Source organism: Lynx canadensis, chromosome C2, assembly GCF_007474595.2.
Source record: "Lynx canadensis isolate LIC74 chromosome C2, mLynCan4.pri.v2, whole genome shotgun sequence".
Classification (NCBI taxonomy): Eukaryota; Metazoa; Chordata; class Mammalia; order Carnivora; family Felidae; genus Lynx; species Lynx canadensis.
This window is the reverse complement of record NC_044311.2, coordinates 65,373,739-65,640,486: the sequence shown is the minus strand read 5'-3', so window position 1 is coordinate 65,640,486 and position 266,748 is coordinate 65,373,739. Positions and strand designations below refer to the sequence as shown.

At 38.9% G+C, this 266,748-nt stretch overlaps 2 protein-coding genes and 2 pseudogenes across 6 annotated transcripts; 2 read left to right on the top strand and 2 right to left on the bottom strand.

Annotated features, from left to right (window-relative positions):
* Nucleotides 1-10,644: 10,644 nt before the first annotated feature.
* On the bottom strand, nucleotides 10,645-11,983 carry LOC115523978 (annotated as a pseudogene).
* A 50,720-nt stretch (nucleotides 11,984-62,703) lies between these two features.
* ECT2 (epithelial cell transforming 2) lies at nucleotides 62,704-151,689 on the bottom strand. 5 transcript variants are annotated; one of them, XM_032594705.1, is made up of 25 exons: nucleotides 127,798-127,892; nucleotides 123,466-123,617; nucleotides 122,033-122,112; nucleotides 121,836-121,928; nucleotides 119,622-119,804; nucleotides 117,628-117,717; nucleotides 116,674-116,781; nucleotides 115,660-115,733; nucleotides 113,306-113,436; nucleotides 113,042-113,157; nucleotides 111,846-111,908; nucleotides 110,353-110,488; nucleotides 105,531-105,667; nucleotides 100,867-100,986; nucleotides 96,355-96,423; nucleotides 94,416-94,526; nucleotides 93,409-93,505; nucleotides 91,489-91,570; nucleotides 86,124-86,202; nucleotides 85,840-85,959; nucleotides 82,312-82,450; nucleotides 80,860-81,014; nucleotides 68,448-68,555; nucleotides 67,322-67,468; nucleotides 62,704-64,056 (listed from the first exon to the last, which is right to left on the bottom strand). In XM_032594705.1, the coding sequence occupies exons 2-25, from the start codon at nucleotides 123,593-123,595 to the stop codon at nucleotides 63,967-63,969; spliced, it is 2,658 nt and encodes an 885-aa protein (XP_032450596.1). In that variant the 5' UTR covers nucleotides 123,596-123,617; nucleotides 127,798-127,892; the 3' UTR covers nucleotides 62,704-63,966. The 5 variants fall into 5 exon arrangements, with proteins under 5 accessions (XP_032450596.1, XP_030185418.1, XP_032450595.1 ...); XM_032594704.1 differs by having other exon boundaries at nucleotides 62,705-64,056; nucleotides 110,266-110,488; nucleotides 127,798-127,913; XM_030329557.2 differs by lacking the exon at nucleotides 127,798-127,892 and adding an exon at nucleotides 150,759-151,689 and having other exon boundaries at nucleotides 62,708-64,056; nucleotides 110,266-110,488.
* Nucleotides 73,971-76,081, top strand: LOC115523787 (annotated as a pseudogene).
* NCEH1 (neutral cholesterol ester hydrolase 1) lies at nucleotides 151,662-212,652 on the top strand. The gene is made up of 5 exons (XM_030329561.2): nucleotides 151,662-151,873; nucleotides 193,176-193,404; nucleotides 195,293-195,362; nucleotides 206,688-206,859; nucleotides 208,735-212,652. Exons 1-5 carry the CDS (start codon nucleotides 151,736-151,738, stop codon nucleotides 209,350-209,352), a joined length of 1,227 nt encoding a protein of 408 aa, XP_030185421.1. The 5' UTR covers nucleotides 151,662-151,735; the 3' UTR covers nucleotides 209,353-212,652.
* Nucleotides 212,653-266,748: the final 54,096 nt, after the last annotated feature.

The window sequence follows — 266,748 nt, the reverse complement described above, 5'->3', positions numbered from 1 at the left end:
TACTTTCTCTGGGAAGTTGAGTCTAGCCAAATGTGGGAGTCTAAGGTAAATAGCTTAGCCTCCCATCCTACCACCTCTACTGTTCTGTTATCACTTCTCTCCATCGTGAGAATTTCCCGTTATGAAAGAAAGAAAGAAAGAAAGAAAGAAAGAAAGAAAGAAAGAAAGAAAGGAAGGAAGGAAGGAAGGAAGGAAGGAAGGAAGGAAGGAAGGAAGGAAGGAAGAAAGAAAGAAAGAAAGAAAGAAAGAAAGAAAGAAAGAAAGAAAGAAAGAAAGAAAAACAAAGAATCCTCACAATATCTCTGGGAAACGAAGCTTCTTAGCTTTGAATTTTAACTTTAGTGTTAAAATTTTATTTTCCAAAAGGATTTCTACGTCCTGAAACAGTTTGTTTGTTTGCTTGTTTTTCATTGAGATAGAATCTTAGTACTGCCTGTTTGTTTACTCAACTGTCTTCCGAAAAGCGTATTGGCATTCAATAGCTAATCAATTGCTTTTTCTGTTTTTTGAAAATTAGAGTTCTCTCATTCCACAGTGCCTGAAGATTATATTTGAAAATAATATAATTTCAATTACAAGATTATGGCTTCATTGTTTGACCATTTTCCCCAATCCAATACTAAATGTCCATTGGCTATTTTGGCTGGTGCTTGGTTAAGGGAAAGAAGAGACATCTAGTCAGTCTTAGGAAGGATGATATATAATGGAAATCCAAAACTTCCAAAAGAAACTTTTCAGAAAAAAAATTATTAATCAATATTAACAGCTTTTCAGTAAGGTATCAAGGTATCAATTCTTTAGAATTCTTAATAGGTTCAACAACATTGCCCATAGGAATGAATTTTGTTCATGGTTTCCACATTAGTGTCAAGAGCCTTGAATAGCAACAATGCAGCATAATTTACCTCACCTGGCTTCCCATCCCTTCTTTGTTTTTAAGTTTTCTGCAGAAGAAGGATTTATAAAGCAATATGGTATTAGTAAAAAAAAAAAAAATTATTAGAGAAAGCACATTTTACAAAGTACTTTCAAAATGCTTATTTTATTTCAACTTCACAAGAATTTCATGTATGCATTTTCTCTATCTTACACTTGAGGAAACCAAGACCCAAAGAGATTAATGGCTTTTTTTTTATTTTTTTTTTTACAGTTATTTATTTTTGAGAAACAGAGTGAGACAAAGTGTGAGCGGGGGAGGGGCAGAGAGAGAAAGGGACACAGAATCTGAAGCAGGCTCCAGGCTCTGAGCAAGTGGTCAGCACAGAGCCTGATGCGGGGCTCGAACCCACAAACTGTGAGATCATGACCTGAGCTGAAGTCGCATGCTCAACTGACTGAACCACCCAGGTGCCCCGCCTTTTTTGACTCCAAAGACTTGTTCTGTCCTCTACTTGCTATTTGAAATGTGGTCCGTGCCCAGCAGTATCAGCATCACCTGGGAGTTCATGAGAAATGCAGAATTTTTTAAACTGTATTTATTTATTTTGAGAAAGAGCATCAGCGGGGGTATGGCAGAGAGAGAAGAGAGAGAATCCCAAGCAGGCTCCTCACTGTCAGTGCACAGCCCAACACGGAGCTACATCTAAAAAACTGTGAGATGAGCTAATGACCTGAGCTATAATCAAGAGTCAGACTCTTTTAACTGACTGAGCCACCCAGGTACCCCAGAGAAATGCACAATTTTAAGTTCCTCTCCAGGTCAACTGAATCAGAATCTGTGTTTTTAAGAAGATCCCTGGGTGATTTATGCACATTAAAGTCCAAGAATTACTCCTTTACCATGTTGGAAAATATTTTCTTGTCAGCTCAAAGTTAACGTGACACAGGGACTGATGATGTAGCCACTCTTAAGTTTTGGTTCAAATTAATATCTCCTATATCATTTTTGCAGAGGTTCATGAACCAAAAGTCCCAGAAATTAAAAGTTCAGTGATAATAGGATATATGCTATTTCCCTGTCATTGTCTTGAAGAGATCTTGGATTTTATTCTGTAACATTCCAAAGACATTAAGTGAAACAATAAAAACAAAAAAGACATATTAGCCAAACAGGAGAAGAGATATACACTTGATGATCAGACCAACTTAAATATTATTCATTATATAGCTAGTCCACGCCCTACATGCTTCAATAATCTCAGCTTCCTTTGTCTTCCACTACTTCCCATGCCCCTGCATCATATGCTGAAGCATCTCGATGGGGAACAGAGCTCTGCTGATCTCTGATGCTAGGGGCAACTTGTCTTCCAAAATATCTGAACAGATTCCTCCCAACTTGTCTACATTAGGGTGACAAATTCTGCCATAAAATGTATTTTGGGAGTTGTCACTGGGTAGTCTTCAGTAAGAAATAGTTCAAGTATAGAAGTTCCCCACTCAGAGGAAGAATTCCAAAGGAGACCACCCATGATCACGTGAAAATCATGTATGTTCCGATCCACATCTGCCTTGATGCCAGACCCTTGATCATTCTCACTCATTCCTGGATCATTCTTCAGGGAATTGTGGTATTGTTCAAGGGTTATGTGAAGGGGTTCAGAATGTCACCCTAAAATATGCTACATTGGCGTATTGATTATTTTGAATAAAGATACTTAAGAAACAGCCAGTGCAGGAAGGACATTCTGACTTTCCTCTGTCCCCCTGAAAGCAGGAAATAAATCTCCCATGTGAAAGTTACTCTCCTTGTATCAGGAGGATAGAAGACATCTTTATCACCAAAGATAGGGAATCTAGGACCAAGAAGTCTGTATACATAAGCCTAGTTAATTTTTTACCATTTGCTACCCCAAGCATAAACCCCTCTGCCTTGCCAATCCTACACAAACATTGTTTGTCTAAATGATATAAAAGCTGCCCACTCTGGTCACTTCTTTGTGTCCCATATCTTTGAGGGGCTCCTCAAAGATATTCATACATGCATACATAATTAAATTTGTTTTTCTCCCGCTAATCTTTCCTGTTATACAGGGGTGTCTCAGCCAAGAACACAGAAAGGTAAATGAAAATTAATTTTTCCTCCCCTTCAGATGTTAGTTTTCCTCATCTTTTCAGTTTAAAACTTTTCAAACCTATGGAAAAGTAGCAACAATTGAAAACATAACTCATATACTTTTCACATGGATTTCCCCAATTATTAATATTTTGTCTCATTTGCTTTCTCTCCATCTCTTGTAACTCTCTCTCTCTCTATTTCACTCTCTCTCATCAAGTAAAATACATTAAAACACATTCCTTGGAAAAATCAAATTGTTTCCTTTAATAAAATCACCTTTCTGTGAATATACTATGCTAATCTCCCACTTTCAGGTCTAAATTTGTTCTCTGCATCAAATGGAGCCAAGTGACCACCGTTACTTAGACACTGCGGGGGAAGAGCTATGGACTGTACATGCCACATTGTCCCTCTCCTCCTCCTCTCTTCTAGCTTTTCTATGGCATTGCTTTGATGGTCACAGCAGCATTCAGCAGGAGCAGGGTCCTTGAACAAGGCAAAGCAACGTAGCAAAGGCTATTTGCTCGTAATTCAAATCTCTGTATATCTTCGAGGGTAGCAAGTCTTTATTCTCTGAGAACAGATCACGCAATTTTTGAAAACAACCAAAAATTACTCAGACCCCAAATGGGTATCTAAATCATGGGCATCTCTGAAGTAACGGCACGTACCAAGTCAACTACATTTAAGTAACTATAGCTTCCCAAGGTGACTCCTCTGAAGAGAACCACCTGTATCTTGGTATCTACATGCTAGTATGTTTGTTTAAAACTAACTGGCACCGAGCACTACTATATGCTTCTGATGGAACAGAACATTGGATAAATTAAAAACCTGTCTAGAAAGCAATTTGTCAACATGTACCATGAGCTCTAAAGATATTTATAACCTTTGTCCCAATAATTCCACTTTTAGGAAACTATACTGAAGGAATAATAAAATGCATGTTTAAAGAGAAATTTTTTTTAAAAAAAGATAAAAATTTAAAGGGATTCATCACAGGGCTATTTTGAGTAGAAAAATAAAATGAATTCAATGAAAAATTTCCAATACAGGTAATAGACTAAGTGATTTATGATGGTCTAGCCAATGCCTAACCTAATAACATAAAAATTTTATAATGTTAAAAGAAAAAAGTAAGATATAAAACTATATACAGCATAATTATAACTAGGTTATAAAATATATGCATATAAAAGACTGGAAGGAAATACAATAAGATATTAAGAATGGTTATCTTTAGTGGAAGTAGTTATGGGTGACTTTATTATCTTTTCCTTAACATTATACAATATGTTTCTTGAAAATAAGAAAAAATCCTTAAACAACTCATTATTTAATATTTCTCTACAGAGAAAGACCAATTCCTATCAGCTTTTCTTTGCCTCTTTGCAAGGAAAAAATTATATATTCTGATACTTACATCATAGATACTTGTTGTTGCATAGACAGAGGCTTGTAGAAGCATTTTATTTGCAGAATTCTTTGTGACATAAAATTTTTTATGACTACCTCTACCACACAGCCCTGAACCACACAGTCCAGAAGATCACTCAAGTAACTATTACACAGCACCAATTATGATGTTTTATCTGCCTTTGTAAATAACGACATGATATCATATGTGGGCTGTCCCTATTTCCTTTGTTTGTGTTCCTCATAACTGTTTTCTCTTATTGTTCTGTCTCATTCTTTCCCTGCACTTACATCTCCTAAAGTATGAGATGATCAGAGACCAAAGTCCCTTAAATCAAAATGTATTGAAAGTTGAAGAGACCACCGGCAGAGCAAAGCTTTTAATTTACAGTGGCTGGATACATTGAGATGGTGTGTTGGAGTCCAAGTTCAATCAGATATTTCACAAGTTGCCTGATCCACTCAGCAGTGCCCTGGGCTCCAGGACATGGATACAAAGGACTACTGTGCAGCCTTAACAAGCAGCATATTGTCAAGATGGGATGGAATGGAATGGAATGGAATGATACCTGGGGGCAGACTCCTATTTTTGACAAGTCATCAAAAGAAGGGAAAATCAGAAAACAGACCCAAAGAGCATCCCAAAATTTACAAACGTAAACATATTCTGCCTGTGCCTTGAGGAAAAGAAACCAGAAACGCTCAGACCACATGAGATAATTAGCGCTCAAAATCACTCTTCACATGTATTCTTTAATGGGAACTTGAACATTAACTATTGCTTACGTTCTTTTGCTGTGATCTTCTATCGATCCGAGGCAATGTGCAGAACAAACATTCATTAATAATCAAGACTTTAACTTTCTTTGTAAGTAAGTGTTTAGGGAAGTAGAAAGGCAAATATTTAGTAAGAAATGGGAAGGGATCCCTGATACGAATAACAAATCCACCTTTTCTCTAAGCCTTGTACAGTAAGTTTATAGGTATGAATACCTGTGTTGTAAAACCAGACAGGGAAATTTGGTGTTAGTGTGGCTATTAAAAGTATGGCCCTAAGAACAGTACCTCTCATAGGGCCACTCTAATCAAGCTAGCTGATGGTGATGATAATCATAATATGGAAAACAAAATGGGCTTAGACCTGTGTTCAAGTTCTAGATCTTTTATAAAGGGAGATAATAATTCTTTCCTTTCATAATGAGATTTCAGTACGGGGCACATGAAATAATGAAATATGAAAGGATTTTTAAACTCTGAAACAATATGACCTTGTGTCTCTTGATAACTCACTATAAGCTAGGCATTGTCCTATTTAGCCCTCACTACAAAGCTGAGGCTGGAAATATTATTTTCTCCTTCCACAGACAAGTAATTTGAGGCCCAGAAGGTGAAGTAACTTCCTTATAGATAGAAAGTTGCAAAACTGGAGTTCAAACCTAGACTTGGGACTTGATATATAGCTTTTTTGTGTTTTATTATTATATTACTTTGTTTAAAACTTGCTGGGTTCCAGGTAACATTAACATTATACATACCTGGGATTGCCCAAAAATGACCCCAGGAGCTTGCTCTGTGTCCAATACAGTAGCCACTAGTTATGTAGGACTATCATAGTTATGTAGGACTAGTTATGTAGCCCCTAAAATGTACCTAGTACAGCCAAAAACTAATTTTAATTTAAACTTTAATTTTTAAAAGGTTTTAAATTTAAGTTAAAAATTGGTACTTAATTCGGTATTAGAAAACTTCAAAGTATATATGCAGAAAAATTTGGGTGTGAAAATCTCCTTTTAACTGTATATTTTATGAAATCTAAATACAGATCAAGTATTTCCAAAGGAAATTTAGTGTCCAAATGGAGAGATTCTATAAGTCTAAAAGACACACCTGACTTCAAAGACTTATTATTTTTAAAAAATGTAAAATATCTCAACAACAACTTTTATATTGATTGCATGTAATGACATTTTGGATATAGCGATTTAAAGAAAATGTATTATTAAAATGCATTTCACATTTTTTCCCTATTTTTTTTTTTTTACTGTAGCTAGTAAAACACCCAAACTTACATATATGGTTTACATTGTATTTCTATTGACAAACACTGACCTGGACAATGAGTCAGCTGGAACTGAGAGCTCTCCCCTCTTCCCAGCAAGAGGGCTGAACAGGAATTTGGCCTGCCTACCCTGGCTATAAAGTTAACCATGGACCCCAGATCCCCTTTGTTTTGTCAGTTCTTCACAAATTTATTGTTTCTTTGTCTAAAAGATATAAAAGCTGTCTGTTTTGGTAACTTCTTTTTGTAGGGTTTTTGTAGGTATAAGATTAAATTTGTTTTGCTCCTGTTAATCTTATGTTAATTTAATGATTAGACTAGCCAAAGAACCTGGAAGGGAAGAAGAGGAATGTTTTCCTCCCCCACATGTGCCCTATACAATGAAAGAGTGAGAAAGAAGCAGGTCTTGCTCCTAGACTGTTCACCCTCAGTGTGCCCAACACAGTGCTCTGCACACAGTTCATCTTTCTGTGGATGTCATGAACACCACATCTTGCTCAACCTTGCTTAAAATTTCCCTAATGAAGCCTTCCTAACCCATAGAATTTTCCACGGCTCATGACAAATGGTGACCAGAAAGGGACCCATCTTGCACAACAGGGGATGCTGGGAATACTTGGAGAAAAAGATATAGGAAAAGACTGAACTTCCTCCTCACAGGAAGATAGATACTCAAAGAACACTGAGATTTGTGATCTTACTGCAAATATGACACATGTGTAATTAACACAGAAGAAGTCAAGGACATACTGGTTACAAATGTAACCAGTGTTGGTCCCCTGAGTCACATTATCCCATAAAAACGTAAGTGGCATTAAAGCAAAATTTCTGTACTAATACATAATGCTGCATTTAACCCAGAATAAAGCTGAAACACAATACGATTTATGTACTCCAGGGACAGGGGAATCCCTATCCACTAGCAAGTATGACAGAGGGCTACCTATTGATGAGAAAATCCACCTTTGTTTAAATGCTAATTAAACATCTACTGAGAGTATCCAACTCTATGCCAGAACATAGAATAGACATTAGGACAGTAATGTGAAATAATATAAAAAGCATTGGCTTTCTCATTATGTGATCCAGGTCTCAGTCTCCTAATCTGTGAAACAATGATAATAGTCTTCAAATGGGTATTGAAAGCCTTAAGTCCATCATGTATTTTAATTGCCTAGACAGTGTGTGACATAGTAAAGACTTTAAATCTTAGTGCCCTCCCTCTGAGAGCTAGGAGAGTGGAAAACAGTCCCTGCCCTAAAGGAGTTAATGCTCTAGTCCGAGGAGCTGACCAGTCTTGTCCTCAGACCCCTATGGCAGTGCTGTAGCTGAGGGTGACTGTGCACCTCCACGTTGGCAGGAAGGAAGGAGGGCCACTGCAGCACGTGTGTGTGTGAACTTGGGATGAGAAGGGGCAGGAACACAGCACAGAAGATGTAAGAAATTGAACTGATATGAAATGATCCCACCACAAAAAGAATTCCCTGCTTGAAAATAAAATTGTTTTCCATTTGATTTCTTGTCATTTGCTTTTCCTGTAAATGCTTAGCACAGGAAAACCAACTGAGGAATTTAATGAGCTATGGTCCAAAAACCACAATTTCAAGCTAACTATATTTGTGTTTTACCAGAATTCTAGATTTTTGTGAAGTAGAAACATGCTTCCCACTTTATACTTTACAACGAGGTGTTTGGGATTTTTTTTTTTTTTTTTTTCATTTTATTTCAAAATCTCAAACATGTCCATCCCACTCCCTTGGCTCCCATGGTCACTATCTTAGTTCAGCCTTTTTATCCTCTTTTGGTTATTATTCCCGATAGGCCCCACTCTCCAGTTTGTCCTCATGCCAATCCCTCTTGCATGTTGTGACCAGAGCAACCTCTCAGGATCCCACAGCGTCTGCACTGCTTTCCACACCGTCAGCAGCTCCCCATTCCTACAGGAGACGCCAGGCCACATGGAAGGCACTGCCACCGCACGACTTGTCCTACCCAATCACCTGCCCTTTGTCTCAAGCATCCCTGCCCAGGACACCCCACATGTGGACATGCGGACATGGGGGGACGCCACACCCTGGCCATCTCTGCCTTCCTTAACTTGCTCCCCCTCTTCCCTGTACTCCTCCCTTCTCTGTACTCCGCCTTCAAACCTCAGTCCCAAATGTCGCTTACTCATCCATTCACTTCCTCCTTCAACCCCAGGCAGACACCAATCATGCTTTCCTCAGCATTTACAGAGCGCTTTTGTCAGACTCCCCGCACAACTCTGGTCATGTCACATCATATTAGAATGAATTGTGTACACATTCTTTTTCTCCATTATGTAACTCTTAGAGAAAGAACATCCCTTTTTATTCCTAATTTAAGGGTGGGTGTGGGCAAGATACCATCTTATAAAATCAGGGCAGCCAGTTGGTAGTCCTTTAAAGTGTCCAGGATGGAGTGAATTCCTCCAAAAATATTTCTAGAAAAGAGGAAAACCAGGGACCAGAAAAGAGAAGGAAAGAGAAGGGGGCGGGGGGGTGGTGCTTAGAAATTGAGTTTAGAATTTAACACAATTGGTTTTTAGCCTGGTTCCTAGAGACAAGGTTGCCGTTCTGTGATCAAGGACAACACACATTGTTTCTGTGAATGTCACTCACCCCATCTGCAGAGTAGAAATAATAATAATAGATCTTACCTCCCTGCCACTGTTATGGGAGTAAATGAATTGAAAGAGTGGCTGTAAAATTCCACTTTTGAATTGAGTCCAAGGTCATTCTGTTTTTTGAAAATGTATTTTTCAGAAAATTGGAAATTTGCTCTAAAATTTTTATTGAAAAAATATTCTCTTTTGTTGAATAATGATAGAAGATAAAACATGCCACAGCTCCAACTCATCCCCCTTTATTAATGAATTAAGCCACATCAAAATGCAATAAAAAGGGTATAAGAGGCTCCTAAGAAGCATTCAAATTTTTATCAGTCATTTTCCCTCCATAAAATGAGCATTTCTATTAAAATGGTATTACATAAAAATAGAATTTTAATGGGTGAAGATTCTTTAAAATCACAAGACCACCTGGTAAAAGGCAGGCTTAAAACTACTTTTCCCTCCATAGAAATTAGAAATGAAAGAAACCAAAAATGACTGAAGTTAGAAAATGCAAAAAACCAAAATAGCCACAAAATAAATGTGCTCCCCAAATGTGGAAGTGTCAGGACCTCCAACTCAAAGATGCCATTGTTAAGAATATTAGGCTCTTGCTCAGCAGTGACCATGGGAGGTAAGAAATTCTGCCCGGGTAGTGAAACCACATGGGTTATGCAGAAAGGCACACTGCAGGGAAAGAAGCCACACATGACTGGAAGACAGGGATTGTGATACTACAGAGCAGTGGAAAACATGAATTACTTGCCAACAAGGGATCTGCCATCGGAAAGACTCACAGTAGGCAAAAATGCAATAAAGTTGAAAGGATGGTCACTCCAGAGAAAAATGGGCTCCACGAGGAACAGGAAAAGGGCACATTTGGTAAGTTTGTATCAATAGTCAAGCTGTGATGTCATTTTCAAAATACGACTATTAGTGTTGAATAGAAAACATTTCAAATTGAGACGTGTTGAGACAATAAGCATAAACACTCGTACATTGTACTTGCAAATATTTGGGGGATGTGAATATTTATCTTGCTCATCTCTGAAGAATTTTAATTTTTCTCATTTATAATTTTAATCGAAGCATTACTATTCATTTTTTCTTAACTCTTTCTTATAGGCATCAAATTGTAATATCCAAGTCCAATTTGGGGGAAAGAAACACCACCAAGAACTACCCTCCAGAACAAAATAATGATGTTCATTCCTCCAAACAACCAAATTTGAAGTCTACCAAAACAAAAACAAGGAGTCCGCACAAAAAGAAGTAACAAAAATCACATTCTAGGGGTTCAATGCAAGAAGCAGCCTCACTATGCCGTCTAATCAAACTTCAGCTGACTTTCACAAAAAAATTATACCCTAGCTCATCAAAATATACATTTTCTATTTGCTTTTTTTAAGATTAAAAATAACAATAAAAAAAGAAAACTTGAAGGAGTTCACAATCATTTGCCTGACACATGTCGATGTCATGTACTGTCTCTGAAGATCGGGAAAGCTATTTGCAGCGCATGTGATTAGCGGACACTAGTTTTCAAGGTTCAGTTTTCTTCCAAACGGTGTAAAATACCCACAGTTCCAAGTGTGAAGGAACACAGACGATCTCCTTTGAGAAGTCCACAGGAGAATGCAGGCACCCAAGCTGTTCTTCATAGAGTACAGGCCTTCCGTCAAACTGACACAATCACTCTATGTAAACTATTTCCCTCCTGTTTCAGTACGTCTATTGAGAGGCCAAGAATCAGTTTGAAAAGCTCCCATGTGCAATCTTCTTCTGGAGTTGTGGAGATTGGAATGGCTGTCAAATCATTAATCACATAATCAGTCTCTCTCCCTTCTTTGGGGCACCTCTTCAGTGCTGGAATACAGTCTTCTATTAGAACCTGAGAGCAGTCTCCTTTCTGATTATTTAAGGCATGACCACATGTTTTTCTTTTTCTTTTCCTTTTTTCACCACATGTTTTTCACATGTATTTCTTTTTTTTTTTTAATTTTTTTTAATGTACATTCATTTTGAGAGAGAGAGACAAAGTGAAGGTTGGGGAGGGGCAGAGAGAGAGGGAGAGCCAGAATCTGAAGCAGGCTCCAGGCTCCGAGCTGCCAGCACAGAGCCTGACACGGGGCTCGAACCCACGAACTAGGAGATCATGACCTGAGCCAAAGTCGGATGCTTAACCAACTGAGCCACCTAGGCACCCCCACATGTATTTCTTACATCCATCAATCACCATTTGGTCAATCTCTACCATAGTGACCATATTTGGTTTCAGTTTAAATATTTCACATAATATGCCCCCATCTCTGCCCCCTTGAATCAGTATGTCTTTGCCACTGTTGTCTTCTTTTCCACTGTTCATGATGGCCTGGGTATGCCCAAATCACTCTCCACCGGATTAAAATCTTCAAATTGCTTCAAGCGTAGAATCTCAATGTTTGTTTAAGGTGAATCTTCATCATACACCACTTCATCTATTCATCCCCAACCAGGCAACCATCAGCTATAGGCCAGTATCTGTCAATGGTCCCTCCTTGAACTATGGGAGGTAATCGCTTCACCCGCTCAGTACAGCCCTGACTCAGTTCTTTTATTCTTTCTTCTACTTTGTCCAAAACACTGTGAACTTCTTGGCCTTGTGAATCCCCATCATAACTCTGAAGGTCCAACAATACCGATCGTGTGAGTAAATTCTCAGATTGGCAAGGCTACCATTTTTGTTTATGTAGGTCGCCGAATAACTGTGGTCTTGCCAGGTGTGCCCCGACCCCATCATCCCTTGCTCCCGGAAGATGGACTGCAGGCCTTTTAGAATGTTCTCACCATCAGCTTTGGTGCCAAGCATGAAGTCTCGTGTGCTGTGCTGTGCTGCTACCATAGTGAGGCGCTGCCCTGTGCCATGCCTGGGGGAGGTGGAAGCGGGCTCAGGAAACTGGGGAGGCTGCAGGCATGCCAGGCCTCTCTGAAGAATTTTAATTTGAAAAAAATAAAAGATAAAAAGTGTAGGTGAGGACAAAAGACCCAACAAACGAGAGTCTTCCAGGATATCAGCTGAGTAGAGTGCATCACCTCCATTGTCCCTTAGATACAGTGCAGGAAACAAGTTTTCTTACACCAGTGTCTCCCCAGTATGCTAGAAGAACTGGATCTCTCACGGGATTTCATTCACTGTTAACAGTCTTTTATAAACAGGAAAGATCTAGCTCAAAACATTCAATGTACTTAAGAAATCTATAAGGCCACAAATCACTAGGACTATTATCTCCTGTTTAGCTTTTTTATCCCACTGCTAGATATCATATACAATATTTTACATTTGCAATATTGCAATTTATAAGAAATATACATTTGGTCAAACATATATTTTCCTTATCTATTTAGCCTTCTTCCACAGTTCATAGCTCACAGCTCCCCAAACCCTTGGAACTTCCTAAGTGTGAAGAGACATGAAGGTGTCACTTGTTATGGTAATGAGGTGACTTTTGCAAAGCTTCTAAGGATGAGGTTCATGGTGAATGGAGCCAACCAAGTGATCTGAGGGTTGGAACTTACAGTCCCACCCCCTGACCTATGGGGAGGAGAAAAGGGCTAGAAATGTAATTGCCAATGGCCATTGATTTAATCAACCATGCTTATGTAATGAAGCCTCCTAAAAATCCAAAAGGTGGGGACTCAGAGAGCTTCCAGGTTGATAAACATGTGGAGATTTGGGGAAAGCAGTGTGCCTACAGAAGGCATGGAAGCTTCATACCCTTTTACCATACTTTGCCCTATGTATCTCTTCCACCTGACTGGTCTTTTTAAAATGAACCAGTATTTTAGTAAGTAAAATATTTCTCTGAGTTCTGTGTTCTAGACTCTCTAGCAAATCAATCAAAGCTGAGAGGAAATCTTGGGAACCAATGATTTATAGTCAGTTGGTTAGAAGTGCAGGTAACAAGCCTGAGCTTTGTGGCTGGCCTCTGAGAGGTACAGGGAGGGCAGTCTTGTAGGACTGAACCCTAATCTATAGAATCTGACGTTATCTCTGGGTAGTGTCAGAATTGAGTTAAATTACAGGACATTCAGCCAATGTCTGGAGCATCGTTTGTTGTGGGGAATCCCACAAATACACACACCGCACACACCAGAATTGGTCTCAGAACACCATTTTAACATGTGAAAAGCTGGCCCTAGTTCCAAAGCAACTTCACACATTAGTTGCTTTGATGTTGTGGAGGCGAAAGCAAAGGCTCAGAGAAAGAAGGTCATATTCCTAGAAAGAGGCATGTGGAAGGCAAAGCTCCAGGTCTTCTGGGTCCAAATCTACTGTATATGTCACTTCCCTTTTAAATTGTATAATGATCATAAGAAGTTTCAGTTCTCAAAAAAAAAAAAAAAAAAAGAGCAAAATCTTTGGCAAGGGCTCCTACATTTTCCCAGAGCTTCTTGGAAGAGGACGTGCTGTGTTTTAACCTCCTGGGGACAAAGAGACCACGGTGAGCTGGATTTCTCCTGTGCAAGGCGCTGGCCTCAGGCTCAGTCTGCAGATAGGCAGAGGGAGGGGAGACCAGGGTGGGACGCTCCAAGTAGGGATTAAACACCCAAATTGGAAGGAGAACAGCTGTAGCCCCTTTGCATTACAGTTTTAAAATTCTGAGCGTGTAAAGAACTATAAAAATCACAAGTAGGCCCTGGATCATAACAGATGAATAAGGGATTTATAATCTTTAAACTGCAAGGAGAATGGCTTACATTTGTACCATTTCCTATTTTGATTACAATCATTGTCCTGAGAGCAGATTCATGTTGTGCCTTTTCTGATTCTTTTTGCAATCCATCACAAGAAGACAACAGAATGGTAATGCTGCTGTACTTTCTTTGAAAGACAATAAAAACCCATGTAACTTCAGACCTTCCCATTTGTTTTTTTTTTTTTTTTTCCTTTTTTTTTTTTTGATTGGGCAGCCATTTTCTATTGTGGACTGTTAGCTACCTCATTAACCTGGAAAGGTGAGACGGTCTGGACAATTACCTTCCAGAATATTAAAAAGGTTAAAGCAAAAAGCCTGCTGCTTAGTGCTTTTCATAAAGTAGCTCGAGTATTAAATCCTGATATCTTGTTCCAGGTTCCCAGCCTGTAATCACAAGAAATGGCACAAAGCAAGGCTCTTCCCCCTGAATTGTTTTAAAATGACATTCTTCTCCTAATGTTTCCTGGCCGTATGCAGTTTATGTGTCAATAAACCTTGGGGAAATTTCTATGTCTCCCTTCCCTACAACACCCTGCTGCAGGAGAATGTGCTTTATTTCTTAGTAGGCACTTTTTTCAGCTCAATCTGTTTTTCTTTGTATTAAAGGAACTTCTATAAAATTGATAAGAACCTCTATAACAACGCAAATTTTCTGTTATTCTAGGAATTCACCATTCACAAAAGCAGTGCGAAGATATCAAAATTCATATGCAAAGAAAGGAATGCAAAAGCCTTAGAACTGGTTGGTGCCTCTGGGCTCTAGCCTGGCTATTAACTATTATGGCCCGTAGAAGAGCTATAGTAGTGTGCACTTACCTGTATTATTGGGCTATATATGTAGCCATCTGGAAAACTATAGCTGCACCAACGCCAGAAAAATGAAAAAGGAAGACACGGACTATGTTACATTTTTCAGGTGTTATTCAAACCCTACAGTTGGGTAAATACAAGGAGGACATAAAAATCCAGTAATTTCTAAATTAAAAAGGAAATATTAACTTTTTCTTCTCTGTGTTGTTTTCACCCTCAGCCCAGCTAGATGGCCCAGGCTTTTATAGCATAAAAAATATATGGAGCATAAGAAATTAGTAGCATGTCCACAGCTGACCTGACTTTACAGAACTACACTCCTATCCTCATCACTTATCTTATATTCTAACTGCCCCTGGGTGGCTTTATACACAGGTGGCATTTGGGACCTATGGGGAATTTCCCATTGGAGGCTGCAAAGCTTAGGGGAAATTATATCATGTGTGGCATATCTAGGAGCTCATTAAAACATTTCTACTCAGTGCTTTATGATAGATTTGGCAGCCTCAGGAATTCCAGTTGGATATATAAAGAGCCTCTTGTTGTTTGTTATTCTAATTGTGGTCATTACACAAATGTAAATGAAACTACACTCTGCTTTTCATTTGCATGTAGATTTGGCAAGTGGTATTTGAAGGGAAAAAAAACAGTCTTGTCACCCACTTCTTTTACCAATCAGTATCCTTCTCAGACAATAGATTAACTCCTGCCTACATCTCATGCACTGGGCTGTGTGAGAGGGTAACAGGCACGAGGCACACAAAAATGGTAAGAAGCGTCTGCCCTAGTGGAGAGAGAAGTACTATTTGTTTGTTACGTGGCATAATTCATGTACAGTTAAAATTCTGTGTCACGAAACCCAAGCGGGCGGGTTTCGCAGAGATGCTATTTGAGTTAGATTTGAGGAATGAGAAGGACCTTTCCAAAGGGAGACACCTCAGAGGACATCCCTGACAGGGGGAAGAGCAAAGGCCAGGAGAAGAAGTGTGTCAAGAGAATTCACTTTGAGTCCTGGCCTAAGCAAAATCGAACTCACTAAAGGAAATCCACTTTCCCCTGCTTTCCCTCCCCCTTCCCGAAAACACATGACGCGGGCAAACTCCAGGACAGATCATTTGGAACTTTGCTCCTGTTCCTCTCCACTCTTATACACAAAGACAAGATTTTGTTACAACAGCCACAAAGGGGCCCTGCTCTTTCACATCACTATCTCCCTTGATCTCCCAGGTCGTAGGAAACTATCAAATGCAGTTGCAGGACAGAACCAAGTCTCAAGGAGCTAGTTACTGCCTCAGCAATGAAGTGGTAAGGGGACTGGATTTGCTAAAGACAATGAAAACACGTGGTCTGGTAACAGGACCTGGGATCTGAAGGCAAGATTCTCTTAAAGAACTGCCAGGATGGAAAGGTGCAGCAGCCACTTCTAGGAGCAGGACCTCCTCTCCATACCAGTGCTGCCCGGTACGAACATGATGTGAATTACAAATGTGAACCACATATGTAATTTAAAAAAATTTATAGCCACATTAAAAATGTAAAAGGGGCGCCTGGGTGGCGCAGTCGGTTAAGCGTCCGACTTCAGCCAGGTCACGATCTCGCGGTCCGTGAGTTCGAGCCCCGCGTCAGGCTCTGGGCTGATGGCTCAGAGCCTGGAGCCTGTTTCCGATTCTGTGTCTCCCTCTCTCTCTGCCCCTCCCCCGTTCATGCTCTGTCTCTCGCTGTCCCAAAAATAAATAAACGTTGGAAAAAAAAAAATGTAAAAAAAAAAATGTAAAAAAAAAAAAATTAATATATTTTACTGATTCTAATCTATCCAAAATATAAACAATATTTTTAAAGCCGTAGCAAGATATTTTACTTTTCTTTTGTACTAAGTCTTTGGCGTCCAGTATGTATTTTCCACTGACAGCACATCTCAATTGGCTAGTGCCCAGTGGCCACGGGTGTCTGGTGGCTGTGGTCTTGGACGACACAAGTCTAAACCCAAGAAACTATCTGTGGTCCTCCCTTCCCTGCACCACTCTGCATTGGTAGGAATCCCCAAATAATCAAAGGACTAGCCAGGGTTAGTCAAGACTCTAGCTAGGGACACATGATAAATATCCTTGGTTCTTTCATTCATTCAATCATTCATTCATTTCTTCACTTACCAAACACTGGGTCCGCAACTATTATTATATGTCTTATGTGCTTTGTGTGGAAACACAAGATGAAATGAGACTCCATCTCTGCTTTCAGAGTCTCGTTGAGGAGAAACAAGTAAAACAATAATGATGCAATGCCTTAAATCTCTGATAGTGTGTGCACAGGAAGTCTTGGGAGCTCAGAGGAGAGTCAGGAATGAACAAGTTAAAGAGGGGAGCTGCAAGATCATTCAGAGCACTGCAGGGCTACTGAAAGTTTAGTTGGACAGTTGTCAAGTGGAAAGGAAAACATATCCTGAAAGAAAAAGGGATCTGTGCAAAGACCTAAAGCACTATTCTATGAAAGTCAAAAGTAAAAGTAAAGCACTATTTACAATAACCGACATGTGGAAACAACCTAAATGTCCATCAATAGATGAAGGGATAAAGAAGATGTGGTGTATATATACAATGGAATTTTCCTCAGCCAGAAAGAAGAATAAGATCTTGCCATTCACAACAACTTGGATGGACCTAGAGGGTATTATGCCAAGAGAGATAAGTCAGACAGAGAAAGAAAATATCATATGATTTCACTTATATGTGGAATCTAAAAAAAAAAAAAAAAAAAAAAAGGAGCAAACAAATTAAAAAAGCAGAATCAGATCCATAAATACAGAGAACAAACTGATGGTTACCATAGGGGAGGAAGGTGAAGAGGGGGGTGAGCAAAATGGGTGACAGGGAGTGGGAGGTGGAGGTTTCCATTTATGAAATGAGTAGGTCACAGGGATAAAAGCTACAGCATAGGGAACATAGTCAGTGGTATTGCAATAGCATTGTATAGTAACAAATGGTAACTCCTGTGGTGAGCAGAGCATAAAGTATAGAGGAGTTGAATTACTATGTTGTACACCTGAAGCTAATGTACCATTGTGTGTCAATTATACTTCAATAAATAAAATAAACCAAAATAAAATAAAATAAAATGCTTTAGCAGTGGGGGATGGGGAGTAAAATTTGTAGTAAGGATGTTCCGGGACTATCAGAGAATATGTTAGGAAAATTTGTGTGTCTGTGCTGCATATACCCAGCCACTATTGGCATGGCATGGAACCAGAGAACCTGCAAGCTTGCAATATGTAGTTTAGAGTCTTTTGATAATTTCCAGCAAAATCCCTGCAACTTGTTTTTAGATAAGGACAGTAGATGTCTGTTCCTAACAGTCCAGAACCAAACTAAAAACCCAACAAATTATGCTGCAAACGTATATTCTGGGTATGAACATAAGGTGTTGTCATAGTTACTTAAACTTACAGTATTTTCTCTTTTTTTTAATGTTTATTTATTTTTGAGAGAGAGAGAGAAAGAGAGAGAGAATGCACAGGGGAGGGGCAGAGAGAGAGGGAGACACAGAATCTGAAGCAGACTCCAGGCTCTGAGCTGTCAGCACAGAGCCCGATGTGGGGCTCGAACTCCCAAGCCACAAGATCATGACCTGAGCTGAAGCTGGACGCTTCACCAACTGAGCCACCCAGGTGCCCCAAACTTACAGTATTTTCAAACCAAAGGCCCGGGACTTTTTAAGGCCAGGATGCCTTGCGTATAAAGTAGAGCATTCTGTACCAATTCAGATAACTTTCGTTAAAAGATTTTCGGCAATAGTAGCAGAATTACACTTACCCTGGTTGACTTCCCTTGACTTTCAGCTGGCAGGCAAGGTCCGTCCCTTGACTACACCTCCATCGCCACCCGGACACTCACACGTGCAAGTACACTGCACTCTAGTCACGGAAATTACCTTCAGTTCCTGAAATACAGACCGGCAGTCTGTCTCAGTTGCACACCTTTGCACATAAAATTTCCAGAAGGCACTGCTCATTTCTACCTGCCTTAAAACTCAGCTCCAGTGGAACCTCCTTGGGGAATCCACCCCATCCTCCCACTATCCACCCTGCTGGGTAGGTGCTACTCTTATGTGCTCTCACACACCCCAGTGAATATCTCTACCACAGCCTTTTCTTCCAAGTGCTTCCAGTTATCTTCTCCCACAAGACTGTTAACTCTTAGTGGGAAAAGATTTTTTTTTTTTTAATTTCTATATCCCCAGTACCTACTCAAGTGCTGAGTGATGATGAACGAATAAATGAATAAAGCAATCAGTTAATCATATTGTTTTTAGAAGAAAATGATTTGGGTTGAAGAATTTATCTGTTATGAATAATTTACATACAAAAGGCAGAGTTGGGACCAATCAAAAATTTTTTTAAGGAAAATAATACATGGTTAAGGATATAAAAGTTTACACCTAATTTAAGGAGAGGCAGATTTGGGCTCAAAGTAGAAAATTCTAACAACCAGGGCCATCCCACAAAAGAAAAGTCTATCTCTACATAGGCCAATTATGCCAGTAAGCTGAATCCAGGCCACTCACTATTTTTGTAAATAAAGTTTTATTGTAACTCAACCACACCGATTTATTTACATATTATCCTTAGCTGCTTTCACACACGATGGCAGAATTGAGTAGTTACAACAAAAACCTTAGGGCTTGCAAAGCCTAAAATGTTTACCATCTGGCCCTGTACAGAAAAAATTTGCTGACCTCTGGTCTACTAATGAGGTTGTGAGATTCCCATTATAGAAAGTATTCCAGTAGAGACTGGCTCTGTCCAGGATGTGGAAGAAATATGTTCTTTAAAATGGGAGAATGGTAACCTTTAAATTTCCTCCCCTTTGGGCAGATCTATGATTACAAGCCTACTTTTCTATGACAAAAACAAGTTATACTCTCTAATTTGTCTTTGACTGACAGCACTATAATGGGCAGCATTGCTAGTTGTAGAAAGGAAATCATGGCCTAGCCATGGTTTAGATAATGCACCTGACTCCCTAAATACAGTTTACTGGTGCTCTGAATAATGAAAGAAATAAATTTTTGCCTTCAAGCATCACCAGGGCCCTATCATAGGAAGCTGTCATGAAAGATTCAAAGGAAGCCAAAGGGACAGTAACCTGACCTGCTGCTAACTCTGTATTTCCCAGCAGACCTAAAACCAGACTCTCCCCCTGGACCACAGGTATTAATCAGCAGGCAGCCCTTCAGCCTTCACTGTTCTTTATGAGGCTGGGTGGTCACGGTGGAAGAGGAGTCACCTATGAGATTCCCTCTCCTGCTTGGTTTTATTCTTATCGACTCCCCTCCACAGTGCCCAGAGGTCAGGCCTCCAAGGCTGCTTTTTCATCTTTTGGCAGGTTTATTTACTAGGAATGACAAATTCTGAAACTCGAGCACTCTGGATGAAAAAGAATTCCCTTTCAGAAATCATTCCATCTTCACATATGAAAATGACACTCTGGGACATGTTAATGTTGAACTAAAACCATGTGTGTGCAACTGTTTGTTGTTTATTAGCAGGGTTGAAAAGTCTGCATGCTTCCATACTTTCTTTTCCAGAGCCTGTCCCTTTGGGTAGATTAAGGAGGGAGCCACGCATCAGGAAGACAGAAGGCATTGCCCATAGCCTGCTACAGAAAGTCTTGTGCAGGAAACTGGCCAACGACGGCAGGTTGGGGGCAAGGAGGGTCCTTGCTTTCACCACCACATCCGTAATGCTTGGCGATCACCTCAACACGTTTTTTGGCATCACTAGATATATTGCTCTACAAATAACTGAGGAACGGAAGCTAGCCCCAATGACTGTATTTTCAACTTACATGAGCTTTCCCCAAAGACACTAACATTCATTCAACCCCCTTCAAATTGCTCACCAAATATATCAAGTCCCAGGAGATGCTCAAGGATGAAGGCAGCTGAAAAGACCCCAAAACATTTGTGGTAGAAATTATTTATAGCTGCTGTTTACTTCTTCTGGGGCCACATTTGAAAATGGTCCCAGGTTTCTAGCAAATCCTGCTTCTTTCCCTCCCATCCCTTTACACAGTAGTTGTCTCCTTGTTGATACAGCAGCTGCACCAATGAGCTGCGCTCTGGCTTTCAGATGCCTGCCGACTCTTGTTATCAGTCTGAAGGAATTGGCTGCTTTAGAAGGAAAGGATAAAATCTCTCCAGTATCACATCATATCAAGGAAGTATTGTGTAAATTATAGCTGCCTGGGGTCAAGTTGCGCAGATACCTGGCATTTGTTCCCCTCCCCCACCTCCTCCCCCATTCCCCTGTGCCTGAGGATACCTGCTGTAATAAAAAATAATGGAGAAAACTTTGCTCCCATGAAACCTTATTGAAATGCTTCACTGGAAGGAGTGACCAAAGGTCGGTAGGGGAAACGTTCAGTCAATGGGATTCAGAGCGCTGCTTCCACTTCCGAACTCTTGTGGCACCAATTGGCTGAACCAGTCTGTGGCATTTATCAAATCCTGCTCTGTTCTATTGTCTGTGCATGTCTAGCTCATCTACTTAAAGAGTGTGTAAAAGTTCCTTAAAGGCAGTATAATCCCACATGCTCTCCCCTGTACTTCCAATAGCTCCTAGCATAGGACCTTGCACCCTGAAGTCATCTGAAAATTTTTTTTTGGCATGCTACTTTCGAACTTGTGTGCTAGTTTGAATACATTTTAAGAATTTTTAAAAGTTTGATGAGTTACCTGAACACAGAAGAGATGGGATCGGATTTTTTAATCCTTCCTTACTGCAATAGATGGAATGACCATCTAGTCCCCAAAGATGTCTAAGTCCTAATCCCCAGAACCTGTGAATATGTTACATGACATGGCAAGGAGGGACTAAAGATGCAGATGGAATTAAGGTTGCTAATCAGCTGACCATAAAATAGGAAGGATTTCCTGGATTATCCGGGTGGACCCAATATAATCACAAAGGTCCTTGAGAGTGAAAACAAGAAGTAGAAGAGCTAGTGTCAGAGCAACCCCATGTGAGGAAAACTCTACTAGCCATTGCCAACTTTGAAGATGGAAGGGGACACAAGCCATGCAACGTGGGCAGCCTCTGGAACCTGGAAAAGGCAAGAAAAAGGATATTCCCCAGAGCTTCCAGAAAAGAAGGCAGCCCTTCTGATTCCTTGCTTTTAGCTCAGTTCTGACTTCCAGAATAAGATAATAAGTTTGTATTGTTTTAAGCCACCAAATTGAGACAAGTTTGTTACAGAAGCAGTAAGAAACTAATAGACTCAACTATCCAAGATTTATGGAAAAGGAAAGAAAGTTTCATAAGGAAATATTAAGGAAGTTTAATAAGGAAGGTGGTGTAATTTCATGGAAAAGAATGAGGTCCTCTAATTTACTTCCCCCAAAAATGTCCCTCTCACTTCCCACTGGGCCTTGAGAACTGGAAAAGTAATAGCTCATCCAGTTAAATAGGGTGCCATCCCTGATCTATAAGGAAATCTTCTAACTGTGACTCTCAAGGGTCCAGTTTTCACAATGGAAAACCACTTGCTATGGTGCCTGGACAACAAAATGTCATTTGAAAGTGGTGTCCCCAAACTTGATAAGCAGAGGATGCTGCCAATTGAGATAGGCTTGGAACCAACAATACTGGCTGGAAACACAAGGTGATGCATGGAGACACAGGTAGTTTGCCAAGCCAGGGAGGAAAATAGAGATAATTAGGTTCCAAAGGCCATCTTCACTAATAGCACAATTTTGCTTACTGTCAAACACTTAAAGGGTCAGGCTCCCCAATTCAGTCTTTATCAAGGTGATTAGCCTGGGAAGGCTGCAGAGGCTGCCTCTATTACATCCACTGAGTGAAATAAGAGCCTCCAGGGTTCTTGTAATTGTTCAGTACCGAGGTATAAGTCAAACACATTTATGGGAGTTGGCCTCTAGCCCACTTCTTATGAATACACATAAACACACCTTTTATTGCTCAATAATGTTTTCCCTTTTGCAACTTTTTATGAACCACTAAAAAAAATGGGGCTAGTATCTTAATTTTTTCTGAAAAAGAAACCACAGAAATACCAAATCTTCCAAATGGGAACTCGTCTTGCCTGCTGCCTCAATCAAAAATTATTCGCCAAGGGAGTGGTCGAAGCTTCAGCATCAACAACATGATATTAATTTGGTCGAAATCCAACTGACTATCTCCCAGACTGAGTTTCTGCGTTCCTCTTTATGAGCCCAACCTTAGCCTCTGGGGTGCCTAAGGTGCAAGGCAGCAGAATTCATCAGCTCTTTATGCCTATGGGATGTGCTCCCCACTGGCCCTGCTACAAATCAGCATTCTCTAGCCTTGGCTCCCATCCAGAAAAGCAAGAAGCTCTTTCCTCCATGGACACCTTTCATTGCCACCTCTACACCATGAGGTCCAAGCCTTCATGACCCCCTACCTGGACCATTGCAATAGCTTCCTAGCTGGGAACTCTATCTCTGGTATCCACGTTCTCCAATTTGTATAACCAACCACACCGCTGCCAGATTAATGTCCAAAGGACAGATACACTCATATCATCCTGGCGTAGATGCTTCAAAAATTCTCCACTTCTCATCCAGTGAAATTCAATCTCCTTAACCTGGCACTTCACTTCAGATAACCTGGCTCTGAGTTACGTTTCTAGATGTATCTCTCACTATTCACGTCCATGCGTTCCACACCGCAGACAGTCTGGATGGTTTAGTGCCAGCAGCATACCCCACACATGCTTCTGCTCTTGCCATTTTTTAGTTCTTTGTTGCAAGCCACAAAAACCAATGTGGCCAATCTTGGGAACAAACGGATGTGCTGAAAAGATGTATGGAAGTTCACAGAATCTGAAGAACAAGGCACAGAAAGGACAGGAACCAGTTACTCAGGGGAGAGGGCTGCCCACTTATGGGCACTGTTGGACCATCTCTTCAGGGCCCAGCCAAAGTAAATCCATGCACCCCAACCTTTTGAATTGTTTTGTTTGCCACTCTGCTTTTGCTTAGATTCCAGCTCCAGAGAGTATTCAATAGACCTAGCTTTGACTAGAGAACATCAGACCACCATGATAGACAATTTTGCAAGCTTTATCCAATGGAGAAAAGAATCCCCCCAAAGTGAGTCAGAGTGTTAGTACCAAAATAACAAATAATGGAGGCTGGGTGGTCAAAAGCAACAAATATCTGCACCACGTTATCTTCATCTAGGATGCTCATTTTCTACCTACCATTCCCTGCTCATCCCCAAAACCCAAGTCAGACAGCATTTTAAAGCCTGAGCTCATCTCTCATGTCATGAACTTCTGGCTCAGAGTGTGCTCACTCCTCTCTTGGGGCTCCCCTTACTTTCTTCCTTGTTTTTTAGTTGTTATGTCTCATCCCCTTCCTCACTAGCTTTGTAATGAATGCAATGAATCTAGTTTCTGGATCCATAAAAAGCAGACAATAATAACTATGTCACAGAATCATAGCCTGTAATGGAATTAGTTCAGTGCCTGACACATAATAAGTCCTCACCAAATGTTGTTGTTGTTTCTATTAGCCTGTCATCACCATCATTATCAGTATATAACTCTTTCAGCCTGAGAACCATGACTTATTTGTCTGTATAGACCCTAGTGAAATATTTTACACACAAAACTATTTGCTACTCCTGGTGGATAAATGACTCAATCAATAGGACAATCAATCAATGAAGTAAGAAAAAATTTGGAAGCTGAAACTAAAAGTGGGATTTCAGTAGGCCCACTTTTTCTACTTTTACCCCCCGATAACAGACCCCAACTGTAAGAACAAGGGTCATCATAGAAGTTCCAAGAAATAGACAGGAAGAGAGCTTTCCATGGAATATTCTGTGGTTGTGAGGCAGTTGGAAACACAGCCCCGTTTCTGTTCTTTTGCAACAATAGCCTGTGTCTGTAGGACTTTAAAATCAATAATGAAAAGAAGGAAGAAAGGAGGGAAGGAGAGAGGGAAGAAGACCATTCATTAAAACTTTAGGGTGGTCCATAGTAATAGGAAACAAACACCCTAGCCCCTGACCTAGTTTCCCAACTAGGACTGTCAGCAGTCCCCTGGAGAGCCATCATCGGTGTTGCTACTATGTGCAATAGTTACGGATGCTCCTCAGGCATTCTTATCTCCCTTGGTTACCACTATGGGTCTGTCATCTATGAATTATCTAAACCCTCTTCAAATCTATTTATATGTTCAGCCTTTGCCACTTTCCACTTGTATCTTAAAGCAAATCTTGAAGTCTCATCTGGATGGCTAGGGGGAAAAAAAAACAAGAAAAAATAAGCCTTTCCAACAAAAAACTAAAGAACTTTCCATTTAAATCTTACCTGTGTCACTCACTCAATAGCCTTGGGCCAGGCATTTGCCCTCTCTGCTTCATTTTGATTCATTTAAAATTGATATAATAACCTTCAGATTAGTACATTAAAGTTTAATTTTAACTTTTTCATGCCATTCAGAATATAAAGGAGATTATTACAGATTCTGGATAAGAATTCTTTTTTTTTTAAGTTTATTTTTATTTAAGAGATATAGAGAGCAAGCAGGGGAGGGACAGAGAGAGAGGGAGACAAAATCCCAAACAGTCTCTGTGCTATCAATGCAGAGCCCAACACGGGGTTCAAACTCACTCTATGAGATCATGACCTCAGCAGAAATCAAGAGTCGGATGCTTAATGGACTGAGCCACCCAGGTGCCCCAAGAATCCTTTTTTTAATTTGACTAAATGTGCATTCCTCCCTGATCACTTCTTTGTCATCATATCTTTTAGACACTTTGGAAAATTCTTGGGGAACCACAACACGTGGTTGTGTAGATTGTGCATTGCACTACTCTAGGGGGCAATACTCATATCTTATCATAGATACGTCCATTCATTATAAAAATTTCCAGACAAATGTCAGTAGGGTGTCTCGAGGAAGGGGTACCTTTTTCTACTTCACACAAAGATATCAAGAAGACATTATTGCTAGATTTGAGACAACAATATGTCTTCTTCCACTTTATCCTTAGGTCTTTGAAAATCTTCCATTTATTAGATAGATTAAAGGGAGCCCACTGGTATTTCAAATGCAGTGCACATTAAGTAGTCACTTCCAGCATTAGAACTTACTACTCATGTTATATTGACAGTCCTTTGATGGAAACTTCCTCATGGAACTGGTTTCTGAGGTCCCACACTTCCTCCTATTTTAAGATTCCAATGAGCAGGTGCAGAGATATGCTCCACTTACAGCAGCCCAAGGCAAGTTTCATATGCAACTAAGTACCCTTGCTTATTAAAACTGCCACCTACCAATCTGAGGTGGTCTGCCTCTTTCTTTGGTGTCTGCCTGCCCTTTGTGTACAGTGAGCAGGGTTCAGAAGGCAGTTTCTGATTTCACCTGTGCAACTCTTGAGATTGCAAACTCCAGCACCTGGCCTAGGGCCTAGCACAAAATAGTCGTTCAGGCAATGGTGGCTGAAGGAACAGAGGGAGGGAAGGAGAAAAGGGAGGGAGGGTAGGGGACAGCAAGATGACAAGGCACAGGTATTTTGCAGAGACCTGCTAGGCTCCATTATGTAGGCATGAGTTTGTTTCTTCTTTTAGATTTTGAGTTTAAGAACAAAGATCATAATCTAGAATCATCTTCGTATTCCTTCAAGCTAATACAGAATCACACATGTACTGAACATTCAATCAATGTTGGCTAAATTGAATTTCCTCAATGAAAGGCATTGGTTTTCTTTCACTTTTAGGGAGGGTGATGTGTAGATTAGCCATATTTTTTTAAAATCCACAGATTTTTGTGCCTGAGTAACTTCTAAGTCCAAAATTATAATGGGTTTAGTACTAGCACCAATAGTAGTATGACTGCTCTTCCTGTGTCTCACACCCAGGAATACTCAACGATTCCCATGGATAAAGGAGACTGGAGTCTTAAAAACTCCAAAGGAAAGGAGCCTCGGGGCACCTGGATGGCTTAGTCGGTTGGACGCCAACTTTGGGTCAGGTCATGATCTCATGGTTCATGAGTTTGAGCCCCACGTGGGGCTCTATGGTGATGGCTCAGAGCCTGAGGCCTGCTTGGGATCCTGTGTCTCCCCCTCTCTCTGCTCCTCCCCTCTCATGCCTGTCTCTATCTCGAAAATAAACATCAAAAAAAAAAAAACAAAAACAAAAACAAAACTAAAGGAGCCTGTCTTCACCTTCTCTCCAGTGCCCCAGCAAGAAGTAATTCCCTACTCTGGGGGGAATGAGCAGAAGCAGCATTATCCCATCTAGAATGGGAAAACCAGACCCTTGGGACTCAGAGGTCTTCCAAGATGAGCCTGCTAAACTGCATCAATCCAAGGAGGATTTAAATGCTTTCGCCTGTTTTCCCTGTGTCAGAAGTGAATCACATTGAGATGCGAAGGAGGTCTAGCAACAAGAGCAAGCATCTCGCATGAGGTCAGCTGGCATAGCCTATTCTAGATACTTGAAGTCTAAAGATAGCAACTGTCTCTGGAGTTAGCACAACTTTGAATTATAAAGAACAGAGATTTGAGACTAGAAAGAAGCCTTGCATTTAAAAACAGATGGGTTTCTCTTCATTTCTAGGGAAATTAGGAATGCCTTGATGCTGCTACTGATAGAATTGACTTCTCCTATTAGCATACTACAAGGTTGATGCTGGGTCATTTGTGCTTTATTGCTCTGTAAAAATCCAAAATCTTTAAGTGCTCTGAACTGTAAAAACCCAAGCAAACTGAAGAAGCTCCTTTGTCCACATCCCTCATCATCTTCCCCTTCCCCTCTTCTGCTTTGCAACAAGCACTTTCTGATTAAAAGGCGGTCACCCATAAAAAGCGTGCAGAAGCCCAGCAAATGTAGGTAATGTATTTTTTCCTCTTGGAAAATGAGTGGACTCTCAACCTATTACCCCATCTAGCAGCACACCAGTTTTTCAGATCTCCAGCCAGCTTTCTAGGTGGTAAGCCGTGCATAAGAACTCACTCGTAATTTGAACAAACCTGTCTTGGGCGTCTATGTTATGAGCTGTCAGATGTACTGGTCAGACTCCATCACCAAGAGTTTAGGGCCAAAGGCCATGGTCTAGACCTCACATACACAAAGGCCAATGTACATAGTTCAGTTAAGTGTAGGCTGTGATATCTTCCCAACAATACACTGGCAAGACTGAAAGAAGTTCTTCATAGTGCCTATAGGGACTTTGACATACATTTTTATAAATCTTGTGACTGTCTTGTGAAAAACCTACTTACAGTGCACTGTATTTTTGTGTTAAAAGAATTGATTGTTCATAGATATACCTATGGACACACATACTTTTTTTTTAATGTTCCACAGCTTTTAACCCTATTTTAGCATCTCTCCATTTGTGAATGTACCAGGTGTCTCAAAATATGGAAGTGACCCAGACATCCCTGAGAGTATAAAATAATAAAGATAGCATTAAACCATGGAAGTGACATCATTGTTTTCTAGCACTTAACTCATCTCAAAGTAACAGTTACTACCCTTTTTCCCCCCCTTTTTTTTAAATCTCTACCAAAGGTTTCTTATTGATTCTCTTTATAATGGCATGATGGCATTTCACTTAGTTTGGAACTGTATTCTGCTGCACTTTAAATTCCCCCAGCATCAATATCCCTCCATTCTCTCTTGACCTATTGGTGTAAGTAAAAACAGAGTCATTGACCATCTTTTTATACTGGCTATTCCTTACCTTTCTGCAGTATATGTGGACAGAGTACATCACTTATAGATGTTGAACAAATGTTGCTCAAATTGAACCAGTCAAGCAGATTCATATGCCAAATATAAATATACATATACATTAACATACATATACATATATACACATGCACACAGAGCCTATTGAGCAAACTATTTCTTCCAAGACACTTCATGTATATTATTTTGCAAAATTCCTGTAAAGTTGTTTTTATTATCCTTGATTATACAGCTGAGGAAACTAAGTTTCAGAGAGGCTAAGTGACTTGCCCTAGGTCTCACTGCTAATAAATTACAGAGTTGGGACTTATGCCCAAGTACACCTGACCTCAAAGCCAAGTTTTTGGCTCCAGACTCCCACGTAGTGTCTCACCTTTGGACCTGGGGCTAGATTTGGCTGCTCTTAATTGCCGATGGGCTCCATATGTACTTTCTGATGAAAACAATTCTTAGCTATGAACAATTCTACAGAGAATTTGAAAAAATGAAGAGTAAATCTGGAGAGGTCAGGGCTTTGAAATTTTTTCTCATCATATTTCTTGAAAGTAATTGCCCAGGAAGATAAGGTGGTACTTACTTCCAGTAAAACTGTGACAGTCCCAGAAATGCTGACTCACTTGTAATGGAGCGTCATTCCTGGAACTGTGTCCTACACACAGTGTCCTGTCCGAGCTGGAGCAGGCATGAAAGGGCCTCTCTGACCATGGCACCTCTTCCTGCTCACTTCAGCAAAGTTGTTCACGGGACACCTGTCTGCTTGCCGCTCACATGACATGTCTGCTCTTAGCCACCACTTCCCTGGCTGCATTCTAAAACATGTAGCTACCAGGACATGTGTTTTATTTAAAAAGAACAAAGTTTGAAATGAATAACTGACTTTGTCTCCTTTACTACTTTAGCATTTCATTGTTTGGATGATTTTACCCCTACTTCATTTCTGTGTCAGTGACTTTTATGAGTTCTGCCCCTACATCATATAGAGCAGGAAGCAGACCTCTAGCCAACTCTACCTCTCCAAAACTCCCTGCCCAATAATTTCTAGTATCCCCCCATGGACAAGGTTTATAAAGATTCATGTCCATTCTATCGCTTCTCATTCTCTCTTCCATATTCAGCCTTCAACCCACAGTTTCACCGACTATGGGAAAATGGAATCACTCATGCACCTCCAAGAAGTGATGTTGAATGGATGTTCCATTCCTTATTTATTTGGCCTCTGCAGTGCTTGGGACCATTCACTATTCCCTCCTTGAAACTTTCCTATCCTTTGAGTTCCTCGGTATCATTCTTTTCTTGTTTTCCTCCTATTTGACTGATCCTCCTTCCCATTTTCATTCACTTGATATCATTCATTATTCTTTTTCCTCCTGCATATTGAATGGTAATCATTCACAAGATCCTGCTCTTGCACTTTTAACTGCGTTCTCCGTAGGTGACCTTATTCTTAAGACATTCTTATAATGTGCCCATTGTTCTGTGTCTGCCAAATACTAGAATCATATTAAGGGCAAAAATCACCCCAATCTTGGCCTGGAGCATAAAAATTGTTACTGGTAACAATTAGCTATCGAATGCAGCATATATCTATCTCCAGCCCAGGCCCCCCTCCTGAGCCCCAGACAATCAGTATGTACATGTGTACATGTGTCTATACATATTATATGTCTGCCTATTGGACTACAGGCATCTCACATTTATCTTACCCAAAAGTGGGTATTTTCAACTGGCCCCTACCTCTTCCTTATCTTTGGTTCTCTTCTTTAATAAATGGCACCATACAAATCAGATACCCTGGTGGTTGTCTTTAAGACACATTCTTCATCCACATACCCTCTCCCCATATCCAATTATGAAATCCACATATTTTTCTCTTCCAAATCTTTCAAATCTACCCTTTCTCCTCCATCCACTCATGCTACCACTACCTGAGTTCAGGCCTTCATCGTTATATAACCACCATGGCCCTTCTAACTGGTCTAACTCTTCACTCTGAATACCTCCATGCATTCTCTACATTGCTGTCAGAATGTTTTCTCTGAAAGCGAACCCAATCATGTGCAGTTATATACCCAGCATTAAAGGTACCTGAATTTGCCCTTTCCCTGTCCTTATAAGCACTGCAACAGGCACATTTCGTGAATGGGGCACTGAGGGTAAATGGGTGGCTCAGTTGGTTCAGTGTCCAACTCTTCATTTTGGCTCAGGTCATGATCTCAGGGTTTGTGAGACCGAGCTCTGCATCAGCAGAGAGCTCTGTCAGCACAGAGCCTGCTTGGGACTCTCTCTCCCTCTGTCTCTGACCCTCTCCTGCTCGCTCACTCTGTCTCTCAAAAAATAAAAATAAAAACTAAACTAAAGTGAAAAAAATATAATGCTGTATTTTGTGGGACCTTACACGCATGCATAATTTACCTGGTGGGTAATTAAGTGGGGCCAATATATATACCCAACCCTTAGCATCCTTGCCTCAATGAGCAATACAAAAATGAATATACAACAAATGTTTTGTTAATGAATAAATGGGTGACTTTTCTAATTCATGAGTTCTGAGGGCAAAGATTCTGGATACGGTCTCAGAAGTCATTTTATCTATCTAGGTTTCAACCTTCTATTGCTCTGATAGTAGCTAATACTAAGTTAAACCATATGCAAATGTCATCTTTAAAAGTGAAAAACACATAAATATTGGCAATTTTCTATGGTTCAGTCTTCTATGAGGATTCCACACCACCTTCAAATAAATGAAGAGGAACTAGTTTAAAACACTTGTAAGAATCAAGTTCTGTTCAAATGCCTAATGCCTAAGTCCCAGGAGGAGAAGCAGATCCCTACATCTGGCTAGTGCTTCCAACCTCCTTAATATTCTTAATCATTCAATGGGGGCTGGGGCTGCCTTGAAGTTGTCACAGATCAATTAAATCCTGGGCGCTTCCGAGGTGACATTCAGATTAGTGGGAGGGTGAAAAGAAATCAATTCTTATTTTTCAGCCTTCAGGTGCCCACAGATTCCTGGTGTGAATAGTGAACTCTCATTTCAAACACAAAGGCAAAGGTGGCCTCTCTTTTCAGGGCCACTAGCTGATTGCTGAGGTGATGCATGGAAGAATAGGAACCCCGGGGGTCTTGCCTTGCCATTAAGGACTCTGACACAAAAAGACCTCTTTATACCAGCAGTGAGAGAGAGGGGAGGACGGAATTCCTATTTCACCAATCCTTGAAGTAAAATCACCTTGAGAATTTGGGCTTCAAACAGGGATAAGAGCACCAGCTTTCATTATCCAGCCAACACGTGAAGGGAAGAAATGCTTTCTGTGGAAGAGTGTCACTTCAGAGGGGTGAGGGGAAGGAGGGATGAGTCAGGGTGAGGCAGGTGAATTCCACCATTTAATAAGCAATCACCCCTGACCTGCCAGACACAGATAGTGTAATTCCTGAATGGTTAAGTCAAAGCGAAAGAGCAGGTAATTAGACAGCAAGCACTAGAGCATTGAGGAGCGTTACATTTCCAGGGTTTGCACTGAGAGCAAATTGGATATATGTGCTATGCTTCTAATATATTCTGTTTTCTAATTAGCAATCAGGACTGATTTGTCAGTCATTCCACCTGTAATGCATAAAGCACCGGAACATAAGGAGGGGGGGAGCAAGTTCAGAAAATCAATTATGCTTATATTTACATTCCCTCAAGGCTGAGGCGTTACAAAAAAATGCCGAAATATTATCTTTCTCTTTACAAAGGAGCAGAAAGGAAGGGTGAGATTGCAATTCAATATAGTGAATAAATCTCTGGCTGTTTAGGGAGAGGTACAATAGCTGAATATTTATGAGATTGATGATGGGAAAAGCACTTCACATGGTCAGCAATTGTGGAAATAGTCTGCCATTTTTAAAGAGCATAGGAACAAGTACATGTTTAAGAAATATAGACTCATCCTTTATATATGGGGAGTTAACAGGAAATGTTTTAAAACTCAGCCTTTTGTTGGCTGGTGGGTGGCAGAATGGGAATTTCTCATCACCCTCAAATAGCCACGTGGGTGTAACTACGCCCTTACAAGGGGTGGCATATAAATTCCTTCCAGGCTTCTCAAGAGGGGACTCTAAACTTACTCAGCTTCTCCACTTCCTCGGCTCATATTCGGTCTGCAGCGAAAGCATCGGCGTTATTTTACCACCAGTCCATCCAAACTAGCGCTGCCTAGGCCCCGGGGACCTCTTAATTTCCAACTCCGTGAATACTTCCCAGTACTCGTCCTATAACAGACTTTCCAGCGGTGGTCACCACTGATAACTCCTCCCTTCTTGCAAGGCTCTCGCCTTTGGATTCTGGGATACCGCACTTTTTTTTTTTTCCATTTTATCTCCTTTATTGGTGTTTTAGCTATACCTCTGTATAATTTTTTCTTAGTTGTTCCAGTGACAATAAGCATCCTTACATTGTCACAATTTACCTTGAACTGTTAATCATTTCAGATGTGTAACAATATTATGTTATATTTCCATTTCTTCTCGGCTGTCCTTTATGTTATTGCTGGCATAAATTTCTACTTGTATTATAAATCTTACCATCCATTTTTATTATTTTTGCTAAAATAAGTTTGTATCGGCCACTCCGCTTGTGCTCTCTTCTATGAGCTTCTCTTCATCTGCACGTGTCTTAAATATTGGTGCTCCCCGCCTCAGCTGCACGTTTCCTTTGAATGCTATTTGTTTCTAACCGTATTGTTTTAAGTGCCACTGGCAGGCCAAAGATGCCTACATCTCCACCTCTTGTTCTCATCCGCTACCTGCGCCTCAGGCTGCACGCCGAACGTCCAGATGGACATCCCCGCTGAAAAATTCCCCAGCGCTTTACACTCTCATGTTGCAAGTAGAACTGGTTATCCTTCCAGCATCCAGCCCGGCTCTCCCTCTGGCCCTCTCTGACTGCTGTTTGCTGTTTGTGGCAGGAACCCTCTGCGATAAGTCCCCAAAGACTCCCACTTCCTGTTCATGCCTGTTCATGCCCTCCCATTGACCGTGACCGTGTGTTAGACCTAGTGATCTGCTTCTAACAAATGGAATGTGGCAACAAGTACCTCCAAGATTTGGTTGCTGAAAAAGACGGTGACTTTCTTCTTGCTTGCTCTCTTCCTCTCTCTCGCTGGCTCGGAGGAAAGCCGGCTACCATGGTGTGCACTGCCCTATAGAAAGCCTCACATGACAAAGAACTGACGTCACCAGACAGCAGCCTGGGCGTACCCGAGCCATGTGAGTGAGGTTACTGGCAAATTCCCCCTGAGCTGAGCCTTGAGATAGCTCAAGCTCCAAACACCTTGAGAGTCGCTTTGCAGAGCTTTGCAGAGTTTGATCTAGTTTATATACTATAGGAATTCACTATTTAATGGATTAAACAATACATTATTTAGGGAAAAAACACATATGTAGTGAAACAATTAAAAAAAAAAAAAACCAGGGACATGACCAACACAGTATTGAGAGCAGTGGTAACCTTTGATAGGAGAGTATGGACGATAAAATCAAAGAAAGGATCATAGGAACTTCTGAGGTGTCAGTACTATTTAAGCTTGAGGGTAAGAAATGACTGTTAGGTTACTTAAATTTTATCTTTAGTTCATGTGATTGTGTGTATATATGTATAATGTACTCTTAGTGCATTTGCTACATTTCACACTAAAAAAATACAACCCAGTGATTCTATTTCTAGGTATATATCCAAAGGAATTGAAAGCAGGGTCTCAAAGAGATATTTGTACACCCATGTTCATAGCAGCACTATTCACAATAGCTAAGAGGCAGAAGCAACCCAAGTGTCCATTGACGAATGGATAAGCAAAATATGTTATGTACACACAACAGAATATTATTCAGCCTTATAAAGGAAATCTTGGAGCATCTGGGGGGCTCAGTCATTACGCATCTGACATCAGCTCATTGTTCGTGAGTTTGAACCCCACACTGGGAAAGCTTGAGCCCCACATCGGGCGAGCACAAGCCCTGCATTGGGTAAAAACAACATGAGCCCCACTTTGGGTGAGCCCCGCTCTTCTCTCTCTCTTTCTCTCTCTCTGCCCCTCATGGGATTCTGTCTCTCTTTCCCTCCCTCATTTGCACCCACTCTCTCTCTCTCTCTCAAAAACCAACAAACAAAACAACAACAACAAACTGAAACCTTGTCCCATGCTACAACTTGGATGAACCTTGAGGATATTATGCTAAGTGAAATAAGTCACACAAGCACAAATACTATATGATTCCACTTAGATGAGGTACATGGAGTAGTCAAAAACATGGACACCAAGAACAGAATGATGGTTTACCTGGCACAGGGAGAAGGGAGCGGAGAAGAGTTGTTCAACAGGTGCAGACTTTCAGTTCCGGAAGATGAAAAAGTTCTGGAGATCTGTTTCACAACAGTGTAAATAGTTTTAACACTACAAAATTTAACCTTAAAAATGGGCAAAAAAGGGGCGCCTGGGTGGCTCAGTCGGTTAAGCGTCTGACTTCAGCTCAGGTCACAATCTCGCGGTCAGCGAGTTCGAGCCCCGCGTCAGGCTCTGGGCTGATGGCTCAGAGCCTGGAGCCTGCTTCCGATTTTGTCTCCCTCTCTCTCTGCCCCTCCCCCGTTCATGCTCTGTCTCTCTCCATCTCAAAAATAAATAAACATTAAAAAAAATTTTTTTTAAAATGGGTAAAAAAGAAAAAAAGGTCAAGGTGATAAATTTTATCGTATTGCCTTTACCACAATAAAAAAAAATTTTAACAAAAAAGTAAATGTATACATTTTTCACTTCAAAATAGCAAAAAAGTATATCATAATATCCTTTCTGAGACTAGATTTAAATGCTAATAACTTGTTTAAATTTTTATTTTAAAATAATTTTAGACATAAAAAAATCTGAAAAAAAAAACAGTTCAAAGTTCATGTACACCCTTTACTCTTCTTCTAATGTTAGTAACTTATGTAATTTATTTACATAGTTTAATGAACAAAATTGGGGCATTAACATTGTAACAATACTATAACTAAACTAGAAAACATATTCAAATTCCATCAGTTTTCCCCCCTAAAGTCCTTTATCTGCTCCCAGATTGCCTCCTTAGTTTTATAATCTGTGGCAATTCCTCATTTTTTCTGTGTGTGTGTGTGTGTGTGTGTGTGTGTGTTCTTGACAGAATACTGGCCAGTAATTTTGTAGAATGGAGCTTAATTCGTTTTTTCTCATGTTTTCTTATGATTGTACTGACCTAAATCTTTGGGGCAAGAACACAGCATTAAGTGCCGTTTGGCCTTCTCAGTGTGTATTAGAAGGTCATGCCTTATTAGTTGTGATGTTAGCCTTGATCGTTGGCTTAAGTAGTGTCTGCAAAGTTTTTCCGTTCTAAAGCTACTGTGATTCCCTTTGTAATTAATTAACAGATAGTTTGAGATTGTGCTAATATCCTGATTTTCCTCAAACTTTTGCCCCATCATTTTAGCGTCTATCTTAGTGGATGTTACTTCTGGATTTGCTCAGGAATGATTTTGTATTTCCTTCTATACTTTTTACTTGGATTTTTTTCTGCAGGAAAGTGCTATTCCTTCTCTTCGTGTATTTATTTGATTATTTATTTAATCAAATATCAAGTGTTGACTCAAGGATGCTTATTTTATTGATTATAATGCAATGTTACCGTTACATATTTTATTGTTCAAATTGCTCCATCTTTGGCCATTGAGAGCTCCTCCGGGTTAGCTCTTGTGTCCTGACAACATGCCATTCACCTTCATTCGAGCACTTCCTTTTTTCCTGACATCACGAGATATTTCACGCTTATCTTCTATTTTCTCTTCCCTAAATCTGAAATCAATCACTTTTCAAGGAGTTCCGATTTCTTTCATTTAAAAATCGTATTTATAAGCCAAGATTTTGCCCCCGGGAGTGTTTATGGCTTCTGGAGTATCATTACTTCTGTGCCCTCTCGGTGGACAAAGATGGGAAATATATATACGAATACTAACGCACACATGTACACATCTATATTTATTTCTACATCTATCTACATTTTTAAAAAAAAAAACCATGAGTTCATATCGATACTTATGATTTGAATCCAACACGATGAGGTTCATTCGAGCCCTTTCTCTTTATATTTCTGTAACTTCTGTCCCCAGAGAGACCCAGATCTCATTATCTATAATACATCACTTATTTGTTCACTGCTAGTTTACCCCTAACGTAGTTACACTATTGCTCATCTATATCCTGAGGACAAACACTTACTAACTAGATAACAGCATTTTTATATCATTCATTTCATGTTTAGCCTCACAGTATCCAGTCAAAACATTGTTTCAAAGCTAGTTGAGCTCTTTTTTATCCATTCATTTCAATGCAGTTATGTCTTTAATTTTTAATACAGTTTGGTTCATTTGCTACTGGTTACATTCGATTTTGGATTTCCTTCACTTCCTCTCTAACTTTATTTATTGAGGAGAAGGCATGTACGTGTCACTCTGCTATGGTTCTGGAGGTCACACCTATAATATTAAAACATATGTAGTATAATGTTTCTGTGTGTATATTTGTGTGTGTGCATATATGTATATACACACACACTCAGAGGAGTGTCTCTCCCTCTTCATCCTACTAACCTGTTCCCACCATGTCTTCTTTCTGCATCTTTCCCTCCAACCTTTGCAGGGAACCAGTCTCTTTAGTTTCTCATTTGTCTTTCCTGTGTTTCTTTTGCACATATATGCAGAGCCATATGTATTTTCTTATTTCCCCTCTTTCACACATGAAACGTCGCATCCCATATACACTTGTTTGTAATTTTCCTTTCCACTTTTTTGTGAATATGTCCCAGAAATCCCTCCATAACAGTTCATAGAGATCTTCCTCATGTCTTTTTCTCTTAGCAGAGTATCCACTGTGTAGGCGTGCTATCATTTATTCAGCCACTCCCCTGGGTCCCGGGATTTAGGTTGTTTCGGTGTTTTGCAACTGCAAACAATGCCATCATAAGTAACACTGGCATATATGTTTTCGTATTTATTGGAAGCACATCTTCAAGGTAGATTCCTAGAAGTGGGATTTCTGGGTCAAAAAGCAAGTGCATATGTAGATTTGTTACCCTCCAGAAGTTGTAGTGGCACACATTCTCACCAACAGTTTATGAGGGAGTGTCTGTGTCCTCACAGCCTCACTAACAACATGTGTTGACATACTTCATGATTTTTGCCACTCTGATAGTGAGAAATTATGCTTCAGTATTTTTTAATGTGCATTTCTCTATAAGTGAATCTGAACATTTTTTCATATATTTGAGGGCTATTTACATATTTTTGTGTCTGCTCATGGTTTTTTCCCATTTTTCTAACAAGTCTTGGTCCTTTGTCTCTCCATTTCTGCAAGTTCTGTGTATATATATATCTATCTATATTTCTTTGTCTAGGGTATACAAAGTATAGAGGTATTTTGCCCTAGTGTGTCAGTCCTCCTTTGAGTTGTTTATTGTATGTGGGTTTTCTTGTAAGTAATCTTTTAATGTAGTCAGATGTTTCAGTTTTTTGCTTTTATTCCTCTTCAATTTTGAGCCATGGCTAGAGAGCTCTTCCCTACACGTTTAATAAGGTTAAAGGGGAATTCGCTCATGTTTTCATCACATATTGTGTGCTTTTATTGTTTACATACATATCCCTAAAACTTTTGGAGTTTATTTTTGTGTATAGTTGAGATACGGCTCTCATTTTATCTTCTGCCAAATGGCTACCCACTTGTCCAGCACCATTTATTAAAAAGTCCAGCTCTCCCCCAATGATCAGAGATGCTACCTAACAAACTAACTTCTAAATCCACGCCAGTGAAGAAACTATGAGAACCCTCAACAGGCAAGAAATTTCAAAAAAAAAAAAAATTTATTACAAAAAGCAGATAGAAGAGCACTGCAAAGGAAGCTGAGCTACACATGCCATGCCTACAATACATACAGAGGAGGGACATTTTCTAATGATAAAAAAAAAAATCATCAATACATAACAACTTTAAATGTGTGTTATTGTAGTGTGTCTCTTGACTGATTTTCTAATCTAACAAAATGTTATGGGTCTCATTTAACACAAAAGTTGGGTTGGAAAACCATTTCTTTGCTGTTCAAGAAATTGTTTTCATTTCAACCCAGAGAGCCAGAGGCGTAATGGGGAGCTTCCAGCCACATCTACAGTAACATCTTAATATTCTCGACATACTTTAGGTCCTTGGGAAACAGCTGGATATAGTATTCATTTAATTTTTCCAGCTGTGAGTTTTTAGCTTTTGCTCTTGGCTTTTTAAAATTTTACCAATTCATGTCTATTCTTCAGATAATGAAAATATAATTTTTTTTAAGGGAGTGGATGTGGGATAACACATTTTATTCTGAAAGACCATGGAAAGCCAAGCTACATTACATAGGCAATTCAATTCCATGTTAGTCTTGATCACTGCTCTGCTTCCCACCCTGCAGAAGCATTGAATTTCAATCACACTTGGTGTTAATTACAAACCGGGTGATGAATTTTGTTATAAGTAAGATCAGTTTGATATTTAGGAAACTCTCCAGAATCCAGTTTTAAGGTGTGCGTGCGATGGACAGACTAAGTAGCTAGAGTTCATACCAAAAGATTTATCCATGTCTCTGAGCATGAGTGAGTCAGCTAAAGTCTTCTCTTCGTGTTTGTGAAATGTGTTTCCTCCAGGGAGTTCTCCTCACATTCATTATCTCATTAATCATCTACCTATTCCCTTGGAGAAAAGAAAATGGGTAAAAGTGGGTTATGCTAGCTCTTTTATTCCCGTGAGGCTCAGAAAGAACAAATAATGTAGTAATTCAAATCTGTGGGAGAAAAAAATGCTGCCCTAAGAAGTATGTGGAGTAATCATGTAGATTTCATTTTTAATCCCTACAAGTGATATTGAGAATAAAATGTGAACTCTGTCCAATGAGTATCATTCGTGTTAATTTGTAATTTAATGTAAAAAGAACTTTATAGTACCAATGTTGATCAAAATTTCGACATAAAACCCAAACTTACGAGATTCTCTTCTAGCCAAGCCGCTGAAGGCCATATCCTCCTGTGCATGCTATGGAGACTTACGATCTGCCTTAGATACAGATAAATCACTGAATTTCCTCATCTATAAAATGAGTCCTCTGGCCTTGCCCATGCCTTTTTGCTCTAGGTACTTGGTACAAATGAAAGATTTTTTTTTTAACGTTTGTTTCTTTGTTTATTGAGAGAGGGGGAGAGAGAGAGAGAGAGAGAGAGCGCACACACCTGGGGTGAGGGGCAGAGAGAGAAGGAGAGAGAGAATCCCAAGGAGGCTCTGCACTGTCAACGCAGAGCCCAATGGAGGGCTCAAACCCATGAACCGTGAGATCATGACCTGAGCCAAAGTCAAGAGTCAGACACTTAACCAACTGTTCCACCCAGGCGCCCCCATTCCTTACTCTTTAAAAACAAAATAATTACATATTGGTAGTCTGCACATTATTGCAGGTTGAAGGCCCCAGAGGACTTTATGCCACAATGACCTCAGTGAGAATTTTAATAAAAATGAAAATATATCATGAAAGTACCTACCACAGTTTTGTGGCTTCTAATATTGATTTCTGATGATCCCAACCAATGAGGTTTTTATAGGTTGGCCACCATTTGAAGGTATTGAAAAGTTTATCACACTTATGAGAGAATGGAATTAATTAACATTTGGGGGATACTATCTTTGCATGCATAATTGTAATTATTCCTAACTCAACCAAAACAATGAAACATTATTACCCTCATTTCACAAATAAAATGAAGATACCGATAAAATTACAAAAGAAACTTAAACCCAGGATATCATAGCCAGTATGTGGTAGAGCTGAGATTTGAATTCAGGTCTTTTGATCCTTAAATACACCTTCTTTTCAATACAAGGAACATTTTTCAGCAGTGACATATTTCATCTCCATTTGAATTATTGCAAATATCTTAAATTGTGTATTTCGCAAAATGGACATGCATCTATGTCTGTTGCTTGGGAAATACTGGGGTTCTGGGTAAGATGGAAGCAAATTCAACCTTCACAAGTAGAAGAGGGATAAATGGTGTCACGTTCTGAGACAGGCATCCCTGGGGACTTTGCAGCTCATAGAGCTTTTCTGAAGAATGTTCCATGATTGTTCCATAACCTGCTATGTCTGCGAAAGGAGGTGTTGTGGGTATCTTTTACATATCCGGCAAAATAACAATGTTCAAGGCTAAAATTATTACTGCCATACAATATGACATTAGTTTTCAACTTTTATTTTGTGCCAACATCCCTGTGGTACGCAAGACACTGATATCAGTGATGGTGGTGTGGTTCTCTGTTACACCCATTCACAGCCAAGTGGGAAATCTATCTGAATTCTGGGGGGGGGGGGGGGTCCCTAAAGTCCCTAGAGAAATTTGGAAGAGGTCCCGTCTTCAGATAATTTATCTGTAGGAGTTGGGGGAGGTGGGAAGAGCCATACTCTTACCACTAAATAAATCCAGTCCTCATTAGAGCAGCCATGCTCTCACACAAATTATTAGAAATAAGAACCTGAAAAAATTAGATTCCTGTAATTGTAACGGCCTGATGCAGCCCCATCCCAGGGTACATAACTTGATAAGCACAGACAATACTTCAGTCTCAACTCTCCTCTCTGGGCCAACTGAAGCACACTCTCCACAACCACAGGCACCGATCCTGCTCAGGGACTATGAAAATACATGTCTCCACATTGCATTAGAAGTACAGAATGGCTCCAAACAAGTCCTGTTAAGATTAAAACCTCAATCTCTTTGCTACTCCATAATTATTAACAACTCAGTTGATTTACTTACAAAACATTTAACCTAACTAGAAATTTTTAAAAGATACAAATTAAAATGACTTTTCACTTCTCTAGGGCACCTGGAGTGACTGAACCTGGGTGGTTCAGTCATTTGAGCATCTGACCCTTGATTTCGGCTCAGGTCACGATCTCGAAGTTCAGGAGTTCAAGCTCCGCATGGGGCTCAGTACTGACAGTGTGGAGCTAGCTTGGGATTCTCTCTCTCCCTCTCTCTGCTCCTCCTCCACTCATGCTTTCTCTCTTTCTGTCTCTCTCTCTCAAAATAAATAAATAAACATTTCAAAAAAGAATTTGTTAAAATAAAAAAAAATAAATAAAATGACTTTTCACTTCTCAGAATTGTGATTTTGTAAAATTAAACCAATGCTAATGAAGGTAAGACAGGGTAACTCATACGTTGCTGCTGGTGGCTTGTGTATTGGTACAAACTTGCTGGAAAGCACTGTGGCAACATGATTCAAAAAAGTAAAAGTGAAAGCTACATACTGTATAATTCTAACTATATGACACTCAGGAAAGACAGAACTATGGAGACACTGAAAAATGTCAGTGGTTGCTAGGGGTTGGGGAGAAGGAAGGCATGAATAGGTGAAATAGAGAATTTTTAGGGCAGTGAGCCGGAGGACCCAAGATGGCAGAACAGCATGGAAGTTTTTTGTGTGTCTCGCGTCCATGAAATACAGCCAGACCAACACTAAACCATCCTACACACCTAGAAAACTGACTGGAGGATTAATACAACAATCTGCACAACCTGAACCACAGAATTCAGCAGGTACGCAGCACGGAGAGGTGAACTTGGGGAGCGAGAAGCTGCAGGAAGGGAGGTGCTTTTGCAGGCAGAGAGACGACGGAGACCATGGCGGGGGGGGGGGGGGGGGGGAGAATACAGGGAAAGAACCCCTCCCCAAAAGCAGCCAGAGAGAAAGTGGAAAATAGCAAACAGCCGCAGGGACTAAACTAAAAAGGGAGAAAGGAGAAAGGAGAGGTTTTAAATTCCGTTAAGACTGTAAACAAGGGGAGCGCAGAGGCTGCAACTCTGCAGCTCCATACCTGGCGGTACTCTGGTGGGAAGGGTGAATCCCCAGGAGCAGAGTGGGGTCCGGGAGGTTCTCGGGCCACATGGGGAAAAGCAGTTCCGCTGCTGGAAGGACATTTGGTAGAGACTGTTGAGGCCACGGTCCGAGCACACCCCAGAGAACAGCCACATTCGCTGCAGCTGGAAAAGGTCATTAAGGGTGAAGGCTGGTGCCAGATGTGTGTTGTGATTTTTCCATTATCCCCAAAATGATGCTGCTACACTATCTTGCAAACTTTTTCTGGGGCGGAGTGGCACCTGGCCACAGTCTTGGGGCACCAGCAGCAGCAGGGTCCAGCGAGCGTTCCTGGGTGCAGCCGACATTCAGCCATTGCTTATTCGGCCATTTCTCGGTGAGACCCTCCCACAGAGGGGCGGAACGGGTCAAAGCCTCAGTCCTTCAGAAGTAAGGTGCCGGGGAAAACAGCCACATCTGGACAAAACTCGGGAGAGAGGTACTGCCTGGGGCCTGGTCACAGACAGTGAAAAAGCCGGGAGTGGACGAGAGCTGAAGACAGAGGAGGGGTGCTCGATTGCTGATCTGGGAGAACAGATTGGGTAGCTGGGTTGGCACCACTCCCGCGCATGCGCATACTCACCTATGAACACCAAACACTCCATCCCAGTAGGGTAGCAGCGCCATCTAGTGGAGAGCAGAGCCATTACATGGAGCCCCGCCCAACTGGGCCAACCTTGCTCTTCAAGAACACAAGTCTCACCACCGGCTTAGAGCGCTGTAAAGCGCTCCATAGTCTGACTTCTATGGGAAAACGAAGTAATTCTAGTCCTATTTCAATCTGTTAGCAGGTCCATCTATTCAATTTTCTTTTTTTTCTTTCTTTCTCACTTTTATTTTTCTTGAATACAGAAGGAGAAAAAATTCATTTTCATTTTTAATTTTATTAAAAAGATTTTCTTTAATTTTTATTGCTATATTTTTTACTTTTGTGTAAATTTTTTCAAATTCTATTTTACTTCCATCATTTTATTTTCGTCTACTTCAGTGTATTCACTTTTTCAAATTTTCAGATGATTTCCTTTTCCTTTTTCTTTTTTGTTTCTTTTCTTTTTCTTGAATGCAGAAAGAGAAAAACTTCATTTTTACTTTCAATTTCTATTAAAAATATTTTTAATTTTTTTCTGCTATATTCTTTACTTTTGTGTAAATTTTTTCAAATTCTATTTTACTCCTATCATCTCATTTTAGTCTACTTCAGTGTATTCATTTTTTCAAATTCTCAAAAGATTTCCTTCCCCCCCCCTTTTTTTCTCTAATCTGTCAAACCACTTTCAACACCCAGACCAAAACACACCTAGGATCTAGTATCATTTATTCGATTTGTGTGTGTGTGTTTAATATTTTAATTTTAATATTTTTTAAATTTTAATTTTTTTAAATTTTAATTTTTCTACCTCATTAATTCCTTTTCTCCCTTCAAAATGACAAAATGAAGGAATTCACCCCAAAAGAAGGAGCACAAAGAAATGACAACCAGGAATTTAACCAACACAGATACAAGCAAGATGTCTGAACCAGAATTTAGAATCACGATAATAAGAATACTAGCTGGAGTCAAAAATAGGTTAGAATTCCTTTCTGCAGAGATAAGACAGGTAAAAACTAGTCAGAATGAAATTAAAAATGCTATAACTGAGCTGCAATCACAGATGGATGCCATGGCAGCAAGAATGGATGAGGCAGAACAGAGAATCAGTGATATAGAGGACAAACTTATAGAGAATAATGAAGCAGGAAAAAAGAGGGAGATGAAGGCAAAAGAGCACGATTTCAGAATTAGAGAAATCAGTGACTCATTAAAAAAGAACAACATCAAAATCATAGGGGTTCCAGAAGAGGAAGAGAGAGAAATAGGGGTAAAAGGGTTATGTGAGCAAATCATAGCGGAAAACTTTCCTAATGTGGGGAAAGACACAGACATCAAAATCCAGGAAGCACAGGGGACTCCCATTAGATTCAACAAAAACCAACCATCAACAAACATATGTCAAGTTCACAAAATACTCAGGCAAGGAGAGAATCATGAAAGCAGCAAGGGAAAAAAAGTCCTTAACCTACAAGGGAAAACAGATCAGGTTTGCAACAGACTGATCCATGGAAACTTGGCAGGCCAGAAAGGAGTGGCAGGATATATTCAATATGCTGAATCAGAAAAATATGCAGCCAAGAATTCTTTATCCTGCCAGACTGTCATTCAAAATAGAAGGAGAGATAAAAAGTTTTCCAGACAAACAAAAATTAAAGGAGTTCGTGACCACTAAACAAGCCCTGCAAGAAATTTTAAGGGGGACTCTCTGAGGGAAGAAAATAGCAACAAAGATTAGAAAGGACCAGAGAACACCACCAGAAACTCCAACTCTACAAGCATCATAATGGCAATAAAGTCATATCTTTCAGTACTCACTCTAAATGTCAATGGACTCAATGCTCCAATCAAAAGACATAGGGTGGGGCGCCTGGGTGGCGCAGTCGGTTAAGCGTCCGACTTCAGCCAGGTCACGATCTCGCGGTCCGTGAGTTCGAGCCCCGCGTCGGGCTCTGGGCTGATGGCTCGGAGCCTGGAGCCTGTTTCCGATTCTGTGTCTCCCTCTCTCTCTGCCCCTCCCCCGTTCATGCTCTGTCTCTCTCTGTCCCAAAAATAAATAAACGTTGAAAAAAAAAATTTTTTAAAAATAAAAAAAAAAAAAAAAAAAAAAAAAGACATAGGGTAACAGAATGGATAAGAAAACAAGATCCATCTATATGCTGCTTACAAGAGACCCACTTTAGACCTAAAGACACCTACAGATTGAAAACAAGGGGATGGAGAACCATCTATCATGCTAATGGTCAACAAAAGAAAGCCGGAGTAGCCATACTTATATCAGACAATCTAGACTTGAAAATAAAGACTGTATCAAGAGATGCAGAGGGCATTATATCATAATCAAGGGGTCTATCCACCAAGAAGACCTAACAATTGTAAATATTTATGCGCCAAATGTAGAAGCACCCATATATATAAATCAATTAATCACAAACATAAAGAAACTCATCGATACTAATACCATAATAGTAGGAGACTTCAACACCCCACTCACAGCAATGGACAGATCATCTAATCAAAAAATCAACAAGGGGGCGCCTGGGTGGCGCAGTCGGTTAAGCGTCCGACTTCAGCCAGGTCACGATCTCGCGGTCCGTGAGTTCGAGCCCCGCGTCGGGCTCTGGGCTGATGGCTCAGAGCCTGGAGCCTGTTTCTGATTCTGTGTCTCCCTCTCTCTCTGTCCCTCCCCCGTTCATGCTCTGTCTCTCTCTGTCCCAAAAATAAATAAATGTTGAAAAAAAATTAAAAAAAAAAAAAAATCTTTCAAATATCTAAAAAAAAAAAAAAAATCAACAAGGAACAATGGCTTTGAATGACACACTGGACCAGATGGACTTAACAGATATATTCAGAGCATTTCATCCTAAAGCAGCAGAGTATACATTCTTCTCCAGTGCACATGGAATGTTCTCCAGAATAGACCATATAACTGGGACACAAATCAGCCTAAGTAAGTACAAAAAGATCGAGATCATACCATGCATATTTTCAGAGAATTTTTAGGGCAGTGAAACTATTCTGTATGATACTATAAATGGTGGATACATGACATTACAAAGTTGTCAAATCCCATAGAATGTAAAACACAAACAGTGAACCTTAATGTAAACTATAGACTTTGGGTGATGAAATACCAGTGCAGGTTCATTGCAATGAGTGTACCAGTCTGGTGCAGGATGCTGATAATAGGGGAGGTGGTGCATGTCGAGGGGCAGGTGGTGTATATAGCAGAACTATAATTTTAGCTCAATTTTGAGGTGAACCTAAAACTACTCTAAAAAATATGAAGTCTATAAAGAAAATTCTTAAAAGGCAAAAATGTCCTGACCTTTTGGTTCAACAATCTTACTACTAAGAATAGACCTTGAAGAAATACTCAAGATACAATCAAAAAGTTACATTAAGGATGTTTAAAAGAGTAGTTGTGAAAAGTTAGAGTCCAACTAAATATCTACCAGTGCAATAACAGGAAGATAATTAATGGGACAGCCATAATGAAATACTGTGCAGACATTTAAAATCAAGCTTTTGATGAATACATAAAAATATGAGAAAATTCTCGGGGCGCCTGGGTGGCGCAGTTGGTTAAGCGTCCGACTTCAGCCAGGTCACGATCTCGCGGTCCGTGAGTTCGAGCCCCGCGTCAGGCTCTGGGCTGATGGCTCAGAGCCTGGAGCCTGTTTCCGATTCTGTGTCTCCCTCTCTCTCTGCCCCTCCCCTGTTCATGCTCTGTCTCTCTCTGTCCCAAAAATAAATTAAAAAACGTTGAAAAAAATTTTAAAAAAATGAGAAAATTCTCATTGAGGATAAAAATCAGGATATAGAAGTGTAATCCCTAACGTATACAGTCCTTTCCATCTCCTGCATATAATAAAATTTGTATTTAGGAGAAAATGTGAAAGGTTTTTCTTTTAACTTTGAGATGGGGAAGTCTTTCTAAAGCATGACAATGAAAACAGAATCCATAAGAAAAAATATATTGATATATAAAATATTTTATATGTTATATATAAAATATAGCATATATAAAAATATACTAATATACAATATTTTAACTTCTAGCATCAATCATAACAGCACTATAAATAAAATTAGATGGAAACTGGGGGGAAAATACAGCATCTGCGACCCCAACAAACAAACAGTTAACCAACTTCACAATCTGGATTAGGTAATCCAGATCATTATGTATTCATGTTTGATCACATTAAACTTCTCTTGACTCAGTTTCCATTCTCTAATAATAGCTACCACATTAGGTTGTTGTAGGATTAAATAAACTTTTATTTATTTATTTATTTATTTATTTATTTATTTATTCATTTATTCATTTAAGTTTTTAGCATTTATTCATTTTTGAAAGGCAGGGAGAGACAGAGCACGAATGGGGGAAGGGCAGAGAGAGAGAGGGAGACATAGAATCCGAAGCAGGCTCCAGGCTCCGAGCTGTCAGCACAGAGCCCATCGCAGGGCTCGAACTCACAGACCCCGAGATTGTGACCTGAGCCAAAGTCGGCCGCCCAACCGACTGAGCCATCCAGGTGCCCCAAAAATTTTAAAGTTCTTAGCACAATGTATGACACATAGCTCTAAATTAATAATAGCTATTATTGTTAACAAGCTAAAGAAAAGTCTAGCAAATCAACATTTTTCACCCAAAATATTAGTAAAAATTAAAATGAAAAATAATACCAAATATTATATGGGAAGGGATGAGGACTCTCATAGTTTGCTGATGGGGAGTATAAATCTGTAAAATCTTCTTATTTATTTATTTTTGGGAGGTGAAGTTAAATTGTTTTACTACCAAGGGCGCCTGGGTGGCTCAGTTGGTTAAGCCTCAGACTTCAACTCGGTCATGATCTCACGGTTCATGGGTTTGAGCCCCACATCGGGCTCTGTGCTGACAGCTCAGTGACTTGAGCCTGCTTCAGATTCTGTGTCTCCCTCTTTCTCTGCCCCTCCCCTGCTTGTGCTCTCTCTTTGTCTCTGAAAAATAAATGTTAAAAATTTTTTTAATAAAATAAAATTATTTATTACACAGATACACATATATACAATAAAATGCACCCATTTGAAGTGTATAGTTCAGTGAATTTTGACAAATGTATACATCAGTGTAACCACCACCACAGTCAAGATAGAGGACATTTCCATCCCTCTAGAAAGTTCCCTCATGTTCCCTTGCACTCAATTCCCTCTGTTCCCCAGCTGATTTCCTGTTTTTAGCATTTCATCCATATGTATAGAATCATACAGTATGTTTTATTTGGTGTCTGTCTTCTCTCACTCAGCATGTTTTTGAGATTTACCCATAGTGTGTCAATAGTTTGTTGGTGTATAAAATCTTTTTAGATGGCACTTTGACAATGCATATCAAATCCCTTAGAATGAGGGTGCCTGGGTGGCACAGTCAGTTAAGTGTCTGACTCTTGGTTTCAGCTCAGGTCATGATCTCACGGATTGTGGGTTTGAGCCCCACATCAGGCTCCTCGCTGACAGTGCAGAGCCTGCTTGGGATTCTCTGTCTCCCTCTCTCTCTGCCTGTCCCCGACTCATGCTGTCTCTGTCCCTCTCAAAATAAAGAAATAAACTTTAAAAAAAAAAATCCTTAGAATGCCCATATATACTTTAAGAAATTCTGCTTCTGAGAATTTATTCTAAGGGATATCAAGTACATTATAATGAATGTATAAGGGTTTTCATGACAAAATTGTGTATAAAGTTGGAAATAATCTTAATGTTCAACAATGAGGAATTGATTAAATAAATTATGGTACATTAATACTACTAGGATTTTTTGCTTATAAAAGAGACACATGTTCAATTTGTCTCAAGTAAGTGAATATTTATTGAAATTGTAAATGGCACAAAATAAAGTTGAGAATCTTATTCACATTTTCATGCTTCAGGGGAAGTCAAAAATATTCTCAGAGGAAGCATTAGCCCAACCGTCTATTAAGACCTTCCAAAGATGAGGGGCACCTGGGTGGCTCAGTAGGTTAAACATCTGACACTTGATTTCAGCTCAGGTCATGATCTTATGGTTCATGAGTTCGAGCACCATGTCGGGCTCCATGCCGATGGCACTGAGCCTACTTGGGATTCTCTCTCCCCTTCTCTCTGCCCCTCCCCGGCTCTCTCTCTCTCTCTCTCTCTCTCTCTCTCTCAATAAATAAAATTAAATCTTAAAAAAATGATCTGCCAAAGATGAGAGTGTAATTAAAAGAGCTAAGGAGTCATTCTTCAGGCAGCAACCTAAGAAATCCAGAGTATTTGTCCACTAGTCATTGTGTTAGTCCTGACTGTATCATGACTCAGCTACTAACTGCTTCTGCTAACCAAATACCTCGCCCTCTGTATTATTAACTTCTAATAATAATAATTTTCTCTTACTCTTGGCATCTGCTTTTGGCATTTATTTTTCTCCTGCAAACCTCTCCCATGAGGATATCTACCTTCTGCTCTGTTGCTGACCCAATCCTTGTATATATTGTACAAATTCTCTAAAGGATATGATTGATTGTGTCATTTGCCATCATCCCTGATTAAGTAAGTTTGGTGACAGGCCATTTCTTCGGTCCTAGGCCTTTGGAATATGCACACATTGATTGCTCTTAGAAGGGCTAGAGGGTGCAAACAACCCACATGTGGACTAAATCTCATCTATAGATATGATCTGTTTGGCTTGAACTGTGTTGGCCACACCGTGGAGAGATCAGGGAATTTCATTTCAAAAGTGGAAACTTTGGGCTCTTCTTGAAAATCCAAAGATTTGGGCAATACTTAGTCTTTATTTCCTGGATAAGAATAGTTGGCAAAAACTGAGTATTATCCTCCCCCTTAAAACAGGACATTCTCTGCTCAGTTCTCTGCAGTCTCCAGTGAACTCCCTATTGTCTCATGCATCTATCTGTCTGCTTACCTGCCTGGCCCGCTAGTGGCTTTTGAGTTTGCAAACCCTGGTTAATTGCCCTCCTATGCTCCAATCATTTCTGACCAGAGTGGTGGAGTCAGGTGATAAGAAACAGTTCCCCATTTGTAAGAAACAATATGTTCCTGCTCCTTCAACAGAGGGCCATGGACAAGAGATCATCAGCAGGAAGCTGTGGGTATGCCAGACATTCTGAGGCATGGCTTGTCCATTACACATACGCATATCCATTACAAACAGGGCAAATGCATACATTTTATAATCGATATCTATTATTTACATAGAGATATGGTCACAATACGTTGCAAAAAGAGCAGATTCAGAGGTGCCTCAGTGTCTCAGTCGGTTAAGCCGCCAACTTTGGCTCAAGTCATGATCTCACAGCGTATGAATTCAAGCCCCATGTCGGGCTCTGTGCTGACAGTTAAGAGCCTGGAGCCTGCTTCGGATTCTGTGCCTCCCTCTCTCTCTGTCCCTCCCACACTCACACTCTGTTTCTCTCTCTCTCGAAAATAAGTAAACATTAAAAAAAAAAAAAAAGATGTAAGGGGCACCTGGCTAGCTCAGCCAGTAGAGCTTGCAACTCTTGATCTTGGGGTTATAAATTCAAGCTCCATGTTGGGTGTAGAGATTACTTAAAGGAAAAAGAAAAAAGAAAAGTAGGTTCAAATCAATAAGATTAGTAACTCAATTTTTGTAAAATAAGATACATTTGTATATAGGCATTGCTTATTCTTTGAATCTAATCCTTCTCTGGTTTGATATGTTGGATATCAAATGTGGAAGTAGTGGGAGAGTGAGCTATATGTATTCCACTCTTGGGAATGGGAAAAATGATAATCTGTTTTAAGCCCATCCAAAAACCCCAACAAATTTTCCAAAATGTAACTAAATATTCTTGAACACCTACATATAATAATATTGCCAAGGACTTGTGCGTAAATATATAAAATGTCAACTACATAATTATTTACTTCTTAATGGGCTTTTTAATGTATATATCTTCATGTAATATGCAACAATGCAGTAGAAATTAGTTTTCCTTCTGTACTGCAACAAGCACACACTATAATGTAAATTTAAAGCTACTATATATTTTAAAGTTACATTGTGAATACAAATAACAGTTAAGCAAGCATGGAAATTGTCTTTAAATGATTACTTATGAAATCAGGAGTAGTTTAGGGAGAGGAAGGCAGAGGCTGCAGTTAGGTAGACACAGATGCTGCTCAGATTGGATGATGACAGTGAGCAGGAGTGAGTTGGAACCGCAAGTGAAGGAGCAAACACCTGCGGTCCACCTGTGCTCAAGCCCAAGATTCTCACGGCCAGTTGTCTCTTTTTGGCACTTGAATCTCTAGAAGTGGATGACTGTGAACCATTATCTAAAATGGTAGATGGCCGTGGAGCAACAGAACAAAACTTGCAAAAGCAATCATTTCTCTGCATAATTCCAAGTTCTCTAAAGAACAGCAACAAGTATTTCCGGCTCTGCTTTTTTCTCTTCCTTTGACCTAGAATGAACATCAAGTTAAACAAGTGGCTTGGTCGTAAGTTCTTTGTACCAGCCACTTCACTAAATCTAGCCTTCTTCACAAGATTTAGGATTTTTGTTTTGCGTTAATCATTTGCTCCAAACCTTGAAAGTCAGCAACAATTGCGGGACTACTTTCTCCCATACTGTATTCATTGTTTGTTATGATACATGCCAAACCCAGTTGATAAATTTGAAGACCTTCTGAATGTCAAACCCTTCCATAAATCCTTAATCGAAGCAGTGTTGCCTGCATCATCAGACCATTTATCAGCATCTAAGCGCCACAGACTGCATCACCATCTGTAAACAATATGCCTTGAAGGCGGCAGCAACCCTTAGGCCCGGAGGCTACCATAATGACATAATGCTGGGAGGAAAAAGACCGCTGTGATATTATCTCCATAATTGTCAACATTGAAGGACATCTGGGAGCATTGTCTATTATCAAAAGAGCCTTGTTTGCAAGTTTTCCATCCCAGTGTACCCTCTGATGAATAGAGGCAGTTAGCCCCTCAAGTAATCACCGAATACAGACTTGGTCACCTAATCTTTAGGAGTGGAGTATCACATAACAGACAAGTCACTCTTCAATAGTCCCTAAAAGGCAGTGGGGTTTTTGAAGGGATTCAGCAGCGGAGGTTTTAGCTTAACATCATATTCACTTTAAAGCAACATTAGCCTATTTTGGATGGTTTATTCTGGCATTCTTGGCTCCTTTCCTGAAATGAACATACAAGATAGCATTCGCTTCAAGAACAGCCTGGTTTCGTCAACATTAAGAACTGGCTTTGTGGTTCAATCACCTCTGTCAATAGTTTTCTGCAATTCATGGGCCCATCTACTTCCTTCACAGGCTTTTTTTTTTTTTTTTAATTTTTTTTTTCAACGTTTATTTATTTTTGGGACAGAGAGAGACAGAGCATGAACGGGGGAGGGGCAGAGAGAGAGGGAAACACAGAATCGGAAGCAGGCTCCAGGCTCTGAGCCATCAGCCCAGAGCCTGACGCGGGGCTCGAACTCCCGGACCGCGAGATCGTGACCTGGCTGACGTCGGACGCTTAACCGACTGCGCCACCCAGGCGCCCCCCTTCATAGGCTTTTTAGCATTCTTAGAGACATTTTCATGTAATAATGTGGGGAATCTGATGAGAGAACACACAACATGGTTTAACCATGCGAGCACAGGATTCAGGATGATCAAAGCAAGAGCCGAGAACCACTGCCATGTGCTCTGTTTTCTCCTCTGATTTTATGCACAAATCAAGCAGTTTTTCTGCTGTGACAATGTGGATTTGCTGTAACAAGTTCTCTTTTCAGATAGTGGATTTTGGGGGGAAAAGGGTTATATCATTTAAACAAAGATTTGGATAGCGAGATTCAGAAGGCAAGACATATCCACTATAGTGTGAGAAGAATATGAAAGCATATAAGCCAAGGTTAATAGTAACTATCTCTGAGAGATGGGACAGTCGTTTTAAAATTTTTTTTGTTCATTAATGCTTCTAACCTCTCAAAAATGAGTATGTATCCATTTTTGTAGTTTAAATGGGAAAACGAGATAAATCAATAGAATAAAATGCCATCTACCCCGGCCAGCAGAGTACCTTACACATGAACCACATTGTTTTGGTCCTCAAAGTAAAAAGGAACTTTAACTATATTTCTTATCCACTTATACTGCAGAACTTTATTTAAAATATAACAAAGTATTAAAATGGGACTCTTTTTTGAATCTGGTTCAACAGAGGCCACCAAAAAGCTGATTTTTCTACCTTGAGATGAATACCACATCAAAGGTATAAAAGAGTTTCGTAGGGGCGCCTGGGTGGCTCAGTCAGTCCATCGACTTTGGCTCAGGTCATGATATCATGATCTCACCATTCATGAGTTCAAGCCCTGCTCTGTGCTTTGGATTCTGTGTCTCCCTTTTTCTCTGTCCCTCCCCCGATCACACTCTGTCTCTCTCTCAAAAATATGTAAACATTTTTTAAAAAGGAAAAAAAAAAAGATTTTGTAAAAGAGGTGAATAAAGAAAACCTACCAGTGCTGTGACATTTTCTCTTCGCCTCCTTTGGCGTGAAGAAGGATGTTTGTCCTTTACCTCAAGCTTGGAGAAAAAAGAGATTTGAGGATAACGTTTAGAGAGCTTGACATGTGTTTCCTGGAATGTGGAGGGCACAGAGGATGGGTGCCCAACACACCCTGAAGGATCAGCCACCGGAGGTAGAAGAGCCCATGGAAAGCCCACACAGCAGGGGACAATACCCACACTTGCACCAACAGCATGGTCACAGCCCTGCCAGGTAAGTAAGATGCTTCCTGACCCAGCTTCTTCTCCCTTCCCCAGATCAGAACAATCCCAAACTTAGTCCCAGGGGTAGGGGGGCAGAGTGTAGTAAAGGAGAGAAAGAAAATTTCAGGACCTGGAAACAAGCAAGATACAAGACGTTGTTCCTCCTTTACCACTACTGATGTCCAGCCCAACTTGGAAGGAGGAAGGGGAAGTTCAATTTCAAAGGAAGTTGTCTCTTGGGTGTGGGTCTTAAAAGTTAACGTGTCTAACATGGGGTTCAAACTCTTTCCTCCTCAGGGAGAATTCCAAGTTTGTGAGTTCCCTCCCAATTATTTAGTGGACAGATCATACCAGACAAAAAGGGTTAGTCATTCTAGTGACCAAAAGTGAATGGAAACATTTCATGTTCTGAGGATGATGAGAAAACCCAACGAACCATGTCCTAAACTTCAAAAAAAGGCATGGGGAAAATCAACAGGTATTAAATGGATAGTGATTGCGGTACGGGGAGCAGGAGAATGAAGTTGCTTCTAATTGAACCCTATCAAGTTCTGTTTGTTCCTGTTTCTACAACTCCCATATGCATCACATTGCTATCATTACTTAAATAAGTTAGGGGGTACCTCATACTCCAACATGAAACATGCCTTCCTTACCAGAGCCCACAGGAAGTTGTAACTTGCCCCAGTATTTGTTCCAGAAATAGGTCTTCTCCACAGCGAATTGTTCGTTTTCATATTGCATTCACTGAAGGAAATGGTCCTTCAGTGGGGAATTGGCTATTGCTCAGCTATTAAGATGTTCAGAACAAAATGTGTGGTGCCCTTCTAACAAATGTTCCAGACGCTTTGCAGGCACTTTGAGTCACCGCCTCAATCCTAGATTCATCTTACCATTTCTACTTTTTGCCATTGTTATCTTTTATCTTTTTGTGTGCTGTGTATGTAATGTGGTAGGGCAATAAATATATTTATCACAAAGGTCTATAGTCCTAGCTTAAAATAATTTGTATTAAACTTAATCTTGAACATAATTTGACTTTGTTCTCATAGTTATAAAGGTGTTTTGGGGTCTTGTATTGCCTTAAATTATTAAATATTATGGTAAGGAAGATGGGAAGATCGGGTGCTGAAGACTGATTAGTTAAAATTCTTCTACTGAACAACACTCTGGGAGATGGGGGTGAGGAGGTTGTGGGTGTGGGGACAGGTGAGAGGAACACATGGGGAAAGAGCCTTACAAGAAAGGCATGTCCCCCAAAGCATGTAAACTAAAATATGGCATGATTTTCAGCAGTTGGAAGAGGCCTTGCTGAAGAAATGGAAACCCATTTGAACTGGATACGAGGATCATTCTTTGATTGGTTAAAACACAGATTTATAATCCTAACATTATTTGCCTCTACAATGGAGAGTATTCACTCCGTCCTAACAACGTAAACGCTGTGCATTAACGTTCAAACTTTGAATTCACCTATAAAGCACATCTGCAAAACTTAAAAATGTTAACAGAATGTAACTGCTACCATCTTGACACCATCTAGTTAATTTCGGCGCGGCCTGTTTAATGCTCTCCACCTGCATCACCAGCCCCCAGCGTCCTCCATGAAGGCCTCTGTCCCAGGGCACCTGCCACGACGGAGCCTCAGACGCAGAAGCGCGCCCACCATCTGCACTACCTTCTCACCTCCAATGCCCAGGACTTGGGGGAGCTGCATTTTCACGTCCAGAACTCAGGGGCACGAGGGTACGAGGGCTTCCTCTGAGGGGAGAAGAGCCACCGAGTAAAAAGAATTTAATGTTTCGCTATAGGTGAACAGGACGTGTGGGGAATGAAAAGGAAAAAGAGCGGTAAGGCCTGGGGCGGGGGGCAGTAGATACGACCGGGTGGAAGGCAGGCAGGCATTCTAAGAGCTTCCTCTGTGGGAAGAGCTTAATAATTAATAGCACAGATATTAAGGCCATCCCAGCACTACCACTTATTAACTTGTAACCTTGTGCAAGTTACATAACTGCTCTGTGCCTCAGTTTCCATGTGTGAAAATGGGGGAAATCATCTTGATTTCTTAGGTCCAGTGTGAGGATAAATGAGTTAATGAAGTATTTAGAATGGGTCCCAGCATACAGTAAGCACCCCATAAGTTTCATATTATCTACAATCATTGGGAATTAGGAGATGCTGTTCCACCTGGTAGAATAAAGAAATAAAACAAAAATAACAACTGTTTTAAAGTGGAGGTGGAAGCTGGGGGCTTACGTAGATGAAGTATTTTTCAGCCTGTCAGAAGTTCAGCTGATAAATAATGCCTAAAGCTGACAGTTGAAGAAACAGCAGTGTTTTCTATTATTTAAAGTTAGGGAAGTAACCATTAGAAACACTAAAACCAGAAATAGTATAAGCATTTATTATTTTTTAATCAAGTAGAAAATTATACAGTTCTTTGCTTAAAAAAAATAAAGTTATAATGAATTTGGCATGAATTAATTCTAGGGAAGTTGAAACCACAAAAGCCAAACAAATCAAGCTTAATCTATTCTTTTGCAAATGAATTCAGCCTGGCAGATTTATTTGGAAGTGAAAAATAATCTCGCAGCCTACAATATTTTCCCAGGTCTCTGCCACACTTTCCCAGGGTTATTTCCAGCAACGCCACTCCTCTTGGCAGCGAGGCTCAAATCCTGGGGAGGTACGATATTAGTGCCTTATGTCACATTTTCAAACTCTACAAAAATGATCCTGGCCCGCAGCCCGATTTCATCCAGGCTCCTGTGGCTGCTCTTCTAGCTTCAGCATGTGGAGGCAGTGTATGTGGATGGCTGAAACACTCCCTCCAATGGATTGCTACAGAGGTTATCAGCTTTCGCACTTCTTCCAGGCAGGCGATCAGCCAAGCAGTTTCCATCAGGAACAACAAGACTGCTCTCTGGACCACTGCAGCATGTCAGAGCTGCTCCCTTTCTCTTCGCTTTACCTAACACTCTTCCATACGATGTTTACAATCTGCATCTTCCTATGGCACATCTAACAGGAACATGTTCAATTTATACCTGCTGAGAGGAACTAAAACCCCAAAGGTATTTAGACATACACTGAATGTGGTTATTCTTCACATCAGTGATATAGCTGGTGCACTTTCCCCGATATACTGGAACAATTTCAAGTTAGTGAGCATCTGTTACCTGTCAGGTTCTGTGCTAGGAATTGACAATCTAGTTTAACAGATAAATTCGACCCCCGAAAAGTAACAAAATATAAGTACTGTGGTGAAGGCAAACAAACACAGAATGCTGCTAGAACATGCAGAAGGGGAACTAACCTAGCCTGAGATATAGAGTGACAAGGAAGGCTTCTTAAAGGAGCGGATATTTCAGCAAAAAAGGAGAGGATGGGCATTCAAGGAAGAGGGTACAGTATAGATAAGGAGCCAGAATAAGAGTGAGGAATGTTCTGAGAAGGTTTCCTAGAGGAAGTGGTGAGTGAGGGCCCTAAGGAGGTAGAATGGGGGCAGATCATAAAGGGAGGACCATTGTAATATGCTAAGAAGCCTACATTTTTCTGGAAGTCTCTAGCAGAGACATCACAACGTTTTAAACAGGCTTGGGAAGATTACTCTGGCTCTAAAGGATGGACCACAGAAGGAGAAGAAAAATATCAGTGAGAAGGGAAATCAGACACTTCCTAATCTACCTCAAAACCCCTCTGTCTTACTGAAGCCATTCCTGGAGTATGTGCTACCTACCTCACTTCTGCCCCAGGCCATTTCTGAGGCTTTGTGGTGTCAAAATTGCTTGACATTCATGCACACGCTGCCTGGAACTGCTGGAAACCTAACCTAAAAAAACTGGGGATGGAAGCAGAGAAATCAATGCTTCCCCCTTTCACACAACAAATAAAATTTTTTCACTTTATCAAGTGGCCAACTTGATAAAGCAAACTGTGTTGGCTTTCCCTTTGTTTCTTCATTGCTACTCCTCAAGACAAACCACCTCAGAAACAACAAACCTCCCCCCCCTCCGCCCCCACCACCACCACCTTGAATACAAGTCTTGTTCCACATTGTGCTTTTGCGGATCTGAAGCTAAAAGTGGATTAGATTACCACATAAATCCAGGAGAAAGTCATGTATGCCTGAAATAAAGCATAACAGTTGGAATAGAGATGAGGGCATGGATTCATTTATAAGACCCTAAGGATGTGGGATCAGCTGGCTGACTGTGAAGAATAAGAGAGACAAGCCAAAACATAGGATGATTCTCAGGTGTCTGGCTCAGGTGATAGTGTGGATGGTAATGCCATTCACAGAAAGCTGTAGAGAAAAAAAACAGTATTACAGGGGTGAAGGAAGGAGAAGAGACCTCAGATTTAAAACTACAAAGTGTGAGATGGTTTTAAATCAGGGGATGTATTATAAATAGATACAGTTTTATAGATACATGGACATAGATGTAGAGATAGAGATACATACGTACATACATACATACATAAAATAGTATAGTGTATGTAAGAAACAAAGAAATAAGAACCAAAGATGGATTATTTGGGGAGCACCTACATATAAAGGATGGGAAAAGATTATTTTATGCACTTAAAGAGATCTGTTGAGATGTAGCTCAACAGGTAGCAGGGAAAAAAGTAGTGACACAAAAGCCAAAGGAGGAAAGGCTTTTTATAAAAGGAGGGAATGATGCATTAAAAAGAATAAAGTATCTAGGTATAAATTTAACCAAAGAGGTAAAAGATCTGTACACTGAAACTACAAGACATTAATAAAAGCAGCTAAAGAAGATTCAAATAAATGGAAAGATATTCCATGCTCATGGACTGAAAGAATTAATACTGTTAAAATGTCCACTCTATCCAAAGCAATCATGACATAATGCAGTCTGTATCAAAATTACAATGGCATTTTTTTTACAAAAAAAGAAGAAACAATCCTAAAATTTATATGGAACCACGGAAGACCCAAATAGCCAAAGGAATCTTGAAAAAGAATGGAGCTGGAGCCATCACCCCCGGCCTCCAATTTCAAACTATATTACAAAGCTACAGTAACACAAACAGTATGGCATTGGCATAAAAACATACATTGCTCAATGGAAGAAATGAAGAGCCCACAAATAAACTCATGCATATGTGGTCAATTAACTTACAACAAAGGAGCTAAGACTATACAGTGAGGAAAGGACAGGTTCTTCAATAAACAGTGTTGGGAAAACTGGAGAGCCACATGTAAAAGACTCAAACTAGACCTCTATCTTCAACATACACAAAAAATTAACTCAAAATGGATTAAAGACTTGAATGGAAGACCTGAAACCATAAAACTCCTAGAAGAAAACACAGGTGGTAAGCTCCCTGACACTGGTCTTGGTAAGGCTTGGATTTGATACTGAAAGCAAAGACAACCAGTAAAAGCAAAAATACACAAGCTTTGACTACATCAAATGAAAAAGCTTCTGCACAGGAGAGGAAACTATCAACAAAATGAAAAGGCAATCTAATGAATACAAGAAAATATCTGCAAATCATGTAGCTGATAAGGAGGTAATATCCAAAATATATAATCATACAACTCAATAGCAAAGAAAGAAAACAATCCAATTAAAACTGAGTAGAGGACCTGAATAGACATTTTCCAAATACATACAGGTGGCTAACAGGTATAAAAATGTGCTCAACATCACTAATTATCAAGAAAATGCAAATTTAAATGCAATGAGATATCCTCTCATACCAGTTAGAATTGGCTATTATCAGAAAGGTAAAAGATAACAAGAGATGGTAAAAATGTGGGGAAAAGCCAACTCTTGTGAATTATTGATGGAAATGTAAATTGGTGCAGCCACGATGGAAAGCAGTATGGAAGTACCTCAAAAATTAAAAATAGAACTACCATACGATCCAGCAATATTAACCACTTCATTTTTTCAATTATGAAATGCTTGTTTTTCTACAGGGATGTCTAATATTTTTGGCTTTTTAGTTCTTTATAATCCACTTCTAGATGAGTCCTTTATCAGCTATGTGTATTGTGAACATCTCCTCTGTGACTTTTGCTCTTAATGATGTCTTTTCAGGACAAGAAGTTCCTAATTTTAATGCAGATTTATCAGTCTTTCTTACTATAATTATCTTAAACATAGTGACACATTTGAGCAACATTTTCCAGCCCCAGACAGATTAAGATACTCTCCTATATTATCTAGTAAAATTTTTATAGTTTCACTTTTCATATTTACATCTCTAATTCCCTTGGAATTCATTTTGTATAGAGTGTGAAGATATTAGATTTTTCTCTTTAAAGACAAAAGATACCTATTTTCCTCAGCACCATTTATTGAATAATGTGTTCACTGTGTTCACTGTTTTAAAGTGCCACTTTTGTTAGTTTATTGGTTTTCAATTATGATCCATTAATTTATTTGTGCTCAGTGCACTGAGCCTTCCAATATCTCGCTGTCTTGACTACTAGTTATTTTTGTGAAATGTTTATTATTTTGAAGGGGGGTTGCAGAGAGAGAGAGAGAGACAGAGACACAAAATCCCAAGCAGTTTCCATCTATCAGCACAGAGCCCAACGCAGGGGCTTGATCTCACAAACTGTGAAATCATGACCTGAGCCAAAACCAAGAGTTGGACGCTTAACTGACTCAGCTATCCAGGAGCCCCTGATTATTAGTTTTATAATAAACCTTGTTTCTGATAGAGTAAGTTCTCTCACTCCTTCAACTGATTGGTCATTCTTAACCCTTTGTATATGCACATACATTGTAGACACAACTTGTCATTTACACACCACCAACACAAACCTGTATTTTGATTGATTGGCTTAGATTTCTATCAATTTCCCACACCTGGAGATTTCCTTATTTTTCTTTTAACCTCAGTTATACACTAAAATTATTTTTAAATTACATTTCAGCCTGGCTGGCTCAGTTGTTTAAGCAACCGACTTCGGCTCAGATCACGATCTTGTGCGTTCAAGCCCTGCTAGGGCTCAGTGCTAATAGCGCAGAGACTGCTTCAGGATCCTGTCTCCCTCTCTCTCTCTTTCTCTGCCCCTCCCCTGCTTGCACGTGCTTTCTAAGTAAATAAATATTTCATAAACGTTTAATTTTTCTATTAGAAGGACACCCAAAAGTCCTTAGTTGGAATTTTATGAAGAATAGTGGCTGAGTTTTACTAAATGACCTTATAGAAAATATTGATGTCATTTTTTTTTTTTCTCCTATAAACTGTCAATAAGTCATACTGGTAAACTTCCAAATGTTGAACCACATTTGTATTCTTGAAAGAACACTATTTGATGCAGTAAAATCCCTAAAACAATTCAAAAGGCTCTTTAGCATTAATATTGCAGCCATCTAGGAAACTGATTCCCATTTTGGCTCCCTAATGGTACTGAGTTGAGATATAAACTTGAATCAAACTGTTTTAGTCTAAGAAGGCTAAAGCAATAGATGAGGATATATTCAGATTTCAAATCAATGTAATGCACCATTATCCTGTAATCATGTTGTATGTCACACGACTGATCCTTCTTCCTTCAGTCAAGAGAAGTATGTTCCATTTACCATGATCATTATGTCGATCTAGACTTACCATGTTTATTAATCAGTCCAATGGTCATATATTTGGCTGGACTGTTATTTTAATTATACTTCTAGACTTAATTGTTAATAATTTATTTAATTTATGCTTCTATATTCATAATTGAAATTAATCAGTACTTCTCTTTCTTACATTATCCTTTTAAAACGTTAATATAAAGTTTATGTTAACTTCACAAAATGAACGGGATAGCTGACAATCTTTTTTAATTCTGCAAAGTATGACTATTACTATACATTAAGTAGTCTTTAAATGCTGGCACTCAGCTTTAAAATCATTTGGAATTTGCATCTTGTTTTAGCAGTGCATATTTAACTTGTGCTATTTATTGGGCCATTAGAATTCTCTACTTCCTCTTGAGTCAACTTTGGCTATACTTTGTCTAGGTCCTCCAGATTTTCAAATTTGTTATAGAGTTAACATTTTCTTACATCTCTTTCATAAATGTGATTCTTTATTGTTATGGTTCTATGTTTAATACCTCATGTGGAAAATTATATGGTGTAGCCTGCAAATACAAGAATAGATTAACATTACAAAATGTATTACTGTAATGCAACTGATTAAAGATCAATAAATAAAACATGTTCTCAATAGAGAAGGAAAGCTTAATTATATTTAATATCCATACATGATAAAGCATCTTAACAGATTAAGTATACAGTCTTTTTTTTTTTTTCATGTTTATTTATTTTTGAGAAAGAGAAGAATTTCGAGCAGAAAGAGAAGCAGATGTGAAGTGGGCCCTGTGCTGACAGCCCGATGTGGGGCTTGAACTCACGAATCATAAGATAATGACCTGAGTCATCGATACCTAACTGACTGCGCCACCCATGCACCCCCATACAAACAGTCTTTAATTGATAACGGGGATATAACAAAAATACTAGTTGTAGAGCAGGTATCATGAGAAAAACTAGAGGCATTCCTTTTAAAGTTAAAATTAACTACCTGCTAATATTTTGCCAGTGTTCATCCAATATGTTTCCAACTTCATGCCTTATCTCAGGTTATTTTCTCTCACTGGAAACACCATACTTTTGGAGGGAATCACAGCTCCATTTCTAATAAAATGATAAAAGCTGTGTAATTTCCACCAGAAAAATTCATACATGCACATAAACACAAAATTTTATATAAACTATCATAGGATTCACTACACCCATTCTGCAAAATAGATTCTAGATTAAAAGCTGTCATCCTACATAAAGCTCAGTAGATGTAATGGTCAAAAATATTAATGGAGAAAGGAATAGGCAAATAAATATGCAAGCAAATATATGAGAGCAGAGGTAGATGCAAGCATTCATACCAAGCTATGAAAATCTGTGTAAAGGAATTGTTTAAAACATGAAACAAGATATACTTGAGTTTTAAGTATTTATTTACAAAGTTCTTACTAATACACTGCTTTTAAAATATATCAATAGTCATTTACTATTTAAAAATGGCAAATATGTGGCACAGAAAAAAATCTATATAGTCAGTTATACTAATAAAGGAGATGATTGAAATTGTTAAATGACAATTAAATGTTTGCAGTACTCCCTACAGATAGGAACTAAAAGTGCATTTATTCATAGGAACTTGATTATTTTGTTATCACTGACTATAAAACAAAAACAAAAACTATTGTGAAAATTAACATCAGGGTTTGAAAAATATTTTACAACAGCAAATAAATGTATTTTGATTTTACATTTAATTATAGGACCAAAATAAAAGGTAGACCATACACATACCTATGTATTTTACAGCAAATTAGTAAAACTGGTGCCAACTTTAGAATTATTTCATAAAAAGTATAAACACTCTATCCCACAACTTCTCCCATGGTCTTATCCTTCACAATAAAATTTCACACACTATCAAACTAAGTGAAGATTTGCTAGTGGCTAAAATCACCGAACATATATGGTCTCTGAAAAAGTTATAAGTATACCCTAATATCATGTTTGGCAAAATATACATTATTCTTTAATCTTTCTGTCCTTATCTCAATTTGCAAAAGTATTTTGAAACAATCTCCTTTAACCATTATTCTTATTAATAAGGGCAAATCTTTAAAAATCCACTCTAGATCTCGAAAACACTTGAGAATAAAATAAACTGCAACAGAAGCAGTTAAACAACTACTTCAAATAGCACATGTGAAACAAGTCCCCACTATTAATCAGGAATCTGTGGTTTTTTATCTAGTAAGTTCTGTGATATCACTTAATTTCTTCACAAATTGAGATACACAAATAGGTATTTCCAAAAATTCATTCATTGACACTATATACAAAGAGATTCACAGCGGTATTTCACATCCACCAATAAAATTTATTTACTGTTATCAAGTTGCAAAGCTACTAATATCGTGAATAACTTAAATTATTGGTCTTTGAATGAAGGACTCAAGGGAAGAGAAAAATTACATCAAAATCAATATAATTTTTTACATGAATTACCTAAAAAAATGTAAGAGGTTAACCTTACACTTTAAAGAAGAAAATCAAATGGCATAGTTTAGTGTTACCTACATTCTTTCCAGCTTTCCCCAAGTGCTAATGACAAGTACCATTTAAGTCAGTTTTTAAGTATGAAGTGTTTATAAGTTGCTCTAAATTAAGATTTTTTAAGCTTCATATCAAATGAGTTGTAGATCGACTTAAAGTATGACTTCTCCTTTCAAAGAAGGAAGGCAGGCTGACGAGGGAGGGTGATGGGATACCCTGTAAAAACAAGACAAATATTTTATACTTAAAAGTTTTCTTTTAAAAAAGTATAACACAGTTTAGGATCATGCATATCATTTTAAAATTAATACAATTAATTAAAAAACATCTGAAAATTCTAAACTCTTCAAATAAATAAAAGAATTTAAATTAGGGGAGGGGGATAGGGAGAAAACATAAAACTATTTTAGCATTCTGAAAAAAAAATGGACTAGTTAACTACATATTAACTCAAATGGAATAGATACTGGCTTACTGCTAGGAAGGTACTAAAATAACTTCAGGTTATTTTAAAAGTTTATAAATTAGTAAGTTTTTGAGGTAAAAAAAACAAACCCTAGTAGTTTCTTCTTAATCATAAAGCAAAATTCAGAGGAGTGAAATTACTTCATGAGAAATAATTCTCTATGATTAAAGGTCATACACTCCTAGAGAGTCTGTATCATGTACACAACCCATACATAGGTGTGTGTGTGTGTGTGTGTGTGTGTGTGTGTGTGTGTGTGTGTGTAAGTTTGCTCCATATAAAAAGCAAAATAGCAGCACTTCTTATAATAGAGATTAAGTTACTAAGCTATCTAAACTTATGGTTTCAGAGGTCAAAGTTAAATATCCTCAGAATTTTCAACAATAACAAAAAAACATGCACAAGAACAGCCAAAATCTAAGAGTGGGTATAAATCAAAATGAGTTCTAAAGAAAGCTACTACTTTATTTTAACATACATGAATGGCTAACCATACTAAGAGTCCGCAGGTAGCTGGCTGTAAGTTCTCATCAACAAGGTAGTAAAATGTAGTGCTTAAAGAGCTGGGTTGGTAAAGTACTGCCATTCAAGTGATAACAAAGATGATTTAAGTAGATAGTATAAAAGCTTACTTTATTTTTAGGTGAAACATTTATGATCTGCCATATTAAAAAGCAAAATTTTATGTAAGTGCCATAAATCTAAGATTAAGAATCAGATTTGGAATAAAAATCCATTTTAGATCACAATTATTACTATTCTTTAAAATGATCATTTTCATAAACAGGAAAATTTCTAATGGGATTGACTTTTTTCTGGACTTAAGAGTAAATTACCTAGCAAAAAATATCTTTATGTGTCAATACACATAACACATAGCACAAACTCTACTAAGCCTAAACTGTTGTGAATTCAAAGAAGGTATAAAGTTGTGAATTCAAAAGTCCCCACCCACCTAATAAAGATTCAATGAAGAAAGAATACTTTCTTTTTTCACAAATACACATTTCAAATAGCTAATAAGCTCACATTAAATTTCACGAGGCTTGTTTCCATTACTGGCTGGCATATCTCCTAATTCTTCACAAATGTCAAAGATGACTTGGATAGGACTTTTTTGCAAATTTGAAAAATCAACAGTTCCGTCTAGTATCTCTGAAAAGCTAGCTTGTGAGGTAGAATGACGTATAGATCAAAACCAGGAGTTTTGAGAGCGCCCACCAGTAGAGTTTGAGCACTGTACATAAGCATACTTAGTAAATCCAACTGTATTGCTTGTGGAAACAAAATGGGCAATCTGTTAGAACAGAAATAAGCAATTGAGAAGAGGACATGAATGTCTTAAAGATATTTTAGGTACTTCTTATATTATCTACATAGGAGTGACAAAACTATAAATAATTTTCTAAAAATTTTCCGTAAAGTCCAATTATATTCATTTTAAGAGAAATGTTTATAATAGTTACTATAGATGCAGGAAGTAAACAAGGGATAGTACTTTGGCCTAACTGTATTTTGTCCATTTTAATTCATTTTCATTTATCAAATTTCTTTGCACAAATTTATATTATCAGGCACAACTTCGCTCCCATTGGAAGGCTAACCTTCATCCAAAATTTTTATAAACATACTCATAGATTCAACTGTAAGTCTTTGATGTATTAACCAAGACTTAATTGGCTTTAAAAAAAATAAGAATTATTGAATATTATGTACCTTATCTATAAATTTTATATAAGAGGTGACCACTCATAAAACTCTAGACCATTCATGATGTGCCAGGTACTGTTCAAAGCACTTCTCATATATTAACTTATATAATCCTTGCAGTTACTACTTTAAATTCATCTTACTAATAGTGAAATTGAAACAGAGAGACCTTAAATAACTTGCCAAAAGTCCTACAGCTAGCAAATAGCTGAACCAGGATTTGAACATGTGAGTTCCAGAGTTCATGCTCTTAACCACTATTCAAATTGCCTCTCATATAAAATCACATCATACATATATGTGTGTGTATGTGTGTGTATTTAATCCTTATAATAGCACTATATGGTTAAGTACTATTAACCTCTTTTTTTCTCAGCTGCAAAAAGGAAGATAAGAGAACAAGAAACTCGCTGAAGGACACACAACTAAGAAGTGACAGTCATTTGGGGCACCTGGGTGGCTCAGTTGGTTGAGCGCCAACCTCAGCTCAGGTCATGATCTCACAGGTTTGTGAGTTTGAGCCCCGGGTCGGGCTCTGTGCTGACAGCTCAGAGCCTGGAGCCTGCTTCAGATTCTATGTCTCGCTCTCTGTCTCTACCCTTCCCCTGCTTACGCTCGGGTACTCACTCTCTGTCTCTCAAAAATAAAATAAACATAAAAAAAAAAAAAAAAAAAAAAAACCTTAAAAAAAAAAGAAGTGTTACTTGCTTTTGTTAACCTTAGTAGGTTAGATCAATAATAATTTTACAAAGAACAAATACATCACTCACATACTTAGAATGTTAGAAATGTCCCCAATATTAAATATCAAATACATCTAACACCACTAGAAATTTGAATTATTCAGGAAACATTTAAAAATATACACTTGAATTTAGAATCCATATCATCCTTCAGCTTCAGAGTTTATATTCTACTCGTCACAGAACTAGGTTTTTAAAAAAACCTCTAGGTTTAAAAAAACCCCTCAATCTCTGCTATCTTATTGGAGCCAATCTACATAAACAGAACCATCATTATTTACATGAGTTAAAGTGATGGGACTCATTAAAATAGGTTTCTTTTCTGAGAGATTTTTTAATGTATCTCAATCCCAATAAAATTTCATATCAAACTACACTCTATATCTCTAGTTCATTAAGTGAAGTTTTTCTCAGTTACCTTTACCCAATAAACAAGTTAGAAGTTTAGAGATTAAAAAAAAATGGAGGTATTAACATTTCCATCTTCAAAAAGTTAACAAACTCCATACCAACTCCATAAATGTGAGTAAGTCATTTAGCCCATTAGATCAAAGTCACTTACTGCTAATGATGATGTGCTAGACAGACGACTCATTACATGCTTGTCATTGCTGGAAGGACTTCTTCCCTCCACTGAGCTTTGGGATGTCATGAGGGCTCTTCGCAGAGCTCTTTTTGGAGTTTTGGAGAAAGAGAACGCTCTTGTAACCTACAGTTAAAACAAGTTACAATTAATTAAGCCTAATAAATTAAGCCTAATAAATCTAATATAACTGGTAAGAACATAAACAAAGCCAAATACACATGAAGATTTTCTACAAAGATTATACGGCAGAATTAGAATCTCTTTGGACAAAACAGTGAAAAGTTGTGGTAGTACACTGTAGACTATTCCATTCTGCATTCATAAAGGACCATAGTCGATGGGAGAAAAAAGGTAGGAGGGAAAACAGGGTCTGCAAAGAGGAGAAATCTGGGTTTTTATCTGATTTTGCTAAAATTTACTCATGAAATCTCTAACCCAAGGCCACATGAACCTCGATTTATTTATTAAAAAGTGAAGGAGCTCACTGAATCATTATTCAGCATGTTTATCTACTATATATCATACACATTAAATGCTTGGAGATACAAAGATAGTTAAATAAAGGAGAAAGCCTCCCCTCAAAAGCAAACAACAGAAAATTGTAACTTTAGCAGATGATGGCAGCAAATTTTGCTTAAAATATTAAAATGCTAGTTCTACTTTTTAAAAGCCCATTACCAACATTCTTACATAGTCCTCAACTCTGATAAGAAGGGAAGTGATCTTCATCATTAGAAGACTGAAACATACGTAAGGTCAGGAATAGATCCAAGGTCTCCTGACTCTGTCATGTGCCCTTTGCTGAAAAATATCTGAGACAATATTTAAGATGAGTGCACACATATCTGCATCTAAGCCACCATCAGTACATTTCTACTGAAGCACAGGTCACAGAAGTATCACTATCAATGGAAGGGATAACAAGCGCTATAGAACGTGCTGAAATAAAATTTATTACCTCTATGGGCCATTTCCTAGAACCAAGAAAATAGCTCTGCTATACAGACTATCCTTACACTGATGTCTGTGGCAATATAATTTTAATATACTCTGAAAAATACATCTTGGAGACATATTAAATAATAAGCTCACTATGACTCACCTTTTTTGAAGTCTTTTTTATTGCTCTAGATGCCCTACTCAATGTACTGTCCATATCTTTAGTATTTACTTCAAAGGATTCTGGATCAGCACTGTAAATAAGATTCTCCTGTTGAAAATATAACACTTTTTATTATTTTAAAATAAGTAAGTAAAATAGAAAATAAAAATACATGACTGTTTCTAAAATCAAACCTTCCATATATATACACATGGAAGTATATATAAATGAAGTTACTCAAGATTTTTTATATGCTTCACATAATTTCTACTCTGAAATGTACTAATTTAAGGATAGTAAAAAATTAGCATTCACTAAATGAAAAATTCATTGCAAGGACCATGGACACCAAAGCAACTGGAAAAAGAATTCAGTATAAAATCTTTTTAACAACACTAAAACCAACAAGCTAGAAACTTAGTGGACAAATGTCTAAGCATAAAGCCTGCTGTAAAACCAATATTAAAAACAATTTTCTTGAGATAATCTATCTAAAATTAAAACATAGACTTTCTCCTACGTTTTCCTTTCTTCCTCAATTAACATCTAGGTAGATTCTAAATTGGAGGTTCTAAACCTGTGATCAAGAGCTTCTAGAAGTGGCAATGGATAGAAATCAGGAGGTATGCAACCTCCCTGAAATCATGTGCAAATCTCTGTGTGTGCATAAATGCAAAGGACATTTTTCTGAGGAGTGGGCTCATAGCTCATGTTACATTCTAAAAGGAGTCAAAGATTTCATGTAAGAACTATTGGTCAAAATTAACCTTAAATGAGACAACTAATCTGCAAGTAACCCCAAATATTACTTGCTCAAATTACATTTGGGCTTTTCAAAAAAAGCAGGTTAGACAAAAAGGTTTTGCATATTTCTATACCAATTTGCCCTTTAAATTTATAAATCTAGGCCATCGGCAAGTTCCCCGCTAATCTAGCACTATTAAGACTATCCTCCAGCACTGTCATTCTGTGGCTAGAGAGACTTTTATACAACCCTGTGAATATTGGCTTTTCAGGAAATGTTCTCATCTACAAAATGTAGAAAATATCTAGTATAATTAACCCACAGGAATCATAAAACAAGATAATGCATAGTAGTCCTTTGAAATAAAATGTTAAGCTCCTTTACAAACAGCCTTAAATATTATATTCTACAATTATAAATGCTTGCTTTTTGGCTCTTCACCACTGACACCCACATAGATAGGCTTGGTTTTGCCAAACTTTCTTAAAACAAGCAAATCCACCCTGCCAGCTCTAGACCCTCTCATTCCACTTCATCCATTTGCTAATGAGTCCACAGCTTATCTAACCCCATTCAGGTAACCGTGCCTTTTTTTAAACGCACAATTTTTTTTCTAAGTTAAAAAAAAAAAAAAAATCACATCTATTATAAAAAATTTGGAAGAAAATTTTAAAAATAAAAATTTCCACAAATGTAGTGACTGTTTGCTATTAACATTTAAACATACTCCTTACATATATTTTTCTATATGCACGAAATGTTTTATTTTAACAAAACTGGAGTCATTCTATTCAGTTTTATATCTTGTATTTTCCAATTCGCTGTATGTTATTGGTTTTTTTCCATATCATTGGATACTCAAAGAAATTACTATTAATGAACAAATGATAAAAGTCTCTTCTGATTAGATGAGAATTAATTTTATTTCATTATTTTTGAACAAAAAGTGCCTTTACTTTCTTCTTGTTAAGAAATAAATATTATAGGGGCGCCTGGGTGGCGAAGTCGGTTAGCCGTCCGACTTCAGCCAGGTCACGATCTCGCGGTCCGTGAGTTCGAGCCCTGCGTCGGGCTCTGGGCTGATGGCTCGGAGCCTGGAGCCTGTTTCCGATTCTGTGTCTCCCTCTCTCTCTGCCCCTCCCCCGTTCATGCTCTGTCTCTCTCTGTCCCAAAAATAAATAAAAAACGTTGAAAAAAAAAAAAAAAACCTTTAAAAAAAAAAGAAATAAATATTATAACAACATCAAAAAAATACAATACTTAGGAATAAACTTAGTCAAAGAGATGAAAGACATATACTGTAAACTGTAAAATGCTGCTGAAAAAAATTAAAGACATGAATAAGTGGAAAAACACCCTGTGTTCATGAACTGGAAGATTTAATATTAAGATGTCAATACTACCTAAAGCAATCTACAGCTTCAATGAAATTCCTACAAAAATCCCAATATTTTTGCAAAAAAAAAAGTTCATTCCAAAATTCATACAGAATCACAAGGGACCCCAAATAGCCAAAACAATATTGGGGGGAAAAAGTACAAAGTTTGAAGTCTTAAATTTCTTGGTTTAAAAACCTACTACTGTAATCAAAATAATATGGTACTGTCCTAAGAAACAGAATAGAATGGAATGAAACAGACTAGAGAGCCCAGAAATGAACCCTCATATAATATGGTCAAATGATTTGACAAGGGCATCAAGACTATTCAACAGGAGAAGGACAGTCTTTTCAATAAATGGTGCTGGGAAAACTAAATATCCACAAGCCAAAGAATGAAGCTGGATCCTTATCTTACTCCATATACAAAAATTAACTTGTAATGGATCAAAGATCTAAATATAAGAACTAAAACTACAAAACCTTTGAAGACAAGGAACACAGAGGTCAAAATTTTCAAGGCACTGGATTTAGCAGCAATATCTTGAACACAACACCACAGGCAGAGGTAACAACAACAAAAGCCAGAAAATTGGATTTCATAAAAACTGGTAAATATGCAGAAGACACCATTCAATATAGGAGACAGCAACCCACAAAATGGGAGAAAATGTAAATCATATATCTGATATATCTGAGAAGGGATTAGTATCCAAAATATATAGCAAATGCCCAAAACTCAACATCAAAAAAACAAATAACCAGATTCTACATTCACCACCTACATCTCCATTTTCTTACAGGTTTTTGAGATGGTTTCACTTTCAACTCTTGAATCTACCTATAAACTTATGTAGATATAAGGTTAGGATATACATCTAATTTTCCCTAAGTATTTAACCAACTATCTTATCATCATAGGTTAACAATCTTATTAAATTGTTAAAGTACTACATTTATCATACAATAAACTCTTATTTCAGGGACATGTATCCTTTCCATTGATCCACCTTTAATAGTGCAGTTGTGTTCACATCATTGTAACTTAAAAAATATAATGTAATATCTCATCAGAGAAGCACTGTTTTTTTTTTTTTTTTGAGAGAGAGAGAGAGAGAGAGAGGCGCAAGTGAGCAAGGGCCTGGGTGGGGGGAGGGGAGGAGAGAGAGAGGGAGAGGGAGAGGGAGAGGGAAAGAGAGAGAAGAGAGGGAGAGGGAGAGGGCGAGGGGGAGGGGGAGGGCGAGGGGGAGGGAGGGAGGGAGAGGGAGGGAGGGAGGGAGGGAGGGAGGGAGGGGCCGGTCTCACCCAAAGCAGGGCTTGAGCTCACCAATTCAGGACTCAAACTCACAAACAGTGAGATCTTGACCTGAGCAGAAGTTAGATGCTTAACCAACTGAGCCACCCAGGCACCCCTGTTCTCTACTTTTCTTGTTGTTGCTTTTTCTTTAAAAATTATCTTTGGAATCATTCTGTCAAAATCCAGAAATTTCCTGTAGGATTTTATAAAAACTATAATGAATTGACATCTTTATGCCAGCCAGCATTCTTTCAAGAACATAATGGATTTCTCTGTAAAGTATATCGTTTTCTTAACATAGGTTTCATTCATTTCTTTTAAGGCTATTCCTAGATTTATACTAAAATTTCCTAAATCTACACACCAAGCTTTACTGGGAAGTGGGGTCTCCATTTCCCACACTTTCTAGTAGGTTACTGCCAGCATAGAGAAAACTATTGATATGTATTTATTTTTTATTTGGTTACTTAAACTAAACTGTTACAAGTTCTAATACTTTCCAATTGGTTCCTGTTAATTATCTAGATAATCATTTGCAAAATAACTCTGAATAGTAAAATATCTTGACAACCCATGGGAAACAAAGCAGTCGGGACTGTGATTCAAGCTCTGCCTATCCCCGAGTCTCCCCCATCCTCATTCACATACACCTGCAAGGCTCTGCATTATTAAGATTTCCTACATCTTATAGTAGAGGGATCACATTTCCTACACTGCTGTACATATTACACCATAAACTAAGCACAGCTGTCACTTTAGTTTTATAAACTTGATTTTGTTCTCATTTCGTTTTCAATTTTAGTTTCATTTCAAATTGGTTTTCATTCAATCAACAAATGTATATTAAAAGCTATTTGATAGAAGCCTTTTATGTCCTAGATACAGAGACAAATTCAGAAAAAGGATGTTTTGACACAAATATATTTTCCTTCATGATGTTTTGATTTCAAAACACAAAGTAATTCATCAATGCTCATGCTAAATTGGTCAGCCTATGACATTTTTTTAAAAATTAAATGCTGAAAAATACAATGGAATTAGGTGGGACACAATTAGAAACAGTAAGAGAATTAATTTAATAAAAGTGGTTACAAAACTAACATACATATCAAAGATTAACCTGCATATAAAACTAGAAAACAACTTAGCTAAAATATCTCATTTATGAATAGAATTACAAAGAGAAAATTACCTAGGAATACATTTAACAAGAAATGCATGTGTCTACACTTGTCTTTCTGGAAAGAGGGATGAAAGTATCAAAAGTGGCACTGCTGAAAATAGTGGGACAGGTGCATATGTTTTACTGCAGCACACTTTCCTCTATTTAATGTTTCGTTATGTGCAAATATTACTGTTCAATTTAAGTTAGTAAAACTTATAATATGAATATAAAACTAAATACTGGTAAACTTTAATTTACTCATTGAATAAAATTTTTAGATGCATAATGTATAATGTATATATAAAGAAACTCAACTCCAAGTGTGTTTAATTTTGATGAAATGCTTTTTTAATAATAAAAGCCCCTGAAATTTAAATCCCTAAGCAGTTGCTAACAAAGAAAAGAGACTCTTGGTCTTTCCCGTTGCTATCTGAACTGTTATTAAGTATATAATAACCCCATATGAACTGAAGAGAGCAGATGGCTTCATATTTCATATTCAATTACTTCTGATTTGATGAGGGTAGATATGAGGTCTTTCACATTTCTAGAAGGCTCTGGGTTCAGAATGGCTGAAAGGGTAAACATCTATGTAGTTCTGGTGGCTGAGAAGACAATATAGCTGTTTACTAAGATGTAAAGATGAAGTACTTCTTTTAGTTCTCTCTCCATAGAGGAAGGTAAATAGGGCAAATCACAGACAAAAACTCTAAATAGGGGAAACTTGTTTTCAATATTCCCAAGTTTTTTTTCCTATTACTCTCCTTTTCTTATTAATAGTTCCCATTCTCTCTTCCAAATATTAAAAATTTTTACTCTAGGGGTGCTGTTGCAACCTGGCCTTTCCCTCAGTTTTTCCTTTCTTGCCCCCCTGAGCCTTGCAGACCAGTGCTTGCACAGGGGACTGGGCACTGAGAGTGGTTAAAGCCACAGGGAAAATGGTGGAAAATTCACCATCGCTATTGCCAGAAAAAGCGATCTGTGGCTTTGTTCTTTTTTAAGCTCCCAATTTGGCTTCATACTATATATTATATGGGATTTTATTCCCAAATCTTGGCTAAACTCCTTAGACTTACTAACCTACTGGCCTCAAAAATATTCTGCAGTTGCACTGCCCATCTACCTCTTTATTCCTATAGTAATTGGTTATGTACACTTACTTGGAATAAACATGAGAAGTACCTTTCCGCTCAACTCCATTCATACAATCACAGATAACTATGCTAAAAACCAAGGGCAGAAGAAATACCAAGAAAAGGCTATCCCAGCATTAAGATATATTCCATGGGGCACCTAGGTGGCTCAGTCGGTTAAGATTCCAACTCTTGGTTTTGGCTCAGGTCATCATCTCATGGTTTGTGAGTTCAAGCCCTGTAATTGGCTCTATGCTGACAGAGTATGGAGCCTACTTACGATTCTCTGTCTCCCTCTCTCTCTGCTCATCCCCTGCTTACTCTCTCTCTCACTCTCAAAATAAACATAAAAAAAAAAAAGAAAGATATTCCTATTAGTAAAGTAAACCAAATGTTCTTTCTTGCAGCCAAAGAACTTTATGCCAAAAAAGTTAATTGTACGTAGACCAACACCAAGCAGGTATTATGTTTTTGATGTATTAATTTTGACCATAATTATTTTGATTCTATTAATACCCAATGTTGAAATGTAAGAAACAAGTTGAACTTCTCTTAGATTAATTTCCATTAATATTATAAATGTTCTCAAGGATTAGTTATTAACAGAATAAGTGAAATATTGCATCACCATATACCGGATTTTTAAAAAAAATAATTATCAGTAAAAGTAAGAAACCCCTCCCCAAAAAAACCTTATTCTTCTAAATCTCCAAAATAAAATTATACCGTAACAAAAACTAATTTTTAATAACATACTAACATAATTCTAAAAACATTTCATGATTTACTCAACATAATAATGAGCCCCAAATCCACATGTACCTAAAACTAGTTCTGAAAACAAATCTGCGAAGTTCAAGATTAGAAAGTAGTAATGGAGGCTTTCGATTAAGATGGCAAGAATTAGGGAGACACTAGTCTTGTCTCGTCCCTCAAAAACAGCTAAATAAACATCAGATCATTGCGAACACCCAAGAAATCAATCTGAGGGCAAAGAGCAAAAATGTACAACTGGAGGAGAAAAAAAATGCCACATTAAGAAAGGTAAGAGCTGTAGAGAGTTGAACTGGGTGGAGAGAGAAGAGTTGCGGGAACTGCAATGGGGAGGAGGCCTGATCACAGAGAGAAGAGCAAGAGAAAAAGAAAGAGAAAGAAGAGTGAAAGTGCACATAGGGAATTTCACAAGAAACACTCTTCCCCAAAACCAATGACTGGGAAAAGGAGAGGGGTTGAATACCCCTAGTTTTCATAAACAGTAGAACATAGAGCCTGAAGTTTTGGATGTCTGCACCATCGCCAGTGTTGCACCTGGCAAATTTAGCCACGTTCCAGTAGGAAATGAGGTCAGAGACCTGGGAGTGGGCAACGTGCTCTGAGGATTCCGAGTAGCACAGGGAGAAGCAGTTCCCCTGCCTGGAGTGCATTTGGGAAAGGTGGCATGGCCTCTCTGGGAACAAAAGACCCAGGAGGTGCCACTGAGCTGACCTGTTCATTAACACTAGAACAAGAATGCTAACTGAGGGCAGCAAGCCTTGGTACCAGCTTTCAGCTGTGCTTTATCATAAACTCCAAACTGCTGCGCAGTGGTGCAACTGATTTCTGGAACAAGCTGGACCTAGCCACAGCGCAGTGAAACCCTCCCCCAAAGGATCAGCATGGGTCTCCAAAATTTGGAGCTCTGAAACCTACCTATGTACCTGAGATAAAATACAGACATGCTGTGCTGCCTGGCAGGTGGACAGCTCAAAGGCAGGCAGGGTGAAGGCGGGGATCTGGTGGAAACCGGGACACGAGATAGGAGATTGTTCTGTGAGGGCTTCATGAAGAGTGGCAGGCTTGAGCTCCCTGCTCTGGGGATGAGAGAGCAGGGCAACTCCATTTTCACCCCACCTATCAGGACTGACAGACTTCAGTGAGCAAATCAGTGCCACCAAGTGGAGGCCAGGGCCGTTTACACCACTAGGGCAAGCCACCTGAGAGTCAGCACAGCAGGCCCCACCCCCAGAAGACTGGCACAAAGCCCCTCCCACACACCAAGTCCGCAGATCATAGAGTGCTACAAAGCTTCAGCTCTAGGGGAAAAAGGATATAGCCTCCTTTGTTTTTTTTCTTGTTTATTTTCTGCACCTTCCCCCCCACCCTGGGCCTTGGGATATGGAAAAGGCAATTTTTTTTTAATTTATTTTTTTTTTAGTTTATACATGGAAAAAACATCCTTAACCTACAAGGGAAGACAGATCAGGTTTGCAGCATATCTGTCACAGAAACTGGGCAGGCCAGAGGGAGTGGCAAGATATATTCAATGTCCTAAATGGGAAAAATATGCAGCCAAGAATACTTCAGACAGCAAGGCTATTATTCAGAATAAAGAGATAAAGAGCCCCCCCCCCCAAAAAAAAATAAAGGAGTTTGTGACCACTAAACCAGCCCTGCAGGAAATATCAAAGGGGATTCTTTGGGGAAAAAAGAACTAAAAGCGACAAAGACTAGAAAGGAACAGAGAACATCACAAAAAACACCAATTTTATGGTAACACAAAGGCACTAAATTCATATCTGTCAATAATCACTCCTAATGTTAATGGACTAAATGCTCCAATTAAAAGACATATGGTATCAGAATGGATTAAAAAAAAAAATCTATATGCTGCCTACAAGAGACTCATTTTAGACCCAAAGACACATGCAGATTCAAAGTGAAGGGATGGAGAACCATGTATCATAGTAATGGAGGTCAAAAGAAAGCCAGAGTAGCCATACTTATATCAAACTAAAATTTAAACCAAAGACTGTAACAAGAGATGAGGAAAGGCATTACATCATAATTAAGGGGTCTATCCATCAAGAAGACCTAACGATTGTAAATATTTATGCCCCCACTTGGAAGCACCTAAATATATAAATCAATTGATAACAAAGAAATTCTTTGGAAATAATACAATAATAGTATGGGACTTTAAAACCCCAGTTACAACAATGGACAGAACATCTAAGCAGAAAATCAACAAGGAAACACTGGGTTGGAATGACACACTGGACAAAATGGACTTAACAGATACATTTAGGCTATTTCATCCTAAAGCAATGGAATACATATTCTTTTTGAGTACACATGGGACATTCTCTAGAATAGATCACATACAGGGTCACAAATCAGCCTTCAACAAGTACAAAAAGACTGAGATCATACTATGCATATTTTCAGATCACAGTGCTATGAAACTTGAAGTCAACCACAAGAAAAATTTGGAAAGCCCTCAAATACAGGGGTTAAAGAACATCCTACTAAAGAATGAATGGGTTAACCAGGAAATTAAAGAAGAAATAAAAAAGTACATGGAAGCAAATAAAAATGAAAACACGACAGTCCAAAACCTTTGGGATGCAGCAAAGGCAGTCCTATGAGGGAAGTATATACAATACAGGCCTACCTCAAGAAACAAGAAAAGTCTCAAATACACAACCTAACCTTACACCTAACGGAGCTAGAAAAGCAACAGCAAAGAAGGCCTAAAGCCAGCAGAGAAAGGAAATAATAAAGATTAGAGCAGAAATAAATGATATAGAAACAACCTAGTAGAGATCAATGAAACTAAGGGTTGATTCTTTGAAAGAATTAATAAAACTGATAAACTCCTAGCCGGACTTAACAAAAAGGAAAGAGAAAGGACCAAACTAAATAAAATCATGAATGAAAGAGGAGTGATCACAACTAACACCACAGGAATACAATTATAAGAGAATACTGTGGAAAATTATATGCCAACAAACTGGGCAATCTGGAAGAAATGGACAAATTCCTAGAAACCCACAAACTACTAAAACTGAAAGAGGAAGAGATAGAAAATTTGAACAGACCCATAACCATCAAAGAAATTGAGTCAGTAATCAAAAATCTCCCAACAAACCAAAGTCCAGGGCCAGATGGCTTCCCAGGGGAATTCTACCCAGACATTTAAAGAAGAGTTAATACCTAGGCTTCTCAAACTATTCCAAAAAATAGAAATGGAAGGAAAACTTCCGAACTCTTTATACAAGGCCAGCATTACCTTGATTCCAAAACCAAAAAGGAGAATTACAGGCCAATATCCCTGTGAACATGGATACAAAAATTCTCAACGAGATACTAGCAAATCAAATTCAACAGTATGTTAAAAGAGTTATTCACCACAATTAAGTGGGATTTACTCTTGAGCTTCAGGACTGGTTCAGTATTCTCAAATCAATCAACGTGATATACCACATCAATAAAAGAAAGGATAAGAACCATATTATCCTTTCAATAGATGCAGAAAAAGCATTTGACAAAATACAGCATCCATTCTTGATAAAAACCCTTAACAAAGCAGGGATAGATGTAACATACCTCCATATTATAAAGGCCATATATGAAAGACCCACAACTAATACCATCCTCAAAAGAGAAAATTGGAGAGCTTTTCCTCTATGTTCAGGAACAAGACAGGTATGCCCACTCTCACCATTACTGTTTAATCAGGACATTGCTAAACGTTTGCTGCCATCTTGTGGCTAGCTTATATGAAATTTTTTTCATTAGCTGTTTTATACATCAGTTCTAGAATTATTAGCCATCTTGTGGCTAGTAATTCAATAGATTGTATTTTAAGGAAATTTTTCCGTTAACTATTTACATTTAAGTATTATGGTTATACATTTGGAAAGGACTTCATAAGCAATCTAGTCTGACATTGTGATAAATGTAGGATTAATTTCTACAATAAGCAGTCACTATACTGCAAGGATCCATTTTTTATATGGATACCTAGAACTATGAAAAAAAAATCCCTCTTAACAATGAGCACTTTTGTAAGCTTTATAACAAAAGCCGTCTCCATTGTTTTTCTAGTCAGCATTGTTGTAGGCACTAGCTGTATTTCCTTCCGTGAAACTTTTTGTGGAACAATCCTTTATAACAACATATTGTTAGCACATAGAAATTAAAAAAAAAAAAAAATCATGCTGGATTGAAGCATTCTATAATAATTAGGATAAATTTGTCAATTTCAGGGTTTTATTCCTTGGTTTTCCCTGTCATGTCACTTGTTGAAAAAGAGAAATTGAAATCTTCTGCTTAAAAAAATAATAATTCGGGGCGCCTGGGTGGCGCAGTCGGTTAAGCGTCCGACTTCAGCCAGGTCACGATCTCGCGGTCCGTGAGTTCGAGCCCCGCGTCGGGCTCTGGGCTGATGGCTCAGAGCCTGGAACCTGCTTCCGATTCTGTGTCTCCCTCTCTCTCTGCCCCTCCCCCGTTCATGCTCTGTCTCTCTCTGTCCCAAAAATAAATAAACGTTGAAAAAAAAAATTAAAAAAAAAAAAAATTAAAAAAAAATAATAATTCAAAATGTCTGTTAATTGTTCAACACCTAGGCAAGAGGTTTTAATCAAACACTACCTATTCTATAAATCACTATAATTATACCTCAACAGCCTTCAACGTCAGACTTAGCTATGATAAAATAAACATTTATTTCCAACAGGAAATGTTCAAGGCAATCTGTTATAGTACTAGGGTAATATAAAGGATTGCTTATCATTACATTCTTCTCTATCTATGTCATTTGTCCAAAGATGAAAAGGTCTATACCTGTCTATCGCATGTCTCTCCCATATATAATGAAGAAATCAAGTTATTTGTAAAGGGACCTAGATTTCATCCAAGATATACTATAGATTACCTGATTTCTGTGAGTCATTTAACTTCAATAATTTGATTTTCTCATGTAGCTGCATTTAATCTGTATAAGATAATTATATATTCATAAGAGTATTTGATTTTCAGAGGATGGACTGAGAAAACTGGATTGGCAACTTGCCTAACAGAAAAACAACTTGTTACAACTTACCTACTGCTTTCAACAAAGGTAAAAGAACAATGGAACAAAATACCCTCTATTTTACAAATAGCCAGGTCAAAGAACACTAATGAAAATCACAGGGTACATCAGAACAAGTCCCCAAAGCCCCACTAAATCAGAGGCACAGGAGCTATTAGCCTTTCAGTAAACTAGGCATTCAAAATGGTCTCATGTGTCTATACTTAAAAAAAATTTTTTTAATATTTATTTATTTTTGAGAGAGACAGAGAGAGAGGGAGAGAGAGAGAGCACGAGTGGGGGGGGGGGGCAGAGACAGAGGGGGACACAGAATCTGAAGCAGGCTCCAGGCTCTGAGCTGTCAGCACAGAGCCTGATGCGGGGCTCGAGCTCACGAACCACAAGATCGTGACCTGAGCCAAAATCAAATGCTTAACCAAATGAGTCACCCAGGTGCCCCTCATGTGCCTATACTTTTTTAACGTTTATTTATTTTTGGGACAGAGAGAGACAGAGCATGAATGGGGGAGGGGCAGAGAGAGAGGGAGACACAGAGTCGGAAACAGGCTCCAGGCTCTGAGCCATCAGCCCAGAGCCCGACGCAGGGCTCGAACTCACGGACCGCGAGATCGTGACCTGGCTGAAGTCGGACGCTTAACCGACTGCGCCACCCAGGCGCCCCATGTGCCTATACTTTTAAAAATCTTTCCAAAACAACTTATTAAGCCGGTTTTCCTCAACACACATAAAGTTAGAACTTTCCTACATTCATAATTACCAAGTCATTAGAAATGTAGGGTTAGTCTGAATGCATTGTAATGAAGTTAAAACTTTCATTATAATAGTGGTTTAAGAACTTACAGCATCTGCTTTACAAATGGTATTGGCTACATGTCGACATAGCATCTTTAGCCAGTTCTCTTTTGGAAGTTCCTCTGATGTCATCTGGAAACTGAGCAGCACATTTGCCCGCTCTGTTGGTGGCCTCACAAGCAAGGCAAAAGCATTATGGCAATCTAGGGTTCCAGAATAATCATAGACATTAAGTGTTACTCCTTGCAAAATGAAAGATTTATGCAAGTTTAGTTCCCTCAGAGCAACAAAACTCCAATGAAATGATCTCTTCCCCACCCTTTCCATCCTCTATATTTTTAAGTACACAAGGAACATGATATTACACTGAAACTGGCAAGAATTATAACAGTAAGTACCATGTGAGAGACCAACAATGATGATTTATTGACATTAAGCAGTATTTTCTATGAAATTTAATATTTTCTGAGAAAGTTTTTTTGAATTAGATCATTTCTTAGAATTCCAGAATTTAAGTTTTAAATTAAAATGGCATTATAAGACTAATTTGATAACTTAAATCAAGTTCAAAGAAATCAAATGTCCAAATATTAAAACTTTTACAAAATGGTTTTGGACCAAAATACTAAAACAGAACCTATTTTAAATAATAATCCATAATTCAAATCCAAAAACATGGAGAGGATTTAAATAAATGCACTATTGTAACACTTAATACATCCAGAATCTGACAACCAGACACAAAATAAGTTGTTATTCATGTTTTCTGTGATTGTTTCTCATAAACTCAAATCCTTCCATCATTAGAGGATGAGATCAGTAATGGAAACAGCTTACTTGTAAAAAAAAAAAATAGGTCCTAACATCTAAAATATGGCCATGCACACACATTACTAAATGCCAATTAAACAAACAGATGATACTGTTTTTGATAATTTCAGGCCTTCAGAGAACCCTCCCTAACACTACCACAGTTGAGTAAAAGCTCTCCTTAACACACGTTTGAACCATGTTGAGTCTACCATAGTTACTTTGGGTACATTTATTCACGCACATCTCTCCTGGTCATATTCTAAACATATTTCTAGCAATGCAGCCATTGCCAACAAGAAAGCAATAGGATGCAGAGCACAGGTAATAGACTGGTGATTTCCTCTGGATTCTAAAGGAACGAAATAAGTTTTCATGTGGGAAAAAGCTAGGTTAGGACACTATCTTGACATGAAACCATTTAAAAGCTCTTTGTCCCTTAAGGGATGAAGACACCCCACAGGATGAGATAGCATTTTCATTTGAGAAAAATAAAACATCAAGTAGGTTCTAGAGAAGACTTTGGATAGAAGTATAAGAAAAATTACTTTACCAATACTAACCAACTGTATTTAAAGATAATTTACCAGTTTTAAGAAAGAAAAAAAAAAAAAAACCTAAGGGAGTGAATCAAACCTACAATGATTATGAACTATTTTCAGTTAACCAACATTTATCCAATGAGCATACCTTCTGTTTCTCTTATGTCCAGCACTTTCTTAATTTGAGAAAGAGGCATGAGATGAATATGCTTAAGAGAAGCTGGGGGTCGGGTATGGCCATGAGGACTCCTAAAAGTGCCAATAACCTTATGCCGTTTTCTTGCTATCTGATTACAGAAAAAAAAAAAAAATAATAATATGAATGAAAACTATTAAAGACTAAATACTTAAAAATGACACTAATGACATAAATCTACATGCAATTCACTTGACTATTAATCATCCCAGAATTACTATGCAATAAGAAGCAGAGTTACCATGTAACAAATTCATACATGTAATTGTATAGCAGAAATGTTCATGCATATATAAGAAGAGCTTAAAAAGTCAGGAAAACAGACCAAGGGACAGGATCTAAGCAAAAGGTCCGTGAGGTGTGAAAGAACTTAGAAGCATTTTGAGAAGGAATAACATTATAGGATACAGGAATCTTCAATAGAAGGCCCTGAGTTCAGGAAAGGGAATAGCTGCTCTGGGATCTCAGTCGTGGGTTCAAAAGGTAATTGATTTTAGTTGAAGAGGAGAATTCACAATTATCTCAAATCCCTGTACAAGGCACTGAGGACAAAAGAGTAAATAATATAGAGATGGCTCTGGCGCTCATGATAGTTAGGTATCATTGAGAAAGAGGCAGGGTAAAGAAGTAACTAACTAAATAATACACTAAACAAATGATACAAATTATAAACTCAAGGTACAGTGTTAAGATATAACTTTACCTAAGCTGGGAACTCCTACAAAAGGAGGAGATAGGTAAAGTAACTAGAGAAGACAGGAGCAAAATCAGAAAGGGCCTTGTAATTCATGATGTACTGAATCCTGTGAATTTTATAAGGTCTTTAAATTTATTATTTTCATTTCCATGAAAGCCTAATGTATTATTTTGCCTTTTTAAAAGAAAGTCTCTTTTGAGGTTATAATCATCAACTGAAAGACATTAACACAAAATGATTTCGGTTAAGTTACTTGATGAATTGAGATTGATCACCATCATGAATTCAATATGGCTAAAAATGCACTACCCTGGGTTGGCTATTGGAAAAGATCAAAAGGCAGTCAATATCATATTCACATTGAAGCAGAAATACAACTCAAATATATGTTACATATCAAATACTAAATTTTAATTTACATTAATATAGTAAAAATAGGCAATAAAGATGAAATAATTTCTACTATAAATTTGAATATAGTTTTAAATCAATTTGGCTAAGCTAAGCAAATAATTTTTAATTTTATTTTTTATTTTTTAAAATTTACAACTAAATTAGTTAGCATATAATGAAACAATGATTTCAGGAGTAGATTCCTTAATAATGCCCCTTACCCATTTAGCCCATCGCCCCTCCCACAACCCCTCCAGTAACCCTCAGTTTGTTCTCCATATTTATGAGTCTCTTCTGTTTTGTCCCCTCCCTATTTTTATATTATTTTTGTTTCCCTTCCCTTATGAGACTTCCCTTCCCTTAAGAGACTTTTGTCTCTTAAAGTCCTCATGAGTGAAGTCATATGATTTTTGTCTTTCTCTAACTTCACTTAGCATAATACCCTCCAGTTCTATCCACGTAGTTGCAAATGGCAAGATTTCATTCTTTTTGATTGCCGAATAATACTCCATTGTATATATATACCACATCTTCTTTATCCATTCATCCATCGATGGACATTTGGGCTCTTTCCATACTTTGGCTATTGTTGATAGTGCTGCTATAAACATAGGGGTGCATGTGTCCCTTCGAAACAGCACACCTGTATCCCGTGGATAAATGCCTAGTAGTGAAATTGCTGGGTCGTAGGGTGGTTCTATTTTTACTTTTTTGAGGAACCTCCATACTGTTTTCCAGTGTGGCTGCACCAGCTTGCATTCCCAACTAAGCAAATAATTTTAAAGTTCATTTTTAAAAAGGAGAAACAATGACAAGTGCCAATATCGATGACACAAATGTTAGCACATCAAGGTAAAAACTCAAACAGATAAAATATAAAAAGGAAAATATATAAATCCTCAATTTAGATTCAGTAAAATATCCTCTGTCTGATTTAAGAGAAGTCAGTATAGATTTTATCCATTTTAAATGTTTCTAAGTTTTATCATTTTCTTCACTCCAGATTTGCTAAGATTTTTTTTTTAATAAGCTAAAGAATAAAAGTTTAGGATTATAAGTCTTGAAGTCCAAATTTAATAATAGACATAAAGCTGTTTCAGTTAATATGATTCTGAGTTAGGGAGGCTTAAGAGAAACTAGAACAAAAGTCAGTGGATTTAAGAAGGTAAAGGAAATGAGGAACCAGGGTATCACATAATGTACTCAAAAGCTATGGGGAGTAAGCAATGACAGGAATTAAAGTGGCAGGTAAGTCAATGAGCCAGTTATAAAAAACTTCATGGAATCTGAAGAAGATGTATGATCAAAAATTTAAAGCCACAACTCTCTCAGGATTCAGGGGATAAAACCCAGAATGGATTAGCAACCTAACCTATTAGATGAAAGGTGCCAGCTGACCTGGGCACTTTAATAGGAAGAGAAGCAAAAGCAAACAAATAGAAGTACTGAGCAACTATGTAAAGTAAAACCCCATTGGAAACTGACTTCCCCTACCCCTGTTCTCCAAAACAAAGCAGGCTGAAGTTCTCATTATGGAGGAAACAAGTAGTTCAGAATTATCTGCCTCATGACTTTTTCAGTTAGGGTATGGTCAATTATGTATAGTATTTTCACTGTCTTTTGTATTTTGTGACATTACTGATCAAATAAAAATAGTTTTTCATTAACCTCACTACAACAAAACACTGCATTTAACACAAGTCAATTTTTGATGAGATTTTATTAGGCCTATAACTGTACCTGGTTGGCTCTCTAAGATTCCCTGTATTTTATACTAAATAATAATGTATATAAGAGGGCAGCACTTCAAGAGAAGTATAGTAGAAAAGGATAAAAGGAAGAGGTACAGACTTTAAATAAAAGCTTTAATAGATGAGAATTTTAGAATTATAATCAGTGTAGCCCATCTGATATGCTAACCACTCATTTACCCTAAAATCTGTTGTCTTAAGGGATCATCAGGGGATCATGATTCTTAATATTCAATAATCAAGTTATTCTACTCTTCAACAAAATATTGGCTCCTTCTTTGATTGAAAAATCTACTTCAATTTCAAATTATTTTGTAGATCTTGAATAAACATACTTAATAGAGCCAGTAAGTTCCTAAATCCTTGATCTAAACATTTATTAGCATGGAAATAAATTAAATTTTCATTTTGACTTGGATTTTAAGTCATGTAAATTCATCATACTTCTTAGTATTAGGCCTTCTCCTAAAAGTATTCTATTAATACTACTGAACCAACAATTGGGCTCAATTAAAAAAAAAAAAAATGTGTTTTGTTAACTTTAACTTCTACATTTATACTTCAATCAAAGCTTGGCTTTAAACATTCAGGCAAGTCACACAGATCAGCAGTGTTATACTATATTAAGTACAAATTTACCTCCAGGCAGTCATTGAAGAGAAAGAGAGTTACTTGCTCTCCTCTGTCACAGGGGTGTTCACCTAGAGAAATTGTTTCAACTCGTTGGACTAAGCTTCGGTGAGAAGACAAAAGATTCGCCTGTATAGATTGAAAATATTAGTAAAAGAGATCACTTGGTAGTAATCTTTTTAAAGTTATAATTTAAAAGAAAATGATACCGATATTCTGTTTATATTAAAACTATAAACTCTCAGTAACAAAAAAAGAAAATAAACTAACAATCATCAAAAATGAATACTTACTGGGCATCCATCTACTTCATAAACAACATCAAATATTTGCTTTTGAGCTTCTGTTTTTCTCTTATCCTCATTAATATGGCTGAAAAATTAATAAATTTAGTTTAGAACTTCAACATTAAAAAAAATTAAAATATGAAAACTGCATTCAAAGATATCTCTTGTCACAAAAAAAGATCTTCCATGCAAGTCTATCTTAATTTTGACAACTGAATCAGTTAAAACACCTCCTAAAAGTATCCTACCATATTAAAAAAATTCTAAAGAATCCTTCAGAAAATTATGTTTTACTAACTTCTTTCTATATTCCTTTTTTACTATACTATGTTATTTCCTAAAATACATTAAACCTGTACAACTTCAAGTTAACAGAAGTTCTATTAGTTAAGGTTTTATGTAGCTCATTCCCAAGTCATATGTTAATCATTTCAGTAAAACAAAAACTAAGACTACTACTTCCATGTAAGATGAAATTAAGAAGGAAAGGATACACCTTCTTCCTGAAACAACTAAAAACCATCAAAATATAAAGAATCAAGTGTTGTTAAGATACTAGGAAGTCAATTCCTATGAGACAAGAGACAAATAAGGCAAGCCCAACTAACTATATGCTGTCTATAAGAGACATTCTTTAGATTCAAAGACATAAATAGGCCAAAAGTAAAATGGCAGAAATAAATACTCTACCCAACAACAGCAAAATACACATTCTTCTCAAGTGTGTATAAACCATTTTCCAGGGTAGGCCATAAAATAGGCCTCAAAAATTCTGAGAGGATTGAAACAATACAAAGAATCTTCTCCCACAACAAGGAGTAAAACTAGAAATAACAAAAGAAAACTTTGGAAATTCACAAATATGTGGGAATTAATAAACAGCATACCCCTAAATAACCAATGGGTCAAGAAGAAATCATAGGGAAATATAAATTCTTTGGGGGAAAAAAAAAAAAACCAAAAAACTGATGAGATACAACTAATGCAGTACCTACAAATTTATAGCTATAAGTGCATGTAATAAAAAGATCTCAAATCAATAACATGTTTAGGTTACTGACTTAAGACTCTAGGGAAAATAAGTAAATCTAAAGCAAGAGAAAGAAAGAAATCATACAGTAGAAATTACTGAAATAGAGAATAAAAAAAATAACAAAATCAACAGAATGAGCTGGTTCTTTGAAAAGACTGACAATATTGACAATCCTTTAGCTAGGCTGGCCAAGAAAACAAAGAAGACTCAAATTACTAAAATTACGACTATAAGATGGAACATCATTACAAACCTTATAGAAATAAAAAGGATTATGAGAATACAATGGACAATTGCTATCTAAGTAGATAGCTTAGATGTAATGGACAAATTCCTACAAAGAAACAAACTATAGAAACTGACTCAAGAAGAAATAAAAAGTCTGATTAGGTCTATAACAATAAATTCTAGCAGTGATTCTAAAGCCCAAGTAACTTCATTGATGAATTCTACCAAACACCTAAAGACTTAATACAAGTTCTTCCCAAGTTCTTCCAAAAAAACCAGAAGAATACATTTTCCAATGTATTTTTTAAAACCAATATTAGCCTGATACCAAAGCAGGAGACATCACTAGAAAATTGTAGACCAATATCCCTTACGAATACAGACACCAAAATCCTTAACAAAATACTAACAAACCAACTCCAGCAACATTTAAAAAAGATTATGCACCATAATAAAGTAAGATTTTTTACCCCAGGAATACAAGTTTAAGTGCAAATTCAAGGGACCCAGAATGGTCAAAACAATCTTGAAAAGGAAGAATAAAGTTGACAGACTCACATTTCCCCATTTTAAAACTTAATACACAAAGCACAGTAATCAGGACTGTGTAGTATTAGAATAATCATAGTCATTTAGGATCAATGAAATAGAATTAAGAGTAGGACAGAAATAAGCCCTCACATTTATGGTCAGCTGATTTTCAGTAAAGATGCAAAAGAAATTCAGTGGAGAAAGGATGGTCTTTTCAACAAATAGTACTAGAAGAGAGTTCCATATACAGAAATAAACATTGATCCTTATACAAAATTTAACCCTCATACAAAAATTAACCCAAAATGGATCATAGACCTAGATAATTTTTACCTAATAACCAAAAACAAAAAATTTCTTGAGGAAAACAGAAAAAAATCTTTGTGACCTTGGGTTAGATCAAATTTTTTTAGATAAAAGTACCACCCATAAAAAATAATTGATAAGTTGGACTTCATAAAAATGTAGAACTCCTGTTTTTTGAAAGAAATTGTTAAGAGAAAAAACAAGCCACAGACTCCAAGAAAATATTTGCATATCACATATCTGACAAAAAACTTTTAACCAGGACAAAGAACTCTCACAGCTCAATAAGACAACAATCCAAATTAAAACAAAAACAAAAACAAAAACAAAAACAAAACAAAACAGACAAAGGATTTGGACATGCATATCACCAAAGAAGATGATATGGATGGCAAATAAGCACATAAGAAAATGCTCATCATTTATCATTAGGGAAAACACAAGTCAAAACTACAATTAGATTTCACTACACAACTATTAAAATTTCACAAATTAAAATAACTAATCATCCGAGAGTTGGTAAGGACATGGAAACACTGAAACTCACCATTTACTGTTGGTAGGAATGTGAAACATTACAACTACTTTGGAAACAGTTTGACAATTTTTTTAAAAGTTACACATATTACCTACTATACAACCTAGCCATTCCTACTACTAGGTATTTATCCAAGAGAAAGGAAAACATATATATTCATACAAAGACTAGTTCACAAATGTTCATAGCAGCTTTAATGGTAAGAGCCAGAGCTGGGAAAACAATCAAAATGTCCGACACATGAATGGATCAATCAGTTGTGGTACAACCATACAATAGCAAACAAGAATAGGGGATGCACTACTGATAAAAGCAACAGTAAAGATGAATCTCAAAATAATCAGCTGAGTGAAAAAAGACTCACAAAACACAACATACTGTCTGATTCTATTTAGATAAAATCCTAGGAAATGAAAATTATACAAATAAAAAGAATAGTTGTTGCCCTGGGATAGGAAGTACTGGGAGAGGCAGGAAAAGGGATTATTACCAAAAGGCATGAGTACACTTTTGGAGGTGATAGTGTTCCTTATCCTGATGGTAGTGATGGTTCTGTGGGAGTGCATATATACCAAAATTAACCAAACTACATCTGAAACATACATAGTTTCTAAAAACAAAACATACACATACTGAAGCTACTAGAGCATATATCTATAACAAATTAATCTATATAAGCTAAGTACATGTAACTAATATTGTAAGAATCTAACTTTAGGGTTTTTTGGTTTGCCTAAATGGCAAAGGCTAGTTAAATGGCACTATCTTTTTATTTCCTTTACCTGAAAAATTATGGTTGTTTCAGTCAACCACAATACACGTTTAATCCCTAGGCTAAATATTCAAAAATCTCAAGAAATGAGATGGAGATGTGGTCAAACTCTATTAGGTTTGTAAGTCAGCATCACAATTCATCCTTAAAATAACAGCTCCTATAATTCAACATTTATTGAAAACCTATTAAGAGCATGGCATTTAGGATAAGGATATATTAGGGGTGCCTGGGTGGCTCAGTCGGTTGAGCGTCCGACTTCAGCTCAGGTCATGATCTCACAGCTGGTGAGTTGGAGCCCCAGGCTCTGTGCTGACAGCTCAGAGTCTGGAGCCTGCTTCAGATTCTGTGTCTCCCTCTCTCTCTGCTCCTAACCCACTCGCTTTCTGTCTCTGTCTCTCTCAAAAATAAACAAACATTAAAAAAAAAATTAGGATAAGGATATATTAGACATGATTCTTAAAGTTTCAGAAACTTAAGTAATATTGAAAAAGAAGTAAATCTTTAATCACCTGTCTTATCAGTATGCTCATTATCCCTATAGCAGCCAACTGATACTATACCAAGGGACACAACAGGTCAAAAGACTATTCCCTATTTAGGTTACTTTACAATCTTTGTTTACAAAACATATTATACATAAATAACAAATACTGTAAGATACCAACCCCTTCAGCTTTCTCTTTTGTGAAAACAGAAGGTGTTGACTGCCCACTTCATAGAATTTGTTGAAAGGATCAAGGTAAATTATGTGCAGAGTATGTTAAACCATGAAGTGTGGGGAAAAAACTATTATCCTGACATCAAAATAACAAAAGCATGAAGCATGAAGACTGGCTGATCAACATGTAAAATATAAACATAATTTTAAAAATTGCACAACCCTTTTGGCAGCAACAGACCTGGTATTCGCCAATTTGAGCATTATTCTACTGCTGGGCCCTCTCTCTAGAACTAGCAAAGTCTGTAAGAGCTCCTTAGCAAGTATTTTAAGAAACTCTGTTACATATAGAAGCACCTCAGGGACTCTCAGAAGTCATTTAACTAAATCTATTAAACATGTTGATAACGTAAAGTCCAAAGAGTTGAAGTGCCCTTGCCCTCCATGACACAGAACAATTAATAGCAACAGTATTCATTTCTGATAATAATCAAGAAAGATCATTTCTGATTAGAGCTAGGTCTCCAAGTTAGACCTAGAATAATTACCCTAAGTTTAACAATCAAGTACCCAAGTCAATTAATTCCATGGAGTTTTACACTTTTAATACATCTCCAAGAAACACCATCAATTTATATTCTATTAAATTCAAAATAAGAAATAAAAAGTCAAAAGTAAAAGAAGTATTATAAATGTTTACTTTTTATTTCACCATAGTCATCTTCCTGAGTTACATTTGGATAGTTTAAATGAAGACAAGAACAAGCTATGACTGGAGGTATATGAAGAAAATGTCTAGAAGTGCATTTATAACATTACCAAATTTCTAAATTGTTGTTACTTTCTAAAACATTGTTAAATGTTTTTGATTAATGACTGTATTCTTAAAATACTTCTCTCTCATCATTTTAATGTGTAACTACACTATTAGAAAAATAATTTAGATATCACTACATAAAAATTTGCTTTGATATTCTTCTCTCCATTTATGACTCTAATTGCTCTATAATTCCATTTTAATCTAGGGGCGCCTGGGTGGCGCAGTCGGTTAAGCGTCCGACTTCAGCCAGGTCACGATCTCGCGGTCCGTGAGTTCGAGCCCCGCGTCAGGCTCTGGGCTGATGGCTCGGAGCCTGGAGCCTGTTTCCGATTCTGTGTCTCCCTCTCTCTCTGCCCCTCCCCCGTTCATGCTCTGTCTCTCTCTGTCCCAAAAATAAATAAACGTTGAAAAAAAAAAAAATTTTTTTTTTAAAATTCCATTTTAATCTAGGCAACAATAAGAAATTGAAATAATGCACTTACGTCATTACTTCCTTTAGTGATCCAATAGCTTTTTCTAGAGTGCTTTTGTCAGGATTTTCTTCGGCTGTATGCTTCTTAAGATCTGTTACGATAAAATGGTTTTTTTTCTGTGATTAGAAAAATACAGTGGTTTTTTATCAAAGACTTTAGAATACTGTCCATTTTGATATAGGCAGGTTCATTTTTAAAGCTAATATCTAAACTTTACTTTTAAAAAAAGTCTTACACAATGTTCCCTTAAGAGCTCTCTTATACGTTTGTTAAGGTTTCCACTAACTAAATGTTTAGAATTGTATTGTATTGACTAAATGTTTAGAATATTACAGATTTTCTTACACTGCTCACACCTAGGTTCCTCAAGCTCTCTCCATAGTGCTTGAATGAAAACGCATGATCCTCAATTAGCTGAGAAGTTATCATATATGGTATATTTCATGTTGGGGCCCATGGCTCTATCACAGAGAATATTCAGTAACCTTGAGAGCACAGGTTTTATCTTAGAGGTTCATGAGATGCTTATATTTGGACTCTTCTTACCCAGGTTAAGTTCCCTATGCCATATTCCATCTGATGGTTCCATAATACCATACCCACCCGATCTTTTTTTTTTTTTTCCTATCCAATCTTTGAAGTTGGAATGATACAAGTAAGGCTTAGAAACTATTTGATGGATTTCTACAAGTACCTAATGAAAAAATAATGAAGGTAAGTAAATAATCCAAAAAAAAAAAAAAAAAATCACACTACTTTGTAAAGTTAAGTCACACTATTTGTTCATGTATTCTCCTTATAATCTAAAAAACAGGATTGCTTTTAAAGACTAGGGAAATCATCTTATAAACTAACAATTCTAAACTACATTAGATAGCCTTAGGAAAAAAACAAAAATGATTTACTTTTTAAATTACAACTATAATTTATACAGTTCCCAAAATATTTTATTTTATTTTATTTTTTTTTTCAACGTTTATTTATTTTTGGGACAGAGAGAGACAGAGCATGAACGGGCGAGGGGCAGAGAGAGAGGGAGACACAGAATCGGAAACAGGCTCCAGGCTCTGAGCCATCAGCCCAGAGCCCGACGCGGGGCTCGAACTCACGGACCGCGAGATCGTGACCTGGCTGAAGTCGGACGCTTAACCGACTGCGCCACCCAGGCGCCCCCCAAAATATTTTAAAGAGAAAACTAGATTAAACAGTCACAAAATTAGCCTCCTTATCTGTTACCCATACTACTATACTTAAGATTTAGGGCTCAAAATACTTTATTACAGACTTACTCCTGTTCGTAATTTAGTTTTCATACGTAATTTAAAAAATATTTCCTAAAAATATTCACTACCTTAACTAAATGTAAAGTCATATACATATGCTTTTCTTTTGCTACAGGCAAAATTTATTCATGAAAATTAACTCTTGTAAAACTCCCTTCCATTGATATGTATAGTTTAAGCTCTAGAATAAATGGATGCATGCTTCAAGAGTGTTCTGCACAATCTAAGAAAAAAAGTAAGCATTAGAGCAAGTATACAGAACTTTATGAAGAGTCAGAAAAGGATTATGTAACTGGAGACATATGAATCATCTCTCGTTTTGTGATTCTGTGGCTGAATTTTGTTCAACTGGATGTAAATTAACTGAATTAGTGACACACCGTGAAATGTAATACTTTCAGTAGAGAAACAAAAAACAAAATAATAGTCAATTAATACTATAACAAATAAAGCATTTTAGGAGACTGAATTATTGTAGCACCAGTGATTATTAAAACCATCCACAAAGGTATTTTCTATATAAGATATAAACTTTAGTGCTGAAATCTAAGAAAACTATGAAAATGAGAAGACTTTCAAAATTTTTAGAATAAAACAATTCCATAAAAAACATCCAAAATAGTCTGAAAATAGATCAGACAAGTACCATTTAAAAGTAACGCAACACTGGGTAACCTCTGTACTGGTCGAATGAGAAGTTCAACAAGGCTTTGCCGTCCACATTCTGGTTTAGCTTGGTTTATCTGAAAGGAATCAATTAAACAATTTAAAAAAAAAAGGTTTTTTGCAAAGATTAAATGCCCTACATTTACTAGATTACACCTTATCACTAATGCCCTGAAAAGAATTAATAGAAGAGATGGGATGGCAGCTATTAAAGATTACTATGACTGAATAATCTTCCAAGGACCTTAATGACCTCCTGGCCACTCAAGGATTGACATCTTAAACACAAAATGAGTTTCTCTGCACACTCCTATCTATTGTATCTTAAGTTTCTCTTGAGTCTACACAATTCACAAGAAAAAAATAGTTATGAAGTATTAATTATGCTGATATCATTGAATAAACAAAATAAAGCCCTGGTAAAGAAAAAAAAAAAAATTCTTAAAGGCAAAATCAAATCACACTGAAAAATTTTTAGGTGTTTTAGAACTAAAACATGCATAACTTTAAAAAACATGAATAACTACAGACAACATTCTCATTCACTCAGTTCCCTCGTGGCCCCTGCTATCTAAATCTTCTGAAGCTTTGTGGATCCTGGGTGGCTCAGTCGGTTAAGTATCCCACTTGCCCACTTCGGCTCAGGTCATGATCTCATGGTCTGTGAGTTCGAGCCCCACATCCGGCTCTGTGCTGACAGCTCAAAGCCTGGCGCCTGATTCAGATTCTGTGTCTCTCTCTCTCTCTCTGCCCCTCCCCTGCTTGCATGCATGCTCTCTCACTCTCAAAAATAAATAAACATTAAATAAATAAACAGATAAAATTTTTCTGAAGCTTTACTATCACTGCCACTCTCAGATATGGCTAAAGTTAATAGGTTACACACTAAGAGGTTCTTACGTGGATATATTTTTACTAAATGTATAATTTAAATGAACTCCTTTAGAAATTATTCTCAGATTTTTATTGGAAAGAAATGCACATTACCTTGAGAAAAGCATGAAATCTTGGTTTCTGTTTTTCACATTTAATAATTGTTTCCTTGCTCATTTCAAAGAAGTTTACAAAGGGAGGATAGGTTTTTACCAAATCTTTTGACTAGGGGGAAGAAGAAGAAAAAAATATTAATTTGTTATGGATATTATCCTTAGATAATGAAATTTAAAACCAAATAATCAATAGTCACAATCTGACATCTGCATACAAAAGAAAAATTTATAATAAGCTTGTCAAGTTAAATACAGAAATTTTACACATCTCATTAGCAAGTTAATTGCTAAACAAAATGCATCAACTGGTACACAAAGCCTAAAACTGCAAACAAAGACTCAGAAAGAAACAAAGTATACTCATACATATTGTATTGACATAAACATGACAAAGTTTTAAAACTTCTATAAGTTCAGAATATAGTACTAAGCACCCCAGGACATGACATGCTATTATTTATTGACAAACCCAAACCATCATTTAAAGTTTATTTATTTAGGGATTCCTGAGTGGCTCAGTTGGTTAAGCATCCAACTTTGGCTCAAGTCATGATCTCACAGTCTGGGAGTTTGAGCCCCAGGTCATCAGGCTCTGTGGTGACAGCTCAGAGCTCACCTCTGTGGTGACCTGACTCAGATTCTGTGTTTCCCTCTCTCTCTGACTCTCCCCTGCTTGCACTCTGTCTCTCTCTCAAAAATAAACAAATGTTTTTTTAAAAATTAAAAGAATAAATAAAGTTTATTTATTTATTTTTGAGAGAGAAAGAGTGAGTAAGAGTACATGAGTTGGGGAGGGGCAGGGAGAGAGGGAGAGAGAGAATCCCAAGCAGGTTCCACCAGCATGGAGCCCAATGTGGGGCTCAAACTCATGAACTGTGAGATCATGAGCTAAACCAAAACCAAGAGTCAGATGCTTAACCAACTGGGCCACCTAGGTGCCCCCAAACCACTACTTAAAAGATTAATTATAGGGCCACCTGGGTGGCTTGGTTGATTAAACGTCCAACTCTTGATTTCAGCTCAGGTCATGCTCTGATGGTTGGGAGATGGAACCCCTCATCAGGCTCTGTGCTGAGTGCTGAGCATGGAGCCTGCTTGGAATTCTCTCTCTCTCCCTCTCTCTCTCTCTGCCCCTCTCCCACTGGCACACATGCTCCCTCTCTCAAAATAAACATTAAAAATATCAATTATAGTACCCAAAATTTCAACAAAAAAGGAAAAATGTCTCAGCTAATTGAGGAGACTAACAGGTATCAAAAAGATATGTGACCGAAAAAAAAGATATGTGACAATAATTTGCATATTTGGAATTCTCAACCAACCAGAAAAAAACAGGTAAGACTATATGGTAAGAATAGAAGTTAGGAGGACGCCTCAGAAAAGAAAAGTATGTGTGCCAGAACCCAAGGCACTGAAACCTATAAAATGTATTCAAACAGACTGAAAGACACTTAGAAATCCCATTCACAGCACCTCATTCAAAATGAGTTTACTTTATTTGATAAACTTAAGCCATGTGGTTTTGCCCTAGCAAAGAAAAGCAGTTCCTTATAAGCTTTTATGCAGAGCAGACACAAAGACAGTAAAAAATGATATCAACTAAAAAGAAAAAATTAAAAGCTCAATTACAGAAAATTTCACAAAATCATTAATCTGTGACTATTTATGAAGGACAAATAACTTGATATATAGTAAAATTTTATGGCACAGTAGGACAATTAGTGTTCCTAACGATGACCTTGGGGTATCAAGAAGTGTTAAATTATATATAGCTAATATGTTTCAGAAGACAAGAACACTTCCGATATATTTTCTAAACACAACTATGTCAAAGTTTTGAAAGCTCACACATTTAAACAAGTAACTGTCATTCCCTGAGAGTACTTAATGAGATGATGCTTTAACCTGAAAACCTAAAAAAGAAATTAAATACTCACATATTTAAGAAAGATGTCACCAATGCTTTTGCTCTCATCCCAATTAACAATAAGGTCTTCCAGATCATCCTGAAAGAGCACAAAATGCAACATTTAAGCTTGAATTTGACAGTCCCTTAAACATTTTCCAATATTTTTGAAATATTCATTTGAAAGAAGTACCTTACAAAGTATATTAATTTGATGTGCAAAACAATAACACACTCTTTCTCCTCAATAAGGAATTAACTTTTTGACTATGAGGAAAATACCCTTTGAAAAATAATTAAGAAAACACAAACAGTGTCAAGTCAATAAGACAGCCTAACTTTCCAAAATGATAGGCCAGTTCAACATCTTTTCTTATTAACTATAAAATTGATTGCCATTATTAATTGTAGAAAACTACTTTTGATCTTGCTGCTAAAGCACCCATCTGAAACTGTAATCTCTAACAGGTCAGCAAATTTTACTTAAAGGGCCAGAAGGTAAATATCTCAAGCCTTGCAGGCCATATGGTTTCTGTTACAAGTACTCAACTCTGTCCATGTAGTGTGGAAGCAGCCACAGACAATTCATAAACAAGTGAATGTGGCTGTGTTTCAATAAAACTTTCTTTAGCAAAACAAGTAAAACTTTACCAAAATCCTAATCTGACTAGATTTGGTCCATCAACCATAGTTTGCTAATTCCTGACCTATAAAATCCTAAAATATTAAATATTTGTAAAAATTTTGAAGACATTTAAAAGTATTCTAAGATAATAAAATACAAATCAGATGGTAAAATGAGATGCCAAGAAATGACATTCCCTAATCGAAATTCTAAAAGTGACTTTAAAGTAGAAATTAATCAATAAGCCCTTATAACCAAAAGTTCTCCAAGTGTCATCCACAGGCTCCCCAGGAAATCTCTGTAGTGGAATTCATGAGATTAAAACTATTTTCATTACAACACTAAAGCTCCATATGACTTTTCCACTCTAATTCTGTCACAAGCATACTAGAGACTTTTCTAGAGGTTACATGATGTGTGATATGACAACAGACTGAATTCAGAAGCAGATATAAGAAAACAGTCTTCTCTTAAGCAAGACAGAAAAAATGTAAAACAGCATCACTCCTCTTACTATTTCAGCTTTGGAAATAAGCTATTTTCCATAAAGGTTATTATTTACAACAAAAGAAAAGAAAAAATTCATAAATAAAACTATCCTTTGGGCAATATAATATAGTAGATTCTGACACTGACTTGCTAGTTTTAAATACTGGCCCTAACTTTGAGACATGGAACAAACTGAGGGTTGGCATAGGGAAGTGGTGGGATGGGCTAGATGGAAGATGGGTACTAAGGAGGGCACTTGTGATGAGCACTGAGTGTGGTATGTAAGTGATGAATCACTGAATTCTATTCCTGAAACCAATATTGCATTACGTATTAACTAACTAGAATTTAAATAAAAAAAAAAAAAAATACTGGCTCTAGGGTTTGTTCTGTGCCCTTGGACATGTTACTTAATCTCGAAGTGCCTTAATTTCCTATTCTGCAAAATGAGGATAGTAATAATTCTTACTTCAAAGGATTAAGTTAGCTAATACTTGTATAGCACTTACAAGAATCCTTATGAGAATCTGGCTGGCTCAGAGTCAGGGGAGCATGCGACTCTTGATCCCAGGTTGTAAGTTTGAGTCCCATGTTGGGTATAGAAATTACTTAAAAATAAAATCTTTAGGGGTGCCTGGGTGGCTCAGTTGGTGGAATGTCCCACCTCTTGATTTCAACTCAGGTCATGATCCCCGGGTTGTGGGATCAAGCCCCATGTTGGGCTCCACGCTAAGCATGGAACCTGCTTGGGATTCTCTATCACCCCCCCCCATGTCCCTCTATCCCTCTCCCAAACATGCACTCTCTCTAAAAGAAATTAAAAATAAATAAGATCTCAAAAAAAAAAAAAAAAAAAAAAAAAACCTTAACAGACTGTAATACTGAGTAAGCAACTATTAACTTTATTTACCTATGTATTTAATATAAAGTACACAGGATATTTGGAAAACTGTGATACAAAAGAGAAAAAACTTAAAGCTCTGCCAATATAATCTAGTAGTCCTCTTTTAAGTATAAAAAACTGGGGGCGCCTGGCTGGCTCAGTCTATAGAGTATGAGACTCTTGATCTCAGGGTTATGAGTTTAAACCCCATAGTGGGTATAATGCCTACTTAAAAAAAAAGTGTAAAAAAACTGTAAGATGGCTGTATATTTATATAAGAACATTGCTATCAGAAAGCAATGTAATCGGGGTGTTTGGCTGGCTCAATCGATTAAGTGCCTGACTCTTGATTTCGGCTCAGCTATGGTCTCACAGTTTGTGAGACATCCCTCACAGTCCTGGAGAATGTAATATTAAGCATGGTGACTATAGTTAACAATACTGTATTGCATATTTGAAAGCTGCTAACAGAGCAGATCTTAAAAGTTCTCAGCACAAAGGAAAAAGAATTTGTGGGGTGTCTGGGTAAGCTCAGTCAGTTAAGCATCTGGCTATTGGTTTTGGCTCAGGTCATGATCTCACAACCTCATGGGTTCAAGCCCCACATGGGACTCTATGCTGATGGTGCAGAGCCTGCTTGGGATTCTCTCTCTCCCTCTCTCTCTGTCCCTTCCCTGCTGACACTGTCTCTGTCTCTCTCAAAAAATAAATAAATAAACTTTAAAAGAAAAAAGAATTTGTAATTATGTGTGGTGATAGATGTTAACTAAATTTATCATGGTGATCTCTTCATAATATAGATGCATATCAAACTATTATTTGTATAATAAAACTAATACAATGATATGTCAATTAGATCTCAATTTCCAAAAACAAAAACAAAAACAAAAAAAAGCAAGATAGTATTAGGATTTAACAGAACAGACTCTGAAGTCAGACAAACAAGTATTTAAATCCTAGATCCAACATTTATTAGATGACTGACTTGGGGAAAATTATTTAATTTCTGTGTGTAGCAGTTTCACATCTGTAAAATGTAGACAATAATACCAACTTCTTGATACTGCTCGCTACATGTGCCAGTACTTGATGGCCGGCTACATTTAAAAGAAGGAAAAAACTGCTATGTATAAAAAAAGACAAGAAAATACAATAGAATTTAAAATTTGGGGTGAAAGGATTGTGGGTATTTTATACTCCTCTCTCCTTTACTCCTGATCTTACAAATGTTTGACAACACGTATTATTGGTTTTGTGGTAGAAAAGAACACAGGCTTTGAAAGTTTTAAATGTGTGACAAACTTGAAATCAGCTAAAAAACAACTAATAGTTTAAATATTAGCAATCCAACTTTATAGAAGAAGCTTGAAGAATGTTACACATGAGAAAACTAAAGAGTAACAATCATTTTCAAAGCTCCAGTGAATCAGAGAACATGATTTTCTCTATTGAGATTATGATCCTATACACATAACAAGTGTAACATTTTATATTAGAAGAGCACTTTAACACCCAGACGAACTAAATGAGTGACACAAATTCAAATTGATCCACAAATTAGTGTTAGGACACCAAGATGAAAACCTACTTGCCTTCCCATTCTACCTTTATGCCTGTCAGTGTTTCTTATAAAAGAAAAAATATAACAAAAACACTTTTTGAATATCCAGAAACCAAACTAGAATAAGATTAACCTAGGCTGAAACTCAATAGCTTTTTATGAAAGTAAAGACTCCTTCAGAGTCCCTTTGGATCTAGAAATAAGTGAAATATGATCATGGATTTTGATAAAGTACAAATGCAAGCATTTAAAATTGCATTTTTATTAACTTATAGATCGTTTATACTTTTGTTTATAATGTACAGTAAAATCAAAAGTAATATAATGTACTTGTTTGAAAACATTCTATAATATAGATTGATCTTTTTATTGGAATATGAAATAACCATTCATATAGGTTGTTCTGAAGAGAAAACTGATCAATTTTGCTCAAGTACCAAGTAGAAAATAAAGTTTAACTACTTTTAAAAGTTCAGCTAAATCTGCCCCCAAATTACTTTACTATGACAGACTGGTACCTATAAATCATGGACCCTTCATCAAAGTAAAAATCATTAAGAGGACAGCATTGTCTTATGTGTTGGTTTTTTTTTTTATTTACCTGACTATAAACAGAGAAATGAACAAAATGTTCTCTAAGTCTCTTGCAGCTTCAGTTTTTCAAACAACTCAAAGCAAAACATACAACCTGAGAGGAACAGTAGGAAAATAAGAAAAATACCACCAGCAACCACATATTTCTATAGAAAAAACTTCAAAAGGTTTAATTCCTTCTTTCAGGATTAATCAAAATTAAAAAACAGACCAACAACAAATATTAATAAGGCACTGGAGCAAAGGGACATAAATGATTCAAAGGAATAAATGAGAGAATAAGAAGTTTTAGGTATAAAACTCATTTAGACAATCAATAGTACCTTAAAAAAAACATTATATAAACACAATCCAAAAAGAATTACTACCAACCTAACATACACAAATTTACCTTTATCTTAGTGTGCACATCAAAGATATCAGGGATACTACCAAAAATAGTCTTAATCTCTTCTGGTGCAAGGATAGGCCCACCACGTTGTCCTTCCTCTTCCAATGGTACTTGAAATAACTAAAAGGTTAAAAAAAAAACCACTAGTTTAGATAGGTTATAGGGAAAAAAGCAAACATATTGACAGTGAGGGGCGCCTAGATGGCTCAATTGGTTAAGTGTCTGACTTCGGCTCAGGTCATTATCTTGAGGTCCATGAATTAGAGCCCCACACCTCAGAGCCTGGAGCCTACTTCAGATTCTGTGTCTCCCTCTCTCTCTGCCCCTCCCCCTCTCTCGCATACACTCCCTTCCTCTCTCTCTCTCTCTCTCAAATATAAACATTAAAAAAACACTTAGAAAAAAACATATTGACAGTGATAAGAGAGAGGTTGATGGAAAAGAAAAAATTAAAAAAAGAAATCTCTCCCTAAATTTGAGACCTTTTTTCTCATAACATTTTCTATTTTATCCCATTTATTTATACATCTGTGTGTATATATATTATCATAAAATGTTATGTTAGAATCTAATAACATGAAATTGCTAGTATAATACAAGAGCAATTTGCACTTTTCTTTCAAATTACTAAGGAAGAAAGCAATAAGCAATCAGTGATTTCCAGACATACGCTTAATAGAAATACTAAATGTTTTGACATTTAGAATTTCTGGGTCACCGGCTATACACATTTTTAACTTTACTGGAAGTTTGACGGTAGGTTGGAAACTAGTTTTTGTGTTGGTTTTCTGTGTCCACTGAGGCCTTGCGGTCTTTGGGGTAAAAGCTGGTTTTAGTACACAACTCCCTACTTAGATTTTGGCCTCTGAATATACCTCACTTCATTTAAAAAAAAATTTTTTTTTTTTCATTTTTTTTTTTTTTTCAACGTTTATTTATTTTTGGGACAGAGAGGCAGAGCATGAACGGGGGAGGGGCAGAGAGAGAGGGAGACACAGAATCGGAAACAGGCTCCAGGCTCCGAGCCATCAGCCCAGAGCCCGACGCGGGGCTCGAACTCACGGACCGCGAGATCGTGACCTGGCTGAAGTCGGACGCTTAACCGACTGCGCCACCCAGGCGCCCCTAAAAATTTTTTTTTAATATTTATTTTTGAGAGACAGAGAGAAACAGAGCACAAGTGGGGGAAGGGCAGAGGGAGAGAGGAGAAACAGAATCCAAAGCAGGCTCCAGGCTCTGAGCCGTCAGCACAGAGCCCTACACAGGGCTCAAAATCACAACCACGAGATCAAGGCCTGAGCTGAAGTCCACTGCCCAACCAACTGAGCCACCCAGGCGCCCCATGAATATACCTCACTTTATTATCAGCTTACTGATGTATTTAGAATAAAGGCTTTTCTTTTTTGATTTCTTTTTTTTTTTCTGATTTCAGTATTTTTATTGTTTCTAGTGGGTAGGGTTCATAATTGCAGAAATGGAAGGTCTGGAAAAATGTATTTATTTAATATGTTTTTATGTATATAAGTATTTTGGGTGACTAAACTTATAGAAATGTAATTCTTAAAACCAGTAACAATTCATAATCTTCGTTTGAAGTGTTTTGGTTTTTTTTTTAAAGATTTTATTTTTAAGTAACCTCTACATCCAACATGGGGGTCGAACTCACAACCCTGAGACCAGAAGTCACATGCTCTACCGACTGAGTCAGCCAGATGCCCCCATAATTTTCATGTAGTTCTTTACTACTATCTTTTATTTTATTTATTATTATTATTATTATTTTACTTCTGCTCCTCCCGGCCTTTGTGTTATTGTCATTCATTTTATTTCCATGTATGTTAAGAACCCAACAATACATTACTACTTTTACTTTAAATAGTTATTTGACTTTTTAAAATTTTACTTTTTACTTTAAAACCTCCCAGTAGTCTTAAGACATGTTAAACTATACAAAACGGTTCTCCGTACTTGCTTTAAGCCTCCATAAAAAATTAGATAGCCAAACACTTCTGATTCTACCTTTCCAACATTTCTCAAATTTGTCCTATTTTCATTTTCACTGAAAGAAGTTCAAGTCCTCAAAATCTCTAACCAAGACTGCTGAAATAACCTCCAAATTAGTCCTGTCTCCATAATTTCCCCTCTTCAGTGTACCTCTTTCTAAGTGAAACAAGTTATCTTCCAAAAATGCAAGTCAGATACCATCTTTCCCTTCCCATCAAAAATTCTTCTCTATATTACATATAACACTATACAAAGGCCTTCTCTAGTCTGGCATAGACAGCCTGACCTCAACTCTCACTGTATCCACACCCTACCCCTTGCACCTTAGTTCCCTTAAATCACCCTAAACGCTAATCCCCTAGACTAGTCATTATACCTTGAATGTTGTATACATCTTCAATTGTCTATATTATTTGCACAATCTCAAATACACTCCCTACCCATATTTTTTACATGTACTAATCATACTCCTACTTCAAAATTCACTTCAATTTTTATCTACTTTATGATACTTTTTCCAATGTTCAACCCACCAAACTTCCAACCCAACACCTTCCCTAAGCTCATAAAAGTAAAACTCCCACCTCACAAATCTCCAAATACCTTAACTAAACCTCCCTCATGATGTTCATACCCTTTTACTCAGTATTATAATTAGGTATGTATGTTTTATCTCCTCTTCCAATCTAAGATCCTTTAAAACAGCAATCTTCTTTGACACTTGGGAAACTAATTTATATTAATAGGCACCCAAGTATTATATGAAATACATAAAGAAGCTTCTGGGGCTAAATTAAATTATTCCAAATCCAATTTCAAAAAAAAGGAAGGAGGGGCGCCTGGGTGGCGCAGTCGGTTAAGCGTCCGACTTCAGCCAGGTCACGATCTCGCGGTCCGTGAGTTCGAGCCCCGCATCAGGCTCTGGGCTGATGGCTCAGAGCCTGGAGCCTGTTTCCGATTCTGTGTCTCCCTCTCTCTCTGCCCCTCCCCCGTTCATGCTCTGTCTCTCTCTGTCCCAAAAATAAATAAACGTTGAAAAAAAAAAAAAAAGGAAGGAAAACATCAGTCCTAAAATAAAGACTGAAGAGAACATTATTATGAATTTAGATCACAATCTTTTAAATAAAATCTTAGGTGAGTTTATAGTAAGCATAGTGGTATGAAATGATGTAAGTCTAATAATTCTAAGGGCCTTTTTAAGGCATTTTAGCAAAGTTAATTGATATGCAAATTAGAATTCTGAAACTCCAGTGCATTTACCATGGTCTGAAAGGATTTACATTTCTGGGTAATAAATGCTACCAAAGTACATGAACAGTATATGCCAACGGGATTTTCTGCTACTCGACTACATTTTGGCTGACTATAAAAACTGCAACAAGAAACTCATCCAGAATGATTTCCCTTGAGGAAGAAGAGCAAAGCTGACTTAAAACAAGTAAAGTTTAATACAGCAAAGGGCCTCATAAACCCTTGACTGCTGCTAAACAAATTAACTGTGAAGAATAACCTCTCCATGAATAGCAAGAAAGAAGTCTTTCCATTTCTTATCCATGCATTTTATCAGTAGTACAAGCAACTAAAGGCTATTATATTGAACCCTAATGAGTTATATTAAGAATTCAAATAGAGGTCAGTTAAAAATTAACCCCAATCAGAAGCTTCCTATTATTTTTCTATTCAGAGACAAGCATGATGGTATCAACTTTATTTTTCTGACAATCTCCTTCATTACCTAAAACAAATCTATTACCTCTTTCTGCAGATGCCAAAATAATATCCTATTATTGTATTTCAGAACCTTGAATTTCAGTTTTTTCTTTAATATCATCTTCAGTCTCATCCTAGAAGGATCCATTAGAATTGTTCTTCTTCAGCAATAACTTCATAGTACATTTTAATGATAAGCAAGGAATTAATATTTATGACTAACCACTACATACTTTAAGAAACTTGACACATGAGGGGGGCCTGGGTGGCTCAGCCCATTAAGTGTTTGACTTCAGCTCAGGGCATGATCTCACGGCTCAGTAGTTCGAGCCCTGCGTCAGGCTCTGTGCTGACAGCTCAGAGCCTGGAGCCTGCTTTGGTTTCTGTGTCTCCCTCACTCTCTGCCTCCCGACCCCCTGCTTGTGCTCTGTCTCTCAAAAATAACTAAACATTAAAAAAATTAAAAAAAAAAAAAAAGAAAAAAAGAAAAAAAATAAACTTGACACATGAAAGGATTACTGAAAACAAAAATTACATTCATATTGTTATGCTTCATTGCTATTGCTTTTCACATATATACAGTATGACTCCTAGAATGCACACTTTCATTAAAAGTTATCTACCACATCCGCGTATGAATATAAATGCAGTATCCTGACAGCGAACATGCAAAGTTCTGCATTGAATAAAAGTTAGTTCTCTCCAAGATTATCTACTGAGGATCCTTCTCTTTTTAAAGTCACTATAAAAAATGGTGCTATTTCTATATGAATAAAAGCTACTATTACAGTTATGGTATTTCCCTAATAGCAGATTTTCATCATACATTTTCATTTTTAGTATCTATGTTCAAATTCTATGCTTATATAATTTGCTTGTAAGAAATAACACTTCTCAGATTTTTTAGTTATGAACACTGGAACAGGGATCATTTTGCACCAAACTCTTACCTGAATAATTGTGGCCAATATATTTACATAATTACTTTCAGTCTGATAAAGCTCTTTTGCAACTTGCCACCTGGCTGACTGCTTTGAAGGAACCGGAGTGGAATTTTTAGAAGACTTAGTACAAGATTTTGGTGTTTCTAAAAGGTAAAAAGGAGGAAAGATTTAATGAAAACCAGATACAAGTACCAGATACTGTGCAGATTTAACAACAAAAAAAGGGGGAAAGATATCCACTCTTAGAAATATACCCATTTAGTTTTTCATTAAAGTAAAATTTCTTTACAGGATAAAGCCAGGAAAAAATAATGGTCCAAAGTATCAATGACTCCAAATTGACAGATTTGGCCTGTCATTATACTAAATAATGGCCTGTACTCATCAAAAACGTTGAAGTCATTAAAAACAGAGAAAGTTAGGAACTATTCCAGATTAGAAGAGACTAGAGAGAGATAACAACTTTCTCTATGATCCTGGATTGAGTCTTAGACCAGGAAAAAAAAAAAAGGAACTTTTTTCTTTTCCTAAAAAGGATATGAGTGGAACAACTAATAAAAATTAAGAGTAGGTCATACATAGTATTAACGTCAATTTCCTAATTACAATACGTGTATTATAGTGGTACAAGAAATGTCTCTCTATTTTAGGAAATACACATTTAAGTATTTAGAAATAAAGGGTCATCGTATCTGCAACTTAATCTCAAACGGTGCAGACATAAAAAATATGTGTGTATATAGAAAGAGACAGAGAATGAATGAATGAATGCTAACACAATCATGGCAGAATATTTCCATTTGGGAAAGAAATCTGAGTAGAGTACTAGAATCTTTGTACTATTTTTGTAGCTTTTTGCAATCTAAAATATTTCAAAGTAAAAAGCTCAAAAAAATAAAATTTAAAACTCCATAAAAATATTTAAGTTAAAAGATAAAGAGGTTGTTATGATTACACAGTAACAGAAAACTTATCACATATATATGCAGGAAGCCTTCCTCAAAAAAACCAACATCACTGCAAATTCTTCATTAGTTCTTAACATAATATGAAAACACCTAGTCCAACACAAAACGGGAGGACACATTAGTATTTTTTATACATATTTCAAAAAACATATTTCATAAAAGCTTTATATACACTTTCTTACTATCAGTTATGATTAAAATACTTTAACATTATGTACAGAATCTCCTAATAGCAAGTTTTTCAATAAGAAAACTAATGTATAACATACAATAGAATGACATGGAAAAAAACAATATAGTCCCAGTATATTAACTTTACTCAATGATAATTTTAAATATTATTAATACAATGGTGTGTACTATGGAACTTTGAATGTTTTTTAAAGCTAGTAGACTTCAAAGATTCTCCCACTTGCCATATGTTATTTCAGGCTGCTCTCGACAGATCCAAGAGCTTCTGCCGTTACATATTTCAGGAGGAAGAAACTGACATACATTGATCTAATTTAATTATTGTGTGTAGGCAGTGATCTACAAACTGGGCATTCTCCTATACAGAGTACCTAATATATTAGTACAACTGTCATGTCTGGGTTTTTTTAGTGGTTCATTTTCTTCTCCTGTTCCTTCAACTGCATATTCAGGCTTCAGTCCTTTATGATCAGCTCTTACCATCCCATGCCCAGTATGTCCATCATGATTATGGAACCAGTAAATTCTCAGACATATGTATCTAATCATAATCCTCTACCCAAGCACCAAGTTCAATTTTTCCAAATACCCACTGGACATTTGTACCTCAATTTTACCTGGATATTCTCTAAAACTGCACTATCTTCCTCCAAAATATAGACTTCCTGTTTTTGCTAAGGTAACATTTCTCCTATTTTAATACTTTGCCATCATCCTTATTCCCTTCCTGTCACTCCATTCCATCAATACCTCCACTTTTCTTTCCAACCATCAGTAACCCTGACTCAGGACCTTATCACCTTATGGCCCAAGCCACTATAGATTACTTCATGGTCTGGCGATCTCTAAACTGTCTTCCTTTGAATCATTTTTCAGAATAATTCACTACAAATTACCTATTCAACCAATTACTCTACTGCTCAATAGCTTAAGTTCCTCGTTAATGACAATATGCAGTTCAGACATGCCAGTCTGATTTTAAAGTCCTCTAATATTAGGCCCCAACTAACCTTTCTAATTTAACTATTACTCCTCCATACTACAAGTCAACTAATCTCTTCACTATTCCTAAAAAACGAATTTGTATACTGTTATCTGTATTCTTACTCATCTTACTTCTCAACTCCACCTTGGTTTTCTGGGCCTACTCTAAATTGACACTCAATTCCTTCCATGAATATTTAGTTAGGCACTGTTCTTGTTTTCTTAAAGCTTACATTCTGGTGAGGCAAATAAAATAAACAAAAAATATAGTTTCTAACAGTCAAAACTACTACTAAAGACAACAACCACATAATGGGTTGGTGAGAAGTACTCAAACAGGGATGTAACTTTGTAGAAAACCCAACAAGATTTCTTTAAAGCAAAGAGGGCAAGTATAAAGTTCCTGAGGTATGAATGCAGTGGGAATATCTGAAGAATAACAAAGATAGTGTGACGGAAACTTAAAATGTTACAGGAGAGCATGGTATCCTATGAGGTAGGAGGTAAGTGAGGAAGGATCACATAGGAACTTGGAAGCTACGGTAATGAAAAGCCACTGTATGACTTCTAGCAGAGAAGTGGCATATGTATTTTAGAAACCTAAGTGCTGCATGCAGAAAGGCAAAATTGGGGGTGCCTGGCTGGTTCAGTCGGAAAAGCATACAACTCTTGACCCCAGGGTTGTGTGTTTAGAGGCCAGGATAGGTGTAGAGATTACTTAGATAAATAAACTAACTTTAAAAAAAAGAAGGGGCACCCAGGTGGCTCAGTTGGTCAAGTGTCCAACTTTTGATTGTGGCTCAGGTCATGATCTCATAGTTTTGTGGATTCGAGCCCCATGTCGGGCTCCATACTGATGGTGTGGAGCCTCCTTGGGATTCTCTGTCTCCCTCTCTGTCCCTCCCCTACCTGTGCTGACTCTCTCTCAAAATAAATAAATAAATAAACTTAAAATTAGGAAGGAAGGAAGGAAGGAAAGAAGGAGGGAAGGAAGAAAAGGAAAGGGGGCACCTGGGTGGCCCAGTTGGTTAAATGTCCGACTTTGGCTCAGGTCACAATCTCGTGGTTCATGAGTTCGAGCCCCGTGTCAGGCTCTGTGCTGACAGCTCAGAGACTGGAGCCTGCTTCAGATTCTGTATTGCCCTCTCTCTCTCTGCCCCTCCCCCACTCATGCTTTGTCCCTCCCTTCCTCCCCCCCTCAAAAATAAACATTAACAAAATAATAATAATAATGAATAATAAATAAAAAGGCAAAAATGAATAGAGAGAGACCATTTAGGAGACAAAAATAATTGTCTAAGAGAGATCCATTTTATAGAAAAGGCCGATAAAGGAAGGGTGGCAAAGGAATAGAGTTGAGAGTGGTAGAGAAAATCAAAACCAAGAGTTCTAATTTGATTAAGTTTAAGAAGTGTATTAGGCATGGACAAATAGGAATAGGTATTAAGAAGGCAGTTGGGGGGCGCCTGGGTGGCTCAGTCGGTTGGGCGCCCGACTTCAGCTCAGGTCACAATCTCGCGGTCCATGAGTTCAAGCCCCGCATCGGGCTCTGGGCTGATGGCTCAGAGCCTGGAGCCTGCTTCCAATTTTGTGTCTCCCTCTCTCTCTGCCCCTCCCCTGTTCATGCTCTGTCTCTCTCTGTCTCAAAAATAAATAAACGTTAAAAAAAAAAAAAGTTAAAAAAAAAAAAAAAGAAGGCAGTTGGACAGAGAAGATGACAAATTAGGGAGTCAAGAGCATATGAACGTTTCTAAAGCCATGGAATTAAAAATGAGACCATTTAGGAAGAATACAATAGAGAAGAAATGACTCAGAAATAACATTCAATAGTTAGAGGTGGAGAAGTTAGGCAAAAGAGAACAAGAAATGACGTACAAAATCTAAGAGAAAACTATCTCCGGGAAGAAATAGCTGTTCACGTGTTCAATGTTGCTGACTGCATAAAAAAGGTCAGTCTCCTCAGTAAGAGCAATTTCATGCAGTAGGGACTTAAGTTCAATTGGAATGGGTTAAAAAGACAATGAAAGGCAAGGAAGTGACACAATAGATCAAGGTAATTCTTTGAAGAGTACTCCTATAAAAGGAAAGAGAGAAATGAGATAGTAAATAGAGTCATGGGGTTAAGGGAAGGCTTTGATTGCTTCTTAAGTGTAAAAAACACAACATATTTATGTGCAGATTGAAAACCAAAAATAGAGAGAAAAACTGATGACCAAGAGAGAAGAGTTAATTATAGGGCTGGCTTTCTTCTATCATTTGAGACAAACTGAACTTACCCTACAGTGATTTAGTTGTACCTATTTTCTCCATAATTCATGTGACACCTTCTGTGATCTTTTTTTTGCTAGTTAAGAATTTGCTCTTTGAACAGCTCTATCATTTTCTACAGTAATATACAAATAAAATATAGAAAGCACTTAGCATATAGTAAGCAATCATTACATGGAAGCATTTTTATGTGCCTTTTCTCCTCAGCAAGAACAACAGTAATAAAAGGTAGAACCTTTCATGTTCACTGTAGTAGTGATTTACCTATACTCTAATAATTATTCCATTCTGCTAAACTGTAATCATCAATTTTTTAAAATGTGAATTACCTCCATAGTTAATGCTAGACTCTGGTGTGTTGGAGATATCTAGGAGTGACCCTATAGAAAGCGAATGTTCAGCTGACGGGCGCTTACGGGGAGGAAAAGGTGACATGTCTGTCTCTCTCGAAAGCTGAGCAAGTGTCTCTTTTAAACGACGTCTTTTGCGATTGCTGTTTGGGGTATTTAGAGAAAGCAGTGACACTGATTTCTTGAGCTCAGGAGTATTAGCCTGCAATCAAAAGCACAAAAGCTCTATTTTACTTCCTTGGTTCTATACTGAGACAGGAACAGAAGAAAAATGTATTTACAAGTTTGACAAAACCTGGATTTTGCACAATGATTTTACAACTACACACTCTGCCAAGGTAATTCAGAAGATTCATAAAACATAATAGTCAAGGGACCACTGTAATTGCCTAACCCCAAGCACCTCATTCTGTTTCTTCATAGCTCTATCACCATTACGTATTCATCTGTAAGCTTGTTTACTGTCTAGTCCCCTGTTAGGCCATAAACTCTGGAGGGCAGGGACCATTCATATTTTGTTCACTGTATCCTTAGCATTTAGCACAGCACCTGGACATATTGCTCTCCAATATTTGCCAAATAACACTTGACTTTAAAAGCTCTCTCTTGATATTTTAAGCACAGATTTTAAACTTTACGTTAAAAACCTTGAGAACAAAAGAGTCAGAAGACAATATAGTACCTATTTAGATTTTATAGAAACATAATAAATCTGTACCTTGTCTTCAATATTCCATTCAAATTAAATCTCCAAATAAAGAAAATCTTCCCTTCATGTTTTGGTGAATGATACCACTTTTCACCAATCTAGGACGAAGGCTGCATTTTCCTGGCTTACAATCTGCTATTAGAGTCATTTTTTTAATGACATCTCTCCCCTTAATATTCTTCAATGGCTCCCAATACTCCTTACCTAGTATATTCTTCACCAGTTCCCAATCCTTAATATTATTCAATGGCTCCCAATACTTCCCAAATTCTTTAACATATTATAAATTCCTTGATTCTGCCTACATCATAAGCTATATTTGTTGGCCCTTCCCACAGTTTTCTAAAGCCATAGTAAACTAAACTACTTGCTTTTTCAAGCTTAACACCATCTCCCACCTGCTATCTAACCTGAATGTCTGTACAAGGTTAACTTAGTAAGTTGACTAAACATTTACTTGCTCTTTTCAGTCCCTCCTGAGTCTCTCAGAGTGAGGTTAGTTAAAATAATTACTCAACTATAGCACATATTCTACACTGTAACTGTTTGTATATCCATCTTTTCCTTAAGATTCTAAGTTTCTAAAGATAGGATTGTTATTGTTCATAATGGTATCACTAAGAAGTAGCACAGAATGACATAGATTAGATTAAAATATCTACTGCATTGAAGTTTTACTTAAAGCTACACAGCCTATTACTCAATATCCAATTATCCAATTATTCTGAAACTCCTAAACATGACGTAAAAGATGACTGGTATGCCAATTATATGCTCTTTTCAGACAGAAGTGTTATCTTTATATCACCAAATTCACAGAGCAAATGACTAAGGGACAAAAAAAGCATACCTTTTCATATAAATACATAGTTTCTCCAGCTCGGGCATCCATTTGAATGCTTCCCCAGAACCACTAGGTGAGAGACAAAAAAAAAAATTTTTTTAATTAAGATTTTACCTTCTCAGAAAAGCTATTAGGTGAGGCACCTGAGTGGCTGAGTGGGTTAAGCATCCAGCTCTTGATTTCGGCTCAGGTCATAATCTCACAGTTTGTGAAATTGAGCCCCACGCCAGATTCCACACCAACAGTGCAGAGACTGCTTGCAATTCTCTCTCTCTCTCTCTCTCTCTCTCTCTCTCCCCGTGCTTGAGCTCTCTCACTCTCTCAAAACAAATGAATATATAAACATTAAAAAAACAAAAAAAAAAAAAAAAAGAGGGGAGCCTGTATGGCTCAGTCAGTTAAGCATCTGACTTCAACTCAGGTCACAATCTTGCAGTGCATGAATTTGAGCCCCGCATCGTGCTCTGTGCTGACAAGCTTGGAGCCTGGAGCCTGCTTTGGATTCTGTATCTCCCTCTCTCTGCCCCTCCCCTGCTAGTACTCAGTCTGTCTGTCTCTCTCTCAAAAATAAATAAAATGGAGGAGAAGGGGGGAGGGGGAGGAGAAGGGGGAGGGGGAGGGGGACGAGGAGGGGGACGAGGAGGAGGAGGAGGAGGAGACGAAGAAGGTGAAGAAGGCAAAGACAACAACGAAGACGACGGAGGAGGAGACGGAGGAGGAGGAGACAGAGACAGAGACGGAGAAGACGACGAAGAAGAAGAAGGGGCTCCTGGGTGGCTCAGTGGATTAAGCGACTGACTTCTGCTCAGGTCATGATCTCACAGGTCGTGGGTTTCAGACCTGCATCAGGCTCTATGCTGGCAGCTCCAAGCATGGAGGCTCCTTCAGATTGTGTGCTTCCCTCTGTCAACCTCTCCCCCTCTTGCACTCTGCCTATCTCTCAAAACTAAATAAACGTTAAAAAACAAAAAAGGAAAAGAAAAGAGAAACTATTAGTAGTATCTTTCAAAAACCCATCTTAGGGCACCTAGCTGGCTCAGTTGTTGAGCATGCAACTCTTAATCTCAGGGTCCTGAGTTCAAACCCCACAATGATGTGAAGCCTACTTAAAATAACAAAATTAAAATAAAAGTCTATTAAAAAATAAAACTATAGAGTTTTATTATTATTATATTTATTATAATTATTCTACAATTACTTGCCTCCTGCTTGACAACATAAAGTTTCTTCGAAGGTTCAAATGGAAGTTCTTTTACTATATTCTCTTCAACTATAAGGTGAGTGCATCTTTCATCTCCAACAGGTAAACAGTTACCTCCTAAAAAGAAATGCATACAAGCATAAATAAGCTTAACTATTTATCTCCAAACCTGAATTTGTAGAGAGGCATATTCACCAGGAGGGAATTAAGCAAGAGTGGGGAAGAAAATACAAAAATATAACTTTTAAATTATACTAAATTCTACCTTGCATCTCAGTCATTTCTTCCATATTGGTTTTTTCTTCATCTGAAAATCCCAGGAAACTTAAAATGCAATCTTGAAATGGAGGAACTTTAAATTCATTTCTGAAGTCATCAACTGATGCACAGAAATCCCTAAAAACAAAATATACTGTTCTAAAACCAGCTTAACTTAAATGTGAATTTATAAATCTATACTAATTCTTAAAGTTTTAGTGTAATCCATATGTCAAAAATATTTTACATGTGGTCCTGAAATGTTCATAAAAACATCAGTTAAAAAAAAAAAAAAACAAATTGATGTGTTCTCAGTCATCTCAGAGTAACTTCTGACAAAATTTGATCACGAGTAGTCTTTACAAGATTCAACTCACTGCTTTGGACATGAAATTTTCTGTGTTCCAGCGGTTTACTATGGTTTCATGAAATGTTAAATAATGATGAAGTAGAATAGCAAGGAATTACGAGGTCAGAGAGCTTAACATGGCTATGAAGTGCAATCACCACTTAGAATGTTACCAGATAAACATAAAAAACATAACATGATCTAAATACCCAGATGCATGAAACTATTATCAAGAGAAACAAAAGCAAAAATGAATTATTAGGACTTTATCAACATAGAAAGCTGCACAGCAAAGGGAACAATCAACAAAACTAAAAGGCCATCTATAGAATGGGAGAAGATATTTACAAATGACAGATCTGATAAAGGGCTAGAATCCAAACTCTAAAAAGAATTTATCAGGGTGCCTGGGTGGCTTAGTTGGTTAAGCGTCCAACTTCAGCTCAAGTCATGATCTCACAGTTCAGGGGTTCGAGCCCCATGTCCAGCTCTATGCTGACAGTTTCAGAGCCTGGAGCCTGCTTCATATTTTCTCTCTCTCTCTCTCTCTCTCTCTCTCTCTCTCCCCCCTTCCTCCACTCGCACTCTCTCTCTTCAAAATAAACACTAAAAAATTTTAAAAAATTGATCAAACTCAACACACAAAAAATAAATAATCCAGTTAAGAAATGGGCAAAAGACATGAATAGACACTTCTCCAAAGACATGGCTAACAGACACACTCATCACCAAGGAAATACAAATCAAAACCACAATGAGATACCACCTCACACCTGTCAGAATGGCTAAAATTAACAACTCAGGAAACAACAGATGTTGGCAAAAATGCAGAGAAAGACGAACTTTCTTAGTAAGCTGTTGACGGGAATCCAAACTGGTGTAGCCACTGTGGAAAATGGGTGTGGAGTTTCCTCAGAAAGTTAAAGATAGAACTACACTACAACCCAGGAATTGCACTACTAGGTATTTATCCAAAGGATACAAAAAAACTGATTTGAAGGGGCACATTCACCCCAATGTAAACATACAGCAACACTATCAACAATAGACAAATTATGGAAAGAGCCCATATGTCCATCAACTGATGAATGGATAAAGATGTAGTGTCAAATGGAATATTACCCATCAAAAGGAATGAAATCTTGTCATTTGCAACAACGTGGATGGAACTAGAGTGTATTATGCTAAGTGAAATAAGTCAGTCACAGAAAGACAAATACCATATGATTTCACTCAAATGTGGAATTTAAGAAACATAACAGATGAACATAGGGGAAGGGAAGGAAAAATAAAATAAGATAAAAACAGAGGCAAACCATAAGAGACTCTTAACTACAGAAAGGGTTACTGGAGGGGCGATGGGTACAGGGATGGACTAAATCGATATTGGGCATTAAGTAGGGCACTTGTCGTGATGAGCACTGGGTTTTATATACTCCTAAGTGATGAATAACTAAATTCTACTCCTAAAACCAATAATACACTATACGTTAACTAACTTGAATTTAAATAACATCTTGGGGGGAAAAAAGAATGCTAATGATAATCAGGGTGCCTGGGTGGCTCAGTCAGTTAATCATTCGACTCCACTTCAGGTCATGATCTCACAGTCCGTGAGTTCGAGCCCCGCGTCAGGCTCTGTGCTGACAGCTCAGAGCCTGGAGCCTGCTTCAGATTCTGTGTCTCCCTCTCTCTCTGCGCCCCCTGCTCATGCTCTATCTCTCTGTCTCAAAAATAAATAAAAAAACATTAAAAAAAAAATTGAAAATAAAAGAATGCTAATGATAATCACAATTATTTCACAAGGTAAAGTCAAAAGGTACCACAGATGTCTTTCAATTTTTTATAATTTTTTTATAACTATGTTCCTCCTAGACTTTATTCCTTAGGCCACCCAAAGACTGAATTCATTTTGTCTATACTAGCTATGAATTTAGGGTTTGGGGCACATAGGTTTACCTTAATAATATATTTAATTCTAACAATAAACTACTGAATTTCTAAATACTTACTGTTCATTCCGCCTTTCCCAAGCTTTATAAATCCATTCTGGCTTCATGATTGGAGTGCCCAGACTCACAGCAATCTAAAAATATAGAGCATTAATTATGATAAATTTTCACCCTAAATAACTGCATTGATGGAAGTTCTAAGCAATTTTATACATACTTTTTTTTAGAGTTTTAGATTATTCATCTACTTTATGACAAAATATAAATAAAAATCAACAAAAACTTGTCTTTCAATTGTACAACTTAGGTTAAAATAATTTAGAACAAGTTCCATGATGTCTAAAGCATTTCCTTATTTTAAATAAATACAACTCTGAAGTTAAGTTTATTTTGCTACATTTCTATTTCTCCTTTCTCTGTGTTTCCTTTCTCTGGGTTTCCTCCTTTTGGAAGTACTGACCCCCAAGACAACACAACAGAGGAAAATATCTAATTAAGTCACTAAAAACTAAGATATGAATTGAAAAGTATACCTCCCAAGAATTCGTTATTACCCCAAAATTACCATTTGTTACATAAATACACTGATGGAGGGTGGGAACGTGATAAACTCTCCCTAAGATATTCAAGTGTAAACTTAAAGATTTTAATTCTAATAGAAGTAACTTCTCCCATTCTTTTATAGTTTTCACTAGTTAAATCTTAGAACTATTTTATAAGAATATAGCTCTGTTCTTATTAAGACCATTTAGACAAGAGTGAAATATCTGCTCAACACTTCCCAACTCTCATTCACCAATGCTCATTCACCAACCAACCTTTCCCTGAAATGTTACCCATCTACCAACCTCCACAATCCTACTCATTCACAAATCCTACTTATTTCAAGACCTAACTCAGGTTCCATTGCTTCCTTAAAATCGAAAGGACCACACTCCTACAATTTAAAATTTTTACTAAATGCATATGTAGCAAAAATTGAATTTCTGATCCTCCATAAATAATGGGAGAAACAGATAGGCTTAAATCCATCCCCCCAAAATGCTATATTGAAATACACCCAAGTTTACATACCCTGAATTTTTCTCCTTGTGTACAATTTGCCACCAAATGTGTAACTTTTGAATTAAAGTCTTTTCGAATAACTCCACCCATGTGATGAACCAATGTCACCAATCTGACCTCAAAAGAAAAATTAAGCAACATTAACTTTATGATTAACTTGAAAAAATTTTAAATTATGTTTAACATGAAATTGCAATGTGTAGGGGCGCCTGAGTGGCTCAGTCAATTAAGCATCTGACTTCAGCTCAGGTCATGATTTCACAGCTCCTGGGTTTGAGCCCTGTGTCGGCTCTTTGCTGACAGCTCAGAGCCTGGAGCCTGCTTCGAATTCTGTGTCTCCCTCTCTCTCTTTCCCTCCCCTGCTCATGCTCTGTCTCTCTCTCTCTCTCTCAAAAATAAACATTTTTTTAAAAAATGTAAATGTTATTAAAAAAATAAATTACAATTTGTAAACAAAAACTTCAAATAATGTGGCTGATATAATACTTAACAAAATGACAATTTGAACAGACGATAGTTATGAAGTATTTCTGTTCATTCATATGCCTGCCATCCTAAACAAAATGTTTCTTGGGGCGCCTGGGTGGCTCAGTCGGTTGGGCATCCGACTTCGGCCCAGGTCATGATCTCACGGTCCGTGGGTTCAAGCCCCGCGTCGGGCTCTGTGCTGACAGCTCAGAGCCTAGAGCATGCAGCCTCCTTCAGATTCTGTGTCTCCCTCTCCCTCTGTTCCTCCCCCACTCAAGCTCTGTCTGTCTCTCTCAAAAATAAATCAACGTTAAAAAAAAAAAATTCAAAAGGTTTCTTTACAAGGGTCTTCAGAATGTTTCTTCACAAAATTTAAAACTTGTCCTTCAATATGTTTTAAATAAAACCATGATATAACCACCCACAAAAAATGTCAGTTTAAACTTATTAGGCTAGAAGAAATATTCCTTGAATAGAATGTTTTAAAATACTTACTAGTTCTTCTTTCTTCCTAAATCCAGTAAAGCACAGGACTAGGTTCACCATGCTTGTACAGTAGAGTGGACGACATGAGAATGGCAAAGGCTGAAGGATACAAGTTTTAAATCTGTCAGCTTTCTTTATAGTAGAGAACAAAACAAAACATATGTTTCCCCAGCTAAATATATTTCCCCCTCCACTTTGTCAATCCAAATCAACTTTGTCAATCCAAAGATTTCTTGCATTTTTTGATACAAAACAAAAAAAAAATTACAAGTTTTACAATAAAAACATTTCCCAGGATTCCAAAATCATATTTGACACACATAATCTAAATACTTTACTAATGGCAAATTAAAATATATTTACGTGCAAACCTCCAGTTTTAAAATATACCTTGACATATTCAAAGTCTTATCTACTAGCAAAAATTTCAGACTCCATCCACTATTGTAAAAATTTCCAATTAGAGTTAAAATAGTTCAAAGATATTTTATAATGAACACTAGGCAAATGACATATATTTGAATCAAATGTTCCAATTTTTGAGCTAAAAAAATGAAAATAGTAAATAATTTAACCAATGGAGATATATGTGTGTGTGTGTGTGTGTGTGTGTGTATAATAGAAAGAGAATGGTTTAAAAAAATATGTTATCGGGCACCTGGGTGGCTCAGTAGTTTGAGCGTCTGACCTCGGCTCAGGTCATGATCTCATGGTTTGTGGGTTCAAGCCCCACGTCGGGCTGCTGACAGTTTGGAGCCTGGGAGCCTGCTTCAGATTCAGTGTGTGTGTGTGTGTGTGTGTGTGTGTGTGTGTGTGTGTGTGTCTCTCTCCCCCCCCCACTCGTGCTCTGTCTCTCTCTCTCAAAATTAAATAAACGTTAAAAAAATTATTTTAAAAAAATGTATAAATATATAATTCCCACCATTATACAAGATTATTTCATAATTTTGGTCTTTAAAAAGTTTATTTGATTTTTGAAAGCACCACTTTTTTTTTTTTTAAGCTTATTTATTTTGAAAGAGAGAGAGACAGAGAGCGCACAAGAGAGCTAGAGTGAGCAGGCGAGGGGCAAAGAAAGAGGGAGAGAGAGAATCCTAAGTACTTCCCACTGTCAGCACAGAGCCCAACATGGGACTCAATCTCACGAAGCATGAGATCAAGACCTGAGCCTAAATCAAGAGTCAGTAACCAACTGAGCCCCCCGGTGCCATTAGAATAGGGACTAACTTTATTACAACTCTAGCCTGAAATGTTATTTATAAACAAAAAGTCGGTGGTGAAGGCTGGAGGAGGGTGGGGCACCTGCATGGCTCAGTCCACTAAGCCACCTGACTCTTGATTTTGCAGGTCATGATCTGATGGTTGTGGCACAATCGAGCCCCATGTAGGGCTCTGCTCTGACAGCGCAGACCCTGCTTGGGATTCTCTCTCCCTCTCTCTGTCCCTCCCCCACCAAAAGTAAACTTTAAAACAAAAACAAAAACAAAAAGCTGGGTGCCTGACTGGCTCAGTTGGAAGAGCATGTGATACTTGATCTTGGGGCAGGAAGTTCAAGCCCCATGCTGGGTATAGAGATTACTTGAAATAAATAAAGTTACAACCCAATATAAAACAAACAAACAAAAAGCTAAAATAATTTTAAACCATGCGGTAACTAATAAAAATGGAAATGTGTATCTGTTCTATGAAAGAAAATAAGTTTATGTACGTGTATACGTTTCTGGAAGCCAAGTTTAAGAAATTATTTCTTCCCAAGACATTGCTGGTATACATACACACAAATATCTAGTTGTTATTATTAACTTTCAAAAGTCTTAGATTTTCACTCCTGCAAGTTATAATAGAAAGATTTAAAGGACTATAATAAAGTAGCCACTACTATCCCTATTCTAAATATTACATACTCCCAACAATTAACAGGATTTTTCTGCTCATGAATTTTCAGAAAATTCATTAATAAAAATTTAACCTTGAAAAGTCATGATAAATGTGTATTTTCTTACCTCTCCTTTTTGGGCACAGTTTAAGATAACTGGTGGCCCAATAATTCTATGATCAGTCTTGTATAACTCATTAAAAACAGAATCCTGGAAATCCATGACTATGAATACATTTTCAAATTCTGGAGAATCCAAACTTTCAAGTTCTTCCACTGATTCCATCTTTACAAAGGGTACTTTAATTTCCTTGATTTTTTTCCAGGTGGTTATTAGAAAAAAAAATTATTTATAGATTATAAAATTAATTCAAATAACTCTAATCTAAAAACCAGTTCAACATTTTTATTTTTATATTTGTAGTAAACTGTAAAATCACACAGTGAGCATTATACTTAATAGTAAACAGCCTTATTTCATTACTTATTTGTATTTTTACATATACATATCTCCATCCATATTGGCATTAAATTTTGAATATTAATATCATAAAGGCATAACTTTTAATGTGACTTAGTAGTCATTATAAATCACCTACAATGCACATAAAATTAAAACGATTTTTAAGTATATACATTTTGACACAAGATGCATTAGAAATACATCCACTATTACTTTTTATTCTCACCGAGAAAATGATGCCACACTTATAGTTCTTCCTACATAAATTATCTTCACAAAAATAGGATACTATGGCACTTAATATCTACAAAAAGGGGGGGCACCTGGGTGGCTCAGTCAATTAAGCATCCAACTTCGGCTCAGGTCATGATCTCATGGCTTGTGAGTTCGAGCCCCACATCAGGCTCTGTGCTGAGAGCTCAGAGCCTGAAGCCTCTTCTGATTCTGTGTCTTTCTCTCTCTCTCTCTCTCTGCCCCTCCCCTGCTCACACTGTCTCTCAAAAATAAACAAACATTAAAAAAAATTTTTTTTAATCTACAAAAAGGGTGCAGATTAACTTAATCATTTCAGTATATATGAGAGAAATAGAAAGATATGAAATATGTTGGCAGTTGCAACACAGCAAATGTAGGATATAAAAAGGCAAGTTACCATTTAGCATAAAATTTTATAATGTGCATTTACAAAAAAGAATGAAGGTATTTAAGTACCTGCATGGCTCCTGTGCAAAAAGAACAGAACCATTTATTTTTTTATAAATTCTTTTTTAATGTTTTTATTTATTTTTGAAGGAGAGAGACAGACAGAGCACGAGTGGGGGAGGAGCAGAGAGAGAGGGCGACACAGAATCCGAAGCAGGCTCCAGGCTCCAAGCTGTTAGCACAGAGCCCGACACAGGGCTCGAACTCACGAACTGTGAGATCATGACGCTTAACTGACTGAGCCACCCAAGCGCCCCAAAAGAACAGAACCATTTAAAAGAAAATTCTGAAAGGTCAGTAAATTGTTTGGGTTTTATTGCTAGGCTGATGTGATGAACTGAATTGTGTACCCTCAAGACGCCCTAAACCACTGACGCCCTAAACCCCATACCTCAAAATGAGACTATATTTGGATAGGGCCTTTTAAGAGGTAATTAAGATTAAATGAGATCACGTAGGTGGGCTCTAATCCAGTCTAATTGGTGTACTTTAAGAAGAGGAAACTTGGACACACAGGAGGTATCAGGGATGTGCATGCACAGAAAGGCCATGTAAAGAAAGACACAGTAAAAAAGCAGCAGCCATCTGCAAGCCAAGGAAAGAGATCTCAAGAGAGATCAAAATGCCAACATCTTGATCTTAGACTTCTAGCCTCCAGAACTTTGAGAAAATACATTTCATTTCTGTGGCTTAAACCACCCAGTCTCAGTATTTTGTTACCACAGCCCTCACAAACTAATATAACTGCTAATACAGAATTAGATATATTTCATATGCTGGGACAAATTCCCTGATGACTGTCATTTATTATGATTTATAATTTGGAAATAAAGCAAGAATTTTGAGTAAACATAAAATTAATGGAAAAAAAAAAAAAAGAAGCCAAAGGGTTTAAAGAAAGAAAAACATCAGATCTTTGTAGATACATATGATGTGACTTTTAAATTTAACAAGAACAAAGTAGTAAGGATTTTGCTACTTATGAAACATACTATAGTTTGGGGTTTCAGAAATATCCAAATTTTAAAAATAAATATAAAAGTTTCTATTCCTCTAGCTTTGAAGTGCACAAAATATACCTTGTGCCTAATTTAGGTCCAATCACCATTAAGTGGAATATAAGAACACAATCAAGAGTAGTGCAGCATGCCACATGCAATGAAATGCTTGACCTACCATATTAACAACACTTTTTATTAATTTTTCATCCGATTTTCCAGGACAACTTTCTCTTATCTTTATAACAGGGACTTCCATTATTTTAATAGTCTGTGGAAAAGAGACTTAAGTATAAGATTAAGAAAACTATAAAATTATTTAAACGCTGATGGAAGAAAAATTACCTTTTTTTAAAAAAAGCTAAAACTCCATACCTTTAAAGCTTGTATAAGTTCTTCTTGTTTTCCAGCTTCTTGAACCAATATCATTCTCGTTTCAATTTGAGGCATTTCTTCTATTAAAATCAAAAATGTTTAAATATGTTTATCAGGTAACAACATCAAAATTAGCAGTTCCTTAATCTCTTTTTGGCTATATCTGGCATGTTTTCCATCTTTGAGGAGATCATAATATTCTCTCAGATCAAAATGACTTAATTCCTAGTTTATTTTTACAAATTTGGCCATCTATCACTTTAGAGAAAGAGAAAACACACTGTAGTAGATACAAACATCAGCACCCCTCCTAATCAAAAAAAAGCATTCACTATCTTGCACAGCCATCCTCTTCAACAGTGGATGCTGCTTCAGGACAGACCCATTTATAAAGCGGTTAAGTGAAGAAGTGGCTCTTCACCTGACCGGTCATAACTGAATAAATTCTAACCAACAGTATTGCAGCTACATTGCCCTCCCATACAGAAAAAAGCAATATTGAACAATAAGATGCTTTCTCCTTCAAAGCTGGGAAGCATTAATCTAAACAATAACCAAAAATCTACACCGTATATATAAATGGCTAAAGTCGACAAAACAAGAAACAACAGTGTTGGTGAGGATGTGGAGAAAAAGAAACCCTGTGCACTGCTGGTGGGAATGCAAACTGGCTCAGCCACTCTGAAAAACAGTATGGAGGTTCCTCAAAAGTTAAAAATAGACCTACCTCGTGATACAGCAATCACACTACTAGGTATTTACCCAAAGAATGCAAGAACATAATTCAAAGTGATACATGCACCCCTAAATGTATAGCAGGATTATCTACAATAGCCAAATTATGGAAGCCAAGTATCCACCAATTGATGAATGAATAAAGATATGGTATATATAAATACAATAGAATATTATTCAGCCATAAAAAAAAGAATGAAGTCTTCCCATTTGCAATAATATGGATGGAGCTAGAGTATTATGCTTAGAGAAATAAGTCAGAGAAAGACAAATACCATATGATTTCACTCACATGTGGAATTTAAGAAACAAAACAAACAAGCAGAAGGAAAAAATAAGAGAGAGACAATAGACAAAGCAAGACACTCTTAATTATAGAGAATAAACTGATGGTTACCCAAGGGGAGGGGATGGGAGGGATGGGTTAAATAGGTTATGAGCAGAGGGTAATGTATGGAAGTGCTGAATTACTATATTGTATACCTTAAAATAATATTAACACTGTATGTTAACTAACATGGAATTAAAATAAAAACAAAAAAATCTACACAGTATAAAGAGATTCTGTCAACAAATATTTACCGAATACCTGTACTTTACCTTAACAGTTAGTATTACATTTAAATCCTAAGTCCCTAGTTAGTAAGCTTAGGATTAAAATAGTGATTTGGTGTTTTAAAGCTGATTAACAGGTTTACCTTCAACATATGAAGCAGATCCAATAAGTACATTTTCCTTGGAAATTTCAGTAACTTTAGAATCAAAAATAGAGGAGTCTGCCAAGCTTGTCCTTTCAATAGTGGATGTTAATACACTACTGTCAGCCATTGTTTGTACTCTTCTACGATGACTGAAAAAATAGAGTTTGAATAAAAATACATGATCATTGGGCAAAAACAAGCATTAGAGGTTTATAGATCTAGAATCTATAAAAAGTAGCATTACTCATTTTTCTTAATACTGAACCAAAGAAAAGTCATTGAAGTTCTCTGAGCCTCAGTTTCCTCTTCTGTAAAATAAAGATACTAATGCATGACTCATAGGAATATAGTAAAAATAACAATGTATGAAAAGTACTCAAAACATATAATGAAAATTCAGAAGGTACTCATAAATATTCTGTCTCCCTCCCCCACACCTTTGCCCTCAACCAACCTATTCCTCTTCCTATGTTCATTATATTATTACCATCTCTCAAATAATCCCGGTCAAAAACTAGATCTATCCTTACTCTTTCCTCTACGTTCTTTGTCCTCCCCCAAATCCCTATCAATCCCATCTCAAGTACTCTGGAACCTCATAGGAAGTATCTCTGATTATCATTTTATTGCCAGAGCAGCATCAAATTGTAGGAAAAAAAGAGCTGAGACCCGGTCCCTCTTCTCTGTGCTCAATGCCACAATGGTCAAATACAACAGCCCCAAACAACTTTATCATTGGTTTCTTCAGGTCACTCTCCACATGGTTTCCTGGGGTATAGTCCTAAAAACAAAAGTGACCATATCACCTCCCTGCTTAAGAACTTCCATGGGCACTCCTCCTGATAAGGCCAAGTCCAAATTCACCATCAGGTTTAAAATTGGTCCTAGCCTACCTATTCAACCTCATCTCCTGTTCAATTCCCACATTCCACATATACTGTATGCTCCAGCCACAGTGTATTTCTCAACATTTTTTAAACACAGGTCACAATTTACTCCACACCCACTTACATTTAATAGTGCTCAATTCTCCACCTAGCACATCTTTCAACCCCCAACCCACTGCTCTTGACTCATTCTCTGTGGATTTCTCTGTATATCTCATGTATAAGTGGATTGCCCGCTTAACTGTATTTTCTTATTACTTTACAGTTATCTCTCCTTTAAAAGATTTAACAAGATAATTATGCAGGGATTAGTGTCACTATGACTGTGGACAATGAAAGAAAATCTTTTTTTTTTAGACTTCCAGGACTTAAGAGTTGAAAAGTTAGGCAAGCAGGGAATAAAGAAAAGTTAAGTGAATTTTCATCAATTCAAATCAAAGGTTGTTATGTAAGTTTATTATTATATTTAAGTTAATTTCCAGAATATTGGACAAATATAGAGAGAAGGTCCTATCTTTATCTGGAGGTACATGTCTGATCTATTTTATACTTCCCTACTTTTTTTAGATTAATAAAATATACAAATATCATCCACCTGGTTTTTATCAAAGTAATAGTTTAAGTAAACTATATGCTGTGGAGAAACAGTACGGTAACATTAGCATCATTTCTGGATGGTGATACATCCGGAAGTGAAGATATGCACACTAACGATAACCACAGACCTCAGCATCATTGTTAGGTGAGCACTTCAAAGCCAGGCGACTCAGGTTCCCATCTAACTCTGCACTCAGTTTTCAAATCGGTGAAAGAAAATCAAATTTAGTTGTCATGAAAACTTAATAGATGACATCTTAAAATGAGCAACAATTGCTAACCTTCCTAATATTCACAATGTAGACATTTTTTATTGTCTTCCCATACATCTGTATCAATCATTATTCTAAGGATCTCCAAAGGAATGTTCCAATAGTTGCTAATAAGAGTCTTTATTTAGAATCAACAACATATTCTATCCAGCCCTTATTTTTTTTTTGTTGGTTAAGTCTCTTACATGTAATTGTTACCAGTGAAAAAGAAAAGGCTTTCATTCAAAGTTCTCTTAAAAGAAACTTAAAAGTCGAGAGATGAACTAATATACTTTAAAGAATGGAGGGGCGCCTGGGTGGCGCAGTCGGTTAAGCGTCCGACTTCAGCCAGGTCACGATCTCGCGGTCCGTGAGTTCGAGCCCCGCGTCAGGCTCTGGGCTGATGGCTCAGAGCCTGGAGCCTGTTTCCGATTCTGTGTCTCCCTCTCTCTCTGCCCCTCCCCCATTCATGCTCTGTCTCTCTCTGTCCCAAAAATAAATAAACGTTGAAAAAAAAAAATTAAAAAAAAAAAAAAAGAATGGAGGAGGGAGATTCTTAATAGTCAAGCAGGCTCCACACTCACCATGGAGCTGGACACAGGGCTCGATCCCATGACCCTGGGATCATGATCTGAGCCAACATCAAGAATGGGAGGCTTGGGACTGAGGCTTGGGACACCTAAGTGTCTGACTTTGGTTCAGGTCATGATCTCAGTGTTGGTGAGCTCAAGCCCCTTGGTGAGGCTCTGCACTGACAACTCGGAGCCTGCTTTAGATTCTGTGTCTCCCTCTCAATCTCTGCCCCTCCCCAGCTTGTGCTCTCTCTCCCTCTCTCTCACCCATAAGTAAATAAACTTAAAAAAAAAGAGTGGGAGGCTCAACCAACTAAGCCACCCAGGCACTCCTCTCCTTTGCCTGTTTAAATATCATCAAAATAGGTAATTAAAAATTAAAATTGTCTCTGATAATACTATATGTGATCAATTTATTGCTGAAATAGCTTCAAATTTTAGGGAAAAAAAGAGCTGCATGGAAAGTTGATGACAATATCCAACACTCTGATTACAAATGGAAATGCACTAATTACATTTTCATATTCATGTATTCTGCAAGCTTTTTAAAAAAAATTTTTTTAATGTTTATTTATTTTTGAGAGAGAGAGATTAGAGTACGAACGGGAGAGGGAGAGAAAGAGGGAGACACGGAATCCTAAGCAGGCTCCAGGCTCTTAACTGTCAGCACAGAGCCCAACACAGGGCTGGGGACTCGAACTCACAAACTACAAGATCATAACCTGAACTGAGGTCAGACACTTAATGGATTGAGCCACCCAGGGCACCCTGTAAACTTTTTAAATAAAGACAAGAGGATCAGTGTTCATAAACTATACTAAGCTTATTTCTCATTCCAAGAACATACTCAAGCAGTTTTTGACTAAATAACAGCAAAACATGCCTCTTTTCATCCCAAACAGAAAACCTGTCACTTAAATACTCACTTTAGGTTTCCTTTTACTTTTTTTTTTTTTAAAGCAATCATCTTTCAGAGGAGCTAAATACAATAGTGGGTATGATGGTTGTTATTACTGACAATAATAACATTAGTGTTAACATAAAAATTTTGGTTAATATCGATTTAATGTTTAATATGTGGCAGATATTGTTCTAAGTCTTTTACTTGTATTTGTCTAATCTTTGAAACAATCCTAAGAGGCAGGTACTATTATTGTCTCCATCTCATAAAGAAGCCTAGAAAAGAGAGGTTAAGTAACCACCCAAGTCATTAAAACAGGGATTCAAACCCCGGCTGATTCCAGAGGCTGCACTTTTAACCACCAAGCCAAACAAATCTGTACCGGGGAGGAAGGCGCACGCGGAGGGGTTGGGGAGAGGCCGGAATAAGCTGGCGTTTTTTTTGTTTTTTTTTTTTTTTATTAATTTTTTTTTCAACGTTTATTCATTTTTGGGACAGAGAGAGACAGAGCATGAACGGGGGAGGGGCAGAGAGAGAAGGAGACACAGAATCGGAAACAGGCTCCAGGCTCTGAGCCATCAGCCCAGAGCCTGACGCGGGGCTCGAACTCACAGACCGCGAGATCGTGACCTGGCTGAAGTCGGACGCTTAACCGACTGCGCCACCCAGGCGCCCCTAAGCTGGCGTTTTAAAAACTAAAAACTAAGCTTCCTACAGAGAAGACACCAAGAAGAATCTTAGAGTGAAACCACTAAACACTCTGAGATAAGCCCACAAAGACTGCAGCTGCCGGCCGCCAGAGCCGCAGAGGACAATGCGGCTAGTCGAGAGCACTCTTCCCAACTCCCTCCCTTCACCCAGACATTCTTCCGGAAGAAATATCTAACCAGGTGAGCGTGTGAAGATGCCCAGCAACCTGGGGGACTTCGGGATCCCACTGCGCGTCACGGCCCAGCTGTCGGGAGTGCGGTGGGGGGGTTTCCAGAGCCAGGAAGCCTGGGCAGGGATGCTCCGGAATTCGCGGTCATCGGGGCGGGGCAGTCGGACTAGAGAAGGGGTCCACTGCTCCGGGAAGGTTGGCCCACTCCCACTTCCCCTACCCACACCCACAAGGTCCTCACCACTCTCAAAAATCGCCTTGAAAGTCCACCTTTTCAAGCACCGATTCCCCTCACTGTTACCGCCATTCCTCGCCGGTGTCAGCAACAAACAATTCAAAAAGTGAGCCGCTTTCTCTAAAAGCCATGCCGATTGGCGCGTGATGTCAACCTCCATCCCATAGGCTGGGGTCTCCAGAGGGGCGGTGATTGGCCGCTGCTCCCCGCCCACCTAGCCTCAGACGCCGATTGATTGGTTCTGCGTGTGTTTCAAATAAACCCAACGGCTCAGACGTCCGAACGTGGGGGGGGAGGGCGGGTTGTAAGAGAAGTGCCCGGATGTGGCCGGAAGGTGGAAGTGGTAGCTCTTGGGCTTCTCTGGGAGTGGCAGGTGTGTCTGTGGCTACCGCTTGTTTACTCAGTAAACATCCCATTTCCTGAGTCAAGTTTGAGTGGATTCTTCTCCCCTGCCAACTTTATTACTAAGTGTCACTAAATCCTTTAAATCTGTGCCCCTACGGGTTGCCTGGAGCTGATTTTCCTGCCTGTATGCTTTCTGCTTTAGGAATGTTATTTAAAGTTGGCGAAAAGTGTTTTCACTTTGGTAGTTCTGTTGGAGTGACAGAGCCAGGACTTAGGAATTCGGGGACTCTCCAGGTAGACTTCAAATCAGCAGCCAGTTATTTAAATTCTGATGTATGGGCGCCTGGGTGGCTCAGTCAGTTAAGCATCAGAGTTTGGCTCTGGTCATGGTCTGGTGCTCCGTGAGTTCAAGCCCCACAACTGGCTTGAGCCCGTTTTGGATTTCGTGTCTCCCTCCCTCTCTCTGCCCCTACCCTGCTCACAGTCTGTGTCTCTCAATAAACATTAAAGGTTTTTTTTTTTTTTAAGCATAAATAAATAAATAAATAAATAAATTCTGATGTATGTAGGCACTTCTCTGGTCTGGCAAATTTAACGGGTGACTGGAATAAATTCTTAGTGTTTCTCGGACTTTTTTTTTTTTTTTTAACATAAGCTTGTATTTGAACAAATGTAAAAATACTTAGGGAGATTCCCTGGAGCCAGAGTGAGCAGCTTCCTGCTGCCTCCTCCCCTCACCGTGAGATCTTTTCTTTCCTGTGAAGTCTAGCCAAGATTTTATCATTTGTCCTGCTATTGTAAAAACAATCTTTTATTTTCTTCAACTTCTAAATATAATACCCTATAATATTATCTCTTTAAAAAAAATTATCCCCCACCCAGGGTTCCCACCTAATCTCTGATTTAAGGAAAGGAGGAGAATCCTTTGCCCAAATCTTAAATTCCAGTAAGAGAAGGAAAACTTGTATTTTGGAATGGAATACTTCCGAACCTCACACACAGGTGAGAATTTACAAGTTTTCCTGATTTTGTCAGGCCAACTTAGAACACCTGAAAATTTCATAATGTAATCTAAAAAGTGACACAATCTGGTAATCATTGATTTCCTCCTTTATAAATGAAGAATATTTGCAGTCTGCCCTTCATTACAATGCTGTGATAACTGTCAAGGCAAACGGAAAAAAAAATAGTAATTGAAATTTCACTTTGGAATGTGCTTTTGCATACTGAAACCGGGGTGTGCCCAGCATTCCAAAAATTCTCATCACTGAAATATATTAAGCCAGCGAAGGAAGAAGCCTATTTCCTCTGTGCACTGGTCTATGTTAAACTAGTTTTACACACAAATCTAATGACTAACTATGTGGTATCAGCACATGAAATGTATGCTAGCCTAGCAAAAGCTATACTTGATTGCTTTTAGGATATATGGCAGTTTGACTAACGAACAGGCAATAGTCTTCTTCCATTTCATAACCATGTGACCTCCTTTTACATTTCCTATCCGTATAGCCTCAAGCAAGTTATTTAACTTCTCTGTGCCTCAGTTTTACCTTCTATAAAAGGGTTTAATAGTACTTCATAGTACTGTTGTGAGAGTTAATATATATTGAAACATATTCTGTATGTTTAATATATATTAATATATGTAATTAAAACATATTCTGGGGGTGCCTGGGTGGCTTAGTCGGTTGGGCGTCCAACTTCGGCTCAGGTCATAATCTCACAGTCTGTGAGTTTGAGCCCTGCGTCAGGCTCTGTGCTGACAGCTTAGAGCCTGGAGCCTGCTTCAGATTCTATGTCTCCCTTTCTCTACCCTTCTCCTGCTCATGCTGTCTCTGTCTCTCAAAAACAAATAGTAAAAAAAAAAAAATTTAATAAAAAAATTTTTAAAAACATGCTGGTATATGGTAAACATCTAATACATGTTAGCTGTTAATATTACTATGACTTTTACCACTGCTCTTGTGTCAGCTAAGCCCTGTAATTGCCTGATGGGACTGATTTTCATTACACTGCCTTCTCACCCCTGACCACCACAGCAATGGCACCTATGCTTCCCTTTGCCCCACGCTACCCTAGCCACAAACTAACCCCTCCCCAACGAAGCTCCAAGCTTGAAGCAGCCAAGACCTCCAGTGCTTTCTTTTCTAGCAGAAGGAGGACAATCTTTCTTCTACACCAAATCTAGTCTTCCTTTTCTCCTTTAAAGAAACCCTGCTGTCCTGCTGTGCTCAAGCTGTCTCCTCTTGTCTGGAAGACATGGCTCTCTTGCTATTGCCCTTGCCCAGGACTTTGTCCCCTTCCAAGGCAGGTCCTAGGTAAGATTCTTTGTGTTAAATGTTTGCCTCTCTCTCTAGGCCCCTTCACTGGAAATAGTTATTATAATTATATATCAACCTCTGTTTGTATGGGGTAGATAGATAAATGAAAATGAGGAGTAGCTTGAAAGAATAAACCATTAATTCTTATGTGTCATCCACAACTCCCAAGATACTGAATGAACAGGTTTTAAGATACAAAATACTGAAGGAATTTAACTGAATTTAAGTACTTAATATATTGAAGTGTGTTGACATTTTCCCTCAAGCAATAAAATAGTTTCTAGAGTGGGGGGGGGTAAAAATTATGGAGATGGAGAAAATGAAATGTGAAAGATAGAACTACTGAGAGTTCTCCTTTGGAAGATCAGCTTTCCCACCTCCATCTCCAAGCTGGGTGACACTCTGGACTCTCTTGACTCCCATCTCACACTTGTTCCTCCTTCTAGTTAATTCCCTCTTCTTCATATTTCCTCTTTCCTCCATCCCCTTCCCCTCCATCTCCATCTTTCAGCTTCTTCAGAGCAGAGAGAATGGGGAGTTAGGAAAGTTACTTTTGAGCTATGGGATATCTTTCTCCACCCCATACCCTCCCTAATAAGAGCTAGTATATCTGGAAAATTATTAAATCTGTTGCAACAAATGGGCAATGTTTGTTGTACTGGACTTTGATTTTATTACCTAAAGTTGTAATGAAATATATTACAACTTCTAGATTTTATTTTAAAGTGTGAAATGTTGGGGCGCCTGGATGGCTCAGTTAGTTGAGCTCCAACTCTTGATTTCAGCTCAGGTCATAAACCCAAGGTCATGGGATCGAGCCCTGCGTTGGGCTCTGTGCTGAGCATAGAGCCTGCTTAAGTTTCTCTCCCACTGCCCCTCTCCTCTGCTCTCTCTCTCAAATAAAAAATAAATAAAATGTGAGATGTTACATCATCAATCAGTAATACTATTTTATAGTAAATTTAAACATTTCATCATAGGATTAAATATTTTACTGTAACTATTAACATTAGGATGTCACATAGATTTCATGAAATTGTTTTCTCCTTCTATCACCATCCTTACCTCCCCAAAGCATTTTTAAGAGAGAGAACACAAGTGCAAGTGTGTACACACAAGCAGGAGAGAGGCAGAGGGAGAGAGAGAAAGAGAGAGAGAGAGAGAGCGCGCGCGAGAGAGAGAATCCCAAGCAGGCTCTGTGCTGTCATACAAAGCCCTACACGGGACTCCATCTCACAAATCATGAGATCATGACCTGGGCCAAAATCAAGAGTTGGACACTTAACCAACTGACCCACCCAGGTGCCCTTCCTCAAAGCGTTTTTGAAGTACATAGTATATTTAATGCCACAGGAGATACAAAGATTCAGTCTCTCTAAGTACTTATCTCTTAAGATTTGATTTCAAAAATTTTAATGAATAGCCTTGGAATTCTGTCCTTCCCTGGAATTAATAACATTTTCCAATGGAAATGTCATATTTCCAAGTTTGTTATAATGCAGCATCTCTTAACCCATCATCTCTGCCAATAAAAGAAGCTTTAGAAATTATAATCACTGGGAGCCAGAAGCTATTTTACATACCTCAATAGCCAGCAATTAGGATTTGAATTGTAGCTTTATTCATATGAATCATTAGATTATAAATCACTTAACATAGATTTGCAAGACTATACAAATTTAGCACATAAAGTTTCACTTGGACAGAGACTTAGCTTTGCTTGATGGAGCAAGAGGTTTCCAAATATGATGAGGCCATTATTTCAAATTATGTAATTTGATTAGTGAAATTCTAGATGTAGAAAAAAATTTCAGCTTGTTAGTCTCATTCTTCATTTTACAGATGACTTTTACCAATGCCAGCATCTTGGAGGTTTTATTCCTTTACCAAGGTCAGATAACTAGTTAGTGGCAAAATCAAGATCAAAAGTTTTATTTTCATTAATCTACTCTGTCTTTTTATTAAAATATTAATATCTATATTTTATATCATACTTATAAAAGTACCACTATCCCTAAGATACTTTCAGTTCCATAAGAGCCTTGTTGGTCTTCTTCACCTATGTATCTTCAGCACCTAGCAACAGTTCCTGGCATATAGTACCTTCTCTAAAGTTGTTGCAGGAAAAAGGTGTAATTGATCTCTAAGAATACATATTGCCTTCTTTTAATCCATTCTCCTGCCTGCATTCAGGGTGACATTATCTGAATCCAGACTCATCAGAGCACCTCCTTAAAACACTTCTATCCTACTGGGCCTGCAAGCACTGACCTCTACTTACATTTCCAGCTTCATCTTACACCATGTGCACTTTCTTTGAGTTCTATACCTGCCTTCCTTCTCAAGAGTTTTTGCACCTGCTCTTCTCTCTACCAATCCCTCTGATCTGTATTCCTTTCACCTAGAGAAGGCAACTTTGACTGATCCTTTAGCATTTGCTCACTTTACCACTCTTTGGAAGGTCTTTCCTAACTAGCCACACTATCAGAACCATATTAACCACAGTGCCTAACACCTGGAAGGCATTCAATTAAATATTTGTTGAAATAACAAGTAAATGAATTAATGGATGAGCTCATTTGTATTATAATATCAGTTATGTTTTTTCCAAAGACACTAAAGAAAGTTTGTATTACTTTTACTTTCATCTAACCTATTTTTAATGACAGTTTTTCAGGAAAAACTAAGTGGCATGTTTCCAAAATTAATACATTTACATCAAGGATAAAATAATTTACATCTTTGACATTCGAGTAAATTACCCAAGAATTGAATGATTTTTGCACCACAGCTGGTCCCAGCTATGAGTGGGAGAGAGTTAATGGTACTGAATTGATTTAGTTAAGATTTGACAGTTTATGCACATAGGCAATTATCCATATCAAAAATTCAGTTTTCCTACAACCTGCACTTTCATTTATTATGCACTGACACTCATAAATTACCTCTTCCACACTATCAACTAACTTGTAAATATCTGAGGTATCCTAAAGTAATACTGTCTGCCAGTTAAGTTTTGACAGCAGCTTTATCTTGTAGACTAGTATTTCCTATGACAACAATATGAATACCTTGATCGTACTTAGCAATATTTTTGTTGCTGCTGTTCAAATGAATGGAAAAAAATGGGATTGTTAAGGTGAAATGAAAATAGAACACAGGTCATCAAAAAAATAGTGAAGACTTGACCTCAATTATATGCCCATTTGCAATAAGCAGATTAACTGTGGGTTTAATAATGAGAGAAAAATTACGTGTAAGAAATAATAATAGTGCATTGGGAACATTTTTTAAAACCTGAAATAGGGTTGCAAGTGATATTTAAGTGCATAATGCAACTATATATAAATCCTATATGTAGAAAAGAATTATGAAGAAATGCAATAAATGTTTTTAGTGTCTGTATCTGGCCAGTAGCATTTGAGATTATTTCTCCCTCTCCTTTCCATTTTTTTTTATGTTTTATTTACTTTTTGAGAGAGAGACAGTGCAAATGGTGGAGGTGCAGAGAGAAAGGGAAACACAGAATCTGAAGCAGGCTCCAGGCTCTGAGCTGTCAGCACAGAGCCTGACGCGGGGCTCGAAATCATAAACCACGAGATCATGATCTGAGTCGAAGTCGGACGCTTAACTTACTGAGCCACCCACCCAAGCACCCCTCCATTTTTTTTTTTTTTTGGTACTTCTCAAATATTTTATCCTGAGTGTGTTTTAGTGGACAATTGTTGTTTTCCTGGCTGTTGAACATTTAACCCTTCATTCCTAATAATACTCCAATATCCCTTTTGAGGAATCCCTCATGGAATATGGTTTAATGAGAGGTAATGCTTCTCTGTTACCACAGATAAGAATGGGGTTGCAGTCTTCCCTTGAGTAAATCTCTGCCAATCAGATGCTATCTTTATAGGACTTTGTTTTTTAGCATGTGCTAAAGATATGGAAAGAAGTGAAGATCATACGCATTCCAGTAGCCAACAGCAATGTGCAAACCAGAGTCTGTGGATGCAATAATCTTTGCTAGTATTTCTACCACCTACTACTCTTCACTAGCTCCTGCCCATTTCCCAAGGTTGATCCTCACATTAATTGTGCAAAAAAATAAATCTTTTTATCCTTTAAGATAGTTAGTTTCTATTGCTTGTGACCAAGAATGACAAGATGTGTTACTTTTACAAATCCAAATCTTGTCAGCTCTACCTTCAAAACATATCGAGAACAGACCTGTTCTCCCCTCCCCCATTACCCTTTTCTAGGCTAACATCTTCCCTTACCTGAACTATTGCAGTAGCCCCCCCTAACTCACCTCCCCATTTTCACCCTTAAACATTCGCTGTCTATTCTCAGTAAAGCAACTAATGCATTCCTGTGAAAACAGAAGTCAGCTCTTGTCACTGTGCTCAAAAAACTTTAATAGCTTCCCACTCATCACCTACTCCTCTCCCCTTCACAGCCACCCCAGGTCCCCCTTTGCCTCACTTTTTTTTTTTTTCATTTCATACCTGATCTGGGAAACAAAGGCAAAAGAAAAAATTGAATTTCCTTACAACTTACAGCTCATTGGCAAGTCCTTGAGACAGGCAGAATGACACTCCTCTAGGAACTCAACTGCCTCAACGATGACACTTTGCTAAGGGCAAAAAGCAATCTTAGCTTAACATTATCCTGACCTCCGGGATCCTGTAAGTCTACCTTAACACATAAGAATTCCTTTGGAAACTTCCTTTATCTCTACCCCTCAAGATATACATTAGCAATCATCCTCCAAGCATTTGGCCCACTGATATACATCTGAAATATCTCATGACTGAGTTTTTACTAAACAGTAATAAATGACTTTTCCTAATCATAGCTAGCCCCCTCGGATCCTGGAAACCTTACCTCCAAAATATTTTGGAGACTTGCTCTGTCCCTAACCTCCTCCTAACTTGAAAGTATATAATCAGTCACCTGTCAGAACCCCAGTGTAGCTCTTTCTGCCTAGGGGTCCCATCCCTGTGCTTTAATAGAACCACCTTTTTGCACTGAAGTCATCTCAAGAATTCTTTCTTGGCTGTTGGCTCTAAACCCAAACATTTCCACATCAATACCATTATTACCTGCAGTTCAGTCATTGTTTATCCTCTGTCTCTCCATACTAGAATGTGAGCTCCATGAAGGCAGAGCATTTTGTCTGTTTTGTTCCCTGACATATTTCCAGTGACCAGGTCACTACCTGCCACATTATAGGTACTCACATTTTTTTCAAAGAAAGAATAAGCAAAAGAAGAAATGGGGAATGAAAAATGAAAAGGAGGAAGAAGGGAAAGATCTAAGAAATTTTAAATACCACATGTTATAATGAAAATTTAGTCATTTATCAATTGTTTTAAAGTTTCTTTTAAAAAAGTTTTTATTTAGGGGCGCCTGGGTGGCGCAGTCGGTTAAGCCACTTCAGCCAGGTCACGATCTCGCGGTCCGGGAGTTCGAGCCCCGCGTCAGGCTCTGGGCTGATGGCTCAGAGCCTGGAGCCTGTTTCCCATTCTGTGTCTCCCTCTCTCTCTGCTCCTCCCCCGTTCATGCTCTGTCTCTCTCTGTCCCAAAAATAAATAAAACGTTGGAAAAAAAAAATTAAAAAAAAAAGTTTTTATTTAAATTCCAGTTAGTTAACATACAGTGTAATATTAGTTTCAGTTGTACAATGAGTGGTTCAACACTTCCATATAACCCCCAGTGCTCATCAAAACAAGTTCCCTCCTTAATCCCCATCACCCATTTTCCCACCCTCCCCCCCCCCCACCTCCTCTCTGGTAATCATCAGTTTGTTCTCTATAGTTAAGTTTTCAAGTTTTTAAAAAAATCTTAATTTATTTATTTGAGAATGAATGTGAGGAGCAGAGAGAGAGAGAGAGAGAGAGAGAGAGAGGCAGAAAGAGAATCCCAAACAAGGTCTATGATCAGTGCGGAGCCCAATGCAGGGCTTAATCCCACGACCATGAGATTATGACCTGAGCCAAAATCAAGAGTCAGAAAGCTTAACCAATTGAGCCCCCCAGGTTTTCAAACTTTTTGAATATTTCTTCAAATGAAACATCACAATGAACTCCCATATATAAAACAGATAAGAGCAAAGCTGAATTGAAATAGGGGAAGAGAGATCCTGACTTGACTTCATAAAGACTCTGCAGAAATTTAAGTTTTTTCTAGAACACAAAATCTGAAAACCACTGACCACTGAATTTGAAGGATCAGACCCTTAACTTATAGAACAAGAAGTTGAGATTTACTCCTAATAGAAATTCACACCCATTTTTGAAGTTATCTTGTAAAAAAGGTAATTGTTTTTTAATCTGAATCTAATTAATCTCCAAATCTGATTTTTTAAGTAAATACAGGAACCAGAGAAATGATCAATTACACCATAAGGATACAATCAGCAAGATCTGGACTTGCAGACACTCTGCAACAAAACCTGGTTTCTCCAACAAATAAACAGCAAGAAGAAAATGAGCAACAAAGGGGTAATCAATAGATCTGACTTAAGAGACATATAACCAAGCATAATATACGGATTTAATTTGGATCATGATTCCAACTTTAAAAAAAAACATGAGAATAGGATTTCTGCTTCTCCTATATCTGAATAAACTGTTAAATAACCAATTCTTTTGCAAATAACAACTATACATATTGAGGAAAGTGCAAAAAAATGTTCTGAACAGTGGAAAAAAGCAGTGATCAAAAGATTCTGTAGAGGAGTAAAAGCTTGGGCTGACATGGGATAAGTTTCACAACTTTATGGCTATTAGAATATGAAAACTCTTGGGGCGCCTGGGTGGCTCAGTCAGTTAAGCATCTGACTCTTGATTTTGGCTCAGGTCAAGATCTCACGGTGGTGAGATTGAGCCCCAGATAGGTCTCTGTGCTAAGCCTGGAGCCTGCTTGAGATTCTCTCCCCGACCGCTGCCCGCCCCTCTACCCTTCTCTCACTTGCGTGTGTGCTCTCTCTCTCTCTCTCTCTCTCTCTCTCTTTCCCTCTCAAAAAATAAAAATAAAATAAACAAAATTTTTAAAAAGTGTTTAAACAGAGATAGTATCAAGTCTGGTGAGGATGTAGAAAATAGGACCTCTCATACATTGCTAGTGTGGGTGTTTCTTGCAATTAAACACACAATTGCTTAAGATCCAGTAATCCCATTCCCATATATAAGAATGCTCGAGGAAATTTTATTCACAATTGCTAAAAAGTGGAAAAAACTCAAACGTATATCATTAGTGAATGCATCAACAGAGAGCGATACATCACATCCCACGTTTGGGATGTACTCAGCAATTTCCGTGCAACCAAAAGGATGATTCCTAGAAGAATTACGTTAAGTGAAATAAACCAGAAACAAAAAGCTAAATGTTGTTATGATTCCATTTATATGGATTCTGAAAAAGATAAAGATAAGGCCAAAAACAGATTAGTGATTGAGAGGCTGAGGGTAAGGAGATAGGTTTACTACAGAGCCACAAAAAACCTTTTGGGGATGGTAAAGTATTCACGTCTTGAGTGTGGTAATAGCTACACAAATGTATACCTTTGTCAAAACTCATGAATTTTACTGCATACAATACCTCGATAAACATACTTTTAAAAAGAACAAAATGGAATCTGTTTTCAAAATTTTTCCAGAATGGGAAATACAATAGTTAAAATCCAAAATTAACTGTATGGACTTAACAGTAGAATATAGGTGATAGAGGAAAGAGTCCATTAACTTGAAAATAGATTAATAGAAATTATGCAATAGTAACACCAAGAAAGAAAAAGTTTGGCTAAAAAAAAAAAAAAAAAAAAGAGAGCTTCAAGAACCTGTGGGAAAATATCACATGTAATTGGAGTCCCATTGTTAAGAAACAATGGGCCCAAATTTCTCAAATTTGTCAAAAGACATGGATAGCTTTTGCCACAAGACAAGTTTCTACTTCCAGAAGATCCGCAAACCCAACTTAGGATAAATACAAAGTAAGTCTTACATATCATAGTCAAATTGCTGAAAACCAAAGATAAGTTTTAAATCCGTGATGACTAGGCTACTGAAATTGCAGCAAGCATATGAGACCAAGTAAACTGTGTGAGATGCTAAGGACCAGAGAGCACAGACAGGCAAAGAAATTCTCTATTTTGGACAACAAAGGTAAATCAGAGGAAACTTAAAATTCAGGGAATTGTATGATTCCTAAAGTTCTTAACCTTTGCCCTATAGTAAGTGAACTAGAAACTTCTCTTAGATTCCAGTGCCTTTGAGCTCATGTCCCATAAGTTGTCAATTCCTGCACTTAATAGATGTCATTTGCGAGCATTTGTGAGGATTGCATAAAATAGTATTAGTGTGGAGAACAGTGCATTGAAAGCATTCACTAAATGCTAGCTATTACTATTATTATTTATCTGACAAATATTTATGAGTACTTATTATACACCAGGCACTGTGCTGGACCCTGGGGATAAAACTATGAACAAGCTGATGCAGTCTTTGCCCTCATAGAGCTCAGAGTTCAGTGAGGTCTATCTCAACAATCCCCATTCCAGCCCACTACTTTCCTCTTCATACAACTGGAGTTCACAAGGCCATACGACATCCTAACCATCCATGGTAGATAGGTAATTTCATGGTAATGTGTATAAAGTAGAAAAATGTTTCCCTAATGTACACTAACATGAAAGTTGTGATGCTTGATATTGTCACAGATGTGATAAAAAAGCCCAATGCTTTATCTCTCATTATTTTTACCTTCTCTTTCACACACAGTTGAATTTATTTTATAGAGGCTATTAAAATATTAGGCTATTTTCTCCTTCATTAAGCATAATTTGCTTTAATTTTTCATTAACATTTTGCCTGCTTCTCTTTTTGAAAATTAAATGGAGCTGGTATGTAGAGTATAATAACGAGTTGAGATGTTTATCAATATTTTAAAATTACCTTGTTTTATTTTCCTAATTAAAATATTGTTCATTTGTTTTCTTTTCTTTTCGCATTAATGTGACTGACCAAGGAATGTATATGCATTAAATCACTGCTCTTGGGAACACCAATATGAAATTAAAAGTCGTTATGTTAACATACAGCAGATATCTCCAGACAGCACTTCTATATTGCTTGATTTTTAAAACTGTGAACATGGTTTACTTTTATAATTTAAAAGTTGGGGAAACAAAATAGCCCTAATTATGCCATTCTCCTTATCAAATCCTTGACTCTCTATTAGTTATCAATAGCCTACATCCAAGCACTTTCCCATGAACACTCAAGGTCTTTTACCAACTCTCCCCCATACCAGATAGAACAAATATGTTTCCATGCTATGAAAATAAGAAACATAAATTAAAAGACCCATTTCCTGGAATCTCTTAGAGTACCTTAAGGTAGGAAACACAATTCATATATTTATCTGAAATTTTTAAATGAGAAATTAAATAAATCAGCTATCCATAAATTTTACAATAGTGCAAATCTCAAAAACAAAAATAAAAAAAGAGCTTGAGTTTCTAGTCTATTAGTCTATTTCATTATCTGTTAGAATTGTAATGAATATATTTACTATCTTACTATCTTAGGTCCCTAAAAAAAAATCAATTGTGTTTGATTATCACAAGATTATCAAAAGGAAGGGATTCTTTAGTAAAACCAACTTTGTAAAACCTGGGTCATGAGATACTAAAACAAAGCAAATTAAATTAAACATTGATTATTTACTTAATGAAACACTGAAACATATAATAGAAATGTCATAATTAAAAATCACAAGTCTAATACATCAGATTTTCTTAAATATTACATACCCATTTATCAAACTAAATACAAATTATATTGATTACAAAACTTACTACTTTTATACTTCAAGTAGTTAGAAAAGTATTAATACTCTGAATTTAAATTTATGCTTTTCATTATTTCTATACTAGTCTTATTATCATTCCTCATTCCTCTTAGGGGTTGCTTTCCTAAGGTTACAGAAATATTAATTACCTTGAGGGGTATAGTACCAAATAAAACAACCAAAACCATCCATGTAAGCTTGCCTAGGTTACAGATTCTGGATTGTCAGCACATTGAGCCTAGCTCTACCCTTCAAATCTTAGTTACTGATCTCCAGGCTATACTTCCTTTTCATATTTACTTTCTGTGGAAAGACTCTAATGTGAAATCTAGGATAAGGTATTTTGGGCAAAGAAGAGTCAAAATCAGTAAGAACAGTAGGGGATAAATCATGGAATATTAGAGCTAACAGACACCTGAAAATCAGTCTCTGCTCACTTCATTTTTCTAAATGAGAAAAAGAAAAGAAATCAGATAATGGTGGCAAGGGGACTATGATTCCTTTCTAATAATCTAGGAATCATGATTTTACAGTCATGATGAAGGATGCTGGCAATAAAAAAGAAGACTAATGTGACAGGCAAGGTAAACAAAACTTGAAGGCTTGCTGGTGACTGATTAGATGTAGGAAGATAATATAAAGTTCGAAGCGCAAATTTTTATAACAGGTAACATGCTACAGGGAGTTGATTTTCTACAAGGTTTAGTACATTTACAGTAGAGCTTGCCTTATTTCTCAAGGCAGTAAAATTGGTAAAGCCCCTGAATGGAGTGACTGGCGTTGAACAGTGCTATCTTATATCCCCAACAGGATTGGCTATCCAATTGGTTTTTCTTCATGCGGTGCAATCATTTGAGGTGTTTTAAAACAGTGCTACTCAAAGTGTGATCTGTAGATTAGAACCAGTTTATAAACATATAGAAAGTTTAACAGCAATTGAACAGTGCTGTGACATCAAGTGCATGCTCAGAATAATTTAGCAAAAATGGTCACTGGGAAGGATTGAAAAAACTCCTGGTCTTTCACAGACAGTTTGAGAAGCTGTTTTCAAAGAGAAGAGAAGGTATTTACCCTATATGAACTTATAAAAGCGGTGATAAAACTTTATATTGTATGAGACTGCTATAATAAATATATACATTTACCCTTGGTAAAAGTGGAAATATATTAACCGAAAAAAGATTAAATGAAATAATATATTTTAAATACTTAGAACACTGCCTGCTACATAGAAACACTCAATAGGTGTTCCCAGTGATGATGATGATGATGGCCATGATGTCAGTGACAATGCTACAGTTGCCAGCTCTGTTTTTGCTCTTCTATAACCATCAAGGATTTCCATTCTGTTCCCAAGCTGCTGCAGTTTGCAACCACTGTGCTTACTGGTCCCTCGCTGCTGGGGTAGGCCCCACCCCAGGGGCTCTGCCTTGTCATTGTGCCATTCCAAACACACGTTTATCAATAATCATGGATTTCCTCCCACAGCAGCCAAACCTCATGGCTCTTTCTCTTTCTGCACCAGCCTGAATGGGAGTTAGCACGATATTAAGTCTACCAAGAAACCTAGCACTGCCTTAGGCTGCTTAATAATTAAAATGTGTAGTGTTGTTTGTGAAAGTCAGCTCCCACCTTCCTTGCAGGTTTATGTAGATTTACAAGAGAATACAAGTTGATTTAGAGAGTTATAGCTGAAAGAAACACAAGAAATCACCTAATGAAGGTTAAGACGTAAAGCTTCAGTAACAGTATGTCTGCGTCAGTCCAGCTCTGTCATTGCCTAACTGTGTGACTTTTGGTAAGTTATTTAACCTCTCAATCTTCTCTCTTAGCCTGAGGTAGTAATTTATCTCTCTTGAATCAGTGACTATCAAAGCATGTGCTCAATAAATAATAGCTGTTATTACTGGCACAATCCTACCATTTACAGAGGAGAAAACTAGGCCAAAAAGGCCAAAGATCACATGGTCGGTCTACAACTGAACTAGGACCAGATGTAAATGCTCTTTCTCATACCCCTAGCTGCCTTTTACCATTCCATTCTGCAATTCCACAAGTTCTTAAAGATGCCTCAATATTGTATTTATTTTGTCTCCCTGGAAAACATGGGCAAATAATACATATTGGGTTCAGTATATATTTTTATTTTGTGCATTCATTAAATCTGGAAATGCAGTGGTATGGACCTGTGGATAGGCAGAACAGGGTAAGGGGTGAAGAGGGGGAGAATAAATCTGAGTTATAATTCTGGTGTATCCAATAGATGTGCCACCACTGGCTAGCCTCTGCCTTCACTGGCTACAGGAATTCATATATATTAATGAGGTGGGTTTACAAAATATTAAAAATCACCATAATTGTGAATTGACTCTATAAACGATTATATTAGGACTTTCAGTTACAAACAACAGAACCAGCTCACTCCAGCTAGTTTTAACAAAAAAAGGCCAATCATTCTCAGAGGCTAAAGCTGCTTGCAGCAATACCCAGAACGTCCACCAGGCTGTCTCCAGTGCTCTGGGAACAAGTACGGATATACCAGCAACCTTCACCCCTGATGCCACTGCGAGCTCCGCGCCTCACGGCCAGACTCTACACCACACTTCCTTCCTCACGATGCTCTTTTGAGTCCAAGGCATTCCACGAGGGCTGCTAATGGCGGAATCTATGGCACATCCTGGGTGTCTGAGATACGAGAGGGACTAGGATAGTGACATACATAGCCTCCGGCTTGCAGATGTAGAACTCACAATGTGGGAAATTACCAGCATTTATCAAGAGTGTTTAAAAGGTTCTGGGAGTTCATAATATACCAAGTGTTCACGGTAATGCTCATGCAGGTTTTCTTTGGAATGATGTTCTGTTCATACGCCCCAAACATATTCACTATAAGGCATATGCAAAGTCAGATAATTCTCCTTTTATTTTTATTTATTTATTTTTTAAAGTAAGCTCTACATCCGATGTGGGGCTTGAACTCACCACCCTGAGATCAAGAGAGGCATGCTCTACCGAATGAGCCAGCCAAGTGCTCCAAATCCTTTTTGCTTCTTAAGGTTCAAAGCAAACAAATATTACTGCTCCTGTGAGCCTTCTTCCACCTAACCTCTGACGAAGTGGTCCCACCTCTGTGTTCCTGCAGTACTTGACTCAAATCACGCTGTGCAGTGGTGCGTGTACAGTATTATTTTTGTGTTTTGCTGCTCATAGTGTATTATTTTGAGAGGCCCTCTCTAAAAGGCAGGAAAGTCACATCTTTGTAATCTTACCATCCCTACCTGCCATCCCCCTCCACTGCCCTCTAGCATAATACATGCAATATGGTATCCATTCAGTATATTTTTGTTGGACTTGACCAAATTGCAGGTTAGTATTATTAATACATTACACCTTGAAGTTTATGAGGTTTTTATTTGTTATTGCTGAATACATGAAGGTGGCTTGTGAAATCAATATTACTGCTTTACAGTCACACACTATATGTAAGTAGGACTTTTGAACATAGAGAACAAGCTAAATTTAGTACTTTTCCAAAGTTAAATATTTCCAATCCTTAAAACATTTGTAAAAAGCATTGTGCTAATGAAAACTGGTTAATAGCAATGGGATATTTTAAGTGTTTACAAAATCCCTTTAGTCACCAGCTTGTAAATGAATGTATGTATAATATATATCCATATTTGGCATACTTTTGATTTAATGAGTAAATATTCTTTGAATGTAGTGGCTGGTAAGGCATCAACAAAGACCCCAAAATCCTTTATCTAAAAACTGAAACAAAGACATGGGAGAACTAAGCTTATGTATTATGAATTTTAATATCAAGGGAGGAATGATGTTTTTTTAATCACTAGACCATACCTCCCAAACCACACTGTAAGTTCTTTTTATTTTTGCCTTTATATTCCAGAATCTAGCATAGTAATACAAAGTTAGTAAATACTGCTTAAATAAATAAATGAAAAAATATATGAAACCAAACAAAAGTCATACCTGAGAATGACAATAATATAATAACCAACCACACTAGAAAATTATGTTTCATATTTTATACAGAGAAACTGAGCTCTAAAAAAATAGAATACATTATATCATTATTTCCTGGGGTGCCTGGGTGGCTCAGTCGGTTAAGCGTCCGACTTTGGCTCAGGTCATGATCTCACAGTTCGTGGGTTCAAGCCCCGCGTCGGGCTCTGTGCTAACAGCTCAGAGCCTGGAACCTGCATTGGATTCTGTGTCTCCCTCTCTCTCTGCTCCTTCCCTGCTTGGGCTCTGTCTCTCTCTCTCTCTCTCTCTCTCTCAAAAATAAATAAACATTAGAACAAAATTATCATTATTTCCTAAGGTTGTTACAATCTGCAACCTTAGCATTTCTAAGATAGATACTTCCAATAAAGAGTCTGACTTTAATTTTAGTTGGGGTAGATATAATTCTTGAGATAACCAGAATATTTCCCTATCCTCATCCCTGTCTTGCACACAATGCACAATGTCTAAATATCCATCTACTAAACATCATAACTGTGTTTCTGGTTTGAAGGGTTGAAAACCTAAGAAAATTTTAAATACTTTGAAAACATTATTTTTGATTGGTGAAAGAATAGAGGAATTACTCTATCCTAAGGAGAGGACACTTACAGAAAAAAAAAAAAAAGACAACATATGCTTATTGATTGGAAAAATAAAAATGAAACAATTACTTTATCATTCAGATTAATAATTTCCTCCCTTCTTCCTCAACATCACTTCAAGAAGCGATATAGGGGATGATGATGTTTTTAGAAAATAGGATTCATTACTAGAACATTGGACTTAAGTCCTGATGCTGTTTACTCTGTGATGTTAAGCAAATCACTTACCTTATTTGAGCCTTAGTTTTCACATCTATAAGGTTGCATAAAAAATAATGTTCATTCCACCACTTTCATAGAGTTGTATGAATTAAGTGAAAAATCCACACAAATGAAAGAGCTTCTATCAATGAAAATTCTACAATTTCCAGAATGTAGACAGTAGTACAACAGTAGTCCTAGTGACTGAACAAGGTGAAATAAGGGACATTGCTGTCTTCATTTTATCACTGAGTGACCTGGACAGAAAAGTACTAAACCCCAAGCAGTAATTAATTCTGTAGTATGGCAGGGAGTTTGGCCTTCAGATAGCTTTAGTGTTGAGTTTCTTTACTTTGCTACAAGTTTCTTCACTTTGCCACAAATTCTAGCAGTTATGACAATCTATAACCTGACTAAAATGAAAGCTTAGCCTACAAAATCAGAAGGTGTTGTACTCAGCAAATAATGTGTAGGAAATGGGTCTTCTTTCAGAATGCCAAGAGCCCTCACAACAAAATTTAATTGGAGAAATGGCTCAGCTCCTATCAACCTATTTCAGGCCTTGAGAAGAACAAGACACATGGACTTGGAAAGGCTGAAAAGGATAAAATATTATAACAACAAAACTAGAAAAGCATAAAAGATATTTTTTAAGTTTATTTATTTTGAAAGAGAGAGATAGCACGCGCACATGTGTGCACACATGGGTGGCATAAGCAGGGGAGGGGCTTAAGCAGAGAGAGGCAGAGAGATCGCAAGCAGACTCCCCACTGTCAGTGCAGAACCTGATGTGAGGCTTGATTTCCATGAACTGTGAGATCATGACCTAAGCTGAAATCAAGGTTTAGGCATTTAACCGACTGAGTCACCCAGGCACCCCAAATAATAATTTTAAAAAACTAGTGATATGAAGCTATTATGAAGTAGATGATATCAAATAATTTCTAAAATCAATGGATTTTCATTTAATAGAAATAGGCCATCATATACAATAAACGGTATATATGTATACATATCAATATGTGTGTGTATATATATACATATATATATATATACATTTATAAATTTGTAATGAGTTAGTCATGAATATTGCAAAACTGAATGATTTATTTTACTAAAGGAAAAATAACTTTAGGCCAATGAATCTAGAAGAGTTTAATTATGCTCTATGGTTTTTTTTCCCCATGAATAGAATTTCTTGCCAAATACACATTTCTGTGATTTGATCATGATCACTTAATGAGCTAATAATATATTTTAAGCATTCCTTGCTTTTTTTCACAAATTACTTTCTCATGGGAGCTTTTGCATTTTTCTCATAAGAGTACATTTTTAGAGCCTTATTTAAAGTGCCTTTTGTAATATGTTTAGCTTGTATTTATTTGCATTCTCATATAACTGGCAGCTCTTGGAACTAGAAGGAATCTTAGAGATCCTGGATCCAAATCATTCTTCTACAGATGAAGAAACTAAGAGTCAAGAATGATGGGGAACTTTCCCAAGGTCATATGAGCAGCCTATGATACAGCTGAGTCAGCTGAGTCAAGAATCTACACTCAAATGTCTTTGTTAGGACAGGCAGTTTGAGATAAACATAGAGGACGTTTTATAAACACAATTTTTAAATTAGGTAAATAAATGTTAATAGATGTAATTTTCAATAAAAGTTCAGGTTTATCTGGTATAAGATGGGTCCAGTACCAATTTTCTTAGGCATTTGTGACCTCCTGTTTCTAAGTTATTTTTAAAACATTATTATACAGTAATGAATGAAGAAAATTGAAAAACTCAAAGTAATAAAAAGAAAATAGAATTATTCATAGTTCTACATAAACAAAAATACATCTGAGGTTTGGGTGTATTTACCTACAGTTGTTGTATTTAAGCTTTTTGCATTTTTTAAAACACAATTATTGTCAGAATACATATTTATTTATTATAAGCAAAGCAGTTGTTTGTGGCAGTATCCTGCTTTTTAAAATTATTTTAAAATTTTTTAATGTTTATTTATTCTTTGAGAAAGAGAGAGAGAGCATGAGAGAGAGAAGGAGACACAGAATCCGAAGCAGGCTTCAGGCTCCGAGCTGTCAGCACAGAGCCCTAAGTGGGGCTTGAACTCACTAACCGTGAGATCATTACCTGAGCCGAAGTCAGACGTTTAACTGACTGAGCCACCTAGGTGCCCCTAAATTATTGTAAAAGCTAAGTGTTCTATTTACATTTAGATACAGTATTTACTTGTTTTGATATGTAGGAAAAACTTATTTTTAAATATTTATTTTTATGCATATAATTTTTAAAGTAATCTTTATTAAGGATTTTTTTTATAAGGATTCATATCATGGCATCATTTATAAAAGGATGCTGGATACTGCGTATTTACCTACCTTTTATAACATCTCTTCCATCTATGATCTACTCTCTCTTCATAATTTTTTGGAGGAAAAACAGGACACTGAAAATTATTTTACATTGCTTGACTCTTTGTAAGGTTAAACATTTTCCCATGTATCTCTTTAGTAGCTATATTTTCTGCTTCATGAACATGAACATTGTTAAAATGTACTTATTTTTATCAATGGATTTTTATATTGATATATGTTAAAATAATACATATTTAAACTATTTAAACAAATGCACCAAAAGTCTGCCATATCATTTTTTACTATGTATATCAAATTTTCATAACTGAGTAACAAACTTCAGGGGAAAAAACCCTAAAACAGTGCTAATGTAATATTAATACCTAATGATAAAGGGATCAATTCATTTAGAAGGTGTAATAATCCTAAATATATATGGACCCAACATCAGAGCACTCAAATGTATTAAGCAAATACCAACAGATTTGAAGGGAGAAATAGACAATACAGTAATAGCAGGGGACTTCAATACCCCACTTTCAACAATGGATAGATCATCGAGACAGAAAATCAATAAGAAAACATTGGATTTGAACCATGCTTTAGACCAATGTCACTAACAGACATGTTAGTGTACAGAACATTCCATCCAACAACAGCAGAATACACATTCTTCTCAAGTGTACCTAGAACATTCTCCAGACCTAAGATTACACAGAATGCTAGCATATGCCTTTCTCCCCACGTCTGTCTGCTTTGAAGCCTTTGAAGTCTACTCTTTCTACACCTCTACTATAGCACTTAGCAAGTTTTCTTTAACTTTCCTGTTTACTATGTATTTTCTGTCCTATTATGTGCCATCCCCAACATGATACAACGTTCAATACTGAGTAAGTCATTGGTAAATATCTGCAGACTTTAGAAAATAAATGACATCTATGTCCAAAGATGATAAGGTAATTATAACATATTGTCATATTATATAAGTTTTCATATTATCAGTTCCTTGATACGTAGTTTCATACATACAAGACATCTGGTTCTTGGATGCACACATGAAATGGAAGGAGCCATTTTATACCAAGAATTACGAAATCACTTTCTCAGGGATTATAGGAATATAAACCTTAAATATGGTAGCCATACTTGTTTGATTCCATCTGAAAATCTGAAAAAAATGGAAAATGGAGAAAAGAGACTTAACCAGAACTCTCCCAAAAGATTGGCTTGTAAGCAGGTAAATATTCAATAGTCTTTCTGAAACAAGATTCTGAAATAAGAAAATATTTTAAGGGCACCTGGGTGGCTCAGTTGGTTAAGCATCCAACCTCGGCTCAGGTCATGATCTCACGGTTTGTGAGTTCGAGTCCCGTGTCGGGCTCTGTGCTGACAGCTCAGGGCCTGGAGCCTGCCTCAGATTCTGGGTCTCCCTCTCTCTCTGCCCCTCCTCTGTTCACACTCTGTCTCTCTCTCTCAAAATAAATAAAGATTAAAAAAAAAAAAAAAAGAAAATCATTTTAGTATTTTCAGGTATATTGAAAATTACTTTAAAACAGGTTCCTTCAGGATGCAAATACTCAACAACATAACTCATTTCCATCTTTACTCAGAGGAAGGTCATTTAAATTAGCTTTGTGAGAAAGATAAGACTCTAATTAGCAGTTACAGAAGGTACTTACAAGCTTCGGGGCCCAATTACATGCTAAATTTTATAAAATACTGTCACTCTGAGGAAGTGCCATTAAGTACATATCCCAATAATAAGAGTGAGCCAACTAGGAGAAAGTAGGAGGCAGAATGCCAGGCAGAGGAAACAGCATGTAATGACATGCATAAAGACCCCAAGGCAGAAAGCCTCGTATATCTGATAGGAAAGAGCCCCAGCGGCTGCAGCATAGAAGACAGGTAGGGAGGCCTAGAGGTGAGTTACAGAGGTAGGCGGAGGCAGACCAGCCCAGGTTGATAGGTCTGGAAAGGAGTTTGGAATTTATTTGAAGATGATATTCAAATTCACAGCCTGGTACCCTGATTACCACCAGTTCACAACTTTCCATCAAATTCACCCCAGGACCAACAACTATGCCCAGTCACCTGCATAGGCCACACCTTTTCTGGTAGGTAGATCCACCAAGGACACCAAAATAACATTCAGTTACTGGGGAGCACAAGAGTTTTTAGAAAACAGAATGTGCCTGATTTTAAGCAATAACTACCTCTGGTCCAAGACCCCAACTTGTATCTTATTGCAGAGCATATCTCTGTACCTAACTTACATTCCCCAGACCACCACTGTCACCACTGAGTGCGTAAAATCAAAAAGAGCAGAGAACTTACTACCCTGCCCCACTTCTTTACTTCCCAGGGTAGGCCAGGTATATTTGTTGAATGTACGAAGTAATGGATACAAGTAATGAAGATGTTTAAGTTTATCCCAAAGTGGTCTCATTTTTTAAAACCCTGAGATTTACAGACGAAGCACTGAGACTTATAGTGGTTTCTTTGTTCCTTCTTGGTTTCTATGTCTTAGTGTATTGCTTCAGGAAAGCTGTACTGCACTAGGAGGCAGGAGAAAGAAACGTTGGTTCCATCACTTACAAACCAGAGGACTATGAGCAAGCTGCTCCAGGCCTGGAGAGTTTCATCTATAAAACTGAGCTTGTTACTACTGCTGAAAATGGAAGGATGAGTCAGATGTGGGGGGAGGGAGGGTTGTTGTGGTTTGTCATCGGCTCTAAGAACTATGATTTTATGAACACAATCAAAATCCAGGAAGAAAACATTAAAGTCTGAGAGGTAAAACTTTGAATTATTTTGCAGATTACCTGAAAGTAAATTATAGTAATTCAGTAGTCAGTTCGGTCCATATCTCTGGGATTATTTCTAATCACCCATAAAGATTTGGCTTCTAACCTTATACACATACATTCACCCACAAACATATATGTCTCTTTCTGTTTAGAGCTATTTGCTTAACCAGTAACTACAGAAAAAAAAAAAAAAGATACAAAACCTTTATCTCAAACTCGAATGCTTGAAACACTATTGAAGTGTTCCCCTTATATAAATGTTTTCTTCCAACTTTGAACAAGAAACCAATTTTCTCCTAATAATCTCATTATCAGTCCCAAATTTATGACTATTTCACTTCTTTGGATCAGATTAAATTTAAAAGACTATATTAAGATGTAAAATTGTATGTACCAGATGTTTTAAGGATGTTTAAGTTTCAATAAGATTGGATAAAGTTGTGCTCTTACCAGCTCCTTAAACAGTTCTTCCCAAAGGTTTCCTTCTGGATTTCCAGTTGAATTCTGCTGGTGAAGTTCTTTGCCCCATTCTATATCCACCCTCTCCCACACTGGAAATCGGGATTCAAATGCTTTTTCTGTTACTATTGACCCACTGGAAGAATTTTTTCAGGTGGCATTTCCCCACTTATTCATTTATATTAGTATAGACTCCTGGATTTTATTCATTTATTTACAATCCATTAATTATTTATTTTGATGCTAAAATTACCCAGCTATTGGGAGATCCTTCAGGCTGTCCCTTGTGTCCTTTTGACCAATTCCATAATTTTTGAGCACTTCCTTATCTTCCAGCACAACAGATTCATCTTCTGTTTTACCTGCCCCAGCCTTGGAATCACCCTTTTCTCCAAAGAGCCAGCAGAGTCGTGGTTCTTTTCACTGGAGAATGAGATTTGGAAATCAAGACTTGGATGCTAGATATACTACTGGCTTGTCATTGAGCTACGGGAATTTATTATCCTTTTTCACCACGTATCCATTGCAAGTCTGGCTCGGGAAGACAGTGGATTTTTATTCCCTTTCTCAGTCTCTCCATTTTGAGTCAGAATGGCCCACGTACTTTGCACCCACACAGAGACTCATCCCATTGAAACTATTCCCGGTTTCAGTTTGGGATCCTTCTGGAGGGAGGCCTTAGTCACAGGCGTGCAATACAGACCTGTGTCCTCCAGAGTCCGCTGTGCTTCGCCCAGCTCAGCCCCCGAGCTTTGTCAAACCTGAAGCGTCTGCAACACTTTGCAAGGACACCGAAGACAGGGCACGTCAGCGCTCCGACTTCCTCCCTACGCCGCCTCTGATTGGCTGCTGGGCGTATAAGAAACGGTGAATGAGCGGCTGACCCTTGCAGAAACTTGCTGGAGGTCTCCGGGTGGCGTATACCTTTCCTCCCTCGTCCATCCGCGGGCAAGCCGAGCCGGGGGAGGATGAGGTCGTCCTGTGTCCTGCTCACCGCCCTGGTGGCGCTGGCCGCCTATTACATCTACATCCCCCTGCCCAGCTCCGTGTCCGATCCCTGGAAGCTGATGCTGCTGGACGCGACTTTCCGGAGCGCACAGCAAGTGGTGAGATGCAGCCCAGCGCTGATTCTCTCTCCCTCTTAAGCAGTATTTGGAGGGGGAAGCAAGATTTCCGGACCGCGTCCCACGAGAACGCATATTTTTCTAACGCATTTAGGCGATCGATTTTTAAGGTGGTTCAGTCGGGCTTTTTTTCAGGGTGTCGCATTTGCCTCCTTGCTAGCAGCAGGCTAGATCTGTGTCTTCTCTTCTGCGTTGGTGATCGAGAAGGTGAAGTTCTTGAATCGAATTTGACAACTGCTTAACCCTTCGTCTGTCCTAAGCGCCCCCCTTCCTTCTTGGTTTGCAATGTCAAAAAAACCACCTTACAGCATTTTAGAAGCCACCCTTCCCCCCATTTTCATTCTTCCGTAGGGGCCAGGAGAGAGTGAGCTAAATGTTTTAGGAAGGCTGGCGGGGGGCGGGGGGCGGGGGGGGGCAGTCTCTGATTCCTGGTAATGCAGCCACCTTAAAAGCAGAAGCCGGCACGGGCGGCCTCCCAACATCCTCGGACCGTGGAGCTCTCCGTTCCCGGGGGCTGCAGGAAGGGCTCGTCTAAGCACCTGAGTAACCGCAGGGATCTCCCGTTTCATGCGTGGGGCTTATCAGCTCAGCCCACGGAGGAGGCCAGGAGGGCTGGCAGCCTGGTTAGAGGAGAGGCGGTGGAGGGGGGCGGCAGCATGATGCACTTTTCTGCCTGCCCTGCGGCATTTATTTTATGTCCTCGGCTGTCAATGAGACAATCTTTACCCGAGCCAGGATACTCCTGCTTTTACCCTGGTGGGTGACATTTCTGTCTCTTGTATCATGGGGATGCATCTCTTCCCCATAGACAGTAAAATAGAACTGGAGTTTATTCTATAGTAAGAGGCATTCGTTTTAGTGGCAGAGAATCTGAAATCTGAACTCCAATCCGCAAAGCTGGGCCTTATTATTCTAACCCTCCTCAATCGCAGGTTATTTTTATAAGCTCCTTTTTTTTCAGGAGTGACTAAACAAAGAGAAAAAAAATCGTGATTTTTCCTAGAGGGCTGATGTTCCTTTTCCCCCTGTCTGTTCTGTGTGTAGGATCACGGAGTCTCTGAGGCTTTGTCCTATCAAAAAGCCCCTTAAGTAGGGTATGGTAGCACCTTCCTACTAGGGATTTGTTTTTCTTAAATCCAGCCATGTTTTCAATCCCAAAGTCCCCTGTTGTCCCTTAGGGATGGTCTATGAAGTTACAGACCCCCTCCTTCCCTCCTGCTTACTGACATGGTGAAAGAGTGACCATCCCCTTCTCTAGCGTTTGTTTCAAGAGAGGCAATCTTCTTGTAGCAAGCCCTACGGCCCCTCTCTTCCTTCAGAAATTCTGTAATTTGGGAGTGATATCCTTTTAAGGTTTTGGGGTACAATGGCATTTACCCTGGATGGGTTATAATGGCCTTCAACAATAAGAATAATGACTAGTAAGAATAAGAAAAATATGAAAAATGGCTATATTGCCTGCAGAGATAGATGGTTTTCAGGTCACCAAAGAAGTCTTCCTCATCATATGTAATTTGGGAAAAGCCAGGTTTAGAGAAAAGCCTTTCTTCCTTAACTATAGTCTGTCAACCCATCAAGGGCAAGGCCTTTGGGCCCTATGGTCCTCTAGCTAGAATGTGCCCTCAGCTGGTGTTTGGGAGTGATAACGAGTGTAAAGCCAGGTCACAAGATAAATGAGGTAACCAAGTATCCTCACCTGACACTGTGGCTTGGGAGTCAGTTTGCACAGAAGTGGCTCTCTTCACTTTTCTTCTAAATTGTGAAATACTAGAAAGATCATTCAGACCACACAGAAGCACATTCTACCCAATAAAGCATTTTACCAATGTCACTCCACATCATCCTGAGGACAAGGCAATGTGACTTAACACATTGTGAGTAAGAGCAGGACAGGTAGAGTCCTGCCTCCCTGGGTCCCGTTCCAGCCAGGCTACTTGCTGGCAGCGAGGCCAGGCAATTACTAACCTTACTAGTCCTCAGTTTTCCCTGTAAAATGGGGTTAATACCTACCTTACAAGGTTGCTGTGAGGTTTAGTAATGCATTTAAATGCCTGGACCTTGTAGTTATTCTTCTAAGAGTTGTTCCAAAGGTCCACTATGGATTATGAAGATCTGTTGGATTGCCCAACTTTGTTCAAATGGTAAAACAAATGTAAACTGGACATGACTTATCTCATTGAAATGTGGAGAGCTACCACTAGATTGCATGGCATGAAGTTTGTTATCCAGACAATTTTAGTTAGAGCTGACTTGCTCAATTACAAAAGCAACTGAAGCTACTTCAGAAGTGAAGCTTGGCCTCTTGGCCTACTTCTTAACACCGTAGGCTCGCGCCCAGCATCAAGAAATACGAATGCTGCTTTTATTCTGTGTCATTGGCAAACACTGCACCCTTTCATGCCAATTCTTCCCTCCTTTACCCTGTGCAGGTGAGTCAGATTATTGAGATTATGTTCATTGTGCTTTTTTTCCTGGGGGGGGTCCTCCAATATTACCTAAGAAGAAGGTACTGGAGATCTTTCTCTAAAGTCCTCTCAAACACAGATGCTGCATTAGCATCACCTAGGGAGCTTTAAAAATCCTGATGCTTGGGGGCACCTGGGTGGCTCAGTCGGTTAAGCTTCCGACTTCGGCTCAGGTCATGATCTCCTGGTTTGTGAGTTTGAGCCCCACGCCCCACGTTGAGCTTTGGGCTGACAGCTTGAAGCCTGCTTCAGATTCTGTCTCCCTCTCTCTCTGACCCTCCCCCCGCCCCACCACTTGCCTGCTCACTCATGTGCGCTCTCTCTCTCTCTCTCTCTCTCTCTCTCTCTCAAGAATAAATAAACATTAAAATTTGTTTTTAAAAATCCTGATGCTTAAGTCCTATCCTATGCCTATACCACATTTACTCGGAGGTAAATTCCAGGCATCAGTTTTAAAAGCTCCCCAGGTGATTTCAATATGCAGTAAAATTTGAGAACAGTGCTCTTTAAGGTAAATAAAATGCATTACAGATGTAGGCAATATGTATTCCTTAAACTGAACACATGTTGCTGGGGATGGGCCCTTTTACATTAGCATGGATTAGCTTATCAGATTAGTTGGTTGACACTTTGGCTGTAAGAATCTAGAGGGGATAAAATACTAGCTAGGCAAATTTCAGGGTTATAGCAAAGCCTTCATAAGATGTGAGCAGAACAGCACACAAAAAAGGTCTGGGAAAGGCAGAGGAGAGAGAGGTGTAGATGAAGATTGGTCAGCCAGAGACTAGAGGGACAAAAGTAGGGAGTTGGGCAGGTTCTGGAGGCTGATCTCAGAATGCTGTGCAAGGAAAGATTTTTTTAAAATAGTAATCCCAACACAGGTGAAGATCCTGAGAAGTTCACACTGCTGAGTTTGGCAATATTCATTGAAAGCAGTAGAAGCATGTTTATTCTTTGACCCAACAATCCCTCAGTATGAATTTATTTTTTATATTTTATTTCTTTATTTAAAGAGAGGGGAAGTCTGCGCACACAGGAGTACATGGGGGATTGACAGAGAGAGAGGGAGAGAGACCAAATCCCAAGCAGCCTCGATGCTGTCAGCGCAGCTGGACTTGGGGCTCAATCTCATGAACTGGGAGATTATGACCTGAGCCAAGGTCAAGAGTTGGATGTTCAACCAACTGAGCCACCCGGTGGGTGCCCCAGTATGAATTTAAGTACTCAGTGATATAGGCAAGGCTATAGCTGTGGAGATGGAAACATTTTACAGAGTCAAGAACCTTGCTCAACTAGTCAAAAAGTACTGCTGTTTTATGAGAAATATGGGGGAACATTCAGCAACCTAGGTTTCTTTCTTCCTTTTTTTTTTTTTTTTTTGCAGCATTATTTAAAAGAATGAAAGCAAGTAATATTAGAGATTACATAATTATGGTACACATAATTTGGAATACTATACATTCAAAACCTTTAGGTTATAAAATAATGTTTAATGACTTACAGAAGATTTGTACTGTATGTTAAGTGGGAAAACGCAACAAAACAGCATATATGCATGCCATTATCCCGCTTAAAATATTTATATCCCAAAACCTATAGTTATGTATATCTATTTGTCTATCTATACTTAGAGAAAAAGTAGAAGGATCTAATTTAAAATGTAATTATTTTCTAGGCCATAAGGCTATAGCTTCAATTTTCATATCTGTATATTCTAGTTTTTCTACAATGAACATGTAGTAATAAACGATTTAAAAAAAATTTTGTAGATTTCCTACTTCTAAAGTGGAATTGATGTGTACACAATGCCAATGTGATTAATATTTTAGTAATTGTTCTATAAGAACATCAGATTTCTTGACAAGAAGCGTCCTGGATCCCCTGACAGAGCTGTCACAGTGCCATGCTTCATGCTCAATCAGATGTGACACAGATCAAAAGACCACTATGTGAGGTGTTAGGGAGATGCCAAAATGACCTAAAAGAACCTACAGCCTGGTGGAATGGAGAAGACATGTTACTATACAGGTATTAAAAAGGTAAGAGCTGATAGGCATTACTGAAGAGGCACAGTTCCAGAAGCTCATAGGAGGGAGGGGTTATACGCTGTTTAGAGGAGGGGCCAAAGGCAATAAGGAATCTTAAGGGAGTTCAGAGCAGGGGCGTGGCTTGGCTTACCTTGATCATCTCCCAGCTTACTAGTTCTACTGTGTATCTTTTTGATGACATAATGTAAAAGATTGTTGAAATTGGCATATTTGCTGAATGTTCCCCCTATTTCTTATGGATGTCAGTGCTTTCGAACAAGTTGAGCAAGGTTTTTCATCTTGTAAAATGCCCCCAAACATCAAAATGCAACATGTCTCCTCCTGGATGTTCTGTGCATGATGCATGTGCCTTCAGGCTGTGTGAGGGTGGTTTAAATGACAGCTGCACTGTCATGCCGTGAAGAACTCCAACTTGTTAACCTTTTTCATAACCATTCATGAACTGGGACTTTTACTAATGGCTGGTAAATTTAATGTGAGAACACTGTAAATATTTAAGTTTTGTCTGCCATTTTCTAGACTTGTTGTGATACATATTTATTCATGTAAATTAGAGATTTCACCAAGCTCAATAGTTTTTAGTTGACTTGATGGAATTTTTGTAAACACATGGCAGCAGAAAGGCTCTAAATAGCTTTAGGGGCAATATTTAATCGGTATTAATCCTGACAGGTGAGCAATCTGAGTTGGGCTACATAGGCGACACCTTCTGATGGATCCAATCAAACATTAAGGTCAGATTGACTCAGCTACCAGGTTTGTTAGATAATGCCTAATTTACAGTTTTCCTTGTTATTTTTCTGAGAATCCTACAAATATAGCCCTGAGCACAGGAATGTTATTGTATTTTAGTGGGACCTTCTGTTTCTAACATGTGGCTTGAGCTTGATCTAAAGACATTTTTGTGAGGTGTGGAAGTACAGTAACCGTTCTTAACCAGTATGTTTTTTTTTTTTTTTTAATGTTTGTTTTTGAGAGAGAGAGTGCGTGAGCAGGGGAGGTGCAGAGAGAGGGGGACAGAGGATCGAAGAGGGTTCGGGTTCCACGCGCTAACAGCAGGGAGCCTGATCTGGGGCTCAAACTCCTGAACCTTGGGATTACAACATGAACCAAAGTCAGACACTCAACTGACTGAGCCACCCAGGCTCCCCTTAACCAGTCTGTTAATACACAATTACATCTTTTAAAATAATGAGTATATATTATTGCCAAATGAACTGATGTGGGAAATGTGTATTACTTATTTTCTCCATTTTATGTTTATAAAGAATTAAGAAATGTAATTGAATTTCCAAGTGGCAAACCCAGCTATATTCTAACTAATTTGTGTCATATTATGAAATTTTCACAATCTACCTTTCAGTATTCCAAAATAAACTTAAAATACTACCATTTGGAAGTCATCACTCATATAAGAAAAATCGACCAAACACCAACTGGCAAAACAAAAATGAAAGACACATGCCTGATCTTGAGGAGTTTCCAGTGGGGTGAAGGGGAGATAAGCCTATGGACAGTTACAGAGTAGCACTTGAATGACAGAGTTCTGACAGAGGCTTTATGGGTTGCTGCAAGAGCCTTAGAAAGGACCTGTAATATGCACCCGGTCATCGGGCATTGAGGATTGTTACCCTTTCACACGGGCATCTAATCTGAGTCATCAAGGTTAAGTGTTTACAGTAAAAATATACAGTAACCTCTATTAAGCATATAGTGAGCATTCACCCTGTGCCAGATACTGTGCTATGTGCTTGGCATGCAATTCATTTAGTCCATGCTAGGATTCTTTGAGGTGGGTGTTCTTATTTTCCTTATCTTACAAAGGAGGAAACTGAAATGCAAAGAAAAGTAAATTGCTCAAGCTGACACAATTTATGAGAGGTAGAATCACGATTCAACTCCTGCCTGTCTCACTCTGAACTCTAGAGTTTAACCATTGTACGAGCTTGCCTTTCTACAGGACCTTAGTGAAGGAGGTGGGGTAGGAGAACAGGAGGGAGAAAGAAGGGGCATTCCAGTCAGAAGGGACATTCCGGTGGAAGAGGATGATAGAGCCAAGGAACTAAAAGTTGCTTAGACCTCAGAGTGGTAAGGCTGGAAGGAAGCACAGGCCAGATAATGAAGGGCTCTGTGGGCCAAGCAAGGAGCCACTGAAAGGTTTTTCACAGGGAAACCCCATAATCAAGCCCATGTTCTAGAACAGTCTTTTCTCAGTGTAGAGACACTGGAGTTTAAGAAAGCAGGCGAAGGAGACAGTTCACTTAGAAGGCAATCCAGGTGAGAGGTGGGAGCATGAACTAATAAAGCCAGGCTGGCTGGCAGTGCAGCTGAACCAGATTTGCTGATGAAGGGATTGTATGGGGCAAAGAGAGAAAGGAGCCAAAGGTAGCTCCTGGCACAGACTCTAGAGAACTTGGGTGAATGGTGGTGATGATCCTGATTTAGGGGAAGGAGCAGATCTGAAAGTGAAGATAATAGATGTTGGACCTTGTTTTGAGGTGTCCATGGGACTAGTCCAAGGACAGCTTTTCACGAATAGCTTACAGCAACAAGACCAGAGCCCAGGAGGGAGAGAGAGCTGGGCTGGAGATACACATTTGGGAGCAGTTGGTGAATGGGTGGTAGTGGAACTAGTGGGAAAGGATGTGCATAGGGTGAGAGTAAGATTGTGTGATCCTTCCGGGGACACCCGAAGGGGACACCAGTGACAACATAGGAAGAGGAAGCCAGCCCTAAGAGAAATGAGATCCTGACAAACATAATTTTTCATTATTTTACATTTATATAGCAGTCTAGATTTTTTATTTTTAAATTTTTTAATGTTGATTTATTTTTGAGAGCGAGAGAATGGGGTGCGGGTGGGCAGAGAGAGATGGAGACAGAGAATCTGAGGCAGGCTCCAGGCTCTGAGCTGTCAGCACAGAACCCGACACAGGGCTTGAACCCACGATCCGCAAGATCATGACCTGAGCTGAAGTCGGATGCTTAACTGGCCAAGCCACCCAGGTGCCCCAGCAGTCTAGATTTTATAAAGGTTCCACCTATCTCATTTTTGCCCTCAAAATCTATATTTTAAGTTTTGTTTTGTTTTTTTCTAAAGTAGGGTCTATGCCCAGTATGGGGTTTGAACTCACAGCCCCAAGATCAAGAATCACATGTTCCAGGGGCGCCTGGGTGGCTCAGTCGGTTAAGTGTCCGACTTCGGCTCAGGGCACGATCTCGCGGTCTGTGAGTCCGCGTCGGGCTCTGGGCTGATGGCTCAGAGCCTGGAGCCTGTTTCCGATTCTGTGTCTCCTTCTCTCTCTGCCCCTTCCCCACTTGTGCTCTGTCTCTCTCTGTCTCAAAAATAAATAAAAGTTAAAAAAAAAAAAAAAAGAGTCACATGTTCCACCCACTGAACCAGCACAGGTGTCTCACCCCTCATTTGATTTTTATAATAAATAACTGGCTGGCATGAATTACTTCCACTTCTCAAGTGAGGAAACTGAAGCTCAGAAAGGGTCAGTGACATCCCCAAGAGCACATGATTAGTTCAACAGAGACTAGAGTCACATGTCCTGGGCTCCTATTTTGACACTCTCACAGTTGAGCCAGGCTGACCTGAAAACAAAGTCCTCTGTGATGGATTTCTCCTTTTTGCCTCTGGTTCTGTCTCTGTGACCAACGCCTACCTGTGGGAATGCTCGTGATAACTTGATGCTAGTTGACTGTATCCTGACCTTTTTTTGAACCCCCACAGTTAAATTAATCTACAGTAGTGTCTCCCAATCTTGTTCTCATGCCCTAGACTTGATTATGTTTGTAGAAGTATTCCAGAGGAAACTGGGGGGAATAAGGAGGAAATCGGTCTGTATGGGCTTGAATGCTAGAACTCAAAAGATTTATATAAGAAATTAAAAAATGATTCTCAAGCAGAATATGAACTCTGATAAATTTTGAATGGCTATGAAAAAATGGTTTTGCGTTTTTACTTCTATGAAACACTTAAATATCAATGTTGCATGGCCCATGGTCCACCTGTAATCCATTTGTGTCACACCTGTTGGCAAACTCTCCTCTACAGTTTGTAGCTATTTAAATACAAGTTTACTATTATTGCTATTAAACAGTCCCCAAGTTACATATATCTAGGTAATCCTATAACTTATTGTCAAAACCAGGACATTTTTGAGAGTGCTAGAGGCTGCTATTAATAATCATGCTTGGACAACGGTTTTAAAATTTTTTTTTTTCAACGTTTATTTATTTTTGGGACAGAGAGAAACAGAGCATGAACGGGGGAGGGGCAGAGAGAGAGGGAGACACAGAATGGGAAACAGGCTCCAGGCTCTGAGCCATCAGCCCAGAGCCTGACGCGGGGCTCGAACTCCCGGACCGCGAGATCGTGACCTGGCTGAAGTCGGACGCTTAACCAACTGCGCCACCCAGGCGCCCCTTGGACAACGGTTTTAAACCAGAATTATTCCCAGACAAATCTGGACAGATGCTCCGTCTACATTTATTTGGCTTGTCAACATTCAGCATAATCAAGTCAAAGTTGTAGAATGATTTCTGGACTCCCTGTTCTGCTCAAATCTGACTGTTAACCCTCCAGTGGATCTCACCACCACCACCCGCCCCCCCATCCCTTCCCTCACCCCTGGCCTCCTGTCCCCTGCAATAGTCACAGAATAAAAGTACTACATTCCTTAATGGGCACATAGAGCCTGCCACAGCCTGTCCCACACTGCTGAATCCAGTTTCCCTGTTCCCATGACAGTCTGCATGTTTGTATCTGACAACTTTCTTCCTGTTACTTCTGCCTCTCATGCCCTCCCACATGCAGACTTTGGCTAACATTCCACTCATCTTTCAACACCTACTCAGAAATTGTCTCTTTTAGAAACTTTACCTTTTTCCCCAGTCTGCCTTAATCTCTCTTGGTGATTAAGATTCCTTTACACTCTGCTAGCATTTGTGTGTGTGTGTGTGGCCCCTGTATGTTTCTTTCCTTAGGTTGCTGTCTCTTTATGTACAAGCTCCCCCCCATATTCTAGGCTTTCTCAGCTATCATAGACACAATTTCCTTCCTATCTGTTTTAGCGTTTGTTTGTGGTTGGAAGATCATTCATTATAGAAAAACAGGAATTCTTGGTTCTGCTTTCTTTCAGTCTTCTGTGACATCATTTGTCTGAAAGGGCAGACTTAATGCTTTTATGTGCCTGTGACCCTGAACTTACCCCAGAACAGTTTTTTGTTGCCCTTTGCAACATTTTTTTTTTCTTTTTTGCAAGCCCCACTGTTTTCTGGGTTTCTAACTTCCTCATGCTATTTTTGCAGATTTATGCTTGTTTTTGAATTTGTAATGAATTTATCTGCTTGTTTCTAACAACACTTTAGGCCGTCTCCCTAAAAGATTGCTGGTGGATTCCCACATTCATTTGATATCGTTCTACCTTTCCGTTTTCCTCTTGAATGGATAATTGATAAAATATTTCATGAAAAATTGATTTCACTGACCGTCTTCTGCACTGCCTGTCCCATAATATCATCCCTGCCCTGGGACTCAAATTACCTTTGCTTTGTTCTGAAGTCTGCTTTTCTAAAATGCAGGATGTTTATCTCATTATTCCTAGTTTATGCCTCAGTTCTAATGCCTCACTGAGTTTATTCCTAGTTTATGCCTCAGTTCTAATGCCTCACTCTGTCCCAGCATTACAGTTCCTTTCATTTCATGGCATTGTTCTTCCCTGTTAGTGAGGAGCAAGTCCACGGTAGCAATAATCCCTGCTTCCTTGACTTTCTTAGCAAGGCAAATCAATTCTGCTTGTGGAAAATGATCTGCTTTTAATAGAAAAGATTACTGTCAGATATATGTATAATAATGGATCTGTTTGGGGCACCTGGATGGCTCAGTCGGTTGAGCATCCAACTCTTAATTTTGGCTCAAGTCATGATCTCATAGTTCATGGGTTTGAGCCCCATGTCAGGCTCTGTGCTGAGAGTGCTGAGCTTGCTTGGGATTCTCTCTCTCCCTTTCTCTCAGTCCCTCCTCCCCTCTAACAAACAAACAAACAAACAAATATTAAAAAAAATAATGGATCTATTTACTGAGTTATAAATACAACCAATAGCAAAGTTAAATAACTGATGGGGGAGGCTGGCTGTGAACAGGTCTGAGGAGGCTCCATAGCCCTTTCAACTATATTCCACAGCTTCCTATTATGATTGTTCAGTCTTCTCCCCTTCAATCCCCTGCACTCTGAAATGTTTTGTATTAGTTGTATGATCCACATTACGATAGCATCACACAGGGATGTATCATGTATTTACAAATTTTAGTCCTGGAGGATTTTATGTATTATGCATTTACAATTTTAGTCCTGGGGATGCCTGGCTGGCTCAGTCAGAGGAGCGTGTGACTCTTGACCTCAAGGTTGTGAGTTCAAGCCCAATGTTGGGTATAGAGTTTGCTTAAGAATAACATCATAGATAAAGAAAGAATGAATGAATGAATAAAATTTAGTCCTGGAGGATTTAACCTGAAGAAGTTCCATGGTTAAATAAACTGGGGAATGATGAGTTAAATAGAGTTAACTTGGATTTCTTTTTTAATTGTAAGACATTTCAGAATCCCTGCCATACTAACATGTGTTTTGAATCTTAATGAGAAAATATATAGTGAGTCCCAAACTTAACTATAGATCCTTCCTTCTTTACAAAAAACTTCATGATACTGATGGTGTGTTTACCAAATTTGGGGGAAATTTTTCATAGTGCTTAAGTGCTTAAGTGATTTGAGAATCAGGGAGATCTGTGTTCAAATCCAGACTCTGAGCTCTACTGGCTGTGTGACCTATTTAACATATTTAACCTAGGAGTTTGTTTCTTGATCATGTAAATGGTCATGATACTTAACCCATAATGATGTTATGAAGATTGCCTGAGGTTATATGTATAAAGTTTTATTGTTTGTCGTCATTATCACACATAAGTTAATATGTAAAGGACTTGCAACAGTATCTGACATAAGAAATCTATATAGTTCAGATCTGATTTTGACAGTTGTCTACAGTTGTCTACAGTATACTCCAGCAGTAACATGCTGTTTTGTATTCTTTTGTTTTTACCGTTATTCTTGTCAATCTGTTGCTGTTCTTACTAGCAGACTGGCTCTATACAGGTATAGCTCTTTTTAACTTGAACTTCTGTTGGCTTTGGCTATTGGATTTAAATCCTGGCATTAGCACTAACTAGTTTTGAAACTAGTTGGGCAAGTTACTTGAACTCAGTTTTCTTATCTATAAAAGTGGGATAATGATAGTGCTTCCCTCAAAGCTTGATATGGACTAGATGTGACTACATATATAAAATTCTTGGCACAGTGCTTGGTATAAAGCTAGAACTAAAAACTTCTTATGGTTAAAGTATTGGAGTCCATGGCCTTAGTTTGCTGGTGTTCTACCTGAGTAGATCTATGAATCCTCATCATCATAGCTAACTCCTACATTTTACATACATAATAACTCAGTCTTTAAAACAATCCTGTAAGATAAGTACTATTATTCCTATACTGTAAATGAAGCAACTGAGGCACAGAGGGGTTAAATATCTTGCCCAAGTCACACACCCAGAGCCAAACCTCTAATTCAGGGACTCTGGCTTTACAGTTAGTGCTCTAAAAGCCAAAGAAATTGAATGTCTCTTAGGCCTACACTGTCTTATATCAAAGATCTCCACTGGAGTTTGTCAAGGTATCAATTCATTTTAGAATATGATGTCACCTGGAAAGAGTTCCTTAGACTTCAGGTACCTGAGGTACAGTTAGTGACATGACATTTTGTTGTATAAATTAAAGTCCTTTATTTGAATTCTGTCCCAATGGTGGGCCATCTTGCCATGCTGTGAAATGGTGAAGTACTTGCAAGTAGGGCTGATATTTTTCTCAACAGAGGGCTTTGGATTTGCTCAAATGATTGCCATCTGTTGGGCCTAGAGATCTGGCCTATACCTATGGAAAAGATGACTTTGACTTCTGAAGTTATTAAAGGCAGGTATCTTCAGCTGACCACCGTAACAGAAGAAATTCACAATGGCTTCTATCATTCATTAACAACCATATATTGGGCACTTATAGCAATTCACACAAAAACAGCACTTGGCCTTCCTAGTGCTACAATCACATGCCAAAAATATGTGGCAAGTAATTATATAAAAGAAAATGTGAATATTGAGAAATTTTTTGGCATGTCAAAGGTGATTGAATTCCTGTGAAGACATGGAATCCTCTTAGGAAATGACGTTGGATGAGAAGAGAGTAGTTTTAGATCTGAGAAGATGTGGTACCAACAAAGGGGACAGAGCAGTCAGGGAACAAAGAATTACGGAGGGTGGGGGGGAGGTGGGGGGAAGTAGAGTCAAAGAAACCAGCAGAGAGCAGTACCAGGAAAGGGTAGTCAACTGTGTTGAATTTCCCTAAGAGATGGAGGGACGTGAGGATGGAATGGAGTTCCTCAACCCTGTATCCTGGTGGACTCTTCAAAGTATCAGCCACAAAATCTATTCCCAAGCAGCTGTGGAGTTTACATTTCAGGGTCTCAACCTGTGGCCTGATTTTTAGAATGATTTCAAGGATGTCTGCCAAAACTAATGTTTTGATTGGTGATGCTCATCGTATTGAGCTATCATTTCTGACAGGAAGTAGCCAAAATAAATTTTACAGCTTGTGATTAAAACCTGAGATGGAGGTTACTGATGGATATTACTGAGGTACTAAATCTCTCTCTCTCTATACATACATATGCATATATATACATATATGTATATGTATACATACATATATACATATGTATATGTAAATGTACATATATATGTATATATGCATATATATGTATATATATGTATATTTATATGTGTGTATATATACACATATACCTATATAGTATATTTTATTATATATACATATATAGTATATATACACTTACATATATTTATATATTATATATATAATATATTACATTATATTATTGTATATTTATTATATATTATATATACACATTTAAATGTAATAAAATATACTATGTATTTGTATATGTATACATATTTATATATAGTATATTTTATTTTTTTATTTTTAAACTAATTTTCTTTTTTTTTTTTTTTTAATTAATGCTTATTTATTTTTGAGAGACAGAGACTGAGCACCATCAGGGGAGAGGCAGAGAGAGAGGGAGACAGAGTCAGAAGCAGTCTCCAGTCCCTGAGCTGTCAGCACAGAGCCTGACACAGGGCTCAAACTCACGAACCACATGATCATGACCTGAGCCAAAGTCAGACACCCAACTGACTGTGTGCAGGTGCCCCATTTAGTACATTTTAAAATGTGTATTTAAAAAAATTTTTAATTTTTTAATGTTTATTTTTTTGAGAGAGACAGAGAGTGAGTAAGGGAGGGGCAGAGAGAGAGAGGGAGGCTCAGAACCCTAAGCAGGCTCTAGGCTCTGAGCTGTCAGTACAGAGCCCGACGCAAAGCTTGAACTTGTGAACTGTCAGATCATGACCTGAGCCAAAGTTGGATGCTTAACCGACTGAGCCATCCAGGCGCCCCTGTATTAAAAAATACTTTAAAAGGGGGGAAAAAGTAAAATGGTTAATTTTCCCAAATAGCTAATTTTAAATTTATGTTGGTTAATTTGTCTATGTGGAAACATATCTTAAAATTTGGACTTTTATAGGCTAAGTAGCTTTTTCTTTTTTTTTAAATTTTTATTTTATATATATTTTTAATTTACACCCAAGTTAGTTAGCATATAGTGCAACAATGATTTCACGAGTAGATTCCTTAATGCCCCTTACCCATTTAGCCCATCCTGCCTCCAACAACCCCTCCAGTAACCCTCTGTTTGTTCTCCATATTTAAGAGTCTCTTATGTTTTGTCCCCCTCCCTGTTTTTATATTTTTGCTTCCCTTCCCTTGTGTTCATCTGTTCTGTGTCTTAAAGTCCTCATATGAGTGAACAAAGTAGCTTTTTCTATCTGCTTCACAATGAGGTTCACATCAGACGAATATTCAACTTTCTCCTTGTAGATTGAAGCCTATTAATTCTGTGGTTAACAGTATACCATGTAAATGCACACACTATACTTTTGTCAAAAACAGTGGGCCAATATTTTATAGGACACACCATATGCTGTATTTGAGCCTTAGTTAGCAGCTCTTACTGCTAGCTAGCTTACCTTAGAAGCTCTTACTGATCCAAACCAATAACTTGATAGTTCCATTTCCTCACCTAGCAAATCCAAATTGGCATAATTCTCCAAATTAAATGAAGACATTTTGGATGAAAACAGAAACATTGTTATTGGTCATGTCTACAGAAGGAAGCTGAGTGGTGTGATTTTCAGTTACTCTAAAAACAACAAGATTTCTCTACTCCATAAAAGCATATTTGGGGGCAAATCCTAGAATGTTAACTGCTTCAAAAGTTGGACTTTCATTTGGGTGTTGTCAGTGGTTAAATGTCTTTATGCCATTCCCCCTGCCACCCACTTTTGAGTCTGAAAGCAAGCATATGAAGAACAACACCAGACAGGGGGAAGTAAGGGCATTGTAGGGAAAGAGCAGGTGCACAGTTCTGAGGTGAGATAGCATGGCACCTACAGGGGATTCCTTCTATGGAGTCTCTGTAAGGTATATATAAGAAGTTTGATGGAGATATTTATGTAACTTCTATAATTTATGTAGAACTACTTAATTTAATATTTATGTAATTTATGTAGAACTAGGCCCAGTCTTGTGTTAAGATATATTCCACTGTTTTAATTATGCTAACTCCAGGTCAGCTAATAGAATTATGAAAACATATAACAAAAGTGTGAGTTTTCAAGAATAAGTATGGCTTAGTGAGAAAAGCTTCAAACTACTTACTAAAAATATTCTCTGTGACAAACCTGTAGAATAGCTTTTAAATTTGGGCAACCAAATATATAATTTGATTGAAAAATTGTTACTGTTATGTGGATTTAGCAGTTTGTTTTTCCATCTTAAACAAAAACTTCTTTAAGTCAGTCTTCCTTGTTGTGTCCCCAGTGCACTGCTTCAGAAAAGTCATTCTTTGTTTAAAGTTTAAAACACTGCAGTTGTTGACAGCTATGGTGCCTTACTTGAGACAAAAGCTTGCACTCACATCAAAGGGGGTGGGTCTACGCTTAGGGACTTCTTGCTTGAACCACCCAGTCTAGTTGCTGTCCTTCCCTATTTCCCTGTCCTGCTCCACCCTGTTCTTTCCCTCCACAGAACAGATGCTATCGGAAATTGTCTTTTATTTATTTATGTATTTATTTATTTTTAAAAATTTACATCCAAATTAGCATATAGTGCAACAATGATTTCAGGAGTAGATTCCTTAGTGCCCCTTACCCATTTAGCCCATGCCCCCCTCCCACAACCCCTCCAGTAACTCTGTTCTCCATATTTAAGAGGCTCTTCTGTTTTGTCCCCCTCCCTGTTTTTATATTATTTTTGCTTCCCTTCCCTTATGTTCATCTGTTTTGTATCTTAAAGTCCTCATATGAGTGAAGTCATATGATATTTGTCTTTCTCTGACTGACTAATTTCACTTAGCATAATACCCTCCAGTTCCATCCACATAGTTGCAAATGGCAAGATTTCATTCTTTTTTTTTATTTCATTCTTTTTTTACATTTATTTATTTTTTTGAGAGACATAGAGAGACAGAGCACAAGTTGGGGAGGGGCAGAGAGAGAAGGAGACACAGAATCCGAAGCAGGCTCCAGGCTCCAAGCTATCAGCACAGAGCCTGATGCAGGGCTCGAACTCCTGAACTGTGAGGTCATGACCTGAGCCGAAGTTGGACGCTTAACCGACTGAGCTACCCAGGCGCCCCCTAAAAAATTTTTTTATATGTATTTATTTTTGAGAGACAGAGCACAAGTGGGAGAGGGGCAGAGAAAGAATGAGACACAGAATCCTAAGCAGGCTCCAGGCTCTGAGCTGTCAGCATGGAGGCTGATGCTGGAGCTTGAACCCACAAACCATGAGATCATGACCTGAGCTGAAGTCAGACACTCAACGTACTGAGCCACCCAGGTGCCCCAAGATTTCATTCTTTTTGATTGCTGAGTAATAGTCCATTGTATGTATATGTACCACATCCATTCATCTGTCAATGGATGGGAATTGTCTGTTTAATTACTTCCTTTTTAAAAATTTTTAAGTTTATTTATTTTGAGAGAGAAAGCATGAGCAGAAGAGGGTCAGAGAGAGAGGAGAGAGCAAGAATCCTAAGCAAGCTTCTACTGCCAGCATGCAGCTCGGTATGAGTCTCAAACTCACAGACCATGAGATTATGACCTGAGCTGAAGGCAGATGCTTAACCAACTGAGCCACCCAAGCACCCTGTTTAATTACTCCTAAGTAATTTGTCTTCCTAAGTAATTGTGTCTTCCTGGCCAGCTGGAAGCTCTGTGAGGGGAGGGAGCATGTCTGTGGGTGTCATCACCATGCACCCAACTCATAAAAGTACCTGGCACAAAGTAAACACTCACATATTTGTTGAGCAAATCCATGATAGCTTTTACTGTAAAGAGGTGTGGTAAAGATGTCCTGACAGGAAGTTTTCCCCATATACCCCACTTCTCAAATAAGGCATCGTCAGTAGGATCAGCACCAAAATGTGCTTGCTTTTCTCCCAGATTCCTGTTCCTCTCCATGAAGAGCCCAAGGAGAAAAATGATAGGGGGCAGGTAAGCTGCCTGCTCTTTTCAGAAAGCATGAACTTGGGGCGCCTGAGTGGCTCAGTCAGTTAAGCGTCCGACTTTGGCTCAGGTCATGATCTCACGGTCCGTGAGTTTGAGGCCCGCGTCGGGCTCTGTGCTGACAGCTCAGAGACTGGAGCCTGCTTTGGATTCTGTGTCTCCCTCTCTCTCTGCCCCTCCCCTGTTCACACTCTCTCTCTGTCTCAAAAATAAATAAACGTTAAAAAAAAATTAAAAAAAAAAGCATGAACTTAAAAGCAACAATGAAGAGAAATATAATCTACACTATGTTAATCTGTTCACAATTATATTGAGCACTAGTGTACCAGACAGTATACCAGTCCTAGGGGAACAAAAGGGAAGGAGGTAGATGTTATATTATCACTATCCATTTCCACAGGTATCAAAAGTAGAAGCTTGAACTAAGAACTGGAGAGCTCAAAGGGAAGAGTGTCTGAAGAGTGAGTAGGGCAGGGTGCCATAGAGGAGACGGTATTTGAGATGGATACTGAAGGATGAACAGGAGTTTGATTGTGAGAGGAAGAGGGAGAAATTCCAACAGCTGATGGAACCCTACAGGTTAGCTTTCTGTAACTTTGAGGACGGTATATATAGTATATGGGCGAGATAGGTTGTACATGCGAAAGTGTGTCCAGGGAAGTAGTATGTAGTAATAGGAGTAGATAAAAGGTATGTTTGTACAGTAGGTGAATATCAGGAGATGGAGAATGTTCTTTAAGCTGTATAATCCCTAGCTGTTACAGCTGCTTTAAAAATTTTTTCCCATAGAAGCATAATTCCTTGAACAAATTACAGGACTGAATTATTTTTTATATACCATAAGAGGTGTAGAATCATGCTATGGAAAACGCAGAACAGAAAAACTTGACTACAGTCTCACCTTAACACAGCCACCACTCGCTTTTTGTTATATTTCCTTTCAGTCTCTCCTTTTGTGTATATGTTGGCTTACTTTTGTTGGATGCTATCACACTGTATATACAGTTTTATGCACAGCTTATTTTACTTATCATTTACCAGAAGGGTTTGTCGCATTATCGCTGCATAATATTCCCTTCCCTTTAGAATGGATGTATCAAAGAGCAGGTGCCAGTTTTAACCTAACTGTTCCCCTGTTGCCAGATATTTAGACTATTTAGTTACTTGCTATTATAAATAATGTTACTGTGAACATATCTGAATACATAATCTTTTTGTTTTTAGGGTTTTTCCTTGAGTGATTGCCCCCAGTTAGAACTACCATATCAAAGGGTGTAAATATTTTACAGGCCTTATTTCCCATTTCCAAGTTATTTTCCTGTACGTGATTAATAGCAGTGTGAGAGAATGCCAGTTGTGCTGTGCCCTTACCAGCATGGACAGTTGTCCAGTGGATCATTGAACAACACAGGTTTGAACTGTGCAGCTCTACTTAACACATGGATCTTTTTTTCAGTACAGTACATAAATGTATTTTAACTCAGCCTCAGGGAAAGAAGACTTGTGTTTATTAAGAGTCTATAAAGGAGTGAGCGAAAGTCTCTGGAAGCAGTTTTAAAGAAATACGTTAGTGGTAGCCACGTTGGATCATACATATGAACTTCCTGCTTCTTTGCAAGGGTGAAGTCATTTACTTGCTCTAGAAATTGCTTTGGTTTTCAGTTTGTGAGGATTGCCAACCTCCACCCCTGCTTGTGTTGTAGGGCAATGCACATCCAGAGTACCTCCGAGCATTTAACACATCTGTCAGCCTCAAGGAGAAGGACCGGTGACCCTTAGCATAGTACCGGGCACCTATCATTATAACACCCAGTTACAAATAGCCCACCTCCCAGCATCCTTGGAGGTGATGGTAGTGAAGGAGACAGTACTTAGGCAACTTGGACTTTCTTTCATTCTTACACTACATCATATTTTATGGTCTCTTTAACATATTTTCCTTTTGTCTTCTAACTTTAACCCAGTTTATTATCTCAGAAAAATGAATCTTTATCCCCTATTTCTTTTGTAATCCCCAAGCAGTGATACCTTAATTACTTCTGACAAGGAGACTATACTCAAATCAAGGATAAGGAAATCTTTTTATGCTTTGAAGGGAAAATAAATTTTATTTATTTATTTTTTGCTTTGAAGGGAAAAGAAATTTTAAAAAGAAACAAGTGCATCAGCCTCTGCAGTCCTTAGAGAGCCCATAAATCCCATTCAGATTCTCCATAATTGCCATATCCATTATCATTGCTCTCAGATTGTCCATAATTCCCGGGTCCATTATCATTGTTCTCTAAACTGCTTCTATGCATCATTGCAATTTAAAATGCAAAAGAAACAAAATCCCAAAATCAAATATTTCTAATTTTATGTCTCGGTTTTAGTTATCACTATCCAGGTGTGGGGGTAGAACACTGTCAATTAGGCATCTTATTTGTGTGGAAAAAAACGTGTTCTGACTTTTAGTCCAGCAGCTTGAGAGTCAGACTGATCTGTAGATATGTTATCTTTGGTCCACTTTATATATTAAGTATTTTTAGATTCATTGCCAACACCTAAAATTCAAGATCTTTCACACAACAATCTGGGCTTCCTACTTCCCTTGAAACGTCAGATCATCTGGCAACGCTAGGCCAGACTTTCCGTATCCCACAATCACCTAGGGGCAGCACAGCTTCTTCCTTGTTTGGGGCCTCGTTTCTTCAGTTTGCCACAAGCCTACCACTCCCCTGACAGAGTACAACCTACTTTATTCATTTGCATTAGCTGTTCTGGCCCCTGAAGACATGAGTTTAAGACTTAAGTTCTACAGTGTTTAGTGTTACGTAGAAGTCGGTTAACTGAGGACCCAGCACAGTCCTCTGGTCTGGTTAGATGCAGGATCAAGCTGAAGTAAGATCAAGCATAGGAACACTGCGTGACATTTATGGTCTATCCCAGGGCAAATGGTTGGGTACTAGTTATGCTGAAGACCAGACAGAATTGGAGCCAGTAGAGGAGAAATAATACTTAGAAAGTAGTCCCTGCCTGGGACTCGAATCTGGATTGGAGCCCTGGCTCTGGCCCCCAAATAGAAGGAGATTGTAAATCATTCGAATTCAGTTTAAGTTTTGATTTATAAAATAGGACTGGACTAGGTAAGGTGGTCCCAAACCAGTTTTAAGGGATGTTAATAGATGTGAGGCGGTTAAAGAGTAAGCGGAATTAAATTCTCTCACTTCCGAGACTTGTCAGGGTCTTAACAAGTGTTGTGCCTTGTGAATCTCTGAGAGAAGAGTGAATATGCTGCATTTCCCAGGTTATTTAATCACAGCATCACCAAACCCTTCATTCTTTGTTCTCTGTGCAAATTATCTCCCCAAGCTGCTTGCTGTTTTACAAAACTCAGCTTGGGGAAAGCTAATGTTAGCCCAACATTCTAATATTCTAAGTAAAAAGGCAGCAAAACCCTAGAAAGCCAGAGATATCAAAGACAGCTCAGGATCAGGTCGACGGACACAGCTGAAAAGATTGCAGATCATGAGGATTTAGGAAGATGCTGTTGAAACGTGGATACTCTTGATCTCCGCTCAGGAGGCAGATGGAACAATAAAGTGGGAGGGTGGCATTAAACGAACAAAAGTAAGTAGACTTATGCAATTTCGCTATGAAGGGGAAGACAGAAAAGTTAGTGTCTCAGAAACTTTTTGAGGTGAATTGGAACTTTTTTCAATAGAGATGTAGTGAAAAAACTTGTAGCTGGTAATCCACTGACCTGGATGGTTGGGGGTTTGTCTCCCCATCTCTCTGGGCATCCATTTCCTCAGTTTTCCAAAAAGAGAGCGTTTATAGGTAGGCCCTTTAGGTTTTAAAATTGCACTTTTATTTGTATCCCGTATAAGTTAGTAAGGATTGAGTCCTTCAGAAGGGGATTTGGTGAGGAAAGATGTATGAACAAATGAGAGCTGAGACCCAGATTAGAGAGAATTAGGTCAAGAGAGGTGCTTTACAAGCTCCTGGGGGATGGATCTTTAATGGTCCTCTGTGAAACTGAGTTCCAACTACTGGGATTTCTCTACAGAATTGCACATAGACTAGACAGTATTTGGTTGACTTCTTATGTTAACATGGCTTAACTTTCCAATGAAACCCACCAGACATCCGAACTAGATTGAGTTATCATTAATTGTCCTAAGAAGTTGATTTATTTGATTGGCTTTCCCAGATTTATAGTTTTTTGTTTGTTTGTTTTGTTTTGTTCTGGTTAATAGAGTACCTGAATAATCACACTTTGGTGCTCCGTTTCCAATTTTGTTTGCAGTCTTCTGACATTTTCTAGATTTGATGTTCTTGGTAAAACTAGTTTTAGTAATCTTAGGAGACCCAGTAACGCATGTCTCAGTAAATAGTTTCCAACGTATGGAGAGCACTTTTTCAAGCATTTCAAGCATTAAATACATACTTCTAAGTGTGATTTTGGACACTCATTCATTCCACAAGTGTTTGTTGTATACACACTGTGTGCCAGGCAGTGATATGAAGCAGTGAACAAATGCATCCTCATGATTTGTGTGGTTGCATACATAGCTTCAGACAAAGAACTGTCGCCTGCACAAATATTAACTTTTTCATTCATTTTTATTTAATTATTCTATTCATTTTAAGTTATGAAAGAATGATGAAACGGTAACTTTCAGCACAGCTTTACCAGAAAGAAAATACGTTAGGCACCTTATTTATCCAATACACTGCATGAAAGAAGGAAAATGTTTGATAATACAAAGTCTTGTTAACACCACAGTGGTAAATAACCCCTATACTTATGTTTCTTTGCAAATTGCTGTTTGCATACAATTCAAACCCACAAAAGAAACTAAGAGTCTTTTTTTATTTTTTTAAACTTTTGTTGATTTTTTTTAATTAAAAAAATTTTTTTATTAAAAAAATTTTTTAATGTTTTATTTATTTTTGAGACAGAGAGAGACAGAGCGTGAGCAGGGGAGGGACAGAGAGAGAACGAGACACAGAATCCAAAGCAGGCTCCAGGCTCTGAGCTGTCAGCACAGAGCCCGACACAGGGCTCAAACTCACAAACCACGAGATCATGACCTGAGCCGAAGTCAGACGCTTAACCAACTGAGCTACCCAGGTGCCCTTAAATTTTTTTAATGTTTATTTATTTTGAGAGAGAGAGAGAGAGAGAGAGAGAGAGAGAAACCAAGTGGGGGAGGGGCAGAGAGAGAGCAAGAGAGAACTCCAAGCAGGCCCCTTGCTGTCAGCACAGAGCCTGATGGCTTGAACCCATAAACTGTGAGATCCTGAGCTGAAACCAAGAGTTGGACACTTAACCGACTGAGCCACCCAGGTTTCCCAAAGCTAGGGGCTTTGAATTAAATATGTTTTTCCTGAAAATCCTTAACTGCTATCTGCCAGTCTATCCTCAAGCATAATGTGATCATGCACCATTTTATATTTACATAGGAAAATAACGAAGGCACAACTAATGCAAACAAACCTTTTCCACTTCTGAGCTGGAAATGGGGGCACACTCTTGGATCGGTGGTTTTCCTGGCCTCATTAACGGTAGTGTCCTGATCGCCAACACAGGCCTTCTCTCTTCTGCAGTGTAAAGTTGACGATCTCTGGATTACAAAAAAAGAGCGTTTTTCTTGAGTTACGCTTTTTCTGCACTAGGAAATTTCAGGGCTAAAGGAGCTGAAAAATTAAGCACTTAGAACCTACTCAGTTTGGGCTTGGGTATTCCATGTGTAGTGTGATAGCACAGGAAAAGCATTTCAAAATGAAATTCTTCACTTCATACCTACTTGATAACCTTTATAAACCCTAATTTCCAATACTCCTAGAAGAGATCATGAAAAAAATCATCTCAAGTTTAACTCCTTCTTTAACACTTTTGGATATATTGTGTTCAGAATGAAAATCAAGGGGTGCCTGGGCAGCTCAGTCAGTTGAGTGTTCAACTCTTGATTTCAGCACAGGTCATGATCTCCTGCTATGTGAGATTGAGCCCTGTGTCTGGCTCTGTGCTGACAATGTGGAGCCTGCTTGGAATTCTCTCTCTCCCTCCCCCTCTCATGCTCTCTCTCTCTCTCTCTCTCTCAAAATAAACATATAAACTTTAAAAACAAAAACAAACAGGGGCGCCTGGGTGGCTCAGTCGGTTGAGCATCCGACTTCGGCTCAGGTCATGATCTCACAGTCTGTGAGTTCGAGCCCCGCATCGGGCTCTGTGCTGACCGCTCAGAGCCTGGAGCCTGTTTCCGATTCTGTGTGTGTCTCTCTCTCTGCCCCTTCCCTGCTCATGTTCTGTCTCTCTCTCTCTCTCAAAAATAAATAAAAACATAAAGAAAAAAAATTAAAAAAAAAAAACACAAACAAAATGAAAGTCAAATTTGAAACCAAGGGGCTGGCCAGGATCTGACTGTTCACCTTTAACATGATTTAGGAATGTATGAATAGGTTCACATTGTTATTTTATTATCATATTTATTGTTTATATCACATTGTCATATTATTGTTACTTTGAAGTTCAACAATACTTTAAACTATTTTAGTGTTTCTTTTCTTTCATTTTCTTTCTCCTTCTCCATTTCTGTCCCCTCTTATTTCTCTGCATCTTGAGACACTTCAGAGTGTCATTATTTGACATTTCAGAGATAGACCCTCGTCATTAGACTCCACCTTATCTTCTTCCTCTTTCTCCTCCGGCTCCCACCTTGTCAGGTCCACGCGTATCCCTCCTTGGTGAGCTCATGGATTTTTGACAAGATCTTAGAGAGGTCATTGGACTTCTTTCCCAGAATCTGAAATTCCTTATTAACTGACCTCTTTCGGATCACGCTGCTTCTGCAGCTTTGAGGGCAAGGACTGGGCATTTCAGAGCGCGGCCGGCTCACCCTGAAGGCACTTTAGACTTGGGTGCACTCTTCTGCCGGGGCCTGGGCTCCTCTGACAAGTGACCACTGCCCTGTCAGTCCCCCCTCCTCGCGCCTCCTTCCCTCATTACCTCCGGCTCCTGGCGGGGCTCCGGAGGTTCCTGCTCCCTGGGTCTGCCACGTTGGAGGATGAGGGTTAGAGGTGAAGGGGGCACTGGCCTCCCAGCCGCTGGGGGCGGGGCGAGGGGCTGGCGGACGAGACGCGGGAACTGGGAGGGGTGGGCCTGTGACTCAGCGCCTGCACCAAACCCGGCCGGCTGCTGTGGCTTTGAGTCAGCCAGGCTGGTAGGAAGTAGACGCCTCCCCTGCCCCCTGTCCCCGCGGCCTTCAGGCGACCTCACGCCCTCTCCGCAGCCGTTCCTCGGTGCGCAGCCACTGCGCGCCCGCCTGGGCGCTCGTGTGCGCGGAGGGCCCCACCCGGTTTCTGCGCTCAGAGTTCACGGGGGAGACAGACGCAGGGCAAACCTCACTCGGAGAAAGGACAGGTGCGGCAGTGGAGATGCGTTCAAGCGGTGTCGTCGCACAGAGCGCCTGGCCTGCCCGGGAGGAAAGAGCTTTGTTCTCCGCGAGCAGGGGCCGCTGGGGTGGGTGTTGGGGGTGTGGGAGGGGGACTTCACAGTGGAGGTGTCTCGAAGGATAAAAGGGACCAGTCGATCTTGAGGCCAGCAGTGCTCCTTCAAACCTAACGGTGCCTTGTCACCGCAAGCCCTGATCTTAGCAACGTTGTCTCAAATTTGTTCACCCGTTACTGTTGCAAAGAAAATCAGTAACAATAAAACTGTCTAGGGGCACCTGGCTGAAAGGGCACCTGGCTGGCCCAGTCCGTAGAGCATATGACTCTTGATCTCAGGGTCGTGGATTCAAGTGCCACGTTGGGCGTAGAGCTGACATTAAACACAAAACAAAAAGACCTGAAACAAAACCTGTCTAATGAAACACTGTTTTACACTTTGAGCTAGGCCAGCATTTCCCAACTTTAACATGGAAAAGAACTACCTGGGGAGATTCCTAAGGCCCACCCCCAGAGACACTAATTTAATAGGGAGAGTTGACACAAGAATTTGCATTCAGATGATGCCAGTCTGAAGCCTTGGACTGGACAGCTTTGAAGCCTTGGACTGGACAGCTTCTATGATTATTTAATGGCGATAATAGAGTTAAGAGATAAAAGAACTAGTTCTTAAAAACCTCTTAAAAACAGGTAAATTTAAAAAAAAATCAATAATTTGCTAATCTATTGGTGAACCAAATTCCTTTTGTCTCTTCAGTTGGGAGCTATCTCTCTAAGTGGAGCCATACTTTGGCTTCCCTGGGTTTTGTCCTGGGGATAGGGTAAGGGTGAGGGAACAGATGTTCTTTAAAAGTATCATAAAGACCAGATGCAAACTCATCAAATTAAGACTATTTTGGTATTTTAAAATACAGGGCCAACCCTGTTCTCAGGACCACAGGACAGTAGTCCATCCCAACTTTCCAATAAGCCTTTCTCTTCCGCACCTTTGTGTGTTCCATTATTATTCCACTGGGTGGAATGTCCTTCCCCCTTTTCTCCTGGCAAGTTATTATTTGTTCTTAAAGACACAGCCCAAATGTCTCCCACGCTGCAAACCCATTGCAGACTCCTCTGGGTGGAAACTGTTACTTCTTTCTCTGTGTCTGTATCTCTGGTATTTATGACACTATTGCATTGCACTGTATATATCCACCTTATACACTGTCAGCTTCTTAAAGATGGAGCCTATCTTCGTATTTCCCCTCATCTCCCTACTAGTCTTGGTGTCTGGAACACAGTAAACATTCAAATGTTTGCTGAACAAGTAGATGAAAAATAGATCCATAGCCTTTTCCTTGTAGTAGGATATCTAACCTATAAATTCACCTCGGGAGGGCAATATAGTTATCTGCTGTATAGATATTTTTATTTTAACTTAGTATTTTAAATATGAAATACATTTGTGATTGTGGATCTTGACTGACTGTGTGTAAGGAGTAGTAAATTTTTCCTGTTTCCTGAGTGTTAAAGTGAGAGGCTTCTCCTGGGGTAGATGTGAAACCTCCATTTTTAGGGACTCCACATTCTATCACAATGGCCTATGCCTGCCTTCTTGAGCCTCTGGGACACATGGGCCAAGGAGGGACTGAACTACCTTCACTTGAAACTGCTGGGTGTAGAAATTCCAGTTGCTATTAAAGCTTTGTACTGTTGTTAGTTTTCTTAGGTACTGTTTACGTTGACCATGAACCAGCCTAGCAGATCTGCTGGCAAGAATGCCTCTGGCAGAGTAGAGTTTGGGATACTTTTCCTGACCTACTTCCCTTCCCCACCCTGCTTTTAAACCTTTCACTCTTAAGTGTTCAAAACTTGTGTGATGTGAGAGGCTCTGTAGTGGGTTGGTTACTGATTTTTGTCTGAGCTCTGAGTCATAACCCTGAGAATGATGGGTCAGTCAGTTGGGCGTTTGGGTTCTAGTACTTGCTTTCTCACTTTGAGCTTTATAATCCTGGTGAAGGCTTTTAACTTCTTTCAGCCTCAAATGAGCATAAAACGAGCGCAATACCTGCTTTTCCTACTTCACAGGTCCTCGTGAGATCAAAGTGGTGAAAGTGCAAGCGGCTCTAAGCTGTAAAGCGTTGTACAAAAGAGTATTATAATTTTTATAATTTAAATATTTCACATAGCATGCATTAATTTGTTATAATCACACTCTGTGCACAAAGGAGTCTTAATTTATTATAATGACCATCGAATCTGACCCTTCAGACGTCTGTAGATATCTATTAAAATCATTTGCCTTGGGGCGCCTGGGTGGCGCAGTCGGTTAAGCGTCCGACTTCAGCCAGGTCACGATCTCGCGGTCCGTGAGTTCGAGCCCCGCGTCAGGCTCTGGGCTGATGGCTCAGAGCCTGGAGCCTGTTTCCGATTCTGTGTCTCCCTCTCTCTCTGCCCCTCCCCCGTTCATGCTCTGTCTCTCTCTGTCCCAAAAATAAATAAACGTTGAAAAAAAAATTAAAAAAAAAATCATTTGCCTTATCTTTTGGATTTACATGCCATTTAAGAACCCGTTTTCAAAGGTCACATCTAATGTGCTGCTGGCCGCATTTTCCGTAAAGCAGAAGATGACCCCAGCTTCTGGGGTGTCCTGTGCAACACCCTTGTGAAGTCAAGCAAGGGGTGTGAGTGGGCAAGCCCTGGATTGCCATACAGCAGAAGGGAGTCTGGGAGGTTTTGTTTCCAAGTCTAATTCTTTTGTGTTGCCTTTAGTCAGCTGCTATTTGGAACACTCCAATGAAAACAAATGCCTCTTGTCCTGGCAGTCAAGGGAGGCTTTTAGCAGCATGAGTAGCCTCAGGAAGGACATTTGTTTATGACCAGCTGTACATGAGGCACTGGCAAAAAGAAATTAGATCCCCAGGACTCAGACCTTGTCCCAAGGAGTTCACAATTAGTTATTGCTGTTAGAGATAACAGAATTGTGAATGAAAAAGAACTCAAAGTAAGTTTTTAAAGTCTCCTTTCAACTGTCACAAGCATGTGTTTGGAAGGCAAAGAAGAGTGAGCTAGAAAGAGATGTCACGAGAGAAATGTGCCGGCAAGGGAGAGCTGGAAGAGGAAAGGGGAAGATGGGGGTGTCTCTTCAGCCCAAGTGTCAAGGCCAGACTATGCTAGAGCAGCTGACCCTGAGATTAGTTTCCTTTTGTGTTTTAGGGGAGGCTAAATATTCACTCCAGATGTAAAATCTTATGGTTTTATGATATGGGTTGCAAACTACATTGACTCATGAGTGTCCTTTGGAAGTTCTGGAGGTTAAGAGTTCTGGAATCGGAATGTCGAGTTCAAATTCAGCTCACCACTTCTTGCCTGTGTGACCTTGGGTGACTGACAGGACCCACACTTGGTCCAAGACTCCCCCACACTGAGAACAGAGACTGGCAGAGAGCAAACATCAGTACATGTGAGCTATTATTCCCCTTGGCATACCCTGAGAGAATATAGAAGGCTTTTGGAGCTAAGCAAGTGCTTTTCTGATGTAGAGGTGTTTGTCTTGGGGCGCCTGTGTGGCTCAGTCGGTTAAGCATCCAACTTCGGCTCAGGTCATGATCTCACGGTTCGTGGGTTTGAGCCCCTCATCGGTCTCTGTGCTGACAGCTTATCAGCTCTGTGATGATTCTGTGTCTCCCTCTCTCTCTGCCCCTTCCACCTTGTGCGCTCGCTCTCTCTCTCACTCTCAGAAATAAAATAAACATTAAGAAAAAGTTTTTTTAAAGAAATGTTTGTCTTCTGTGTCATAGTAAAAAAGAAACAAAAGGTTTGAGGAACTGGAAAGAGACAAGCCTGTGCTTTTCTGTGCTCCCCCAGACTGAATTTCCACCCTGGGAGTGTGAGAACAAAGTGAAGGTTTTAGGGCGAAAGGGCTAGGGTGTCAGACCCTGCGGTTCTAGATTACCCTGCTAATTTAGCAGCAGTGAGATTCTCCTCAGGTTTGCTTTGTAGCCTGTAATGAAATCCTTGGATATGACACTAAACCAATTTGAAATTTTGTAATGAAGTAATCTCATCAGAGTCCTGTTACATAATTATATTTGTGCTTCACAGGTTTGCTTAATAATTCTCTCCAGTATTTGGGTATATGGAGAGAGTACGACAGGGCCCCAAACTGAACTCTTTTGGTCCATGCCTACTCTGTGAGACAGAAGTTGTTTTTCTTTTCTTTTTTTGTTTGTTTTTTATAAAAATAATGCTGACTAAAAGAAATGAGAGAAACTTGGAGGAAGGTCAGGCGTGGGAAGGGTCCTTAGCCAGATGGGGTTCTGTCAATTCAGAACCTCCAGAGAGAGGGGACAACAATAGGTAATGTGGATTTACTCCTCATGTGTACTTTCCCCCTCTTTTTATCTGGGCAACTGTGACCCAGAGAACTTGGGACTTGCCCAGGTCATATAGCTAATAAACAAGAGAACCAGGACTTGTCTCTATGTAAAGTCTGTGTTCTTTCTTCTCAGTCCTTTTTCCTTAACCCTTTCTGCCCTTGTTCAAAGAATTTCAAGGCAAGGATAATGCAAACTGATTCATCATAGCCTTTTCTTGTAAGGAAGCCTTGAAGATGGGGTTTCTTTTTTTTTTTTTTTTTTTTTTTATGAAATTTATTGTCAAATTGGTTTCCATACAACACCCAGTGCTCATCCCAAAAGGTGCCCTCCTCAATACCCATCACCCACCCTCCCCTCCCTCCCACCCCCCATTAACCCTCAGTTTGTTCTCAGTTTTTTTTTTGTTTGTTTGTTTTTAATTTTAATTTTTTTTCAATATATGAAGTTTATTGTCAAATTGGTTTCCATACAACACCCAGTGCTCATCCCAAAAGGTGCCCTCCTCAATACCCATCACACACCCTCCCCTCCCTCCCACCCCCCATTAACCCTCAGTTTGTTCTCAGTTTTTTTTTTGTTTGTTTGTTTTTAATTTTAATTTTTTTTCAATATATGAAGTTTATTGTCAAATTGGTTTCCATACAACACCCAGTGCTCATCCCAAAAGGTGCCCTCCTCAATACCCATCACCCACCCTCCCCTCCCTCCCACCCCCCATCAACCCTCAGTTTGTTCTCAGTTTTTAAGAGTCTCTTATGCTTTGGCTCTCTCCCACTCTAACCTCTTTTTTTTTTTTTCCTTCCTCTCCCCCATGGGTTTCTGTTAAGTTTCTCAGGATCCACATAAGAGTGAAACCATATGGTATCTGTCTTTCTCTGTATGGCTTATTTCACTTAGCATTACACTCTCCAGTTCCATCCACGTTGCTACAAAGGGCCATATTTCATTCTTTCTCATTGCCACGTAGTGCTCCATTGTGTATATAAACCACAATTTCTTTATCCATTCATCAGTTGATGGACATTTAGGCTCTTTCCATAATTTGGCTATTGTTGAGAGTGCTGCTATAAACATTGGGGTACAAGTGGCCCTATGCATCAGTACTCCTCTATCCCTTGGGTAAATTCCTAGCAGTGCTACTGCTGGGTCATAGGGTAGGTCTATTTTTAATTTTTTGAGGCACCTCCACACTGTTTTCCAGAGTGGCTGTACCAATTTGCATTCCCACCAACAGTGCAAGAGGGTTCCCATTTCTCCACATCCTCTCCAGCATCTATAGTCTCCTGATTTGTTCATTTTGGCCACTCTAACTGGCTGAAGTGATATCTGAGTGTGGTTTTGATTTGCATTTCCCTGATGAGGAACGACATTGAGCATCTTTTCATGTGCCTGTTGGCCATCCGGATGTCTTCTTTAGAGAAGTGTCTATTCATGTTTTCTGCCCATTTCTTCACTGGGTTATTTGTTTTTCGGGTGTGGAGTTTGGTGAGCTCTTTATAGATTTTGGATACTAGCCCTTTGTCCGATATGTCATTTGCAAATATCCCATCCCGTTGGTTGCCTTTTAGTTTTGTTGGTTGTTTCCTTTGCTGTGCAGAAGCTTTTTATCTTGATGAGGTCCCAATAGTTCATTTTTGCTTTTAATTCCCTTGCCTTTGGGGATGTGTCAAGTAACAAATTGCTGCTGCTGAGGTCAGAGAGGTCTTTTCCTGCTTTCTCCTCTAGTGTTTTGATGGTTTCCTGTCTCACATTCAGGTCCTTTATCCATTTTGAGTTTATTTTTGTGAACTGTGTAAAAAAGTGTTCTAGTTTCATTCTGCATGTTGCTGTCCAGTTCTCCCAGCACCATTTGTTAAAGAGACTGTCTTTTTTCCATTGGATATTCTTTCCTGCTTTGTCAAAGATGAGTTGGCCATACTTTTGTGGGTCTAGTTCTGGGGTTTCTATTCTATTCCATTGGTCTATGTGTCTGTTTTTGTGCCAATACCATGCTGTCTTGATGATGACAGCTTTGTAGTAGAGGCTAAAGTCTGGGATTGTGATGCCTCCTGCTTTGGTCTTCTTCTTCAAAATTACTTTGGCTATTTGGGGCCTTTTGTGGTTCCATATGAATTTTAGGATTGCTTGTTCTAGCTTCTAGAAGAATGCTGGTGCAATTTTGATTGGGATTGCATTGAATGTGTAGATAGCTTTGGGTAGTATTGACATTTTGACAATATTTATTCTTCCAACCCATGAGCACGGAATGTTTTTCCATTTCTTTATACCTTCTTCAATTTCCTTCATAAGCTTTATATAGTTTTCAGCATACAGATATTTTACAAAAAGAACACCCTACTAAAGAATGAATGGGTCAACCAGGCAATTAGAGAAGAAATTAAAAAAATATATGGAAAGAAACAAAAATGAAAATACAACAATCTAAACACTTTGGGATGCAGCGAAGGCAGTCCTGAGAGGAAAATACATTGCAATCCAGGCTTATCTCAAGAAACAAGAAAAATCCCAAATACAAAATCTAACAGCACACCTAAAGGAAATAGAAGCAGAACAGCAAAGACACCCTAAACCCAGCAGAAGAAGAGAAATAATAAAGATCAGAGCAGAAATAAACAATATAGAATCTAAAAAAAAAAACAACTGTAGAGCAGATCAATGAAACCAAGAGTTGGTTTTTTTGAAAAAATAAACAAAATTGATAAACCTCTAGCCAGGCTTCTCAAAAAGAAAAGGGAGATGACCCAAATAGATAAAATCATGAATGAAAATGGAAGTATTACAACCAATCCCTCAGAAATACAAGCAATTATCAGGAAATACTATGAAAAATTATATGGCAACAAACTGGACAACCTGGAAGAAATGGACAAATTCCTTACCACCCACACACTTCCAAAACTCAAACAGAAGGAAATAGAAAGCTTGAACAGACCCATAACCAGTGAAGAAGTTGAATCAGTTATCAAAAATCTCCCAACAAATAAGAGTCCAGGACCAGATGGCTTCCCAGGGGAGTTCTACCAGACATTTAAAGCAGAGATAATACCTATCCTTCTCAAGCTATTCCAAAAACTAGAAAGGGAAGGACAACTTCCAGACTCATTCTATGAAGCCAGTATTACTTTGATTCTTAAACGAGACAGAGAGAGACCCAGTAAAAAAAGAGAACTACAGGTCAATATCCCTGATGAATAGAGATGCAAAAATTCTCAATAATAGCAAATCGAATTCAACAGCATATAAAAAGAATTATTCACCATGATCAAGTGGGATTCATTCCTGGGATGCAGGGCTGGTTCAACATTTGCAAATCAATCAATGCAATATGTCACATTAATAAAAGAAAAGATAAGAACCATATGATCCTGTCAATCGATGCAGAAAAAGCATTTGACAAAATTCAGCATCCTTTCTTAAAACCCTCAAGAAAGTCGGGATAGAAGGAACATACTTAAATATCATAAAAGCCATTTATGAAAAGCCCACAGCTAACATCATCCTCAATGGGGAAAAACTGAGAGCTTTCTCCCTGAGATCAGGAACACGACAGGGATGTCCACTCTCACTGCTGTTGTTTAACATAGTGTTGGAAGTTCTAGCATCAGCAATCAGACAACAAAAAGAAATCAAAAGCATCAAAATTGGCAAAGAAGAAGTTAACCTTTCACTTTTTGCAGATAACATGATATTATACATGGAAAATCTGATAGACTCCACCAAAAGTCTGCTAGAACTGATACATGAATTCAGCAAAGTCGCAGGATACAAAATCAATGTACAGAAATCAGTAGTATTCTTATACACTAATAATGAAGCAACAGAAAGACAAATAAAAAAACTGATCCCATTCACAATTGCACCAAGAAGCATGAAATACCTAGGAAGATGGGGTTTCTATCAGTTAAAGAGCCCTGCTGCCTTGAAGTCCTTGTATATCCCCCAGTTTAGGAACATGCAGCTGGTGATTTAGCCTGGCTCTTCCTCGCTGTTGGAGCAAGACTATATTATACGGCAGACTGAAATGCTGTGAAGGCCTGACATAAGCAAATAAAAAGAGGCAACACTATGAGCACTTATATTCTGTTATGCCAGCTATCCTTTAAAAAACACGGTAGAGTAGATATTATGATCACTTCCAATTTTACAGGTAAAGAAACTGAGGCACACGGAGGTTTGCTGACTTGTTAAGAATAACCCAACTAGTAAGTGTCAGAGCCAGGATTGAATGTTGGCCAACTGACCTCATAGTCTGCACTGTAAAACACTATGCTATCCTCTGGATGAGTAGGGAAGGAGAAGGGGTGAAATAGAGTGGTGGAGTGCCCTCTGTGGGATGGAGGGGGAACCGGAATTGAGGGAACCCTGATTTGTAGCTATTGCTGATTTCTGTGATGTGCATATTACCATCATGGCCAATTTCAAGCTACTGACCCTGATGTCAGTTAATTATTAGTATGGTAAGAGAGACAAGATATTGAGGTTAAGGGGGAGAAGAGAGTGTCAAGGAAGAGCAAATTGTTGTTAACTGCCTACAGAGAGGCCAAGTAGGTAAGTCATTGGTGAACCCAGTAAGGCCTGTTTTTTGCCAGAGATTCAGGGCTTCGAGCCAAGCTATAATGAATTGCCTTCAAAGACGTTGATCTATGAAAACCCCTGTCTTCTTTGGGGTAAAGACAGAATCAATCTCAACAGAAGTCCAATAGCTTCCATTGAGAGATTTATCTCCGCTTCTTTCCCTGCCTATTCTAAGCTCACCTGCTACGGCCTCCCCCAAGGCCAACCCTTCCATTTCTTTGCCAGATCCTTTCTTCTTCCTCTAGGGTCTCAATTCACTTGTCATTCCCCACCCCCCCCTTCAACATTCATCTCTCCTTATTCACAGGCTCTTTCCTTACACCAGGCTCAAGTCTCTCACCTAAAACAAAACAAAACAAAACAGGTTTTGTTTACTCTCCCTCAGCCTGTTTATTGTCTGACTGCTTCCCTAATCTCAGCTGTGAAAGTTCTCCTCTGCCTTCACTATCTCTATTTCTTCACTCCCACTCACTTTGCAACCCATTACAATCTGGCTCCCAGCCCCTTATCTCTGACTAAACAGTACTTACTAGGTTCGCCAATGATCCCATGACCCCACTGCCAACACCCGTGACTGAATTGGCCTTTCCACAGGCATTTAACAACTTGCTCTTTCTTGAAACTCTCTTCCCCCTTAACTTCTTCAGTCTCTTGTCTCTCTTGCCACGCTAACAATGAATTCTTCCTCTTTTTTTTTTTTTTTTTGCAGGGGGTGGGGTGGGGTAATCTTTTCATGATTGGTTCTTTCTCTTCTGCCTCCCAGCTGTGTTAACAGATGGTGTTCCCAAGATTTCAGTCTTTATTCTATTCAGCTTTACAATTCCTGCTTTCCCTCAGCAAAACTGACTTCCCTGATGGAATTTACTGGTGGAATTTACTGTATGGCCTAAAGCCTCCCAGGAATGGTGTTCAGACAGCCCTATCCTTTCATCAGAGTTGGGTCGAAATGGAGACCCAGCCCCAGCAAGGGAGAGGGAATATGTTTATCCTTTGTAATCTGGGTGGGACTAGGAAAGAAGACTTTGATGACTTTCCGCCCCTGTTGGAGGAAAGTGATACTGAAAGTGTGGGTGGTGGGCAGGAGAGGGAAGTGTGGAACGCCTGCCCCACAGCCACATGTATCTGCATGCCTTTTCCCGCCCTCCTCCCTGTCTCCAGCCAACTGAGCATCTATTAAAACTCACTTCAACTTAGCTGATGCTGTGTGCCCAGGCAGCCTCTTTGGACAGCCTCTCTCTCTTCTCTTCTAGGCTGGGTCACATACCTTTGTACTAAAGGTACCACATCTCTATTTTTGAAATTTCTGTATCCTCTCATAATCATCTGTTGTGAACATCCCTAGGATGTTCCCATGTTTGCATATTTGTAGGTTGTTTGAGTTATTAATAGTTACTTCTGAGTTCTTCCTCCAGGCCTCAGCCCCTTGGATCTCTGACTATACATTTACTGCCTGCATTTTTGGACCCATCTGCCTAGATATTCTGCTGACTTTAGGGGGAATAATTCTGAAATGGAACTTATCTTTCCATCAACTCTGCCTCAGTGATCTCTTTGGTATAGTTTCCTCCTCTGTATTCTCCAGGGGCAGACCTTCATTTTTCTTTCCGGCAGACAGTTGCCAAATTCTTACAGCTGTTACCTCTGTCTCCAATCTCTTTTCTCACCAATCTATTATCTATACCACAGCTAAAATTCTTCCCAAAGTATAGTCTCATTACAAAAAAACATGTCCGAGATGCCTGGCTGGCTCAGGGGAGCATATGACTCCTGATTGAGGAGTTGTGAGTTTGAGCCCCATGTTGGGTGTGGAGATTACTTAAAAATCAAATCTTTAAAAAAAAAAAAAAGTGTCCAAAAATCTTTGCTGTTTCACCATTGACAACTAGGGCCTGTACTTAAGGGAATTAATTTACCTGCTACATCTTTCCAGCTGTACCTTCCGTAGGACCAGGTTACCTCTACATTGGAATTTGCGTCTGGTAGTCCTTAGTCCTAATCTGGCCTGCAGGCATGATTTGTTTTATATGCAAATTAAGAAAAATTAAATCAGTGCTTTAAAATCAGAGGATTTTTCTTAAAAGTTAAAGTCTTAGAGAAAGTTCAGAGAACTATGAAATTTTTAAGGAGAGATGGAAATTTGGGGAAAGGGAGGGAATCAGTCAAGATTTAAATTCTGAACTAAAGTTCTCAGTCCATCTTTTACCGACTTTTGCATTCTTAGAGGATGTAGCAGAGTCTTTAATACAGTAAGTGCCTGATTAATACTTGAAGTATACTTATATGACCTTCGGTAGTTTCTTGCCACAGACCTTGTGTTTTCCTGTAGAACAAGAGTTCTGCATTAGTGAATCGCATGTGATCCCTACAGAGGGCTTAAATGTGAGGCATATAATTTGCATGTCAATAAAAAATCTGCATTTAAAAATACACGCAAACTTTAGCATGTTTAAAAAAAAACATGACCACAAATTTTCATGCAGATATTCCATGATTTTTTTTTTTCTCCTGTAGTACGAAATTGAACAGAATCTGCCTAGGAGAATTTAAAAGGTGTTTGCAGGATAAAATGGCCATCGCTGGTAAAGTTGGGAGAACCACTGACAGAATTTAAACCTTTGAATATGGGAGATGAGGCAGGTAGTGAGTTACAATAGATGTTTTAAGTATTTAATGTGGTTGGTTCGTGTTGAAATTGAAACCCAGGCTAAGTTACTGATGCATTGGTAGTGTCAGTGTACTATAGCTTTTCCCCAGTTTCCCCTTTCCCCCTTTGACGTGAGCATACAAATGAACTTTTTAGAGACAATTATTTTACATCTGTTTAACCCATAATAATTTCAGAACTTGGTCATCAGTGTGGTCCTCGTAACAAATGTACCTAATAGGAAAAATGATAGTCCCAGCTTCCCTAGAGATACTGGACAGTCCTTGGGCTCACGTTTCTTCATGCAATGACCTGCTGAATCAGGGGTATAATAATAACAGTTAACCCATATAAGGCTTAGTATGTGCCAGGTGCTACTCTAGGTGTTTTTGCCTGTTTTAAGCTTCACAACAATCTTTTGAAGTAGTTAGTATTATATTTCTGTCTTTAGATGAGAAATCAAGACACAGAGAGGTTTAGTATTGGGATGCCCAAGATCCCACCGCTGGTAAGTGGAGGAACTGGGCTTTTCACTCAGGCACTCTAGGTCTGGAGTCTGTGCTGTTGACCTTGGTGCCTGCTATCCATGCCTCTTAGATTTAGCCTTTTATTTCCATGCTCCCCCAGCCTTCGCTTCCGTTGTTTACCTGACCTTCCCATATGTATCTGAATTAGAGCACTTGCCCAATACTTTCCCATCTTGGTTTCCGACCCTTTTCTTTGCTACCCATGCTTCCTCTTCCATTAAGCCACCGTTTAGGCTAGAAGCCTTACTGGATTTCATCCCAGGAAGAACAAACAGAAGTAATTCTTTATCTAGATCTCTCTTAGTGCTTGTATTGCTTAGCTATCATCAGCTATTCATTTACAAATCTTGGTTCTCTTCTATTTCCCCAAGCTCCGGAAAGGTTGTCTCTCCACCTTAAGCTTCCCTGCCCTTGGAATATATCTCATAATTTACGTGTTGAATGAATTAACAGAGAACAACCCCATTCACAAACATAATAACTAACTTGTATATTGAGAAACGGAGTACAGTTTCTGCTTGGCTTCCTTTGATTCTTTGTTCTTTTATTTGTTTTTTGAGAGAGAGCGCGCGCGCGCGCGCGAGAGAGAGAGAGAGAGAGAGAGAGAGAGAGAGAGAGCGAGAGCGAGCAAATGAGCTTGGGGCAGAGAGAGAGAATCCCAGGAGGGGCAGAGAGAAAGTGAGAGAGAAGCAGGGCTCACTGAAGCCGGGACTTGAGGTCACCCGACGTGGGACTGAACTCGCAAACCCTGAGATCATGACCTGACCCAAAGTCAGATACGTAACTACTGAGCCACCAGGTACCTGGCTTCCTTTGATTCTTGCTTGTCCTTTGATCTTTGGCCATCATACCTGGGTAGGGAGCCAGTGGCCCACCTATTTTGTTGTGTCTGGTTCCACTGAGGTGTAATGAGTAATGACCCTTCACCCCTTCCATCTCCTCAGGTAGAATTTCTCTCCTAAATCCTAGAATGGTTATGGGGGCAAGTTTTAAGATCTATAGCACTGCCCTAAAGTACTTCAAGAACTTGCCAAGAATTGGTCAATTCTTTTTTTTTTTTTTTATTAAAAAAAAATTTTTTTTTTCAACGTTTATTTATTTTTGGGACAGAGAGAGACAGAGCATGAACGGGGGAGGGGCAGAGAGAGAGGGAGACACAGAATGGGAAACAGGCTCCAGGCTCTGAGCCATCAGCCCAGAGCCTGACGCGGGGCTCGAACTCCCGGACCGCGAGATTGTGACCTGGCTGAAGTCGGACGCTTAACCGACTGCGCCACCCAGGCGCCCCAAGAATTGGTCAATTCTTAACCTGTGGGGCTCTTAACACTTGGCCTGCTTCTTTGTGCTACTGAAATTTTCCAGCTACTTCTAAAGAGGTTTCAGAAAACTGTTAATTTGCAGTGTTTTTGGAGATGGATCTGAATCTCACTTCACAAACGCAAGGATGCAAGAAATAAAATTGTATTTACTTATTTTATTTTATTTTAGCACCTCTCTGACCCTTTCTTATTCCTATCTGCTTATCTGTTTTTCTCCGTGTAAACCACCCCTTCTTGAGTCAACCCTCCTGCCCCTGCGCCACCTTGACAGTATGGTGAACAATGCAGATAGTTGTTGAGAAATTCTGTTCGTGCAAGCGATCTGACACGGTAGAGGTATTTTTGGAGAGGCATGGGCAAATTGAGTCAAGATTGCATGCATTCAGAGCATGCAGTGCATGAAGGAAACCCAAGGTGGGTTCTCTATAAAATGAGCCATCTTCTCTAATCTGTCTTAGAGAGACAATTCACCTCTTTTGCAGCTTTCCTATAATTGAAGAAACTCATATATGATTTGTTTAAAGTATTGAATAGTCTTCACTCAACTTAAAAAAAATAGTCCAGAAAGTAACAGATGCAAGCCTGCCATTGGTTTGTTCATATTTCCTTAGTCCATGCTATCATGCTACTTGTCCTACAAGAAATGGGATGGATCCTGTGTGTTCTCTATTAATTGATAACGATATTGACAAGAGCTTTTTGTGTGAACTCTAGAATCTTAGTGAATGCAGTGATTCTTGGCTACGTCCTGGCAGAAGTCAGTATACCCTCAGTAAGACTGACATTTTACCACAAAACTCAAACGATGATTACCTTTATCCAATTTGCCAAATTGGATTTGGTTAGAATTAGAATTCTGTGCATGTGAATTTTTTTAATTTAAATTAAAATATTTTTCACGTTTACTTATTTTTGACAGAGAGAGAAAGACAGAGCGTGAGTGAATGGGGGAGGGACAGAGAGAGGGAGACACAGAATCTGAAGCAGGCTCCATGCTCTGAACTGTCAGCACAGAGCCTGATGCGAGGCTCAAACTCAAGAACTGTGAGATCACGACCTGAGCCAAAGTTGGATGCTTAACCAACTGGGCCCCCCTGTGCATGTGAATTTATTTCCTATCACACATTTATTTCATAGCAAGAACACTATCAGTTGTGGGGTGCCTGGGTGGCTCAGTCGGTTAAGCATCCAACTCTTGATTTCAGCTAAGGTCATGATCTCAGTTTGTGGGATCATTTGACTCCTGCAAATGACTCCTGCATAGAGCTCTACTCTGACAGCACAGGGCCTGCTCGGGATTCTTTCTCTCTCTGTGTACCTCCTCTACTCACACATGTGTTCTCTCTCCCTCTTTCTCTTTCTCTCTCTCTCTGAAAATAAATAAGCTTTAAAAAAACACTATCAGTTGTTTTAACTTTTTCAGTAAATTGGGCAACTGATACATATAGAAGTTGAATTATTTTATTAATATTTGCTCTGCTGCCTATATTGCCAGCAAACAAATATTAATGAAATTACTGAAATAGCTCTTCGTGGTTAGATTAATGGCCTCTTGTTCTTGTTTTTCATAAACATTGGTTCATGGTGTTATAATGCAGCGTTTTCCAGCTCACTTCATGGCCAGGCATACGTATATAATAATAATACTTTATATGGGACATTGGGGTAAAGGGCTCTCTGGAGCTTAGCTCCTCAGGGGCTGAGGGGATCAGTATTCTAGCACACGTGTACACTCTTCGAGGCACACCAGCGTGCTGCATGCCTATTCTGGGAAGCTGTATTATGGTGCATCACAGACTTTATATAGTCCTGATTTCTGCTAGTAACATTGTTTCTTGATCTTATGATGACATGAAATGTTTCACTAATCATCAGCGTTCTGTTTCATATTTTCCAGAAGGGCACTGTTACTCTCTAGCTGTCCTTCTTTCCTAGGTTGGAGAGTCTCAAGGAGATATAGTATCTAAATTCATGCACCAGTGTCAGGAAAGTTTCCTGCCTCTTTTTGACACTTGTTGGACACTAGTTGGACTAGTCACTCGCTGCCACAAGGCTTCCAGTTATCTGGCTTTGAACCGTGGCCATTAAGTCTTACTGAGAGGTTAGTTTGATAAGTCTACTCAATAGGAAGACCTTGTATAAGAAGTGGAAAGGTTGAGGGGTGCCTGGATGGCTCAGTCAGTTGACCGTCTGACTCTTGATTTTGGCTCAGGTCATGATCCCACAGTCACGGGATTGAGCCCCACACCAGGCTCAGGCTGTGTGGAGCCTGCCTGGGATTCTCTCTCTCTCCTTCTCTCTTTGCCCCTCCCCTGCTCATGCTCTTGGTCTCTCTCAACATAAATAAATAAACATTTTTTTTTAAAGTACAAAGAGGGGAATATACTCTGTAGGGTCTTTGCTGGGTGGATGACTTGGGTCTCTTCTCTCTTTGCTCTTTCTCCAACCAAGTAACTTCCTGCAGACACTTAATGCAGAGCTCAATGCCCTCAGGTTCAAAGGACAAGTGATGGCAGACTGTATGTTGCACATTTCTGAAAAGCTCCTGGTAACGTCTGAGGCGTTCTGCTTCTCAGTGCTGGAACCAGAGTTAACTGGCTGTTTGCCTCTCCCACACTCATTTCTTTCTTCTACTCTCAAAACAACCGACACACTTAAGTATATAAGCTACAAAACACTTTAAAGATACCTATAGTAAATATAAAACTTCTCTCTCTTTTATTTGCATTTAGATAAAGTATTCTTCCTCGATTCCTAGTGTGTTATTGGACCTGTGATTGCTGATGGAGAGGAGGAGGAAAAGGACTAAATCCTAAAATGCACAAGTCTTAGTTTTCAGTCCTAGAACTACCACTTATCCAGCCAAACGGTCATGTTTAATTTCTAAGCCGTCTTGGTAAAATGGGACTGATGATACCTGTCCAGTTTCCCTCTCAGAGCTAATCCGAAAAATCAGGTCTCATGTATGAAAATACTTTGCAGGCTCTAAAAGCAAAAAGTAAATATAATCTGTTATCGTATTAAAAGTGGGCAGTGGGTCCTCAAGAGTACTGTCAGCTGCTTGTAGGAATTCAAACACCAAGAGTGGGTGAGTGTGGCTCTGGTGGTGGTGGAGTTGACTCATACCCTCCCTCTGTGTTCCCTCCCTCTCCCTGCAGAGCAACCTGATCCACTACCTGGGCCTGAGCCATCATCTGCTCGCACTGAATTTTATCATCGTTTCTTTTGGCAAGAAAAGCGCCTGGTCGTCTCCTCAGGTGAAGGTGACCGATACTGACTTTGACGGTGTGGAGGTCAGAGTGTTTGAGGGCTCCCCAAAGCCAGAAGAGCCTTTGAAACGCAGCGTTGTTTACATCCATGGAGGAGGCTGGGCTTTAGCCAGTGCAAGTATGTCCTGGTCACCTTCAGGTTGTTTGGGATTGTGGTTGGCCCTGGGAGGGATGTGTGATTGAGTTTGACTTCCTTATTGGGTAAGGGCCATTTGACTTGGTTCCCCTGGACAGTCTCAGCTACCTCTATTATCCCAGCAGGATTGTTAATAGTGTCCCCTTTTCTCACTCAAAAGGGTCCTGGTTTTTGATGATTGATTCTATGATTACCCTACATACATAAAGGTTTTGCCCACCTGTTTACTGCTTGTTAATTCAGGCCCACTGTTTTGAAAATATTTCCTGTGACCGAAATCATAGGCTAACTCATGTGAAGGGCTGACAATAGCTTTCTCCACCAAGACAAGTTGAAGTTTCGCTGGGCCGGAGTATGAGGAAATTATCTGCAGCTCTTTTGCCGACTTGTGTTTGAAGACATTTTTCTATGAAATAGGACAAGTGTTTCTGAATACCTACATTAACTCATCCACGTTCCATCTGCTTATGAAACCAAAGATGAAGCTATAAAGGGTGTACCACCATTAAAAGGAAACAATGCTGCAAAATTCAAGAATATTCTTGTTGGTGTCGGATAACTTTCATGAGCAGAACACATTCAAAATGGCAGGCAGCCAAGTGGAGCAGCCTGGCGGAAAGAATACCAAGGAGGAAGTAAGGGCCTTATCTCTGCCTGTCATTATGGAGCTACTACCGCATCGTTAGCCCAAAGCCTTTGGCATCCCGTAGGCTTACGGCAATGACAACTTGTTCCCGCTTGTGTTTTTATATAACATTTGTTTAATGTGGCAAAGGCCAAAGAAGTATAACTTTTTCTTGTAATCCCATTTCATATTCATTATTTATTCTTTGATTTCATGGATTTGCTCAAGTTTTCAACAGATGTTTACTGAGTAAGTAGGTTTGCCCAGGACTGAGGGGTTCTCTGGGGGTACAGGACTTCCAGTGGAAAAACTCAAATAGTTATGTACAATCTTACACTTTTGGTTACCCTAATGTGTGCTAGGGGATGAGAACACAAAAGGGAGTAACAGAAATGATTGCAATCTATATAGTATCGGACACTTGCCCAGTGAGACATTCCATGGAGACCGGGAAGTGTAAGTGCTGGAAATGGCATGGATTATGAGTTCACATGGCCTTTTCCCCATAATTTTGACTGATCACTCCTGCCAGAGGAAGAGCTCGGGCTGTGGGCTCTCTGCAGGTGGTTATGTAGTTACTAAACTTCTGGTTCTAAGACTGCCTTGGAAAATGTATAATTAAAGTAATATTTGGCTCTCTGTAGGCAAATTCATCTCTTAGTTTATTGAAAGAAGAGCTAAGGGATTCAACTTTTATGTATTAAAATTGTTTGTCACTGCATACCTTTGGATCCTGTTTCTAAGAATGCTAAGACTTCCTAAAATTCTATTTTTTATTTGTTGGTTTAAACAAAATATCCTGTTCTTCCAATTGGAAGAATTCAATTGAATTGCAGCAAATAAAGATATTAAAACAGAAAAATTATGTAGTTCTAAGGAGGTAACTGTTTATCTGCACGTTTTTTGAAAACACGTATATTTGAAGAGCTACAAAATCAGAATTTGGTGCATTTCTCATAGCCTATTATGAAATCAATGGCTACTTAGTTAAAAACGCATTCAAAGGTAACCTAATATGGATGTCCTGTTATTTTATACTAATTGCATTTTATCAGAAACCAGATTTAATTTTTGCATTTGTATATGTAACCCTATTAATGATACATATTTCGATATTTGCTTTTTATGGTTTTTATTATTAATAACTTAAGTGCAAGTCTAAGAGCAATCCACGATTAGCAGAATTTAAAAATGGACAGTGTTAAGTAACTTGTTTAATAATGATTGTTCCTTTGTCTCTTTTAGAAATCAGGTATTATGATGAACTGTGCACAGCAATGGCTGAAGAATTGAATGCTGTCATTGTCTCCATTGAGTAAGTAATTAATACTAGTCATAAAAAAATAATTTTTAAGAAGGGATCTTAGATAACCATCTAGTTACTGTACTTTGTAACCAGTAAAATAAAGTGCAAAATACAGATCCAGAAAGTTGAAGGGATTTGCCCAAGGTCACACAAAATGATTTTCTGATATAACGTAGAATTTCTTGAACTAGTTTTATAACACCTTGAATTATCTTTTTATTTTAGTTTTGAAAACTTCTGGAAAAGTTCTGAAAAGAATTAACGGAAATTGAGGAAAATATACGATCAGTTATCTGCAGGAAATAATTTTGTTTACTACCTTTTAAAATTTAAAACCAGGGGTGCCTGGGTGGCTCAGTCAGTTAAGCATCTGGCTTCAGCTCAGGTCATGATCTTGCGGTTCGTGGGTTCAAGCCCCACCTCAGGCTCTGTGCTGACAGCTCAGAGCCTGGAGCCTGCCTCGGATTCTGTGTCTCCCTCTCTCTCTGTCCCTCCCTTGCTCGTGCTCTGTCTCTCTCTCTCAAAAACGAATAAATGTTAAAAAAATTTTTTTAAATAAAATTTAAAAACCAATTAAGAGTTGGAAAAGTCATTCTGCTGGAGTTCCATTCTGTATCTCAGACCTTGTAAATGTAATGTGTTCAGCAAATCTCAGTCAATGCCGTTATTGTCATTATTATTAATAGTACTAATAACAGTATGACTAATAATTATAGCAATTGTGGTGATAGTAATAATACAGAAATCCTGGTACCTGTCCTGTGGCAGGCATGTGCCGGAGCTATTGCATACATTGTCTCTCCTCCTTCAGACCTTTGTTCACATATCATCCTTTCAGCAAGGCTTTTCTTGATACTATTTAAAATTGCAGCCCACTTTTCCTGTTTTATTTTCCTCCAGAACTGTCATCAACCTCTGACAGACCATAATAAATATTTAATACATAATAAATACTTATCATGTGTGTAGTGTGCTAGGTTGAAATAGACTAAGTAAGTTCCATGAAGAGAGGGATTTTAGGGATTTTTGCCTGTTTTGTTCATTGTTTGTTTTAATTTTTTTTAATGTTTATTTTTGAGAGAGAGAGAGACAGACAGACCATGAGTGGGGGAGGGGCAGAGAGAGAAAGGGAAACACAGAATCCAAAGCAGACTCCAGGCTCTGAGTTGTCAGCACAGAGCCCCATGAGGGGCTCAAACTCACAGACTGCAAGATCATAACCTGAGCTGAAGTCTGATGCTTAACTGACTGAGCCATCCAGGAGCCCCTGTTTTGTTCATTGTTAATCATTAGTGCCTGGAGACATCCCTGGCAGATAGTGAGTATTCAATAAATATTTACAGAAGGAATGAATAAGGAGTCTTTCTTAATTCTCATATAAATCATCCAAGATAAGTATTTTGTTATTTTTCTCATAGATGAGGAAATTGAGAGCCCAGAAGTTAAGTAACCTTCATAAGGTTACATAGCTAGCAAGTTACATAAATAGAGTGAGGCATTAAACCCAGGTGTTGAGGCCCCTATACATTTTTAATCCAATATCAAGCCAGTATTGAAGAAAGCTGATAATGCTGAGCCACAAGATTATAACATTAACCACTTTCCACGCCCAGAGCTCATCCAGCTCTCTTCTTCCCTCTGCCTCTCTCCACCATAGCTCATCCCCTCTGTGCCCTTGCTCCAGATCTGAGACCTAAGAGAATCTGTTCTTCTGCAGGGTCTGGGAAGGGCTGGTGTCCCAAGTCACTTGGGCAGCTGTGATCCTGGAACAGAAGACTTAGTCACACGGAGCAGTGTTATTGCTCCTCCTTAGCAGATTTGCCCTCCAAGACAGCTCTGGACAGCTCCCAGCCTTCCCTGGCCTCTCCACACACCACCCAGGTCACTCAAGGGCCCTCAGTGCAGTTTTATAATGTAGGAACCTTCAAGTAAAGGATTGCATCATCTAGCCTGGGCAGCTGGCCAGAGAAAAGCAGGAGCTGTTTAAATAGCTGAGCCCCATTATAGAGCTAGACCCTACAGCTCAGAACTGAGGAACCAGCCTCATGGACTTTTCAGTGGTTTCCTGTGTAGCTCCAGCTCCTCAAATCCTCAAAAGGCTGAGAAAAGGAGGGAAACTGGGCTTACTTAACTTGGCACCGTGAGGATTCTCCACACAGGCCTTACCATCCAGGGCTTCAATATAAGCAATTGGCAACGTGCCTAAATTCTTCCTACATGCCCTTCTCTACCCGTCACCATCTGTCTCAAGTAAAACAGGTGTTCTTTTAATTCCAGGCTTATCATAAAACATAGATAGGATGTTTTTAAGATTTCTTTTAAATCTAGAAGGACTGCTCTCATCTTACCTTTCCATTGTGTCTCATCTATGTAGTGTACTATCCACAAGTTTATTACTGGGAGGCATCACGGCAGTAGGCAAGTACTGTTACTCAAGACTGCATGACCTCAGGCAGATCATTTAATGAAATGTGCAAACTGGAGTTAAGAATCCTTCCTGTATATCTAGAATGTGAGCTACTGGGAAGAGAAATCATGTCTTCTTTCCTTTGGTTCCCATCACCTAGTACAAGACTTAGAACATGTAGGCTAAGTAAAACACATGTTGAGTTAGGTCAGTGACTCCAGAGAATTGTCATGAGTATCAGTTTGGACAGTGGAGGTAAGAGGGCTTCAGATACTCTAATGCACTAGACAAGTCTGGAGGATCAGTGCTCTAGCCATGGAATGGAAAGACCCAACTTACAAATTTATTTATCAACTGTGTGTTTGGAACTCACAGCACTCCTTTGCAGAAATCAAGAGCTAAGGTGGTTAGAATCTAGGCCAGCCAGCCCACAAAAAGTCACATAACCTATGCTCTAGTTGAAGGATAGCCAATACCACGTGGTCTGTGATCATGCTGTTTCTCTTGGAAAGTATATTCAGCTATCTAACTTGGGAACATATTTCTTCTCACTGCTCACTTCTTTCCTCTTTCTTCCATTCCACAAATGTTTATTGAATTTCTGTTATGTGCCAGTTACTGTTACACTCTGCTGACATAACAGTGTAAAGCAATCATAATCCTGCCTCCTGGGGGTTACAATCTAGATGAAAAAACAAAACACAAACAAGTAAGGTTAAATTATGATAAGTGATATGAAGTAGAAGGCATCAAATAGGTAATATCTTACCTAGTTTAAAGGGTTTATTATTAATAGTGTTAATAAGAATGTGAATAATAATTATAGCAATTGTGGTGAAAGTAATAATAATGCAAAAATCCTGGTACCTCACCAAATAGGTAAGATCTTACCTAGTTTGAAGGGTCAGAGAATTCATGTCTTAAAGAAAGTGATGTTTGCATTGAGCTCCTAAGAATGAGCAGAATCTAGTTAGACAAAGTGAGTTGGTCATGAGAGTCCAGACTGGTGTAATGAGAGGGCTTGGGAGGAAGGGGAGAAAGCAGAGAGCGCGAAGGGAACAAAACACAAGAGAAGACAGATGGGGAGATTTCTGGCCATGAATAAGGAAAATAAGAAAGAGGAGTGGATGATTTGAGAGTCTTAGGAGGATGATGGACCCCTGGTTCTCCTGGAATTCTACCTTCTAGTGGGGAGGCCGTCTGGAGACCACTGCTCCTTATCCTTGAGGGCCATAGGTTTGGGTGGCAGCATGGCTTAGCTTCCCATGGGGTGTGGCTCCGGGGAAGGTTATAGCCTGAGGAAGCTGGTAGGCAGTGGTTGAGGGCAGCCCTGGTAATGGAATCACTCCCATGCAGCGAGTACCAGGAGCTGGAATGCCTCAGTTCATGTTGCTGGTGCTGGCTCACAGTTCTGGGAACAGACCCAGCAACTAAGGTAGATAACAGCCTTAAGATATAAAAATAGACCTTGCTTCTGTTCAGTTGCTTCTACAATACGATGCTGTTCTTACATATCAGTTGCACACAAATATTTGTTAAGCAAATAAAGTTCATCTTATACTACGCAAGTAAGATACATGAATTCATGCTCATTTATATAATCTAGGAAGGTCCTATTTTATGTTCCTAAACCTATTTTCATAAACCTATTTCATAGTGCATTTTAGCCAGAACACTGTACCTTTTTACCTGTAGTTTATATAAGACACAGTATTGGAACCATAAGACATAAGGAAGATTTAATTTCTTTCTTTCTTTTTTTTTTAAATGTTTATTTTTTTGAGAGAGAGAGTGCTCAAGCAGGGGAAGGGTAGCGAGAGGAGAACAGAGGAGCCAAAGCGGGCTCTGCACTGACAGCAGCGAGCCTGATGTGGGGCTCGAACTCACAAACCACGAGATCATGACCTAAGCCGAAGTCAGGTGTTCAACCTACTGAGCTACCCAGGTGCCCCTAATTTCTTTTTTTTTTTTTTAATGTTTATTTGTTTATTTTGGAGAGAGAAGGAGAGAGCGAGCCAGGGAGGGGCAGAAAGAGAGGGGGAGACAGAATCCCAAGCAGGTTCTTTGCTGTCAGCACAGAGTGCGATGTGGGGTTCGAACCCACGAACCGTGTGATCATGACCTGAGCCGAAACCAAGAGTTGGATGCTTACCCCACAGAGCCACCCAGGTGCCCCCATCTTTTTTTTAAAGATAAAATGTCAGATACTAGCAAAGTAGACATGTTGGATGTGATTAAATTCTATTTGATCTACTTAATTCATTACTTCTACAAGGCATCTTCGTTGCTTTTTTTGGGTATGGAAAACGGTTTTTAAGTTGTGTTATGCTTTTAATTAAATCTTTTCTACACTCAAACTCCCTATTTTATGTAGGTGGAGACATAGTCCCATTCCACCAAACTTCAGGTGGCATTGTGCACAGAGCACTTGAAACTTCACAGAGCTGTAAAGAATGTTGCTAATGTAGACAGAAAAGAAGCTGGAGTACTTATCTTAGTCTGCGGCAAACAGGGTTATAAGGAAGGAGATCTTTATGTTTCTCTTTTTAATCCACAAAATTAGATGAGTGCAAGCTGACAAAATCAGAGTGCTTTTAGGAGGCTGAGTACACCACACATCTCAGTAAATAGTTGTACAAATAAGATAGAAGAACACAGAGTGACGGTGACCTAGCTGTGACTTGCTCTCTGTTCCTTTTCCTGCTCTTCCTCTGAGTCCTGAGGAGAGAAATCCTCATGTATCACCCCGATCTGGGCAGCACCGGATGGTGGGCAGATCAGATTCCCGAGGGTTCTCCTCTGAAGAAGGAAAGATTTGAAAATTTCCCTTTCACTCAGTCCAGGCCAACTTTAGCCAATGTAAAGGCCAACATCACAAATAACTTAATGCTAGAGAGAGATAATGTGCTTCTTTTAAGAAGTAGCTTGTTTTCTTTTCTTCCTTATCCTTAGCTAATGAATCTCTCCTGTTTAGACATATTCGACTAATGTCTTCTTGGCTGTGTTTTCTAGTAACCTGAAAAATCCACTGGTTTCTCTCTTGTGGTTTAGGTCTTTGAGAATTTCTGGGGAGCAGGGGGTAATCGGAGCTTTTACAAAAAGCCTGTGATGCAGCTGCAGAGCACCTGACTGCAAACCACAGTGAGGCTGTGAAGCCAGCTTCCACCCACACCTGAGCTCTAGGAAGCTACGTTTAGCTTCTGAAATCGCGAAAGGAGGCCAGGGGGAGGAGGCACTAAGCCTTCTTGGGCTTTCATGGCCACCTGGGAGTGCTCTGGCGCCTTTGTTACCCTTGTGGGTATAGGCAAGGTTTGGTCTGAATGGGAGGAGGCCGTTTAGATAAACACCAAGAGCCTGGGGAGATCCCTGCTGTGTATATAGATAAGTCTCAGAAAGTCTTAAATTGTGAACTGTGCATCAAAGAATCGCTTCATTAAAAAAAACTTTTTTTAATGTTTGTTTTTGAGAGAGACAGAGAAAGAGCGTGGGATCACAGTTCTAGGCTCAGTCACTCCTAGGGTTTTGGCAAAACATCCTGACCTCTTGTCAATTCTTTTGAATGTCATTCTTGTCCAATCAGCCAAGCCTTCACTGATCTCAGCTCTCCCTTGCTGAATGCCTGGCAGTCAAAACTATTGCAGGGGCAGATTTTGAGAGTAGAAACAGAAAGGAAGAACTTTCCTTAACCTTAACCTTTATGCTTCCACTTTTGTGCAATTTTATTATATGTTTATTTTATTATTTTTTTTTATCTTATTTATTTATTTTTGTGTTTCTTTAATAGAAAAAAAGCATCTGCCTGGTAGAGGAATAAAGAGATTCTTCCTCTGGAGTTGTCTCTCTCAAATAGAGAGCATAGTAGGGATGTAATTGATTTGTTTCAGATAACCCCTGCTGAAGACAGGGATTCTTTAAGACTGAGGAACATAATTAACCTTTTTATGTTCTCAAGGTGAATCTATTGAACTCTTCTCAGGAGCTGGTAAGAGGGAGCTTGGGGAAGCCAAAAAAGAAAAAAAGGAAGGAGATTTTATTTTAAACCTACTGAATCTAAAGGAGTATAATTTCATTCCAGTATATCTCCTGTATCTTTCACCTAAGTGGCACTGGATGAAGCAACCTCAGTGTCCTTGCCTGCAGCTCAAGTTTGTACACACTGTTGCCAGGTGAGGTTATTTTGAGGGACAACGTGTATCACAATGCTCATAGAATGCTAGTGTCATTCAGGACTTCAACTTCAGTGGGTTTGGATCAACTCCCCCCACTCTGGGCTTGTGTGCATGTCTGCTTTGGACTTAAGAAAGACCTTGTAAGTCTTTCTGAGCATCTCTCCATTTCCCTGGTACTGTGAATAAAGTAGGTAACAAAGTAACAGACCAGAGGCATGATACTGCTTATCTTAGGTACGTGTACATCAGAGTCTTTAGTACATAATTATGACTTTCCATCTACTTCTAGAGGAAATAGAGGTGTCTGTGCTATGACCTATTGTTCGACTTTAAGAGCTCCAAGGAAGGAGAGTGACTTTTGGCTGGACTCGGAGAGGGTTTCATGAAAGAAGTGGCATTTGAGATTAAATTTACAGGATCGGAACATTTGATGAGTTGCTGGGGGGAGGGAAGAGAGAATAGAGACCAAAGCACTGGGGAAGGCAACCGGCAGATGTGTTCGGAGAACAGTGACTGTATGGGCTGGACTCGGTGATATTTCTCAAGTTTGGCTGTGCGTTAGAATTATTGGGGGCGGGCGGTGGGGGGAGGATTTTCCTTCAAATATAGACATGCTAGGCTCCACCCCAGACCAAATACTTTGGAATGTTTCATAGATGGCCTCAGGCCTCAATGTTTTTGTAAAACTCCCAGGATTATCCTAGGATGCAAGCTGAGTTGAGAAACCCTGAACTACGCATAGAATACAGGAAGTAGAGGCCTTGACAATGTGCCCCCAGAGTAGGTAGGTTAGGAATAATTTCTTTTTTTTATGTTTTTTTTAAAGCCATATGGCTTATCACTTTCCTCGCCACAGGTGGTGCCATATGACATATTTTATATGTAAAAGTATAAAATAAATCTTTAAAGTTTTGTTTGGAAGAAATAAAAGTATGTTCATAAAGATGCACCACATGTCAGGCACTGTGCTAGGTGGTTTGTTTGAGAATATTTTTGCAAAACCATTGAAATCATAAGGGGTGTCCTGGGATGTCAGAAGTCTATAGTTCTGAGAATTTACTGCTTTGATGAGGTCATGAGAAAACACACACACACATTTAAAAGGCTGTGGATTTTCAAGAATAAGAATATTTTTTAAGGCAGGGGTTACATGTGGGTTTTGAAGTCAGTGGTGAATTCACCACGCAGCTTTGCCACTTATCAGCTGTTGTAGACAAGTTATGCATCCTCCTGGAGCCTCATGTTCTCATCCTTTTCTTTCTTTTTATTTTTTAAATGTTTATTTATTTATTGAGAGAGAGAGACAGGGCGTAAGCAGAGGAGGGGCAGAGAGAGAGGGAGACACAGAATCTGAAGCAGGCTCCAGGCTCTGAGCTGTCAGCACAGAGCCCAACACGGGGCTCGAACCCACGAACCATGAGATCATGACCTGAGCTGAAGTTGGACACTTAACAGACTGAGCTGCCCAGGCGCCCCGTCATGTTCTCATTCTTAAATCCATGAGTTTGCCCTGCAATTTGAGTGAAACACATCTGTAGCATATTTGGCAGGTGCCTCACCTAGCAGAAATAAGATAATTTTTATAGAGTGTACACATTTGTTAAACTGATTAAGCTTCATTCCTGAGTTTACAAGCAAATTTTGTATTTCTATAGCAGGAGGCATGTGCAGTTAACAGATAGGCAGAAGCCAGCACTGCAGAGTCATCTATCCCTGCAGTGAGCTGGGCAAATTGTGACTATATCTGCCATAAATTCATCAGGTGCTTTAACTCAAGATCTATAATTGTGAAATTAAAAAAAGTCAGAATCCTTTCAGTACTTTGCAGAGACCTATCTTTAAACAAAAGCTGCAGACAAATACATTTATACTTGCTTTCTTTGGCTATAGCACTCATAAATTTTCTTCTGACTCTTGAGTGTTCTGTGGCTACAAAAATATTACAGAACTTTTATTATACTTCTCAGGTCAAATTCAAGTTACTTTCAAGGCTTATCTTGAACTAGGTGACCTCAGAAATGTATAGTTTCACTATATTTTCAAATCTATGAAAATAGTGTCCCTTTTTATTGAATAAAATTAGAGAAAGTTTTCAGCTTGAACAAAGAGAAGGGTTTAGGAGGTAGATCTTTAAGGGCACCAGGAAGACGCTTGTATTATAAACTGTTTTGTTTTTTTTTTTTTTTAAGTATGTTTACTCTGTTATCTGAGCCAGTTATTAATCAACTGATAAGATTGTAGCAGTAGCAGGGTATCTTTTTTCTTAATTAGAAATTTCTTTTTTTTTTTTTAAGTTTATTTAATTTATTTTGAGAGAGACAGAGTGTGAGTAGGGGAGCCAAAGAGAAAGAGGGGGAATCTCAAGCAGGTGTGCACTCGAGAACTGTGAGATCATGACCTGAGCTGAAATCAAGAGTCAGATGCTTAACCAGCTGAGCCACTCAGGTGTCCCACCAATTTCTCTTGATTCAAAGTCACTAGACCTTTTGGGAAATAACATCTGAAGATTCAATTCATGTATGTGTACTGGTAGAATATGCTCTGTCATATTGGGCTACCAGGAAAACAGTTTATTATATATGGAATATTGCTGAGACAAAATAGCCCTTATTCTCACAACTTGACTCATGAAGGACATGTGTTTTTATTTCATTGAAAGAATTAAGAATTCAGCTTGGTAAACTGAAGTTCAAATTGAGATCAAGTCCTAAAACTGGGGGTAAATGGAATCATATAAGATGGCGCCATCTAGTGGACACAATTGTATAATCCTACTCCTTTCACTCATTGATCAGTAGGATAGTAGTACTATATAGCATAGCAGCCACTTTAGGGCATAATGAAATTCAATGGGACAAAAATCATTTTGGATGATTAAATGATCACCACAGATAGGAAAATAAAAAAGAAATTAGAAAAATTATTTTATCTGTTATAAGGTAACCACTGAAGGAATGTCACATTTAGGACTTTTAAAATGCAGTAATCAATATTCACTACTTCTCAGAGTATTTCACAAATGTTTGTTCATTTGATTGTATTTGCATTGAATGGCAAGGTAATTAGCTGGATTTTTGATGGGAGAAAATAAGTTTCTAAGAATAGGTATGTTAATTATAAAATGAAAATGAAAAGACCTGAGTTTTTTGTTTGTTTGTTTATTTCTTTGAAGAGAGAGAGCACGATCAGAGGAGGGGCAGAGAGAGGGAGAGAGAATTCCAACCAGGCACAACACCATCAGTGCAGAGTCCGACATGGGGCTTGAACCCATGAACTGTGAGATCATGACCTGAGCCAAGGTCAAGAGTAGGACGCTTAACTGCCTGAGCCACCCAAGCACCCCGAGACCTGAATTCTTAATATTACTAGATTTTAATTAAGTACTTAGTTTCTATTCCACCTTGTTTTTATCTGTTTGACTTATTTTACAAATAAAGTAACTTTTTGGTGCCCCAGTTTCTTTTGTCTGCAAAAGGAAGGTATGTTAATAAAAGGGTTTACTGGATGGATGATTATGTGCCTAGCACATTGATAGACACTGGGAACACAGCGATGAATAAAACATAGTCCTGATTTCAGAGAACATACTCTTCAGAGGAAACACATAAATCATTTTAAGATGAGGCAGTAAGAACAGTAATATACTCCAGCACATAGAAGGATCAAGGAAAGGCATCCAGCTCAGCCCCAGAAGCAAGTGGAGTTATTATAGTCAAGGAAATCTACCTGGAGGAGTCTAAACCCATGAGTAAGGCTTAAAGGCCGAGTGAGAATTAATAGGGAAAGAAGGAGGAGGCCGAGAGGGCACTCCAAGCAGAGACTACCAGCAACTATGGATTTGTAAGATGTTATCATGGATGGGGTATCTGACACAATTTTGCTATGTTTCTCAAGTAAATCATGAAGGATCCCATATGGAGTCATTAAACAGGAGACCAATGAAGTGGCTGATGTTGCCAAGTCACCTTCTAATCCATAAGTGTTGTGAATTGAACACTGATTTCCAGAAATAAAATTCCCAAATCTGTTACGGTTCTACCCATATCTTAATAATCAACATCCACCTTTAACTTTGAAGTTGTGTTTCATGGCTGATGATAAAAAAGGGGGGAAAGATTATTGCTAATACAAAATCATTACATTTTTAATCCCTTTTTCTTTAATGTTTATTTATTTTTGAGAGAGGGATAGACAGAGTGTGAGCAGAGGAGGGGCAGAGAGAGAGGGAGACACAGAATCCGAAGCAGGCTCCAGGCCCTGAGCTGTCAGCACAGAGCCTGATGCAGAGCTCAAACTTACGAATTGTGAGATCATGACTTGAGCCAAAGTCGGATGCTTAACCGACTGAGCCATCCAGATACCCCCAAATCATTACATTTTTAAACTAAGTATTTGATTTGCAAGAAAATGAATGGCTCAGGGGCGCTTGGGTGGCTCAGTTGGTCAAGCATCCAACTGTTGATTTTGGCTCAGGTCATGATCTCACGGTTCGTGAGCTGTCAGCTCAGAGCCTGCTTGGGATTCTCTTTCCCTCTCTCTCTCTGCCCCTCCCCCACTCATGCTCCCCCCCCCCCAACCCTCTCTCTCTCTCTCAAAATAAACTTTTTTTAAAAAAGAAAATGAATGGTTCATTTTTAGATTTATTTCAATCCTTACCTGTTTACTTCTGTGTCAGAAGAACCAGCTTCCCCATAAACTTTAAAGGGCCTATAAAGACTTGGTGAAGTCCTTAAATGAATACAACTTTTGTCTTCACAGATACAGGCTAGTTCCAAAGGTTTATTTTCCTGCACAAATTCATGATGTTGTACGTGCCACGAAGTATTTTCTGCAGCCAGAAGTCTTACACAAGTATTCGGTTGACCCGGGCAGAATTGGCATTTCTGGTGACAGTGCTGGTGGGAATTTGGCCGCTGCTCTGGGCCAACAGGTAACAGATTGCCCTGACATGCTGGTGGTAAGAGGATTCTTGCTAACCTGCAGACCTACAAACATATTCTTCGCTATGTATGGCAAAGGCTTAGCAGGTAGGCTGGTCAGTATGGGGCCAAGTTATTCAGATGACTGCGCTGGGAGAATTCTCAGATCTTTCTGAAGTAGGAAGAGGGGTAATTGAAAGAGATGTCACCTCTGAGTCCTTGGAAAGTCCCTGATTACAATTAATATGAAAGATGGGCTAACAGTTTATAGGGCTCTCTTGCTCCTCAGCAATATGCATGGAAATCAAGTATCTCCAGCTTCTTTTCCATATTGGACTTGCAAAATATTTTTGCTTAAATTCCAGTTGCTAAGATTGTTTCCTTAGAACTTTGAGTCAAACTGAAAAGCTAAAAAGTGTTTCCCAACATTTTTTAAAATCTAAAAGAAAAACAATTAAAATGGGTCAGCCACTTCGAGTGTTATAATACCAGTTAACCTGAGCTTACCTGGTTAAATTCTCTGGTTAAAACTATCTAGCTCTAATAGCACCCAAAATTTTGGGAGGCTGTATAAATTCAAAGATAAGTATATTTTCTTCCTCTGATGGATTAAACAAGTTTAGAAGAGCATCTCTGTCTTCTCATCTCCAGATTTCTTTTGGTATTCTCAAATTGCAGTACATAGAGAACTTCTTTGGGCACTGATGGGTTTGCTATACATGTGTCTTGATGTGGTAAGAAGAAAGTCCTGGTGCAGTGGGGAGAGGATCATGGGCTTTAAAATTAGCAGTGGAATGGAATCCAGTCTCCCTGCTTTGGAAGCTACAGGGCTTCAGGCAAGCCCCTGAATATCTCTGACTCTCAGGAAAATGAGGATAATGCCATCTGATTGCAGGACTATTGCTGGGACTTAGTGAAATGATGTATATGCAATTCCTGGCACATATTAATAGTACTATTAACTGATCATTTCCTTTTGCTTTTACAGAGCAGTTACATCTTCCCTGGGGGATGGGGTTCTAAACTCTGATGTGAAACAAAATTGTACAGCTAAAGTGACCTTGAAGGTTGTTTAGTTGCCTATAAAACCCAGTGACCTAGTTAGCTGCCTTTTAGATGTTACATGCAAATGTGTACCATTTTGGACCCTAGGACTGGAAAATGAGGCAGTGTGTTCACATTTTGTGAAGGCATGGGGGGATGGAGATCTGATGAGATAGAGGATGCGTTCACATTCCCATTTAACCTCAACTCTGGGGCACATGCTCATTAAGGAGAATGGAGGGCATGTTGCCAGCACTATTTAAATTCTCACTTATGCAGCATGAAGACTAAATGCTCATCAGAGGAGATATCCTGAGGTCCTGCTATAACACTTTGGAGTCCCATCATCTGTTCATTTAGCTTTTCCTACCCTTCTCCTCTGGAAGAGTTAGACTAGTTTGTTTCTCCCTAGAAAGCCATTGCCTTTTTTCACTTTGCACAGAATACTGAACTAAGAAAATTTCTCATGTTATCCATCCATAGTACCCAGCAAGGTGTGCTAGTGCCGAAGGATAGATACAAGTGAAGTGTTCACGGGGGGTTAAAGACCTAAGAGATCACATGCATTTGCAGTGTTCACTAAAAACATGGGTTGCAAACATCATAACTTTCTTAGTAAACATCTGGCAGCTTGATGCATGTGTGGGGAGTGGTGCTGGTGGTGGGTGGTGGGGAAGTTTTTATTTTATAAACTGTATTACTTAATACCATGTCTGGTAGAAATTTCCTAGTTAGAACCTTTTGACTGATTCCAGGTAATGCATTCAGCTACTTTAAAAGGTGTGGTTTCCATACAAAGAGCCATGCAGCAGGAAATAATGTGTCTGCTTCCTCTTCTCCAGTTTACTCAAGATGCCAACCTCAAAAACAAGCTCAAAGTGCAAGCTTTAATTTATCCAGTTCTTCAAGCTTTAGATTTCAACACGCCCTCTTACCAGCAAAATGTGAACACCCCAATCCTGCCCCGCTATGTCATGGTGAAGTACTGGGTGGACTACTTCAAAGGCAACTATGACTTTGTCCAGGCGATGATTGTTAACAACCACACTTCGATGGACGTGGAAGAGGCAGTTGCCCTTAGGGCCCGTCTAAACTGGACGTCCCTCTTGCCTGCATCCATCACAAAGGACTACAAGCCTGTGGTGCAGACCACCGGCAATGCCAGGATTCTGAGGGAGATCCCTCAGCTGTTGGATGCTCGCTCGGCCCCGCTCATTGCAGACCAGGAAGTCCTACGGCACCTCCCGAAGACCTACATTCTGACGTGTGAGCATGATGTCCTAAGAGACGATGGGATCATGTATGCAAAGCGTCTGGAGAGCGCAGGTGTGGAGGTGACCCTGGATCACTTTGAGGATGGCTTCCATGGATGCATGATTTTCACCAGCTGGCCCACCAACTTCTCAGTGGGAATCCGGACTAGGAATAGTTACATCAAGTGGCTGGATCAAAACCTGTAAAAGAGGAAAATTTCCAGAATCTTGACCTCCTGCACCTGCTTTGGAAAGAGATGCACTTTTTAGTTGATTACTTTCCCCTTGTTACTTGTGAGTTATGGAATCTCCATTCCCTGCAGACTTTATGTTAATTTAATTTTTGAAAAATGTGTTTGACTAACGTAAGTACAAAATGTCTAAATCTGGTTCTCCAAGTGGACCAGTCTTTCTGTTCTTGTTTGTTTTTTGTGTTTTGCTTTGTTTTGTTTTGTTTTGTTTTGTTTTTAGCCAAACTACCACCAATACTCACGGCTACAGAAAACAGGACTAGGAGCTGAAATAGCTTTGCGTTCTGTCTTCGTCAAGGAATTCTTTCCAGAAGAAATTCTTCCAGCTGTGGGTGGCATATGTGGGCTCTTCTTTACCTTGTAGAGTTTACTTTACATTCAGAGCAGTGTTACTTGTGTGCACATTAAGGTCAGTGCTAGATACCAAGCGCCCTCTGTGCTTTATGGATAGATGGTTTTGTTTCCTATGGGAATTTCAACAAAGGTGTTCTAGCAAGGACAAATTTCTCAAATAACTTTCTTCCTTTAGAGTGTTAATTTTATGGGATAGCTCTCTGTTAAGTCCAGTTGGATGATGACGATACTTGAAGGTTACTTTCTACCACTATTATTAGAAAATATACGATTGCATGTAGTGGATATCTGTACATTGTAAAGTTTTTTGGTTATGCTGTCTCCATAGGGGAGATCTTTTGGGAGCAAATTCATTTAGATTTAGGATAAATTTGTCATTACAGAAACAAGTGAAAACAGACAAATGAACTAACTTATTTATTTTCATAATGAATACTTCTGACATAAATTACCAAGAGCAGTGTGTATATTTTTGGCATAGTCAGAAAAGAAGATACATTTAATATTGAAATTATGAAAAAATACCTTTAGAGGGTCTAGTTTATTCTTGAAAACTCAACTTTTTCACTTACATGGCTTTAAAATGGGGCTATTTTGGTGTATATATAACCATATATATATATGAAATGTATTGTTTATTTTTTTAAGTTATTTAATGTTAATATATACAGCTCAACTTAAGATTTTTCAGAATAACATCTATGATGAATACTAAAAATAACGATATTTTTTAAGAAACTACCTTAGAATTATATCCACATGTAATTTTATGGAAAGAGGTAAAGTAGCTATTAATACTACTGTACATTAGGCTTAAATATTTTGATGTCTATATGCATATACAAATTAAAGTAATTAGAAACTGTGACTACACTTAGTAAATTCATCTAAGTTGACAGTTGGAGAATTTAGGTAAGACACACACTGCTCAATTCTGCCCTCTGTGGTGAGAGGAACGCTAGCTCATATTCTCCAGGGTGATGCATACCTGGTTCCTTCACCTCTTTTCTGTCTCCTTCCAGCCTGGTCTAGGAGTTACTATAGCCCAAGCTTGACTTTGTGTAAAGCCTTCACTGCCAGTGGGAACATCTTCGGCATAGCAAGGGACTCCAGTTGTGGTTTGAGTGCCTCTGCCCTCCTTCCTGCCACTTTTACCACTGCCCCCACCCTGCTCTTTGCAGGGACTGCCAAGGCCAGGTCATGATACAGCCAGTTCATCAGTGGAGAGGAAGAGGAACCTTTTCACTCATTTGAAAGATGGGCACTTCCTACTTCTGGCAAAGAAATAAGTGAAAGTGTACACCCTTCTTTTTCTTTTTTTTTTTTATTAAAAATGTTTTAAATGTTTACTTATTTTGAGAGAGAGCACAAGCAGGGGAGGGGCAAAGTGAGAGGGACACACAGAACCTGAAGCAGGCTCCAGGCTTTGAGCTGTCAGCACAGAGCCCGATGCAGGGCTCGAACTTGCTAACCGGGAGATCGTGACCTGAGCTGAAGTCGGACGCTTAACTGATGAGCCACCCAGGCACCCCTTATTTTTCATTTATTGTACAAGCCAGTAGCATTGTTATGTACAAAACAGATGTAAATGCAACAGTGTGTGTATGTGTGTGTGCCTGTATGTGTATAAAAATAATCATGCAAATTAACATGCTAATGGACAGACACAAGTTATTTACTGTCTCTGAGCCGCTTTTCCCTTTCCTCTAAAGTCAGAGATTTGAATTACTTAATCTGCAAGGTGTCTTCCAACAGTCAATTCCAACCATTTGGTTGGACTGGCAAATTGTATTGGCTTCTTCTACGGTGTTTTGGGTTGTTTTGTTTTTTTGGGGGGGGGTTTGATAGGTCATTTTTCCATATATACACAGACACAAACATCATTAAAGATTTTTTTTCCTAAAAAAAAAAACAACAGGATTTTAGTTCTTCCTCTTTGACAGCTACTCTCATTTAATACTATTGTTTTTCTTACATCATTTGAAGGGACCAATGTTTGGACCTTAGTTTGAGGTTATCTACCTCTAAGAAAGCAAAGAAAATATAATACATGGGCAGAGTTTCTTAAAATGGCATATTTTCACCCAGAATTATGAGCCAAATGCTGCCATAGTTACAGACAACAAATGATTCTAGACCTTTAAAGGGTTCTCTTGGATGAAAAGGGAGTAAAAGAAAAAGGGTCAACCACTGTTTCTAATGAAACACGTGAGTTTCATTAAAGCTTTTATGTGTGAATGATTTGCCTAATGACTTGCACTGGATCCCACCCCAGACCTTGCTTGAAGTTCTTTCTTGAAATTCTCCCTGGAATAACAGCTGGGAATCAGGATACACAAAAACCAGTACATACAAGAGAGGCTAAAAAAAACAAAAATCTGAGCGTTAAGAACTCCTTTGGGAAGACTACAGAGTTTTTGGTGAAGATATTTTAGTTTGGGGTGAGTTCGCTTTCTTTTAATTTTTGTTCTTAAATAAAAAAGCTTATGTTCTGCAGATTGATTTTTTTTTTATAGTGTGATGGCTTTGTTTTGTTTTTCTATTTTATGAAAAAGTTGATAGTCTTTTTGTAATGTTGTTTGTGAAATATGAACATAAATATATGAAGAAAAAAATCTTGAAGTGCTACAAATATAGTGAAGTGTAAATCGATCTTAATGTTTTATCATTGATTTGTGAAGAATTTGAGACTATTGTATCATTCTCTTGGTGGCTATGATATTTTATGCATGACCTCTTAACTTTTGACTTTTTGCTTATTTCCCACTGCCAAGGGCAAGGCAGATTTTATGAAGGATTTTGGTAGCAAATCTATTTTATAAGACGAAAATCCAGTGTGGAGATAGGAAAGCCTGTATCTGTTTTGACTCAAGTTTGGAAATAAAATGGCTCCATCTGGGAATGTGCCTCTTTCACTTTTTGTCTCCCTTTCTGGTTCCCATCTCTGCCTCTGTATCTCAGATCCCTAGCCACAGCTCTGCTCAAATCTCCTGCCGGTCAGAATCCTCCAGCTGCCTTTCAATCACTGAGAGGTAGTTCAGTGGCCTCCTTGATGACAATCGATTCTTGTCTGGATACAGTATGTGCTGCTCATATCGGGGAAACCTGCCTTGGTCTGGCTAGAATATTCTTAAAAGTGAGGCAGACCCTGGGGCTATTTTGGGTCTTTCAATACACGTATTAGAAAGGGATGATTTTAGGGCAGATGAATTTGGATTGGAATTCAATCCACAGATGTATCAATATCACTGGAGATGTATCAGTATTACTAGAGGCAAGTTTTCAAATTAACTCTGACATTACAAGCATATCTAATAATTTCACACATGAGTTTATTTTGCTTAGTTTATATCAACGTCGTAGGAATGTTCAAAACTTTTTTTCAAAGTGAATTGTTCCTATTCTAAACGGTCACATATGTGTGCATAAATTATATTTTTCTATTCAGTTATTCAACTCAATCTTTCATTCTCAACAAAACCTCTGCTGGATGGCTATGTTTGGCTGGAGAGATCCACTAACAGTTCCAACAATTCTCCTTTGGAGCATGAAAGATGTACTTTATGTGTTTTAATATTGTTGTTTCTGTGATTTTCATTTCTTTAATCTCCCACTATTTTTTTTAACATGTTTTCCAATAGATCCTGTATTTAAACATCTAGAAGATGTTTATACCAGTACCAGATTCCCCAAATCTCGGAGATCAGAGACGTAAATATGTTTTCTAGTAGGCATACGTGGGCTATGTAGCCCTGTCTGTCACTTTAGAACCAGTATCTTGTGTCATTAGAGAAGCTGCTGGCATTTTTTTTGTGTGTCTTGTTTGGAAGGCCCCCTCCCTCAGATTTTCTCAGGGCTGGCTCCTTGTTGGCATTTGAGATAGAGAGCTCCACCTTCTGGAGAGACTGCCCAAACTAGACCCAGCCTTTCCAGTCACCACCCATTCTCTAGCCCCCTCTGATTTCTGTTTATTGCTCCTGTTTGTAGTTTAGTCCTCTGTCTGCAATTCTCACTATTTGATTATGTGTTTGTTTTCTGTTTTCCCCATATTTAAATTTAAGCTCCATGAAGGCGGGGACTTTGTCTTGTCCAGTTCTATTTCCTCAGCAGTTAGAACAGAACACATGGTGGACTTTCGAAAAGTGTTTTTGAATAAATAAATCCTTGCCAAGAAAAATTGACAACTGCCTCTATGTTGATATTTTGCCAGAGGCAAAAGGCAACCTTAGCTTGATATTAGCCAGCCTCCAGGATCCTGTAAGTCTCCTTTAACATATGAAAATCCCTTTGGAAACTTCCTTTATCTCTACCCTCACCCCCACCCCCCAAAATATATGTTGACAATCATCCTCCAAACATTTGGTCCCTTGATACACATCTGAAGTTCCCATGACTAAGGTTTTACTAGACAGTAGTAAATGACATTTTACTAACAGCAGCTAGCCCCTACAGTCCTGGAAACCTTGCTTCCAAATTCCTTAGGGACTTTTGCTATCCCTAAACCCCTCCCAACTTAAAAGTATATAACCAGTCAGTCACTCCTCACAACCCCAGTGCAACTCTTTCTGCCCACGGGTCCTGTCTCATGTTTTAATAAAACCAACTTTTCTGCACCAAGGACGTCTCAAGAATTCTTGCTTCACCGTTCACTCCCGGACCCTGAATACATTATATCACATCAGATAAAGTGCAGCTTGGGTTTGTGGTTTTTTTTTTTTTTTTTTTTTTTTTTCAATTTCTTTCATAGCTTGGGTCCTTTCTGTATTTTTCTTAACAAATATTGACTGAGGTTTTTAAATAAACTGTTGCAAACTGCCCTAAAAGAATGATCTATAGGAGTGCCTGGGAGGTTCAGTCGGTTAAGCCCAGGTCATGATCTCGGGGATCATGGGTTCCAGTCCCGTGTTGGAGTCTGTGCTGACAGCTCAGAGCCTGGAGCCTGCTTCGGATTCTGTGTCTCCTCCCTCTCCCTGCCCCTGCCCCACTCGTAGTCTGTCTGTCTCTCTCTCAAAAAATTAATAAACATTAAAAAAATTATTTTTTTAATTAAAAAAAAAGATCTATATAACACATCACTCAAAGTGTTCCATGGAAGTCAATTTAAGAGTTCGAGAAATTTTAATCAGTCAAAACAATTCTACCAACTTTAGGATATTGTCTTCTTTCTGGTCTCATTTTTTTTTTTTTAATTTTTTTTTTTCAACGTTTATTTATTTTTGGGACAGAGAGAGACAGAGCATGAACGGGGGAGGGGCAGAGAGAGAGGGAGACACAGAATCGGAAACAGGCTCCAGGCTCTGAGCCATCAGCCCAGAGCCTGACGCGGGGCTCGAACTCCCGGACCGCGAGATCGTGACCTGGCTGAAGTCGGACGCCTAACCGACTGCGCCACCCAGGCGCCCCTGGTCTCATTATTTTTAAATTGGGAATCAAATTCTATGTTCCTTATTCCAGTTAAATTCATGCAGTAGAGGTGCCTGGCTGACTCAGCTGGAAGCATGCGACTTGATCTCAGAGTTGTGAGTTAGAGCCCCATGTTGGGTATGGAAATTGCTAAAAAAAAAAAAAAAAAAAAAAAAAAAAAAAAAATTAAAACAAAAAATATTCATGCAATACTTACTTGCTTGGCCAAAGAGTAAACTTATTTTGAGTATTCTTTAAAAGATTTACTAAGCCGAGTAACATCACATCACCCTTGCTGACTCCATTTTCACCACTCTCATGGAATCAAGTTGCCTGCCTTCCACCTTCTGCTGGACCTTTTACTCTCACTGAACTCCTTCCTTCCTCTTAGCTCTATAAATATAGCCAAATCTGTCCTATCTATTGCTGAGTAACAAATTATTCTGAAACTCATAATTTTAAACACCAGCCAAATGTTACCGCGTGATGCTGACTAAGCTTAGCTTGGTGGATCATATGCTAAGTGTAGCACTCCACTGGGCTGGAACATTGTGATGGCTCATTGCATGCCTAGCAGTTGCTGCTGGCTATTGGGGTGACTGGGTTCTCCTGCACATGGCCTTTCCTCCTGGATTAAAGTCCTAAAAGCATGGCATCTGGATTCCATGATGGAGCATGCCTGAGTGTGCAACAGTGGGAAGCTTTGTATTTCCTAAGATCCAGGTTTGGAAGTTACCCAGCATCGTTCTACCATATTCTGTTGGTCAAAGCAAATCACAGGATTAGCCCAGATTCAAGGGGAGGTGAAACAGACAGCACTGCTTACTGGAAGGAGTGACAAAGAATTACAGTCCTCTTCAATGCACCGCAATTCCTGCCTGGAGACGTTTTCATTTTGATGAGCCATTGACAAGAACAAAATCCTTTGCTTGCATTTATAGTACATTGATGATGGGGAGAATTTTCCATACTTCTGGCCCCCATACGTTTTTAACCTTGTTTTTCCTCCACCACCCCTCAACTTCTGGTGCTGGTGACAGTTCATATTTTAGTACATCTGGCCTCATACGTCAGCAGAGGGAGGGTTAGGGGTATTCCTGGAAGTTATTCTCTTTGTGGGTGAGTCAGCAATAACTTAACTGACACAGCTGCAAATCACATAAACATACCCCACTAAACCCAAGCCAAATGCCCCACCATCTCACTTTTCCCTTGACTGGATCCCCAAAATGTTTGCCACCGCTCTAAGCATCTGACACCTGGGCAATGGTGATGGAGAAACTGGGGTGGAGTCAGTGACAGTAACCAGCTGCAGTTAAAAGGTATTTTAACCTTTGTGTGTTTAAGAAAAAGGCAATAATCTTGTGTACCTTTGAGTGGGGTCCCTCTAGTTCCTTGAATGGGACCCATGCCTATGAGGGGCCCTAAGCTCAAATTTTATGGTAAATCTCCCCCTGCCCAAGATTCCGGTTCATACTTTCACCCTCACTTAAATGCCTCTCCTGGGCCATCCAGTAGCCCCACCAGTGCAGCAAGTCCCAGACTAAATGCACACATTGCCCTCTCCCCCTGCTCTGGCATGGCCTGATCTAGGCCCATTTCACTGCAGGGTAGTTCTCCAGTCTCCGGTCACCCAGGCTAGGACTGTGAAGGTCGTCTTCATCTTAGGCCTTCAACTTTGGCAGTCCCTAAGACCACTCAGTTCTATTTCCCAAACATTTATGGATAAAATACTTATATATTTAGTATTTCTAAGATATTTGTATGAAAGTGTTTCTATTTAATTTTTTTTTAACGTTTATTTATTTTTGAGACAGAGAGAGACAGAGCATGAATGGGGGAGGGGCAGAGAGAGGGAGACACAGAATCCGAAACAGGCTCCAGGCTCCGAGCTGTCAGCACAGAGCCCGACGCGGGGCTCGAACCCACGGACCGCGAGATCATGACCTGAGCCGAAGTCGGCCGCTCAACCGACTGAGCCACCCAGGCGCCCCCATGAAAGTGTTTCTATATCAAATATCCCAAACATGCAAAATCCATTCCCTTCTTTCCATGCCTGGACCCTCTGCCTCTAGTTCCAAGCTCAAAATCCTTCAGGCCATTGGTTAAGTCCAGTGCACCTCACCTGACATGCGCAGCTCTTCCTCACAGCCCTGCGCCCGCAGACTTCACCCTCCAGGTGAAGTATCTTCTTTATCCATTCATCCGTTGATGGACCAAATGTTAGATATTTTTAAATGAACCTGTCAGGGTGCCTGGGTGGCTCAGTAGGTTGAGTACCAACTCTTGATTCTCTCTTTCTCTCTCAAAACTGTTTCCATACAATACTATGATGTTAGTTAGCTTCGTGACTGTTTTTCTTTCACAAGTGGAGTTTTCCAGCTGCTGCTTGACATGTGGTCCTGCAGCAGGTGGGATGTGGAGCAGATACGAAAATCCAGCTGGCTCCTGTGAAGCCAGACATGAAAGAGTTTCTGCAAAGATGTAAAACAATGCCACACGTCTCACTCATTTTGTGCTTAGAAAATTTAGGGTTTCGTTTTCCAAAAAATATAGCTTGAGCCTTAACATGTAATTAAATACATTAGTAACCATGTTTAAAATTTCTCAGTTTCAATTCCTATATGGTAAATTAAAAATCAATAAATAAAGTCCATATGAACAAAAGCTCTTGGGGTCCTCAATAATTCTTTTAAAGTTTATTTATTTCGAGAGAGAGAGAGAGATCACGTGTGTGTGCACACATGAGTAGGGGAGGGGCAGAGACAGGGAGAGAGAGAATCCCAAGCAAGCTTCTCACTGTCAGAGAAGAGCCCAACGTGGGGCTTGAACTCACAGACCGTGAGATCATGACCTGAGGTGAAACCAAGAGTTGGACTCTTAACCCCCTGCACCATCCAGGTGCTCCTGGGTCCTCAGTAATTTTCAAGAATGTAAGGTCCTGAGACTGAAACATTGGAGAAGTGCTGTTGTACATCATCATCTCTTAACAGGCCCTGTATGTTGTGCTGAGATACAGCCGGCCAATGCTGAACTTATCATGGTTCTAAACACACACCACGTGTTCTCCTACTTAATTCTTTTCCCTCTGCCCCTCTTCGTCCTGCCTTGTCTCCCTTTGCCAGCCTCTTCCAGGGTACCTCTTTCTAACTCCTCCCTCCACAGGATGATTCAGCCTCTGGTCTCACATTGCACTCAAAACATGGCCAGGTAATTGTTAGTGGGTCTGACTCCCTCAAAGCACCATGGGAGCCTTGAGTGGGGTCATGTCAGCACCACCTTTGCGACCCCAGTGGCTGACACAGTACCTCTCACAGAATAAGCACTCAAGAAATCTTTGCTGAACAAATGTTCTCATGTCATCACAACTTAAAACAGTGTTCTCATAACATGTAAAATTATGCCTGATACTATTATATATATATTTGCTTATTTATATTCTTAATATAAAATCTCTGTTTTGTTTTTTTGTTTTCCTTCAGATGTTTTCTTTTACTAATGCACTAAAAACTTATTTGGTCAACAAATGAAATCCTGAAGCCTGTAATAGAATATTTTTAAATTCAAGGCTATTGCCAGCAGAGGGCACTCTTGAAAGTAAAAGGCATTAACCATCCTCGACATTGCTGTGTTTCATCTGGAATTTCAAAAAAAGATTTCCCAGTAGCTTTCTGGAACGTTTTATATTTATAAAAGGTAAATAAAAAGCCACGCTATGTTTCATCACAGAATAAATTGAGGTTTGTTTTTTTTTTAAAGTAGAGTTTAAAATCCTCATTAAGCACCTGGTAGAGAATGAAATCTCAAAACAAAGCAAAACAAAACAAACAAAAAAAGGACTCACATCAATCCTTTGTTAAAGCATGACTCACTTCCCTGCCCACCAGAGTGTGTGTGTGTCATGTTTTCTTACATGTTTGTATTCAAGGTAGATATTTGCCGTCCTTTTGGAAAAAAGCTGACAGAAGAATGGTGTTCTGCATTTTTGAAGGACCATTTAATGCCAGAGAAAATACAGGACCTTCATCTTTTGTTGTGCCTGCTGGCAAACCCCAGGGACCCAGCATTTGGTGGATCCTTAGATGTGAAGAAACTGCCTTTGAAAACAATATGTAAGGCAGACCTAGGTAGCCTTCAAAAGCTAAAGCACATTTTCAATTCAAAAAACATTCAGCAGGGACTTTGCAGGACTGACATATTTTAAAAACATATAATATGTTCTACGGTTACGGGGGAAAAGCTTGCCACTCAACCAGCCCACATGGAACAGAGGAAATTGCATGAACAAGCATTTAGTAAACCACAATTCCATGTCCAGCTCAGCCAGCAAATATCTAAGCAAATTTAGGTAAGTCTTGGTTAGTGCCTTGTTTCCACCCTTTAAAAAGCTAGACAGTCTTTATCTAAACTTCTTTCTTATTCCACAATAATACTTGAAGCAGCTTATAATTAAACAAAATGTACAATGAAACAGTTATATAGACATAGGAGCTCATAGCCAAGGAAAAGAACAAAAATATGCCAGCTAGAAAAATCAGTTGCTTGGGTTAATTTCTGGTTTGACTCCGAGCACCCTGGCGGTTAAGGCAAAAAATAACAACGGCGGGCGGTGAGTCAGCTTGCTTCATAATGAAGAATTCCAATGTCTCAAAGGTGGCAGTCTTTCTCTAGCACCAAATTCTAAAAGAAAATTCCTACGTGTGCTTCTGGACAGTGTCTTCGAGTATTCCAAAGCAAATACAACAGGAACTTTCACATAACTATTTAATGAACCTCAATGAAAACTGAGAGCATAATTTTAAACCTCAGCATATCCATACTTTACATCCATGAAAGTTAGAGTGTTTGCCCTACTTCAGGCCTCCAAGGACTATTTTATAAATAAAGCTATAGAAGGGCATTTTTAAAAGTTGTAAGTTAAACAAGTGTTAGATATTTTTTACTTTCTATAATTTATTTTTTATAATTTACATCCAAGTTAGTTAGCACATGGTGCAACAATGATTTCAGGACTAGATTATTCCTTAAGCTCCTTACGCATTTAGCCCATCCCCCCACCCATAACCCCTCCAGCAACGCTCTGTTTGTTCTCTATATTTGAGTCTCTTATGTTTTGTCCCTCTCCCTGTTTTTATATTATTTTTGCTTCCCTTCCCTTATGTTCATCTGTTTTGTATCTTAAAGTCCTCATATATGTGAAGTCATATGATATTTGTCTTTTTCTGACTAATTTCGCTTAGCATAATACCCTCTAGTTCTATCCACATAGTTGTAAATGGCAAGATTTCATTCTTTTGATTGCTGAGTAATACTCCATTGTATATATATACCACATCTTCTTTATCCATTCATCCGTCGATGGACCAAATGTTAGATATTTTTAAATGAACCTGTCAGGGTGCCTGGGTGGCTTAGTAGGTTGAGTGACCAACTCTTGATTTCAGCTCAGGTCATGATCCCAGGGTTGTGAGATCAAGCCCCACATCGGGCTCTGTGTAGAGCCTGCTTAAGATTCTTTTTCTCTGTCTCCCTCTGCCCCTCTCCTCCACTTGCACTCTCTCTCTCTTTCTCTTTCAAATAAAAAAAATAAAATAAATGTATTTCTCTAGGCATACTGATAATAAGGTGATCAGCTTTCTTTGGTGCCAAAGGAAGAAAACAAGGGTTGTTATAGTTACATAGAAAAATTATTAAAGGTTATACAAGACACTTAACTGTTTACCTCTGGGGGATAGGAAGAAGGATCTTAGGGGAAGAAAGTTCTTTTTTCTACTTTGCTTCTCTCCAAAAAATTTGAATTTTTCATAATGATTATGTACTACTTAATATTTTTAAAAAGATGATTTACTCATAAGTAGTACCCTATACAGTATACCCTAAAAAGGATTTCAAACGTCTATTTTAATTTTCTTTTAGTTGCAATTTAGTTCATCTCTTTGCAAGTTATCCCTTGCAAGAAACACTCATTCAAACTAGGTTAAGTAAAAAGGGAGTTTTATTATAATGATACAACCAGAAATCTCTTAGACATCCATGATCAAAAAATGAAAGAAAGCCTGCTGTCAGGGAGCTTGGTATAGAAAATTCAAGAACCCAGCTACTTTCTCTGTTTCTCCATGTACCTAATTTCTGCTTCTTCCTTTTTATCTTCCCCAATAGCCACCTGTTCTCAGCAGACAGGCTTTCTTCTTTAAGAATCCATCATAATTCTGTATGATCAAAACTGATCAGGAGTGGGGTTGAAACATCCACTCCTGATTCTCTAAAATGTTTATGTCTCTTTAACCAGAGCTTCTAAACATTAATCTGTATGTGAATCACCTGGGGATCTTGTTAGACTGCAGATTCTAATTCAGTAGGTCTAGGTGGGTCTGGAGAAACCCAGGTGATAGCTGCATGCTGCTGGTCGTCAGACCACACTTTGAGTAGCAAAGTCTTAGTGCACGTTTTGAGAGGTGTCTGATTAATGGCTAGCCAGTCAATGATTTGGGTTGGATGCAAGCATATATGGCCTGGGATAACTGTATGGCATGCCCACTTAGCAGGAGTTGTGGGTGGGAAAAAAGTCTAGGAGAAAGAAAAGAATGGGTGGGCAGGCACCTTCAAAACATAGGTCAGACATTTTAGTCTTGTCTGCATCCAAAGTTGCCATGAATACGATCCAGTTGTATACAATAGAAAACCTTCTTCCCCTGTTGCCAGTATACAACAAGCTAAAGTCAGGTCCAAAGGTAATTCTGGCTCTTCATGTCACAACATCCAGATGAAGTACATTTTTCCTTCAGCTTTGTTCTATCTATTCTAGGTGTGGTTCTTGCCATTTTGAGCTGATGGATCGATCGGTGGTTCTCAAACTTGATATTCTGGTTCACTGAATCCAGTGAGGGGTCTAGGCTTTGGGATTCTGAACAAGCTCCATGCATGGGCCATTCTGGTGTATTAGTGTACTCCAGTCTGAGACCACTGAACTGGATTAAAGAAAGTCTGTTCCAATGGCGTGGAGGATGGGGTAGAACATGATGGGGTTTCTTACATTCAAATGCATATGTAGCCATATGTTACACTGGTGGTTTTCATAGTTTAGCACATGTTAGAATCCTCTGGAAAGCTTGTTACAACAAAAATAGCTGCACAGATTGCTGGCCTCATCCCTCAAATTTCTGATACAGTAGGACTGGGACTGGGCCCAATAACTTACATCTTTATAAGGTCCCAGGTAACACTGTTGCTGCTGATGCTGAGCACATTGTGAGAGCCCTTTGTCATGTGTTAATGCTACTGATGGTCACCCATCTCACAAACAGGACAGGCAGAAAGAATGCATGTAAATATTAATGAAATTACTTAGAACTATAAAAATGATAGCAGTTAGTGGATTACTCAGAGAAATGGATAGGAGATGATTTCCATCCAGGCTTTTGCTAATATTTAAGAATCTAGGTTAGAAAGGCTGACTCACAGATGCATTATTTTCTCTCTGCACGTGAGGTGTATCAGTTAGTTTCCTGACAGGAAAGAGGCAAGCTTAAACTAGTTCATTTGAGAAGCATTTAACAAAAAGACCCTGTGCAGAGATATGAGCAGGGATTAAGAACACCACCACCAGGCAGTGCAGTATTCTGGGGCTTGTAGGAACACAGAGCTGTTACCTCATCTAGACCTGGTAACACAAAGGAGGAAGCAATCCCCATTCTGAGGGTAGCTGTGTGAAGAAAGCCTGGCATCCACTGTGTCCTTTGCTGGTTCATTGGAGAAGAAACAGGGGGAACAAATTCTCCAAACTTTTTCCTTCTGCCTTTCATTCTGCTGCCTGTGCCTTCCATGTTCTGAACCGAAAGCGGGGAACCCTGCTTGTGCAGTCCATATTGGTCAGACTCTGGGCCCACAGCAGGGTAAGAAAGGCAGACAATGAATCTGGAAACAGAAGATAATCGACACACAGAGCAAGTAGGCTGTGCCCCACATCTAGTGCTTTTGTAGTCCAAGACTTAACAGCACAGATAATAAAGGGAAGTAGGCGTTTTTCATGTTTATTTCACACAGGCAAATTTTAGCTCTTTAAGCTCTGAAATAATTACACTTAAAAAATAAGAGTGATGTTTAATGTAGGATAGCACTTGGCAGAAATAATAGGTGTTGCTCTATTTCAATATCTAGGCCTGGTGGTTATCCTGGCTCAAAATTCATAGGCACAAGAACTACTTAAAAATACCCTACTAGCCTTTCAAGTATGAGTTTTAGGATTGAATGATTTTTTTCTGCGTGCTTCTGAGCACTAATTTTGCTTATGTAGGTAGAAAAAGGACCTCATGTAGATTACAATTCCAACATGTATAGGGGTGAATACTTCAGATAAATTGTCGGTTTATTGGTCAATCAAAAAAGAGAACCCTGGTGAGTATGGGTGGCTCAGTCCGTTAAGCATCTGACTCTTGATTTCGGCTCAGGTCACGATCTCACGGTTCATGAAATTAAGCCTGGTGTTAAGCTCTGTGCTGACAGCAGAGTCTGCTTGGGATTCTCTCTCTCTCCCTCTCTCTCTCTGGCCCTCCCCCACTCACATGCACATGCTCTCTCTCTCTCTCTCTCTCTCTCTCTCCTCTCTGTCAAAATAAACATTAAAAAGGAGAGAGAGAGAGAGGCCTGCCTCTTTCCTATGGCCACTGAGGACTGTCCAGGCCAAGAAGGGACAAAAGGATGATGCATTCAGCTAAACACTGGATCTCAAAATATGCACTTTCCTCATGGTCATTCCTTCCTTCATTCATTTAAGGAATGTTGTAGCATCCTTCCTAAATGCTTGGCACAGTGTCAGTCCTTGGGGATCAGTGGTGAACAAGACACTCTCCAGGGCCCTCAAAGAGCTTATATTCCTGTGAGGGAAGTGGAAAAATTGGTGATATTGATCTAGTTATAAAAATAACACTGGAGCACCTGGGTGGTGCAGTCAGTTAAGTGTTGGACTCTTGATCTCGCCTCAGGTCATACTCTCACCATTCATAAGGTCAAGCCTCGCGTTGGGCTGATAGTACAGAGCCTGCTTGGGATTCTGTCTCTCCTTCTCTTTGTCCCTTTCCCACTTGTGTGTGTGCGTTCTCTCTCTCTCAAAATAAATAAATATACATAAAAAATTAATAAGACATAAAAATAAAAAATAACTAACAGTGTTTGTAATAATCCATGGTTTACCAAAGCATTTTTTTTTTTTTTTTTTTTTTTTTTTTACAGATGTTATCTTATTGAGTCCTCTCTCAACTTGGGAGTCATTTTTATTGTCCTGATTCTACAGGTGAGTAACTGAGATGCTGATGGTTAGTCAGTAATTATTGGTGGAGAAGGTTTTCCCAAACTGTAGGACATTCGCCTCTCAGCCAGGCATTGCTCTGCAATTGCCATCTTTGAAACCCGAATACACCCGGAAGGGCAAAATACCAAGTCCTTAATGGCAAAATACAAATCAGCTTTTTAAAAAAAATTTTTTTTTCAACGTTTTTTATTTATTTTTGGGACAGAGAGAGACAGAGCATGAACGGGGGAGGGGCAGAGAGAGAGGGAGACACAGAATCGGAAACAGGCTCCAGGCTCTGAGCCATCAGCCCAGAGCCTGACGCGGGGCTCGAACTCATGGACCGCGAGATCGTGACCTGGCTGAAGTCGGACGCTTAACCGACTGCGCCACCCAGGCGCCCCATAAATCAGCTTTAACTGACAGGAACAGAGGCCTTGAGAAAACACAGAAAAGAAAGGAGGTACATAGTGAAAGTTGGTCTGGAGAGGAGGAGAACAGTATAAAAACAGAAGATGAGGGTCACCCACAGACAACATCACTACTTCACAACTCCACTTAGGTCTGGCCCTGCTCCATGACTGCTCTCTGCAGGATTCATTTCTAGGCTTGAGTCTCTAGCCAGGCCAATTATAATCGAGCCTGGATTATTTGTTCCAGCTTTGCTGAAAGGGAGTGGAATACCAAGTTAATGTGATAGACAGTGTTTTCTTTGTCCTCACGGTCAGCATTTGCTTTTTCACTGGGGCCACAATGAGTTTGTGCCCCAAACAGCACATGAAGCTCTATGTAGCCAAATTAAAATGTCCCATCAGCAGTCCCAACATCATGTTTTTCCTCTGTCTCCAAGTTGGCATGACCTAACTGGGAGAGTGGAGTAAACAAGAGAGAACACTTTGCTGACCGTTGTTGGAGACATGCCCGTTCCTTCCTGGGCTTCCCTGCCAACTTGGCACACCAGCGATCCAAGGAAGATCCAGGATGTCTCAAATACAAAGCACATTACAGAGGAATGTGGATTATATAAAGAATTAATACCATGGCCTGGTTTGACTCTTGGACTAAAGTTGCAGATAAATTTTAGTGATTTAGAATTTTTTTTTTTTTTTTACATTTATTTATTTTTGAGAAACAGAGTGAGACAAAGCATGAGTGCAGGAGGGGCAGAAAGAGAAGGAGACACAGAATCTGAAGCAGGCTCCAGGCTCTGAGCAGGCAGTCAGCACAGAGCCTGATGTGGGGCTCGAGATCATGACTGTGAGATCATGACTTGAGCCGAAGTCAGACACTCAACAGACTGAGCCACCCAGGTGCCCCCATTTTAGTTATTTTAAAACAAAACTGAACATACCTTTAAAAAGACTACATTCATACAACTCTGATTTATCTTCGATCTACAAACTATTTCCTATGTAACCTAAAGTACTAAATGCAGATTAATTATTTTGGGGGGGTGCTGGGGTGGCTCAGTCGGTTGAACATCCAACTCTTGATTTCAGTTTAGGTCATGACCTCACGGTGTGGGATTTAGTGAGTCCCGAGTAGGGCTCTGCTCTGAATGTGGAGCCTGCTTAAGATTCTCTCTCTCTCCCTTTGCCCCTCCCCTGCTCATTCACTCCCTCTCTCTCTCTCTCTCTCTCTCTCTCAAAAAGAAGAAGAAGAAGAAGAAGAAGAAGAAAAATTATTTTTTGGAGCAATGCTATATAAATCCTGAGGGAAGCACTAATGATAATAGATATGATGTATTAAATGCTTATGTATGTGACAATCACATCATAAATATTATCCCCTAATTATGTGCAATATCTTGTGCTTTATGGGTGAGGAAATTGAGAAGTTAATTAGCTTGTCCAAGATCACATAGCTAAAAAGTTGCTGAGATGGTGGGGATTTGAATTCAGACCCATTTAACTCAAAGTCTGAGCTCTGTCATCACATGACTCTACACCGGAGGAAGTGAGTCTTCGGACTCTAAGCTCCAACTTTAAGAGCTGCATTGACTGTTTTGGGCAGTGGGGAAAATATTGTTAAAACAACTTGTGATGGTAATTATATGTGTCAACTTGACTGGGTCACAAAGTACCAGGATATTTATTCTGGTCACACATTATTCTGAGGCATGCCTTGAGGCTGTTTTGGGTGAAATTAACATTTAAATTAGTAGCCTGAGTAAAGAAGGTCACTTTTTCCAAGGTAGACTTCACTCAATCAATTGAAGACCAAAGTAGAACAAAAAGTCTGCCCCTTCTGTTAATAAGAAGAAACTCCCCTCATCCTGAACTGACTTCAAGCTGAGATGTTTATCTTTTCTGCCTTTGAAAAAAAATTTTTTTTTAACGTTTATTTATTTTTGAGACAGAGAGAGACAGAGCATGAACGGGGGAGGGTCAGAGAGAGGGAGACACAGAATCTGAAACAGGCTCCAGGCTCTGAGCTGTGAGCACAGAGCCCGACGCGGGGCTCGAACTCACGGACCGCAAGATCCTGACTCAAGCCAAAGTCGGCCACTTAACCGACTGAGCCACCCAGGTGCCCCTCTGCCTTTGAACTTGGACCGAAACCACCACTGGTTCTTCCAGGTCCCAGCTTGCTGACTGCAAATGTTGGGGGTCCTCAGCTTCCCAAACATGTGAACTGTGAGCCAATTTCTTAAAATGAATCCATCTATCCATCTATGTATCTCCTATTGGTTTGTTTCTCTAGAGAACTCAGACCAGTGCGCAATTCTTCCCAGCAAGTTTTCTGAGATCAATCAGCCAGCTGTTATTTGTTTCATCTGGTCCATCTCCAAACCTCTGATACACTCATTTCTGATAATATTCTGGAAATTCCCACTATACTTTCTTGTTGGCAAAATTCACACCCACTTACTGTTGGTGTTACTGAGAATTTCTGGAGATAAAAAGTGGCTCATGGAATGCCTGGGTGGCTCAGTCAGTTAAGTGTCTGACTCTTGGTTTCGGCTCCGGTGATGATGTCACAGTTGGTGAGTTTGAGCCCCACATTGGGCTCTGCACTGTCAACTGTGGAACCTGCTTGTGATTCTCTGTCTCCCTCTCTCTGCCCCTCCCCCACTCTCTCTCTAGCTCTCTCTCAAAATATATAAATAAACATTTAAAAAATGTTTAAACATAAAATTTATTTTTTATTTATTTTTTATTTTTTTAAGTAGGCTTCACGCCTAGCACAGAGAGCCCTGTGTGGGGTTTGAACACATGATCCTGAGATCAAGACTTGGACACTCAACTGAGTGGGCCACCTAGGCACCCCAAAATTTCTTTTTTTTTTTTAATTTTAATTTTTTTTTAGAGAGAGAAAGAGAGCACAAGTGGGGGAGGGGGCAAAGAGAAAGAGAATCTTTTTCTTTTTTTAATTTTTTAATGTTTATTTTTAAGAGAGAGAGACAGAATGCTAGCAAAATTTATTTTTTAAAAGCACAGATTCTTTGGCTCAAAATACAAATTTATTTTTCTATTTTTACTGTGCACAGTCAGGTACGTATTCATCAACACATAAAATATACTGTACAAACTGCCTCAAGTATATCTCGAGCCACATGAAACTTAGAGGTCAGAAAGGGAGACATTACAAAATTGAAATGCATAAAAATAGAAATGAATAATTCCCCTAATTTCTAGCACCACATTTTGCATCAGATAATATAATTGACTGTGCCATATCTAAGAGGGTTTTCCTATCAGTCTCCTTATTCATACTGAGGAGTCTGTTAAACAAACCCGTTGAATATGACGTTTGCCCTGAGCAGGAGCATTCTGACCCACCCAGAGAAAGGTTGGCTGCGTATCTGCTGCTAAGGGGCTCTGACCCCAGCCCTCTCATCTTTTTGACATTCAGGGGATTTTCTATGAGTGCCCCGTCTCTGTGGCCTGTAGGAGTTAATGTGCCCGCAAAGGAGAGCAAATTCATTTCCAGTTTATTAATGAGGTCAGATCCAAGGACAACTGAGCAAGAATCCTATTTTTAAAACCTTGAAAATTTTTTTCATGAATGAAATGCAAGTAGAATCTGCAAGTCCCTTGCTGGAGTCAAATATCTCAACAAAGGGCACTGTTTTTGTGTATTATGACACGTGTCCTCAAGCTTGTTTCATGAACCATATATCGAAACGTGCACCCATTTGCCTGCTACATCACTAACTCACTTATTCATCCATTCAAAGACATCTTCCTCTTTGAGCCGTTATGTTGGGCAGCATAAGAACTTTTAAGATAAATAATGGAAGTGGAGGGGGAAGACAAACATCCAAATAATTGAAATACAAAAGAATGTTAGAAATGCTGAATAAGAGGAAAAACAAAAGGTTATCAGGATTCAAAGAAGCTAAAATTAAACTGCATGAAGAGTACTGCATGAAGTAAATTAGGAAATACTCCATGAAGGATGAGAATGTGATTTTATTTTTTATTTATTTTTTAATGTTTATTCATTTTTTTTTTTTGAGAGAGAGAGAGAGAGAAACAGAGCATGAGGAGGGGCAAGGCAGAGAGAGAGAGTGAGACCCAGAATCTGAAGCAGGCTCCAGGCTCTGAGCTGTCAGCACAGAGCCTGATGCGGGGCTCAAACTCATGAACTGTGAGTTCATGACCTGAGCCGAAGTCTGACACTTAACTGACTAAGCCACCCAGGTGCCCCCATTGGATTTTTACATATACCCATATAACTACCACCCAATATTCCAATGAACTACGACATAGAAATGAAAATGATGTATTCATCCGTTCTGTACTGAGTTCGTCCAGTTTGAGGCTATTATTATTAAAGAAGCTATAAACATGCTTGTACCTGTTTTGCTGGTGGATGAGCATAGCACTTCTGTGGGGTATATTCTCAAAAGTAGAATTGCTAGGTCATAGAGTATGCATGCGCTCGGCTTCAGTAGATACTGTCAAGCCATATTCTAACGAGGCTACACAATTTATACTCTTATGAGCTCTTTATAAAAGTTCCAGTTGCTCCATATCTTCACCAACACATGTATTGCCAGCCTTTTTAATTTAAGCCATTTGGCACAGGTATATTGGTATCTCACTGAGGTTTTAATTTGCATTTCCTTGATGACTAATGATGGTCAGCACCTTTTATGTGTCAATTGGTTATTTGGATACAGTCTTTGGTGAAATGCCTGTTAAACACTGGCTCATTTTTTAAAATTAGGTTTCAAATCTAGATACAAGTCCTTCATTGAATATATGTATTATAAATGCCCCCTCCAATCTTTCATTCTGTTAGTTGTGCTTTTGATTGAATTACTGGCTTTTGGTATCACAAAAAATAAACTATTGTCTTTACTGGTAGAAACAATAAATCCAATAAGTTATCACTTTTTAGTTTTGTTTGACATTAAGCTATTGACAGTTTTTAATACAATATAAAATTATTTTCCAGACAAAGTTAGCATTCCTAAACTCGGGCTGTGAACTGAAAAGCAAATGCTAGTCCTTTATATGACAGTAAATATGGTTTAGCCTAAATCCATTATGGCTGAGTCAACGAACAAAGAAACGAATTCTCGGTTGGAAGAGGCATCTCTTCCAACTCAGACTCATCTGTGTTTTCCTTACCCAACTTCCTTTAAGCCATGGCTATACAAAGGGGAGCCTGGGTGGCTCAGTCAGTTGGGCGTCCGACTTCGGCTCAGGTCATCATCTTGTAGTTTGTGGGTTCAAGCCCCATGTCCAGCTCTGTGTTGACAGCTCAGAGCCTGGAGCCTGCTTCGGATTCTGTGTCTCCCCCTCTCTCTGCCCCTCTCATGCTCATGCTCTGTCTCTCTCTGTCTCTCAATAATAAACATTAAAAAAAAAAAAGACATGGTTATACAGGAAGGAAGTTTGTCATTACATGTAAGTATTTATTGACGAACTGAATACTTGTAAAATTATTCCCCTTTCACACAACCTTCCCAGTTTGGCTTGACTGACTATTCCTGATCAGTTAAAATTTTTTCAGTCTGTGTTTTACTGAGGGTAAGATATTTAAACGTCTGACAATACAAAGCAACTAGATGGCAAGGCGAAGTTGCAATTCTTGCAGAAGGTATAGAATTTTATGAAATTAATGAAAATGACGTTGGAGAATTGTTCCAGTCTCATGTATAGTCACCTGTCAAGGCGCTAAGTAAAAACTAAAGAAGGAAAAGTACACAAAGAATCAAGTAAATTAACCTAAAGAAGAGAAAGTTGGTAAGGATGATAACGCAATAAATGTTTCCAAAAGGTACTGGCGTAAATATCAAAGAATTTTACAAATCCTTCTAGAAGACTGATTTCTTTTTAAAGAGGTCTTTTTTTTTGTCATGCTTGTTTGTTTTGAAAGAGAAAGAGAGTGTGTGCACGTGCATGCACTTGCGCGCGTGCACACACACACACACACACACACACAGAGCATGAGTGGGGGAGGGGCAGAGAGAGAGGAGTCAGAAGATCCTACCCAATGCGCACTGACAGCAGTGAGCCCAACAGGGAGCTGGAACTCAGGAACTGTGAGATCATGGCCTGAGCTGAAGTCTGATGCTTAACTGCCTGAGCCACCCAGGCGCTCCTAGAAGATTGATTTTTTTAAAAAAAACTTACTGTCACCTGGCAGGTGCCTATTTTAGGGGTGCCTGGGTGTCTCAGTTGGTGAAGCGTTGGACTTCAGATCAGGTCATGATCTCACAGATGGTGAGTTGGAGCCCCGCGTTGGGCTCTGTGCTGACAACTCAGAGCCTGGAGTCTGCTTCGGATTCTGTGTCTCCCTCTCTCTCTGCCCCTCCCCAACTCATGCTCTCTCTCTCCATCTCTCAAAAATGAATAAATGTTAGAAAAAATAAAAAAAACTTATTTATTTATACATGAAAAATGATCCTCATTTGACGGTGTTGCACAGGGTAATGTGAGCTAAAGGGCATTGCACTGTGCCATCCTATAGTTTTGTCCAAGAAAAATATGTGTCCTCTCCGCGTCAAATCAGCCCCTCAACATTCTTCCGATTGAAAATTAGTACATCATTGCAACTAATTATATTAATTCTGTTAACTTTAGGATCACTACTTTCATTATTTACCTTGAAATTTGCTCCTTATTAGAAGAGGATTAATTCACTTCTGCTCTTTGCTGATACCACTTATGCTTGAATAATGAGTGTTTCTTATAACTCTGGTCTCTGTGAAAAACTTTAGAAATATAATGTATTTATTGCGTCCATACCGTTCCTCATTTTGCTGATAATGTAATAGAAGCATAGAGCGGATAGGTGACCCGCAAAAACCAGTGACAGTATTTGCATCCATGTCTGTCTGACTCCAGAGTCTACACTTTTTAGATCAGAATGCCTCCTAGGACCTCAAAAGTGGAAACAGACAGAAACCTAAGGCAACTTTTACTCTCCAATCCTCAGTCCTTTGAATGAGAAAATGATGTTTGCATGAATTCTTATTCTTCTGAAGCCAGGACTAGACACCTGTACTTCGCGTTTGCATAAGCACAACACCTCCACATCTTGATTACTACCTGGGGGTAGTGGAGAAGTGGGCAAGCAGAAATCTCAGGCTCAGAAAGCTGAAGGACTTGTCCAAGGACCCACAGCTCAGAAACTGCTCCAACTGGAATCAACTCCTTTAGACCACAGCACATGCTCCTTTTTCTTTCTCATTGGGTCTCCTGGCATGAAAGGAGGTCAGGGGAAGTCAGGAGAGACATTTATCCACAAAGTGAACGTCTCCGTAAACACCTCCACCCAGTACATGGCCCTCAAATTGTGACATTTTCCACCTGAACAGCTTTGGCGTCCCCCTCCTGAGAGGGCCGCCCAGGATGGCAAGACGGAGGCTTTAAGATCACATCTCTCCTCACTTTGGAGACTGAAGAAGGTTCTGGCTTTTGGCTTGTACAGTAATGATAAAACCAGCAAAAAGTCCCCTCAGGGATCTCTGTGCCATCTAGTGCACTCTTCAGGGGAACCTACAGAGGGCAGTTATTGAACACAGATCCTGTGAACATTCACAGTTCCTGAGTTGTTTTCTTTCAAATGACATTGTCAGTTTTACTTTCTATTCTTTAATTAACTTATTATCCATGGCCAGGGGAAGGTCAAGGCCACAGGAGCAACACACCAGGACTTGTAAAGTCCTTTCTCATGGAACTCTAGGCTCTTTCAGTCTATAAGGTTTATTCTAATAAGCCCTGACATTGATTGGTTTGTCAATGCACACTCCCTCCCTCTTCCGATATAATGAGTGATTACATAAAAAGTGATGGGGTCATATTAGGACAGGAGAAATAGCACAAAAACCTTTGGTCTCTTGCACAACCTGTGAAGGGAAGCAGCAATTTGGAATAAAAACAAACTACTTCAAATCCTGAAATATACATTCTGAGGTCATCTACATCCAAAGATAGCTTTTAAGAAATATGATTATTATTCCTTTCCCCTTCTTTATCATGTTTATTAGGATTTCTTAATCTTTATTAGATTGATAAAGCTTTTGCTGGGTTTCCTAGTCCAATATGAACATGCACTCTTACATTACCTTGGACTCAATTCAAAACTTATCTAAAACACCCCACCCAGTCCTTGGGAAATTCCAGAATAGTTTCCTGCCCATTCTAGTTAATTAGTGAAGCACTGGGTTGGTCACTCAAGGGAGCAGTTTCTAGTTGACTGAACCAGCTCGGTTGCATTTAAACACCTTTGTGTCGCCCTGAATTGGCACACACTTCCTCTTTACCTAAGGAATAAAGTGTGAAGGGACAATACTATTCTCATCTAAGAGAACAGCACGTTGGAAAAGACATTCCTGCAACTTTAAGGATACAGACATGCAAACTAGTATATATTCATTTTATGTATATGAATATATATTATGTGTGTGTATCTTTGTAGCTAGTTGTTAAAGTAATAATTCCTTACCTCCAGAGAACCCAAAGTGTAATTACAGCTGTCTGCATTGTCCTTGGAAAGGAGGGAAGGCAGGAATGAAGAAAGGCGGGAAGGAGGGTGTTCCCTCAGGGGTCACTCAGGGAATTTGGCCTCGTGAACAGGAATGCCTACTGGTTAGACTTTGACTTGGAGGAAAACGTACAAAACCCATACACGCAGGCCTTGACCTATATTCTTTTCCTGTGTTTTTCTCTTTCTTCCTTTCTTTACTCTCCTCATGTCCACTCTCTCAAATTTTACCTGTTTCTGGGGGGTGCATGCCTGGCTCAGTGGGTACAGCACCCAACTCTTGATTTCGGCCCAGGTCCTGATCCCAGGGTCATAAGATTGAGCCCTGTGTTGGGCTCCACATTGAGTGTGGAGCCTGCTTAAGATTCTCTCTCTGTCTCCCTCTGCCCCTCTCCCCTGCTTGCACTCTCTCTCCCTTTCTCTCTCTCTCAAAAAAATTAATAAAATAAAACAAATTTTCCTGTTTCTGAAGATCGACCCAGGAAAAGAAAAGAAAGAAAAAAAAAAAAAAAAGCTAGGTGTGTGCTGATAATCAGACTTCCAGAACGAATTTAATGGGGGTAAAAATGTAGAAAGATGTAAATCTGAGCATGCCTAGATTAGCTGGCAAAATTTCCAGAAGGAAAAAGAATGCCTGTAATACTATTTCAGGCTGAATTCACTAATGCCTTCCTCCAGTTTAAATAAAACAAGATGCTTTTATGAGATGCTTTCTTTCACCAATTCTGTCTGTTTGCGTGTCTGTGCGGAAGACTTAACAGTGTGTGAGTGTGTGTGTTTATTCGCTGCAAGCTTCTTCGGCAAAGTTTGAGTGGAAACCTGATTTCCCAGAATTAGCCACCTTTAAAAGTATTGTTAAGTTTCCTTTTACTTAGCTCTTTCACTTTTGCTTTACTCCAAATTTAGAGCTATAAGGATCCTAACATTTTCCTGAAAATTAGGACTAGTGGCTTGCTCAAGCCTTTCCAAGCACCCCATAGCACTCTTTTTTTAATGTCTTTCTTCTGATTTTATACTTTAGGTTAAAATCCACATTATTCTATTATTTGATCAAATTTTAGATTTACAACTGTACTTGAAGCCGTCCCAATTACATTAAGCAAGGCAACCATTCATGAACAAAAAATACATTCAAAGCACAATTTAGAGCAGTGTCTCCCTCTCAATTAGACGTGCTGTTCCAAATATTTAATAAGTGGCAGCACACAGGCACTGAGCCATTGATGTGGATACACAAACTCCTGCCTTGGCTGAGATGAGCACGGCGGAGAATTCACTTCCTGGGGGATGTACTATTAGTCTATTTCCAGTTGGTGTGGGTTCTGAGGCCTAGGGGTTTCATTGGGACTTGTATTTTTGCAGGGTTTTGATTTCTTGGGTAATAGGTTTGGGGTTTCTCTGGTAGCATATTTCCTTTAAAGTCAATTAGCCTCTATTTATATTTATTCAGCTCCACAGATGCTGACTAGTTATGGTTCTTGAATCAAGAGCTAAATCTGAGGGATTCTGTGACATAGCACCAGGTTATAATGTTTCATCCATTCTGTAAATTTTCAGCATTCAGCATGACTGTGGACCTTTTGACTGTGAAAAACTATAGCCTGGGTTAGAGAAGACCATTTCACCTTCCCCTTGTCCCAAGTTACACATCATAGAGTGGTTTTTACGATGGAGGTGATTGTCAACTTTGCCAATTAAAAAAGCCCAAAAGCATGTGTTAGGAGCTGTCTGGGTCACAATCTTACACCCAACTACATTTCCTCTTATCACTTCCTCTACCCTTAGCTTTGTGCAGAGATTCTAGCTTTTTAACTCTGCAAAACTCAAGCCCATCTGCCATTCAACCACATTGGATTTATGGCTATAGGAAAAATATATCCTTAGAAAAACTGTATTTTCCTTCCTGTCTGCCTCTTAGGCAGGCCACATTTGATAGAAACTTGTCGCTTGTATGGGCACCTGGGTGGCTCAGTCGTTGGAGTGTCCAACTTTGGCTCAGACCATGATCTCATGGTTCATGAGCTCAAACCCCCACATCGGGCTCTCTGCTGTCAGTCCAGAGCCCACTTCAGATCCTCTGTTCCCCTCTCTGTGCCCCTCCCCCACTTGCACTCTCTCAAAAACCAATAAAACATTGAGAAAAGCAAAAAAGAAACTTGTCATTTGTGTAACTTTACAGAAGTTTGTAGAAAGTACTCAATACACCCTCATTTCCTTATGTCTTTCCACCAACACACCCCACCCCCACCCCCAACAAATCAAGGCTTGGTACAAGGATACATCCTGATTTTATTTAAAAAAAAAAAAAAAAAAAAAAAAAAACAAGCAGAGGGAAAATATTTGCAAAGGGTGTATCTGATAAAGAGTTGTTATCCAAAATTTACAAAGAACTCTTAAATCAACCCAAGAAAACAAACAACCTGTTGGCAAATGGGCAAAGACCTTACCTGACACCTCAGGAAAGAAGGTAGACAGAAAAATAAGCATATGAAAGATGTCCAACGGCATGTTAGGGAATTGCAAATTAAAACAACAGTGAGATGCCACTACCAAAACCCAAAACACTGAGAAGACCAAATGCTGGTGGGGGTGTAGAGCAATAGGAGCTCTCATTCATTGCTGGTAGGATTGCAAAGTGGAACTGCTGCTCTGGAAGACAGCGTGGCATTCCTTACAAAACTAAACACACTTACCATACAAGCCAGCAATCATTCCAGTTAGTATCTACCCAAATGAATTAAAAATTTATGTTCACACAAAACCCTGCACACAGATGTTTCCAGCAGTTTTATTCATAATCGCCGGTTGAAGCAACCAAGATGACCTTCAGCAGGTGAATGGATGGATACGCAAAATGGTACATCCAGACGAGGGAGTATTATTTGAGTATTAAAAAGAAATGAGCTATCAAGCCATGAAACGACATAGAGGAAACTTCAATGCATATTACTAAGTGAAGGAAGCTAATTGGCAAAGCCAATCATGCTTAATGCGTGATTCCAATTATATGATTCTCTGGAAAAGGCAAAACAGTAGAGACAGTGAAAAGTGGTTGCCAGGGGTTGGCAGGAAGGAAGGACGAATAGGTGGAGCACGGAGGGTTTTAGGGGCAGGGAAACTATTCTGTATGATAATGTAACAGCAAATAGGTGCCATCTATACATTTTCCCAAATCTGTAGAACCTGTTGCTATGTGACAGAATGAACTCTAAGGTAAAATATGGATTCGGGGTAATAAGGATGTGCCAATATAGGTTTGTCAATTATAACAAACTAACTACCCTGGTATAGGATATTGATAGCGGGGGAAGTTGTGCATCTATAGGGACAGGGGGTGTATCTCTCTACTTTCGGCTCAATTTTGCTGTGAATCTAAAACTTCTTTAAAAAATAAAGTCTATAGGGATCATTCTTTCTTATCCAGGATAGGAGAGTTTTCACTGCCCTGTGATATTTGTTGTCTTGCACGAGTACGTAATTCAGGGTCTATTTTATGTAAAACCTCATTTCCACAGACTATGTTTTAGAGTCAAAAAATTTGGATTCAGAAATCCAACTCAAACTGGTTCAATCAAAAATGAGAATGTATTGACTATGTAACTGGAAAGTGTAGGAATCAGACTGGATTCGGGCATAACTAAAACCAAGTACTTAAAAGATGCAGTCAGACCTCTCTCTGTCTCTGTCTCTCTCTCCTTCTCCACTCCCAATCCCACGTTGACCTCAATCTCATGAGGGCTGGCTCTCTCCATATGGGGGCTATATGGATACCAGCATCTCTAGACGCATATTTCAGTGGTTAAGCAACACTTAGAAGAAAGAATGATCCTTTCTCAACAAATTCAAGCTGCTAACTCATTGCATAGACAATAGTCACTTGCCCATGTCTGAAACAACTTCAGTCTATAGTTGGTAAAAGTTTGTATGGATATCACTGTTACTCCATGTTATGATTTTACATGGTAATTAAATATTTATTTTAATTTAAATAATTTTGTTTCATGTATATTAAAAAATAACTAGTGTATCAAATTTTCTGTTTTGCTGTGGATGAGGCTGAAAGAGAAAGAAAGGCCGTAATTCACTTTTCATGGATGAGTTTCGCTTACGATGTTCAGACATGTTTGTGAATGTTTTAAACCTTTGGCAATCTGAATCATCCACCAAGACTTCACCTTTTCCGTAGGCAAAGTGTTACACAGGCAGAAAAATCTAGTCTAACTACTGTATATTGAGGGGGAAAGTTTGGGGTAATTTAAGTCCTTCTAAGATTCTGGAAGAATCCATTTCATGTGATTGTTCATAAGGCAGCTTTTTTTTTTTAATGTTTATTTATTTTTGATAGAGTGCAAGTGGGGGAGGGGCAGAAAGAGAGAGACAAAGGATCTGAAGCGGGCTTTGCACTGATAGCAGTAAGCCCGACGTGGGGCTCTCACTCATTCATGGGAGACCGTGATCCGAGCTGAAGTCGGAAGCTCAACCAACTGAGCCACTCAGGTGCCCTGATAAGGCAGCTTCTGAAATGAAGTCCATATATCCAAAACGGTATTTGATGGTTTCACATTCATTATTATAGTTGATAAATGAAAGTCTCCCATGGAATGTGAAACCCATTCATAGTATCAGTCTGGTAGCATCTAGGGGAGTTTGAATTAATGAGGTATAAAAGCCCTTTCAGTTAATGAGCATAACTGAAACCTTTGCCCCACCTGAGAAGAAAACAGGTGTCATTGTAGTATAAAGCAAAATCAGTTACATGCCTGGCCCATCCCCACAATAAAGTTCTTTGTCAACCAAAATTATATAACTGATTTTGTTCCTTCTGATTTTTTTTAAATGCAGTTTGATTTCCAAGAGGAAGCAAACTTCCTTTTTAAGTTTAATTCAAATTCTATTCCAGGAACAAACAGGAGCTGTTTCTTGTTCCTTTTTTTTTTTGAGGTCTCACTTTTGTTCCTCTGTGGTTTTGCTGTGAGTACTAACCCTAGGAGGAAGAAGGTTGCTATGTTTGTATTTCCATTCTTGTGTGAATTCTTTTTAAAAGTCCTTCGGATAATAAAGTATGTAATTATAATGTAACTTTTTATTTATTTGCAATAATAAAAATTTATGAGGATTCATCCACCATGAAAATGTAAAATAAACTCTCATTGCTTTCTCTATATGGGTTATTTTACCTGGTGAGCAACATACCAAACCACATCTGTATTCTTCTTATGGCCATTGTTTCTTTTTATTCGTTTTGTGACACTTTTGGTTCTTATATAATTTTTAAATTTTTTAATGTTTATTTTTGAGAGAGAGAGAAACAGAGCATGAGTTGGGGGGAGGGGTGGTGGAGCAGAGAGAGAGGGAGACACAGAATCCCAAGCAGTCTCCAGGCTTGTACTGAGCTGTCAGTACAGAGCCAGACACAGGGCTCAAACTCACAAACCATGAGATCATGACCTGAGCCAAAGTCAGATGCTTAACCAACTGAGCTACCCGGATGCCCCAGGTTCCTCTTATATTTATTGAAACCTGGACATGAAAGATTTCTTTAAATCTCACAATCAAGGCAATGCAAAACTGAGGATATATCTGAACAATGGTCAACACAGAAACAGAAAAGAACTGAGAATTAAAAATGAGCCCATGTGAACTAAGGAAAGAAAGGAAATGGATATTCGCTGAGTAGTTTATTACACATGTAATTATACAGTAATCACATGTGGGATGTTATTTCTGAATATATATATATGTGTGTGTGTGTATTTATTTTAAAGTAATTTCAAGGTTAAATAACTTTCTTAAGTTCATTCAGCTTGTAAGAGGTATTCTGTTTGACTCCAAAATAGTCCCTTCAGGAGGGACAATCTGGTAGGCAAAATTAGTCCACCTTATTTAAAACTCTCTGGAATATCTTTTGTGCATTCTGTGCATTCTAATTTATCCTGCCTCATTAGAAGGCGATTTCTCTACTAAAACAGATTGCAGGCCAGAAGAACCACTATTTGGCTAACCTGCTTCTTGAGAGCAGGAAGAGTGAAAGGTCTTGCTCAACAGTCAGAGAAGCAGGCATCCAGGAAGCCCTTAAGTATAACGCAAAACAGCTCACAAAACTGTAAAGGGCCATGCAAATATCATTATCCATTTATAATTTGCTTTTGCCCAAGCACCCTCTAAGTGACAAGTTGTGAAATTCGGCAGTACAAGCTGCGGGTAGGGACAGGGACATTTGAGGCCTCTTATATTTAAGTAGAGAGTAAAGAGCAACAACTAGCTGACATGATCTAATAACAGAGCAAGGCCTGCAGCAGAAGGGCTGTAGGAACAGGGGGCAGCCAGTGGACCAGGAAACAAAGAGGGACAGTTGAAACCCACATGTGGCCTTATTGCCAGTCCTAGGAGACACATGGATCTACCATACTTTGCTCTTAGGATAATAATATCAATAACAGCAATGTGAATAATACTTTATCATAGGAGTTTTAGATACATTATTTCATGGTCTGAGAACAACACTGCAAGGTTCGTATCAGCATTTTAGTTTAAATTTTTTTTAATGTTTATTTTTGAGAGAGAGAGAGGGAGAGAGAGCGCACAAGCAGGGTTGGAGCACAAAGAGAGGGAGACACAGAATCCAAAGCAGGCTCCAGGCTCTGCACCGTCAGTACAGAGCCCCACGCAGGGCTTGAACCCATGAACCATGAGAACGTGAGCCGAAGTTGGAGGCTCAACCGACTGAGCCCCCCAGGGACCCAGAGTATCAGCATTTTATAGTGAGGTTCAGTGAAGTTCAGAAATGCAAAGCAACCCAGCAAAAATTAGGGCTGAGCTGGATCCCACCCAGGTCCTGGGCTATTTGACTCCAAAGTCCCTGCTCTTTACACAACTAGGCAAGGCAGAACACACATATTAAATGTGTAGTCTTTTACTTAGTACATAATAGAGGACTCAGTAAATTTTAGTTCTCTTCTTCCAGACTGTGACTTGCCTATTAGAAAGAACTCCTGGCCTTGCTTTACTCTTGGGTCTGATTGCAAGCCATCTACATTAGTATCTAATTGCTGCTACAAATTTAATGGCTTAAAACAACACAAATTTATTACATTACATTTCTGGAAGTCAGAGGTTCAAAATCAAACTCAGTGGCCTAAAGTCAAGATGGTGGCAGGACTGGTTCCTTCTTGAGGCTGTTGGAGAGAATCTGTTGCTTTCTCCAGCTTCTAGAGGCTGCCTGCATTCCTTGGCTTGTGGCCTCACATCGCATCTCCTTATTCTTCCCCTGCTTCTGTCATCACGTCATCATGACTGTCACCCTCCGGCCTCTCTCATGTTAAAACCTGTGATTGCACTGGACCCACTTGTACAATCTAGGAGATTCTCCTTACCTCAAGATCCTTCATTTATTCCCATCTGCAAAGTCCCCTTTGCCGTGTAAAGTAACATATTCATAGTTTTGGGGAATTAGAACATGAACATCTTTGAGGGGCCGTTATTTAGTCCATCACACCATCTCTTTCTGCTTTACCTTTCACTGGTTGATCAGGATAGATCATATAGATAGATCAGGATAGAATATAATATGAGTGGAGTCAAGACTAAAAAACTAGTAAGGTCACCCAGGAAAGAAACCAGTGCACGATTTGAGGTTACTGAGAGCAGAAAACCTGCATACCAAGTTCAAGTGATACATCATTGAATAGCAAGAGGAGAGAAAGGGTGCTTAAGATTCAGCCCCTTGCAATATGCCAGTCCCCCAGGGTCAACTATTTCACGCTGCAGGTGAAGACTTGACTCCAGCCTCACCCCTGCGGGGTCCGGCACACAGAAAGCTGGAGGTGTGCCTGAGGCACTGACACAGGCATGTAAGCAGAACAAAGGAATACACCTTGAGCCTGAAAGCTATTCCCACGCAGGGCAATAAGCCCAGTGCAGGTGCATGGGCTCCTTACCTCTTGGTAAGAAAGTATTCCAGGCCCAAGGTCCATTCTCACATGGCTAAGTGGGGGCGAAAAGACTGCAATCACCACACTGCCTTTCCCAACATTTTTTGCCTCTTCCCCCCATCTCTTATCTCTGGTTTGGGGCCGTAACCAAGAAATATAGGGATGGCTTCAATTCCTACCCTGCCTTCCAATCCAGCTACAACTCTCAGATATCTTTTTTTTTTGGAGGAACATTATCCCAAGTGTTCCTTTTCTTCCTCTGCCCTGCTCTTAACCACCAGGGTTGTTCCTAAGGGCCTCACTCTATGCATCCTCCCAGATAGACATCTCCAGTCCAGAGTTCCCAGAGCTACCACATGTTCAGACTGTGAGCTACACAATCCTAGGGGGTGCCATTCATATAGTAGATATTGTAGATTTGTATATTTTTTTACCTCAATTTTCCAACAGACAAAAGTGTCTTGAGAAAAGAATTCTTTTTTCTCATCTGCACCTTGGTGTAACACCAGCAAGCAGTGGCCCTGCCCTCCATTTTCACAGGATTTTGCAATTTGTCTCAGTCTTGGGAGATTTGGAACAATTTCTACCAAAATCCAGCAGCAGTGATGGCAGGATGAGAAACAATGATAAGCTAAAGTCCTGCTTATTATTATTATTATTATTATTATTATTTTTGCTTCCTTTTTTACCCTCCAGGGCTGCCTTAGCTGGGCTCTAACCTTGCATTGTTCAAAAAGCTCTGTCATCTAAAGGAGGGGAAAAAAATTAGGCTTTTTGTCTGCCCATCTATCTGTCTAGATCTGTGAGATTCCACCTCATGCATTTTCTGTAATATCTGTAAAAAGAATCGTGCCCAGCTTGCATCCCTAGGTAAAACCTACCTGCTATGGACACACCAGTGTGCACATTAGAAGGGAGCCCCATCTATGCTCACGAGTGCTGGATCATTATGGTCACCAATCTGTGAAATATTTTAAAATTTGGAACAGATAAAGAGAAATGACTTCAAAAACTAGTTATTGGTTTTTTTTTTTTTTTTTTTTTCCTTTTGGGTGCCTCAGTTGGGTAAGCATCCAGCTCTTGATTTTGGCTCAGGTCACGATCTCTTGGTTCGTGAGATCAAGCCTTGAGTGGGGCTCTGCACTGACAGCCTGGAGTGTGCTTGGGATTCTCTCTCTGTCTCTGTCTCTCTTTCTCTGTTCCTCCCTTGTTTCTCTCTGTCTCTCAAAATAAATATCTTTTAAAAGGTAGTTTTTCTTTGATAGATCATGAGATATCTAAGGAAAATCCTGGAAAATGCTCTTCTGACCAAGATAGATTTGGGGTGTGTGTGTGTGTGTGTGTGTGTGTAGTTAACAGATAAGGTTTACTACCAAATACCCAAGACGTCATTGAAGACCTTGAGAAAAAGTCTCAGTGGGCGTCCCCTGAACCACCTATAAAATCCCTCTGGAAAATGACTTCCAAGACTGTACTCTGGTCTCCACCCCACCCACCCTTGACAGGAACATAAATCTTCTATTTGGTTAGGCTTCTTTCCTTCTCTGCCTCATAAATCCCCTAGATTCTTCCTGAACTGAATTTTCAAGAGCTTCCCAGTTAACCATCCAATGATGCCAGAATACCATCCCCCAGGTTGCCTCATAATAAGAGTGAGCCTTTGAGATATTATCTCTAAACTCCCAAAACTCTAAGTTAGGAAAACCCAATCTTAGAAATAATGGACTTATTATCTGGAACATTTTATCTCCACAGTTGGAAATTAGAAATAGTGAACAAGAAGTAGCTCTGTCCTCAGAGTAAGCCTAGACTGTACACAACAGAAAATAGAGCAATTGCTTGTATCAAAGAATCTGAATCCCGAAGAACCATTGATCCTGAAGTTTACATAAGTAGACCCGGAAGCAATTTTGCCTTTAGATATGAAGTAATCCTTGTTTTACAGCTTCAAAAAATTTTCCACAGGAGCTTAGACATAATATTAATATACTTTTTGATTGTTAAATAGTAAAAAGCAGAATTGGTTGCCCAGCTAGAACTCATGCATTTGAAACTTACACCTACCATTCATGCAGTAACTGTTGATAAATCAAATGGTGACTTAAATGAAACTCATACACAGAACTTTCCCTCCTGTCTCTTAAGCGATTTTCATTCTCCTCTGAAGATAACGTAAAAGCTTCTAAAAATCTGAGAATGGCCACCTATAAGACGATTAATAACCTCAAATTGAAAAGGAACAGGAACAATCATACACTAGGTAAGGGTTTCTGTAGCACATAGAAATGAGGGATTGTGAGTGATTTGAGACCACAGTAAGCTGACTACACATCAACGGTGAGACGTAACCTCACTGTTACAGCTTAGTAACGTAAGATGCGGTACATTTACTTAGAGGTACATGTCCTCAGATGTAATCTAAGGACAGAAAGAACTGAAAGGAAAACCCTAAGCTTTATCCTCTCATCTTCTTGTTTGCATTAATGGTGTTACTGTTTGGGAATTATTTTCTTTTTACTGTTAGGTAAAACAAGCAGTAATATTTTGTAAAAAAAAAAAAAAAAATCAAGATTTTTTTTCAGCACAAGAGAAACGGAGATACAATTATAGAAAAAAAATCTCAGTAAGAACACAGTGTTAGCACTGAGTTAGAAATATCATTATAAACCCATGCCTTGAGAGAGAAAAAAATTGGTCTTTTCTGGGACCATCCACTAAAATTGCTTATTAACAATGGCATCCCAGAGGGGACACACTTAGCATGTATCCTTAGTACACATATTTATAGTGTTTGTAGTAACATCTTTCCACAAAAACAAACCAGGACTCCTTGGAAAAATAGCCAATTCCATGTCTGGGCCTAGGAAGGTACAAGAGGCAGAAGACAGGAAAGGTTTCAAAAATTAATCTGCATAGGTGCTTTAAAAAAACTTTTTTTTCATTTTGATGGAATTTCGGTCTTGCAAAGAAGTTGCAAGATTACTACAAAAATTCCTGAATGTTCTTCATCCAGATTTTGTGAATGTTAACATTTTGGTGACTTTGCTTTATTTTTATCTTTGCCAGTGCATAAAAGATTTAAAAAAATTGAAAATAAATTGCAAGTATCATACTCTTCACTGCTAAATGCTTTAGTACATTCTTTTGTATAATTATACAACAATGAACATTTAATTATCAACAGGAAATTAACATTGATACAATTCTATTATCTAATATACAGATCTTATTCAAAGGTGGCCAGTTATTCCAATAATGTTCTTTATAACAAATGAAAACCTTGGGTCATGCATTGCATTCAGTTATCATGTCTCTTAAGTCTCCATTAATCTGGAACAGATATTCTGTGTTTTAGGACATCACAGTTTTTATTTTTTTCAAATTTTTATTTAAATTCTAGTTAGTTAACATATAGTGTAATATTGGTTTCAGGAGTAGAATTTAGTAATTTCTTACTTACTTATAACACTCAGTACTCATCCCATCAAATACCCTCCTTAATACCCATCACCAATTTAGCCCACCCCTGCCCCCAACTTCCCTCCAGCAACCCTCAGTTTATTCTCTATAGTTAAGAATCTCAGGACATCACCATTTTTAAAGCATATCAACTGGTTATTTTGTAGAATGTGCCTCAGCTTGGGTTTGTCTGATGTTGTCTCACCATTAGATTATTTGTCTTTGGCAGGAATGTTACTCAAGTGTTGCTGTGTTCTTCTCAATGCATCATACCAGAAGGCACATGATGTTGATTTGTCCCTTGTTGATGATGTCAACTTTGGCCAGTTGGTGAAAGTGGTGTGGTAGACGTTCATCTCTGAATATTTCTTCTTTACATTTCAATTTGCTGTGTTGAGGCTTATGAAGAAGAGAACTAATTCATATTTGTTAGGAACTAAAAGTAAAAAATTAGAAAGTGTTCCAGCAGAGATTATATATGAGAAAGCATTATATAAACTGGAAAAGCACTTAAGTGAATATAAAGGATTGTTATTATTTTTAGTAATTATTCCGCTTTTAACCTTTCCCAGGAAAAACGATCTAATATGTAAAAAGCTAAACCTCTCAGCCTTTTCATCTGAATTTTATCAGAGAAAACAATCACATGAAAGCAGCATCAATCCAAACTCAAGTGCTTTAGAACTCCTGATGAAGAATAACTTCTTGTTTTTCTCAGTCTTATGATCTTAGCTTATTCAGCTACCCCTTGGATAAATTACTTAGAGTCTCTAACTTTCAATTTTTTCCTTCTATGAGAGAGAGAGAGAGAGAGAGAGAGAAAGAGAGAGGCCACTCAGGTTTCAGAATAGTTGGGAAAAACAGATATAAAATGCAATGCACTTGGCATAACGCATAAGGCTTGACAAAGTCAATGTAAAAAAGAAGACAAATTATTGTGAAAGTGGTCCTCATCAGTAGTCCCTGAGGGTCCCTACAAGGTAGGTAGGATAAGTATTTGTTATTATCTCCATTTTGGGTGTGGTCACTGTCTCCAAGATCACATAAATCAAGCCAGATGTGGGGCTGGTACCTGCTTTTGGGTTACTATTTATTGCTCTTTCTTCTCCAGGTGGCCATAACCTTGTGTTTTCTGCATGAAGAACTCGTTTCACATTTAAATGTGTATACAGTTTTTGTTACATTTCTTAAAGATTCTGCTCAGGCCAAAATGAGACCGTGTAAAAGATAACAATAGCTTCTGTTTAATATCAATTAAGTCATTTTGTTCTCTTATCTCTTGTGTTGAAAAGAAAGTTCCCGGTAGCATGAAAGGTGACCTGCGTATGACTGCAAAACAAAGTTATAGATCACTGTTGTAGGCACCAGCACGAAACATTTCTCTAATTTGAATTCAAGGGCATTCTCACCAATCATGCCAGCAGAATGCAAAGCAACATGTCTTTTACCCAGGGCAACCTCCACTTGACCCATGACGATTAAAAAAAAAAAAAAATGTATGATTCATTCCGATGAAAATATATTACCTTGAAAACACCCCTGGAGAGACCAGTAAGTCAATTTCTGTGGCATTTGGTTTTCTAATTGCAACTTCATTTTTATCAGTTTCTCAGATCTAGATCTTTAACTTGTGAACACACTTGCCAAAATGTGAAGAAAAATTTATTAGTTTTCTTTAGTTGACCATTGTCTTTGGTTTGGTGTTATATAATCCAGAAATCAAAGGGAATTAGGATACTGCCAAATAAACAAGTTAAATTGCTTAATAATTTAGAAAAGGCCCAATTAGTAGGAAAGGATGCCAATAGGAGGCCTCCAAGGCAGTGTCTGTTCTCAGAAATTTGCTTGTCGCAGGGAATCCAGGGACAGGATAGCAAATGCACCCAAGTATCACAACCTTACTCCTACCCCCAGATTGCATCCTTCCTCTCTCCCTCCCTCTCTCCCTCCCTCTCTGCTTTCTGTTTCCTGACTCCTACATTTTCTGCAGAAACAATTTAACACGGAGTGTGAAAGTAAGAGGTTAATGCTGATAAATCTTAAAATCACTTTTGACAAAAACCCTTTTTGTCCTTTTTTAAAAAATATTTATTCTTATTTTGTGAGATAGAAAGAGAGAGAGTGCAAGTGAGGGAGGGGCAGAGAAGAGAGGGAGACACAGGATCCAAAGCAGACTCCAGGCTCTGAGCTGTCAGCACAGAGCCCGATGCAGGGCTCAAACCCACGAACTGTAAGATCATGACCTGAGGCCAAGTCTGACGCTTAACCGATTGAACCACCATGTCCTTTTTTTTTTTTTTTTAAGCTTATGGATTTATTTTGAGAGAGAAAGCACAAGTAGGGGTGGGGCAGAAAGGGAGGGAAAGAGAATCCCAAGCAGGCTTAACACTCAGCGCAGAGCCCAATACAGGACTCAATCTCCTGCTGCAAAATCACAACCTGAGCTCATATCAAGAGTCAGAGGCTTAACTGACTGAGCCACCAAGACACCCCTGGCCTTCTTAAATGTAAATAAATATTGTATTGTGTAAATGCTTCTTATTTAGCAACACAAGACCACTATCATTAGGATTCTGGATTAACTCATACTGAGTTGGCTTTTGTCATCAAGGGTGGCCTGTGGCCAGATTGTAAAATGGGTAAAATTTTGCCTCACTTCTTCCCTCTCAAAAACATGTTTTTCATTTGCCCCTGATGATTCTGGGTTTTCAGGGTAGATTTTTTTTTTTTTTTTCAGTCGATGGTGAAAGCACTCTGACAGATACACCCCAGAACCAGAAAGCCTAGAGAGTTCTGAATAAGATAAATAAGATGAATCGTAAGAAACCCACGCTCAGACACATTATAATTGAATTGTTGAAAGTTAAAGATGAGAGAATATTAAAAGCAGCAGGAGAAAAGCAACTTGTTACATACAAGGAAAACCCCACAAAGCTATAGCAGATTTTTCAGCAGATTTTACAGGCCAGAAGGGAGTCGTACAATATATTCAGAGCTCAGGAAGAAAAAAAAACCCTGCCAACCAGGAATAGTATACACAGCAAAATTGTTGTTCAAAAATGAAGAGATAAAGACTTCAGAAACAAAAGCTGAGGGAGTTCATCACCACTAGACCTGCCTTACAGAAAATGCTAAAGGGAGTTCTTCAAGTTGAGAAGAAAGGATGTTAACAGGAGGATCGGAACACTTGACTCCACTGAGACACCAGGGAGGTGTGCACACCGAGGAAAAGGCCATGTGAGGACACAGTGAGAAGGTGGGCAGCTGCAGGCCAAGGACAGAGGCCTCAGAAGAAACCAAGCCTACCAACACCTTCATCTTTGAGTTCTAAGCTCCAGAACTGAGAGAAAACAAGTTTCTGTGGTTTAAGCCATTCAATTCATGGTACTTTGTGGTGGCAGCCCTCGTGAACATTAAGATAGGAGTCTGTCCTTGACTCCTGACTCACCATGTGATCTGGCAGGCCCCTTCTCCTCTCTGGGCTCTGGTTTCCACATCTGAAAAGGACAGGTTGGGCTAGATGGTATTTGATGCTCCCATCTGTTTTTGTGGTAAGCAGTTCCAGAATGGTCATTAATTTTTATGTGGCAGATTTTACAGTGAGAGGATAATCACTAGGACAGGTGGTTTTGTTTTTTAACCTGACTTCTACTGTCCCTCGCCTGAACACCAGCAGCAGGAGGGTTATAATGAGGTATGGTCAACTGAAATCCCTCAGTGTGTCTGTGTTAGTTTGCCAGCACTGCTATAACAGAGTACCACAAACTGGGTGGCTTAAATGACAGAAATTGATGGTCTCACAGTCGTGGAGGCTGGGAAGCTGCAGGGAAGATGTCAGCACGGGTGGCTCCTTTCTGAAGGGCTGTGAGGGAGAATCTGCTCCCGCCTCTCTCCTAGCTTCCAGTGGTTTTGCTGGGGCAATCTTTGGCATCCTTGGTGTATAGAAGTATCACCCTGATCGCTGCCTTCATCTTCATGTGACATTCTTCTCCGTGCATATTTGTGACCACATTTCCCCCAGCTAATCATGTTGGATTACGGCCCACCCTCATACCCTCACTGTAACTCAATTACCCCCGCCAAAGACTTGTCTTCAATTAAGGTTGCATTCTGAGGTAATGGGGGTTAGGACTCCACCATAAGAATTTGGGGGGACATAATTCAACCTATAAATAACAGCATCCCTAACTGCTTACCTCCCGCTCACCAAAGAAATTATCACACGGGAATGCAAACTGGTGCAGCCTCTCTGGAACACAGTGTGGATGTTCCTCAAAAAATTAAAAATAGATCTACCCTATGACCCAGCAATAGCACTGCTAGGAATTTACCCAAGGGTAAATTCAGTACAGTAAAAAATTCAGGGTAAAATCAGTACAGGAGTACTGAGGCATAGGGGCACTTGTACCCCAATGTTTATAGCAGCACTGTCAACAATAGCCAAATTGTGGAAAGAGCCTAAATGTCCATCAACTGATGAATGAATAAAGAAACGGTGGTTTATATACACAATGGAATACTACATGGCAATGAGAAAGAATGAAATGTGGCCTTTTGTAGCAGTGTGGATGGAACTGGAGAGTGTGATGCTAAGTGAAATAAGTCATACAGAGAAAGACAGATACCATAAGTTTTCACTCTTACGTGAATCCTGAGAAACTTAACAGAAGACCATGGGGGAGGGGAAGGGAAAAAAAAGTTAGAGAGGGAGGGACCCAAAGCATAAGAGACTCTTAAAAACCGAGAATAAACTGAGGGTTGATGGAGAGTGGGAGGAAGGGAAGGGTGGGTGATGAGCATGGAGGAGGGCACCTGTTGGGATGAGCCTTGGGTGTTGTATGGAAACCAATTTGACAATAAATTTCATATTAAAAAAAAAAAAAGAAATTATCACAGAGAACCCCCCAGGTCAGCCTCCTGTCATGGTTTGCCTCACAACCATATGCTTATCCTGGGTTTTCCTGCCTGCTGTTCTGTATTTAGTACCTGGTTTTCTTTCTCTGGCAGTTCCAGCGTTGACAATTTGGAGAATCTGTGTGGTAATTAACTTCACCTTCCATTAGAGGCTACACCAGTGCAGTTGCATATTTGTCTACCCTCCTGCGGATCCATATTCTCCAGCCCATGGATGTGCCCATTTTCAAGCCCGTCCAGGCCAAGAATTCCCACCCAAGGCAAAACCCTAGGCCACCTCTGGCCATTCATCTAAGAGGGCGGTGTGAACAAAAAGGTCCTCATAGATCCTGAGGTAGTAGATTTTAAATGACCTCTAAAGCAATAAGCGGAGGTAGAAAAAAGGCAATAGGCCAAAGAGTACTGCTAAAATTCGTAATAACATTTATTTTGCTATACCCCATCTCCTTCCTAGCAGGCTGCTTTCATGCTCTTAGAGGCTTGGGTGGCTTGGTTCTGCAACGGGACAGCAGCCTCCTTGCTTTCATAAATACAGAAGAAATATCATCTGGGTCCAGCGAGAAAACCAATTCACATTCTCTCAACCTGTTGGAAGCCCTGGTTTAAGAATTAATTCACTCTACTGGGAAAGCGCAATTTTCATTTGCCATTTAAGAATGTTGGTGCATTGAAGGATAGGAATTAAATAACATATATAAAAAAGATGATTACTTAAAAAAATGATCCCTACAGAAATGTTCCATTGACGTTCAGTATACCAAAGCACAATAAGAAATGGCATTTTCTGGAGCCAGCACGGAGGTTGCCATGGTAAGAACGATTTTTTTTTTTCAGTTACCTAGAGAAAGAATAAAGTATCAGAAACATGTGCAGTTTGTTAGGTTCTAAACACTAGCATAGGGATGTTTTTTTCTTTCTAAAAAGGAGAATTTAATGGAGAATAAAACCTGTCCTAGACCATGACTTCCTAAAAGCGTTCTGGTTCTTCAAGGAGAATTGTAAACGTATTTGATTGGGGTAGGGGGAGGGGGGAGGGGGCCCTTCACTGTATAAAATGTCAGTGAGGGACCTCTGGGGTGTTTTTTTAGTACGGCCTGAGGAGCTGGAGATAACACCAGCTCTCTTTCAGGGTTGTTGCTCAGGTGTGCAGTAATTGGAGATCTCCTTTCCTCTGGCTCCTGTGTCTTTTATGTGCTTTTTCGTGCTGAGCAAAGCCAGGCTCACAATGTAAAGCCTCTCAGCTCTTTAAGTTACTGCAGAGAATGCACGTGCATAGAACTATTTTAGACTTTCTGCAGATGTTAGAGGGGAAATGAAGAAGATCCGTTTGAATTGCACAACCTTCCTTCTCCCTATCTCAATTCAAAAAAGAACAAACTTTAAGTATTTCTATTCTCTAATGTTCCTTCTTTGGCTGTTTTAGCCACCAAAGTCTTCTCTTTGGTGGCCTCTTTCCACTCAGGACCCAGGCTCATGGGCTAATATTTCTCCTAAAATCCTTTTCACCATTGTTTTTCCTCCCCTCTATTTTGTTGAAGAATTTCAGTTCTACACCCAAAGTTGCACAATCCAAATCATCATGGTTGGACGGGTTCAACAAAGTCCTCTGTTACATAAGGGCTAGAAACACTCTGTGTTAAGGACCTTGCCCACTGCCCAGGACAAATTAGGTCCTCCTCCTCCTCCAAAAACAGCATCCTTGAAATTCAGCCTCTTTTTACTTCAGCAGTTTTCCTCCCAAAAATTGTTCCCTGCAGTTCCAAGAATCAAAGACTCCTAAAAGCTGAAAGCTGAAAAAAGTTTGGGGAACAAATTTCACCCTCTCACTTTACAAGAGAAGATCATTATGGACCAGAGAGGGAGGAAGGACTTACCTGCCCAGGGTCACCTGGAAATTACAGTGATGAAATTGGGATGATAGCCCGGATCTCTCAGTCCTTCACATCCCCCAACACTCTTTCTGCAGCATCTGTGACTATAATGTACAGTCAGAAATACATTTTACATTAGACACTCCAATATCCATATGTGTATAAATATATGATATATGATACTTATAATTACTACATGTGAGGCATGCTAATATTTTCTATTCTTTTGTATTCAATTTCACATTTTAAAATATTGGTCATAACTCTCTAACTTGATTTCAGGCCCCAGGAATAGGTTGTAACAAAGGGTTTGAAAAACGTTGTATTACAACCCACTATCAAGTTCATTTGAAGTCAGGGAAGGTTTCATAGAAAAGCTAATTCTTGTGTTGGAACTCAATATAGAAGCAGAAGAATTGAGATAAATAGATGAGATAGAACAAGGATGAGGAAATGTGGTGGTTACTAGCATGTATGTAAATATCATCCCAGATAAACTATTTGAAGAAATAAAGAGAATAATTTAGGAACCAACACGTGGTAAATTCTGGTATAAGTATACTGGTGAGAATTAATAAAATATGGAAGGAATACTTCAGTTCAAAAGTAAAACTATTTTATACTATAGAGAAAATCTTAGTTGTACAAGCTAAGTACATAGAATTGAGATTTCTTAGTTCATAGTGATTCACAAACTTGTCATAGATTTAAAGCACCGACCGCTCCTTTCCTGTCCTCACTGGCCTTACCTGCTAATTCAACCTCCATATTCCTCATTTTCTCCCCATTCTAGATAAAGCTGAATTTTCTCTCAGCTGCCTTTATCTCTAGGGGTCAGGTTTCTTTAATGACAAGGACTCAGGCGCATCTTTCTTGGTTCAGACCTCTCTCTCTTTAGCTATGTGTCTTCCAACCCATGACTACCAGACACTTCCCATAGAAATTCCCAGCCAGGCCCTTAGCTCTGCACCCTGAGCCTCCAACTCCTCCTCCTGTATGGAGCCTCGAATCTGGAACTTCTTTCTTTCCACAATCTCTAAATACACTCCTCTATTGTTCTTGACATTTCCCCATGGGCTACTTACACACCCTACTCCTCACTCTCATTTAATCCATGCATTTAACCCTTCTTTCCTTTTGTGCTTCCAGAATTCATGAAAGGAATAAGTTCTTTCACAGCTCACTACCCCATTCTTGATCCCAGGCATTGACTCCATTTTGGTCCTTTTTGGGGACAATGGCACAGAGATCCCTGCAGAAGCAAACCTCAGAGTTCTCAGGAGGAGAGAATCCTAGAACCAGACCAGAAGTTGAGAAAGAGCAGAGGCAACCACAGAGCACAATCCCTGAGACTATATAGCAGCCAGGTTGGAAAAATTCTGAGCACTTCTTTCCTTCCCTCGTATGCCTTCCTTCTTAGTCTCACCCCACCACTTTGGCTGAAATCAATTGTGAGACCTTCTACCATATTGCCCCTGTACTAACTCACTTTTTTCACTCAAGTTTGTTTTGTTTTTTATGTTTATTTATTTATTTTTGAGACAGAGAGAGACAGAGAGAGAGAGAGAATGAGTGAGGGGAGGGCAGAGAGAGAGGAAGAGAGAATCCCAAGCAGGCTCTGTGCTGTCAGCACAGAGCCTGATGCAGGGCTCAAACCCACAAATGGAGAGATCATGACCTGAGCCAAAACCAAGAGTCAGACACTTAACCAACTAAGCCACCAGGGGCCCCTCAAATTTTAATTATAGGTATTTAGGTTTATATCTCAATGCCTATATATGTCTCTGTGGCTGTCAGTGCCTAGCCTCATGCTATATAGACAGCAGGCATGTAATCAATGACTGTCAAAGTGCAGTTATGATCCCACACGCATCCTAGGTTGCTGCTTCAGTCCACTCTGCCTCTGCTGTACCCCAACCCATATTTCCCAAGACAATGCTCTTTCCAAAATGAAAGGAACCAAAGTTCCCAAGTAAGATTGACAAGTGGTCTGTATCTGGCTATTTTCCATGACACATAATAAACTCAAGGAATATCCTACCAAACCCAGAAATGTGATCACTCCAGTCCTTGGGAAACATTACATCCTTGTAAGTTTTATTGTATAGATCTTGTTAGTGCTATATTGAGTAGGTGGGTTTTGTTTCTTCCTTTAAGAAGTGTTATTTTGTTCTGGTGGGTAGTTAATATTCCTGCAGATCAGCCTGATCTTTTCAAGATTGTTTTGAAGTTTTGTTATGGAAGATCTTGAGTTGCATTTATTCTAGAGGTAGATTAGCCCTATTCCTAAGGCATCACCTTTCAAGGGTCTCCAGTGAATGCCCAGAAGGTATAGGAAGGTTTCTCTTTTCTGGGAGGTTAGAATGGAAACGTCTACCAGCCCTCTGGAAACTCCAATAGCTATTCAGTACGTTTCCAGGTGGCTTTTCTTTCCTCAGTAGTTCTTTGTCTAGCCCCATGAAGTTGCATTCAAGGAACGAGCAGATTACTAGGCAGATACTTCAGGAATCACTGTGTAGATTTCTCTGTGCAGCTCCCTTCTTCTAGTACTCAGCTCAGTGAGATGGTCATGCGGTGCTTGAGTAGCTCTTCTTAGTGCCACAGTCTGAAAAATGCCTCCAGGCAGAAGGCGGGAGATCACCAGGCTCACACTGTTTGTTTTTTCCCTCTGGGATCACTACAACCGCCTGTTGTTCAACATCTGAAAACAGTCATTGAATACATACATCCAGTTGTTAATGGTGGGAAGACTGGTCCAGTACCAGATACCTCACAGTCATTGGAATAGGAAGTTATGTTAGTTAAATTAACCCTACACTCAACCTTAATGGAGAACACACTCTTGGAATTTATAGTAACTTTTAAAAAGCCTAGGACAAGTGTTTCTGCTATCTCTTTTTTGTTCAACAAAAGAGGCCTGGTTAATTAGCCTAATTGATTTATTCTTTGTTGAAACAAGTGGTGGTCAAGATGTTCGGGCTGTCTGGGGATTTTGTACCAGCATTTCTGTGTCAGCCTGAAGGGCATCTAAGTTTCTAGCAAACCTGAGCCTAGCAGTTCATACTCTTTATAATGGTCCTGTAGCTTTAGGATTGCGATATATTCCCGTGTGCAGCAGATTTCCCCAAGGATTGTTGTTCATTGACTCTAACTGGGAAGGTAGCTGAATTCTGCCAGAATTTATTACTTTTCCCTGAAATAAGCCTTCCTGAAAGATATGGGTTGGACATATGATAGAACAGAGTTTTGAGTTCATCAGTCTGACAAGGACAGGTGATAATGATCATCGCTGACAAGTGTGTGTTTGTGTAGCAGAATGCTGTGCGGTTCTGGACTTCATTGTTATCTGAAAGGTAGGTTGTGGGAGGAGGAGAGTTCTAGCTCTTAATTCCTTCTAATCAAAAAGAATCTGATTCCTATAAACAATCAAATATGTTCAAGTCAGTTCACAATACCCACCAGAGCATTGAACAGTTGGAAGTTTTCACCTTTTACTTAGATCCCCTGGGCTCTGTGAATTATAGATGCATCAACATGGCAATGGCACTGTTTTCTTTTTTATAATTTTGTTCTAGATGAACTGAGAGGACACGTAGGGTTTATAGAGATTCATGACTAATTTCCAGGCAAGTATACTGGACAAGTTTTGATTAGGTTTGTTTCTTGTAGCCGTTCTCCCTTGCTTGAGGTAATACAATCAGAGAAGCAAATGCATCATTATCTGTATACTCAGAGGAAGTGATGCTTTTTAAAACTTTATTTAGAGTTTTGCCTCAAATCTCATCCTTCACTTACGTATCTTGTACTCTACAATCCACAGCGCCTATTTTTTAAAAATAAAATTCTGTTTTAAACAATCTTTAGGAATGCCTGACTCATGATTTTTTTAGTAGATAACGATAGTCACTGCAGAAGTTTGAGGTGTGTGAAGGTCATCTACTTCACATGACCTTGCTACCAGGTTATAATGCAAGCGAGTCTCATATTTTAGCCAATCCGCATATCCTATATACCTTTAATTTCCCCAGTGAGAACTCATTCCAACCATTTGTCAGGCTAATCAGCCATTATTTTCACCAATTAAAAAAAAAAAAACTTCTAATATTCACCATGCCAGTTAACAAACAAGGGTATCTTTTGAGGCACATATAACAGAAACATCTTAAATAATGAGTTCTGTAGTTCAGAATGCTGGCTGACCGTCTGAAATGTGCATTTTTCTTTTAGAGCCACAGACTGAGTCAATGCTGAAGCTATTTTAAAGTAAATTGTAGATATCTTAACATATTGTCAGACCTGGTCACAAGTATCTCCATTGTAAAAGGCTGTGTTAAGTAAAACTCAATGGGTTTTGGGTTCCTTAAAAGCATTCATACACTGTATGCACTGTCGCTTTTCCAAGAGGTGATAGGGAAGCTGGTGATTGTTCCAGCGTTCTGCACTTCCTAACCTCAGCTGGTCATGGAAGCCTTTTTGGTAGTGTAGCCCATGGGACTAGTGTTCCTTAGAAACCATATTGGCAAATGCCAGTCTGGCTGAGTTATATAGGCAGATGTCAAGGAAAAAACCTGAAGGCTAGAAGACGGGTACAGTACTATAATAGATATGCGATAATAAGATCCTAACTAAGGGTGGGAAAGCAAGACATCTTGAAAAATCCAATTAGATATTTAAAAGCATGGAATAACTTGGAACATTAGCATAACTTTAGCTAACCTTGACTGTAGAGACAGGCAAAGATATGCATAATCCAAAGGGATGTCATCTAAATATCTGCAAGTGTGATCTATCCAGGCAGGAATCGCATAAAAAGAATTCAGTATCCAATCCAGGAGTTCGCAGAGTAGGTGAATTCAGTCAAGTGGTGAGGCAATCTGTGTGTGCATGTGTGTGTGTGGGTGTAGGATAGGATCTGGAACAGATTCAGATCTGTCCCCTTTACATCAAAAGTCTTCAATAGAATTGTCCATTCTTACTGTCTCTCTTTATTCTCCTCCCATCCATTATTTCACTGAAACCAGTCTTGTCAAGGTTGCTAACTGTCTCTAAGTGCTACCTCAAGTGGGTGATTTTTAGTCTTCTTGAGTCAGTTCAATATAACAAACATTTTCAAAACTTCATCTATTTCATCTAAATTTTCACTTTTATTGACATAAAATAAGTGTCCTCTTGTTTCCTCCTAAATATCTACAGCAATTCCAAATGTAGCTGTTGATCTCTGCCTATGTCATTCTGAAAGCATCTTTTTTAGGAGCTTTTCCGCCCCTTCATGTTTGCATGGTACTTTTCCTTTGATACTTTGCAGCATTTTTGGTGCTATTACTTACACAGCCTTGGTGAACTATTAATGATTGAAGGTACTTGACAAAATACCAACTAAATTGCAGAAAAAGAAGTTACAGCAGAGTAAACTACACGTTTCAGAAATCACAGAGTTCACACCAGCCTGCCATAGTACTCACTGGCTCATAGTCTTTGTGTTTAGAGCTAAAGCTTATTGGCCGACAGCATTAAAAAAAACCATCTGTAACCCTTGCTTTCATTTCCTGGAAATGTGCCATAGCACTCGAAACAAAGAAACATGTAAATGTGAATGTATACATAAATCGCATACATCACCATGGAGACACACACATCATGTTTTTAAATTTATTTCTGAGATAAACAGCATTATAACAAGTCAGAGCTGCCCCAGCCGGTATACAATGGGGTGTGCTTCTAAATATAAAAGGCAGGGGCAAGTGTATGCATAAGACAATAAACCTGAGTCCTCATATGTATTCCCATGATAGTATCCAGACTGGGTAGGACCTCATCACCTGATGTGAGTAGATTTGCCCTTGGAAATTTAATCCCATGCAATTCAGCTAACAATCCATATTTGTTAGGGATAAGGTGCTGGCATTTGTAGTTATGCATTGTAGACATTGAGAACTATTATTCCTTCAAGACCAAAGGCAACAATATCTGCTAAGTTGTAGGATGCTAACATACCTGATTCTCTACTCATTGAATTGCTCCTCCTAGGTTTTGCCTTGGAGTTAATGTGAGCGCTAGGAGGGGGCTGGGGAAAATGACAACTCTCTTCTGTGCTGGGCCCCAGGCAGGTGCTGTGGTGAGGACCGACTTGTCGACTTGTCGTTAGGCATGGTGGCGGGGGACGGGGGCGCACTATAGCTCGGGATCACAGTGTTCCTAGGGGTCTATGAAAATGTTTTCATTTCTATTAAAATCAGAAGAAAGGGGCACCTGGGTGGCTCAGTAGGTTAAGTGTCCGACTTTGGCTCAGGTCATGATCTCTGTTAGCTGTGCTAACAGCTCAGAGCCTGGAGCCTGCTTCAGATTCTGTGTCTCCCTCTCTCTCTGCCTCTCCCCAGTTCACACTCCGTCTCTCTCTCTCTCTCTCTCTCTCTCTCTCTCTCTCTCTCTCTCAAAAATAAATAAACATTTAAAAAATTTTAAATCAGAAGAAAAAATCTAAATGTTTAGGCTGAATAAAATGTTTTGATATATAATATCGATATATTCATCTTTATACGAATACAAACATAAAATTGTAACTTAACATTTTTTATGGAGAAAGGGGCCATCAAAGCAAAAGTGCTAAGAGCCCATGAGAGTCCCAGGGTCGTCCTGGTTGTGGCCAGAGTGGAAGTCTCTTCTGACTGGAAGATTTTGAAGTAGAAGACAGAGTGCTGCAGAGAAATGGCCTTGTGTGTTTTCCCACAACAAGGGCAGAGGCAGTGCCTTAAAAACATCCCCATTTATTGATTCTTCCTGCCCCAAATCACAGGGCTGATCCGTAATAGAATACATCCATTGTATAGACTATGAGCAGCTGTTTCCTGCTCAGGGAGGTAGCAGGGTTCCCTGAAGGGTCAGAGTGGAGTGGCTAGTGCTTGTTGCATGCAGATGCAAAAAGAATGCCCAAGACAGGTGTGGTATTAATAACGTCACCAAAGTTTAGCAAAAAGAAGCAAACCTATGACAATAATATTTGAAGTTGGTAGGGGAGAGGGGTGTCTGAGAACTGTTGTGTCCGGGAGCAGCAAGTCCCCAAGGAGATAGGTTAGTACAGATTGGAAGAGGATGATGCAGAACTGTGTCTTCAAATATGCTATTTTACCCTGTCGTCCTCATTGGAATGAAGTAGGTATCAAAATTATCTGGAAAGCTTTTACAAAGCGAGGGACTCCACTGAAGAGTCTAATATCTACCCCCACCCCTCCCTGACACACACAAGGGAAGTTTCCACACCCTCCCTTTAAAAATCACTGCCATAATAAGCTGCTATTACCGATGAGAAGATACTGTGTTTCTCACTATGCTGGATCAAAAAAAAACAACACACAAAACAAAAAACTAATAACTACTGATGTAAAAGACAGAAGAGTACTAAGATACTGAGAGCTACCACTTCCCTCTTATCTACTATGTCCAGTTATTCTAGTACTTTGCATATTTTAACTCACTTTAGTCTTCACAATAATCCAACGGGGGGGGGGCATTATTACTACAGTCATTGTAATAGAGAAACAGGCACAGGGAGGTTAGGTAACTTGACTACAGTCACACAGACAATAAGTGTCAGTGCTGGTGTTCAAGCCCAGGCACTCAAGCTCTGGAGTTGGTGCTATTACTGGTCGTTGAGTAGAGGAATTGGTAGTTAAAATGACACTAACATATGTCACAATACCTGTCCACATGAACTATTTACTAAATCAATACATTTTACCAATAACATCACTTGTGTTTTCCCAATTCCTTGTTTTATAAAACCCTAGGAGAGAACTCCCTCCATTGTCACTGAAACAGGACTTCTGAAATTCTGGGTGGATCCAAGCAGTTCATCTGGAGGGCCCTAGCAAAGAACTATCACATTTCAAACTTCCCAAATGAAGTAACTTGCCAAATTATGAAGTAACTAAATTCATACTTCAAGATGTTACATGTTTTGAAACAAATCTGGACTTATTCATATTTGTAATCATTTACCCTAATATTTCAACATGTGTTTCCTCTCTCCAGTGGATTACAGAATCCAGATAGATTTCTCAACTCGATCTTGAACCTAAGAACTCCTTCCAATTCACCACACATGTGTCAAAGTGCAAAGGTATTAGAAGCCCATTGCTTTGCTTTCTTCATCTTATGCTTCGATTACTCTACCATGAACTAGAGTAGGTCTGTAAGGGCACCAAGCTCTTCTTTTTTCAGCCTTTAATGCCCTGCCCCATGTGCTTGGAGCCTTGGAGCTCAGTCTTGGCCCACTAGCGCCATGCCCTTCCCCCAACCTAAGGAGAATTTTACCGTTCAGGAAAGAAGGCTGTCCTTTTGAAAGCTTTTCTTCTGTTGAAGACATTCAGCCATCTAGAAGACTTTTTTTCTGAAGGCACATCTCCCCTCTCCAAATTAACTATCTAAACCCAAAGCCAACCTTGATTTAAGGGTGGATAATAAATTGTTTTACATCCATGACGATCTGCCCAGTTGAAAATGGAAACGCATCCATGACAAGAATTGTGGAAAACTGTGAAGGGAAGCAAAGTGCTTTGTCTACAGAAGTAAAATGGCATGGAAACATTCTGCCCTTTCTTTTTATTGTGTGTGTAGCATTTAGTGTATTTTTATGATTGCAAAAAATAACACATAATTACCATGGCTATTTGGAAAACAAAGGCACAAAAGATAAATATAAAATAATCCATAGTTTTACAGCCAGAGATAACGTATGTTAATCATGTTAATTCATGGGCATATGTCTATCTAGTCACTAAAGGAAGGACATGTCCTGTTGACTCTTGTTATATGACTGGTTTTTTCCTCTTCAATCAATATATTCTGATATTTTTCACATCATTAAGTATACTTCTACTTAGTGATTCTTTGTTGATGTATCTGGTCTAGAAATTGGATCTAACATAATATATTTGATATATATTTAGGTTGAACTACATAAAATTGCCATTTTTGCAGGTCAAATAGTTGAATATCATCAATTTTATATGTTTCCACCTAATATTTTCCCATCGCTGGATTCTTAGGTTATTTCCAATTTTTTATCTTACAAATAATGATGTGATGAACACTTTGCACATAAATCTTTTTGCAAGACTATGATTCTTTTCTTAGGATATATTGTTAGTAGTGAAATCACTGAGTCAAGAAGGATGGCCCTTTGATATGGCCTTTGATACATGTTGCCAACTTTTCTTCCAGATAATGCTGAGTTATAATCTCTTTGGCAGCTTTAGTGCTTAAAAAACAAAACAAAACAAAAAACCCTCAATTATTCTGTTTAGCTAATCTTCATACTAACGCAGGAAATCATGTCACTGTTGGTTACCTTCCCAGCATTTAAATTTTATCACACAATATTTTTGCATGCCCAGAACCTTTATAAATCCATGGTTAATGCAGATGAGTGATAAAGCTTGCTTGAACCCAGCACCCAGCTTTTTAGTTCATGAGAGCTTAGTTAAAAAACTAGAAGAAATGCCTTCCCTTCCACTCAAGTCAATTCCCCTAGACTGCATTACCCGGTATGATGCTAAAAATGGCCAATGCTTCATTTGTGGGCACAAGTTAAATTGCACTAGAAGATGCAGAAGCCACTATTTTGTTTTGTTTCTTAGTTGTTTTATATGGAGAATAGTGACACAGTCAGTGAAGGAAAGCTGAGGAAGATATGGTGTAGTTACACGTGTGCACATGTTTATGTGTATGAGTGCATATTAGGGAATCCTGGGGTTCATTCTTCTACAGGTAGCAATTGATTGGGGTGTAAAGGAAAGATGTTAACAGGTTCTAAAATTTTTCATTTTTAAGTTTTATTTTATTTATTTTGAGAGAGAGAGAGCAAATGGGGGAGCGGCAGAGGGGAAGGGAGAGAGAGAGAGAATCCCAAGCAGGCTCCGCACTGTCAGCACAGAGCCCGATGCGGAACTCAAAGTCACAAACTGTGAGATCACCACCTGAGCCGAAATCAAGAGTCAGACGCTCAATTGACTGAGCCACGCAGGTGCCCCTAAAAAAATTTTTTTAAGTGTGTATCAGCCATAATGAATCAAAAGCTGAGGTGACAAAACCTGTATCTGAAAGTTCTTGCTTTAAAATCTCATCACATTGGGGCGCCTGGGTGGCGCAGTCGGTTAAGCGTCCGACTTCAGCCAGGTCACGATCTCGCGGTCCATGAGTTCGAGCCCCGCGTCGGGCTCTGGGCTGTTGGCTCAGAGCCTGGAGCCTGTTTCCGATTCTGTGTCTCCCTCTCTCTCTGCCCCTCCCCCGTTCATGCTCTGTCTCTCTCTGTCCCAAAAATAAATAAACGTTGAAAAAAAAAATTAAAAAAAAAAATCTCATCACATTTTAGATATTATTTTAAGACTTTAAGAACATGGCTGCACTTGACTTGAAAAATGTTATCTAAAATATTCTTACTATGTGGACTTCCAGACAATTTAGAATCAACATCTTTGTAGGGAAAGGAAACAAAACTCAATTTCTTTTCCACATGTTGTCTAGTTAGTAGTATTTCAAGTGCTACTTCTGAGTTTTCTGAAGTCCTTTTCTATACAAATCAGGTAATTTAGCCCCAAACGTCTTATTTTGCCAGTGGAACTTATCTAGTAATTGCTAGTTTTATAGTTCTCAAATTGCTTTGGGGAAAATTGTTTTCGGGAGACAGGAAAAGACTTTTGTGATCTTTAGACTCAGATTAAACTACCTAAGTTTGAAAGAGGACATTGCAATAGACAATGTACAACCTGATAGAAAATATATCCACATAATTTGCTTATATGTAAAACAGACAATATGCACATGGGGTTATCAAGGCAGATAAGAAAATTACAGTCATTGTAGTCTTTCTCCTTTCATAGAAAACCTCAACTCATATTAGACATTTTCCTGATAAAGAATATGTTTTAAAAATCATCTGCACCTCCCCACTCACAAGCTGTACATTTGTAAATCTGGAATGACAGGTGAGTGATAACTCTGGTTATCAAAGCAGGAGCACAACTTATAACTTAAAGTTTGTTATAATAACACCAAAATTCTAATTATCCAGTTAGTAATAATTTTGAAAAGCTACAGTAGTGAGATTGGTAATCACACCAGTGCTGCTGACAGTGTGAATTAGTGCAAACTTTCTGAAGATGAAGTGACACTATGCTTTAATAAACTTAACATTTTTGTATCTCTTAACCTTGTAGTTCTGCTAAAGTAAAAGGGCAATTTGATATGTGGGGAAAGATTCATGAACAAATGAAACATTCGTACTATTAATTTGATTGTAGTGTTTGCAAACAATCCAAATGTTAGAAGAACTCATAAAAAGTTGTGTCATATGCTGGAAAATTATGTAGTAAAAAATGACATCTTCAAATGGTTTCATAAATGGAAAATGAAAATATTAAGTGGGTAAAGCAGAACATATTATACATTTATTATATATACATAAATTGTATACGTGTAAATCTTTTCACATTACTAATTCCTTGTCACGATTTGGTTTAATATAGGCTTAAATGAGTAGGAAAAAAATCTTGAAGGAAATATACCAAAGAAACAAAAACAAAAGACCTATGGCAAGAATGATTACTGATAATTACTGCTTTCTGAGCTACATTTTTCTCCTATTCTAATTCCTCTGAAATGAATACATATTAAAGTGAAATAATATTTTGAATAATAATACTCATAAAATGAAAATTTTTAAAGTAAAAAAAAGAATGGAAGGGAGAAGAGAAGGAAGGGAAGGAAGGAGGGAGGGAGGACAAAATACTGATTTCAGAGTGGTTTGGAAATACTGATTTCAGAGTCAGACACTCTGAAATCAGTATTTTAAGGAAAATGTTATTCTGAAAAAGAAAACAAGAAAATCTTGGTTGGACTGATGAATGTGGTAGTACAGATATGACTATTTCTCCGTTTCAAACTGTTCCATGATATGGGACAGAAAGACACATGAGCTGAAAGATAATAAGAGCTAATAGTTCCCATTAAGTGGACTTTGGTCCCTGGAGTTTAAAAACAAAGATAATGTGGGTAAATGTGGTGGTATTTATTTGGTGTGTGTTTGGTGACTCCAATAACTAGGTATCAGCTACCCTGAACATAATTCAAGTCTCTCCTCTTCAGTGAGGCCCTTCCCCGCCTGGTCAGGTTCTGTGAATATCTGCCACAGGCTCATCTCATTCTATCTAGTATTTTTCTTTCTAGGGGCCATGGTTCATATCTTTCTGTGTCTGTTACCTGGCACTACCTACCTTGTCAGACGCTTTATTGCTGCCAACAAAGGAGCATATATTAGTCCAAGTTCTTGGTGAGAAGACAAAAAAACTGATTCTGAATACTTTAGTAAGAAAGGGAAATCATTGGAAGAGTCTTGGGTTGCAGACAGAATGCAGAAAAGGCCAGACATGCAGATCCCAGCAAAAACAAGGGAGGAAAGCATAGCCAAGAACTTTTCACAGAAACCGCCTCATAGAACATTGTCTCTACTGTTGTTGCTGTGGACACATGGCTGCAGTTGCAGGGACTAAGAGCTGTCTGATCCCAGTTGACAGTCAAGAACTGGGAGAGACATCTGCCTGGCCACTCTCGCTGCCGGGGGCAGGGGAAGTGTAATGTCCATCTCCCCTGGCCTCTGTACTGGGAGTCGAAGCTTGACCCCCTCGCTATTGTTGAGAGTCTCCTCAAAGAAGAAGCGTGTTTGGATAGTGGGCAGCCAAAATGTCAACTATCCATTATGAACGGCCATGATGATGAAACCCTTAACATCACTTTCAGACACACTTGGGGAATTCATACCTCCTATTCCTGCAACTTTAGTTTTTGTGAGTCTGAGTGTCCTGATTCCCAACAGGAGATCAATGACACCATGCACATAGTAAGAGTATCACTGAATTTAAAGCTACAACTGCCCCTTTGTGATTTGAGTCTATTTGTGCCAATAGAACAGCAGGCACAGGGGCGCCTGGGTGGCGCAGTCGGTTAAGCGTCCGACTTCAGCCAGGTCACGATCTCGCAGTCCGGGAGTTCGAGCCCCGCGTCAGGCTCTGGGCTGATGGCTCGGAGCCTGGAGCCTGTTTCTGATGCTGTGTCTCCCTCTCTCTCTGCCCCTCCCCCATTCATGCTCTGTCTCTCTCTGTCCCAAAAATAAATAAAAAACGTTGAAAAAAAAATTTAAAAAAAAAAAAAAAAAAAAAAAAAACAGCAGGCACAAAAATAATTAGCACACTTGCAGGAGTCACTGATGATTACATGAAGGTAGATTTTACGCTACATAATGGGCTAGGGGGGAATATATTTGGCTCTCAGTGTTCCACTGGGGCATATATTAACACTTCCATACCCAGTTTTAGTTGCACACGGGCAAGTGCAACCACACGCCAGTGGCTCAGACCACCCCAGGGAGGAAGGTCTGGGTCACTTAACCAGGCAAGCCATGCAGACTAGCCATGCAGGCTAGCATAAGTACTAACAGAAAGGGATGGTAATCTAAACAAGTGGAGGAGGAAGGTGGTGGAATGTCCATTGTTGTCCCAGGACAAACTGCAGTAGTGGGGCTATAGTGCCCCGCATCAAATCTGCCTTTGTAAGATTCCCTTAGAAATTGTGAAGAATCAGGGGCGCCTGCGTGGCTCAGTTGATTTAGCTCAGGCCATGATCTCACGGTCATGAATTCAGCTCAGGTCATGATCTCATGTTTCATTCTGTGGGTTTGAGCCATGCCTTGGGCTCTGTGCTGACAGCTCAGAGCCTGGAGCCTGCTTCAGATTCAGTGTCTCCCTCTCTCTCTGCCCCCTCCCACCCCCCACTCTCTCTCTCTTTCTCTCTCTCTTTCAAAAATAAACATTAAAAAAAATTGTGAAGAATCTATATGTAGATGGAGTGAACTTGACATAAGAAGCGAGTGGATCTGACCAGTACGTGGGGAGGATATGATGAGTGCTGTTGATGTGTCACCCAGATCCAGTTTACTGAGCTGGGGCATCAATCACCACCCAGCTGCTGTGCTCCTTCTCCAGAGAACCGTCTCCAGCCGACAGGAGCTGCCTCGAGAAGTTTTGCCCTCCCACCCCACCACATGTAGGAGCAGCATGAAGCCAAAGGTTGACTGACACAGGACCACAAAAAGCCAGTCCCCCTGTCTCAATATGAGATAAAAAATGTGGTGCAATTTGTGCTCCAGCTGAGCTCCCTATGGGATCAGCGTGAAGGTGGGCCCCCACTGAGGCCTCCTCCTTGCTAGCCAGCTTCCCTCGCCCTATCCTGGGTTCATGGGTCCCTCTCTCCTGAAAGTATCCCCTCAACAAATCTCCTGCATACGCATACCCATCTCAGGCTCTGCTTCTAGGGTGATCTTGAATAGTCACCATTAAATATTTTTTAAAAAGACTTTTTAAAAAATTTATTTATTTTGGGGGGGGGGCAGGGCAGAGAGAGAGGGAGAAAGAGAATCCCCAGCAGGCTCCACACTGCCAATGTGGAGCCTGACGTGGGGCTCGAACCCATGGACCATGAGATCATGATCTGAGCCGGAACCAAGAGTCAGACACTTAACTGACTGAGCTACCCAGGTGCCCCTAAAAAGACTTTCTTATTAATTACAAAGAATTTGATGTCTTAGGTGGCATTTTAGTTGTACTTCTGTAACAAAGATCCTTTCGCCAATTAAAACTGTTATATTTGGGTCACTTTTTCCCAGTTTTTAAGTTTTTCCAGAGTGTGCTTCGTGGGAAACAAGGTTCCCATGATAGTCCACACACACACTCACTCACACACACACACGAAACAGTAAAGGATTTTGTGTCAAATGGTTTGAGAAACCCTGCAATGTATGTGTCAGTCTGGGAGACTCGTGCACGTGATCCATGAAAGACTGTGAGGTAGCAGCACCCAGTGCTTAAATGCCCCAACAGATCTGTTTTCAAATCCTAGCTCTGCCACTAATCAGGCTTGGGATCATCATTTAGCTTTTCTGATCCCAAGTTTCTTATACATAAAATTGATGAGCATATACCTTATAATTATAATGCAAGAATGAAACAGTAGAATGCACAAAAAGCATTCAACACAGTGCTAGGCACATAGTAATCAGCAATAAATCATGACAAGTAAATAAATAAAAATAAGTGCCTTGAGTTGCGGGGGAGAAGACTTAAATTTTCTTGACCACAGAA

Excerpts from the sequence above, each read along its gene's own strand:
- NCEH1 (XM_030329561.2), top strand. The coding sequence starts at position 151,736 with ATGAGGTCGTCCTGTGTCCTGCTCACCGCCCTGGTGGCGCTGGCCGCC. Across the intron at positions 195,363-206,687 it reads GCTGTCATTGTCTCCATTGA|ATACAGGCTAGTTCCAAAGG; the intron begins GTAAGTAATTAA and ends TTGTCTTCACAG. Across the intron at positions 206,860-208,734 it reads CCGCTGCTCTGGGCCAACAG|TTTACTCAAGATGCCAACCT; the intron begins GTAACAGATTGC and ends CCTCTTCTCCAG.
- ECT2 (XM_030329557.2), bottom strand. The coding sequence starts at position 123,595 with ATGGCTGACAGTAGTGTATTAACATCCACTATTGAAAGGACAAGCTTG. Across the intron at positions 122,113-123,465 it reads ATCTGCTTCATATGTTGAAG|AAGAAATGCCTCAAATTGAA; the intron begins GTAAACCTGTTA and ends TGATTTTAATAG. Across the intron at positions 105,668-110,265 it reads GTCTAGCATTAACTATGGAG|AAACACCAAAATCTTGTACT; the intron begins GTAATTCACATT and ends TTTACCTTTTAG.